We start from the raw sequence: 265,670 nt of genomic DNA, 5'->3' as shown, positions 1-265,670 counted from the left end.
GCAGGTTGGGAGCCGCAGGTTGCCAACCCCATATCTAGTGTCAGTACTAATGTCAAGTACTTTTGCTAAACTTACACAAATGTTGTCATTGCTCAAGACTAAAAAAAAAATACCGTATTTCCTCGATTGTAAGATGCCTTCGATTGTAAGACGCACCATCGATTTGGCCCCTACAATTGAGGAAAATTACTTCACGATGAAGCGGGCGGCAGCGGCAGGAGAGGTCCCACGTCTGCAGATGGTTGAAGATGGACGGTGGGTGTGCGGCAGCAGGACAGGTCCAATGTCTGCAGGTAAATGATGATAAGACAGCGGGCGTGTGGTGGGGTGCGGCGACAGGAGATCGTAATAGCAGGAGAGCTGAACAGGAGCAGAGTGGCATAGGGGAACGGCTTGGGAGGTGCACACTGTAACCGGAAGTCAGACACTGGTCAACTTCCGGTGTTACAGTGTGCACCTCCCAAGCCGTTCCCCTACGCCGCTCTGCTCATGCTATTATGATCTATTAGCCGCCTCCGCCACCGCACGCCCGCTGTCTTCTTATCTTCATTCACCTGCATACTTGGGACATGTCCTGCCGCCGCCACCGCACTCCCACCCGCTGTCCATTTTCAACGATCTGCAGACGTAGGACCTCTCCTGCCGCCTCCGCACACTTCGTCCTCCGCTGACATGGGACCTCTCCTGAAACATGTTAATTTTTTATAATACATCGATTCTAAGACGCACCCCGATTTCCGACATGTGAAAATCGAAAAAAAGGTGCGTCTTAGAATTGAGGAAATAGGGTATTTTCGCCAGATAACTGAGAAATTTTGCAACTTTTGCTGGAAATTTGAAAAAACGTCCCCAGTTGTGCATATGTCTTAGAATGGGGATTGTGAACTTTTCTAGAAAAATATTTGCAAATGTTACCTGGTTTGCAAAAAAATTGGGCACATCTCTGGTCTGGAATACAAATGTCCATCAATGTAGACTTCATTACACTTGTACATACAAATATAAAGAAAAAGCAAATACAGTAGCATGCCAAAGAGTGCCATTTAGTTATTGTTTCATGTCCATCTTCTATCTTGTGGGTATAGAAACAAAGGTGCAATCCATGAAGCAATGTATTCTCCTTCCAATCAGGAAAAAAAGGCAGCACTCCAGAGGACTAATATTGGATTTATTATCTGATTTCACTTTAATAAATCCAATATTAGTCCTTTGGAATGCTGCCTTTTTCCCCCTGATTGAAAGGAGAATACATTGCACATAGCACTGTGGATAATACTAGACACATGATACATAAAGCTTGGCCCCCGCAGACGCACTTACCAGAATTCCCTCCTACTGTCTCTGTACGTTCTTCCTACCTACCAATTAGATTGTAAGCTCCTCGGAGCAGGGACTCTTCTTCCTAACTGTTACTTTTATGTCTGAAGCACTTATTCCCATGACCTGTTATTTATATTATTTTATTTATAGGATTGTCACGTGTATTACTACTGTGAAGCGCTATTGTCATTAATGGCGGTTTATAAAATATAGATATACATACATCCTCTTTCTTGTAACATTATTCACAAGTACAAAGGTCTTGGTAGAAAATTGTCCTCCTGTGGTGCTGGTTTCCAATGAATGGTGGGCAGTGCAATATAGAAAAAAAAACAGTGTATAGTATCACAGACCAAAACAATGTAAGAAATTCTTCCCTCTCCGCCGGTCCGTGTACAGTGCTGATTGTGATAATAATTCTACTTCTATTTAGGAACAGTGTTGAATACCGGAATCACTCCATTGACCACAATACACAAAATGAGGTACTGTACACCATAAATGATTAGATTATCACATGTGATGGCATTTCTAATGATATAACACCCTTGGTGCATATATAATAGACTGTATCCCCTTTATAACAAGTAAGGCCACTAGATATTATATATAACACACTGTGATACTTGGAAATACACAATACTTAGTGTGTCGGGTGATATAATTAAACCAAACAATCTTTTCTAATCTTATCTTGATATATTACATATGATTCAAAATGTTGGAGCAACACATATATTGGCAGACATATAAAAACAGACACCTGTTAGTTAATACACATACTATCATGATATTTTCTTATTTGAAACACATCACAGTAATTTGAATGTATATTAATGTCCACTGCTCCTCTCCGGAAGATCTATATTAGTAGTACAGTATATATAATAAATCTTCAAAAGACAGTACTGAATCAGGGAGCTAGAATTCATACTAGATAACTATAGATAATATAGTGTGCAGCATTCTTCCTTTTTTTTACATATATCATCATTGATGCAACTGCCCATACAATCCTATGGTTGTTTCTCTCGAGAGTTCTGAATCAGACCTGACACACTAAGCATTGTGAGTGTGTATTTCCAAGAACCACAGTGTGTTATATATAATATCTAGTAGCACTACGTGTTATAAAGGGGATCAGGTCTATTATATATGCACCAAGGGTGTTATCATTAGAAATGCCATCACATGTGGTAATCTAATCATTTATGGTGTAGCTCATTTTGTGTATTGTGGTCATTGGAGTGATTCCGGTACTCAACACTGTTCCTAGATAGAAGTAGAATTATTATCACACTCAGCACTGTGCACGGACCGGTGGAGAGGGAAGAATTTCTTACATTGTTTTGGTCTGTGATGCTATACACTGTTTTTTTTCTTCTTCATTTCTATATTGCACTGTGCACCATTCATTGGAGACCAGCACCACAGCCGCACAATTTTCTACCAAGAATACCAAAAGGATCTGGACAATCCATGTGACGTGAAGGCTGCAGGACTTGAAGGTGTTAAAACACCATTTATCACATTTTCACATGAATTTTGTGTTTGTTGAATCTTAGATTATCTGGTTTAAGGTTATATTATTGTATTTTTTTTTTACACTGTGGGTATAGCACTGTAGTTTTATTTCCACAAGTACAAAGGTGATGGCCTTGTGCCAAGTAAAACAAAGAAATAGTATTCATATTTCTCTGAATCAGGAAACGGAATAAATATAAACATCCACATGACAAAATGCCCAGTCAGGACCTGCTGCCACAAAAGGTTTGAAAAACTGTGACAGATAAAAATAAACTATAGATTATGACGTCCATGTAAAAAGTGTTGAAAATGTTTTTAATTCACTTTCACAGAATCCAATACCACTTTCTCATAGAATTGAATAACAATACAGTAGATATATCTTATGAAGCACTATGGTATACCTATGTATCCTAATTCTATAGTTCTGCATTCTTGACATACTATATAAAAAAAACTAAACAAATACTAATGATCATTTTATTTCCCTTTATATTCTCTTCAATTCTTTGTCCTTTTTTCAGACACTGACAACTGTACTTATTTCATTTGACATTTGCTAAGTTGACCACGACTGGCACAAATTCTTTGAACTCGGGCTCTTTTGATCAACTATTCTTTCTCTTTCATGGTTTTGGCATCAGATTATTTGACCAGATTGTTTTCTCTCAATTCTCATTTTCTCCAGAGCTCTATCCAATTAAGGACCCTATTCAATTCAATGTAGTCCACAGAAGCGGCTGCAATTGTTTTTTTCTCAAAAAAAAGGGCAAAAAAGTCGTCTTCTAACTCAATAAGGGGTGAATAGATATACCAGACTATATTGTTTAGGACCCTAAGCTTCGGGTGCACTTCCTTCATTGGCAGTGCCACACATTTGGTAAATGGAAAGATCCATATTACCTCCCTCTTTTATTATTTTTTATTTTGTTGGTTTCAGTCACTCTCGCAACATCCTGGAGGAAGTTCAGCTTATTTATACTGTAGGCAGCTTACCAGTAGCCAAGATGGCCACTGCCTCCTCAGTGCGGAAGTGTAAGGTCTCTAGCACTGGAATTGGCACATGTGCATGCACTTGGACGCAGACCGCGCAGAAGCCTCACAGTGCTCTAGGTAATAATGCGGCTAATAACAATCATCCTGTTGATTTTTTGGCAATTTATTTTTTCTCCCTATTGCCCATATGCAATATTGTGCTGTCCTGTGCTATGGAAGATTTTGGTCCCATTGATAAGATAGGAAGTTTTCCTTCAGTGAGATGACACTATTCTTTACTTGCTATTTTCAGAACTGATAAAGGTCATCACTGGCAAATTTATCTGCAATTACTACAACCAAAGTGGAGTCATAATAAGGGAAAGTAGCTCCCCAGTTAGAGCTTTTTCTGCTACATACTTTGTGTTTATTAAGCAGGAGTGATTTACATTGCAATTATGTTTAAACTCTACAGTATATAACTATGTGCCGTTAGCTAAGGATACACGGCAAACAATGACTGTGTCAATGAAATGCACTGTTACGGCTTTTCAGTGCAACTGTACTGTATGTCTCTTGCTGTATTTTCTGAATCTTAGCATACCTGTATGTCTTTCATGATTTGAGTGTAATGTGGTTGTATACGCCTTACGTATAAATGTAACAATGCATGTTCCCAGATACAGTAAGTAATGCTAGCCACATTTTTCGCAATCGTTCAAATTTGCCACACATTTATTTTCACATTTTAGTCTGTTCCCAAAAGTACCGGAGCTAATCAAAGAAGCTTAAAAAAATAGAAATATTAAAAATATATATATATATATATATATATTTGCTAATAAACTATAAATAAGGGTACTTAGGTAGTGCCTTTGCCACTAAAATAGGCTTACTAAATTTCTCAAATGGATTCTCTGGAGGAATTGGCAAATTTCACTAGAAATTGTCTGTTTAAAAGGTGAATGAGTATTCAAACTTTAAAACAAAGTTTAAAAAAATAAACAAACATGAACCCGAATTGTTAGTTTCTCACCCAAGTGGGATTTTCAACAAAGCTGTTAATATACAAAGTAAACTAGCTCATAGCACATTACTAGCCCATTACAAATGGATAAGCCAAAGAAATAGTTTATTTTAGTTGCTACCAATGAAAAGCATGTCATTTGGTGGGTCAAAATGGAAGTAAATGTAAATCTAACATTGGTGAAGTCTTTAATACATACCATTTTTTAAAATTGCACAAGCAGTAATAATGTAGCAAATAAAAAATATTACTTGTGAGCAGACAGGTCTGCAACCCTGCCTTTCGCCATTATCTCTTAGCCTACAATGCTTCCACTGCCGCCAAGGATTCTGGGTAATGACATGCAAAAGAGCAGTGATAACCAAAAAGTGTAAAAAAAAAATTAATAAACAAAGTGCTTAGCAAGTGGACAACTATAAGAAATAACTTAAGTCACATAAAATAGTGCAAATGATAAGTGATAAATAATTTAAAAAAAAGTGTGCACACGTGCATAAGTGAATATAACTTCTTAAAGCAACTAAAAAAACCTGTACAAGTAACAGTTCTGATGGTTTTTCAGTAAATGCAAATGAGCGCACAGTTAAAAGCAGTTATGTAATTTATCTCCTTGAATATCCTTGCGGACAACAGTATATAGGTACAACAATAAGGCTACTAAGAATTGGAATTCTAGAACACCTAGGTAACAGCCGTAAAAGGTTTCAAACACATAGGGCCAGATGCATTAATCAGGGCAAATGACATGACGTTACCTAACTAGCACACAGACATTATTTTCTCAGAGTTTAATAGTTATCCACTAAGATGATTTGCAAAAACAATGTCCACCACATAACGATAAATGCAGTACTGGGTACATTAATAGCGCAGAGACACGATAACCAATACAATGCACATGTTTAAATACATATGTAGCCCCGGTGCCCTCCGGCTCCCAGAGACCCCCTTCCTTTGGGTCAGCGCGGTCGCGGGTGCCGCCGGAGGCAGCGACGGACCGCCCGGCTGTTCCCAAAGGTGGGGGCTGGAGCAGGGAGTGATCCGAGCCGCAGGAGGCTCGGCGGTGCACCCGGCTAGCGGGGGCCGCCATTGTTGTTGCGTGCGCATGCGCCGGGGTTGCGCATGCGTGGATCAGGTTAGGAAAGAGACAAGGGAGTTGCGGCGGCCATTGGGGGGTTGTGCATGTGCAGTGATAAGCGCGCAAACGCTAGCCTACCAGGGAAGGCTCTTGGAAGGGACTACAAGTCCCATGAGCCTCAGCAGCGCCCCACATGACGCCAGGGAGCCAATAGGGCTGAAGGATTGCTCTGGAGACCTAAGTAGATACATTTCGCGTGTTGAGCCCATGCTAGTCAGTGAGTGCCAGGAGCAGCCAGGGGAAGGAGGTAGGGTGCAGGAGTCAGTGACTCCCTGCACGAGGCCAGCAGCCCCCTAGGGCCCAGATAGCTCTGAGTCACCAGTAGTTGAGTGTTGTAGGGACAGGCCCCAGGTTAGGGACCCTGCCCCTTACTATTAGTGTTAGTTAGGGACTCAGCAGACGCTGCGCGTCCGTCCAGAGGGTTGGGCGCAGATCTTCATTGTTGCTGCAGAGGCCATCCAGGTGGGATCGCCCCGGACGGTAGTTCCTGTGTTCATCCGTCATCGGATCCTTTGCGAAGCTCCGTTGCAGGACCGAGCACTGCAGTGCTCGGCAGGTAACCCTCATCAAGTGCACTAACAATACTATTAGATTCACACGGGACCAGTGACTGCGCAGTCATACATATCCTCTCACTAGGAAAGGGTGGTTACTGGACACGGGGTGGGATCACCTGGTGAAGGGGGTAGCGTCCTGCGAGACGCATTAGTTAGTGTCTCCTCTAGAGAGGGACACCTGTTGATCTGTTGATTGTTATGCATGAGTATGGTTACACTAGTAAAGGTATTGGTTGTTATACATACTGTGTGCTGAGTGATATATATTGTCCTGCGAGGAACCACTCCCCCTCTGGTGGGAGCCATCGCAGGTGAAGGCGCTGCACTGAGTACAGGATTACTCATAATCAGGTTCCCCTGCCAGGTTCCCCGTGGCGGAAGCTCATTCCTGTGAGCCTAACAGGTAAAGCACCACACCAGGTAACAGTAGGTTCTCCGCACTCACACTATATCTGCGATTGGGTGGGGGAATACCCGTTACACATATATATATACAATGCACATACTGATGCAGCCACGAGTATCCGAACACTTGCCTGGGAAAATCTGGGGCAATCTCCCAGTAATGCTGCAACATTTCTGTGACATTTCTGGAGAGAGACTAATGGCCCATCGGATTAACACAGCAGAGGTCCCTGGCAGTCCCATTCAACTTGAATGAGACTGCCAGGGACGCAGCTGTGTTAATCCGATGGGCCATTAGTCTGTTTGCAGAAATGTCACAGAAATGTTGCAGCATTACTGGGAGATTGTCCCAGATTTTCAAAGGCAAGTGTTCGGATACTCGTGGCTGCATCTGTAGGGAAGTTTGTTAGCCATTGTAACCAAACGCAAACAGGTGCTATTATGGTCATCGAGGCTTCCACCTCTGCTGCTGCTAAAGATGCTTGATTAAGGAGCATTACATTCACTGATAGAGAGTTGGACCTCCTAATTAATGGGGTAGGGATAAGCACACAAAATTATTAGGAGAACTGTGCCAAAAAACAAGCACAGCTGAAAATGTTGGCACCAAATTCTCACTGACATCTATGCCTAAGGGAATACACTGTTTGCAGTGGATATGCCAAAAAAAAAAAAAAGGAGGCTTCCTGACCGTGCAGCTGTGACCAGGCACACAGTAGGGGAACCAGTGCCAGAGCTGAAATTAGCCCAATATGAGGAGAATGATGGAGGTGATCCCCGCTTCTCAGGTTGTGGGCCTTCTGTCACTGGTGGACACAGGGGATCTTCCTGAGGAGCATCCTGGTAAGTTCGAGCACACAACTTATACAATACAGTGTACATGTGTCTAATGTTTAAATGTAATATTATTGCAAACCATGTATTACATACATAGGATTACAGTATTCATTACATGTTAATAACACGTACATGTGGTGTTTTTTCTCAACATAAACTATATGTAAGATGCTTATATTGAAGGCCTCACTGTGATGGAAAGAGGCCTAGAGACCAATATAATAAAGGTCCCTGGACCCGGTCCTTCCTTGTGGCTCATCTGGCCACTAGACCCTGGGGCTACTTGTTTTGAATGTACTATGCAGCCTCTGCATTCCCTGTACCATGATTCTTTTATGCCCGTTGTGTGTGTAATAAAGTATAAAAATGTGATTTGTGCAACAATAAAACAGAACCAGCGCCTATGGACATGCAGGGCTGAGAAACTGCATGTCCAGAGAAAATGGCTGCTTTTGGCTCTGGAGGGGGAGGAGACAAAGGTAATGGTGTCCAAGGGTCGAGATCGAGCTGGTGGAGCATCCGCCCAAAGACCGGAGCCATTTGCTGCAGCGCCTGCCAAGTGGGATATATCTTGTTGGCGGGGGGAAACCATACTGAGGCCCCCTAGTAGGCGCTCATTAACCTTACCTCCTCAAAGCCCTTCAACTCTGAAAACCCACCAACCAGCCCTGATTGGTCCATGGAGGCGAGCCTTGGCTTCTTGATTGGTCCGTGAGCTAAATCAGCGTTCCCATTGGTCGCCAGCCCCTCTATCATGCTTTCCTATGGCAGAGGAGAAGATTGAAAAGGAAGACCTGATCAGCGCTCCAGAGGTTGATTCTGAGCCCGTCGTGTAGACTGGCTAAGCGGTGTGCTCCGAGGCTGTGCCGGACACACCCAAAGATGAATTGGAGAGCTCAGCAAAGCAGGAAATTTGAACATGCTTTGCGATACAGGACGATAGCTGAGTCAGAGAAGCGGAGAGCAGGTCTTTCAGCAGGAGATTTGAAAGTGCTCTGCTACAAATAGTATCAGCGAGATCTGGACAGTCTCTATCCCCACAGGAGTGGAAGTGGAACCCGGATGAACCTTGAAAGGGGTGCCTGGCCCCTAGATAGCCAGGATTTTCCCAGTATTGGTGAGTGCAAGCTCGGTTTGTGATTTTGTGCTGTGCTCTGCTTGCTGTTTATGGCTAGAAAAAATACTGCTTTGTCCTCTCTGGTGCCTTGATCCCTGTGATAAGTTCTGGTCTTCCGTGACACTCAAAATCTTCAAGTGTACTACAGGCCATGACTTTAAATTTCAAACTTGTAACACTCGTTTGCAAGGAATCCATCTTAAAATGAATCTCCATATTACTTTTAATTAACAAATACCAATTATAACATAAACAATCTCTTATTTCATAATTACATAAAAAATATATACACCCAAAAAATACATTTATCCACACAAACAATAACATTTTCAATAAATAGTTGTGCAGCAAAAATATTTTACAGCATAATCTGATCGTTTTTTAAAGGACCAACACAAACACCCATCAAGTGAATTACATAGCTTCATGGATGTGTCTTGTGAGGATGAGCACCAAGAGGAGGGAGCAGTTGCCCTAGTGCTCACGGAAGTGCAGTCAGAAGTATGAAGTTCCTGCACCAGAACCCGGGGCATCAGCACCTTCTGCTCCAGCTGTGCCTCAATCAGCTCAGTATGATAAGGCCACTCTCAATTATGAGCAGCAGCTGATACAAATGCAACATATTATAGTCATATTAATTCCTATTTGAGAAGATATCATGTCCTAATAGTTGTCATTATTAATTGATAACGCAAGTCATGTTGCAACATAGCACCAACAGTCTAGCCTTACTTAAATGTGCTGTAAATGGTCGAACCTGGGCAGAAAAGCAAGCAACAGAGAGCTTGTGCGCCCAATCAATGTTGTCCACTCAACCTGCATCCAGCGAATCATAGCAAACTTCTGGGTTTAGCTTACAACTTCCACTCCTCCTCCATCTACTTTGCTTAATCTATCAAGTGAACCAGTGTCCCCAGTTCCTGTAATACGTGGGATATTCCGTCAGATGGGTCCTAATCAGTTGGCCTCTTCCTCTGCAAAAAAAAAAAAAAAAGGAGGAAGAGATATTTTTTGTCTAATTTTGTTTCCTGCACCTCAATGTGACTTGTTTTTTGATAGATTGGTTCCTTTTCTCCAACACTGTTTGTGATTTAAAAAATAAATAAATCACAATTTCTGTCTCTTTGCAGTTACTATAATAAATGCTTCTAATGTACATTGTACCCACATACTTTATTAAGTTGACAATATAATCGACCTATCATGGCAACTCTTGCCTACATAACCTACATTCAATCTACAACATTTTAATAAACTGAGGTCTAATCTAGTAGTAATAATATGGGATGATGTTTTTGCAGGGAAAAATGTAGAACATAAATGGGCAGTCTTTAAAACATTGTTAGAAAAGCACACTTATCAGTGTATACCCTTGGGTAATAAGTATAAAAGAAATAAGTCAAAACCAATGTGGCTAAATAAACAGGTAGGGGAGAAAATGGACAAGAAGAGGAAGGCGTTTAGATTCTTTAAGTCAGAAGGGACAGAGACATCGTATCAGAATTATAAGGAATCTAATAAAAATTGCAAAAGGGCAATCAAATTAGCAAAAATGGATAATGAAAAAAGGATTGCAATAGAAAGTAAGGTCAGCCCTAAAAAGTTCTTTAAGTACCTTAATAACAAAAAAATGAGAAAAGAAAATATAGGACCCTTTCAGTGTGAGATGGGTAGGCAGATTATTGGAGATAAGGAAAAAGCTGAGGTATTAAACAAATTCTTTGCCTCTGTGTTTACCAGGGAAGAATCAAGTTCAATAGTAGTGCCGCAGGAGGAAGCCACAACCTCCATATTAATGAACAATTGGTTAACTGAGGAAGAAGTTCATAAGCGACTTGAAAAAATGAAAGTAAATAAGGCACCTGGCCCTGAGGGCATACATCCAAGAGTTCTCAAGGAGTTAAGCTCAGTAATAGCCAAACCAATTATATTTAATATTCAAGGACTCCATTTCCACAGGCTCAGTACCACAAGATTAGCGTAAAGCAGATGTGGTGCCTATATTTAAAAAGGGAGCTAGATCACAACCGGGAAATTACAGACCTGTAAGCCTGACTTCAATAGTAGGGAAACTCCTTGAAGGTTTAATACGGGATAATATTCAGGAATACCTAATGGAAAACAAAATTATTAGTAATAGTCAGCATGGATTTATGAAGGATAGATCTTGCCAAACTAACCTTATTTATTTGAGGAGGTAAGTAGGAATTTAGACCAGGGTAATGCAGTTGATGTGGTCTACTTAGATTTTGCAAAGGCTTTTGATACGGTTTCATACAAGAGGTTGGTGTACAAAATAAAGAAAATTGGACTCAGTAATAATATATGCACCTGGATTGAAAACTAGTTAAAGGACAGACAACAAAGGGTTGTCATAAATGCAACTTTTTCAGGTTGGGCTAAAGTCGTGAGTGGAGTACCTCAGGGATTGGTACTGGGACTCCTGCTTTTTAACTTGTTTATTAATGACCTTGAGTTTGGGATCGAGAGCGAAGTCTCCATCTTTGCTGATGATACTAAATTGTGTAAGGTAATAGAATCAGAGCAGGATGTAATTTCTCTTCAGAAGGACTTGGAGAGACTTTAAACGTGGGCATGTAAATGGCAGATGAGGTTTAATACAGATAAATGTAAGGTTATGCATTTGGGATGCAAGAATAAGAAGTCGACTTACAAATTAAATGGAGATATATTGGGGGAATCCTTGATGGAGAAGGATTTAGGAGTGCTTGTAGACAGCAGGCTTAGCAATAGTGCCCAATGTCATGCAGTAGCTGCAAAGCCAAACAAGATCTTATCTTGCATCAAACGGGCAAAGGATGGAAGGGAAGTAAACATAATTATACCCCTTTACAAAGCATTAGTAAGACCACACCTTGAATATGGAGACATTATGGAACTAGAGAGAGTGCAGAGAAGAGCCACCAAATTAATAAAGGAGATGGACAATCTAACTTATGAGGAGAGGCTAGCTAAATTAGATTTATTTACATTAGAAAAGAGGCGTCTAAGAGGGGATATGATAACTATATACAAATATATTCGGGGACAATACAAGGCACTTTCAAAAGAACTATTCATCCCACGGGCAGTACAAAGGACTCTGGGCCATCCCATAAGGTTGGAGGAAAGGAGATTTCACCAGCAACAAAGGAAAGGGTTCTTTACAGTAAGGGCAGTTAAAATGTGGAATTCATTACCCATGGAGACTTTGATGGCAGATACAATAGATTTGTTCAAAAAAAAAGTTGGACATCTTTTTAGATGGGAAAGGTATACAGGGATATACCAAATAAGTATACATGGGAAGGATGTTGATCCAGGGATTAATCCGATTGTCAATTCTTGGAGTCAGGAAGGAATTAATTTTTCCCCTTAATGGGGTTTTGTGTTTGCCTTCCTCTGGATCAATAACTAAGTACAGGCATACCCCGCATTAACGTACGCAATGGGACCAGAGCATGTATGTAAAACGAAAATGTACTTAAAGTGAAGCACTACCATTTTCCCACTTATCGATGCATGTACTGTACTGCAATCGTCATATACGTGCATAACTGATGTAAATAACGCATTTGTAACAGGCTCTATAGTCTCCCCGCTTGCGCACAGCTTTGGTACAGGTAGGGAGCCGGTATTGCTGTTCAGGACGTGCTGAAAGGCGCATGCGTGAGCTGCCGTTTGCCTCTTGGGCGATATGTCTTTACTCGTGAGTGTACTTAAAGTGAGTGTCCTTTAACCGGGGTATGCCTGTATAGATATAGGATAAAGTATCTGTTGTCTAAATTTAGCATAGGTTGAACTTGATGGACCTATGTCTTTTTTCAACCTCATCTACTATGTAACTATATGTAACTACTATGTAACTATGTAACATTATGCAGTTTAAAACATTATCTATTTTACATAGAAATCAAATGCATTTCTTGATGTATTTAGTAACGTCATACTGACAACTACTTTAATAGAAAGTGCCACCACTTTTCACCCATGTATTTCTACATACACCATGTATTTCTCTTTCTTGGTAATTTTTGGAAATAATGTTAGGATAATCATGGTCCGGCTGGGAATAACTGCACGTTTTGGTATGACCTATTTGTCGTAACGTTATTTCCCGCGATGTTAGGTTAATGACTCATTAACATCTGATTTGCATATGAATAAGCCTAACATCAGTAGAAATGTATCAATACGTTATTTCAGTGGTTAACACGCAGTTGTCGTAAGGTTATTCTCTTTAGTGCATATAGGCATTAGGATTAACGCAACGTTAATTTTAACGTAATGTTAAATAGGCAAACAATGCTTTGTGCATCTGGGCCATAGTCTTTCTGCACACGTTCGGGAAGCCCACAATTCAGACTGTGCGGGAATAGGTTTTTATAGCCACTGGCCACATGAAACAGAATTGAAGAGTAGGAGATGGGGGGGGGGATTATTAAAAAAGAAACATTCTGGATTTAGAAGCTAAAACTTTGAAACCAGGGGGTCTCAATATTGTTATCAATCTAACTTCATTTATCACAATCCCCTGGGGTGGATTTCTTTCTTCGTTTTTCATGTTTTAAAACTCATGTCTGTGGTGTTTGGAGGGGACAGTAAAGCCATCTTTTCTAACTATACCAAATATAGGAATCCAGAATGGGATGATAATATATGTTTTATATGCATGTGTGCTCTTATATTTTGTCCCTTAGGATATATTTGGACATATATGTAACATATACATACGTTTTGAATAGACTGTTGACATTTTTACATATTTTTTATTTTAAATAAATATATATATATATATTTGCTCTCTATCTATACAATATGTTATGTGTATATGACAGGCACATTAACATTTGATATGATACACTTTTGTGTTTTCAGAACTTGCTATACAAAATAATAATTACTAGAGAACAAAGACACCCTCTGGGCAGCACTCGTTGTATGTGATAATGTAATGGTGATAAACTTAAAATTAAAATACTTTAATTATGCTTGTTAAAATAAGTGTCAAAATTGTTGAAATAAATGGACAACTGACAGTGGTAACACAACACATAAAACAGACAAAAATACACAATACTAAAACTGAAATCTAGGGGGGTTACTCAACACACTATATATATCCTGCGTGTAGCTCTCCACGTCACCACCTTTGAAAAAGCGCCCCAGCGAAACGTGCGTCAGGTGGGAGGAACCAGTCTATTTATACAGTACTAGCTGATATACCCGGCCTTGCCCGGGATTTCATTTTGCCACTCCTCTCTCTCTCTCTGCTCCCCCTGTTTTTCTCCCCATTCACCTCTCTCTTTCTCCCCTGTTCACCCTTGCATCTCACATCACTCCCCCCTGCATCTCACATCACTTTTCCCCTGCACCTCATATCACTCTCCCCCTCACATCAATTTCCCCCCCTGTACTTCACATCACTCTCCCCCCATTCATCTCACATCACTCTACCCCCTCTGCATCTCACATCACTCTCTCCCCCTGCACCTCACATCAGTGTCCCACCCCCTGCACCTCACATAACTCTCCCCCCCTGCACCTCACATCACTCTCATGGAGGGTGTGAGTCAGCGGGCCGGGTGGAGTGTGTGAGGCTGTGTTATGTGGCGGGTGGAGGTTGCGTGAGGTGGTGTTTAGCGGGTGGAGGGTGTGTGGCTATGCGGCAGGTGGAGGGTGTGAGGCGGCGGGGCGGGTGGAGGGTGTGAGGGGGCGGGTCTCTTGCTAGGGTGGGAGGGTGTGAGGGGGCGGGTCTCTCTCTAGGGTGGGAGGGTGGAGGGCGCGTGAGGCGGCGGGGCGGGTGGAGCGAATGAGCCGCGGCAGGTGGAGGGTGTGAGGCGGCGGCTCTCCTGCAAGGGTGGGAGGGTGGAGGGCACGTGAGGCAGCGGTTGTCCCGCCGGTGTGTTATGCAGCGGGTGGAAGGCATGGAGGGAGTGAGGCGCGACAACTGGAGTGTGTGAGTGAGGCGGGATGGTACCTGGCGGTCTGCGGTGTGAGGAGGCTGTGAAGGTGAGGGCGTGCGTAGCCCTGTTTGTGACTTCACCTTACCCCGCAGGCCAATCAGAGCGTGAGCCGCCGCCAACCATTCAGCAACCGCACAAACCCACAGACAAACAATTTTTCAGTTTTATATATATACAGTATATATAGATTGATGTACTATGGTGGGGCTTCTCTCTGTGTGCTTCCAAACTGTCACTCACTAGTTCTGTCTCTGACTGACAGTTGGTCTCCAGATTCTATCCATTTCCTGCTAATCAAATCCTATATCTCCTATTAGAAGAACTAATCACCAGAAACTGCTCTTCAAGCAATGGAGGTTACAATAATTGCTGTGTGTCTTGCCTTATGGTTTCTCCTTTTGCGTTACATAGTCATCAGTGCCCCCAAAAAAGTAGCAGGACTGTGCCTGGTTTACAAAAGATCTTCAATTATTAAACAAAGCTCATTGGGCTGTATTTCAGAAATATGCAAGTAATATTTATGCTGTAAGAATATGAACATGCTTTCATTAAACGACATCTCCTTTTCTGTAAAAGGAAAATGGAATTGCAGTGTAGTGGTACTTGTACCATTACACTCGACTACTTACTGTTCAATATGCAGTTCCTTTCAGAACTTCTCAAGTACTGTATGATCTGCCCTTAAAATGTCACAAAACAGAGTTGTATGAAACTTTAAAAACCAACCAACCAGGAGGAAAATAGCCCTCTCTTCAGCTTAATTGGAAGAGAGAAAAATGTGAAAAAGTGCAAATCACAGTGATTTGAGTGCAACACTAGAGGGTTTTCTTGTCCGGCAAATTATGTAAAACTTTCCAACAGTGTTCTCAAGAAATAATTACTGTTACAAAACCCCTCCAGTGTTGGAGAGAGACAGCACTGAAAAGCAAAAACATCAATCCCAATTGTTATGTCACCCTACAAAAATCTATATCCATTTATTAGACCACAGATGGATATCAGTGTATTATATTAGTTTGTGACATCAGTCTTTTATATGGTTGCTTCAAGTGATTTAGACAGAACAGTATGGTCATTTATGTGTGAAAAGATGGTTGGAAATCATTTAGCTCATGTCATATAGTAACTATCTGTCCATTAGGAACCAAGCATTTTATTTTAAGCTATTCAGAGCAGAAATTCAATCTGCATGTATATATATATATATATATATAAATATATATATATATATATATATATATATATATATATATATATATATATATATAAATATATATTCTGTATCTACGACCAGTACTATTTTATGATGCATAATATCATGCACGTTCTCATGAAGAATATGGAACCGGTCGTGATGATATATTTCTCTATATTTAAAATAATCTGACGGTAGTTTGTTTCCTACAACCAGATTTCCTTTTTCTAGGACACTCTGTTCTGACCTCGTCTTATCAATTGTTTGTCAATTCAGTTTTCATGTTTTTGAATGATGAGTAATATCAACTTAATTGTTCTCCTCTCCAAGTCATTTCCCATAAACAGTATGCAGAGGATATACCTCTGCATCCAATGAGATTAGGTTCTAGTTTATACAAGAAAGTGCCATGCGTTTAATAATTCCATGTTATATAGAGGTTTCATATTCCAATAGCACAGTTGTTAAAATAATTGTTTTAGTTAGTTACTTTAGAAAAACCACAACCAGGACTTCCTCTTTTGGTATTTGAAGTCTTTTTATTTTGCATACTGTCATATTGTAACTTTGTATAAATGGACACAAAAATCCAAGTGGGGTAGAGACCCTCAATTGGACAAGAAACCCAAAATTGCACTCTATGAGAATAAAACACTTAGTGGGAGTGAACAATATATCCCAGGCTAATAGCCAAAGTGCTATACGGCGCAAAACAAAAAATAATTTATTAAGTACATGAGGGAACAATATCAGGGAGTGTGGGGTGTGTTTAAAAATACGGTAGATGGTGACCAGAATAGAGAGTGTTCTCTCTCACTCATCAGGTATAGTTCACATATAGGGGAGGCCACTGCTAAAGCTTATAAGGCAAACCCCTGCAGCGAATACCTGGTAGCGGGCAATGAGGTATAGTGAGCCAAAGTCCTGACAAGGTATATGGTAGAAAATTCTACCAGCAAGAGAGGATACTAAACACAAAATAACACTTAAAGTGTAAAGGAATGTATCCCTGGTTCATCTGAATCGCTTGAAAACATGTAGCATATGCAAAATGATGTAACATGTATCAATGGGTAAGTGTATCTGAACACTAAAGTAAAACAGAGGATTGGTATTTCAACATATATATACATGTATACCCATAATCCCCTGAATAAAGTTGTCTCCCATGCATCAGACTGCATACAAAAGTTATTTCAAACTGTGTATATACACATCATGTCAGGCTATGGCATAAGGCAAGAAAAAAGGGTAAGTAGAGATCAATTTCGGATACTACCCGATCAGCCAAGTTGGTGCTGATTTACACGATACACCAGAGCTCCTGGCATTGCTGGTCACTGCTACCGACGTCAGAAGAGTGACGTCATTAAAACCGACGGGCTTTTTCGCGTAGGAAGATACGCTTCGTCAGGGCTCGAGTGGTAGAAAGACCACTTCACTGAATCCTTATATACCCATTTTCTTAATGAGAAGCAGGCAAGTCCCTGATAATTAACTCCTTGTGAGCTCCCTATTAAGGGAGTCTCTAATCAACACAATCCTCACTAGGAGGTAACAGTTCAATTTAGTGTTTTGCTGCACTAATTAGAGAATTGCAGATAGCTGACAATTCAAGCAAAATAGATATGTGGAAAAAATATTTAACAGCACACCCCAAGAGAACACAATCATTAGTATATCTAGTATAAATGCTAGATGACCTCAGTATAGGGATATGGTGTCACACTTTAGAGTTATCAGTAGTATTGCAAACCATACTAAGATGAAGGCTAAACATGCCTAAGTGTGTTAATCCTATGTCATGGTGTATGTTTGTTTGGCGGAATCAGAAATAAAAGAACACAAATAATTACCATACTAAAAAGTTTGAAATATATGGAGTACCAGGGTATCGAAAAGGAGGTAGGGGAGTGATAAGACAACGATGGTAATCATGTGACTCATTGATGAAAGCCACCCCTCGTAGATGATAAATACTCTTGATGATAGACCTTTGATTTAGATCCCATGTAAATCATAGGGTCCAGCCACCGAACAATGTAACCATAGTATGTAATGTAGGAATGTGCACCCTTACATGGAGCCACCTCTAAGAGTCAAAATGGTACCGCTAGAGTATAAGACTCCATTATAAAATATATCCCTGGATCCCATGTAAAGGGCAGTGTATAATCAGGTAAAAACGGGCATACACAGATGGAAATTCATAAATGAATGCTGCACAACCTGAGTGTGTGAGTAATACATCAATAGTGCTTATGTCACTGTCATACTGTCACTGGTATTTCCAACCATACCACAATAAAGGCTAAAAAACCTAAGTGTGGTGTTTCTGTGTCGTGGTGTATGTATGTGTAGCACTTGCACAAATGAAAAAAACACAAAATAACACCATACTAAAAGGCTTAGGGACCAGAGATATATAGAGTAATGGGGGATCGAACAAGGGGAAGGCATGGACAACGGGGATCATGATGTGACTAGCTGATGAAGGCAGCTCCTAATAGGTGCTATACGCTCCTAAAGGTGGATAGATACTTGGATCCCATATAAATTTACAGGCCTGGCTACCAAACAGGGTCATCGTTTGTATGTGATGTAGGAATGTATACCCTTACATGGAACCACCTCTAATAGTCAAAATGGTACCACTAGAGTATATGACTCCATTAAAAAATATATACATCCCTGGATCCCATATGAGAGGTAGTTCGTACTCAGATGAAAATGAGAGCATAAGTTATTAGGACTGTTGGTATCTAAGTCTTATGATGTACAGAGGTGGGGGTTCATAAGAATGGAGTATATATGAACCCCTCATTGAGGCCATCTGGATACAATGTCTGCAAGGTGTATATCCACCTACATTCCACCTGCATTAAACGTCGGTCCCAGTCCCCCTTCCTTTGACCCCATCTCACGTGTTCAATACCACAAAAAATTACAGACGTCAAATCGCCATCGTGTGCCTCATTGACATGTTTGGCCACTGGTAGATCTTTAAGATTTCTGATAGACCATATGTGTTCAAGGACCCGTGTCTTAAGTTGTCTGTGGGTTTTACCCACATATTTTTTCCCACATTTTCATGTAATCAGGTAAATCACCCCTGTTGTCAGACAATTGATGTAATCTCTAATGTGGTAAGTTTTTGAATTGGGTCCCAAAAAGGACTTGGTTTTGGGCATATAGGTGCAGGCCTTGCACCTACCACATGGATAGGAACCGATGGGTTTAGCATCACCTAACCATGTTCTTGGTTGGTCCCCTCTATAGTGACTGTGTACAAGGGTGTCCTGGAGATTGTGTGCTTTCCTACATGTCATGGTGGGATTCTCTTTGAGTACCTGTTTAAGATCCCTATCCTCCGTTAGTACGTGCCAATGCTTGGAGAAAATATTCCTGATATTGTTCCATTGGTTATTATATGTGCCAATGTATCTGATGATATGTTTATCAGTGTCTCGATTCGGTCTTTGTCCTGTCACTAGCAATTGTTCTCTCGGGATTTTTTTAGCCTTATGGTAGGCTTTTTTGATACATCCCTTGCTATACCCCCTTTCTAAAAAACGGGCAGTCATGTCTTGGGCTTGATAGTTAAATTCCTCAATATTTGAACAGTTCCGCCTTAATCGTTTGAACTGTCCAATAGGGATGCTATTCACCATGTACCTGGGGTGGTGGCTGTCTGCTACCAACAGACTGTTAGTTGATGTTGCCTTTCGGAAAATTGTAGTTTCTAATGTCCCATCATCCTTCTTGGTTATAGTAAAATCAAGAAAATGAATCCTATGTCTGTCTACTTCGTAGGTGAGTTTCAGGTTGTGATGGTTGTAATTCAAAACCCATATAAATTCACGCAGGAGTGTCTCTGTTCCACTCCATAACAGAATAATATCATCAATATAGCAGGCCCATAGAACTATGTGGCCCGTATATTGATCCAGGGCCTCGCCGAAAGCCACAGTTTCCTCCCACCAGCCTAGATATAGATTGGCGTAGGTGGGAGCACATGTGGTTCCCATAGCGGTGCCCTGGATCTGATGATATATTTTTTGGTCGAACAAGAAGAAGTTGTTGGTCAACACAAAGTAAAGTAACCATAGAGTGAATTCGTTGTGTTGTTCAAAATTTCCTCCCCTTGATTTAAAAAAATGTGCTACATACTGTATGCCGCATCGATGCGGAATACTGGTATACAGTCCCTCAACGTCAAGACCCACTAACAGGGTTTCTTGCTCGTTTCTAATGCCCTCTAATCTTAATAGCACATCTTTGGTGTCCCTAAGGAAGGAGGGAAGTGAATTAACAAAGGGGCGTAGTATCACATCAAGGTACTGGCTAGCGTGGGATGTAAGATTATTGATTCCCGAAACAATGGGTCTCCCTGGATGTGGAATTCTGCCTTTATGTAATTTTGGAAGGTGGTAGAATGTTGCTAATTGAGGATTGGAGATAAATATGAAATCAAACTCTTGTTTAGAGATTACATTGTTAAGTAGTCCTTCTGATAGGATCTTTTTGAGTTCTACAGAGAAGGCCATAGTAGGGTCATGAGGTAAGATCGTGTAGCATGTGGAGTCCCTCAGGAGGCGAATGCACTCAAGATGGTAAGCTTCCCTATCCATGATTACAACATCCCCCCCTTTATCTGAGGGTTTGGTGACGATAGATGTATCTGTCTGTAAATCCTTAAGGGCAATGCGTTCTAAACTGGTTACGGGGATAATTTCTTTATATCTGCAGTGACCAGTTTAGAAAAAACATCCACATTTGTGCTTGTCTCCACCGGTGGAGTAAACTTCGACTGATTTCTTAGAGAACCAGGTAGGGGGCCATTTACTGAACTTTCACTTGGATTTTTGTGTCCATGCTAACTTACCCTATGCACCATGAGAGAAGAATATTTTAATTAGAATAATTAGGAGAGCGATAAGCATTGTGTGTTTCATAGAACTTTGTATAAATATAAGGATGTGGCCTGCATTACGAGAAGTGTTCCTGATAATGTGAAACGTTTTGTCTTAAATTAATTTTAGGCATGTCATGGCTCTGAACTAAGGCCTGGGTTCATGCACTGTAAGATCAATATATTACAGGAAACATCCAAAAACAAGAAGGAACCAGCACTCCAGAGGTCTTCATACAAAAAAAGATTGTAATCCACACAGATCGACTTTTCTGGGCAAATACATTGACCTTTGTCAAGATGGCAATCTTGACAAAAGGTCAGGGTATATGACCAAGACGTTGATCTGTGTGGATTACAATCTTTTTTGTATCAAGACTTCTGGAGTGCTGATTGCTTCTTATTTTAGGAAGGTGCATTATAGGTCTCCCCTATGAGGGATGATCTCTCTACACCCGAGGCAGTTATACAGATCCAGTGAGTGCACCTAACCTCTTTCTTCAGATCAATATATTATACATTAAATAGCATAGTACAACATGAGACATTCATCACAACTTTATTTTAGATCAATGACTTTCTACAGATGTAGCAAGACTTGCTGTTTTTGGCACCGCATCTGCCCTGGTGGCAGAGGATTATCGCTGCCAGGGGTCCGATCTGAAAGCATGGAACCCCCCGCAGCAAAACTGCTCTATCTGCGGAGCCACGGCTTTAGGCTTTTTTCAGCCGTGGCTCCGGAGACAGTAAGTCTTGCTACATCTGTAAGTACTTCAAGAGGTAGTCCTATTATGTCTTCTCCTTGTGTCTGCACTAGAGCTAGAGGAATCTTTTGTTGACATTAGAATTTGCTACGAGTCCAAAGTGCTAATAGATACAGTATAGATATCCCCTCAAACAACACATGGAAAGATACCTGTGCCCCAAGAAAAGCACACCTGAGATATCAGACTGGGAATCAATTTGTAGATCAAAAACCCAACACAATTTGACACATTCGCTCATCTCTAATCTGCAAGTGTAAAGTATTTACATTTTCTGTTACATCAATGCAAGCCAAATACATTAAGAGAATGAATGCTAAAATGCATCTATAGAATTGTGAAATAACACTGTATTTGACACGTTTGTATAACTGATATAGTACGGTATGATGTAATTGTAGCCCTCGCCTTGTTTTGGATGCTGCCTCCAATTTCTGCTACCTTCATCATGCTGAATATAAGGAGACTTTTGCCATTTAGAACTACAGTTTTTCAGACCAGATTTGTTCTCATGTTATGTTCTAACATAGGGGTGGCCAACTCCTGTCCTTGAGCGCTGCAAATAGGTCAGGTTTTCAGGATATCCCTGCTTCAGCACAGATGGAGCAGCCTGTGCTGAAGCAGGGATATCCTGAAAATCTGACCTCTTGGTAGCTGTAATTGGCTACCCCCATTCTAGCGTTTACATTTTTTTTTAGGGGGAAAGAAATTGAGAGCACACTGGTATTTGTCTGGATGGGTCTTGCTACAGGGGATCCTACATTTCTGAAAATGAAATGATCTGTGTGACACATCTTTAAAGGGAAATGTACTGATGCATTGTAACTTCCCGTTTAAAAGAACATACTGCAGCATTGATGTTTTGTACTATTTGCTTATTACATTCAACACCTTGTCATCACATTATTACCCTTCACGCATTGGTCAAAATTAACCAGGGTTTATGAAGCTTTGCAGAATGTGTATGTTTTGACAAGGTAATCATTTCTAAATGTATTCTTTCCCCCTCCACTCCAAACAATATATTTTATTTGTTCTCAACAACCCTGCAGTTCACTTCAAGTTCCAAAACGGTGGAAGGCAACATAGATAAAACCCTCCTCAAAATACAGGCGAAGTGGATCTCTGCATTGCCCAGCTAATCCCCCACAAGGACTAAATGGCAGCTTCCTGTACACAGCTTGTTTGTAAGGTCTCAGGCTATCAACTTGCACTGGTCTGAGTTTATCATAAACAGTATCCTCAGGCATATTATGCCACAATCCATTATAGCTCTGAAAGTTACTAGATGCCTCTAGACACATCATCTGGCATTGTCATTATCAATGTCAGAAGACAGAGGTACACCGCATGCCACCCACCGATAGCAATATAACTGTAAATTCCTCATCATTAGATAGAAATCTAAAATTGCGGTTATAGTGTCGGCGACACGACGTCGCGTCAAAACAAATGCATTGAATCCGTCGCATGCGCTTATAGTAGGCGCGACGGAGGGACCTAAATCTTTGTAGTCGGTAGAATTTGATTTTTACAGCGACGGTCTCACCATGTGATAGGCTGTAAACCAATCAGATAGCTTCTGATGCAGGGAGAGGGGGAATGTGTGTGTGAGTGCAGGGAGAGGGTGTGTGTATGTGATTGATTGTTTGTGTGAGTGTCAAGTGAAACACACTATATTAACAACTTTAAAATAGTCATTTCTCCCGTAATTTAAAGTTAAAGTAAATTCAGCATACACAGAAATTACAACTCCTCTCCGTTACAGCCTGCCCCCTTGCTCGTCTCCACCCCTCTTGCCTGACGTCACTCCCCTTGTAGCAAGACACGTCTCCAAAACTAAAATGACAACTTTCACAAGGGCTACGGAGACAGGTGACGCCATCCGTAGTTGGCATTATAAGCGCAACCTAAGACAGAAGCACAAACCATTGGTTGTTTTTTTTTGTTTTTTTAATGGGTACCTCCTAGATACAGAGCAGCTATATCAGGCAGACTGTCACAATTTGCAACATGACAAATATTACAGTTCCAAAGACCTATCACAGCATGACATCAGATTGAAACATCTGAAGTTCAATCAAGAGAACATCTAACATATCGATTTACTGATCACATACTGATCAGTGAACATACCGATTTACACATTTTAGATCCAGGACTGGCCTGAATCCACGTGGTTTGTGGAACCACAGACATTATAGGGTATGTTCCATTTCTTTCTTGTTGTTGTGGTACCATACAGACCACTCCATGTACCATGACTTTTTGCACTGCCTCTCTTTGTGTTGCCCTTCTGATTGGACATTCTGGTGAAAACGTGATCAGGACATGGAGTGCGGGGGGGGGGGGGGGGGAAACCAGTGGCTGTGGGAGGCCTGTCTGGCCTGTACTGAAAGTTGCCAGGCCCAACTTTTGCGTCCAGTTGCTGGACCTCTGGTTTCTGCGACCACTGCCGGCCCCGGCTCTCCCAGCTGCTGTCTCATCATCCCATGTTGTTTTTTTCTCTCCCACCAGTGCATGTCAGAAGCTAGGCCTAACTTCTGGGCACACCCAGCTTCCAGCGCACACTGGTGGGAGAGAGAAGACAACGTGGGAACAGGAGGCTGCAGCTGGGGAGAGCCAGAGCAACCAGGGGTAAGTGGTAATTTATTTATGGGGGTTGGGTGGTGGTGGTAATTGTATCTAGGTGGGGGTGTTTTTGTATCCAGGCAGGGAGTGGAATGTTTGTATCTGGGGTGTGTGTAGTGTGTCTGGGGGGGGGGGGTGTAGTGGTGTCTGTATTTGGGGGAGTATTATATTGGGAGGGGGTATTGTGTGTGTATTGGGGGGGCAGTGTGGGAGGGGAAATGGTATGGATATTGGGGGGAAGTGTGTATGGCCAGGGAAGGAGGGGGAAAGGAGTGTGAGGAGCTGGGGATTGAGGGAGCGGGATTGAAGGAGAGGGGTTAATAGAGTGATAGTGAAGGGGAGAGAGAAAGATGACTGAGGGGTGTAAGGGAGAGGGGTAGAGAAATACAGGTGAAAGGGGAGAGCTCGCAGGGCTGCCGACACGGGGGGAGGGGCAAAGCTCTAATCCTGGGTCCCAGGAAATCTGTTGACAGCCCTGGGCATGATGATGAATCTTCTAGCAGGCTTTCCTTTGAATTCTATTGTATATTCTCTATCAGCTGATGGACCCAGCAATCTGTTATCTGCTGCCATTGTGTAGCCAAATGTTGGAGTCTTCCTCCTATTTGCTGACCGCCGCTTGGAAACATGACGTTCGAAAGATGTTGCTACCCATTGACTTTCCTCTAAAGTTCTCGTATGACCTCTATTCTTTCTGAGAAGACCTTGGGCCATGAAAAATGACCTGTGGGGTTTTAAAGCTCTTCTGACTTGGGGAAAGGATGTCGCCTTGTTGCCTGCCAACTTGTCCACCAGGTTTCACATTCTGCTCCGAATCAGCAGCCTTTGAATGTCATGGAGCCATGTTTGATCTTAGAAGAAGCTTCTACTATCCAAGCTTTGAAGTATTATGCTGTGTGGTGCTGTTGAAATAGCAATGCATTTAGCTGTTACGTGGCTGGACTCCATAGATTCATCACATAAATAGCCTATGCCCAGACGATGAACAGAAATAGTTTTAAAATGTGATCTCTGGAGAGGAGAGGGGGGATCTATAGCTTTGGCAGGCTATCACAAGCCTTGAAGTCCTCTAGATCAAATAGGTACATTTGGCTAAATCTTTGAGAAGGATGGTTTCTTATCTGGATGTTGCCATTCTTCACTAAACCCTTTCTTGATTTCTGTATGCACTGGGAAGACTTGACCTATGTGAGCCCAGGAACATATGGGCCTGCTTCCTTATGGGCACTTTTAATTTCCATTACCGTCTTTACTGCTTTCACCAGGTTGTCAATTTCCTCTGCTGCAACACTTGAATATTCTTCTCACTTCATCCTCTTTGTCAAGACTAATTTTGAAATTCTGTTCCTACCAAGGCTGGTGTGGTGTGCGACAGCCGGAGGTGACATCACCCACCATCTCTCTTCTGATGGCGCCTCCAGCCTACACCACTTGGCCCCTGCCTGTTGCTGATATCAGACTGCTGCAGGGGGAACTTCGACCAACTCCGCCAGGCTGAGCCTGAACGGGACGCAATGTTTCATCCCCACTAGCCATATCCCTTAAACTCTGCAAATTTAGATTTCTTTTTATTTTAATAAAAGCCTCACAGTCTTAAACATGACTGGCGCATCCCCTGAACCCCTATACCAGGGTTAGGGTGGTCTGGGCATGAACTGGGAAACCCCCACTTGTACTAGGGACCCCCTGTATGTTGCAGGGATACATTAACCCCTTATTCCCCATTTACCTTGCAGGACTGTACTGCAGTAGGAATCCTAGTGGTGAGTCACAAGAACGTTTTCAGGGTAGGGGTTTGACCAGAGCAGTGTGCTTCAATGTATCCGAGAATCGCACCTGATTCCCGGGTACATCTGTGGGGTATCCTGTAACTCAGAAACCCCGCTACATAGCCACAATCTGCAAAGACTTTCTCAGTCAAAGCCACTCTGAAACTCATACCCTAGCAATCTCCTGGCCCAAAACCCCTGGAAAGGTTAAAAAAAAAAAAAAAACACAGAAAATCTTTGTCGCATAATTTTACACACACAGTCACAGTAATGCATATACGACAGTCAGGTCCAAGAGCTGACACTCTAGGACCCCAAAACACAGATAAAGGGCAACCAAGTGGGCATAACCTTTATTAGTGAGCCTGGTTACCCCTTCACCATCACATAAATAAAATACCTTTATACTTGCTATGAGAAATACAATTAATGTCCTGGTCATTCGTTTTGTAAGCAATGTTCTCCCCCCACACCCCTCCCTTAAAGTCTCTAAGGCTTCCAGTCTCATTAATGGGACAAGGGGGCATTAATGCACGGAGACTGCTTTGAATCCACCGTAATGGGAGTATCAATTTATCAATTTCTTGTATGCAGCAAACGCATTCAAAATAAAATAATGTTTATTTCTGTATATAGGGTCTGCATCAACTAAATACAAAAGAAAACACAACATCTCTAGATATTCATATTTATTTTATACTGTAATTTTAAAAAAAATATTTTCAATAGCAGTTTGCAACACAATACATACATGGTAATTAAATTCATTTTTTTTTCCAATTGTGGGTAACTTATTACAGAATTGAAGAAATGTTTGATAAACGTTAGATAAATGTCTAGTTGAAATGTTCTTTTGTTGTACTGCGTCTCTGAAAATTAACTCTGACTTATAGTATGCAAATTTGATCTATAGATTGAAAACCTCTCCTAGACTCCAAATCATTACAGTGAGAAGCAGGGTAAAGCATAAATCAGTGATTCATTAAAGCAGCAGTTCAAGCAATATCCTACATGTGTGGTTTTTTTTTTAATAAATCCGTTCTGTACTATGAGAAAATACTTGTAGCATTAAAAAAAAACTATTTTTAGTAACTGCCCAGTCACATGTTATTGCTGGACTACATTGCCCAGAATGCTGTGCAAGAACTTAATTTGATAACCCTGAGCAAACAATCGATTACAGGAGAACGGATCGATCTGCAACTAAACTAATCAGTTGTCAGTGTGAAGATTGTATTGATGCACATATTGAATGGGTTAAAAAAAAAAAAAAAACCCGGCTGCTTGAACTGCAGCTTTAAAGGTCAGGTTTTCAGGCTATCCCAGCTTCAGCACAGGTGGCTCAGTCAAAAACAGCCTCTGATTGAGCCATCTGTGCTGAAGCAGGGACTGATTGAGCTGGCTGTGCTGAAGCAGGGATATCCTGAAAACCTGACCTGTTGTGGGGATCTTGAGGACTGGAGTTGAGCACCCGTGCCTTAATGTACATATGTATAAACTCAGGGGGTCTGCAGCACCCCTTCTACCCCTGTCAATTCTCAGTCACGTGTTTATTTCTCTCTCTGTACAGTGTCTCATGAAGCTATCCTTTATCAGATAAACACGAGTAAGTGACCTGCTTGAAATCAGAGTTCCAGGAGCAACGCAACACATTTATTTTTTACAAGATACAAATCTTTTAAAATACAAGTTACTGTAAAGGGTGAAAATATCATGCTAAGGAAGCCAACTACACTGATACGTTGTTTAAAATGTTTATTTTGACCCACTGGGTTGTACTGCCCCTTTAACGTCCTATCAGGTGAGTGGAAAATAATGTACTGCTGTGGGTGCATTAACCCATTTCTCACTATAATAAATAAGGCTTCTAGTAATTTCAAACAATGAAATGCACAAACCGAACTGACGGGGGTAAAAAAATAAAGACTGTATCCAGCCTAAGTTACCCCAACTAAAGAAATAACTTATTTACTAAAGTAAACATTGCTATACAACAGGCTATTGTATGTATGTACAAATGTGGACATAATATAAAAACAAAGGTTTACAAAGAATATCCCCAATGAACAATTCTAGTTATAAAATGACCTCCTGGAAATTAAACATGTTCATTTGTCCCTTTGTGTGTCTAATTTGGAAGGACTACCAAATAAACATATACCATATTGTAGTGTACTGAATGTGTCCTCTAGTTAATTAAATCTGAATGTCATCCTCATCCAAACTATCTTTGGTGCAACACCCACCAGGTGGTCACATAAAAGGCTAAAAGCAACCTCTCTCTCACACAGAAAATAGAATACGCAGGACAATAATTAGCGGCTACATGATCTGTTAAATAAAATGCAAATTGCTTGTTCTGTAGTTTTCATTTGTAAAATGGGTTTTGCGCTTGCCATGATTATGTATGTCTAATTGTAAGTCGTTTTCATTTGTGACATCACTGGGATGTAAATAAAACTTGTCTTCATGCACGAGGACATAATATATGCTGTACAGTTGTACACCTGAAACGTCTGCAGTAGGAGGAAGGGAAACTAATTAAAAAAAAGCTCATTTAAACATACTAAGTGTTCGATCATAGCTCTTCATATTTTTTATAGAAGAAAAAGCTAAATTTAGGTTTTTAAAACGATGCCAAATCGGGTAGATCAGTCATGATTTAAAAATGTAAATTTTAATTTAAAATAATTGTATCAATAAACATATTTTTGAGGTCACTATAATGATATATATATATATATATGCAACAAAAATGTAGCTTTTTTCTTTATTAGTAGTGAAAAGTTCTAAGTGTTTTAATTGGTCCCAGAGAAAAGCAGATTACGATGTACAGTAGATTGTGATACCTTTGAGTGAACCAACATTAGCGTTCTTCGTAGATTAAATTATAGAGCAGTAAATAAAAAAGTCCAAATGCACATCTGATGACAATTTAGTTAATTTCTATATGTTTTTTCTTTTCATAAGTATTGGCCATTTAGTTCAATCCTTCGGCCAAAACATGTTAAGCCTGTAACCACGTCACAGTAGACCTTATCAGAAGGTCCTACACTACCAATTTTATACTGTGTTTTGTATTTCTTCCAATGCATAGAGAAAAGAGGAAACAAGACAATAATAACGCCAACAGCATGACGTGTGCAGTGCCTGATGGGTTACAATTTAGGAGCGCTATATGCGCTAAGTTATAGTGCAGTTAAAACTGGTTAAGCAACAGAAATGCTTAATATAGTAAAAAAAGATCTATAGATATTTTAACTGCACTATAGCTCCCTCTTGGCACATACAGTTCTTTTAAATTGTAACCCATCAGGCACTGCACATGTCACGCTCCCCATGTTTTGACTTTATTATTGTTTTGTTTCCTCTTTTCTCTATGCAGTGGCAGAAATTCAAGAGACCAGTATAAAATTGGTAGTGTAGGACCTGCTGATAAGTTATATCATGGTGAGGTTACAGGCTTGAAGCTGCAGTTCAAGCTGCCGTTTAAAAAAAAACCCCGATATATCTATAGATATATAGATATATAGATATCTATATATCTACACACACACACACACACACACACACACACACACACACACACACACACACACACACACACACACACACACACACACACACACACACACACACACACACTTCCCCATTCAATATGTGCATCAATACAATCTGCACACTGACAAGTGATTTGCTAAGCTGTAGACCGATACGTTCTCCTGTAATCGTTCGCTTGCTCCGGGGTTAATACATTCAGTTCTTGCACAGCATTGTGGGTAATGTAGTCCTGAAATATGATTGACTGGGCAGTTACAAGATACAATTGGTGCACTGCTAAAGAGAGGGAGGGGCTCAAGAGACAGAGCCTATCTGAAGGTGAAGGGGCTGTCACTTTGGAAATACTTCCTACATTAGAAACATTAAAAATGTCTTTAAAACATTTTTTTTAATGCTACAAGTATTTTCTCATAGTACAGAACTGATTAAAAAAAAAAAAAAACACATAGGATATTGCTTTAACTGCTGCTTTAAAGATGCAGTTCAAGCAATATCCTCTGGTGTGTTTTTTTTATTTTAAATTGTTCTGTACTAGGAGAGAATACTTGTAGCACTTAAAAAAAGAATACATTTTAAAGACATTTTAATGTATTACAATGTAACAAGCATTTGTTTCTATAGCAACCATTTACAAAGCCCATCCCCTTCCTCTTCTGAGACAGGCTCTGGCTCTTGAGCCCTGCCCTCTCTCTAGCAGTGCACCAATTGTATCTAGTAACTGCCTGGTCACATGATCTTCCACACAGAACTTTGCATCTTGGGTAATCTTCTGCAGCCCTAACAGCGATATAAAGAACCCCGAGCCAAATCTGCAGCGATCGATTACAGGAGAATCGATCGATCGGCAACTTAGCTAATCACTTGTCAGTGTGCAGATTGTATTAATGCACATATTGAATGGAAAAAATAAATATTTAAAACGGCAGCTTGAACACATTTTAGACAAAGGATTGAACTTAATGACGCATTCAGACGAGACAACGAGTATTCTAAAGCTTGCCTTAAACTAGCCCGGTTACATGCTGGGTACATGATGGGTGTAACCTGGCTAGATTAAGGCATTTCTGCATTGACTAATGACCCATCGGATTAACACAGCAGGGGTCCATGGCAGTCCCATTTGTTTGAATGGGACTGCCAGGGACCCCCACTGTTAATCTGATGGGCCATTAGTCAATGCAGAAATGCCTTAAACTAGACCCAGCATGTACCCAGCATGTACCTGGGTCTTTTTGGCGATTGCCACTGGTTTGTGTTAGAATAACCGTCGGCACTACAGTACTTTCAAGAAGACAAAACACAGAAAAAAACAAAGAAATTAACTACGTGCATTATATTGGATGTGCATTGGAGTTTCCTTGTCTACTGCTGTGTATTTGAGGTCACTTTCCCAGTAGCACTCCAATTGACACAAATAAATATATAATACTGTGGGTCTGGGTTTTGCACTTGCCAAGATTTTGTATGTCTAATTGTAGATTCAATTATAGTGTACAGAGCTTTTAAAACCCTACAGGTTTCTTTTTTTAAATGTACTGAGGAAGAAACCCTGAGGTTTCAAAAGCTTTGTACACTATAACCAGCATTTCACCTATAAAGAACTATAATGTTGGTCGGTGAGAAAGTATCTTTCTTTTTCAGCCAAATTCAAATGAATTGTATTTTCTTTTATGTTTCAACTCCAAACAGTGTATGATTTAAAAAAAAAAAATTTTTTTAAAAATCAGCGCAACTCAAGACTTTTGCTCGATGATCTAAAATTATTTCTGATGAAGATACACGAAAAGTCAAGATTAAATAAAGGGTCTTATCACATTGTGGACTTTATTTAGATGTTAATAAGTTCAGAATCTAGGGACCTATACAAGAGCTTTCTAGGAATAACTGTTGTTGATCTTGACTGGCCGAAGACTGAGAAAAGGCTAAAGAAGTTAATGCATCGTTTGAGACATATTGGTACCAGTCTGGTATGCAGCAATACCAATTGCAGAGGTGGTGGTTGCAGGGTTTAGACTGTATCCTGCACCCGGGTTGACATATGTGCTTCCTATAACAGAACTGGCCACTGTGGTACTGAAAAAGAAAGCAAATAAGAAAAAAAATTACTATAACAACTCCCTCAATACTTGTAGGAGAATTACAGGTACACAGTAAAGACTAATTTGTTCACATCGGAAAACATTAAAAGAGGGAATTAAGTTGGACAAATGTGTGCAAATTCACCCTTGCACGTAACATACAGATATAATGCAAACAATGAAGGGTAAAATGTCGGTAGTGTATTTTACAAATATCACGTAATTCCAATTTGTATACTCTACGCATTCTCAAGAAAATGTGGTGGAAGTGTGGAAAACAGCACTTTTTTTTGTTAAATATTGTTCCCCAACAAATGTAGAATATTTTACAGTGGGAAACATTTGAATCCTTAGAACAGAAACAAAGAAAACTAGAATGTATTTTCTTGGTGGACATGTTTCAGTGGACCATACCATCTAACTACGTGTTATTCAAGTACATATTGGAAACACAATTGAGAATATAACTTTCGCTGTAACAATGGCAGTTTAGGTTAAGAGTATTTGTTTGAAACCTTTATTTTCCTACTAAAAAGAGTAAAGGATGAGTGCTATACAGTTACTTCCTAGCTGAACAGCAATTGGAGAATTTATTTTTTTTACAAATCACTCACCAGGGTATATATTCAGAAACATGAGATCACCATTAACACTGATTAGCGATCATTTAAGAGAAAGAGCAATACTAGTAACCACGTTTAAATGTACCATAACATATCTAACTTCATCATTACTTTTGTCTGTACAGAAATAGATCGAATACTATTGTCTTTAAAAAAAAAAATGTAGTAGCGTTTATACATTTTGAACAAAATAATGTTATAGAATAAATTATATATCTCTAAGCAATAAAACATCCCACACTCTGGGAAAGAAGATTTTTCTTACAAGGAATTGTCCTCACTTAGAAAAATAAAGCATTTTTCTACCACTACATATGTTGTATGTTATATCAGTTTTTCAACTAAAATAAAAATGTTATTAAATCTTGTGACCGATAAGACAAAAATAAAATGGTGCTATATCACTTAAAGCAGAATAAAGTGATTCATATTACTTATAGGAAGCTTGAGCGGACAGGCTTGGCAGTTCTGTGTTGGCAGGATGTGGAACGGATCCTTGACTTAGAGAAGGAAGTTGTTCTGAAGGAATTGGATAGGACTGAATATGGCCCATCTGTGCATTCCCTGTAACTAGATAGGTGGCATTCGGATGCGGTCCTTGATATGTCTAAAGTCGAGAGAAAAAAAAGATAAAGGAAAAAAAAAAGAAAACAATGCTTGTCAAGATGTTGACAACTGACTTCCTGCCTCATAATGGGAAACTAGCCAAATCCCACAAACCATTTGCATCCCACTATTCTGACTTATTCAAATATAACTGGTTAGCACTCATGACAACTCCTAAGAGTTGTTTCTTTTCTGCTTGAGCTATTAAAACATTTAGGAGTATGTTGTTAAGGATGATGCAAATAATTATGTGATTTTTTGCATTGGAGCAAAATGTGCAAAACCTATCGACCATTAGTAAAGACAAAGGATTAAAAATAGTGACTCACATACAAAACATGTCTTTCTGATAATAATAATGATGGTGCCAAATATGAACACAAATGACCAACGGCTGGCAAGATAAGAATATTTCTAATTAGGTTTTGGCTCTACTTGTCTGTGGATATACGGTCTAGATAAAGTGGGACTAACCAAGTGTAAGTAGTAGAGAATGAGGGGAAGGTAGTAGAGAATGAGGGGAAGGTAGTAGACAATGAGGGGAATGTAGTAGAGAATGAGGGGAAGGTAGACAGTTAAAATGCATACATTGAGGTATATGAATGGGAAATTGTTGTTGGCCATGAAGAGGAATTAGACTGTTATTGCCTCCATACTCATAGGCTAATAAAACACAAGTCAGTTGTAAGATGTACCTGTTGAGTAGGGACTCCAGCTGATTGTATGTAAAATTGTTGGTTTTGCATCTTTGCATACATAGAATACATGGGGTCCTCATTTATTAGCTTTGTATACAATGAAAGTGCCTCCATTACTTGAATATTTAATTCAGAAAGTTCTGAGTGCTTCCTGAAAAATACAAAGCAGTTAACAATTTTTAACAGATTGTATTAAAGTAAATATTGAATGGTTATTTACAATGATCACAACTTAGAGATGTGATGTGTTAATAAATAAATAAGAATTTGGCAATTTACAAAAACCCTAACAAGAAATGTCACCGAAATTTACCAGAAAAATCAACCAGCACTCAGAGCAAAAGCTCCCCGATTTTATCAAGAAAAGTATGCTAAATTAACTGGCAAACATTCACATAGCAGTAACACTGAACTGCATATAATTTTAAGTCTCGATAATTTATCTAGACTACATGAACTAAGCAATGAACAGCATTGCCATCTATTGGTTACACTCAAATCAAATAAACACAGTGTGTGCTTTTTACTTTAAATTAGTTAATATATAATGTGAGGAAATATCTTACTTTGTATTTTTTAAATTCTGTAATTCTGTTATCAAATAGATGAATAACTGACACAAGGTCAGTGAAACATCAAAAGAAAGTACATTTAATGGTGCACTCCTAGGCCAATTTTTCTTTTTTTTACATTTGGTGTCCACATGAAGTGAAGATAAGTGAATAAGTGAATAAAAATACAAATATTAAAATAACACATGGTGCTGCGGTCTCTATAATAGTCTTCTGGAAGAGATAAGTATCTCTATTGAAGTGAAAGGATGGTATATTCCCTACAGCCTTGAATTGGGTATGGTCATGTATATACTGTATAGCCATCTAATCTATATACAATGAATTGACAACTGCCATATAAATGTACAACTCGTGACCATCTATGTTGTTCAATGCTGCTTGTCACTGGAGTCTAATATAAGCTCCTTTAGTAAGACAGTAAACAAGAATCACATTTATATGCTCCAGAATAGATGAGCCGCATGATATTGGCTCTGTTTCCTATATATAGGCTGACCACTAATAAAACATACCCAGTGGAGGGCTGTATAATCACAGCTGCAGAAATCTGCCTGCGAGTTAACCCACAACTTGAGGCTTTGATATAGATCGTTTGCCCAAATAGTATTAGTAATGGTACAAATGTTTAGCAATTGACACTGGTGTGTGGAGTGGGATAACTGAAGATTGTCTAAACTGCCATATAAATGCTGTTTACTAAACAGCGCAGCTCTAACATCACTGCATAATTTTACCATACTCTCACAGAATGTTAGAGTTATCCCACAATCTGCAACATTAATATCCGCATGTTTATAATATCAACGATAAACTTAGCTGCAATGTCACAGTGTAGTGTATCCTTAACTTAGCCACTATATCCTTAACACCTGACCTGTTGGGGTTCCCCGAGGACAGGAGTTAGGAAACATTGTCTTTCAAACATAGTGGAGACCATAATTACAGCTGATAAGATAAATGACATTATACGTCTTGCAGTTTATAAAATGTCTTATCACATATGATCTTGTTTTATCTGCATTGTGGAACGTTTTGGTGGTCTGCATGAATTGACATGCCTTACAGCTCTTGCATTGAAAAGAGCCTTTGAGATTTGATGTGAGCCAGGTTTTGATGGCCCTCATTTGGTAGTGGCTGTGTACAAGATCATCTCTTAGGTTCTTAGACCTCCTACTGGTGATACTGGGAGTAATCTTAAGTACCTTCGCCAGATCGCTGTCTGACCTCAGTATGTGCCTGTGTTTGGCAAATATTGACTTGATCTGTTTCCATCTGTGATTCTGTTAACCTTATTTTTAATATGGTATAGCATAAAAAAATTAATTCAAACAAATATATTGACCACTTCCATATTTGCCATATAAACAGGACCACAGACAATAATGGCACATTTAACAACTGTTGTCACTTAAACGAAAGACAATGCTAAAGCATGTTTTAAACTGGACAAAAAATGTTTTCTTTTACAGTATGTTATCAATCAATCAGCAGCATTTCTGTGTGTTAGAGCTGACAAAAGTAAAAAAAAAGAAAAGGAGGTTTGTTGATTTTGGCTGGAATTCATACAGCATGAATATATATATATGCATGAATATATATATATATATATATATATATATATATATATATATATAACAGTTGTTACATGTGCCATTATGGTCTGTGGTCTAGTTTATATGGCAAATATGGAAGTGGTCAATATATTTGTATATATATATATATATATATATATATATATATATATATATATATATATATATATATACAATATATATATCTCTCTGTATTTCTGCTGCAAATAAATATATACACTTTCAATGCTCTGAGCTAGGGCATTCTGAAACAATAACTTACAGACCTGTCAATGTCTTCAAGTTTTTCATCAATAAGTGGTCCCATCTGATGACACGCAGCTGGAAAGAAAGAGAAAAAAAGTAACCAGAAAGCAAAATACATTTTAAAGTGCTACTATGCCTAATAACAATATATTTTTGTGATGTAAACATTAGAACAGGAAGATATGCTTGCATTATTACTAATGCAGAGTAATAAAACACAAACAAAACTATCACAGAAAAATTGGGGCCCATTAATTAAAAGACTGTTTACTATGTATATATCTGTATGTACAGTACAGTAGTGAGAAAAGGTTTATGAACCCCTTAGGATTTTCACATATTTCAAACCAAACATTTTATTAGATCTTAATCAAAGTCCTAATAATAGATGAAGATAACCTGATCAAATAAAATTACACAAAAACATAATACTTTTTCAACATTTATTTATCCACAAATGATTCAACATCCTTGTGTGACAAAGTATGTGAACCTTTAGACTCAGTACCTGGTGGCACCACCTTGAGCAGCAATTACTTCAACTAAGCATTTCCTATAACTGCTGGTCATTCTCTCAAATCTGTTTTGAGTAATTTTGGCACATATTTCCTTACAGAAATGCTTCAACTCAGGGACATTTGAGGGCTTCCTTGCATGGACAGCTCGCTTCAGATGCTGCCACAACATTTCAGTGTTCTATTTTTGTAGATTTGCTTGTATGTTTAGGATCATTGTCTTGCTGTATGACTCGGTTTCGCTTCAGTTCATGGACGGCTGGCCATTGATTCTCCTCTAGAATCTTCTGATACAATGCAACATTCATGTTTTTGTCAATGATAGCAAGCCTTCCAGGGCCTTAGGGATCAAGGCAGCCCCAAACCATCACACTCGCACCACCATGATTGACGGTTGGGATGAGGTTCTTCTGTTTGAACGCAACGTTTGGTTTCCACCAAACAATGTTTCTCATTGAGGTAAAAAAGTTCTACCTATGTCAAATCTGTCATATTGTTACAGATGTTTTGTGGATCATCTATGGGCTCTTTGGCAATCTTCAAATGGGCAGCAATGTTTTTTTTTAGAGAGCAGTGGTTTCCTCCTGACTATCCTTCCATGATACAAAGTCTTGTTCATTTTTTTCTGATATTTGAGTCATCAACACCCACATTAGCCAAGGTGAGATTGTTAGATTGCAAAGGAGAAAGTTGAGAGGCACAAAGCTCTGTTAGTCTATAGTTCTATACAGTAGTGAGAAAATGTTTGTGAACCCCAATGATAATGGGCCAAATGAGTGGCCTGCAGATCCTTGGATGTTAATCTGGGGTTCTTTGTGACTTCCTAGATGATTGGCCAGTTTGTTCTTGGAGAGATTTTGTTAGGATGGCTGCTCCTAGGTAGAGTGACTAGGCTTCAACTCTCCATTTGTAGACTGTGTGACAGAGGATTGGTAGAGACCAACATCTTTAGAAAGGGTTACAAAACCATGTCTAGAGTGATTAGCATCAATAACTGCTTTTCTGAGGTCCTCAGAGATTTCTTCTGACGTGGCATAATGTGTTTACACACACACCTGTATGGTGAAGACGAAACTCCAAGTTTCTGATCGTTATGTAGGGTGGGGCCTCCCAAACTCTCCCCTGAAGATCTCCTTTAATGTATCTGATAAAACCAGGGTTTCACTTACTTTTGCACATACCCTGACTCTGAATTGCTCATTGTTTGTCAAATTCATACATAATTTTGTTTCAAAAGACATGGAATTGGTTAATCTAAACCCTATTGGGTATTTAAGAAAAGACTATGGTATTTCTGTAATTATCATTGGGGTTCACAAACTTTTGTTTGCCACTATGTTTTTGTTTATGCATCTCCAAAAACATATGCTGTGCGTTACAAAATAAACTATATCATTCAGAAAATGAAAATACAATAAGTGCAACAGACAAAAGCAAGACCACGAAAGTGTGCTTTTAGATGTACCTTGAGTGTGGGAGAGAAGGTGCTTGGTATATATGGAGTGTGAGGGTGTTCAACAGGTAGGGGGCAGTGATGGAGAAAAAAAAAAAAAAAACAGGTGTGCCCCGAGGACGCACATTTTAAGTGAAACACCATTGTTTTTTGTGTCAGTTAAATTGTGTATATTATTGTATAGTCTGTGTTGTGGGAACAAGCTGAATCTCCTGAGTAAGGCTCTGGAGCGCGTCTCTCTCTCTCTCTCCTTCCCTGGCCGCCGTCTCTGCGTGTGCGCACGGCAATGGCCACTTCTGCACATGCGCGGGGAGGAACATGTCACTTCCGTTACACACTTCTGTCACCATGAAGGAGATTTTGTCCAAGGGAAATTTAGAAGGTGCCACTAAAGAAGTTTAACGCAAAAAGGTTTTAGGTGAGAGAGCAGAGTGCAGGAGATGAGCAAAGTTATAGTGGGAAACAAAAGCTGGGATGTAGGGAGGAGCAGAATAGTGTAGATCCTTAAAGACGGAGATAACTTTGTTAGCATGAATCTTTCCATGTGTATCACCTACAAAGACAGAGAGTTAGGAAATGCAATTTCTGTGAACCATCTGTGTACAGGACATGGACAATCCCAAGAATGTCTAGGATTATCAGGCATAAAAACCTGTAAAGGGTGAATTAAATGCATAACCCTAAAAAGGAGTTGGAAGAGATACTAAAAAGTGTATTGTAGAAAAGAAATGGAGAAGAGGCACTAAAACACTAAAAACTAAATTACTAGTCCAACAGTTTGGGGAAAATTCAATTACAAGATCTCACCGTCAACAATTTAGTTCACTGAATGTAGCAAATGTTATCATTTCAAAATGCAGGATGCCATAATCAAATGTGCAATGACTACATACCAAAACCATAATTCCTTAATGGACTTCCATATAAACTTCTCTTCTATATTTCCATTTCTATTGAAAGCATACAAAATAAAATGATTTGTATGAATAGCTGGTATTAGGGAGATAAGCATGAAGATGATGCAATGTGTTCCAACACACCTAGCAAAGCTTTCCATGTGTCAATTTTACCAGCAGAATATGTTTTAAATATGATAGAAAAAGAAAAAATGTGCACAAGCGCTAAAGACTAAAACACCAGTGTGACAATTGCAAAATATATATATATATAAAGGCTGCCTAGTAATACTGTCAGTACTGACAGAGAAAGTGAAAGTGCAGCAGCCGGAAGACTCTTTGTTGCATTGCCTGTATTTGCCTTGCTGCTTGTAAGTAGGGCTCTGATTTTTCACACCTGGATGACCAGCGGTGTTCTCATTTGTACAAACCATTTTATGGCATAGTTCTTTTTATTTAATAAATAGTTTTTATAGTCACTAGGAGTCTCTATGTTATATGTGCAGTGTGTGTATTAGTGTAGACCTGTTTTAACCCTACAGTGTTGCACTATGATCTGTGTCTGTTTGTGTTTTTTCCCCTATATGGCCTGTCAAGCAAGTGTGCTGATCCCCTGAGGAGTACAGGATTATCCAATGAACTTTTGGCGCCAGGTTTTTCTTTGTTTTCACTTAAATATGATAGAGCTTTGAAGACAAAGAGAACTTTGTAGGCGATACACAATTTAATGGACAGTCAGGAGAGGGATTTAATGAGGGAATAAGGGAGAAAGTGACATGATTCTAGCTTCATCATTTGTTAGATTGCAAAAGAGAAAGTTGAGAGGCACAGAGCTCTGTTAGTTTATAGTTCTAAACAGTGGCGAAAAATGTTTGTGAACCCCAATGATAATTACGGAAATTCCATAGTTCTTCCATGATAACCTTCTTGAATCAAAACCAGCCTTTTCTTAAATATCTGATAGGGTTTATATTAACCAATTCCATGTCTTCTAAAACAAAATTATGTATAGATAAAACAATCAATGAGTAATTAAGAGTCAGGGTACAAGCGAAACCCTGGTTTTATCAGTTAAATTAAAGTGAATAATTACAATCAGGTGTTTAAATAATTAGGTAGATCTTCGTGTGCGAGTTTGGATGTTCCATCCTATATAAAGATCAGAAACAGTAAGCGTTTGTTCTTCACCATACAAGTATGTGGAAACACTTAATAGGAAAAAAGATGATTGGGGTGGCGCCACTGATAAAGGAGATGGTCATCAACCAAGTCTTGTGGTAACTTTGCCGGGAGGCGTATACATTGTGGACTGACCTGTGATGCCGGCTTCATCTACCATCAGCGGGCAGGACACCAATTGCGGCGGACGCCCGTGCAGACGTTCTGTTACGCTGCACGTCATGGGACAGCGACTCCAGCAGCAGCAAGACACCGGAGTAGATGCCAGCATCATTCAAGCACCCTCTTTATTACGTGCCCATTACCTACCTACTTTTTGTAAGTAGGATTCCAATTTTTATGTTGTATGACCACCTGCATACCATTTGTTTTTATATGCATTGTTTTGAATACAATTGAACTTTTTTCACTCATTTGACCTTCGCACTATAGTAGACTTCCCTAGGCATTTTCTTTTTCACATTTCCTATAGTCTTCACTACAGTATAGCAGTGGTCAATTGGTCATATATATTTGTATTAGACTATATGTCTTTTTTAATCTCTCTACCATCCCTGAATATCATTTGAGCACCCCCTCTGTGGAGTCCTCTGGATCCAGGACATTGGTTCTACACAGATCGCCCCACGGTTTGAATTGGTCTTCTAATTGGCACACTATTTATTCAATGTTTTTTGACCATCTCCTTTATTAGTGGCACTGACTAAATCATCTTTTTCTTATGTGCTTTATCTGATTACAGTTGATCAGAGGACTACCTTGGCAGCCACTGCTGCATATAGCATAATTATTGAATTTGAAAAATCACTGATGTGATAATTATTGTTTTTTTCTAATCGCATTCTCCTCAGACACACCTCATTATTAGTAACACTGTACACTTCTCTTCTCATTGGAAACACGTCATGCCACGATCAAAAGAAATCTCTGAGGACCACAGAAAATCAGTTATCTTCAGTCTAGAAAAGGGTTACAAAACCATTTCTAAGGATTTAGGGCTCCACCAATCCACTGTCAGTCTACAAATAGAGAAAGTTCCAGACCACTGTCACCCAAGAGCGGTCGTACTACCAAAATCTTTCCAAGAATAAACTGGCAAATCATTCAGGAAGTCACAAGGAACCCAAGAAGTCCAAGAATCTGCAGGCCACTCTCACCTTGGCTAATGTGAGTGTTTATGACTCAACTATCAGAAAAAGACTGAACAAGAATGGTGTTCATAAAAGGATAGCCAGGAGGAAACCACTGCTCTACAAAGAACATTGCTGCCCGTTTGAAATTCGCCAAAGAGCACATAGATGATCCACAAGACTATTGTAACAAGGTTCTCTGGATAGATGAGTCAAAGGTAGAACTATTTGGCCTCAATGAGAAACGTTATGTTTGGCGAAAACCAAACACTGCGTTCAAACAGAAGAACCTCATCTCAACCATCAAGCATGGGGGTGGGAGTGTGATTGTTTGGGGCTGCTTTGCTGCAATCAGTATAAGAAACGCTTCATTGAAGTCATCTGTGCTCAAGGGGGTGCCACCAGGTACTGAATATCTAAAGGTTCAGATACTTTTTCACACATCGATATTGAATGTTGAATCATTTGTGGGTCAATAAATGTTGAAAAAGTGTCATGTTTGTGTCTCATTTATTTGATCAGGTTATCTTTATATATTGATAGGACTTCGATTAAGATCCAACAACATTTTAGGTTTGAAATATGTAAAAATCTTAAGGGGTTCACACAAACTTTTTCTTTGCCACTGTATACCATCTTGACTACTGTAACCTACAACTGAGAGCATGCATTACAGTTTTACTAGTATAGTGACAGAGGAAAGAGAGGAACTTAGCAATCTTATGAGGGGAAAAGCCAAAAGTTTTACTCGGGACAATAGAGGACAAGAAGAATCAACTGACACACTTGGGCAAAATGCTGTGGAGGTTGGATAGATAGAAGGTAGGTGGTTACATTTACAGTGATGGAAAAAGGGAATATTGCACAAGGTTTTAAGAGGAGCTCAGTTTTAGCCATATTAAGGATATACAGTGGTGAAGAGGCAGAGACGGGAGAGTGAACAGTAGGTGTGGGGTTAGGGGTGGCTAGATAGAGATCCAACAGGATTATAACCGACCATGCAGGATTATAACCCACCATTCGAGGCAGCAGGTCTAGCACTGAATTAAATGATTGCAGCTTTTGCAGTAATAAGCACATTTATAAAAAGAGAGAGAATATAAATATATATGATGTAGAGATATCTGTACTGTGTTAGCCGAGCTTAATAATCAAAATGGAATAGACGATACCGTTCTGTGGCTAACGAAATGCTTTTATTTGTGCGAGCTTTCGAGATACACTGATCTCTTCTTGAGGCAGTGTTACAATGACTAAAGCAAGCAAGGTTCAACTTAAAAACAGTGCATCTTGAAATGTTATCTGTGACTGAAACCTATCCCTCCCCCCTGTGCTGTATGCGATTTATGACTTGAGGTGTTAAATAGTTCCTGCATGTTAGTGATGTTAGTGTGTGTGTATGTATGTAAAAATAAATGTATACTCGCCCACAGTGTATACAGTGCTTTACAAAAGGTGTGTGTGGAGTGGGAGTGTATACCAATAGTGTGGGTAGGTGTGGAAATGTGATAGGGTGTAGCATTACTAAAAGTGTGTGTAGATACTATGTGGTCCCTATTAGTGTAGAGGGATGGAATTACATAGAGTAGTTGTATGGGTAAGAGACAGCTGTGTGTGTGCAATCATATAGCACAGTATGTATAGACATGGCATTAAGCATATGTTTAAATATGGTACATAATATTCCCTAACAGGTAAAGAAGTGTTTTTAGGCAGATGATTCAAGATTAGTATGGGATATCCCCACTGTAAAACAAAAACAAATAATTAAAAAATATATATATATATTACAGTTGTTTAGATTTCCATTTAAACTAATGAAAAGATAAACTAAACATGTATAACACCCCGACACCATTTCAGTGAGAGACACTGAACAGCTTTTATTTTAAACTCAAACCAATAATGAGAAAACAACATCGACATGGTTTGCGCTGGTCAGATTAAATAACCATGATGAATACTTTCGACTTGAACACAAAGACAGTGGGGTCTATTCTATACTGTAGCGCCAAATTGTGACAAGTCGCTTCTAAACTACACTTTAGAAGGGAATTTGCATGTTTTGCTATTCTGTAAGCCCTTCTTACATGTCCAAACCATACGAAAAGGGATTTTTTAGAATTGTTTTCAGTCTGGAAGTGCAAATCCAGGAAGAATTACCAAAATCGCACTTTTTTGCAAACTCGCAGTACTTTAGTAGCTCTGAAAAGTGCAAAGGGCTAAATTCCTTCTAAACAACTCACATTGTTTTCTCGCTATCTCAAAGCAGGCGTAATAGGAATTGCGATATTCCTTCAAAGTCTGAAATGTGGAAGAGAAGGATGTGGAGGAGGAAGGAGGAGGACTTCCTAACCGAATAGTATCTCCAGTTGTATACTGCTGCGGCACAGTTTATTCGAGCATTTGCCCGTTCTGTGCCGCAGCAGTAGCCTGGCGCGCGCCCGAGTGTGACGGGCGCGCGCCGAAGCAGCGGAAGAGCGCCCTCCGATCGGGGCGCTCTCCCTACCGCTGCCGGGTCCGCCGGTTCCCCCGGAACCCCCTGCCGCTGTCCCGCGATCGCGGGACACCAGGGCTCCCTCGGGGAGCCCTTGGACACGCGTGCAGGGGGCGCAGGCTCCCGATGACGCGTGACCGCGCGTCTATGACGCGCGGCACGCCGAGGGGCGGCCACTAGCAAGCCGGGAAATCTCCCGGCTTGCGGATCTGGCCGCACTGCGATAAAGTGTGTCGCCAGTGTATATGTCCCCTCAAACCACCCTTCAAATAAATTGGGGAAAGGTGCTGGTGCTTAAAAATGAACATACCCGAGGTACCCTGGGAGAGACGCTAATGTCTATACAAAGTATACTTAAATGAGTCACACATCCTAAAATATATCCTTAAGACAAATCAGTCTAAGGGTCCTTGTGATGAAGGGGGTAAGAGTGTCAGACCCAACAGGATTAGAACCCACAATGCTGCCATTCATGCAGCAGCTCTAGCATTGAACTAACCCATATTCTGCCTAGCTTCCTTTAAAACAGCAAAAAACGTGAAATCTTATGTGTTTTTTTGTTTTGATTTTTAAACATAAATCAGTACTGTAGTATTAGATAAGTGACTTTTTTGTTCAACTCAATGCCATTTTTAAATCAGTTTTAAAGTATCTTTTGATTTGTATAGCAGGTTTTAGCCCACTTCCCAAGCAGTGCAAGATCTTTGCAACACTTTCCTGTTTGGGATTATTTGTTACCAATGTCCCCAGCAGTTTGAGCTGTAAACTATGACAATGGTTACCTTAGCAATAGAAGGATATATTGTAGCTGCTGAGTTACACTAACTGAAGGATTGATTTAAACTGAAAGGCGGCATTATATTAGGCACACAATCAGGCGTTTTACAGCTTAAGAACAGGAGCACCAAATTATTGTCAGTTTAGGTAAGAATGTAGAAATATATGTTTTACACACACACATATATATATAAATATATATATTATTTTTTTTAAAAAGGGTGTTGGGGTGTTGGGGAGAGAAGTATTATTGTTGCTTTAATAGCAGACCATTTCCACTTTCTGGTTGCCAGTTCAATGTTCCTTATCCAAAAAAATTAACACACCTGACACGTGATACTGGAATATCCAACATCTGGGTTAGTTCAATGCTAGAGCTGCTGCCCTGAGTGGCAGCATTGTAGGTTCTAATCCTGTTGGGTCTTAGACTGGTACCCCTTCATCACAAGGACCTCTAAACTGATTTGGTCTTAAAGATATATTTTAGGAAACGTGACTCATGCTAATAACTATACCAGTGGTTTTCAACCTTTATTTGGTTAGGGAACCCCAGAATTCGATGAAAAAAAAATCTGGGGAACCCCAACCCTCACACCCCGTCTCTCCACCGCCCCCCTCCCGTCACCCCCGTCTCTCTCCCCCTCCTCGCGCTCGTGCACACTCTCCCACACACTACACTCCCCCTCCCACACACACACACACTATACTCTCCCCCCCCACACACACACATACACTACACTCTCCCCCCCCCACACATACTACACCCCCCACACATACTACACCCCCCCCCACACACACACACACACACACACACACACACACTACACTCTCTTCCACACACACACACTACACTCTCCCCCCCCCCACACACACACTACACTCTCCCCCCCCCCACACACACACTACACTCTCCCCCCCCCACACACACACACACTACACTCTCCCCCCCCCCACACATACACACTACACTCTCCCCCCACACACACACACACTACACTCTCCCCACACACACACTACACTCTCCCCCCCCACACACACACACTACACTCTCTCCCCCCCCCCCACACACACACACTACACTCCCCCCCCACACACACACTACACTCTCCCCCCCCCCCACACACACACTACACTCTCCCCCCCCCCACACACACACTACACTCTCCCCCCCCCCACACACACACTACACTCTCCCCCCCCCACACACACACACTACACTCTCCCCCCCCCACACACACACACTACACTCTCCCCCCCCCCACACACACACTACACTCTCTCCCCCCCCCCCACACACACACACACACTACACTCTCCCCCCCCACACACACACACACACTACACTCTCCCCCCACACTACACTCTCCCCCCACACTACACTCTCCCCCCACACTACACTCTCCCCCCACACACTACACTCTCCCCCCACACACACACACTACACTCACACACTACACTCACCCTCTAACACACATACCCGCATTACCCACATACCCCGCATTACTCTCCCACATTCCCCCACGCACTGTCCGGACCCGTTAAGGAGTGAAGCACTTGGAATATGTTCCCCCTCCACTCCCGCCCTCCCTGCGGGAGCGCACACTGACCGGAGCAGGCAGAGAGAAGAATAGCAGTGAGCTGCCAGCTGCTGCTGCTTAGCTCGGGAGCTGCTGGGTCACTGCTGCTTGGGGTGCCACCGCGCCACCAGTCCTGGGACAGCTGTCCCCGCTGGCGGCCGCAGTACCCCTGAGTGGTGCTTGCGGAACCCCGGTTGAAAACCACTGATCTATACAATGAATATTTAAATATCTCCCAGGGTACACCTCAGGTATTTTCATTTTTCAGCACTAGCATCTCTCCCTAATTTGGAGGGAGGTTTGAGGGAACATATATATAAATGGAGAAACTAAGTTAGGAACTCCTCCGACACCGACAAATTTGGCGCTACTACAATAAGCCCCAATGATTGCAAATATATCATTACAAAATGTAACAGAATCTCACCTTCAACTTGAAGCAAATCTGCTCGGTCTGGTAAACCATCGGCTGGATCTGCACTTTGTAGCATCTGCAGCAAGTGGTCCATTTTATCCTGTTGCAATACGGATACAGCAAGTGCATCAAATTATTTTACAGCGCTCTAGCTAATTTTCTGGCAACGTAGAGTACAAAACAGAAGGCATTTCAACACCAATGCATTTCTAGTGGCAATGTGTGAGGTGGGACTGATAAGATAATACTACCCATTCCAAAAAATTCCAGTCCCACTAAAAGTATATATTTTTTAAACACATTGTTCAAGTCAACACAAACTACGTCATTCAGTCAAGGTGATTTTGGGAACGACTGAAGGGTCTTTTAATTGATTACATGAAAAAAAAATAAAAAACAGAAGGATTAAGCATTGCACTATGCAGGACAAGGTTTACATTCATTAAAATGCCACATCTCCCCCCTTCAATTGGCTTGGTTATCCTGCGCATCAAACTTCTAACTACTGGAATGGTTTAATAAGCTAGGCTGCTTATTGGAGGAAATTGCATAAAATGGTCAGGTTAGGGATAATGGGTCACAATGTACTCATGTAAGCCATTCAAAGATGGAGTCAAGTTACAGATCATTTCACAATGGGTTAGATTTCTAAAAACTGATTTAAGATTTGGGCATTTACAAAGGATATTGAAGAAAAAGAAAAAGTTAGGTTGAAATTGGAAAAGATTCATGCTAACAAAGGACGAGAGTTAGGAAATTGTCATTTCTGTGAACCATCTGTGTACTGAACACCGAGAGTCCTAAGAATGTCTATGGATTATAAAGCATAACAAGTTATTGAGGGTGGATTGGATGTAAAACCCTAAAGAGAGTTAGACAGGAAACTAAAGTGCATTGTACAAAAGAAATGGAGAAGAGATTCCAAAACACTAAAAACAAAAATAACTATTCCAACATTTTTGGGGGGAAATTCAACAAAAAGATCTTACCCCCAACTCTTTAGTTCACTGAATGTAGTAAATGTGTTTGTTTCATACACAGGATGTCATAATCAAATGTGAAATGACTATACACCAAAACCATAATTCATTAATGTACTCCCATTTCTATTGAAAGCATACAAAATAAAATGATTTGTATCAATAGCCGGTATGAGGGGGATATGTATCAAGATGGTGCAATGTGATCCAACAAACCGAGCAAAGCTTTTCATGTGTCAATTACCAGCAGAATATGCATGAAATATATTCATTCTAAACACTGCTAAGTAAATATGTCCCCAAATCTCCCTGGGAGCAGCTGGTCAATTGAAGGGAGGTTTTCTGCACACATGGCCTTTTAAAAATTCCAATTGGAGTCAATTTTTGGGTCAACCTAACTATTTAGAGTAACCCAGCCATTATTCATGCAGGCCGACGCAAATCCAATGCATTTCTTTCCCTTCTGCCTGCACTGCCCTCTTCAGTCCTCAATTATATGTGCAAGCACAAGTCGTCCTATGACTTCGATTCCTATGTGTTTATATTATAGGAGTAGAAATAAAACGACAAAAACTTACCTCATCAATATAAACTGGTTCAGGCTCCGGTTCAATAGTCTCTACTTGCACTTCATCACTAAACTGTACTGTTTTCTTCTCCGTTTTCACTGTAATAGAAAAAAATGTTCTCATATAAAAAGAAAAAAATATAATTCTTCCAGCCAGGGCATTATTGGCCAGTAATGCCCTGTTCTTCAGGAATTATTACTTAAATAAACATTGGTATTGTAGTACAAAAATAGTAGTACAAAAATACATCATAAAATACAGTATAGTATTTGTAGTGTGAACAAAAATAAGTCTGGAATTAAATGTTAACAAATTAAAATGGTTTTATTTTCTTTATTTACTCGTTTGTTATCCCAGATTATGAATATATGCTCATAACTCAATACCGACAAAGTGGGTAAAATGTATATTTAATGTAAAAATCGAAATAAATATATTTTTCTAAGTTACAAATGCGTTGATTTGTTTTTAGTCGCGAGATTTCAAATAAATTGGGGCAGCGTTGAAGGGGGAATGAGATTTTTATGTTTATCAAAATGGGCATTGGGTTAAAAAAAAAGGTTAAGAAACACTGATCTAAAGTTTCACCCACTGGGACATATCTACATATGTATTAAAAATCATGATGTCTTGTGTAATATATATATTTAAAAAAAAAACAAAAAAACACAACACACATTTTCAGCCAGCCCCTCCCCACTTCCCAGGTTAGTAGGTCCTTTCATTCTACTGGATATAGATCCAATGTGGTCTTTCTCCCTCCTAATAGAGGTAAATGAGAATTTTACTCCTAATAGAGGTATATTAGTATTTTATCTGGTAGTGTTAGGACTTGCGAACAGGGTCTGCCTTGTTGTGGCTCGCAAGCTTACAATGCTTTGGCCAAAGGGTTAAACTAAATGACCCTTTTTCAAGAGACTATATAAGAATTTTACTGTGTATTTTTGTCATGTTGGATGTAGCATTTGGCTTCTCTGTCGTCTGTTGTATACATATGCCCTGCTCAATAGCTCTCCTTTTTGACACACACATACATATATATTTATTTTGTGGGGGCTCAGGAGTTCCCAAAAAGAGCTTGCTGGGGTTTTGAGATCAAATAGTGACAATTTTTTCTTTAAATAGGATTAGAATTGTAGAAAACAAAGAAAATACAGCACCCAAAGACGGATGCTGTGGAAACTCAAAAAAAGGGCACTCTGAGTTTCCACCGCATCCGTCTTTGAGTGCTGTATTTTCTTTCTACATTGATTTATCCTCAAGGTGCACCACCCAATTATATTTATATATTCGGTTTAAACGTTAACTTTATTATTTGGTAGTAGAGCTCTTCTCAGTTTTTTTGTTAATCAGGATTAGAATTGTGTAAGAAAGCAAAAACACACTGTAACTTGTTTATAAAATGTATTCTTTTTTTAGTGACTGCTTCTTGAAACTTTCATATGTAGAAAAAAAAAAAATATGCAAGAATGCTTTGTGTGTTTTTTTCTGAGACATGCAGAACAATTTGTTTTTCCATTACTGAAATATTAGTTTGTGTTGAGTAGAATCCAGAACATAATCAAGCTGTGCCAAGAAGTACTTGGATTTTGAATTATCAAGAAAACTACTTACTCATCTCTGGTTCTTCAGAAAGGTCGGCTGTGACAAAATTAGAAGGAAACAATCCAATGCCTTCATTTGTTTCGCCTTTCCACCAGTTTGGGTCACTGAAGTTCACAAATAATATTCATTAATTATAAAATGCATCAATGTTGTCCGCATAGCTACATCTAAAACGGCCATTTACAAACCAATATTTCATTAAACCGCCAGGTTAGTGGAGCAGTCAAAACAGGAGCTTCACTTTCACTACAGTAATTGGTTTAAAAGAGGTAATTCAAGGAGCTTAGAATTTTTTTTGTAAAAAAATACATTTTTGCTGTTTTAAAATATGCAGCCTTTGATTGCCTTTGTTGAAAACTAATTACCTAAGTTGTCCATCAATTGGTTTTCCCGTGATCGATCAGCAAAATCCTGTTTCCCAGTATTGTACTGTATGTTGTGTCATTTTGTATGTTGTGCTGGCCTTTCAGTTTAAGCCTGTTTCCAGGGTTCACTAAAAGGCTGCAGTTTTAAATTAATCCTTCAGTCAGTAAAACTCATCAGCTACAATGTATTCTTATAGTACTGCGGTAATATTATCTATTGTTACAGTTTACAGCTGAAACTGCAAGGAATATTGGCAACAAATTATCACAAAGAAACGGTTACACAGATTTTGCTCTGCAGGGGAGGTGTGCTAAAGCCTGCTATAGAAATAAATCAAAAGATGCTCAGTATGTTCAAACTCATAAAAATTGCCATTAAGAGTTGAATTTTAAAATACTACTTTTTTATCTTAATACTACAGAACTGATTTATTGAATTTTTTTTAAAAAAAAATACAAAACCCCATGTAGGATATTGCTTGGATTGCTCCTTTAAATTACACTTTTAAAGCTTTTCGCTGAATTAGAGTATGAAGATCTCAGAATATGATTTAGATACAAAAATGCACTTTTTTTGTATGCTTTTCTGGTATTTCCAATAAATAATTTGTATGCGCCATCCCAAACAGAAATGAGGTTGCAGTGTAATCTTATAATGGTGAAGCCACATGTTATACAGTATATGTACTGTATTGTACTGGATGGATAGTGGCCTACACAGATCATTCACATTAATCTCCGACCTATCCTGGATCACAGGTCCATCATTATAAATATTATTAGAAATTATTATATTAAGTACAGTACTAGACAAGTATGTACTGCCAAACTGAAAGCAGACATTTTTCAGCTATTAGGTGACACTAAAATACATTCTTTTATGGAGAGAGAAAGCATCTTCAAGTAGCGGTTCACTTTCAACAGGATTTTTTTTGTTTTTTATAGTTTCCTTTCAAAAGAAAGCACTTATACCGTGTACTGCTTTATGCTACAGAATATTTATTATGCTACAAACATGAAGTGCTGCTATAAGAATCAAAATGTTTATAATAGAATCATTTAGGAGAAAAGAAAAATTGGTCACTGCCCTTTCAATTATTTAAGAAAACTAGAACCTAATTACACAATTCACATTTTCTAAATAGATATTCTTTAACTTACCTGTCATCAAGTACAGTAACTATTTCACCAGCCTTAAACGTTAGTTCATTGTCTTCAGCAGCTTCAAAGTCATAAATGGCCTGTACCTTTCGGCCCTCAGATTTGTGATTGGTCAGTAAGCTAGTAGTGCTTGGGTAGAGTGCAGAAAGTGTGGTTGGTTGCCTTTGCTCTTTCAGTGACAATTCGATAGCTACAATAGAAAGAGAGATGTGGGATTATGTATGTAAATGCAACAAAAAAAAGTGTACAGAGTGCAGCAAAATCACACCGGTGATGGCAAACAGCTGCATAATCAGGAGTGCCTGCATAATCAGGAGTGCCTGCATAATCAGGAGTGCCTGCATAATCAGGAGTGCCTGCACAAACAGCAGCAACATGTTTACAGAGCTACTGGGCAACTTCCTGAAATAACCTCAATGAAAGCAGACATTGGGAGTACCGATCCCTGCTTCATTTTTGGTTGTCAAAGACTACTTAATAAAAACGGTCTGAATTTTTTTTTAACAATTTGTGGTGTGTAGGCGGTCACTGCAGCAGGAATTCAACCGCAAACGTGAATGGTTAAAAACAGCTTTATTAACCTAGAATGCTGCGCATCACAGAGATCACTCTGACGCGTTTCGTTCCTGTGTGGAACTTTATCAAAGAGTGATGATCTCTTACACTGGTGTCAGATATATACATGGATTCTCATCCTGATTGCCATTACCTGTGTACAATTAAGTATTGACCAATCAGTTGGTATTTGATTTGGGGAGGAACCATGGACAGATTGCAGTGTATGTAATTGTTCAACAACATAAATAAAGGTAACAAATAAAAAATACAAAATAACAATGGGTTAAAATCACAAATAGTAAATTGCAGCATCTATGATATCAATGTATCACGTAAACAGTAAAAATGAATAAAGATTTGAAGAATCATTGGAGAATAACAATACAATTTGGAAATCTAATGTATGAAAGGTATGAAAGGTACAGAGAGTACCAACTATGAAAACATGCAGGATCTTTATGCCTGTGTAGCAGCCTTTCTTGTTCTACACGTGTCTGACATTGTCTACATACACCCAGATTCACTTATGGATTTTTAGAAGCACCGGATCACAGGGGTTCATTCCCCCACAATCACCATTGAATTTTTCTTTACCAACACATTCTATATAGCATCTTTTTAGCCCGAACTCTTGTTAAATCACAGATGTAGATCAATACAAATATCTAACTGGACCGACATACTGTAAGTAATTTGTTCCTCTCCAAAGTACAGGGTACAATGTACTTACTCCTTTCCTACTCCACCACTGTAATCATGATCTCGAAAATGTTACCACTATTTGTACATTATTTCATGTGCAGATTTGTTCAACTTGATAAAAAATAAAAAGTAAACAAACTTGCCTTTGGCAAGATCATCTTCCTCCTTTTTAGTAGCTGCTGTGCCAGGGTCTTTGATTGCTAGTGCAGGGCTGGCTTTAGCTTGTTCTGCGGCCTATAAAAAAAAATTGGTTGTTTATGTGATTATATGTTTAAAAGTTAAAAAAAATGCCACCACATAAAATATAACTTCATATATTATATTTGTATAACTTGTATCCTCCACTCCTGAAGGGTGTGCATGAATCTATATAGAGCTAAAGACTTACATCATTCAGAAAGCTGGCTCTCTGATTACTCCAAATGAACACGTGCTGCAGCAGGAAAGCATGGAAAACACCCGACATCCCCAGAAACAACAAAAGCCCTCCACCCCGCCTCTACTGGGAAAATCGGCTGCTACAAAACCCACAAGACATGGATAGACGGCAACAGCTTCCCCTTGTTTTGTTTTTTAACCTGTATCTCAAAACCATTTATAAATGTGCCCATAAGTGGCTGTCAGCAGCTCTGGCTCTGCCTAAAGCATCTCTGAATTTGTTGTCCTTTTGTTTGTAGTAGCAACTTCAAACATGTTTTTAGGGCCCATGTTTGGTTTTGGTTGCAGTTCTAAAAAAAATGTTTTCTTGTATTGGATTTGGTTTTGACAAAACTCATCATCAAAAGGTTTTCGCTTATGGAAATGTAACCCCCTTTGAGATTACCCTGGTCTTTGAGGGGTTAATGGTGCAGACCTATATAGGTAGTGATACTTTTCCTATTACACAGGATTGGGGGTTAATCAGCAGAAGCTAAGCTTGCCCCGTGTTACCTGGAGACAAGGAAGGCAGATGGGTATATTGGATGGAGAGGGTTCTAGAGGTTAGGTTCCTCAAGAAGTGAGAATGTATATAGATAAGTATGTTCCTGGGTATACAGGACAGATAAGTCCCCATTTATTAATGTTCTAGTTAGGGATAGTGCCCCATCAGATAGGGTCCTGAGAAACGCCCAAGGTGAACCCAGTGGTTCACAGAAGAGGCATGCATGCCACAAAAGTCCCCATAAGGAGGGAGTCCAGGATCAGCTCTACGGGTGGATCCACACACGTCTCAGTGACAGTCTATCTAGAAGTAGCAGTTGAGAGAGAAGTGGGGCCCGAGAAAGGGTCCCTATTGACAGAGCGTAGCGAACGTTCTGCAGAATGGGTACTGGTCAAGAAAAGGAATCCAAGCAAGTGACTGCACCTCCCCAAGGTGTTAAGTGAGGGCACCTGGAGATCCAACCGTCAAGAGTACAGACAAGCCATATGAAAGTAACACCAATACCTATGTGTACACTGTGAATGGATGAAAGGAGCCCTAGTAAATGGGGGCATAAATAAAGTGTTTGTACTACAAAAGTTCCTGGCGCTCATCATTTCTATCTTTGCTACCTCATTGCCCAGTTGCACGAAGCCTGCACCCTGAATAAGGTAATGCCTTCTGAGTAGCTACTGATGTAACCTCCCTAAGAGCCGGGCATGGAGGGTTACAAAAAAAAAAAAATTGATGCAAATTAAATCATGATGTCAGTAATCTGGAGCTTTCTTTGCTTCCTACTGCAATGCAAGTATATACTGTATGCTATTTGCAAACTATTCAGCAAAAATAATAATATGTTATACATACATTTTGTATACTGGTAATGAGAATACAGGCAGGTCATATAGTGGACCATGGTATCATGGCCTACCTTTTGAAAATGGTAAATGTCCCAACAGATAAGGGTGTTAACTTGAACACAACTAGAGCTAATCAATTAACTGGAATAGTAAAGAATTATATATTCTAAGAAAGTAAAACTGGCCAGAATGCAGTAAATCTCTCATCAACAAGTACTTAACAGGTCAACCGAGGAAGGATGTATCTGTACTTGTTATTGCCCCAACTACAACTGGTTAGACTGGTAATTAATGAATAATAATATAGTTAGTGTACGTACACACACACTATTATTATTATTAATTTATTACCAGTCAACCAGTTGTTGTAGTAGTAATAGTAGATTAATAATATACATACATAAATACATACAAGATGAACCACATTCATTTCAGCGTTGAGACCCCCGATTCCTGGGATATTTACTGGGTCCTACCCTCCTGGGGAAACAGTCCATTAACAGCTTCCAGAAAAGAAAGGGGGGGGGGGGGAAATTGGGCGCTCTAATGAAGAGTGCAATACGAGAATATAAAATTCAAATCAAGTGAATGGTGTTCTAAGTCAATAATGGCTATGCCAGAAAAAACACAATTAGTGAAAATAATGCAACACAATAAACACAGCGATTCGTGCTCAGTGAGTAATGTGATTATATGCAGCTCTTAAACTCAGAGGATGGTTCACACTTATCCTTTGTTGGTAGTTGTACACAGAAGAATTGGGGAGGGCAGTGGTCATCACATATGGAAAATAAAATTAAACAGACATGGTGCAATAACGTTTTGCGAAGAATTGTAACTTGATGATATGAGATGGGAACTCACACTTTTTCGAATAAAATCAGTCTTGGACTCCTGACGAAGCCAATTACTAGGCGAAACGCATTGAGTCCCTTGCGGGACATCTGCTGAAACCTACCCACTGATCCTGAGCATTTCCAGTCCTCTGATCCATCCTGCGAAACCGGAAGTGACTATCGCTGGGAGTAACGACACCCGGAAGTATCGCAGGAGAGTAGACGCAGTTACCCTGGGCATCTTTAGTTCTATATGTCTAAGCTTTTATGGCACTATTTAAGTGTTCTTTTGTATTACTTATAAACCTTAAAGCTGCAGTTCAGTCTTTTATTTATTTTAATTTATTTTTTTGCTTCAATAGTTTTATGTGTGCAATCTCTAATTACCTAAATAACTGTATATCTGCAGGTTAATTCGTTCACCATGTATTGATAGGCGAAATGTGGTGACATAATTAGTGAAGGGATCTGTTTATATTCTGTTTCAGTCCGTCAGTGGAAGCTCATGAATATTCATGAGCAATCCTGCACTGACATGTGCTAGAGGGAGGGCAGGGCTGACAAAGGGGTGTGCCAGGACATGAAGGGGCAGTGCCTTACAAATGGCTGTTAAAATAGAATACAAGAAAATTGGTCTTTCAAAGTTGTTTTTTTTTAAAAACAGAAAATGCTAAAAGTATTTTTTCTTACTACAGAACTGATGTATTAAAAAAAACACACATGCAGGATATTGACTGAACTGCAGCTTTAATCTGGTACAGTTCATGCTATGGTATGTTTCCTTCTATTGTCTGAGATTACCACAACACTGAACAGATAGAACTTCACTGCACAAGAGAGTCTCCAGGTTACACACCTCTTCAAAAACCAAAACAGAGATTTGGAAAAGCCTGATTTTATTAAAAAAAAGTGTGAGTTCCCGTCTCGTAGAAATCAAGTTACAACACTTCATAAAACATTATTGCACCATGTCTGTTTAATGTTATTTTCCATGTGATGACCACTGCGCTCCCCAATTCTTCTGTATAGATTAACAGCTTCGCTGGTATGCATCTTATGCTGCGCTTATAGTGCCGGCAACGCGATGTCGCTTCAAAACAAATGTATTGATGCCGTTGCGTGCGCTTATAGTGGACGTAACTGTGACACCAAAATCCTTGTAAAATTTGATTTTTCAGAGACGTCTCCCCATGTGACTGCCTATAAGGCAATAACATAGCCCCTCTGCCTTCCCCCTTGCTGACGTCACTCCCCTTGTAGCCAGCGACGTCTCCAAACCTGATTACATCTTTCGCAATGGTGACGTCATCGGTCATGTCGCCGGCACTATACGGGCGGCCTAAAGAAGCAGTGTGTCCCAGAGCTGAAATGAATGCGGTTTCAGCTCGTACACTCCCTTTCTCCCACCCATGTTGAAATATGTGCAACACCCTGTGTATGGCAAGCACCACATGCATACTGCCCCCTAGCAGGTTTCTCTCCAAGGGACATGTGACTATGATGAGCCAGTAGAAAGGCTGGCGAAGAAGAGGGGACTAAAAGAGAATGAGATTTAAAAGGGGGCAGACATGGCAGTTGGGGTTAAATCTGAATAGGTCTGGAGGAGTGAGGCTTGATCAAGAGTTTGATGGGAACTGCACATGTCCAGCGTGGGCGAGACTGCAGATTGGCCTAGAGGACAGAGCAGCCTAAAGATCCGGATAGCCCAACAGCGAAGATTCTGAAGTGGTACAGAGGAAGACTGCCGGCAGAGGGGTCCCCCCGATAGTCATATTACATAGTGGTAACGAAAGAAACCTGCTAAACCCAAGTACAAACACAAGCTCTAACGGTGTACCAGTACCTCAAATATAGGCCCACATACCCAGGATTGGGAGGCCTTTAAGGCTGACAAAACCCACACGCAGAGCTTATGTGAACTGTAATGAGAATTTTACTGTTATTTGTGTGTGGTGATCCCGTGTCCAAGAATCACGAGGTTCCCGTTAACTGTTAAATACATACATCTACATACAACTGGTTTATATATCCAGGTGTTGTTTCCCCCTTGTTTGCTCCACGCACGTGGGGTATTTGTCATAGGCATAAGGACTCAGGCCCCCACCTCAGCACCAGGCATATAGTCTGAGGTATAGTAAAACAGAGGGGTTACATATGTTTAGAGGGCTGAAGGCTTCAAGAGGTTTATCCCATTACACCATAATACCTTTGAGTCAATTAAGGAAAATACAGCATTACCAGACAGTACATTTGCATATAGACACCTAGTCCACTTTGTGTCCCAAAGCCTTTACATCTACTTCACCCCCACCCATTAGCATCTTATTTTCAGACTGTATATACAGTAGCTCTAATCACACTTTTGAGTTAAATTTCCTCTCTTTATCAAATAACCCTCAACTCCAACATAGAAACTAGGAGCAATGTTATGCTCTTATGGGAGAAGAATCTGGGGTCTTCCCTGGAATGAGAAAATTGCCAGATATGTGAAGCTATATCCGCAGTCCTACTTGTGTCACTATAAAAGAAAATGCTTACAAATGGCTTTAAAGATGGTACATAACCCTCACACATCTAAAAACACCAGTTATCCCAACACTTGCCCAAAAATCATTCAGAAGCAGTGATCAAAATGGCTTCATGCCCCACATTTGGTGCAACTGCCCAGTGATTGCCCCTCTCTGTTCTACTTTATCAATAATATGAATCGATATATCAATGACCCCAGACTACTTGGCTGTATTCTTTAACAGAATGAATCACTCACATCCCGAATGCCGAACGCTGTGGCATAGCAGTACATGGCACATTGTTTATGGAGAGGTTTACAAGTCATAAAAAATTACAGCTATCCCAAATTCCTAAAAGTCTGGGAGCCTTGATTAAGAATAATTGGCTTTACATGCTCCTATAGGTCTCCTTTAAAGCCCTGTACTACAAATCTGTGCTTGCACCTGAAGATTTCTGGGTAACATTCATTCCTCTTCTACCCTTCCCCTCCCTTATCTCTTCCTTTTTCTAACCTGATTATGTTGAATGTCTATATAATTGTATTGTACGGTCATTGCCACCTTCCCTTCTAACCTTCTGTACCCACTGATGTTTTCATTTCTTTTAATTGCAATATAGCCAAGCAGGAAAAAAAATGATCTCCATTTTACATGTCAAAAACACAAATTCAATCAAATAAGTATAGCATCCTCATCTGTATAGTTAGACTGGCACGAGTCCTTATTTATTTTATTGCTCACGATGTTACAGAGTCTATTTATCAAAGTCTCCTAGATGCAATGCTGGACAAATGTCCTGTCAGAGGGAATCATTGTGTGTGATAAATACTGTATGTGCCCCAGATTAGCAGTGAGGCTTTGATAAATAATCTGCCATGATGGGGAATAATTCAAACAATATCAGTTTCTATGCATGAAAATATTCACAGTAGAAGATCCCAATCATTCTTTTTGTTCACATTAAACACATATGTACAATATATGTTACTTTGTCTAGTTTACAAAGAGCTTGATTTTTCGTCCATACCTGTGAACCAATCGCTGGGAAAGTAACGCCTTGCTCCTTGAGATTTTTTATCATAGCGGAGATCAAACTAAGCTGTGGGTCATTCTTGAATTCATCGGCCCATTCCACCATTAATGCTTTTAACTTTTCACAGACTTTTGGATGACCCTGTGGACAATGGCAAAAATACACATTAGTAGTAGCAACTTTGTGAAAATGAATGACTATGTCCTGAAATGTGCAGTTACTTATACGTTCATGTTAATACTGTATGTTTTCCAGTTGTTTGGAGTTTTTTGGGTTAACGTTTAATGTACAGCACAAAGATACATCCAGTTATTTTTTTTGACCTACAAATATAAATACCAAAAAGTAGTCTGTAAGAAAAAGAAGGGCCACTGGGCACGTAATAAAGTAAAAGCACGCGGTACTTCCTTTTGTTTTAGATTCATTCCTCAACACTGAAAGAGTGAGTGATTGAACTGTATCTTCAATGTTTTTTTGCCCACACATTCTTTTGGACGCTTTGGAGGAAGGAATATAAAACAGGGAAGCACTGCGTATTTTTCCCTTATTCCGCGGGAATGGCCAGGAGAAAATGTCCTTACCTGAAATGTTGCCGCCTTATAGTTTTATACTTTGTTGGCATCTTTTTAGCCCCCTTTGTATTTTGATCATCTTTTGATACCAGTTTGGCCTTTTTTGCTGGCTTTCTTTTGATACCTACCTCCTCCCTTTTCTTGTTTGGCGTTTCCCCCTTCTGTTCATACCATGGATTTTGTTTATTTTGTTTAGTTTTCTCTATACTCCCAGACCTTATATTGCTGGGCTTGAACTTATTCTCTTGAGCAGTACAGACACACATACTGTTGTTTGGGATATTTAACTAGAGGTCTCTAGTATATCTGCACAGCAGCTAATCTGAACAGACTACGTATATCCCGTTTGTCTATTTTTTTTTAGGAGGACACACCTACCTGATGATTTTGTGATTTGTTTGTTCAATCTACACAGTTTGAGTATGTGCATAACATCTTAACTATATATTTCTCTAGGAAAAAATATTTTTGATATTTCATTGTTGCTTTATTGTTATGAACATGAGTGCAGAAAACCCAATAGATATACAGTATATTTTGTAGGGATCTTAGGGTTTCCTTTATTGTTCCCCTCAAACCAATATATATTTTTAAGCTATTCCTTACTTTGGTGGTGCTGTCTTCTACAGTCTTCATTTTATATTTTTACAAAATCTAGAATAAAAACAGAAATGGTTGATGTGTAATTGAACTAGAGGATACAGAGCACCACTCATTTATTTACAGGTAGGGTGTACCGGTATTTCTTAATTTACAGATCTCTCTTTTTTTTTTTAAACGCAAATTTATTGATTTTGACATCAGGGTACATAAAAGAAAAAGGGAGAGGAGGGGGGTACTACAATAAATCGCGGAGGGGGAGTCCGTTTATATGAATCACAACATAGTCATACAGTCACATCGCCATACATAGTAGATAACAAATGCCCAAATTCTCATTTGGATAGCGTTGGATAGCGAAACGTCTTAAAGCGAAACACGTTTTCCCATAGGAACACTGTTTAAATGACAGGTTCCGTTCCTAAAGGCATTTTTAATGCTAAAATTCACAAAATATTTTATGCAGGCAATAAGATACGCAGCACTCACATAAATTATATAGTGTACATACTGTATTATATATATAATATAACATAAAATATAATATATTATATAGTATGATATAATATTATATTATATATATATATATTTATTATATACACATAAACAACTTTGCAAAGCGTTGTAAGAGCGTTGGATAAGCCGTTTTGGCGTTGTAAAAATGAACATAGGTATGCATTGCATAGCGTTGGATAAGCCATTTGTTGTAAAGCGAAGCGTTGTAAAGCGAGGACTGCCTGTATATGAATGAGGCCTGGCCCCTGCAACCCTTTGGGCATTCGGGTACAAATCTAGACAGTCTAAGAGGGATCAGGTACCATCTGAACATCACTTTGAAGGCATTTTCCTGGATGGTCGTGGAAATTGAACACTTACCTACTGCCCTGAGAATGACGTCCCAGTCCTCTACATCCAGTTCTTCTCCCAGGTCCTGCTCCCACTGAGACATATATTAATTTTTTATGTGCTGCCAGTGGAGAGCTGGCCACTAACCTATATAGGCGTGAGACCAGGCCTTATGTCCCTGAGGCCTTGAGGCATAGGGGTTCGAAGCTTGTTAGGAGGTTATGAAGGCCTGACTTTAGATAAAATGACTTAAAATTATAGGTCCTAAATATTTCCCCTTCAGGGATTTTCTTCTCTTCCTGGAATTCTACAAACAGCTTGGGTTTCAAGTCAGGGCCAAGATCCCCAAGCCAGAAGATGCATGTGTCGCTCCATAGAGGGAAGCGCCTCTTCGCCAGGACTAAAATTTGGATTCCCATATATGGGGGACATTAAGGAGTCTGGGGATGTGAGGGAGTTTCTATATTTCATGGAGAGCAAAACAATGATCACCTAGGTGAACGATGGTGCGCTTGTATTGGCTTGTTTTTTTAAGCTATGTGTAACAATGTACCAATCTTAGTAGATGGTTATTTAAAAAAAAAAAAAAGGCTTATTATAATTGGTATAAGTGTATCTGTAACAAAAACTATATTTTTATGTATCTTAAAAATCATAAAACTTCATAAAAACCACTGACAGATGTACCCTCTGGCTAAAGAAAAAATGCAGCAGCATACACTTAGCTTAAAGCTGCAGTTCAGTCTTTTTTTTTTTTTTTTTAATTTATTTTTTTACTTCAATAGTTTTATGTGTGCAATCTCTAATTACCTAAAGAACTGTATAGCTGCAGGTCAATTCGTTCTCCATGTATTGATAGGTCGAAATTTGGTCACATAATTAGTGAAGGGATCTGTTTATATTCTGCTTGTCTGTCAGTGGAAGCTCATGAATATTCATGAGCACTCCTGCACTGACAAGTGCTAGAGGGAGGGCAGGGCTGACAAAGGGGTGTGCCAGGGCTTGTGACAGGACATGAAGGGGTAGTGCCTTAGCAAATGGCTGTTAAAATAGAATACAAGAAAATTGGTCTTTAAAAGTTGTTTTTTTTAAAACAGAAAATGCTAAAAGAATTTTTTCTTACTACAGACCTGATTTATTAAAAAAAAACACACATGCAGGATATTGACTGAACTGCAGCTTTAAAATCAGTTGTATTACTTCAAACAATCCATGTATAGAAATGATGCTATGAGTCGGTTGGGTTTTGTTTCCAAACTGCAATGTCCACCTTTCACACTTTGTTTGTAGAACTATGAGTGCTGCCCCAATTCCAGGATCACCAATCCGTGTAGAATAACCTCCAAATGTAAATAATCAACATATGGGGCGCAGACATAGAAGATACAAATTAAATCACAATTTATTGAAACAAAATAAATAAAAGGTCACTCAGATAAATGTTGTTAGTAAGTTTTTGGATGCCTGCAGCTGGAGTCCTTACTGCCTGGTTGCCAGAGAGTTGCTGCTTATACTCCGCTTAATGACACCTTGCGATGTGGCTCTTGACTTCTTTTGTTGAGCTCTGGTGTAGCCCGCGATCTCCAAGACCAGATGGGGCCTCCTCGCGGGGCTCATCTCTCCATCCTCGGCCTCCAGGGCAATACCTAGGCCTTCCAGGATAGTGGGACCCACCGCCAGATCTTTCAGCGTGTGGGCCTTACCTCCTAACACCAGGAGGCGAAAGGGGAAGGCCCACCTGTAGCAGATCCTGCAGCCTCTCAAGATGGACATCACTGGCTGCAGGGTTTGTCTTCTCGCTAGCGTGGATGGAGAGAGGTCCTGAAAGACCTGGAGTGAGATTTTTTCGAATGCCTGGTCCCTCGATCCTCTGGCAGCTGCTAGGAAGGCCTCATTCACTTTAAAATAATGAAATCAAATGATGACGTCTCAGAGGTTCCGTCAGGCCTGGTCGGGGCCTGAGCGTGCATTGGTATCTATCCAATAGGAAGGCGGACACCTCCCTCTCCGACCGCATGGCTGTCAACCATCTTGAGAAGGACTCCGGTTCCAGCTCCGTTTCAGGTAGGCCACTTACATTGTTGCGGCGCTCCCGGATCTCCATATCCTCGTGTTGTAGAACAGGTCAGTCACTTGGGCTTGCATGTTCTCTGTGAACCTCTGAACAAAGGAACATAGGGCACAACGGGTTTATCAAATCAAACTCATTTATTGAACCTCGCCATTTCCTCCTGGCTCCTGATAGTGTTGTCTAGCCTCCGTTCCAAAATGTCCATCCGAAATTTTAAAAGAACATGGCATAGATCCCATGTACGTAAATCCAAGACAATAAGATGACTAAAAGCCAAACATGACACATGAGCGCATTGTAGAAAGCCAGGGATTGATGACAAGTATCCCTAGCATCAGTACATAACCCCAAAGAAACTGTACTGAAATACCAATAGACACAGTTCCCTAAGGGGAAGAAACATACAATGCTCCTCTATGACAGGCTCGTGAGTTGTGGAAATAAATCACCTACACATATCCAAAATCTGGGGGACCTGGAACCTAGTTTGTTCCCTGCAAGGATAAGGAGTCTCTCCAGGAGTGTGGGACTGGTGAGATAAGTGTAACAGTAAACACTGAGATCAACTTCAAAAGCAGTATATGAAGCTCATAGTCCCTATGCAAGAGACAAACACTTTGAAAGCTGGGTCCAAGTTCCAATGAGTACAATGCTAAGCATGTATCAACACTAAACACCGTCCTGAAAGCATGTATACAAAAGCAAATATACCAGCAGCGTCAACAGGGAATAGTTACGTGTCCCAAGAGGGGGAGAAACCAGGGGATCCTGCCCACTGCACCCACTCTTACGCGTTTCGGCACGGAGCCTTCAACCGAGACAAATCCTTAAGCCAATGCATACTGCTTAAGGATTTGGTTGTGTAATACGAGCTTGAGACAAAAGGTGGCACTGTGTACTCATTTGCATGTCATTTCCCAGAATCCCTTGCTGCAGTGGAAGTGCTGTATGCTGGGCGATAATGGTGAAAGACAGGGTTGCAGACCTGTCTAAGACAATGCAAATGAACATACAGTAATATTTACAGTATATATATATATATATATATATATATATATATATATATATGTCAAAGAGGAGTGCTACTGAGCATGGCAATATATATTTAAAACCAGAGACAGAACATGGAACACAGATAGAGCTCAGTGCTACATTCATTGTCACAAATACACGGTACAGTGCGCGTGTGTGTATGTGTGTGTATATGTATATATATATATATACATACATACATACATACGTGTGTGTGTGTGTGTGTGTGTGTGTGTGTGTGTGTGTGTGTGTGTGTGTGTGTGTGTGTGTGTGTGTGTGTGTGTGTGTGTGTATATATATATATATCTCTTTTGAATAAAATGGTCTTATAGGGGTCCTTTATGTTTTGTAAATCTTGTTCAGCTGGTCCTAGCTGATTTGGAGGGTGGTCCCTCCTTCCCTAGTTTGAAGCTCACCCCCTCCCACGTTTAAATGGTTAAAGCTCACTCCACTCCACCTTCCACACCCATGGGAACTTGCGTGCAGTTTGATTGCGACAAATCTAATACAGAGTGCTTTTCCTGGTATTTTACAGGTTAATAAGAGCTTCAATCAGACTTAGAATTATGCAACTAATTTTGACAGATTTATTATAAATCATTCTTCCTGGTAATGTACAGGTTATTAAGAATTTATTTTAGTGTTAGGACCCTTGAGACGTGGTCTGCCTTGGAGGGGCTCAAGGGCTTACAACACTTTGGCCAAAGAGTTAAACTAAAAGACAATTTTATTCAAAAGATAAATAGATATATCTATATCTATATCTTTAGGCACTGTACTGTGTATTTGTGTCATTTGGATATAGCACTGGGCTCTGTCTGTGTTTCATGTTCTGTCTCTGGTTTAAAAAAAAATATATATATATATATCAAAATATATATCAAAAGGAGTGCTACTGGGTGTGGCTAAATGTATACAACAACAAAAACAAAAATGCCCAAAGCTACTTCCAATGTGACAAAAATACAGTGCAATACCTACTGTATATATTCTCTTGAAAAAGGGTCATTGAGTTTAACCCTTTGGCCAAAGCATTGTAAGCCTGCGAGCCACATCAAGGCAGACCCTGTTCGCAGGTCCTAACACTCACAGCTGGTGAGTTCCCAATACTTTTTTGTCTACTGAATCAGCAGTCATCTCGATCTTCCTCTTTGCTAAGAATCTCAGGGGCCTTAACGCTTGTTCTCTTTCCTGCAGTAATAGGTACAGATCATTGAAACTTTTATTTTTTTTATTTTATAAAAGCTGGTTCCCGAGATATTACTTGTATCTTGACCAGGCAAAAATAGTTGCCTCGTGCACTCAACACAGCCTAGCCGGCTTCCAATAGCAAGCTATGTTGTCCTCGATAGATGACGCTGTGACATTAGTGACCCCTTCAGCTATATTTGCAGTTTTTGTGCATCACAAATAACTGCACATCAAACTATAAATATCTTGGAACTCCGGTTTCTTTGGATCAGCTCAGGGAAAACTCAACGGTTCAGGTACATTTAAAAAAAAAAAAAAAAAAAAAATAAAAAAAAGGAAATACAGTACTAAAATAGTGGGGAATGTGACTTTACCTTTCTTTAATCCTATGCTGAGGTTATTTTTATCCCCGAGTGCAATGTTCAAACCACAATAATGATAATATTAATAGCATTTTGTTAGACCTACTACATCGTAACACTTGTTATATGAACTTGTATACAATCTGCATTGTGTCACGTTTAAATACTGAGGTTAATTATTAAACTGTGATTGGCACAATCAGTGCAGAACCGGGCCTCTAAACCTTCAATAATTCTGTTTCCAGCCCTTGTCTGGGACACGCTCTGAACGGTTGTTGTATTTGGTCTATCCAGGATACCATGGTGTAGGCACTGGCCTCTTGAAAGGTTCGAGAAGGTGGTCTGGAAAAAGTAGAGGCGTTAGTTCTACCCTCCAAGGGTAACATTTGAGCCCCGACACCTAAAATCTTTGGAATTAAAGCCAGGGCTTCCGAATGGAAAAAAAAAAAAAAAAAAAACAGAGCTTAAATATGGTAGTGAAACCAGTCTACTTTTGGAGAAAGCATAAACTGCCCAGGGCCTTATCCCCAGTGCTCTTTTTGCAGATATTTATTGTTTTCAAAAATGAACCCTTCATGCATCTATATATATGATCTCTCAAGGATGAGCCATCCTCTAACGGTATTGTTATTCTCCTGGCAATGTAAGCGTTGGTCGCATGAACACAGGACACATTTTAGAGACTTGCAGGTTCATCCTGGAAAAACGGATACATCAAACTTTCTGGTGAACTGTGATCTTCTGTCTGGAGCTGCCTAGTCTGAAGAAATAATTTATTTCATGGATTGGTGAATAGGAAAATTACCTCCTGTTTTTCGGGATCCTATGAAAGTTTGATCTAGGTTCCTCAACAGTTAAGGTTGTTCACATATTAATTATTCATTTTTAAATCTTAGCAAAATTAAATGAGCATATTTCCTCTGCAATGTCCTTCATCGGATGAAGCTGCCATGGTTCGAACAAATGCAAATTGTCACTCGATTTTGCTTGGGGGGGGCGTAAACTCATCCAGAGACATCTGGAATTTAGACCTTCTCTGCATTGTGCATTGGTTCATCGGAGAAGAATTTTCTCTGCTGCAGCTTTTTTTAACCATTCAGAACAAAGTATCCTAGTGTCTGTAGCTAGAAGCTTTACATTACATGCCTCAATTTAGAGGTGGCTTTCCTAGGCTCTCTGTTGAGCCTCCTCGGCAGGAAAATCCACTTTGTGCCCAGGGGAATAACTCTGTAAATTAGGCATGGTGTCCAACCTCAGAAAAGACTGCTCCCAGAGGGAAATGAGAACAGAAAAGATAGCTCCAAGAACCACCTGTGGTCCTGCAATAACGGGGTCAAGCATGCAAACAAAATTGCGAGAAAAATATCCATATTCCAGCATTGGCGGGTTGCTGCCTTAATGATGTCATAGGGGTTGCATCAGGAACAAAAAAAACTATGCCAATACAATCCAGCCACAAAAACAATCTGAAGGTCTATACCAGAACATGCCACTGGGGTAAAGAGGTATCTTAAGTATGCACCGTACACCGGGAGCTTCAGTTTCTTCCCCCTACGATAAGCAAACCTGAAATATTGATGTGTGCTCCAAGGAACTTCCAAGGGTGTCACCAAACACGGACATGGATAGGCGGCATGAATGCAACCCATAGACAGCGTTATTGGGGGAGGTAACCTCCTTTCTTTTCCCTCCTGCCAAGTTGTATGGCTCAAGGTTGACATTAGAAACCTTGCATGGTGTTGGAAGGGCTGCACTGGGGTGGCCCATACTCAAAAATAACAAAATAAAAATAATAATTATATAGAATACCCTATCTATAGGGAGCTCTACCTCCCAGCTAAGGTAGGTTATGAAAAAAAAAAAGACCTGAGGGAGAGACACGCCTACTCTATAAGCAGGTATCCAAGTTCCTGTCCTACCCCCAGCTGGGAGTAGGAGTTACTCCATGTGTAATTGCTGTCATGGAGGGACGCAGAAAAAAAATATATCGGCATATTCCAAGAACCACGACTATATAAACAGATCTGTGAGCTTAACATGTGTACAATTTTAAAATACACACCAAGGGACTGAAACACCATGCACATTTGTTTTGGTTTAATAAGCTGTCACTTTTTTCATTATTGGTGTGGTTGTATTTTTACAATACCTATTAAAAAAAAAAAAAAAGAAGGACTCCCTTTTGGGTTGTGTGTATTTTGAAACCTTACTTTCTCCCTCGTCTTGAAACTGCACCCATGTCTAAAGGACTTTTGCTAATTCACATACTGTAGGTGTCCTGATCGTTTAGATTCAACATAAAAGACATGGAAGTCAACAGAGTATAGAAAACAACACAGACTACAGTAAAAGTCACAGAACTTACAGTCTTTTCTGGGTCATGTTTCTTACCTTATTTAATACACTGCTCACTTCACTTGCAAAATCTCTAGAACACACTTCTAAATGAAATATTTTGCCGCAGTTTGCCACACACGCACCTAGTAACTGAAATACAAAAAATGAACAAGAATCTATAATAATTGGAAACAAAATGTCAAGAGTATAAACTCCAGCAATATTATTATACATCCATGATGTAACTGTGAGCGGAGCGCAGTTACATCCCTAAATACAGATAACATGAGATCACTGCAACTCTTCCATAAAAGAAAAAGCAAGCTATAATAGGAGACAATGCCACACAATGGCCAAAGGGACTTATTCTATATCTGGAGAAGCAGCCGATCGTTCTGTTTTTGTCTGAAATTCCCAATTGCCTTTCAATGGGGAATTTTGGCCGAAATGACTCAATTGGCCGCTTCAGTGGATATAGAATAAGCCCCAAAGAGTTGGTGGAAGATGTGAGAGGTTTCTTAAAAAAGCATTTATAAAGAAAAGGTGTGCGAGACCTCACTTAACATACTGCAGTAAAACTCCTGTACCTTACTCTGTTCAATCAAGCATTATATAAACATGCTGTACCAGGTCTAACTATTGCATCTAACATAGCTATAGAACATTAAAGGGCACATACATGGAATTCTGTTTATTAAAAAGAAACACTTACTGTAAGTGCTTGCATTGCCACGTGAGGGTCTTTATGGTTCACTCGCCTCATAACTGTGCGAAGACAATCTTTTGGTCTAAAAAAAACAAACAAAAAAAAAGTTTATTTAACATGAAGCACCCTGATGAAGTCATACTTGTGTTGACAAAACACGTAGGTCTAGTGACTTCTTCATGTGACCCGTTGCTGCATACACAGACTCAAACAAGCACAGAGCTTGAATCTTGTACCTGTATTTCCGTCACAGCACGAAGAGGGCGGTCAGCTGGATGGTGTGACTTTGTATTCTTTCCCTCTGCTCAAACGCTGGATTTTGTGGTTGCAACATTTGAACTCTTCACAAGTTCTACACCGCTCTACCAGCAGCTGCTTGATGAGCAGAGACGACTCTATTCCTGCACCACACTGCTGCCTGTGACTAACATCTGAGCCTATTCCGGTAACCTCAATTGATTCATCCCAATGAGAGTTTTTATCATCCGAGTGGGCATTTGTCTCATGTTTTTTTTTTTAATTCAATTTCACTTTTTAAACTTTATCACACTATGGAGCATGCACTTCTCATTTTTGTTTTATATTAACATGTTTATTTAAGACTGAATGGCTGATACAGTGGAGGCAAAAAGTATTTCCCACCGGTTGATATGCTTTTTATTCAACGAACAAGTTGTTGCTTCACTTGTGTTTCTTTAAATTGACTTTATTATAAAAACAGAGGAATAACCATTCATGTTGACATTATAACCTTTATGGTCTTATTTATAAAATGTGTGCATATCTAAATATAAAGCTCTATGACTACTACTGTGTTTAACCTGGACAAAAAACATGAATGCTTATTAGTGAGGTGTTAGCTTCCATTAACTTGAGTGGAGATTAATATATTGTTAACCACAGAAGGATTATTCACTTGGCTGAAATACCTCTTCCTGCACTAATCAGTGAAACATGGTATTTAGTGAGTGGAAATGGTATGAACAGCTATCCCTGTATCTGTGTTTAAATATGTGCACACACAATTTTCCTTGCCATTCCTTCACACATACACGTTTGTGAATCAAGAAAAAGTACATATAGAATAGGATTTTTAGTATTAGTAGAAAGAGTGTGCCACTCTCCTTCCAACCATAGAGGTGGGTTATGGCAGTAGAGGGGGTGTGACCCTCAATAGTGCAGGGCGGTCAAAGTCTCTATTTTTCTAAACAGGTACAAACTGCACCATATTTCCGGGGGGGGGGGGGTTCTTTTATTTGCACCAATGTATATCCCCTTTCATAGTTAATTCATTAATTACACAGAACATCTTACCGAACAAAATTTTAATGGTTCAACTCATAACATACTTTACACTAAAAATCAATAAGTAACGTATATCTGAATTCCAACTGAAGCTTAAATTTTGTTACACCAAGCAGTATTAGAAAATATCAAAATAGCATCTCACATTAATGAGTTCGGTCTTTTGTCAGTCAACTTTGTCATCCATATTTTCTTTTAAGATTATTTTAAACTCTGCCTATAATAATATAATAATAGCATGTTTTTGTATAGCGTTCCTAGTTATACGTAGCGCTTTACAGAGACATTTTGCAGGCACAGGTCCCTGCCCCATGGAGCTCACAATCTATGTTTTTGGTGCCTGAGGCACAGGGAGATAAAGTGACTTACCCAAGGTCACAAGAAGCCGACACCGGGAATTGAACCAGACTCCCCTGCTTCAAACTCTCAGTGCCAGTCAGTGTCTTTTACTCACTGAGCCACTCCCTCTGCCTATTTAATTTACAATAGATTCAATAGTTATAAGAGACAGCACAGATTTCATTTACATTTTTTTCTTATACATGTATTGTGCCGAGCATGAAAAAAATAATTTGAACTTGTAAACAATCCTGCATTCAAACACCTCCATGACATGTCCTGAATTGTGGAAAAACAATTATTTTGACTTACCCTGTTCGCGACTGCCCAACTTTATCACAAAGATCCAAGATTAGCGCCCAATCCTCAGCAGTGTTCATTTCACTAGTTGCTTTTTCTAAAAAGAATAAAAAAGTTAGTGCATGTATTTTTAATACTATCATTCCAAAGCATATATAGTAGCCGTAACAAATTGGTAGTACTAGATCTGCAGAATCATACAGGCATACCCCGCATTAACGTACGCAATGCGTCCAGAGCATGTATGTAAAGCGAAAATTTTCTTAAAGTGAAGCACTACCTTTTTTCCCACTTATCGATGCATGTACTGTACTGCAATCGTCATATACGTGCATAACTGATGTAAATAACGCATTTGTAACAGGCTCTATAGTCTCGCCGCTTGCGCACAGCTTCGGTACAGGTAGGGAGCCGGTATTGCTGTTCAAGACGTGCTGACAGGCGCATGTGCGAGCTGCCGTTTGCCTATTGGGCGATATGTCCTTACTCGCGAGTGTACTTAAAGTGAGTGTACTTAAACCGGGGTATGCCTGTACTGCACTTTAGCACCTCTCAAGCAGTATAAACCTATGGTTCATGGCAGTCAGAACATATTAAAAGTGTACTGAACATGTACATATCTGTTTAATATTTCTAGGTATTCTTCTATTATGAATGTACCTCCGAGGTTTGTCTATATAAACTATTTGTGAATAGAAAATTAATCTACATTAGAACAACACTTATTCAAATATTTTATCCCATCAACCCTTTATCCTGACTAAACCCCAAAATGGATTATCACTCTGCAATTCCTAAGGTTATTTAATGCAGGATCACAGTGCGATAACCCATGTTGGAGGTTAGTGAATCCCGGCGGATAAATGTTTAAGACAGTAGATAAAGTAATTGAAATGGAAACATACTTCAACAGTGCAATACAAATTGCTAAACTAAATACCTCCATTGGACAGTAGGGACTTTAAATGTCCATCCACGTGTCTCTCAGGATCTCAGACTTTTAGAAGAAACAATGTAGAAAAAAAAAATCTTACAAAATTGTATTTTGTCACTTTGAGAAAAATTCCCAAAATAGTTAACATTGCTTTAATCAAGGTATGAACATTGTACTTGCTTCAGGTGACGCAGCACAAAAAACAGTGATTGGTAGCCAAGAGACATTACGCCATTTTTACATATGTTCTTGGGCTGTAAAATAGTATCTTAATAAATACACCTTGAACAACAAAATTGGATTATGGTTTCCTTCGTTTCTGGAGTTGGTTTCTCTCTACAGATAATTAAGAATTAATTGCATCCAAAGCTTCTCTTAGCTAATAATGCATTTCAAAGGAAATGGAACAAAGTATGTGCTATTATGAGATATGCATTGCTCAGCTTCTCCATCAAAGCTATAAAAGCAGTAGATTAAAGAACCACTGCTCTTAATCACTGCCCAATACAACAACAACAAAAATGATGAGTCACAGACAAAGGCTTCATGGGGGTCATGAGACCCAGATGATAGATCTAACATGTTGAGCTGTGTTCAACTGGAAAAAAACAATTAAGACAGCATGCTTTTAAAGTAGTAGTCTGCACTGATCGCCATTTATTTTTGGCATTTTTATTTAAAGCTGCAGTTCAAGCAATATCCTGCATGTGTGTTTTTTTATAATAAATCAGTTCTGTAGTAAGAAAAAATACTTTTACCATTTTCTGTTTTAAAAAAAACAACTTTGAAAGACCAATTTTCTTGTATTCTATTTTAACAAGCATGCTTGTTCCTATAGCAACGATTTACATTCCCCATATTTAAAGATGTCGCCAAACTTTGCTGATCAATAGACGGAGAACGAATTGACCGGCAGCTATGCAGTTTTTTTAGGTAAGTAGAGATTGCCCACATGAAACTATTGAAGTTAAAAAAAAAAAAAAAAAAAACACGGGAGCCTGAACTGCAGCTTTAATTTGTACTTTAATTGATCTCTTGTTGCCCTTTCCAGGTTGTTATTTATTTATTTCTAAAATACATGCACTGCAACATAAAAATGTATTACTATTCTAATAAAAACAACAGCAGTGTACCCCACAGCTCAGCGACAGGCTGTAGGGCAGCACTTCAGCTAAGAACAGTTACCAAGCTGGCATAGAGCAGAGTTGTAATGCTACAGTAGTAGCCATGGCTGAGCTGGCAAAGGATGATTCTGTGACATCAGGAGGTGAACCATTCCCCAGTCGTGCCAGAGATAGGGGACATCTGCCCACCTTCCAAATATAAATATACTAAACAGCCTCTATGGGAAATGCAAATCTACTCTTCCACTAGTGGCAACAGCATATCATGTGTTCTGAAAGCTTCATAAAGCAGCCACATTTATATACAGAGACACATATACACATGTAACGGGTTCCAAATGCATGCGATACATCATGTATTTGAATTTACCACATTGTTACTCTGTTTTCTTTGGGGGGGGGGGGTGCGGCTATAGAGCACACTGGTATGCTACATTAAACAAAGGATCTTGAGTGTTGTATCGTGGCAATTTAAAAAAAAAAAAAAAAAGGAAAGTATATTTCTGTAAAATTGGGTCACTAGCTCTAGTTAAAGCATATTGGACTTGGACTGGAATTCATAAGGAATGTGGCACTCCTGAATTATTTTCAGGATTGCTTAGCAGGGAGTGATAACTCATAATGGACCAACATAAGCTTTTTTGTTCATTAGTGTGGTTTTTACATTTGCCTAAGAACCTAACCCACATTTTTACAAGCTCAAAGTTGGGTTATAATCCTTCTCAACAATGTACTGTCCAAAAACAGAAACACTTTCCAAAAAAAGACAACACTAGAGTTAGATATTTTCCTTCTGGTAAACAGTTAAACGGCCGATACAAAAATAAATGTTTTCCTCAATAATTCTGTTGTTCTCAATAATTCTGTCAATAGTTCTGCTGGATGTGCGCTTTCAGGAACACATACTTTTTCTTCATAAATCATCTGTTCTATGGTTGTTTTTACTAAATCAAAAGCTCAATTGTGTTCACATCACGAGTTTTCTCAGAAAAACAAAAAGGTATGCAGCGGTTATGTACAGCACTGATAGTCTTCTGGGAGCGCAGCTACTCAGAAACCCTCATACACACTTACAAATGTATTACTGAGATAATTGGTGGAAACAGAACAAGCACAGGGATTCTTCTATAAACACAAGTCATCTTTCTCGAAAGAATTGTTATGTACATAAAAATATTATCAGTGAAGCACAGTCATGGTATAGCCTCCAGAAACATAGAAATTGGCAGAATATAAGTAACATGTGCCGCATGTAGTTTGTCTATGCTCCCTACCTGCTGTACACATATGTCTGCTTATTTCACCTAATTAACATACGGGGCTATATATAAAGTGTTGCTATACGGGGATTGTAGTAAAACAGATGCACAGATGAAGAACAAGTTAATGCCTCTCTATGCGCCAATGTATAAAAGTAAAATTTGTATGCTGTGTGGTGTGGCAGGGGCAGATTGGAAGTGAAATGTGGCCCAGACATTTAACTTACCTGCTTCCCCTCCTCACTCGATATCACCATGACATCGTTGCGTCATGTGAATGCACGCTGCCATGGCAACGACTTGGCATGACGAGGGTCACATGACCCTGGAGGGTGGCTGCTCACTTACAAAGGCCCCGCTCTATCCCTCAGCAATCAGTTTCATTGCTGTGGGGAAGAGCACGGGGCCTCTGTAACCTCGATGAATAGCACAGCACCGACCCACAGCATGTCTGCTGTGGCACCGGCCCATGGACCCACCGTGCATTTGTCCAGTGTCCCGATGGCCCAATCCGCCCCGGGTATGTTCACCTTTTCTCAAAGAAAAAGGACGCAAGGAGTTAGAGATGGACTTTGGATGCTGTCTGTTATGCACATATGGAAATTACAGGTAATATTAAACTTCAAAAATGTCCGCCACGTTTTTTTCGTACCAGACAAATGTAAGTAGATGCAAACAATTCTTAATGCATTCATATAATTTAACATGACACATCATACAAAAAATGAGGAAACATTCACCAGATGTAAGAATATGAATAATCACATACCACATATTGATTATTTTTACACAATGCACTCTTTCAATTAATTTTCTAAAAACGATTCTTTTAAACATGGCTTCCATAGTCGTCTCTATACCAATACCCTAGTTTTCCTTCCGTCTCTGCTAAAGTGGCAACTTCTTAGGCTGCGTGCATGAAAGAGCTTGGGATGTCGCTCACGCGGAACCTGGTCCGAGGTGACGGGGGGGGGCGTGGCCTTGACGTCACATGATCGGTTCACCCTCATTGGCTGAACCGTGCACGTGACCCGGCTGTCACGCGGCAAAGAAAATGTTTTATCTTCCCGAGAATCGTGCGCGCAGTCGCACTTCTTCGGACACGCCCTCTGAGACAGTGTGTTGTTCGCGCCGCGCGTCGTCGCTGCTACTATAAACATGGCCTTATATACTGTGTGCGAGATCAGAATCTGTTTTTAGTCCCTACATATTTATTTTATTCTGTGATTGACTAGTCCATACCTGATCAAATTCTTTTAAATAGAAGTAAATATTTGCTACTAAAATTAACCCTTTATGGACAACGTGTGTGGTGTTGATCAATAAGATATTCAAGAAAACAATATTAGTCATCTACCTTACATTTGCAATGTTTACTCGTCTACTATAATGGAAATAAATGCCCTTTAAACTTTCAACGGTAATTACTACCATTATGTGCCATAGGCTTTTCATTTAAAAGCAGTAGTGTATATCCATGGAGATCCTTCCCCCCAATGCATAGTTTCAGGTTCCCTTGTTTTAATTAAGAATATTGTGTGGTAGAGCTGATAGTATGTAGTAAGGTTCAGTATCACTATGTACAGTAGTACAGTATATGCCGTCTCCTAGCACTGACTGGCCCTTTAGTCTCCCATTCATTATGTCATTGGCTTCTGTGTTGTTTTTCATGATCAACCCCTTGGTGTATCCCACAAGAATCCCGCATTGTGGTGAATTATAGTAAATTACCATCTTGTGCCAACAGCAGCTCTGCTCCCAATTACAGCGCTGACAGCTTTATGGGCTCTCTTCTTTTGTGTCTGCGAGACTTTGTCTCCAAGGCTGAGATTTACAGGAGAACAAAGCGCCCCAGGACACACACAGTTACTAATTGTCCCTGCTTACAGCTCTTCAATCATCTGCATAATAAACTGCACAGGATACTGCTCTGCCACAACTACTGTGCGACACAAAACAACAACACAACGACTCTTGCCCACCTAAAACTCTGTGAGGTTGGGAACAAGTCTGATGCATGATAGTATGAAGCAGGGATATGGGGAGGGGAAGCAGGGATATGGGGAGGGGGAGCAGGGATATGTGGAGGGGGAGCTGCGGGGGAGTGTTTATCCCACAAGTTGCAGACAAAGGCAGGAGGTGAGAGGTGCCTTACCTACATCAGGATCAAAAGGGTTAGATGTAAAGAGCGGCATCTCGGTGCAGTTGTGCGGTTCGCAGTAGAGGATCCGTGGTGTCTGGGGAACACCTTCACTGTGTCTCCCCGGGGCAGGATTCTACAACTGGGGATTCCTTCCTCACTATCCCCTCCTATCCCCTCCTTACTTTCTATCGCCCTCTCCCCTCCTCACACCCTGTCTCTGTCCCCTTCGCACTCTCTCCTCCTGCCACAGTAGCAGCATCACATCTCCATGGGGTCCACAGATCCTGTAGCCACTAAAGCATGCCGGGAAATACAGCTGTCTTTGCTATTGCCTGACTGGAAAACCCCCCCAAACAATAGAAAAGGAACCGGGGAAAGGGTAATGCCGGTAATCACACGATTATCGTGCACTTTGCGCGAAATGTTGTTAGACTAATTACATTATTGTCACTGTGAAAGAGCGTTGTATGTTGACTTAAAAGGGAAACTTGTTACTAGATCCCTCACCCAAGCGGAGAGAAGTGAATTTGTTGACACTCCCTAAGCGACTGTGGGTATTGCACATGCGCAGTGGGGAAGAGGGAAGCCTTTGGGGGGGAACGGGTGTATGGGCACTGCATATGCGCAATACAGTCTCCTCATCCCAGTTGTGTGTATGTGAAGTAAGACAGTGTATGTATAATTGTATTTATATAGCGCCAACAATGTACCAGCGCTTTACAAAATTACAATGCAAGGTACATTACAAACAATGGGGATAAATGCAACAAACAAATGACAATAGGTGGCAAATGGAGACCTTGTCCTGATAAACTTACAATCTAAGTGCACCTGCATTTCTGTTTTGGTCATTGTCTCTATCATAGGTAAATACATTTTATAAATATGAATTTCAAGTCATAATATAGGATGATTTAATTATTGTCCATAAGGAGGTAAGAGATATTACACTCACATTGCAATAACTTTCTGATATACCTGTGTCTGAAGACGGCACATTTGTCCAGAAATTGCAAAATAGCAGGCTGGTAACAACCAACTTGGTGAATTTCAATCTGTATATCTCCAATCGCTTTTCAAGCTGAAATAAATGCAGTGATGACATGTGTAATGATCACGCCAGAAAAAAAATTCAGTATTTTAATAATCTGGTACACCAGAGATTAATGTGAGTTGCAAATTGTATCTTAAAAATACAAATAATTATTGTTATGGCAAGTCAAGCCAGTGACATGCCCTAGTTTTCTGTGTTTATCTAGGAGTGAGGCTATGAGGCCAGAATCTGGTTTAGGAAATTGAGGGAGTCACAACTTGTTTCTGACAGTGGACATAAACAAGAAACCTTTTTAATATAACTTTTAAAGGAATTCCTGTAAAGGTACTGGAGAATGCCAGAGTGTGGCCAGGAAGACAGACAATGTTTGTGTGAATTGACTAAATATGAAATATCATGGGTCTGACAACGATTCACGAGAATCATAAACATATCATTGTAGCATTTGCGATTAGACAAATTAAATAATGTGAAACAGTACATAATTGTGACGGGGAAAAGGTCCGATATCCATTTTGTCTCATACGTAGGATGAATCACCCCCCAAAAATAGTATCTTCACACGTGGCAAATTCACCCAAACGTGATAAATGGCATTACAATGTTCTAGGACTTACGGAGATGAATATATGAGGTATTTCATATATTCGGGAACCTTTTAATTAAAAAGACAAATTTTTTTTTTGTCCATAAGCCATAAAGGTGTTACTGGAGATTGATGAGGAGGGTTTAAGAACACACCCAGAAGGTGAGTTTATGCCGTGGTCAGCGCAATAAGATTTTTAGGATAAAAACCCTGCAGTTAGAATATGAATTTGAAATTCAACATAGAGGGTGTTTGTCCATTCCAAGCGTGAATCTCTATATTTCCAACTTCAAACCTCTCTGAAGGAATCTGATGATGCTTCTGTAATGTGGTAACGTAATTAGATAATCGGTTTTACTCCTTATTTTATGAAACTGTCTGCATATATTAAACTATGTCTAATCAGTAACCCAACATTTTACAGCAGTGACACACAACTATTCGCAGCTCAGATATCGGGTAATTGATCATGTAGAGCCACTATTAAGAGGTGGAGATAGATGTAGCCAGGTCCCCCCTCGCGCACTCACCCCCTCCTTCCCCGTTGCGAGCGCGCGTTGCGGCCGGTTGCTATGACGCGATCGGGCCGGTTGCTATGGCACGGTCGGGCGGTTGCCGGGGACGCGATCGGGCCGGTTGCCGAGGCCGCGATCGCGTTGCTGGGGTCCCCGGCGGCCGGTGAGAAGGGCGCCGCCATACATAGGGCTGTTGCGCATGCGCAATGGCAGTGCACAGCGCGGGAGGCCCCAGATAGCTCGCGCATGCGCGAGAATAGACTTCCAGCCCCCAGGGTGCATAGGGGCAGAGACACATGACCCCAGGGAGCCAATAGGGCTGAAGTATGGCCCTGCAGGAAGATAGATACATTTCGCGGGGTTTTGCAGCCACGCAGTCAGTCAGGATCCGGACCAGCTAGAGGTAAGAGGTGGATGCAGGGGTCAGTGACCCTCTGCATTAGGCCAGCAGCCCCCAAGGTCCCAGTTAGGTCCTGAGCCACCTAGTAGCTTGTGGAGCTTAGGGACAGGCCCTAGATAGGGACACTGCCCCATTAATTGGTTGCTTAGTCAGGGACACAGTGCTGAATCCGTGCGGTCCTGCGAGGTGGGTTCTGGGCTCAGAACACCACCAAAGACCCTGGGACTAAGGTGATATTATCCGCGCTGGAATTCACCCAACGCGGTGTGGAGGACAACGTCGGATCGGGCGGATCTCCAGTGATATCGCGGTACCCGTGGCTGGAGCCCAGGCAGGTAACCTGCAACTCACGTGCACCAACCAGGCCTATCACCAGACATAGTGGCTGCGCAGTCACACATACACATGCACAGTGGTATTTGACTTTGGGGGTGCGAGACATTTGGGTGGGGGTTACTGGACACGGGGTGGGATCACTCTGTGGGAGGTTAGCGTCCGACGTGACGCCCAGAGTGGTTAGCGTCCGCCGTGGCGCAGTGTGGTTAGCGTCCGCCGTGGCGCAGTGTGGTTAGCGTCCGCCGTGGCGCATGGAGGTTGTGTTGATATGTGATGATATACGTTATAATATGCAGTAAAGACAGTCCTGTTTTATATTGCTCGCTTTGCGTGATTGTTTCCTGTGAGGGCCTTCTTCCACTCCGTTGGGATCCCTCCCAGGTGGAGGCGTTGCACCACGAGATGTATAGCATGCATGTACCCCAGGTTCCCCAAGCGGAGGCTTAGGCTCCTGAGAGCCACACAGGTTGCACAGCAGGTAGTAGCGGTCATATTCATAGGGAATACCCGTTACATAGGGATAAATTATTACAGCAGAAAGTAGCTAAGTGGACCTTCAGATTAGACACGGTGGACCCAAAGGGACTTACTAAAAGCTTAGAACTAAACTAATTCTTGTGATAGGTCAGCTTAACATGAGGTTTTTACTCCAAGTTTTGCGTGTGGATTTTAACTGGGATACTGTGTAAATATAACATCTAGTTCTTATCCATGACTGCTAGGGTTTACCCTATTATCTTTATTATCCTCCAAATTATTGATTCTTTGAGATGTATTATTTTGTTTGTGGACTGCCTTTGGATACATTTGAGTTACATGGATTATTTAAAAACCTTTTTTCTATCTTTTATTTACTATTATACTAGTTTTTTGCTCTCTCTGTTTTCTGTTCTCTTTTATATTCAATTTCTGTGAAAATCTAACAATATTTACTGACTCCTAGTTCTGAAGATTTTGTAAGAAATATTTATCTATCTTATCTGATTTTGAATTTTCTGCATCTACAACACCAAACATTGTTTGAATAACATTTTTTTTTAAATCAGCAACTCCTCAATGAATATCTGAAATCCCCTGTTACCCAAAGATTGGGATTATCTCATAAAATAATATAATAAAATAATCTCTATTCAGAGAATGGCTGTATTTCAAATTACTAATGAAAAAGATTTGATAAAAGCTGCACTGAAAAAACTATATGCACTATTTATATCACTTTCTTTTAAACAATGTCTAAAAATGATCTTCAAAAAATGATTGTTGTTGACTTTAAAGATGTAAATAAGAATAATGTCTAATATTGTGCTCTTAAGGATAACTGCACCATTTCTAACATTGTTTCTTATATGGTTTCAGTGCCCAAAATAGAGCTATTAATTAAGATGCACAGTTGCTATATATACCACTATGATAGAATGTAGTATAATTCTAGTCTGCTGCCAGATGATTTGTATACCCTGTTGTTTAGTTACGTGACGGTATTGCTTCACGTGCGCTTTGATGCTGTGTGTCGCGATGATGTCAGACACCGACGGGACATGCAGTGAAAGAAACCCGCTACCGATTGAGACTGCTGGTGGTGGGAAATGGGTGAGTAATTGTATTTTTTAGTATTTAAATGCTTACATTTTGTGTTGTCACAATAACGTAATGAATGTAAGGCCTGAGGAAAGGGCTTAGTGCCCTGAAACGTTACCATGGAATTAGATTGTAAGCTCCTCGGAGCAGGGACGACTCTTCCTAAGTGTTACGTTTGTCTGAAGCACTTATTCCCATGACCTGTTATTTATGTTATTTATATGATTACCACGTGTATTACTACTGTGAAGCGCTATGTACATTAATGGCGCTATACAAATCAAGACATACAATACTTACCTGCTCTGATTATTAACATAATCACAGAGTAAGCTTTTTACCTGGTCCGGCTTGGAATTGCAGATCTCTTGTAATATTCTTTATCTGTAACCTAAGCACTGTACTGCTTTTGTATACTAAATCTAATGTATTGTCTTTGGGCTCTGATTGAACTCGACACGTTTTGAAGAGCGTGATTACATTTTCGGACATATTTTGCTACAATAGATTTGTGTGCCAGTTACAATTTCTTCTTAATAAACAAGGACGAAGCACCCTAGCGATTACACCTTTTTTGTATCCTTGGTGGTGGCAGCATTTTAAGGTATATTTGTGATGGATTGATGGGAGATATTACTCATTTGAGGGACCCTGCAGAGGAGAAACGTGGGTCAGCTAGGTAGCTGTGTGTACAGCAAGGGAGCGCAAACTTTTGAACCTGCGCCCCCCTGCTTGGCCTCACCCAGTCTCGCGCCCCCTCTCCTATCTGCCAGCTGTGTCAAATTACACTCCGGGGTCGCGTCACTTGACCCACGGCGTAATTTGACGCCGGTGACGTCACATGACTCCATGGCGTCATTTGACGCCATGAAGACACGTCTGAATCCCGATAAGTGTTACTGTTGAAGAGGCCTCACGAGATCCCCGGCATTTAATTTAAATGTCTTGGGGAGGAGCGCGGGACCTCTGCAACCGCCCAACCCCCCCCCCCAGACATATCTCATGCACCCCTGGTGTACTGTATAAACCCTTTTCACATATACAAGTCACATGCTCATGACATAATGTGAACTGTCTGTGGCTGTCTGACTAGAAAGTGGAGGCGGGTGGAGTTTGGGATGTCAGCATGGGAGAATACAGCTGGTCATGGGGAGTGACTGTGGCTTTGAGCCAGGAGAGAGAGAATGATAGTGTATTGTGCCTTCACAGACAGTCAGAGTCAGGGTGAGCTGAGTCAGAGGAGAAAGATCATGCTTTCCCTGCCCTTTGCTGTGCTGATGACTCTATCCTTGTTTCAGTAAACTAAGCCTAATAACATTACATAACCAAAGCCAAGAGAGCTAGTTAACATTTTCCCCTCTTACCTTATCTTTATTGGCTCTCTAGTAAGGGCAGGGTAGGTAAAGGGTAAAGGGAACACTTGATTGACAAACACTCTCAGATTTAGAGGCCCCTTAGAAATGCAATTTGTAATTATTTTCCAGAGACACAAAAGAAGCAAACTATTTGCATTTAGCAGGGTTAGATTTGTTGCAGGAAGCTATTTAGATAGTTTACAAAAAGTTGTAAACAGCAAGGGCGTAAAATAACAGGATCAATTTTGCAGGTTTCTGTTCCCCCTTCTCCAGGCTGGAGGAAATGTCAAGTTCCATCACATGAATGTAGTATACATAATAATAATAATAATATATTTAGACACACATATATTTATATATAAAGATAAATTAATTCTCTCTGAAGGAGCCGAGGACGCAAACCGTGTTAAGGCGTTTCAATGGCTGTTTCAAGAGAATGATTCAACCAAAGAATGTTCAGATCGTGAATAATCAAAATAACACACACAGAATGCTTCTTTATTTCCTTAGTTTTTCTGTGACTCCTGTCTTTATATATTCTGCTCTTTGTGATCTACTATTTTAGTGGCAAACAATTTGCAATGTTCTACTGCTAAACAAGTCATCCTCATATAAAAAATATAATATAAATATGCATATTATTGTAGCCCTCTTTCCTGCTGATATAGAGAGACTACTAGTGCTGTATGTACCTGCTTGCTCAGCGAGATCTGGGCCTCCGCTAACTGGGAGCCTGGGGTAATAATAGGTTCTTGGCAGCGCCTTCACTTACCCAGGATCCCCAATAAGTGAGATTCCCCTAGGTAAGAATAATAACACACCTCAACTTTGTAACCTTTTACTAATACGTAATTGCATAACCTTAGCTTACACCTATTAGGGATAACACACATATAGTACTGTATATGAATGGCTGATATTCAGTAATATACACCTGTGGCCTGGCCACTCTCCTCTTAGAGTAATGTCACTTCCCACCACCGCGTGCACCCCACACCGTGTCCAATGTATATATACTCAGTCCCTTGGTCACTCAACCCAGTGTCCCCAAAGAACCCTCCCCAAGGCGGGATCAGCGCCTGATGGTACCAGTGTTGGTGCACTTATTAAATACCTTCCGGCTACTCCTGCAGCCGGCAACAGACTTCAAAAAGGATCCGCCGATCCAGCGCAGTCTCTCACGAGTTGGTGATGTCCAGCAGCTTGAGCCCAAACCACTGTTCACACACCGCAGCTCCGGAAAACACTGTGTCCCTATCTGCTACTACAGTAAGGGAATAGAATGTCTCTCTCTCTAGGGCTTTCCCTGCAGCACCACAAGCTAATGGTGACTCAGGGTCTGCACTGGGGCCTGAGGGGAAATCTGGCCTACGCAGGTGGGTCACTGACCCCCTGCACACACACAACCTATCCCCTTGCTCCTCCGGTGCCCTCTGGCTAGCGTGGTCTCTCCCCCACACTTCCCTTTCCTGCCTGCCAGCAATCCCTGCACTCCTATTCGTTCCCTGGTTCAGGTGGCTCTGCTGAGGCTCCTGGGAATTGTAGTTTAACTTCAGAGCCTCCTGGTGATTGGCCATCCGTTCGCGCGCTTACACTGCGCATGAGCAAACTCTCCCCGTGCCTCCTGGTTGCGCCTGAGTATTGCGCAATGCCCAACAACATGGCGGCGCCCTGTGCAATCGGGCCGCTGCGGAACCTCCGAACGCTACCTCACAGCACCTCCCGTGATTGCGCCCTGCAGCGGAGGTACAGAGGGGAAACCAGAACACCCCTACATTATATTTTACATATGTGTACAGAAACATTATTATTATTTTGTAACTATTGTTTAAAGGAGATGTCGTCCTTCTCAAGAGGCATGTCCTTTATACTTTCATACTATTGTCCAATCACATGAAGACTGTTCTGGCCCCTGTATGGTTTCTCCCTGTTCTGTGGCTGCTGTCACTCCTCATTGTTTATGTTGTTACTTTATAACTCCTTTCCCTGGCTTCTGGACCTGTTGCCCTGGCAACTCTCCTTCACTTCTTTGTGAGTTGGGCTGCCCCTCATCCCCCTGCAATTTGGCTCAGTCTCCGACCTTGTTCCTGCTTGCACAGGTAAGCGTGCTTCCTTTCCAAGCCAACAGCCACTGTGAGTAGCCATCTCTCTCACTGGCTTCCCCAGAACAAAGCATTGATTTTTCACCTTTCTCTCATATATGCTACCTCAAGTTATCTTATGCTTTCTGCTTACCCCCTCCAATAAAGTTACAGAAAATAAGAAGGACTCTGTGTGAGGTCACCAGGTGATATAAAGGTAGACGTATAGGGGGTTGGGCCTTAGACCACAGGAAGAACCCAGGAGTGCCCATCAACACCAGGAAGACTCCAGATGAAAGAGGAGGGGGTCTCAACCTATCTGCATGTAGTCCTAGTCTAGTAAGTGTGGAACTATGAGTAATGATGTAAGACCACTTTTGTTGTTTTATAGTCAGGGAAGTGTCCCTACATAGATAGGGCCACTCACTAGCTAATGGCAAGGCCATAAGGATATACTGAAGGAGTGTGTGTGTGGCAGCTTTCCTTTGCGTGAGATTCCCAAACACATGGAGTCTCCAGGGCTGTCACATACTGTATCAAGGTTGCTCCAACATCAGCCTTGGAATAAGTAAGCACACCAGGCCACTAAGAGGACAGCTGGGGTTTTGGATTAATGAGGGGTAGATTGGAACCCTGGTGGCATTACATCCCCAGGCAGAAGTTCATGCCTGCAAGAGGACTCCAGCATATTAGAGGTTATAGATGTAACAGTGTTTCACCCCCCCCGTCCCCCTCCCCCCCATCCCCCTCCCCCCCATCCCCCTCCACCCCCAATCACAGATAGGGGCCATTACAGGGTGTATGTGGTGCATACCTGCTGGCAACAAGAGGGATGAGTCGTCCGCGATGACTTTGGGACACAGGAACAGGCTTCTGGGGTCCATACCCCACATAATACTTAGCCGTAGGCTCCAGGAATGTGGAGGCGATCTCCCACGGTAGAACTTGAACCTCTCCCCCCCAGTTAGATCACACACCAGGCCAGAGGTATATTGCAAACAGGAACGGTTTATTACTACAGTCTTTGCAGTAACACACAGCTACTCAGCAGTCTTCTGCCGGATACAGTCTCTTTACTCTCAGCTATCACTGGAGATGGTCCCTGGACCATCACTACAGGCCAAGGGCACCCGCAGCCGTCCTAACTCTTCCCCACCTCCCTAGCAGAGGCAGAGGTATAATCACACTCACTCCTCCCCGCAGGGAAGAGCACATGGGTAGGCCCCAATCTCAGGCTCCCAGACGTGTGACCTTCCTTCCTCAGGGGGAAAGAACAACCTCCAAATTTAGGGCGGTACTGCCTTTAAGTACAGCCAGAAGGCGGGCACCCTGTTGTCCCAGCTACAACAGGATGTGCCACCCTCTGCTGTCACTCAAGTGCAGTACCAAAGGTGAAGGGGAAAACTCCATACCAACTACTGGCAAGCCTGTGAATACCAGGGTTTACTGCCAGTCCATTGGGTAGAATAGTAGCCAGGGGATACCCCACTACATAGAAATGGATATTCTCCTTTGACTACGTACAAGACAAGAGTAATGTAAGCCACGAGAGCGAGAGGGGACAGTGGTGCAGACAGAGGGCAATGGTTGGAGGATGCATAGCGACAGAGAAAGGGGCAGTGGGCAGAGGGAGTGGGATGAGGGGCAGTGGTACGACTGAGAGGCAGATGGGGTTGAGGGGGCAATGGGCAGCTAGAAAGGGACGCGGGCTGCAGGAGATCGGGTAAGTGGGTGCAGGAGAGGGGTCAGAGAGAGGGCAGTGGGTGCAGGAGAGAGACTGGTGCAGGAGAGGGGAGGAGTGGGTGCAGGAGAGATGGGGTGCAGGAGAGGAGTTAAGTGGGTGCAGGAGACAGGGCTGTAGGCAGAGAGAGAGAGGGCAGTGGGAAGAGAGAACGTACTTCCACGTGGGAACGATTACAGAAGGAGGTCAAATGACAGGCAGCCTCTGCACTGAAAGCTCTGCACTGCACTGCCATGTGACCTTCTATGGGCCCTATACTCAAGGGATTCTGGGACTTGTGGTCCTGCTGCCTTTCTAAATTGTAGCATTAGATTAGGGGATTAACTACAACTGTGTAGAGGTGGGAGGGCGGTCTAGAACATTTGGCCGAGACCAAAACTCTGCCGGCATTGCATGGCTGGGACATTTCGCTGCTGGACACTTCGCCGTTGTAAGGAGTCGGGGAACACCTCTCCCAAACAGGGTTCCCTCCTTACCTTCTGCCGCCTGGCGCTCTCTGGCCCCTGCTCCACGGGCACACCGCCGTGAGCGGGACCCTCCTCCTACCTTCCTGGTCCCCGCGCCTGTCACTGGGCACGCGCACACGTAGGGAGCCTTCTGTCCCCTCGCGGAATGAGGTCCCGCTCCCCGCTCAGGCCGCGTGTTCCTCTCCCGTGTGCACCGCTCACAAGCCACGCGTCAAGTATAATCATCTGTTCCTCATTCTCTGCCCCTTCCCTGGGGCCGCCCCTCCGTCCTTTCCCCAGTTCCTATTGGACTCTGTCCCCATTTATACTTTGCTCAGCCATTCCTTCTTTGGCTGAGTATAGCTTTGTGTAACCTGTGTTACCCACGTTCGTGCCTGCCTTGTTCCTAGTGCTTTCATCTCTCTCTCGTATTCCCCTCCTGTGTACCGAACCGGCTTGACTGTGGACCCGCTCTGGATTTCGACCCCGGCTTGCCCCTGACCATCCGATCTCTCCAATCCTCCATCTCGGCTTACGGATACCTACCCACCACCCGGCTTCAAACCCACGGCTCTCGGTACCAACCACTCTCCTGGCTCCTCCCATCCATCCGGAAAGTATCTGGACTAACGCTATCTCTTCCGATCAGATCCGGCCGCACTGACTATCCACTTTCCAGGCGTGTCTCCGCAGCTGTGGGTGCGAGTTCTATCCTTTCCACCTCAGTTCCGGAGTACCTTTTTGTCCGTGTTGAGCGCAGCGTTGCAGCCGTGATATCCACTCCTGCGCCTAACCCGACAAGCCAGGTCTGCCGCGCCAGACTGCCCGCCCGATCCAACGGCTGGAAGTTTAAATGTCCCTCGCGGAATCTAGACAGGCCGCTTTGATGCCCCATCTTTAAATCTCCTGCGGGACATTTAAATATTGCGCGTCGAAGCGGCCTGTGTGGGACATTTAAACATGCAGTTATTGGACAAAATAATTAAAGATAGACAGCACACAAAACCAGCATACAGTATAATGGGATACAAAAGTGGTGCAATGTGGAACTGAGAGGACGCTGTTGCTGTATGTTGCATTTAAATATCAGTGCTACCATTTGAGCAGAAACTTCCTCTCTCTGCATTTGCTTTTCTCCATAAGGGTAACCCTGATATTTAGTTGCTGGTAGTTGCTGGATTGGCCTCTGACTCTACCCCCAGTGAGGATTTCTGTTGTCATATTGTTCATCATTTCAGTGCTTTTTTTCTGTAGGGAGAATTGTACAGGGATAGGGAAGTACTTTTTGGACATCTTGGTGTCCTTTGGGAACGGGCCTGAAGAAGGAGTTGCGTACCCCGAAACGTTGCCGCCCCCATTACCTGTGCTACTTTTTATTTTTCCCATTTTCCCACCCCTCACTCCCCTTTCCTGATTTCTCCCGCCTATCCTTTATGTGGTGTGCTTGAATTCTTTACTTACTTTTATGTTGATTTGTGCCTTGTTGTTATTTAAAATTTGTTTGGCATATTCTCGCCTTTTTGGCCTCCCCTTTTTTTGCGTGCTGGGAACATTTGTCTTTCTTTGAATGCAGTTATTGGACTTGCAGACCTGGCTTGGCTTGTTGGGTTGAGTCGGGTGCGCGACGGACCGGACATCGTGGCGAAGTGTCCTGGCGGCAGAACGGTGTGGCGAAACATCCCATTCCAAGGGATTCTGGGACTTGTGATCATGCTGCCTTTCTAAATTGTAGCATTAGATTAGGAGCTGAACTACAACACCCTGTAAAGGTGGGAGGGTACCTCCCACGCACCGTCTTCCTCCTCTGCCGCCCTGCTTCAATACATAAAATTCTTGGGGGGTTAAAATGCACTCTTGCATGCCCCTGGTTGTGCTACTGCAACACTATCAATCAGAAAGACAACTTACTTACAAATATTACAATAGACAATAATATCCAAGCACTCATATTCACAAACTACAAATAGCACAGGACAACTCACTCAGAAATCTAAATACTGTAATCACAAAAAAAACTAACAACCAACTCCTTACTGTATGCTGTAAGTGTGTTCTCTCTTCCTCCCAACAGCACTGCCAGCTTGTTTACTTTCAACACAGCCTTATATAGCTTTCCATGCAGGCTAATATTATGTGAATTACCAAGTTTCGCGACATTACTGCCATTTTTGCGGAAGTTTTAGATATACCGCAACAATTCTCATTTTCAATGGAATGTCTTATTGTTCACGTGAATTTTAGAACATTGGAAATGTTCAGGACTTCTGTCTTATTTCTGCCTTCATTTTTTATCAACAAACTGCTATTAACTCAAATGTTATGGAGTTTTATGACTGCATGGCTAGGCCAATGTGACATATTTTGAGAGGATGTGTACGAGCGGTACTTGAAAATGCTTACATGAAGAGTCTACAAAATTGGCAGCACCTTGATACGTTTATTATATCTGAACTACAATATTTAAGTTGTCCCATTCCCATCTCTATGTACATAATATTGATTTACTGTTCAATGCTGTGACTGAGATGAACAAGACAAAGCTATAAAAAGACTCCTCCCAAATGCTCTGTTATTGGAGGGCCTCTGTGCCACTAAATATTAGATTTGTCAGCTCCAGCTGTCAGCTCTGCTTCAAGCTACAGCCTGACCTGCAGCCTGTGCCTGTGAAGCCATGGCATTAAACGAAGAGGAAGGGTCCGTGGAAGAGAAGGAAAACACCAAGAAAAAGCCAATCAGTCCCCTAGCAACAGCATGGCTCACCTTTTACAACATTGCCATGACCGCAGGGTATGTACCTCTTTTGAACATTGGCCAGCTTGATGGAATGCTCATGCTAATCTCATGTCTCCTAAAGAGTACTGTAAAATGAATTCACTGTAAGTTTACAAAGAGCATTGACATCTGCCTTCATTAATGCGTGAAATGACGCATAGCTAGCTAGCATGACTAATATGTTTGAGTTGGAAGATTTTTTTAACAACTATTGTAAAGTTTGAGAATGTCCAAGGCGTCCACCGAACCAGTTAAGTGAGATTTGAGGATTGTTGAGCAAAAATTAGATTTTTGTTTTCAAGTACTGACTCTACTAATTGATGCTCTTTTTAGTTAAATGTTCATATGGTTACTACTGTAGGATGTTTGTTATGATAATTTGCTAAGTTTGGAAATATGCAACCAAATGCATGGAGCATTTGTACTAGCATTCACATCTGTAAAAGGTAAACTTTCCTCTACATTATCATGGAATCATAATACGTATCCACAGAAGAAGCAATGAGGGCTGTTTTGAGCAGACTGTTTGTATTCTAAAGTAGAACAATTCTACTTTCTATGAGATTGCATTAAGGGAAAGAGGATGCAAGGTGAATGGAGAGCAGTGGGGTTTGCTTCTCGTATGCCTTGCATTTCCTAATACGGTGCATTACAGCAGCAGCTGCGTCATCCTACTGCCGGTCTCTGAGGTTAAGTATAGAATGATCCTAGAATGCCAGTGGGCGGAGAAACTGCTTCCCTAGGCACATTTTACAGTAACTGAAGCATGTATCCCTCAACATAGTCCCCCTTTTAAACTGTATGTTGATAGTGTAATCATGCACAAATAAGTGAGTAGGTGATGTCTTATTTTTATTTAGTCTAACGGAATATATTTTTTGGACATTACCCTCTTGACCTCCACTCAGATCCAAAACCAGAGTTTATTAATGTTAATAGCTAAATATTTTGAGAGATCAATATATGTGTATGGTTGCAGTCAGATCCTTGATTAGTACTGTCATTGAGTTTGAAGGTTTGGTGGCCAGAATGAAGATATAATCATTTTTCAGATGTGATACCTCTCCACTTGCCTTGTTTCTCTAGACTAGGCTGGGGCCATGGTGCCTTCTCCCACGCGGAGGCTGTGAGGTAAGCGGGTGCTTTCCCTTGCCATGGTGGACAGGCTGTGGGGCGTGCCTAGGGGTGTCACAGAGCTGGTTTGCCCTCATTAGGCGAACTGCTCACGTGACCGGCCTGTCGCGCCAAGAAATCACTTTGAACTGATTTGTTGCGCACGCGCCCGCACGCCACATGGACGCAAACACCGCCTTAAGTCAATCTGTTCGCTCAGCGTGCGGACGCCTCTGCACGGTATGCGGTACCATGGCCCCAGCCTAGATTCACAAAGGCTGCAACTTTTCTAGCCCATGAAATTGCTTCATTCACTATGAGAAATGTAAGCCCACAAATGAGAGTTTGCCTGTGCTAATATTAGCATGTTTGTCTGCCAAACTCATTCAGTATACAAAACTATGCAAAATAGAACAACATTTAGATTTCTGAGAATGTATGTATATATAGTGCTTTACAGCAGTAATACACGTGACATAATAATATAACACATAATGGGAATAAGCGCTTGAGACATGACAGTAACATTAGGAAAAGTAACAGAAACAGTAGGAGGGTGTTATGACAAGTGTGTCTGCAAGAGGTTAAGGTCAATGCATATGAGATGTATAGTATCAGTCAGAGGGGCTACACATATGCTTCATAAAAGAGGTGTGTTTTAAGATGGGCCTTAAAGGTGGATAGAGAGGGTGCTAGTCAGACATTGAGGGGAAGGGCATTCCAGAGGTGTGAGAAAGATTTTTGGTGGGAAAGGGCTTTAGATACAAAAGGGGTAGACCGAAGTCATCCTTGACCAGACTGCAAGAGTTTGGCAGGTGTATAGCGAGAAATTAGGGCTCAGATGTAAGGAGGGGCAGAAGACTGTATACAGTAGCATTAAAAGAGAGGAGGAACATGTTGTAAGTGATATGGAGCTTAATAGGAAGCTAGGAGAGGGATTTCAGCAGGGGAGACGCTGAGACAGATTTAGGAGACAGTAAAGTGATTCTTGCAGCAGAGTTTAGTAGAGTTTGTAAGGGAGTTAGGTGAGAGGCAAGAAGGCCTGACAGTAGAAAGTTTTAGCAGTAGAGTGATAGAGGAAAGTGCATATTTTTGCAATGTTAGGACTTGTCCAGGGTGGCGCTGAGCGGGCGGGCGCGCTCACGCTGGCCGCGATGAAACACATTGCGGTAATATGTGTGGCCAGCGTGAGCAAGCGCCTGCGCATGCTCGGTGCTTAGCTGCTTGCCAAGCAAGCAAATTTGAATCTGCCGCTTGCTCGCGCGTCACGTGTGTGGTTCGCTCAATGAGGGCGAACCAGCTCCATGACGTGTTGGCCGCGCACCCCGACTTGCCCCCCCCCCCAAGCGCGCTTACCTAGCCAGCCACGAATCGCCCGGCCGAGCAGTGGGCAGCACACGGGCACCAGGGCGCCCGCTCCCTGCCAGGCCGCAGCCTTTCGCCCTTTGCTCTGTTGCTCTACTGCTAAATCTCTAACATAGAACAATCATCAAGCATTGTTATTCAAAGAACTTGCCAACAGCATGGCCTCAAATAAGCACTATGTAATGTTTATGCGCTTAATAGTGAATATGTTTATGACTCATGAAATTAACAAACCATCAATGGTACTGCAAATAAATAAACTTGTTAATTATAATTTATAGAAATTAATATAAATTAAATATTGTTAGTGTGGTGTATTTCGGCACTTATACAATTTATGTACGGGGTCTGTATGTGTGCAGCATAAATTGACTTAATATGATGTTCTATACATTTTATACCATAATAAAACAAAAACAGTCATATTCAAATGTGAACATAGTGTTATGGGTCTCCCTCAAACCTACGAAATGTTTGTAAATGCAGAATCAGGAATCGCATCACTAATTAAAATTAAACACCCTCATCACTGAGTTTCAGAAGAACATCAACATGATGTGTTATTTCATTTTGTTTACAAAGGGACAAGGTGACGTGTTAAAGGTACATTTTTTCGTGGTTAAGAAAAGTCTGCAACACAACCTTACAAAGTTTTATTACGGTGAATAAAAACATTTTTGTTTTTACTTGAAGCAGCAGTTTGATTTCCTTTTTTAATAGGTGTGAAGCAGGGGGTCTCTGGGGATGAACTGCATTAAATTAAGTTCCCGAGACCCCCTGCTTCCCAAGATACTTACCTCCATGGGAGGTGCTAGTAATAGCCCCGACTGGGCTGTGTGTGGCTAACATAATGGCGGCTTAAATGCCCCATGTCACGTGGGTCAATGTGAAGCTGTGATATCATTCCTTGAGGCTCCCTATTGGCCTGCGGGACCAGGACCTTTAAATGTACGGAGTTGCTGCCGGCACCCCCTACGGAGGTAAGTATCTGGGGGGCGAGGGGGTCTCCGGAGCTGAAAGTTATGCGGTTCAGCTCCGGAGACCCCCTGCTTCAATCCTATATTAAAAAAAACAACAAAAAAAACCACATTCGCTGCTTTAAGGGGCAGGGAGAAATGATTCACCTAGAGTGGTACTATCACTGATCTTAACTCCAAGGTAATGTCAATACCTAAACCAAATGAAATCAAAGTAGCCTACAGTATGTACTTACAGTAGTGTCACAAAGTCAGTGTTTGGCATAAAATTTACGCACAGTAATCACAAATGATATTGCACTTGTCTACACCTATGTACTAACCATTTTTTTCCTATTGTGCACCTAAAGGGCCAAATGTGGTTTTAGTGAGGTATATTAGAGCAAACAAATGGAATCTGCATGACGCACAAAAGTAAATTGTACAGGTACTAAAAAAATTCTATGTACCCAAAAAAAGAGTTTAGCTTACTGTATATCACAATCATCTGCCACACTGAGCATGGCATCAATTCTAAAAGTCTATATATTGTTAGCGCAGAATTATGTTGCTATATACTGTATCAACCAAAAATATATTTGATGCAGCACAAATGTTTTGTTTCATAGGTTAAGAAAATGTATTATTTTGACAGTATGGCTATTATAAATAACATCACACTAATACTTTACATACTGTATACTTACTGTATACCAGTTATAAATTTTTTTAAAAATACACGTAGTTCTGTTTGATTTGAATTGTATCAATCAGGGATTCAAAATTACTTAATGCGCAACCTTCATTTCAAACATCTAACAATGTGTCATATCTATGAAGTGCCATAATGACCTTCACACAGTACATATGATGCAAAGTTTACAAAGGTTTGTATTACTTTTTCAAGCAAACTTTTGACGCAGAAAAAAAAAGTTTAATGATCTTAGTACATAGACCCCAAAGTGTCAACGCATTGTCACCCTGGTCATGTTTCTGGTATTAACCCCTTCAGCAACCTAATAACGTACCCCAGGGGCCCTTATGATGTGGATCCAACGTCATTGCCCATTGCTCAGATTTTAAGGCCTGTACATTGGAGCACCGGTCGCTTACTACATTGATAAGTCTAGCTGTGAGAGGTTTCAGAACATCTACATTTTACTGTAAGATGTATATGTAATATTTAAAGCCATCACTCTATAAAATATTGTGTCAGTGATTAAATGAGTGGTTTCATGGCATGTATACTAAAGTTTGTATTGTGGTTGAAATTCTGGGCAGAGTAAACAGGGCACTGCTCAGATGAATTGGCCAAGGATTATTTTGAGTTTGAGGTCTTTGAAGGTGAAGGAGAGGCATCTGAGGCCAGTGGAGGAATGTAGCTGGTGGGCAGCACAAGACAGTATGGTTATAAAAATAAGCCTTGAATAAAATCTAGAGAGGAAAGGCATAAGAAGGTTAGTCTCATGAAGAAATCTTTATTATTCCAAAACATCTATCTGTAAATTCTATATTAAAAAGCTTTTTTTTTATTATTTGTAATAAGTGAAATATAAACAATATAATAAATGATCACTGCATAATGATTTTAACACTGGCTTTTTACCGTTTTTAAGAATAAGGAAATAAAATATGTTTTTAATGCATTTACGTACAGAAATGATTAATTGTCAAAACCGATTTCAAAGATGAGATCTTTTTTCTTTTATACAGTAGGAGTTAATATTTACCAAAGGGTGATGCCCTCACAAAAGTACGTTCCCCATTCAGTAAGTGTAGATCATGATTGCAATATTTCAATTTTGGGATAACATATTACACCACCTTCTTAAAATTAATTTATTGTGCTATTTGATTATGCGGAGTATTTCTAGAATGTATCAATTGTCTTTTCTGCTGAGAGAACAATATATGTTTTGTGATGTACAGTATATTTATGTTGTGTTGAACCTGGATCTGCATTGTACTAAAGCATCGGGTCGTCCATTGTGTGACCAGGCCAGTGATTAAGCTAAAAATTAAATTAAAAGTATGTAGATTTGGAGAGTATAATGGAATGTGTAAAAAGTTTACGGCTGAAAATAATGCAGTTTTCTTTACTCATTGTGTTAATACTGGCCTTGAGGTGATCTTAATTTCTGTGTTCTAAAGATCAGTCTGAAATGTAAAAAAATTGAGAAAAAAACACGTTTCATATATACTTACTGCTACAGTAGTGCAAGTAAGAGCACACACATGGCTCTTTCTTATGAAGCCAATTACATCATCTAGAAACATACCATATTTTAATAATTATGTAATAATCCCCGAAGAACAGGGCATTACTGGCCAATAATGCCCTGGCTGGAAGAATTGAAGGTCCGACGTGAAGCCGAGGGACTTTAACCCAGCTAGGGTATTATTGGCCAGTAATGCCCTGTTCTGAAGGGATTATTACTATTATAGGTGTAACCCTGTTCCTCCCCCGCCCCCCCAATCTCATATAGGGTCTATCATGGGGAAAACTGTGCTGGTTACTCATGGTAGTGTGGTGCATACCTGCTGATAAACAGTGTCCCTGAGTCTCCCGCATGGTGTTATAGGGGATGTCAGGACAGACATGTCCACTTGTTTCCGAAAGTTGTCCGTGCGGATGCGGCCTTCTGTCGAGGTTTCTCTGGGTAGATCTTCAGGAGATTGTTGAGGACCTTGGCTTTGCTGGAGTAGCCTTCCACGAAGTGGCGGTAGTATACGCAGAATCCCAGGAATGACCGCAGTTCCATCATGTTGTCTGGTCTGGGCTTCGAGCTTAGCTGGGTCGATAGCCACTGCGTCTGAGGATATTATATGACCCGCGTGACTGAGGTGCAGCAGAACCGGTATTTGTCCAGGGACAACTTCAGGCCTTCCTTACCCAGTCAATCTAGTACCTTCAGAAGACATTTTGTCACGGTTGTGCTCGCCACAAACCTGGGTCGGACCGCGAGGCTGAGGTGGGGTTGTAAAAGCACCGACCTTAGACCGCGCAGGCTGATCCGGATTGCGAAGTTCGTAGTCATACGTAGCAGGATCAGGATTGGAGAAGACAGCATCGTCGTTGTACAAGCCAGGGTCAGGACAGGAGACGTCAGAATAAACATTGTCCAAGTAGGAGTTCGGCAACAGGGAGTCAGGAAAGCCCCGCTTCAGCTTAGGAGCGCGGGGGTGGCCTCTGCGCGTGCGGCGACCATGGCCCATGGTACTGGTCTCAGGAGGTGGAAGACAGACCAGATTTACACACCGCCTAGCTGCACGGTTAAACCAGTGCTACAGCGCAAGAGTCCTGAGCGGGCTAGGGAATCCTCTGTAGCAGCGCAGGAACCAGGACACGGCCTCTCTAGATTAGGGAAAGAGTAGGCCCCAGGGACCAGGAACCAGGAAGCTGTAGATACACAGGGAAACCTCCGCTTCAGTGCAGGAATCCAGGAGACTGAAGGACGCAGGGGCGAAACCTCCGCTTCAGTGCAGGAATCCAGGAGGCTGAAGGACGCAGGGACGAAACCTCTGCTTCAGCACAGGAGAACAGGAAGCTGAAGGACGCAGGACGGAACCTCTGCTTCAGCACAGAAGAACAAGCGGGAGCTTGAAGGAAGCTGAAGGACGCAGGGCGGAACCTCCGCTTCAGCACAGGAGAACAAGCAGGAGCTTGTGGCAGAACAGGTGGTGACATCCGGTAAGGACTATGCTCGGCCGGGAGCATTGTGGGAAGACAGTACTTAAACGCCAGCGGGCCAATCCCCGGAGGGGGGTGTGAAGGTACTGCTCCAATGAGTGAATGCAAGTCTAGGTTGCAGTGATAGGCTGCACAGCTGCAATAGATACCAGAGGGAGTGTATTTTGCTTTGGTGAGTGAATCCATGCTGCAGCAAACATCAGGAGAGGTACTCCAGGACTGCACAGATCTGCAAGGTAAGGCAAACAGTAAACTGCGGAGCGGATTCCTTACAGTACCCCCCCCTTCACGCGAGACCTCCGGTCGAACATGAGCACACATAGAGTTGGGGGACCGGGAATTGTTGCTGAACCGTCTAGGATTGGGGGTAGAGTCGTGGTCCAGAGACTCGTGGTTACTCCTTAGTGTACCCCCACCCCACGGTGAAAACTGCGGCCAGACAGGACCATCCATGGGTCTCGGAGACATCGAGTTGTTCCTAAAGTTCTTTAGGTGGAAAGGGGATCCGCAAACGAGCAGTTCCTTGGTGAGTACAGTTCTAGGAAATGAGAGTGGTAGAAGAAACATCCTTGGTACATGGCTCGCCCCGCAAAATGACTTGGTAATCCAGGGCTGTGAAGAACCAGAGGGTTCCAGAACAGAAACGGCAGAAGAACCCCTACAGGAAGCCCAGTCTTTAATAAATGTACCGGAATCTAGGATCAGCGGCCCTGATAGTTGATCGAATACACCAGGAGGAACTTTGTAACAGAAAAAGTCTTGGCTGACCACTGCATGTTGAAATTTGCGAGGAATTTTTCCTCTAGAAGGCTCCCAGGTAATGGTTAGTAAGGGTATAGGCTGGTTGGAAGCATCTCCCGGTATTGGTATGGAAGGTGACAAGGCAAGCAGTAAACCAGGCATAGGGACCGAAATCTTGGGATACGTACAGAGTATTTCCAACTGAGAGGAAATAACAGGGGCAACCGAAAATTCCGAGGGACAAAACCATGGTTTGGCAGGAGCAGAGAAGCAAACAACAGTAGAGCTCTCCAATACTGGGAAATCTTCATTGGAAAATAGTATTGTCAGTGAATCAGGAATAGACCTTGGGATTTTCATATCAGTATCTTGAGAAAAAGGCAGAGCCAGGGTAGTGGCGGGAGGGAAGCTAACATCAGAAGCTGAAGTCTGTACCTCAGTGACAGGGACCTGAGAATCAACAAGCAGCAAGTATGAACTATGAAAACTCTTAATGACAGGCACCTTAGGAGTACAAGGAGTCTTTTCCGAAACTGCAATGGCCCTAACCACAGGGGTACCTAACCTGACAAAAACATGAATAGGTGTGTTTTCTAGTGCAAAATCTCTGATCACAGGACTCCTAACCGATAGTGAGGGTGTCTGGGTTTGATTAGAGAAAAAATCAGATGTATTGATAAGTGACTTAGAAACAATTACTGAGGTTCTAGATTTGCTGGACATGTGAGAAAAAATACCCTTTAAGACAGGAGCTTTAATTTCTTCCCAGAGTAACCCCATGTTTGCTGGGGCATATTTAGACACAGTACTGAGGAACTGGGTTTCAGCAAAGGCAGGACAGCTAAATAGCTTAGATTTAAACCCCAGGACTTGGAATATAGGCATGGTGACCTCAGACAGTACTAAGGGAGTGACCACAGATATGCTGATCTCTGGGGAATTAGCCTGGACAGAGAAATCAGGGGGACCCCCAGTCAGGATAATCATTGTAGGAAGAGCTTCAGAATCAGAAGGAGACTCATTACCTCTCAGAGTCTCAAAACTAGTAAGACACAATTCAGCGAAAAGGGAAACAGTGTGCAGGCTTTTTACGAATCTATATGAAAAAGCGTCACTTTTGGGAGAAAACCGTGCGTCAGCAAACATTCCTGGGAACACAATATGAACCCCAGGAGGGACATACAGACTACTGTATGCTTTTAACCCTAAGCTTAAAGAGGAGAAGAACTCAGACAGTACACGGGGGTTAATCATAAGTGTACTGGTCTCTGAAGTAGGTATTTGGTAAGGAATGTCTGGGAAACCAGAAATTACTGCAGACTCCATAATGTGGGAACTATGCGCTGAAGCAGGGATCACCACTATCTGGGCGACAGCCTGGTTCAGTGAAATACCCGGGAGAAGGAACTCTGCGACCAAGCTTAGGGAAAAACCTGACTCCTGACTACATTTATCAGGAACCAGAACTTTAGCCGAAGTCTCCGGAGGCGAAACTGCGGAAACTTGAGCTGAAGCAGGGGATTTATAGCAAAAAATATCTAAGGACTCCGTACGGTTATGGGAATCCCTCAATGCAACCACTGCTGTCTGACTTGTGGATTCATTCTCTGAGGCTAAAACGAAGGCATTAACTTGGAGGCAGCAAGAATTTACAGGGGTTAATACAGAAATGACCCTGGGAACAGAACTTAGGGATTCTCTCTCTGATGGGGAAAGCGCACAGGACTGCCTAGCAGAGGTTAAAGCTGGAAAACCCTCAAGACCTAAAGAGAGGGATTCAGAGCTAGAAATAGGGGAACTAAGGGACTTATTCTCTGATACTAGAACCTTAGTGTTAGTTAGTGAAACATATGTACTCTCCAGGGGAACCTCACAGGACTGATCGGCAGGGGTTAACGTAGACATATCATTAGTGTCAGGGAACCCGGGCACACAATCAGAGCTAGGGACTGTGGCAGTTACTACGTTAGGAGATATTGCTAATGGGTTCGTTTGGTCATCTCCCGGAGAGGGAGATACGTCCCCCGGTTTAGCGACAGGACTGGCAGCAGAGGAAAACCGCCAGAGGACGGCGTTAGCGGCCAGGGGGCGATCCTGTTTTAACAAGCAATCATCCAATACCACGGAAAGTACATGCAGCGTGTCGTGAGCGAGAGCCACCATGACGGAAGGGTCCGGGAGTACTAAAGGAATGTCAAATGATAAAGTCAGGGCATTGAGTGTACTACAGGCGTTGACCAGTTCCACAGGACTCACCTTATCCCCAGTTAAAGGGGAATCAGGGGAGAAAACACTGTTTTCACTGGCCAGAACACTGGCCAGATACTGTTTTAAGTCTCTGAGGCAGTAAGCCTTACAAACCAGATCATTACGGCATTTCTTTTGCAAGGGAGTTAAGCCCTCCGACATAAACGGATCTTCCATCAGGGGTATTATATCGCACAAATAATCATTCTCAAACTGGGACTGGTCTACAGACCGGGACAGGTTTTTAGGAAAAAACTTACCAACCCGCACCTCAGCGGGGTCCGAGTTTGTGAGGCCGAGCATACTGTCACGGTTGTGCTCGCCACAAACCTGGGTCGGACCGCGAGGCTGAGGTGGGGTTGTAAAAGCACCGACCTTAGACCGCGCAGGCTGATCCGGATTGCGAAGTTCGTAGTCATACGTAGTAGGATCAGGATTGGAGAAGACAGCATCGTCGTTGTACAAGCCAGGGTCAGGACAGGAGACGTCAGAATAAACATTGTCCAAGTAGGAGTTCGGCAACAGGGAGTCAGGAAAGCCCCGCTTCAGCTTAGGAGCGTGGGGGTGGCCTCTGCGTGTGCGGCGACCATGGCCCATGGTACTGGTCTCAGGAGGTGGAAGACAGACCAGATTTACACACCGCCTAGCTGCACGGTTAAACCAGTGCTACAGCGCAAGAGTCCTGAGCGGGCTAGGGAATCCTCTGTAGCAGCGCAGGAACCAGGACACGGCCTCTCTAGATTAGGGAAAGAGTAGGCCCCAGGAACCAGGAAGCTGTAGATACACAGGGAAACCTCCGCTTCAGTGCAGGAATCCAGGAGACTGAAGGACGCAGGGGCGAAACCTCCGCTTCAGTGCAGGAATCCAGGAGGCTGAAGGACGCAGGGACGAAACCTCTGCTTCAGCACAGGAGAACAGGAAGCTGAAGGACGCAGGACAGAACCTCCGCTTCAGCACAGAAGAACAAGCGGGAGCTTGAAGGAAGCTGAAGGACGCAAGGCGGAACCTCCGCTTCAGCACAGGAGAACAAGCGGGAGCTTGAAGGAAGCTGAAGGACGCAGGACGGAACCTCCGCTTCAGCACAGGAGAACAAGCAGGAGCTTGTGGCAGAACAGGTGGTGACATCCGGTAAGGACTATGCTCGGCCGGGAGCATTGTGGGAAGACAGTACTTAAAGGCCAGCGGGCCAATCCCCGGAGGGGGGTGTGAAGGTACTGCTCCAATGAGTGAATGCAAGTCTAGGTTGCAGTGATAGGCTGCACAGCTGCAATAGATACCAGAGGGAGTGTATTTTGCTTTGGTGAGTGAATCCAGGCTGCAGCAAACATCAGGAGAGGTACTCCAGGACTGCACAGATCTGCAAGGTAAGGCATCCAGTAAACTGCGGAGCGGATTCCTTACACATTCCTCATGCTCTTCTAGAGACTTACTGAACACAATGATATCGTCCAGGTAGACTAGGCACTCCCGGGGATTCATATCCCCTATGGTCTTCTCCATCCACTTTTGGAATGTCGCCGGGGCACTGCAGATGCCTTGGGGCATGCCGATGTACTGGTAGAACCCGAGGGGACAGACAAATGCCGTCTTCTCCTGGTCTTCCGGGCTCATAGGTACCTGAAAACAAAATACAAACCGGCGCCAAAAAAATGTCTATTGAAAGTCCATTGGAGTAAGATGAAAAGGATAGCTTCAATACTTGCACTTCCAGAAAAGTAGATTTTCCACAGCCAGATGGTACATCATACTGTATGTGAAATATAAACAGAAAACATATCATAGTGCAAACTGCTACAAAATGACTATATAACACAAACACTAAAACAAACAACAAATAACAATAAACAAATACAAGCAAGGCTGACTAAAAAAGAGCTATTTTAATACAACAATGAATATAAAATTACAAATAAGAACACTAACAAGCAAATGGTCCGGTTGGTGTAAAACCAAAATCCTACTCACAAAAACTTGGGAGTAAAATCGCAGTGTGCTGCAGTCTTTGGGGATATCAGCTTGTCCTCCGGTGGCGTCGGGCAAATCCAAACACCACCCTGACGCTGTCGCACTTCCTGGATCGATCACTCGTCACTGGTGCACGTCTTGGAGGAGCAACCTCTTCCTACTGCTAAGGGACACTGTAATTTTATATTCATTGTTGTATTAAATTAGCTCTTTTTTAGTCAGCCTTGCTTGTATTTGTTTATTGTTATTTGTTGTTTGTTTGTGTTTGTGTTATATAGTCATTTTGTAGCAGTTTGCACTATGATATGTTTTCTGTTTATATTTCACATATGATGTACCATCTGGCTGTGGAAAATCTACTTTTCTGGAAGTGCAAGTATTGAAGCTATCCTTTTCATCTTACTCCAATTGGACTGTCAATAGACTGTCTTTGGACATTTTTTTGGCGCCGGTTTGTATTTTGTTTTCTGTCACACACTGACTTTGTTTTGGGTCAGTAATCCCTGGCAGCCTTGCCTTAGCATTGTAAGGTATTGTTTGAGTGTTTCACAATAGTTTCACATCACTTTTATTATATAATCAGTATAATTTAGCTTTTAGCGCTAATCACACCATCCTTTTTTCCCTTGCTCATAGGTACCTGTAGTACCCAGACCTCAGATCCAGCACACTGAACCACCGGCTTCCTGACTGCCACAGATAGAAGAGATCCTCAGTGCGCTGAGTGTACTGGTCTGGGACTGTATGACTGTTCAGGGTCCGGTAGTCTACGCACAGGCGGACTGACCCATTCTTCTTACGTACCACCACAATCGGCGGATGTGTATGGGCTACAGGATTTGGTCATGATGCCCGCCATCTCCATTTCCTTCAGGACGTCCCTCACGACCTCAACATCTCTGGGAGCGATGCGTCTGGAACACTCCAGAATGGCGTGGTATCATTTATTCTTGCTGCAGCCCACATCCATCTCGCTGGTGGAGAACACCTCCCGGCGCTCCTCCAATTTAGCACTGAGCCATTCCTTCCAGTCTGGTGACAGGGTCGATTCCCCAAAGTCAAACTGCAACCCGACAGGCTCGTCTTTCACGCTAGCGGTGTTCACATTAGCCAGAGTTTCCACGGGTGAAACTGGGTATATCTGACCCAGTCTTTGACCAACATCAATGGCATAGTGTGAGGGGAGATGTTCTGGATGATCACCTTGATCTTCCCAGGAATCGAGGATTTCTACTCTCTTATCCCTGGCACTATCTTGTACCCTCTAAGGGCATCTTCCTCAGGCGTGCTCTCTAGGGAGAAGTACCAGTCTGCCTCGTTATGGCCCGGATAGCTGCACACCGCGTTCATGTACTTCACTCCCCCTGGTGGAATATCGGTCAACCCCGCTTCGTGATTGAATAGTTTACCATATCCCTCTTGGGCCGAGATCCTACAGCACTCTTCTTTTAGTAAAGGATGGATCCATAGAGAGGATAGGGGTAGCTCGCCCACCTCTTGTAGATAAGCCTGAATCACTGCCCGCAACACATCAGCGTTGGTCCCCACTATGATTTGGAAATTTGGATGGTCCCGGGGCTCAGGGCATTTCAGAGCCTTCACTTCCATGGGATGGGTCTTGTTGGTGTTCAGTTGTGGTTTATTCAACTATACTTGTACCACACTGTCAATAGGGTAATCTTCATTGCTAAGGCCCCACAGCTTCATCTTCTCCACCGACTGCAGGGGCAGGTGTTTCAGATGCCAGTCGTAGAATGGACGGTAGATAATGGTCACTTGTGACCATTCCACGAGGACTCCTATGATTGCTGCCGGTCCCACTCGACTGTAGGCGTCCGATTGGGGTGCTTCATCGGGGCTGGGCACTGGGGCGTTCTCCGAGGACGTAGAGGGTGTTTCTGTCGGCTGCACTGTTTGGGTCATGACCCTAGGACTGTATGTCCTGGGTTTAGGGCAGTCCTTAGAGTAGTGGTCCTCCTGTCCACAGTTGTAGCAGCAGTTATTTTGGTTCGCACCGGCCCTGGAGGTAGGAGTTACTCTCCAGGGCATCCTGGATGCATAGACAGGCGCCTTCCCAGGGGAATTGTCCTTGGCACTTTCTGCCTCCTTGGGTTTCGGGTCCGACGCCCCCTTGGACTCTTCCTTGTGGGACTCCTTTGAGGATGTCGCAGGTCCCTCTCCTTTGGACGAGTCACGAGACAGCCCAGGGGTCTGAAACGGCAAGATCACCTTTTGATCTTGTATTTGGTCCATGATGTCCTCTTAGTTAGGAGGATTCTCTGTAGAGAGGGTACAGCAGATCCTAGCCACTAAGGGGTGGGTGAGTGAAGCTCCCTGCAGAAACTGTTTGGTATGATAATCATCCAGTTCGGCCACACAGATGACCTTCTTGTTGATCAGGGTCCACAGTGCCAGCTGCAACGGTTGAAGAAACTCAGACAATTCCTCATTCTCCTTTTGCTTGAGGGCGTGAAACTGGGCCAGCAACGCGATGTGGTCGTCCTTTTTAGCTTAGGTCTTGGTTAAGGTCCAAATCAGATCTTGAGCCTCTGCCTCTGCGTGACACTCACGATACAGTCGCACTATGTTGACGGCCGGGGGTCGCAGACACTCTAGGATAAGCTGCCTTTTTACAGCATCTGTGCATGTCCACTCGGGCAGTACTTGCACCGCATGGTCTCTCCATTCTTCAAACGCTTCTTCTCCCAGTGGTGTGGGCCACACCCCAGAGAACGCTTTTAGTTTGCGGTAGTGGTGGCCTTGTGCAGACTGCGTTATTGCCTCTACCAATTGGGGTAGAGTTACTCCCAAGTCTGAATTTCTTGTGGACAGGCGACTGTGACGTTCTGGCCTTTGGCTAGGGGCCTGCTCAGGTCTAGTCTCATACTGGCTGGGGGTATATGAGGGGAGCAAAGTTTCAGCTCGGAAGGGTGCCTCTAGCGTAGTCCCGGGACTGAAGGTTACCCTGGGTTTGGGTAAGTCTGCCTTGGTTGATGGACTCGAGGCCCGGGCTTTAGTCCTCCATTTCCAGGGGAGGTAGGAGGAGGGTGAAGCTTCAGCCTGATAGGGTGCCTCTGTGGAAGTCACCAAGGGAGCTGGTAACTCAAGGTATATTAGTGGGCAACCTTTGGGCAGGGCCGCTGGTAGCTTCAGGGCCCAGGGAGCATCCCCTTCACTTATGTCGCGTCCCACAGCTAGTATTAGGGCACTCCAATGGTATATGGGGTCATATTTTCGATCTATGACCTGGGTGTCGGCTAGGCAGGGGAGTTGTCTGATGTGGTCACCGATGTCACTCCTCCCACTGCTACCACATGGGGGGGGGGGGTGGAGTTCGTGGAGCTCCAAGGCCCAGTCGCGGATCACTTGCTTGGACAGCATGAACATGGTTTGGCTAATTTAACTACTGGTTTGGGCACCCCAGGTCTGAATCTCAGCTGCGCCTCCAAATATAGCCCCCATTCCCCTGTGCCTAGGGAACTACCTGTGCTGCCTTTACCTTAGTGGCTAACTGGAGGCCTGATCCTCCGCTGAAGGGAGCCTGAGGTGACCTTGTTTCACTTACACAGCGCCTCCACCTGAGAAGGATCCTCACACAGTGGGATAGCCCCTCCCAGACAATACAGCAGTAAATACACACGCTTGGTAGTATAAAGGATATTTACTGAACATATGATCAACACTATACAACTACGTAACACAATATCCACCCCGCGGAGTATCCCCACAATACTTGGGGTGCGGGTGCAGTAGTGTCCCAGTGTCCATCCCACAATGTCAATCCCCACCCAAAGTGTAGGGAGTAGGGCTACCCCTGAGGACTGTTGGTGCACTTAGATGTTATACCTTCCAGGGCACTCCAGTAGCCGGGTACCGCCGAATAGCAAAGAGGATCTGTCTGATCCACGGTCGTAATAAAGTCCTGTCCGTTCGTGAAGGCGTCCTTCTCTGCGTTGGGTAAACTCCTGCATGATCTCACAATAAGTCTCTAAGGTCAGGGGTGGTCTGGTCCCAGACCACAGGCCGCAAGTCACCACGCGGCGTTTGATCACTGGTGCCTAACACTCATAAGGCTATGGTGGAAATGTCCCTATCTGGGGGCCTTTCCCTGTAGCAGCCACAAACTACCAGTGGTCGGGGCCTGCGGGGCAACTCTAAGGCTAATCCAGGGAAGCACTGCTCCCTTGACACTACCTGCTCAGTCGCCGCCCTGCTCCTGACTGGCGTGGTCCCTACAGCGTGCCAAATGTATCCCTTGCTTTGCGCCGAGATCCTGGGAACCCTATTGGCTGCTGCGCGTCACGCGATCTGCAGCCCCTGGGGCTGCTGGGGCTTGTAATCCCATGAGGAACATAGTAATGGCCGTCGGAACACTCTCAACTGTCTGTGCATGCGCAAGGCTCTCGTGCGCATGCACGAGCATTCAATATGTCATCCCCCGCTGTTGGGCGCGACGCGGACCTCCGGTGACTCAGTCTCCCACCAGCAGGCTCTATCTGGCGGCTCCTATACCTCCCGACATCCCGCATCGAAGGTAAGGGGCAAGGGGTGGGGACGGGACCTGGCTACATCAGCAAAATAAGTCTTCCTTTTGTATGTACCAATATCAATGTCATATAACATATGTGGGTGTCTTTTCCATTGTTGTATTGTTATGTTGTTTTTCTACAATGAAATGTAGGTGTAGCCCTGTTTCCTAGTGAACACAGACTGCTACCATATGCTGTATAACCTGTAGGCTCACAGGGCCTAAGCCTCCGCCACGGAGAGCCTGGGGCACACGTAATAATAGATAATACCTCGTACTTGGTGCAGCGCCTCCACCTGCGATGGCTCCCACCAGAGGGGGAGTGGTTCCTCGCAGGACAATTATATATCACTCCACACACACACAGCATATAAAACAACCGAATGACTTTACTTGTTTGTATAGACAGTATATATCAACAGGCGCCCCTCTATAGAGGATACACTACTACCGCGTCTCGCAGGACGCTTTCCCCCCCCTACACCGGGTGATCCCACCCCATGTCCAATAACCCCACACAATATGTTCCCCACCCTCAAGTGAGATAAATGTGTGTGACTGCGCAGCCACTAGTCCCTTGTGAATAGAATATGATATCGTTGGGGCACTTGGTGATGGTTACCTGCCGGGCACTCCAGTACCCGGGCCTGCCAAGGGTCTTCACAAAGGATCAGATGCGATATGGCTCCAGCAATAGCCATCCGGGGCGATCCCACCCAGACGAACTGCAGCAACAGTAGCAGGGTCTGAGCCCAGACCTCCTGCTGGATAGGTACTGTCTCTTTACTTGATCACTGAACTGCACAATAAGGGAACCGGAACCTGTCTAGGGCCAATCCCTATCTCTGCTCCACTCTACGGGGACTCAGGGCCTAACTGGGCCGGGATATAAGGCCTAGGTAGGGGCTGAGTGCCTCCCTACACCTGGAGCTCGGTCTCCTTCCTCCTCCCGCTAGCTCTGAGCAACGTGCGCCCCCGTGCAGCCCTATCTCCCTTCCTCCCGATATTCCAGCCACCCCATTGGTTCCCTGGTGTCACATGGTCTCGCGGTGACTGCTGGGACTCGTAGTCCCCTTCGTTCCACCCTATAGGAACCATTCCTCCTTCGCGGGCTTTGCAGCTATGCCCGCGCATGCGCGACCTCTGCTACCTAGCCAACCCCACCACCTGCTGCGCCTGCGCCAATAATCAATTTGGCAGTGCCCTGAAGTCGCGGAACCTCTGATACACACCCACAAGTGAGAGAGAGGGGAGCCCGGCTACATCGGCTTCACATACATTTTTCACCCAGCCATTTAAAAGTATTTTATACAGTACACGTGTAGCCATTTGGTGACAGGTGTGGTCAGAGTAGCTTGCAAGATCACTAGGTTACTAACTGTAGATTCAGACCTGGGCAGGATGCAGATGAGCTAATAGCTGACTTCAACTTAACCAACTGAAAATGTATTTAAAAATTGGTTAACAGCAACAGGCACAGTACTATAACACCTGATATTTTCAGTCCAGGGTCATGGTTTCCAGGGCCACAGTTTTGGAGGTGTTTGAGGTACCACAGAGTGGAGGCTTATCCCAAGGCCACACAAAAGTTACCTTCCCATAGGGCGAGACAGGGGCCTACCACTCAGGGACCCATTTCTCCTGGTTGATGCTGTGTGTCCCAGGCTTCTCACCTTCAGTGCTGCTCTATATGCTAGAGGCCTCAGCAGGCTTCAGGGTGCTTGGCCTGTGGGCTCCAGCTGTTTGGTTTCCCTCTAGTTGTTCCTAATTAACTTAACACAGACACTGCTATTTATAGGCTAGCCTAGAGCCACTGCCCTAGCTAAGAATGGCCAGTACCCTACTGAAGAGATGCTATCCCGTTGTATTGAGGAATTAATTCATTTGAGCCGTAAAGGCTGGCCACACAAGTTAAATATTTAAACGTGAAATACTCAATTTTCTAACTTTTAAGCACATTTTTGTTAATATCAAACAATTTTGAGTTTACACAATCTCTATCTTTCCATTTTTACAATTACGTTTTTAGATTTTCCGGAATAGTAAACCACAGCTACAATTTAGTCCCCAGTACAATCTTTTTTTCATGTGAGAGTAGAACACTTTAAATTCTGGTGAGAAAAGTGCATCACTCATCAAATTTGCTGTGGAATTCTTTATGCAAATACGATAAAAAAGGCACAGCCATGCAGAAATACAACATGAGACTATTAGAGAGTTCACAATTAAACTTCTTTATACACAAGTGATGATGATGATGATGAGTCTGACTGACAGTGTCAGGTGTGGATTGTACTTATGGCTGGCTTTTTAACAGTGACAGGGAGAATAAGGATCCTGCTTGCTGAAAGGAGTCCCTTTTCCAGAGTATAACCACTGCATGTAAGTGAAATACATACTGTATAGTGGTATTGGGAGGATGTTATATGCTTATATTCAGGTTAAGTTTAGTAATAATGGAAGAAAAAAGGAAAAAGCAGCGCACAGCCAAGGGAGAAGTGTCCAAAAATAAATTCTTTATTGAAGCATGGTTAATAAAAGGAGGTCCAAGGCTCTCCTACGGATTCCGTACAGTTGTGTACTTTATCAAGGAAAAAGTACACATCTGTATGAAACGTGTAGGAGAGACTTGGACCTCCTTTTATTAACCATGCTTCAATAAAGAATTTATTTTTGGACACTTCTCCCTTGGCTGTGCGCTGCTTTTTTTTCCCACTGGATTAAACTACAGCGGCTGGCACGCCTCAGAGAGTCTCCTGAAGTGGGTAAAGTACATTGCATAGAAGATGTGAGTCATTTTTCCCGAATGAAGATATATTGGAAGGCACCCCCAATTAGGTTATAGATGATCGTGGAGTACCTCACCTTTCTTTGACTGCACACAAATATTACCAAGACCTTCAGGATTGAATATATGTGTATATATATTTTTTCACTCATCATTTATCCCACTGTGGAGCTCTCTATTTATATTATACACGCTTGACTCTTTTTGCATGATCTAGTTGTTTAAGCAACTAGTTACTCTTTCTACTAAGTTTAGTAACAAAATGATGAAACATGGTAAAATATATGAGGGTAAAAACCTTTTAAGAAACTTTTCCAATTATTTGTGAAACCCTCCCTGTCCGTCTTCTAGGGAGATTACATCAGGGTACTGCGTATGGCTCCTCAGTATGGGTAACCTTGACTCAGGGTGCTGGATTAAGGCGGCTGGGCGATGATGTTGCAATTGGAAAATAATGGGAGACATTTAAACAAAGGGAGGCTATTTAAAACCTTAAATTAGACTCACTGCACCCGGCGCCTCTCTGTTGCTTCGGGATCATTATTTATAAAATGTTTTACCAAGAAGTAATACATTGAGAGTTACATCTCATTTTCAAGTATGTCCTGGGCATGGAGTTAAGATGACAAACAAATACATGGTTACAAATACACAGTTACATAAGTGAACAGGGTATACATTATATAGAAGACATTGCATGCACAGTTACAGATACTATATATTATAGGTGTATGTAACAGTTACAGACCAAATTAAAATGTGAGACAGCTTTAGTTTTGAAAGAACTTTGGATGGTGGTGGCTGTGAGTCTCCGGTACACTGTTCCAGTTTTGGGGTGTATGGTAAGAGAAGAAGGAGCGGCCGGATACTTTACTGAACCTTGGGACCATGAACAGTCTTTTGGAGTCAGATCTCAGATGATAAGTGCTGCATGTGGTAGGGGTGAGGCGCTTGTTCAGGTAGACGGGTAGCTTGACCAGATAGTATTTGAAGGCAAAACAGGAGAGGTGAATTTTGCACCTAGACCTAGTGATGACCAATCTAGTTCTTTGAGCATTTCGCAGTGATGTGTGTTATAATTGCATTGGACGACAAAACGGCATATTGAATTGTAGAGGGTATCAAGTTTGCTAAGTGAGTTTGGGGTGTCAGACCATATACTATGTCCCCATAGTCTGTAATATGCATTAGCATCTGCTGTGCGATGCACTTGCAGACTTGGGGAGAATTGTTCCTATAAAGTACACCTAGTTTGGCATAGGTTTTGGATGTCAGGGTATCAATGTGCAACCCAAATGTTAAATGGGAGTCACACCATATGCCCAAATATTTAAAACTAGTAACGGGCTAGGATGGTATTAGAGTTGGTTATGATCTGGAGCTCAGTCATTGGAAGCTTTAAAACTGTAGCCTTGGTCCCAAATACCATTGTTACAGTCGGTGTTTAAAAATAGTTTGTTTTCAAGTCGCAACAAGTCAGATTGAAGTATGTGTCCAAGGTCGGAGAGGCTATGGCTGTGTGCATATAAGATTGTATCATCCACATACGTGTGTATTGAAGCTCCCTTACAAGCTGTGGGAAGATCATTGATGAACACTTAGAGTAGGGGCCCCAGAACGGAGCCTTGCGTGATACCGCAGGTGATATCCAAGGGGTTGGAGTTAGAGCCTGAGATAGACACATGTTAGGATCTACCTGATGGGTAGGAATGAAACCAGTCTAAAGCATGCTTCCCTATTCCTTAGCACTGAAGTTTGTTTGCAAGATAACATGATCAACAGTATCAAAAGCCTTTGCAAAATCTAGGAGTTACACCAGTAAGTTGTCCCAGTTACATTCCCCACTGGATCTCATTGCAAACTTTTAGAATGGTAATTACTGTGGAGTGTTTGGGGCGAAAGCCAGATTGAATTGGCTAGGGAAATTTGTCGTATTATATTCGCTTAATTGGGAGTGAAGACATTTTTCCATGACTTTGGATATTATTGCGAGAAGAGAAATTGGTCTGTAGTTTGAGACAGTGTTTTTGTCCCCACTTTTGAAGATTGGGACAACTCTGACAGTTTTCCAGGTCTTAGGGATATGGCCTGCAGACAGAATAGAGTTAATTAGGGAAGCAAGTGGTTTGGCTATAGCTGGGGCACCAAGTCGTAGGAACTTAGATTGCAGTAAATCAGGTCCACATTGGCTTCTTAGTTTTAATTCGAGGAGCACTTGTGTAATCTCCTCTTCAGATACTGGGACAAATTGAAAATTGTGGGCAGTGTTTGGAGAGGGTGGGGCTATAGAGGTACAGACAGAATGAGGTTCATGTTTGTAGTTCATGTTGTGTTTCGCTAATAAGTTAATAGCACACCACACAAAGTATTAATTCAATGCATTCACAATGTCAGTGGGATTTGTCAGAGTAATATCCTCCATAATGATATTACATGGTTGTTGATGGCTAGAAGGCTGGAATGTACTGTTGACAACCTTCCAGAAGTTAGCTGGATTTGATGTATTCTGGCAAAGATTGTCAGAGTAATATTGTGCTTTTGCGTCTCTTGTTTGCCATGTGCACATATTCCGCAGGCATCTCTAGTGATTAAGATCCTTGGTAGTGCCAGTTACGTTGTAGCTTTTCCACAAGGCATCCCTAAGATGGTAGAGCGACATAAGGTCGGTTGTAACCCACGGATAGTGGGCTCCATATACTCTTATTCTGCGTAGTGGAGCATGGGTATCACAGATTTAAGAACTCGGATTTTAAATAGTCGAGTGCAGATCGGGGTCGGGAATTATGTCAATTCTGTACCAAGGCAGCTGGTATGATCAGCCACAAACTGTTGTGGGTTCAAGTTTCTAAATGTTCTAGTGAGGAGAACTTTAGGGCTTTATTGGGGTAGTCCGATTACTCAGTACAATGTTGCATGGTCACTGAAAATGCCAGGAACTCTAGGATGCCAGAGGATTGGATTCTGCTGGGACTAGAGGTGACAATCCAGTCCAGCAAGGAATGGTTATGAGATTTCAGGTTTGTCCGTGTGGGTTGGGAAATGAGTTGCGATAAGTTAAGTGACTTGAGTTGTACCTGGATTTTCTTGTTTTTAGGGTCAAGCCATTTGTATTTGAAATCCCCAAGAACTAACAGCTCACTCTTCTCATTCAGAGTGGAAATTGAGCGAAGAAACTGTGTGATATCAGTCACAGACTGTAGTGGGGATTTAGGGGGGCGTTGGATGCCAGCAATCAAGGCCGGCTTAGAAAAGGGGAGGCAGATTTTGCCAAGTAGGATTTCAAAAGAGGGTGGGCATGGGGGGTAATTTAACAGTGTAAATTGTAAGGTGTCTGCAATATAAAATAACACCCCTCCTCTCGTGATCGCACCAGAGACCCGCTGGGGATGCTGTCTGACTCTGGGCAAACGGGGCTGGTGCAGCTACCCAAACAGCTGATGCTGAAGCCAGTGAGCCCCGCGTTTCTTCACCTCCTCCACCAAGGCAGCCATGCAGTCCTCCTCCATGGTCCGCTCCGGCAGGAAAGCCTCATGGGAGCACTCGGGTAGACTGGAAAGTGCAGGGGAAGGGGACAAGGAGGACATCAGGAACACCATCTGTAGAAACAGGAGCAGAGCCTGCACTAGATTGCCTAGGCCCCAGCAGCCTCTGCTGGCCGTGGGAGTGAGAAACTCCTCTGCGCTGTATATATAGAGATAGATTATCACTAAATTGTAGTAAACCCATACAGACCAACACTTATGATTGCTCTAATTATGAAATTATATCTATGTATCTATCAACCAGATGGTTAAAAAAAAATATAGGCAAGAAGCCTGAGAGTTATTCAATACGCTCTAAAATTTAGCATACAATATGTCTGTTTCATACATTTATTGCAAAGATTGCAAGCCTCTATTTTACATCAAGGAATCAGTTTTCCCTTGCTTGGGAAGATGTAAGATCCATTAGTTTTATAGCCAGACAACTAGGCAAAGTTATTGCTAGCTCAGCTTCAGTGTATATGAGGCTAGGAAACAGAAAAAAATTATCATATATGTTACAATAGATGGCACCGTACCCACTAGCAGTAGCTGTGAGTTGTGTATCTATTGTCTGCATAGGATACTTTGGTCCGCATCCACAAAACTCTGTTAAGTAATTCAACCTGGCGTTAAGCTAACTTAACGTCATGCTAAGCATTAATGTGTATCTTCAAAGGATAATAAAAAGACATTTGCACATATCCATTAATGTCAGTTTAAAGTAAAACCAGGACTTTAAATTGATGTTAATATTGGCATACTTAAACTTGGCGTTACTCCAATCCAGATCCGAAAAAGGGCTTTTTCTGAAGAGGACAGGTGTGTTCATAGGTATGTCTCCACGTGTGCAGTAGTGGAGTGTTTTAGGAGGTATACAAGTCAGTGGGTACAAAATTGGTCTCTCCTACCTCTAGCCCCCTTTCCCTCTCTCACGTCTAAAGACATCATTAGCGTCCCATTATTGCCAACTAACGCAATGTTATGCTACAATAACGGGATGTTAAGACTATGTTAAAAGTATGTATACTGGATGTTGTTTTTGCATATAATTAGATTTGTGGATGTGTTAACCGAAGGGAAAATAATATCCGCTACTGTTATAGGTAAAGTCAAGTTATGAGCCCTGACTTAACAGAGCTTTGTGGATTTAGTCCTTTACAGGGATGACAGCAGCTAGGAAATGTTAAGCCAGCGTGTCTTTATACAATCTATTGTTAACTACTGAATAAGCGTTAGATGATGCAAAGTGTATATGCACACCAGACATGCTGTTAGAAGTGGGATTAGAACATATGTGATTTCTCCTTAAAGTTGCTGGTCATTAGGCTAAGAAGCCATCTTTCTCTTTTCTTTAGCAAACTTAAACTCCAATCATGTGAATGGAGTTAAATCTTCCCGAACAAGATTGCTTCTCAGAATAATGAATAAGGGCCAATGTCTCTTTAATTTCTGCTGCTGTGAGATTTCAACTCTAATTTTCTGTGAATCTCACTGATTAGACTTGGACTCAAGTATTTTATCATCAACATCTCATAGACTGCAGTGAACTCTTCCATTGAAATGCAATATTTTCGTCTGGAATCCCAAAGTATTGCCTATTTTGGAACTTGGAGGAGGCTGTGTATAACAACATCTCTAATAACACATTTGATGCACAGTTCTTTGATATATTTACACAAAGTGGAGCATGCTCCATGCATTTATTTACATTTTTGGAAACAGAAGCCATCTGTAATACACCGTACATATCCCAGAAAGCCATATTCGTGTCTTTTGCTTATACATTTTTTTTCTTGATACATAATCAAAATTAAAAGTATGAGTTTGTAAATATTGGCACTGCAGGATGCAAGTTTGCTATATGTAGCACGTACGGGCAGGTCCATCAACAGCCTTTACAGGGCCCAGTACAGAGTCCTGACCTGAGCCCCTCTGATGGTGGAGCGTGGTTGATCTGAAGGGGGAGGGTTGACTATCCCCCCATGTTGAATAAAAACAAGAAAATGAGCACAAAGAAATATTGTGAATATAAATAGGATACTTATAGTCCCAATTTAAAGATGTAGGCAGAAACTGGTGGGTGCAGCAGAGGGTGATAAGTGGGTTCTTCGACCACTAGGGATGGCGTAGAATAAGAGTATCCAATGCGCACTCAAATCCAGATTATATAAAAATAAGAGAGAAAACACAATAGTGTAATTCTGTATATATTCAATATAGATAGAGATGGTAATGCACTCACATTTAGTAAGGAAAAACAGGCATCTCGGTTAATCAGTTTAACCAAACTAGTAGGGAAACGTCAGGAGTCAGGATACTTCTTATATGGTCTCTGGCGGCAGGATATTTCCAATTTCTCCCAGGCTCACAGGCAGCAGGATATTATGCGGTTATAGAGAAATAAACACACAGTGTAATACTGTATATATAGAAATAATTTCTATAACCATTGTGTGTATAAGTAATATGCCTTTAGGTTGTTAAAGTAACCAACTTTTGATGTCGTCTGGAATCACAGGGAAAATCCCAGGCAAAAAGAGGAAAAGGATGCAGGAAAAGGTAGAACAAACTTTATATAAATAAAAAGCACTTACAGAGCTGAAAACATAAAATTAACCCAACGTAGTCCAAAACATGTAACCCCACTCTCAGTAAAACCTAGTGCTGGCCATGCACCCGGGAAAACCACACTGAGGGGGTACAGAGCTTCAGACAGCTCCTCAAAGTCTGTAGATAGTCAGCAGCTGAGAGCCCCCTGAAGAAGTCCATTCGGACGAAACGCGTTGAGGCAATCTTCTAGAGCCAGTTGCTGACTTTGAGGAGCTGTCTGAAGCTCTGTACCCCCTCAGTGTGGTTTTCCCGGGTGCATGGCCAGCACTAGGTTTTACTGAGAGTGGGGTTACATGTTTTGGACTACCTTGGGTTAATTTTATGTTTTCAGCTCTGTAAGTGCTTTTTATTTATATAAAGTTTGTTCTACCTTTTCCTGCATCCTTTTCCTCTTTTTGCCTGGGATTTTCCCTGTGATTCCAGACGACATCAAAAGTTGGTTACTTTAACAACCTAAAGGCATATTACTTATACACACAATGGTTATAGAAATTATTTCTATATATACAGTATTACACTGTGTGTTTATTTCTCTATAACCGCATAATATCCTGCTGCCTGTGAGCCTGGGAGAAATTGGAAATATCCTGCCGCCAGAGACCATATAAGAAGGATCCTGACTCCTGACGTTTCCCTACTAGTTTGGTTAAACTGATTAACCGAGATGTCTGTTTTTCCTTACTAAATGTGAGTGCATTACAATCTATATTGAATATATACAGAATTACACTATTGTGTTTTCTCTCTTATTTTTATATCATCTGGATTTGAGTGCGCATTGGATCCTCCTATTCTACACTATCCCCCCCATGTTGGCAGCCTGGAATGGTTAACACTTTATCTTACAGTAGCTTTTTCTGATGTTTTATGGCATCACAATGTATCTTATTTATTTTTCATTTCTGATTAACGTGCTTCTTGTTACCAATTTGTAATCCATGTTTAATCTGAGTGAAAGTTGGCAGCACAACAATATGTGTGACCCTAAGTTTTACAAAAGAGTTGAGCCAGTGCAATTTTTTTTTTTAAACTAAAAGTCCATGTTAAGAATACCAGCTTTGTGTCACATCATCCAATGTTTAAAAATGCCTTTATAAAATGAGTATGCACAGTATTTCCATATAACAAGATAAGTATTCCCAAGAACAGAACATTTAAGATAGGCCGCCCATCCTGAAGGTACCGTAGTGATTTAAGTCTCACCAAATATTTAGGGATTTCACATTCAGAAAACTTTACGTACATGTGAACTCTCGCTCTCTTTCGCGCTCACTCGCACTCTAAATGGCAATCGTACATTGCATTGAAAGGTTATATTTGCAAGCGTTACCACATATTAATCGATTTTTCTTAAATAGAGCTGACGGTGTATGCAGTGCTGTACATAGTGTATGCAGTCCCTGCCCCATACAGCTTACAATCTATATTTTGGTGTTTAAAAACATACTTTCTCCCATAAGTACTTGTGGTGATAATGAAAAAAAAATTAACGTACTATCAATAAAAAGCCATCTATAATAACGAGAGTGAGAAAAATATTAGAGGTGTGATGTGTGGGGAAAAGGGTGGTGGGTGATAGGGGAAGGGGTCCTTACAGCCTTTTTTCACTGTGAGTGTCAAAATGTTACTTTAGGCACTTTCATTAACACTGCAAGTGCTGTACTTGTCAGTACTTGTGGTGCTAATGAAAGCACAACTCCAATGCACTGTCAATAAAAAGCCACTTATAATATAAATAGTGAGAACACACCCCATCAACGCACAACTTCAAAAAGTAGTATACATTGTCAGAAAAATAATCATTAAATAGACATTTAACTTTTGAAGTACTTGACTTTTATAGTTGAACCAGTGGAAGTACTCATACTGTAAGTAATAATCCCTTAAAATCACCTAACAATTATTGCCAAAGCTGCTTTTAAATCCCCAGCTGGGCATGCAGGTTTCCCCTGTTCTTAGTGGATTATTACCTACTAAAGTTAAACACTTTTTAATTTCTTTAGTTTCCTCGTGTGATTTATTTTCTCCAGGGAGATTAATGTCCCAATTGGAAAACATTCAGAAAGCTCCTAGTGTTCTAAAGTTTTAGCCTTTTTACGTAAACACCCTAGGTCTGATACACAGTAGGGTTGCCAGGTGTCCAGTATTGAACCGGGCTGTCCTGTATTTGGACACTCTGTCCAGTAAAATATTTAGAGGTAATACTGGACATGTATGCGTCCGGTATTACCTCTCTGGACATAATGACCTGGTCGGCTTGGGGGGCCGCAGGATTTCCCCAAGCAGGGCTGTTGCTAGGGGCTGGGCAACTTCCTCCATCCTGATTGGCTGCTGCTGGGTATAGCAGCCAATCAGGAGGAGGTGTCAGGAGCCTGGGGGTGGGGCCATAGGAGAGGATGATATAGCATGGAGCAGTGAGGGGGGAATGTGTCTCGAGAACGTCGACCTTGCACCACTATGTCCAGTATTTTTGGAGAAGCCACCTGGCAACACTAATAGGGGCCTATGTACTAAGATTATATATTAAAAAAAAAGGTTGTTTGTCAAAATCTCTACTACATACCTTCATAATGTGTCTTGTATGTATAAAGACTTCATACATATGACACATAATTTGTGGCCTTAAATTATTTTTTTACTCATTGCGTCATGTTTAATACTGTACCTGATCAGTGCAATTTAAATTAAAACAGAATTATGTGCATTTATTATATAGAATGTGCTAGTACAGGGGTGGGCAACCTATATTTCAATGTAGCCACAGGTGTGGCGAATTAGAAGTGAAAATAGCCACACCATGTAAAAATTGAGGTATTATGTTGCGCATGTGAAAATTTTAAACAACACACACTGTTTGAACAAGTTTATAAATTCTCCCACCGCAACCCCCCTCATCCTCTCACCCCCTCTTCATCCTCCTCTCACGCCACCACCTCTACCCTCCTCCTCATCATCACTTCACCCCCTCATCACCATCTCATTTAACCCCCATCATCATCACCATCATCATCTCCCCCCAACACCCTAGATCTCCCCCAGTCCCTTTCAGTAGTCCCCCTCATCATCAAGCACCCCCCCCCCCGAGGGTGCATAACACGCGGGGTGTAGGGCAGGGAAACTGTGGCGGCGGGAGGGGGTAACTCCGCAGCAGCAGTGGGGGCATTGTGGGTGCCATTGTGGGCAGGCTTGGTGCAGCTGTGGGGGAGTGGGGTGGTTTGGGCAGCATGGGAGGGGATGATGAGGGCTGCGTGAGAGGGGATGATGAGGGAAGCGCAAGAGGGGAGGGTCAGGGCAGCGCGAGAGGGGAGGGTCAGGGCAGCGCGAGAGGGGAGGGTCAGGGCAGCGTGAGAGGGGAGGGTCAGGGCAGCATGAGAGGGGAGGGTCAGGGCAGCACGAGAGGGGAGGGTCAGAGCAGCACGAGAGGGGAGGGTCAGGGCAGCGCAAGAGGGGGAGGGTCAGGGCAGCGCGAGAGGGGAGGGTCAGGGCAGCACGAGAGGGGAGGGTCAGGGCAGCGCGAGAGGGGAGGGTCAGGGCAGCGTGAGAGGGGAGGGTCAGGGCAGTCTGGGGGGGAGATCTTGGCAGCGTGAGAGGCAGTGGTCTGGGAGAATGAAGACAGCATGAGTGGGGATCTGGGCAGCAGGAGAGGACATCAGGGTGGGGGGGGGTGTCCTAAGCCTGGTGGTGAGTGCTTATGCAGGCTGTGGGGGTTTAAAGAGGCTGTGCTGGGGGCTGCTGCTCGAGTCTATGGCTTATGGTGGAGCTGATCAGTGCAGCCAAAGTCACTCTCAACCCCCTGACAGTGGCAGGAGCCGGCTGGCTTCTCCCTCCCAGCACAGCTGAGGAGCAGGCACCGGAGTGAGGCTGGGGAGCTTCCTCTCTGTGCTGCTGCAGTTTCTTCTGTCCATGTGAATACAAAAAGGGGGATGGGGGAGCACAATAGTTGGAAACAGGCAACGGTATGGATCTAATGAATGCTCTTAAGGTGAAGCAGTTGTTACCATGAGCAAATTAGGTAGCTCAGGTGGCTAATGTCTAATTGGAAGGGAAAACACACATAGGTTTGTATGTATTAATGAGTTGGTAAGATAAAAGTATATATAACTTACACGGCCTTGTGTAAGCTCAGTCACATCAAGGTTTCTTTGGGAATCCCGTGTTCTGCCGTTGATGCTTTTCTCCTTGCGGTGTAGGTGCTTCTTCTTGTTGTCTATGCCGCTATCTTCATTAGTTCAGGGTGCCGCTCCAGGGGGATTTCCTCTTGTGTAAACAGAGAAGGGGGATAGGATTAAAACATATGCATATATACGTCAATGGGGGGGAAGGGTGACGTGGCTATAAACCACTGGACAATGTGATAATCTAGCACTCACACGGGCTAATGTGAGTGTGTTCTTATCTTGGTATCTTGCTCATGTAGGGGTATTACCCGATCAGAGGCAAGTGATGAAAGGATGGGGTACAAGGGTATAAATAGTGAAAATATAACTCAATACTCACACGGGCCAGTGTGAGTACACACTCCTAGCGGTATCTTTCCTCTTCTGTTACTGATACAGCTAGTAGTGAAGATGGGATTAACACATACAAAGGACACTAGGGTCTTAAGGGTAAAACTAATTTTAATGAATATAAAACAACACAAAAAGATAAAAAACAGAAACCAAGCGTTTCTGTGGGACAGTAAAAGCAAGGGGGGGGACAGTGGGGTGTATGGTGGTAGGGAGTCTCCCCTTCCGCGTCCGGATGGGGAGCTACAACTACACCTCTGTCTCCTCTGTATTATGCTGCAAAGTGTTCCAGATGAAAGAGCATCGAAACGGGACGGAGACCACACCAAGGCCAGGATTGGCCAAACCTGGCATAAAAGAGGCTGGGAACAGCAAGACCACATCTACAGAGCCTGAGGAAGTCCAGTACTTGGACGAAACGCGTTGCTCTTTCATCTGGAACACTTTGCAGCATAATACAGAGGAGACAGAGGTGTAGTTGTAGCTCCCCATTCGGATGTGGAAGGGGAGACTCCCTACCACCATACACCCCACTGTCCCCCCCCTTGCTTTTACTGTCCCACAGAAACGCTTGGTTTTTGTTTTTTATCTTTTTGTGTTGTTTTATATTCATTAAAATTAGTTTTACCCTTAAGACCCTAGTGTCCTTTGTATGTGTTAATCCCATCTTCACTACTAGCTGTATCAGGAACAGAAGAGGAAAGATACCGCTAGGAGTGTGTACTCACACTGGCCCGTGTGAGTATTGAGTTATATTTTCACTATTTATACCCTTGTACCCCATCCTTTCATCACTTGCCTCTGATCGGGTAATACCCCTACATGAGCAAGATACCAAGATAAGAACACACTCACATTAGCCCGTGTGAGTGCTAGATTATCACATTGTCCAGTGGTTTATAGCCACGTCACCCTTCCCCCCCATTGACGTATATATGCATATGTTTTAATCCTATCCCCCTTCTCTGTTTACACGAGAGGAAATCCCCCTGGAGCGGCACCCTGAACTAATGAAGATAGCGGCATAGACAACAAGAAGAAGTACCTACACCGCAAGGAGAAAAGCATCAACGGCAGAACACGGGATTCCCAAAGAAACCTTGATGTGACTGAGCTTACACAAGGCCGTGTAAGTTATATATACTTTTATCTCACCAACTCATTAATACATACAAACCTATGTGTGTTTTCCCTTCCAATTAGACATTAGCCACCTGAGCTACCTAATTTGCTCATGGTAACAACTGCTTCACCTTAAGAGCATTCATTAGATCCATACCGTTGCCTGTTTCCAACTATTGTGCTCCCCCATCCCCCTTTTTGTATTCATTGCCTACAAGGGTCCTGGATAGATCCTGCTGGGGTTCCGAGTCACAAGAGGACATCACCTGAAAATCACTTACAGGCAGTATAACACCATTCTCCTCACACTTCCACACATCAAATAAGACACACAAAGATAGCGCCCGGGTACCTCCCCAAACATCTTCTGTCCCTGTGGCTGCCGGTGCAGTAAGAAGCAGGGGATAAAGGGGGTGGGGGGGAGGAGAGAGAAGGAGAGAGAGAGAGAGAGCTTCGTCTCCGTGCTGCTTCTCTTGTCCCTGTGGCTGCCAGTGCAGTAAGAAGCAGGGGATAAAGGGGGGGGGGGGGGGGGGGGGGAAGGAGAGAGGAGGAGAGAGAGAGCTTCCTCTCCGTGCTGCTTCTCTTGTCCCTGTGCTGCAGGTGCAGTAAGAGGCAGGGGGGAATGGGGGGGGGGAGGGGAGGAGATAGAGAGCTTCCTCTCCATGATGCTGCTGCTGCTTCTCCTGTCCCTGTGGCTGCCGGTGCAGTAAGAAGCAGGGGGAGGAGAGAGGAGGAGAGAGAGCATCCTCTCTGTGCTGCTACTGCTTCTCCTGTCCCTGTGGCTTCCAGTGCAGTAAGACGCAGGAAAGGGGTGGGGGGGGGAGGAGGCTCTATTCGTTACAGTTTCACTGCCAATTCGCCACAAGTGGCGAATGGCGACAGGGTTGCCCACCCTGGTGCTAGTAAATATAAATTATTATATACATTACATAAATTAAATATAAATGAATTATGAATAATTTTTAACAGAAACATTATTTATTAGTACAAAACATATACTGTAGAATTCAAACAGCACTCCTAATACAACAATCACGATAATACAAAAAGGGCGGTACAGCGGGAGCAATAAAGGGAACCCTATTTTTCCCTAAATAGAACAAAAACAGGGGATGTTCCCAGCACTCAAAAGAAAAAGGTATGACAAGAATCCCTCAAAATGAATTTTTACAGAGATAAGCAGGAACACGAAACAATAAAGTATATTAAATTAAATAAACAATAATGATCTAACAACAAAAGCTGCTAATAATGTTCCTATTTTATAAACTATGCAACAGAAGGAGGGATACTTATCCAATCCTAAAGGTGGTAGGCACCTGGTAGGTCCAAAAAGAGGAAAGTGTCCAAGCGGCAGTGACTGAACAATTTTGGGGAGAAAAGGGGGGAGACAAGGGAAAAAGAGAGAACAGATGCAGCAAACGAGGGGGGCAACGTTTTGGGGGAGAATGGCCCCTTTTTTCAGTCCCATTTCCATGTCTGGTAACACATGTGGTACATACCTTTAAATTCTCTCTAGAGTGGAGATAAAAGTCCCCTATAGCAAATGAGCAATACATCAGCAAAACTTCCTCTGATGCGTCGGGCAGGGATTCCTCTTCCTTAATGTTATGTTTATGTCTAAAGCAGTTATTCCCATGATCTGTTATTTATATTATCTGTTATTTATTTGATTACCACATGTATTACCACTGTGAAGCGCTATGTACATTAATGGCTCTATATAAATAAAGACATACAATACAATACAGCAAAAATAGCCTGTCTAATAGACGTCCGTCCTCCTTCTTAGGCCAGTGCGGGTGTCTGAAGTCATCTGCGCACATGATCGGCTGCCAGCCAATCATACTGAGATGAGCACCAGCCAGTCAGAGCTCACCAAACCCGATTGCAGCCAATCCTGGTAGTAGGTGTGACGAGTGGCGTCACGTTGTCATAGGAACCGGGCGTCAAGGAACTATGCAGCCTCCCTTGTCATGTGCAGCAGTGCATGCAAGACACACAAAAAATAGGTAATTCGGGGGGTTTATCCCTTTTTAATCCATTTTTGCCAATGGCTCAATAAACTTTTTTCATACTTCAGCACAGTCCAGCCTCCAATTTTTGCTTCGTGGTGCCCGCTGACTTTCTCTCTTCAGTGAGAGGTTTTTTCGTGAATAACCCTTTGAAATCATTACTGTCTGACGCAATATTGGTTGGCTACAGAAGGCAACATTTACCACAAATCCCCAAATGGTTTATGTCAGAGGAGGGTCGAATATCTAAATAAATTGGTACTATTTCAAACTACACTGTCCCTCCCCTATGCAACCATAACAATAACCCTGAATTAATAAGCTCCAAAATATATTGTCTTAAGTCCTCCAATTTGGAGTCTGGAGTTCCATTCCATTATGCAGAATTCTTCTTGCATAGTTCGTTAACCTTTTCAGTCCCAGGGATCTGGAGGCACCAGACCCCCAGCACTTGTGTCATGGGATCACATGTGATATTTTTCACAAGGCGATTTAGAAATACACTTTTATTCATCTTACAGATCATTTTAAGATTTATTTTGTTCAAAGTTATTTTTTTTTTGTGATGAAATTTGTAAAAATTAAATACTCACATGTAATTCATTAAACTCTAATCCCACAGATTTTTGTATCACCTGCTCTGGGCAATGTGATATGGGTAGCTTGGCTGAGTATATTATGGTATGCTAGACATAGCTAAGGTGGACATGAGGCCATCTGGAGTAAGTGATATCAAAGATTACAAACATCCAATAATATAAAAAGAAACAAATTAACCAAAGTGGCTATTAAACGATATGGACAGCGGCGGATTTCTAAATGCACCACACTATGGCACTTACATATGCCACCCGCCTCCTTTCTGCCGCCCTCTTTTTCCTTCCGATGATGCAGCGGACGTCACCAAAGTGACGTCACATGGTGTCTCGTCGCAATGATAACGTGACGTAATGACATCATTTTACGCCGCTACGTCACGTTGCCATGGCAACGAGACGTCATGCCATGTTGATGACGTCCACGGCTTCATTTGACGCTGTAAATCAAAAGAAAGAGGGCGGCAGAAAGGAGACAGCAAGGAGGTGCCCAGCATATGCAAGTGACACTGCAAATCTACATACAGTATGCCAAATACAGTATACTGTCTACACCACGTGTAATGAAGCTTGTCTGACACCTGATACTTGACACCTGTTGTACAGCAAAATCAGCACTAGATAGGCTTAACACATGATAATATTTGTGACAGCCACAATCCTTCCAGGCTGTATTCAAGGGAAATTCCTGTTTTTATGCATATCATTTATATCATGTGTATGGTAAAAATATATATATATTTTCTTTTTAGGAGTTCTGCCAACCACAATTCCTAAAGGCAGGAGAGAGAGAGAACACATAGGTAACAAGGAGTTAGAGATGAAGGTGGCAAGAGTATAAAAGGCACAGATAGGAATTCTTTAATTTTACAATTATTTGATTCTTTAATTGTTGTACAGATTGCTTTATGTGCATGTGTCTGGTGCAATGTATTTAAAATGTGCTTTTAATCTTGCTTAAATATAATAAAAAAATTGCTTTTGTAAGGCTATTCACTGATGTAACCCTCTGTATGATGTAGGCAACACACTCACACTGACCCTTGTCCGGTTCCTCTAAAGTGTACCATGGACATGTGACAGATGATGGACATAGGGTAAGCCAATAGCAAAGGCTGTGGAAGAGGTGGGAGTAAGGAGAGAGGAGCCTTTAAGAGGGGTTGTCAGAGCACCTGTGGTGAAATCTGCATGAGCCTGAGAGATCTCAGGGCCAGTCTATGTTCCGATGGAGAGAGCGGGAACTAACTGGAGGGCGAACAGCAAATCGTGCAGGGAGGCCCAATGGATCACCAGAGTGAGAGCAGAACGGAGCAATGAGCACCTTTAATGGCATTCAGCTAAAGTGGTACTGAGGCGTTTTCATTAATGAGCTCCAACGGTGCGACAGCACCATCATACAGACCTTGATACCCAGGATTGGGTGGCCACAGCACCAGACACTGACATACACAAGAGCAGCATTTAGGGGGCATGTTATGTTGATGGGTTATGCATTGAATGTGGTTAAGGATCACAAGGATTGTTCATCAATACTTACTATGTAAATACGGTTATGACCCCTAGCAACCCCTTGGGTCATTCGGGGGGGGGTTATCCCTTTTTAATCCATTTTTGCCAATGGCTCAATAAACTTTTTTCATACTTCAGCACAGTGCAGCCTCCAATTTTTGCTTCGTGGTGCCCGCTGACTTTCTCTCTTCAGTGAGAGGTTTTTTCCTGATAGTCTACACAGCCAGGAACACGCCAACCTGGACGGAGCTGCAAGACTCAGTAAGTGAATCTTAAGTTTCCTCGCTGACGGAGTTTCCCCAGGTGAATTAGCTGCATTTGGGGGACTTTAATAGACAGGGTGCCGGTGCCGGTCGTGAGACCTCCCCCGGTCATCCCTCTCTTACTTATTGATATTACACTGCTGGGCTATTCCCTACAATAGGGGTTCAAGTTGCTAGACTTGATTCCGTTACTCACATCACAGCTCTGATTTCAAACTGGGATGTATTAGCAAAATTGATGTACCACATACTTCGGGATCAAAAACACTCTGCAGCATTCGTCATTTGGGGGGATCGTTTACCCCAGTCTCTTCTCAAAGGGTTATTCAGCTGAAATGGCTCAAACCCCCTAGACTCTCTACCGTCTTATTTACAAAATGTACGACTGGCAATAAGCGGTGGCTATGATGAAGGCTGTTTCTCAAAACAACTCACAGGCCCTATGTATAGTATACCCACCCACTCATCGGCTCCTCATAACAAGTAGAGTTTTGTAATGGTATGTGGGAGGTATTCATTTGCCAATTAAACGGAGCAAAATACTATCTAGTTTCAAAATGTATTAAGGCAGAGGTTGCCTTTTTACAGGAAACCCACCTGTCCTTGGAAGAGCGCTCCAAATTACACTAGGGTAAGTTGCACTGGCAAAATGTTACACAGCCACTTTCCTTACAAGAAAGGGAGGTGTTGCAATTCTCATGAGGAAAGGTTCTTCTATTTAAGTTTGAAATGTTAAAACAGATGACCAGGACCGATTCATCATAATGCAAACTTCAATGAATTGATAAAAAAATTTTTTTTCCCTATTATACAGTACTGTATATGCTTCCCAACATTTATGTCAATGCATTTTTTCTTAATATTCTACCAAATAAGTGATCATTCTGAACATCAAATTATTATGGGGGGATTTTAATTTAATTGGTAACTTTCAGTTCTGCCTCCAGTAATGCCAATTACTTTGTAAGCTTTGATGCAGAAAAGGCTTTGGATATGGTATCTATTAACTCACGAAGTTTGGCAAAGTTGGAAAGATAGCCTCTGTAATCAAGGTCATGTATTCAGAGCCCAAAGCTCACATAATCGCTAATGGTTTTCTGTCACAAAGGTTCCCATTAGTAGGCGCCAGGGGCGTAGCTATAGCCTACGCTCTTGGGGGAGTCCATTCTCCCCACCTGTCGTTGGCCCATCTGTATCTCTTCAGATAGAGACATACAGGGGGAAATGGTAGGCGGCAGCGGCAGGCCCCCAGAGTTAAACAGAAGCCGGTAGAGGAATCAGAACTTGTTAAACAGGCAAAGCAGGACGGCAGAGGAGGAGTGCACTCTAGCGGTCTGACCCGGAAGTCTTTCTTACTTTTGGAGTTTGCTGCTAGAGCACGCTCCTCACCTCGTGCCATTCTGCTCTGCCTGTGTAACAAGTGCTGATTCCTCTGCCGGCTTCTGTTAACGCCGGGTGCCCGCCGCCACCGCATACCATCTCCCCGCACCTGTCTCTATTACAGGTAAGCATGGAGGAAGAGGAGGGGGAGAGCTGATGGTGAGAGTCAGAGAGCTGATGGTGATGAGGGGGAGAGCTGATGAGAAGTTGGAGAAAGATGGGGAGGGGGACAATGAGGAGGAGGTGGAGAGATGATGAGAGAGAGGATCAGGGAGAGGAATAAAAAAATTGCTGTCTATTAATATTAATGGGGCCTTGAATTTTTTTTTGCCTGGGGAATTGTGCATGTCTAGCTATGCAGTGGTAGGAAAACCAAGCATGTCTTCCCTCAATATCCACTCATCTTTGTGCTGGCAATAGGATCCTTGGACAATTACCTCAGAAATCTAAATATTTGAAAGGTATACCTCCAACCTGCAGACTATGGGCGCCGTGACTGGGAGTGCAGAACATGGCAACAGAACGTGTCTGGAGGGCAGCAAAAGTAGGGTTGGGGCCCCGCCGCATCTGTCCTTGCCTGGAGGTGAGGTGATGGAAGGTGCGGGGTGTGTGGCGTGAAGGAGCAGCAGTATGGCCCCACCCCATCTGTCCTTGTCGTGAGGGGTTGGGTGGCATGAGCGAGAGGCGGCATGGTTGCCAGAACTGGAAAATAATTGTGTATGAGATCTAGGTGGCCAAGCTGTGTGGTTACAGAACCAAATTAACATGTGTAGCCCTGGTAAGAAATGGGGCTATAGTTCTATCCTCCTCCTGTGTGTAAACTCTGCTAAGGGCAGATTGCCAGGAGTTGACATGGGTTTCCCCCGCTTATGACACTGGGTTGTGTAAGTGAAGGTAGGTCACGTGACCTTGTGTCCAATCAAGAGACGCAGGGGCGGTGCCTACTGGAGGTTACATAAAGCAGTGTCACTTCCTATTTAGTGCACAAAGTTGGAGTGTGAAGTGTTAGTGAGTTAGGAAGCAGAGGAGTGATCAGCTCATGAGTAGAGCTGATCTAACTATAGTTAGTAAGGTGGATCAAGTACCTCTCACCCTGCTTAGGGTATGAGGGAAGAGCTAGCTCCACTCTGCATGCCCGTAGGATCCAGAGTGGAGGCAGGACCATCATAAAGGAGAACAGTTAGTGGACTGTGCATGAACTGTACCTGTCGGCTGCTGCTGCTGCCCTGCTGGGAATAAAGAGACTGCTGCTTTTAAAGACAACCCTCTGTGAGACTGGAATCTCATCCCTGGAGGGGAAACTCTGTGGTAAGGATTCCACCCCGCATTCCTGGGGCTTACTATAGATGGAGGCGCTCCACCATTGAACCATTACGAAGGCATCCACCCCAGTAACCTGTTCTTGTTATCCCCCATGTCATCGCGGGAGACTCAAGCCCTCCTGTTGCCAGCAGGTATGCACCACACAGAGACACCTAGCCAGACCCCAGAACACCTTAGGGGACCCGATCTGCGATTGGGAGGTGGAAGAGGGGCTAGACATGTATAAACGGAGCAAAAAATTGGATATGAACGGAGTATCCTGCGCAGCTATGGGACATATATGGGGAAGAAATTAGCTATAAGCAGAAATCCCAAGTCCCCGGTAAACCCGTGTGTGGAGTAACTTTTACTCACTATTAAACACCCTCCTGTGACTCCTTCCAAAGACGCTGCCAAACAGTGTGCGTCCTCCAGTTTGCCTCCGATGTCGTTTCTGCAATCGGCAAATGAACAGAACATGAAAAAGGATCAAAGTAACAGCTGCACCAAAAAGAAAAAATAGGGAAACTCACCAACAAAAAAAAATTAAAAACAATTTATTGAAACTACATAAAAAACATAAACAAACAATAGAAAAAAACTCTCCTCCCACGCGTTTCACGCCCCTTTTGGCGCTTTTTCAAGGAGATAGTGGTGCCGGTTCTGCTAATGGGGTTATGTAATAATTTGTGGGCAAATACTTGCTTTCTGTGAAATTAAATAGTTAAAAAAAAAAAGAAAGCGAGTAAGATGGAGGAGAGGGAGAGTGTAAGAGAGTGAGGGGGGAAGCAACAAAGTGAGGGGGGAGTAAGAAAGTCTCTTTCCCTTTGAGTTAGCACTGTTGCTGACAAACTGCTTAAATCATTTACAGAACTCATAGCATAGTATAGATTGTTAGTGACTGTCTATTACAACCAACATTGTGTTGTAACTTCATTAGTTAAATGCGGCAGGCATAGAGGGAGTAAGTGTATTTAGGGAGCTTGTAGATCCCAATTGTGGATGTAGAGGGAGAGGGGGATTGGCCCGGTATTAAAAGGGGTTGCACCCCATATGGCCACCCCCTGACCTCACCAGGGAGGCAAGGGGTTAACTGGACTGTGGTCAAGGAATGTGGTTTACACCTTGCTATGTCATGAAAATGTATGTTCCCATGTTTCATTATAATGTCAGTGTCTGCACCACGCTGGGATCCATCCGGGAGGGCAAGGGTTAATAGTTGAATAGTGATTATAGCCCTTTGTTTAATTTTCCCGCCTTTTCAGCACCATTTTGCAGGGTCCCATAGGCCGCCATTGGAGCTCCATTCATTTCAATGGCGGATCTAGCTGTTTTGGACCTGGTTCCCTCGAAAACCAGCAGGTGGCGTCCGAGAGGAGGAGCGGCGGTTTCCCATTGTAAGTCAATGGGCTCATTGACTTCAATGGAGATTCCTCGACGGCGCTTTCCAGGAACGAGTTGGCAGCCGTCCAAACCGCAAAACCGCAAAGCGGATACATTTTCTGAAAAGGAGCTTTCATCACTGTTGGGTCAAGTTCAACGTCAAGTGGCGTGGGAATCTTAGGTTCTAGGGTACCCAGAAATAAAATTCTTTTTGCCCCTAGTTCCTAGGCCTCCCCTCACTCGACCACCACCGGGTCCAAGAATCCAGGACCCCCGGAAAGGGTCGTGCTGGCAGAGCGGGTCACGCCATAGGTTACAATGGCGGTGGCAGAAGCAGCACGAGAAAACGGCTAAATCCGAAACCTACAAATTATAAGCCCATATCTCTGGTTCTGGAGGGTCCAGAGGGCCATGGTTTGGGGTGCCTGTAGTCACTGCTCCGGCATGGCTGCAAAACCATTCCTGACCCTCTCTGACCAACCCGACGGAGTATGGACCACCATAAAGGTTCGTGAGTTTTTCCCATAGACTCCAATGGCGCCCGTTTCCCATTGACCGGCTATAGCGGAGAAACCCCATAGGCTTCAACGGCGGCGATGCCCCGTTAAAAGTCTATGGCGGCAGACTCCCATAGCTGCCAATGGTGACGGGTTACCATTGAAAGTCTGTGGCGGCAGAGCCCGTTGTTTTCAATGGGGATTTAGTGAAAAACGGTGATTTATTTTACAGCGGAGAATTTTGTGTTAAAGTATGAAATGGTTTAAGTGGTATTTGTGTATCTCCGGTTCTGAAGGTCATAGCGAGCTGAAACTTGGACCCTATAGTGTCCCAGTTCCGGCATTAAGGTCTGGGAAGTTTGGACCCGCTGGACCTAACGGAACCGGATATTTTAATATGTTTGTGTTTTAACTTTGATATTGTATTCCAAAGCGGGGACAAAAACCCACGAAGATTCCTTCACACAAAGGAATGCAAATGGTCAGGGGGGTGACCCAAAGTCTAGGAACCAAGTACTGATCAAAGGAATCCGCCACTCTAACTGTTTACATGAGGACGGAGAAGCATGAAGCTAGAGTGGTTTGTAAGTGTTATAACTTACACCTACAAACAAGGAAGATCCTGCCAGATACTCCAACTGGTAGACTGGCCGGTGCCCCTGATTTAGATGTGGGGCTACAGAAATGAGACCCTCAGAGTCCCAGTACGCATGGGCTAACTAGCTGGGGGGCATGGGTTAAACTGTGTTCCCACGTTAGAGATTGGATACAGATAATTGTTCTATAATAGTCTGTATTCAATGTTAAGAATAGGGTTACAAAGGTATATAAACTGTGGTCAACCCTACAGTCTTTGTCTTCTAATTACATCTTGAATGTCACCGGATTGCTGGAGAATTGCTATCTGATACTTCTTCATCCCCCAACCCTAAGTAAGTGTTACCTTCTTGCCTGTTAATTGTACTATATTGTTATGTTCACCTATTTAAGGAATAAATATACTTTATTATATCTAAGCCTCATTCAGTTCAACCCAGTTATTTGGTGTATATTATATCTTGTCATAATTTACCGTAACAGTGGAGTAATAGAGACCAAAAGTATAATATCTTTACTTTTTTATATGGTGAGATAAGTTAGTATTATCTGTCTTAGACTTTGTATTCATTGTTCTTTTGTCAGCAACCGTGCTAACTCAAAGGGAAAGAGACAGATTTACCAAACTTAGAAGATTATATTCTTAAATTCCACCAATATTCACCTCTAGAGTATAAAGAATAGGCAAATGGACAAACTAGCATCACACAGACCGTAATTAGTCTCTGTGAGTCTAGAATGAATACAAAGTCTAAGACAGATAATACTAACTTATCTCACCATGTGTGGAACTGTAAAAATGTATATACGAGAGAAAAAGAATCCCTGATGATGCACTCATCCTCTACTAAATGAAAACAAATAAATTTTATTAGATTCAAAATAAAGAAAGAGAACTAACTAAATGAAAACCTCAAATTCCGCATAGGTGCTCAGTCTGTCCAAAAAATCACAGAAAGGCAAGTAAGGAAAATACATGACCCCTAGGGGTGTACCATATAGGGTTATTGCCACTAAGAAGAAGAATCAGTATTGCGTTCCTCACTTAGAAACAAAACAGGTCATATAGATGTGCCAGTCCTGTACGTAACTTTATAAAATTATTGTTCAGAGATGTATAGCTAAGAAGCACCAGTCTCGCAAATCCTTATATGTCTCAGTCTGGTGATTCAAGATGATAGATGGTCACCTATGTACTCTAGACTCACAGAGACTAATTACATTCTGTGTGATGCTAGTTTGTCCATATGCCTATTCTTTATACTCTAGAGAGGTGACTATTGGTGGAATTTAAGAATATAATCTTCCAAGTTTGGTAAACCTGTCTCTTTCCCTTTCAGTTAGCACGGTTGCTGACAAACTGCCTAATTCATTTACAGAACTCATAGCATAGTATAGATTGTTAGTGACTGTCTATTACAACCAACATTGTGTTGTAACTTCATTAGTTAAATGCGGCAGACATAAAGGGAGTAAGTGTATTTAGGGAGCTTGTAGATCCCAATTGTGGAGTAATAGAGACCAAAAGTATAATATCTGTACCTTTTTATATGGTTAAGTCCATTTCATTCTATGACCTATGCAATGGTTGTAGAACACTTACTTCAGCTGCGGTTTTAATAGAAGCTGCAATCATACTACTGAGATAGCGAGTCCTGATTAGTGCTAGTGGGTTTCTGATTCGGCCCACATCTTAGTTTAACTGATCTTTAGAGTCTTTTAAACAGATAAATATTGGCGTACTAAGCACTGTGTGACTAGACCTGTGTCTTAGTCGCGCTACTGACATCATCACCCTGTAAAAATGTATTAATAAAGTTGTTTAAAGAAGGTTTAGTACCGATTAAAAGGCACTGCTTTCGTATTGAATTAGTGGCTAGGAAATGTATCTTGATAAACTGTCTTAATTCTGCCCCACCCTCAGTTACAATTGTTATCAAACAGCTAGACAATTTAATGCAAATAGACAGATGGGAAATGTTCCAACACCAATTTGATTTAATGGGTTGGAAGTTTATATCAATGCTCTCAAACCTAACCCTATGCAGGATATTACACAGAAAAGCTGAAGCACGTTATATCAGATACAAATGAGAACGGGGAAATGCCAGGGAGACCAAAAGGGTGGGTCAACAGAGTAGGTGAAATTCGTGTTTGTACTTTCTGATATACGAACACCAGGTATGAGGAATCTTAGGTTATCTCTGAAAGCTGGGAGGACATGGAGGCTTTTCAAGAACTTGCCATTACCTATACACAGGAATCCATTACTAACATTTTCGTAACACTCAGTTGTTATGTGTATCTTACTTGTGGGTGCGTTTGCCTTCTGTTCATCGTGATTTGTATACAGCTTTACCTTGTTAAAAAAAAAAAGTTTCAAAAAGCTGCTTGGAGACCATTTTACCCTTGTCTGACAACCCAGGTAAGACACTTGGAAAAAAATAAATCTATTTTATCTCCTATTAAACTGATGTCGATGGCTAGAAATATTCAGCTAATTCTATTTCAAAATCCGAGTTCTTTTTGTGGTTACTGCTCAACACACGGTCATCATAAAAACTTGTTGAGTAGCAGGAAAGAATACGTCTGCCCTCTTTAAATTACCCAGTTGATATCCCAGTGTCAGCTCTCCCTGTAACCTTGGGCAAGTCACTTCATCTCCGTAAGAGACAGACACCAACATGAGATTGTAAACTCTACAGAGCAGGAACTCATTGGGGGTTATTAATGAAGCTGTGATTGTGAGGATCGGGGGAATATCGCACGGAAACTACTATTGAAGGCAATGAGGATTTCCATGCGGTAGTCCCCTGATTTGACTGCAAAGGTCTATACATATACATACACTTTCAGCTTCATATAACAATACAACTATTATTAAGGTTTTTTGTTTTATTTTGGTCCTTCGAAGGACTGCGCCTTTAATATCAACTAAAATGTGAATATCTAACTGCAGAATAATGTCCCTCTGTGTTATTCCCTTTCAATTTCTTCATTATTCTCTACTGTTCATAGTGCACTTAAACACATGGCCAATGGATTTTTTTCCCCATTGGAAATATGATTTTTATTATTATTTCATTGTTATTGATCTGTTTTACCAATTCTTTCCTTGGCTTTTCATCATGTAATGGAAATTACTACAGGTAGTATACCTCAGCAAAAATTTAGACACGATAAGAACCTTTTCGAAATGTACAGTACTGGTGCCCGGTTACCACTTGTTTTAAAAAGTAAAACACAAGGGGGGGGGGGGGGGGGAGATCGATTTAAAGGTTTGTACTACTTTAGCCAAGTAACTTGTTCAGGGCACCATGATTTGCTACATTTGCAGTTCCACTTAGCAAGATATATGGTAATAAAGGGAAAATCATGCAACACCTTCTACTAGTTTTAATGTATTTAATATCTTTGCAAATTCAAGTAAAAACCTTAATTTTGGAAAAGCACAACACCAAAAAAAATCAAGGAGTACCAGATATACAGTATGCTGCTTTTGTAAAGGGGACTTTAGGGGCATATGTCACAAAGCAGGAATTCCAAAATTGAAAAGATAAGAGCAGAATAATATATACAAATATAATATATACAAAATATATTTTTTAGTAAAATAGTAATATTAGTAAAACAACATAGAAAATGAGGTGAAAAATGTAAAAAGGATTTAACAATGTGAGCATGAAACAAAAAGGTAATGAGATTTGTATTTCTTTTATGAGGGGGGGTATAATGAATACATAGCATGTTTAACAGACATTATAGGCTAAAGCAGTAAAATTCCGGGCATTACTGAAATCCCTGCACCCTGATTGGTTAGAATTCCGGGCATTATTCATTCAGTAATGCCTGGAATTTTGGCAACTTGTAAACTCACCTTTCAGAGATGCAGGGGGAGCGCGGCATCTCTGTTCCTCTCCTCTCACAGCCCGGCAACACATGCAGGTTCTCTCTCACAACAAATGCAGGCTCTCTCACACAGCACATGCAGGCTCTCGCTCTCATTTGCTACTTTACTTATTTTTCCTAAACAGGTGCATCAGCGTAGTTCTAAGTTATACTGTATATCTTTACAAAAGTCTCTATTATTTTATGAAAAAAGCCTACATTTAGCCTATAATAGTAAGAATCCCCTCAGAACAGGGCATTACTGGCCAGTAATGCCCTTGCTGGGTAAAAGTCCCTCTGCTTCGCCTCGGGCCTTCAGCTCTTCCAGCCAGGGCATTATTGGCCAGTAATGCCCTGTTCTTCTGGAATTATTACTTAAACTGTTTTTATGCAAAGCAGAAATTAATTATTTCATGAGTGTTCTGCTTTCCAGAATGATACCCAGAGCCTTTCAACATCCAGGTGCTGGAATCACACCCTTGTTCAGTTGTAAAGAAACAAAAAATCAGATTCCTTTTTCTTTGGCAGCATGTAATTTCATGTGTATAGGGTGAACACATCATTAGGATCACAGAGATAACGTCTGCTTTAATAAAGTTATCTCGAGTTATGATAGAACACACAATACAGTACATACTTTTCAGCTTTCAGCTGGGACCAGGAAAACTACTGTACCTGATCTTGAATGCTGACAGTTAGTTGATTCTGACTAGCAACATTAGCTTTTGTAGGGATAATGCTGGGATGGTTGGTGCCAGCGAAACTAACTCTTGAAAATGAAAGTCCACACACTTGAAGGGATATCTTCTGTGTCTCTATGCTGGGCAATTAGTTGGCCAATGTTTTCTAAGCTTTTTAGGTAAAGAGAGACTCCTCTTATATGCGGGACTCCTCTTACACATGAGTGGAACTCGTAAAAAAAACTTAGAAGATAGTTGATCTGGAACTTCTTTTTGCAGCATTAACTGTTTTGCAGGAAAAGGGGCTCCCTGTACAGTGACACTGACTGGCATTAAGTTAAAATATATATCATTGGAGCTGCCATGCTTAGCTCCAATTTCTTCTAGAAGGCGATGCAGGTAATAAAAGAAAAGAAAAAGAACTTGCATCTTGTGTATCTGGTACATCCATTTTGGTGCAGGCTAAACCTCCTTTAAGTCTTTCAGAGAAAGACAACAATAAACAGCAAGAAGTTGAGCAAAATCAGGAAATTAAGTGAATGCCAATCATGTATTTCAAGTCTTTAGCTAATGGTGATGGTATAACATTTCCTGGATTAGCAGGGCAGAGTGACATCCCCATCCTGTCTGTCACAATGAGAAATTATATGACATATATAGTAGTTTGTCAACTTTAATATGAATATATAGGGCATGTTAAGTTGAAATTCAGGGTGGTATCAGTACATATATGGCATAACATATACAATATATGTTGGTGCTGCTAGTAGTGCATACAGTACATGTGCCAAATAATGGTTTCTGGCTGCTGCTGCTGCTGCTGCTGCTGCTGCTGCTGCTGCTGCTGCTCTAGTTCTTTGCTTCCTATTCCAGTGCCCTTGGCCTCAACATCTGCTTTTTCTGCTGCATTGTTGAACAGCTGGTTGTTTATGGATTTATTGTGGTGATGTAATGCACTGCTGATAAGTCACTACGAGCACAAGGGGAAATCCGTGGGACCAGTTTCAAATGAGGGCTGGATTCAGGTGTAACAGAACAAAATGGAATAACCATCACTGATCACTGATCATGTAACATCACTTCAATAACATCACTTCCATCATGTAAACTTCAATATGTAAAATGACATTGCTAAGGACACTGCTAGTAAACGTTCTGACACTTGAGTATGTGAAAGTAGGGCCTACCTGTTCTATTCTAATACTCCGAGCTCTTCTAAAAACACATTGGAAACGTTGATGAATTGATTTGAATATTGAGAAGTAGTATGCATTTGTTTTTTTATGGAATAATAGCAAGTTGTGCAGAAGAGGAATGTTGAGCATTAACTGTTCCCACCTTTTTTAATTAAATATGAAGAAAAAAAAAAAGTGTCAACTGTATCTAATCAGAAAATGAAGCATGCAATTACAATTACTGCCATATTCCTTATGAACTGTAAACAATTCGTTATTTAATTTAATATTTTTCATTAATAGATATAAAAAGTATATGTTCCATGGCTTTTTGTATTTCGTTATTTCCAGGTGGCTCGTTCTGGCTATTGCAATGTTCCGGTTCTACATTCAGAAAGGAACACACAAGGGTGTGTACAAAAGTATTCAGAAGACACTTAAATTTTTCCAGACTTTTGCTTTACTTGAGGTAAATTGTGTTGGATTTTTTTCTGAATACACTTGTTCCTCCCCCTTCTACCATCCATATCCCTCTCCTCAAACCCCTAATTTTAGGGTATATTGTTCTGGCAAAATTCAGCAATTCTATTAGAAATGTTGCATTTTGCTGCAACTTTTCAATTTCGCCCCCAACTTTTTGTGCTAACTTTTGGCACATTTTAGAACTTTTTAGAAAGTGAAACACAGAGTCAGTTCGTACATCTCTATCCAGTTAAAGGCCACAACGTCATCCAATGTGGTTTCCTATTGGCCCTCACTCTGGTGGCCATTTTGTTTCCCCAGGTTAGAGGCGACCCTGGCACCGGAAACTTTAAGTAGCGGTAGCCGGAGCCCCCTTGTTCAAGCGCTGTAAATAATTAATCAATACATCTAACAAAAGAAAGAAGAGCAGCCGGGAGTACTGCTTTATAGGGGATAGTTTGTTATTCACCTTGAAAGAACAAACTATTTTGCTCTTTGATAAAATCAAGTATGACATATACTGTAAATGAGAGATGTACAAATAGGCAGTATATTTTCTTTTCTGATTCTAGAAAAGTTTTTACTTTCTTTTACGTTCCCAGTGGTCAAAGTGGCTTTAAAAAGTAATGGCCCTGAGTCTACTATAATTAAAAGAAAGGGCATGTTAAATATTGAGGAAAAGCTTTTTAACTACATTTTAAAAAGGCTTCTACAATGTTCATGCTATCAGATCACAAAAGGGAAGAATCTTTCTCAAATAAACCTATTCTCCTATAGTAAAAAAGGGAACTATAAAATGCTTTTTCAATAAGCTCCATTGCCACCAACTGATTGGCCGAAATCTCCCTTCACTTGAATAGAAGTTTTTCTAAGTTTATTGAATAGTCTGAAAATAAAAAATATTAGTACCCTGAGTTTGTAAATACAAAAAGATGGAGATACTCAATATCCCTTAGTACCATCGCACTTCAACCACTGCATTCTCCTAGAGAAATAATGTTTACTCAGATTTCCTCTTAATCTATTTTTCTAGACCTAAATTGGGAGCCCCTAAGTCATCTTTGTGTAAGGAGGGTAACCATACAAAGAGGAATTCTGAAGCTAGTCATGCAGGCCTTACTCATATTACAGTACTTACATAAATGGAGAATGACAGGTGACATCTCTCACTGTACTGTATATCACACATTTGGAAAAAGTGTGTTATTGCTTGTGTGCCACAGTGAAAGTATTTCAGACATGATACAGTTGCAACTGAAATAGCAATATATAGTTGTGTTAAGTATAAGTTAGTTTCTGATTCCTTATTATATATATATATATATATATATATATATATATATATATATATATATATATATATATATATATATATATATATATATATATATATATATATATATATATATCATCAGCTTTGTCAATCCACTGCTGGAGGAAGGCCTCCCCAATTATCTTCCAGGTACTCCAGTTGCAAGCTTCTTTTCTCCATGTTGCTTCAACAAATTCAATTACCAGAAGCCTGTCCTGCGCTTCCGTGTATCAGCAAATGAAAGTCACTGGAGCTAAGCTAAGCTCCAAGACGAAGACCTATACTAGAGGGTGAAACGCGTAGAGGAGGAGATCGCGGTGTAGCCCTTGTGTGTGGTGTCAATAAAGTTGGTTGAATATCATACGGGAGCTTCATTGACTCAGTCACGCGCAGTAGCGCCAAAGTTTCTTTTCTTTCTTTGCTTCAACAAATTGTCTGATTTCATCCTCCCACCTTTCTTTCATGGTCATCTTCGTCTTTTAATCTCTCTTTGAATCTAGTTGAGTGCCATCTTTGTCCAACAATGGTCATTTCTTCTTGCGATATGTCCAGCCCACTGCTATTTTAATTTATTCACCCTTGTGATGATACAACTGACTTTTGTTTGGTTTGGAACCCATTAATTATTTTTCCTGTCTCTTCGGGTAATACCCAGCATACATCTCTTCATACTTCTGTGCGTTGTCTGAAGCTTCTGAATTACAGTATGTTTCCATTTAGGATCAAAATTTCACATCCATGTGTGTGCACAGGCAGGATACAGTGGTCGCACAGCTTGAGGCACAGTGTATGGTTTCCTTCAAATATTGTCTTGTTTCTTCAAATGTACTCTATCCCATCTTCATTCTCCTAATAATTTCATTCAAAAGGTTCCCATCCATTGTTACTTGATGGTCAGCGAAGACACTGTCTTTGAATTCTAGTTCTTTTTCATTTATTTTGATCTTTTCAGACTTGACAAATTTGTTGAACATCACTTTGGTCTTGCTGGGATTCATATAGATGCCCACTTTCTTACTTGCGTTGGCGATTTTCTCCAATTTGTTGCTGAAGGTCTTCTGGATTTGTGGCAAAAATAACAATGTCTTCTGCAAATCGTAGGTGACTCAAATATTGACCGTTGATTTTGAGTCCTTTTTCTTCCCAATCCAGTGTATTGAACAATTCTTCAAGTGTTGCAGTGAACAGCTTTGGTGACATGGTGTCTCCCTGTCGCACTCCATTGCTGATCCTTATCTTGCTTGTATCTTCATGTAATCTAATGGCTGATGTGGCTTTCTTGTAAATTTTCTTTATAATATCAATATATGCTTCTTCAACACATTGTCTTCTTAATGCATCTAGGACCACTGAAGTGTAGATGGAATCAAATGCTTTTTTGTAATCCTAAACTGAGTGGTAGATCGTATTCATTACTTTAGGAAATCACTTCTTGTATGATTTGGATGTGGTCCATTTTATCCACTGCGAAATTCTGCTTGTTCTCTAGGCTGAGGATCAGGATCTGTTGCAGCCCATTAGTAAGTATTTTCAGAAAATATCTTGTAAGTGATTGGAAGTAAATTGATAGTTCTTGAGGCTTTCTTTGTCTACTTTGTCTACTTTCTTGTGGATGAGGTGAATCATTGCAATGTTCTATTGTTTTGTAATTTTCCTATTCTTCAAGCAGTATGTAAAGAGTTGGGCAAGGATTTTCTCTACTTCTTCTACACTACAGCTTCTTTCAAGATTTCAGTTGTAATTTCATCTTCCGCATGAATATTCCCATTCTTCATTGATTTTATTGTGTTTGCCACATCTTCTGGAAGGACGAATGGTACATCATTGGGGGTTTCTTCTTGCTTTCCCTCTGCTGGATTATGCCCTTTTTATCTGTGTTCTCGTACAATTTCATGTAGAAGTCCTTAACGCTCTTTATAAGTGTCTTCTTTTGTTGATCCATCATCTTGTTTGAGTGCAATGTTTTGCTTCTTCCCACTCATAAGTTGCTGCAGTGTCTTCTTTAAGTTTTTGTTATCTTTCATGGGTGAATGGGACATCATCACATGCCTGAAGACATTAAAAATAACAGTGGGAGGGACATGTTGCAGGAAGAAATTACCATTGTTGGACAAAGATGGTACTTTACTGGATTCCAAGGGAAACTAAAGGACCAAGACGACAACCAAAAGTAAGATTCGATGATGATTTCAGAAAAATTGTTGAAGGAATGTGGAGAAGAGAGGTTTTTAACCGCAGTACCTGCAAAATTTTTGGGGAGGCCTTCATCCAGCAGTGGATCAATAAGGGCTGAAGATGATGATACATAATATAAGAAGAGGGCACTAACAAGGTTTATGATCAGCTTCCTGGGTGCTCAGAACATTAAGTTGGAACTAGACACAGTGCAAAACGATAAGCACTCACAGGACTTTTAAAAAAGTTAAGTGGTTTATTGCACATGTATACGTATACAATAAACAACTTACTTTTTCCCCCCGAAGTCCTGTGTGTGCCTCGTCTTTCCACTACATAAATATAAAATGCATTACCAATACATGCTCTTGGAGGTATCCAATGTTTATTCTATTCTATTCATGGCAGTTACTTCATGTATCAACACTCATAATGGAATCTTCTTTTTCTAAAGAATACCTAAAAAACATAATCCTGATGCACATTATTATATTAATTAGGTGGATTTGAAATCTTAATCAAATATTTAAAAAGAGGACAAAAATAATTATATGCGCGTAAATAATAGAGCAGACATTACAAATGTTGAACTAAGTTAGAAAGCAATGTAAACTTTTGATGACAATGATATCAGAATACAAAATAATTTGTTTAATTCCATTTTTTTTAATTTTTTTTTACAGTTGGTCCACTGTGCACTTGGTAAGTTTCGGTTTGATTTTCTTTCCATTTTATCTCATGTTATTACATACACATTGTACCAATGTGCTGTAAATTGTTAACGTGTATTTTTTCTTTAAAGGAATAGTGCGTACATCGGTGCTAGTAACTGGGGTCCAAGTCAGTTCGCGAATCTTCATGGTTTGGTTTATCACTAATAGTATAAAACAGGTAGGTTTGTGATGATTTACAGTTTCCAATAAGTAGTATAACAAAAAGTCAAGTTCTGATCTGTCTTTGGCATATTCATAGTTGCCTTGGACAGCTGAAAAGTGAATTCTAGATACTATGGGCCTCATGCAGAGAGCAGCGCTATTTGCAATCTCGCCATTTTTAGGAGAAAATCGCGCTAAAAACAGCTGAAAATGGCGAGTTAGGGAAAACGCGCCATTTTTTTTTTTCTATTTCAAAATTTCGCCGCGCGGCTGGCGAGAAACTACATCTCGCCAGTCTGAAAAATAGCCGAATTCAGAAAGGCGCGCTCGCCATCTAGCGGCTGTTTTTGGCGCGATTTTCGTCAATTTTCTCTGCCAACTAAAGTTGGCAAGAAACAGGAGGTCGCCGGCTATAGGGGGGAAAAAAAAATGCGCGATTTTTTTTTTTCCCCTTTCAGCTGCGCGCATCTCCTCCTTTACAATTCTCCACATGCAGTAATGCTAAAAATAGCGGATTTCGCCCATTTCTGCATATGGAGAATAAAACTCTCCATTAAAGCTACTTTTTCTTAAACTCTCCATTTTATTCTAACGCTGCTCTCTGCATAGGCCCCTATGTATACAACTTCTACAGTACATAAACACACCCATATTCAGTGTTTGAGTTTGGTTCATTATTGCAGCCTGAAATTGGTTAACATTACAGTTTTTATTTGAAGCTTGTGGTTTTTGGAGCAGCTCCTTGCAGGACAAGAATTATCTGCAACAGGTCTGTTTCAGAAGAAGAAAGCTCATACTCAAAGGTCCTGGGCTACATTCCATGTACAGTATCTCTGTGGTACTGCAAATCTTCTAGCATGTTAGAAGATAGTGTACTGTAACAGATATACTTTGTGCTTACCATTCACTTATAAGAAGCTGATCTTGGGTTTAAATGCCATTGATAGCAAAGACATTGACATATAAGCCATATTGGCTCAATGCCCAGTTTATTCTAACCAGGAGTAGACTTCAGTCCAGCAACATGTGAACTGTTGATCACTTCATTTTCACAAGAAGAATTCAGAATGCTGAAAGCACTTGGCATATTTCCATCTTAACGAAGCATATGAGTAGCTCCATGGCTGACACTATACACCTCATACATAGGGGCCTCGACCGTGACCCCTTGCAGACGCACTTACCAGAACTAGCCACCCCCTGTGTTTATAGCAGCAGACGCCTCTACAAATACACGGTTATGTGATATAATTTCTTCATATATACACCCTCACTGTGGTTATTGTGATTTATTTCTTGGTCACTTATTTATGTGGTTTAGTCACTGCACTATATTTATATTCTAAATTCTGGGTTAGATAGTAGCGCACAGTATTTTCTCTGCACTTACCAGAACACCTTCCTACTGTCTCTGTATGTTCTTCCTACTTACCAATTAGATTGTAAGCTCTTCAGGGCAGGGACTCCTTTTCCTAAATGTTACTTTTGTGTCTGAAGCATTTCTTCCCATTATGCGTTATTTGTATTACAGCTCAACCCCGTTATAGCACGATCCATTACAACTCAAATCCGCTTTTAATGCGATGTGAGTGTTGCTCCCAATAATATGCAACAGATCTCCTACCATGCCCCTACCATGCTATTTTCTATCCTCTCCTGTTGACCAAGGCTTGTCATGTGCCGGGTGGCAGGGAGTTTGCTGCCTGCGTCCCCCGTTCCCCATAGGCTCCGGTGTCAAATGACCTTGTGGGGTCATGTGACATCACTTCGCCATGGCAACGCGATGTCACGTGACCTCACGGCATCATTGAATGCTGGTTATAAGGGAGAGGAGAGAGCTAAAAAAAAAGGGATTGTGAGGCGCTACTAATAGAGGTTCAGTGATAAAATAAAACCTTAAAAAGTGCTTAATACATTTTGTGAATATAGTGAATTAATTTAAATGAATAAACCAGTGAACTTCGCAGCTCAACCCTTAAGGAGAAGATCCAATTCCTCCTTTTGTTGAATGCAGAAAGAAACTTGTGGGGAGCGCAGATATCACCGTATGTGGAGGAAAAAAATGAGAATATATAGTGTAGTATGTTCTACAGGAAAAACAACTTCAAAAATCACAAGTGGGGACTCACAATTTCTCAATAAAATACCAGCAGTGTGTATGTGGTATGGAAGACTTGCTTGATATGAAGTGCCAGGCTTCAGCAGGACAGACCCTCAATGAAAGAGATGACACTCCAGCGGCCGTAGAACCCCTGAGGGATGCAATGTTCGCCGTTTTTTAACGCGTAACACCATCCGTATATAACGCAATCACATTCTTTGGACCCCAAGCACCGCTCTATAACGGGGTTCAGCTGTATTTGTTATTTATATTATTATGTCACGTGTATTACTGCTGAGAAGCGTTGTGTTTAATGACGCTATATAAATAAAGATATACATACAGTATATACATCTTTAGATTGCCTTCAGAGCCTATTCATGACGTGTGCAGTATGTATGCGGAAATGATTGCTGTAGATTGTGATCTTAGCATATTTATGGTGCATTTAATGCAGGGATGGGGAACGTCCGGCCCGCGGGCCGTGTAAGGCCCGAGAAGTCATTTGGTCCGGCCCGCGGGCAGCAAGCCTGCAAGAATGGTTTTAAAAAATTTTTTTTTTTTAAAACTCCCCCTTTCCTGATTGTCTGCTTGTGCTGTCACTCTGTCAGCACTGCCCCCTCCCTTCTCTCCTCCAGTAATGCCGGGCTCCTTAGGCTCCGCCCCTCTGTCCCTCCCTTTAGGCTCTGCGAGCCTGTCAGTCTCTCAGCTGCACTGGCTACCTATGCTTCTCCAGCAGCCCATCCACGGGCCCCAGGTAACCCACATGCCCCCTTATACTCCCTCCCAGGCACCTTACCCACCCCAAGGGGGGAGAGGCATTATTTTTGTGTGTGTTTGCAGAGGTGGGCTTATTGTGTGTGTGTGTGTGTGTGTGTGTGTGTGTGTGTGTCACTGTGTGTGTCACTGTGTGTGTCACTGTGTGTGTGTCTGTCTCTGTCACTGTGTGTGTGTGTGTGCGTGTGTGTCTGGCACTGTCACTGTGTGTGTCTGGCACTGTCACTGTGTGTGTCTGGCACTGTCACTGTGTGTGTCTGGCACTGTCACTGTGTGTGTCTGGCACTGTCACTGTGTGTGTCTGGCACTGTCACTGTGTGTCTCTGTCTGTCTGTGTGTGTGTCACTGTCACTGTGTGTGTCTCACTGTCTCTGTGTGTTTCACTGTCTCTGTGTGTCTCACTGTCTCTGTGTGTCTCACTGTCTCTGTTTGTCTCACTGTCTCTGTTTGTCTCACTGTCTCTGTTTGTCTCACTGTCTCTGTGTGTCTCACTGTCTGTGAGTCTCACTGTCTCTCTCTCTGTGTGTGTGTGTGTCTCACTGTCACTGTGTGTGTGTGTGTCACTGTCTCTCTCTGTGTGTGTGTGTGTGTGTGTGTGTGTGTGTGTGTGTGTGTGTGTGTGTGTGTGTGTGTGTGTCACTGTCTCTCTGTGTGTGTGTGTGTCTCACTGTCTCTCTGTGTGTGTGTGTGTGTGTCTCACTGTATCTCTGTGTGTGTGTGTGTGTGTGTGTGTGTGTGTGTGTGTGTGTGTGTGTGTGTGTGTGTGTGTGTGTGTGTGTGTGTGTGTCTCACTGTCACTGTCTGTGTGTGTCTCTGTGTGTGTGTGTGTGTCACTGTCTGTGTCACGGTCACTGTGTTTGTGTGTCACTGTCTGTGTGTGGCAGCAGCCGCCTGAGGTGATTAAGGACCTAAGTATCACCAGGGCGGTGCGGGTAAGCAGTTCTCCGGGGGGAGAGAGTATAAGAGGGGGAGGGGGTATAAGAGGCTTGGGGGATAGAAGAACGAGTCTGTGGTGGGAGAGACACCTCACTACCGCCTCTCCTCCTCCCCACACCGGGCAGCAGTTGTGGAGGGTACCTGCTCCGATCCCCCCCTGCTCTGCCCCCCCCCCAGTGCACTTACACGGCCCTACTCCCCAAACCAGGTAGCAGTTGCGGAGGGGGGCACCTGCTCCGATCCCCCCTGCTCAGATTCCCCCCCCCCTTGCGCACTTACACGGTCCTCCTTCTCCCCACACCGAGCAGCAGTTGCAGAGGGCACCTGCTCCGATCCCCCCCGATCAGATTTCCCTCCCCCTGTGTGTGTCTGAGAGAGAGTGTGTGTGTGTGTGTCTGAGAGAGAGTGTGTGTGTGTGTGTGTCTGAGAGTGTGTGTGTGTGTGTGTGTGTCTGAGAGTGTGTGTCTGAGAGTGTGTGTGTGTGTGTGTCTGAGAGTGTGTGTGTGTGTGTGTGTATCTGAGTGTGTGTGTCTGAGAGTGTGTGTGTGTGTGTGTGTCTGAGAGTGTGTGTGTCTGAGAGTGTGTGTGTCTGAGAGTGTGTGTGTCTGAGAGAGTGTGTGTGTCTGAGAGAGTGTGTGTGTCTGAGAGAGTGTGTGTGTCTGAGAGTGTGTGTGTGTCTGAGAGAGTGTGTGTCTGTGAGAGTGAGTGAGAGTGTCTGAGAGAGAGAGTGTCTGAGAGAGAGAGAGTGTCTGAGAGAGTGAGAGTGTCTGAGAGAGTGAGAGTGTCTGAGAGAGTGAGAGTGTCTGAGAGAGTGAGAGTGTCTGAGAGAGTGAGAGTGTCTGAGAGAGTGAGAGTGTCTGAGAGAGTGAGAGTGTCTGAGAGAGTGAGAGTGTCTGAGAGAGTGAGAGTGTCTGAGAGAGTGAGTGTCTGAGAGAGTGAGTGTCTGAGAGAGTGAGTGTCTGAGAGAGTGAGTGTCTGAGAGAGTGAGTGTCTGAGAGAGTGAGTGTCTGAGAGAGTGAGTGTCTGAGAGAGTGAGAAAGTGTGAGTGTGAGAGAGTGAGAGTGTGAGAGTGAGATTGTGTGTCTGAGAGAGTGAGAGTGTGTGTCTGAGAGAGTGAGAGTGTGTGTCTGTGAGAGTGAGAGTGTGTGTCTGTGAGAGTGTGTGTCTGAGAGAGTGAGAGTGTGTGTCTGAGAGAGTGAGAGTGTGTGTCTGAGAGAGTGAGAGTGTGTGTCTGAGAGAGTGAGAGTGTGTGTCTGAGAGAGTGAGAGTGTGTGTCTGAGAGAGAGTGTGTGTCTGAGAGAGAGAGAGTGTGTGTCTGAGAGAGAGTGTGTGATTGAGAGAGAGAGTCTGTGTCTGAGAGAGAGAGAGAGTCTGAGAGTCTTGAGAGTGGGTCTGTCAGTCTGAGAGTGGGTCTGAGAGTGAGAGAGAGTGGGTCTGAGAGTGAGAGAGAGTGGGTCTGAGAGTGAGAGAGAGTGGGTCTGAGAGTCTGTGAGTGGGTCTGAGTCTATGAGTGGGTCTGAGTCTGTGAGTGGGTCTGAGAGTCTGAGTGGGTCTGAGAGTCTGAGTGAGAGTGGGTCTGAGAGAGAATGGGTCTGAGAGTCTGAGCGAGAGTGGGTCTGAGAGTCTGATTTCCCTACCCCCTGCCCGATTTATGTGCGTGTGCGCGTGTGCATGTGCGCACAGACACCAACCCACAGTCAGTCATAGTCACCCACCACCCAAGAGTCAGTCAGTCACCCAAAGAGAAGCAGTTCCAGCCATCACATTAGTGGTGAGTTCATTAAATGTTTGACCAAATATAGCAGGCTAATTTTTAAGTTGATAATATTGGATGGCCCTCGAATGATTTTATAAATATCAAAATGGCCCTTGGCAGAAAAAAGGTTCCCCACCCCTGCTTTAATGTAATCAACTGGGCCACCTACATTGTTACTTTAACACTCTTAGATAATTTTGGAAGGTTAAGAAAGATTATAAAGCATGACAAAACATATCTAATTTTTACTGGTTTGTTCATTTCAAGTTTTTCTGTAAATTTTATTTCAGCGAAAAAGAGTTGAAGATTTGCACTTTTATTTATTCTTTTTTTTTACAATAATTTTACTCCCCGAAAAATGTTTTTCTTGCCACTGGTGTAAACATAATAGAAAATATGATATTAAAAATCACTAAACTCAAAGGCCTATAGTCATCAAACTGCGTTAATATTGCACCCGGTAAAAAACGGTATCGGTGGTTTTACCACAATTTTATGGCTTAAGTCATCAACAATGCCATACATTTTTACCAGGTGCCATATGTTAAAGTGACTCCCGATACAATGGGGGAGGATAATCTCTACTATAGGGTTATGCAATATAAATTATTCCAAACCCTATGGTTATCTAGCCTATATGTATAATGGCCATTATATACAAAGACAAGATAGGCCTAACGCCTAGTTAGGTGTTAACAATTTGCATTCATTTTTTTGCGTTAGCCAGGTACCAGGAATTATCGGACCTGATAAATGATACAGTATGCGGTATTTACTCATTCTGGTCCCAATATTTTTACAGGTCGTGGTAAATAATGTGTTATTTTTAGTTCATGGCTTGCACTTTATAATGAACACACTTTTATGGTAATAATAGCACAAATTTGCTAGATTGCATTTTGCTGACTGGCTATAGTTCTATGTGACCGAATAACAAAGCAGGAGTTATGGAAAGCAAAGGCGATAGCTGCTAAACTTTCTTGTTTTTAACTACAATGTCTATGAGCCTCCTGTATGCCTCGCACCCATGGAAAAGCGTGCATGTGATCACTTTAAATGATGTTTACACAAGCAATCAGGCTTGTGAAAGTGAATAAAACTTCCAATATGTTGAAGGGTTTTTCTTTTTAAAACAACATCTATTTGGTAATTTATTATTTTATTGTTAGAAGATACAGCATACATTAGTTTTTTTGGCTTGTTTTTGAAATGGTCATATCTTTCAAAAACATTTAAAGGAGCAATCCAAGCAATATAATAGCTGTGTGGGTTTAAAAAAAAAAACAAAAAAACAGTTCTGTAGTATTGGGTAAATATTACTGCATTGAAAAAAAATGTATTACTCAACTCAATGCTATTTTTAATGTGTTTTAATATACTGAGCCGCATTTGAATTCTAGAGCAGGCTTTAACCCACCTACCAAGCAGTGCAAGATCTTTGCAATACTTTCCTGTTTGTGATAGTTTGTTGCTAGTGTTCCCAGCAGTTTGAACTGAAAACCTGTAACAATAGACAATGTTACTTTAGTGATATCAGGGTACTTGTAGCTGCTGAGTTACATTGACTGAAGGATTGATTGACACGGAAAGGCAGCCATTACGTAAACCCAGGGAAGCAGTATCTTTGCCAATTGATCACGGGAGAACACATTTTTAAATAAAGGTAATCAAAGGCTGCATATAGTATAACAAAAAACATATAAAAAAACACACGCGTGCTTGTGTGTGTGTTTTATAAGTTTTTTGTTACAATATATATATATATATATATATATATATATATATATATATTTATATATATATAGCAACTGTAAATATTACTGTATATTCATTTGCATGTCTTAGACAGGTTTGCAACCCTGTCTTTCCCCATTATCGCCCAGCATACAGCACTTCCACTGCAGCAAGGGATTCTGGGAAATGACATGCAAATGAGCACTCAGTGCCAGTGCCACCTTTCCATTTGCATGTCATTTCCCAGAATCCCTTGCTGCAGTGGAAGTGCTGTATGCTGGGCGATAATGGGGAAAGACAGGGTTGCAGACCTGTCTAAGACATGCAAATAAACATACAGTAATATTTACAGTTGCTTTTTGCTTTACTGTGGAGGGATTTTGTCACTTTTTTTACCCACCATAATCTTAATAATTGTGATATATATATATATATATATATATATATATAATTTTTCTTTTTTTTAGTGCCACTTGGATTGCCTCTTTAAAAATAGTGTGCATTATGCTGAACATCGTTACTTGTTTGACTGTAATGTAACACATTTTGACTCAAGTCATTTTTGCAATTCAGAATAATTTTTTTCAAATGAGCTCTTTTTATTGGCACAGTATAAGTGATAAAAATATTGTGTCAGACAGGATTGTCATTTTAAACAGCAGGTATATGTATATTTGTCGGTTCTCAAAACACTAAACAGCATTTGAACGACATAATTAATTGGACAAAATTATATATTTGTTTTCCAGAATTTGCTAGAGCTCCACATGATTTACTGTATTTCTAGAGACACATTTTCTGGCTATCTACCTAATCTGCATTCTCTTCTACTTTACAATTGGGACAACCTTTCCAAAGTTCGGTTTAAAATCATAATATTTGCAAATTAAAGTCAAAGGGCTTCACAAATACACAATTTATTTGGTACTTCTGGGGCTTATAGGGGTCCACGTTAAAATGGATAAGTGAAAAGTGACACTGTGTGCTCATTTGCATGTCATTACCCAGAATCCCTGGCTGCAGTGGAAGCTAGTATGCTAAGAGATAATGCTTAAAGCAAGATTGCAGACCTGTCTGAGACATGAATGTGACGTGATATATATATTATTTTTTTTACTTCTGCAGATCCAGAAAGAAGAGAGCGTTATTCTTTTTCTGGTCGTGTGGACTATAACAGAGATCACTCGATATTCCTTCTACACATTCAATCTACTCCACCACTTGCCATACTTCATTAAATGGGCCAGGTGGAGAGATGTTGCAGTTTTATTTCTCAGTGGTTTGTGCATGATTGGATTCCGCATGTTTAACTAACGCTCAGGAAGACAGATTGTGCAGCTTGGCTAAATGTTAGTCGAGTTTTCTTATTCATTTTACAGATACTTTAAATCAAGGATTTTAACAAATTAGATTGCAAGTTTTACTGTAGCTAACAGAATGTCCACCTAATTCTCCGCAGAGTAGATACATTAAAATATACTTCATACCTCACAAAATCACAATCTGTTTTAACCTTCATTTTATTGGCTAGCTTACTCTGAAAAAAAGGTGAGGCTGACACAGAGGTGTGTTCACAGAATAGAAATAGTTTATTATGAGCACAGCAGTACGAGTAAAAGAGCTAGTTCCGTCCTGTGTGTGCAGACAGAAAACAATCAAGACTACTCTTGCCAAAGGAAATCGTGATTCAGCCTGCAATACTTAGGCTACGGCCCCAGTGTCAGCTGCTGCACGTGCGCCTGGCGGCGTGTGCATGGGTAAAAGCGTGATTTGCGGTCTATGCTTTAACTGCAGGGCAAAAGACAAGATCGCGATGGGGGGGCGTAGCCATGACGTCACGCGGCTGGTTCGCCCTTATTGGCTGAACCCCGCCATGACGTGGCCAGCGCTCTGTTGCCACTAGCAAAGACAAAATTCTTGTCTTTGCAAAAATGTGGTCACGCATCGCGCATTGTGCCAAGGCGCGCCGGCAGCTACTGGAGCTGGCCCCATAGAGGGCCGTAAAAGGAAACTTATCAAAATGTGGCGCTCTAAAGTATCAGATTATACACAGTGATATTGGTGCAATAAATGTGCAAAAAATACAAAAATATACAGTGATACTTATACAAATGTTAGGGAGATGCAGCTGTAACCCGGTGGAGATTGCTCGTTCAATCCTCGTGAAGTGAAGTATGATGAAGTGTCCGGGAAGCGCAATATGTGAAAAGAAATACAAATCGTAATAGTGCAATATTGTTATGGTTATGATCTGAATAAGATGTCTTGGCTCAATATTAGATACTCACAAACGTGAGAAAATTAAAGGCACATAAAGGTATCTTTTGGGATGCAATTAGTTGTCACTTCAGTGGACAGGAGATGCAGAACTCAATGTTCACCCAAATATGTGGACTCCAAACGACCTTAATAAAAGATACAACTGGACATAGTGCAGACCGTCTGTATAGTTTATATTGGTAGGTAAAAAAAGGGGGATTACACTCACATGGTATCAGTTAAAAACAAGCATTTAGATCTCTCTGGATCTCGCTGGCCGAATGGATGATGTCTCCTCTCCCCCCTCTCTCGTGGCGTGCGTTCCAGCGGTGCGTTCCACTCAACCGGAAATGATGTCATCCGCTGCGCCCATAGAGGGCCGTACCTTCTGTGCTCCACGCACGCCGTCTCTGTTGCAGCCGCGAACTCTGGGTACTCAGCCATATATAAAACAGTATTTGCAGACAGATCAGTTACACTACATCACTCATTCCACATTCTCACCCTCTAGCAAGCTCCACTGACTCCTTTTCCTCATCTTCTGTAACTTTTGTAACGGTTCTCTTTGTTTAACAAACATAATGTTTTTGGGCCAAATACAGTATGAATGTGTGTGTGGGATGTATGGGATGAGTATCTTTTCTGCATTAGGAGTTTGTCAGTCTCTAGCAAGGTGGTGTAAGGATTCTGCCCGATCTGTGTCGGGTTTTGCAGCCAGTTTATGTTTTCCAGGCTGCCTGCCCTTTCTGTTCAATTTGGCCATTTTGGTTACTGGCAACTATGAGGCTGCACTTCCTGGTGGGAGTCTCTGAGCAAAGTTCTGTGTTTTTGCAGCTCCTGTCGGTCTTTGCTGTCGCCTGTTCCTGTTAACTGTTAGGATTCCCTGTTGCTGACCCCGGACCGTGACCCCGACCACGCTGCTTTCTGCCTGCCCTAACCTTTTGCCTGTTGCCTGGACTTTGCACCATTGCCACCTGCCGCGACCTTTTGCCTGTACCCTGGACTCCGCACCACTGCCGCCAGCCATGACCCCTGCTTCCATACCGACTACGGATACTCTTACAGGACTCTGTCCCTGGGCTGTGGTCGGTTTATTTGCATCCCTACCTCAGCCCTGCGGGTCCGCTTCCTGATTTGAGACAAGCACCATCACAGGTGGTTAGCAAAGATAATGAACACACACAGGGGATCCAAACAGGTGAAAAAAAGCGGAGCACCGCAGGCAAAAATGGGGGCTACGATACAAAGGCTCGATTTAAAAACAACTTTAATTAAGTGGGTGACAGCATGGAAAAAGCAGGGTGAGTCACTAACGCGTTTCGTGCATTCGGTGCTTTGTCAAAAAGTGTGTTTCTCTATAGGAGCAGGTAATCAATATAACTTTTCTCCGCCACCGGAAGTGACGCAACGCACGTGGCGCGGTGTCTGTGGTTAGACCGGAAATGGATTCGCCGGTCGACAATCCATCCGCTGACCACAGTGACTCCCTGTGGATGGAGGATCAAGTTAACATGTTAATCACAGCATGTAAAAAAAGATAACGGTGTTATCTAACAATACAAAGTCATTACCAAAAAAGTCTAAAAACAACAAGTGAACCTGCAATGGAATCATCATACTTTAAGCATAAACAGATCTATATAAGAAGACTCTTGATAGTGAATAATTAAACCCCAAGAACTATAACTAAAAAGTTATAGTTATCAAAGTTATCAAAGATAATGAACAGTTGAATTTGTTCTTTCATCCCATCTCTTGTACCCTTGGAACGTAAACCCACCCCTTGCTGGTTCACACTGGCCAAGTCTCAAGCACTCAAACAAACCCCGTCTTTCTTCTTACCCAGAATCCTTTTAGGGAAAAGTCCAGTGGTTTCAGACCCTACACTACTCTATTTTACCTGAAATAATTTAACTGAAACACCCATGTTCCCTTGCTGCTTTGTAGCTTCTGCCTCTAGACTGTAATTAAAAGGAAATCCATGTATTTTCTAAAGACAAAAAATTGTGGCCCATATTTACTACGTGGTGCTATGCCTTAAATCACTTTACGCCCTATTTCCTTGAATGAGTGACTTCTTGAGCAGATTTAAAGTTCAGATTCTTGTGCTTTCTTGGGTAGCTATAGGGAAAAATGTAAAGGGTGCAAAAGCAAAAAAAAAAAAAAAGTGTTTTTATTAACTGCACATTTTTTGCTTACAGTTGCACCAAATGTAAGAAACTTAAACAGTAAAAAATAAATAAAATAACAAGACCCGGGTAGGCAATTAGGCAGTTAACAAAACAGTAGGAGTTTGAAAACTACATTTTTAGTTTTGTGATTTTCTCATTAAACCAGAATTTTGCATAACTGTTTGCAGATCTGCCAATGGAAAAAAAAAGTGTATTTGTTCATGGTATCAAACATATTGCCCTATGTCCTTAGTATTTAGTCAGATGTAGAATGCAACATACTGTAGACCAGGCCTGCCCAACTCGTAAAGCGAGAAGGGCCGAACTGCTCCAAGGAAAAACATTTTGGGCTGCACGGGTTAAATCATCATCATCATCTCTCCTCCAGCACCTCTCATCCTCATCATCATCATCATCCTCATATCTCCCCCAGAACCCCTCACTATCAATCTTTACGATACTCCCCATCTATCTCTCATACCCCCATCTCTCCCCCTCACCCACACAATACACCCCTCCACATCAAACACACAATACCCCCCTCCACATCAAACACACAATAACCCCCTACACATCAAACATACAATACCCCCCTCCACATCCCCCCAGCCCATTCCATGTCAGCATCCCCCCCACAAGTCAGCATCCCCCCAATGTCTCTCTTCCCTCAATATGACACTCTCTCCCCCTCCCCTTAATGACACTCTCTTCCCCTCCCCTCAATATGACACTCTCCCCCTCCCCTCAATATGACACTCTCCCCCTCCCCTCAATGTGATACTCTCTCCCTCCCCTCAATGTGACACTCTTTCCCCCTCCCCTCAATATGTCACTCTCTCCCCCCCTGCAACTCACATCACACCCTCCCCCTGCAACTCACATCACTCTCACCCTCCCCCTGCACCTCACATCAGTATCTCCCCCCCCTGCACCTCACATCACTCTCTTCCCCCTGCACCTCAGATCACTCTCTCCCCCCTGCACCTCATCACTCTCTCCCCCCTGCACCTCACATCACTCTCTCCCCCCTGCACCTCACATCACTCTCTCCCCCCTGCACATCACATCACTCCCCCCCACTGCCCCTCACATGTCAGCAGCCCAGCCCCCCCTCACATGTCAGCAGCCCCCCCCTCACATGTCAGCAGCCCACCCTCCCTCACATGTCAGCAGCCCACCCCCCCTCACATGTCAGCAGCCCAGCCCCCCCTCACATGTCAGCAGCCCCCCCTCACATGTCAGCAGCCCACCCTCCCTCACATGTCAGCAGCCCACCCCCCCTCACATGTCAGCAGCCCACCCCCCCCTCACATGTCAGCAGCCCACCCCCCTCACATGTCAGCAGCCCACCCCCCATCACATGTCAGCAGCCCACCCCCCCACCAGCCCGTTTTTCACACCCAACCCCCCCACCAGCCCGTTTTTCACACCCACCTACCCCCCACCAGCCAGTTTTTCACACCCACCCACCCCCCACCAGCCCGTTTTTACACACACACACCACCTCTCTCTTAGATCAGCTCAGCACATCCTCTGCCCGGTACTAAGCCCCGCCCCCTGCATGCTCTGACCTCCCCGGCAGCCTGCTATTGAAAAAAAAAAAAAACACCCGACTGCTGCTGCCCCCGCGCACCGCAAAACCTGGGGGCTTGGAGGGGGCTGAGAGGGACGGGGCTGGGAGGGAGAGGGAGTGGGCTGGGAGGGAGAGGGAGGGAGAAGGGATGAATTGCCACCATTTTTTTTAAACTTTTTTTTTTTTTAAATTTATTTAATTAACTGGCGCCCGGCCAGAGTCATCGCGGGCCGCACAGAGAGGCCAGACGGGTTGCATGTTGTGCAGCCCTGCTGTAGACCATACAAGCCTTAAACCTTTGAGTGCCAGACAGTTTATAGCACCCTGTGCTGCGGACCTTCTGGCTTATGGGTCATGTGATAACCTTGTATGTAAGAAAATCTTACTCTGTATTTATAACATTAGAGCAGGCATAAACGTGACGTTTCAGGACCAGTTGTTCTTTCTTCAGAATACACAGGTGTACACTGAAGAAAGGACAACTGGTCCTGAAACGTCACGCTTATGCCTGCTCTAATGTTATAAATACAGAGTAAGTTTTTCTTACATACAAGGCTCCTGTGTGGTTCCTCCATTGCAAAGATCTTCACATTATTCTGAATCCAGCTTTGAGACGCCGGGGTCGAAGGAGGGGTGAGCACCAGTGAGGGAAACATTTATTTAGTTGATATAAACACCCGTGTGCCACTATCCCTATACTTCAAGTTAAAATCATTCCAAACATTTTGTAAAGCATCTAGCCAAGTTATCATTTCCAATGGCATGATTGTTCATGATATTTATATAAAAGATACAGAAATAGCGAGATAGGGGATTTGATTTGTTCCCCATGCAGAATAAAAAATCTTCTCTGGCTCATCAAAAAGTCTAGACCACCTGAGAGTTTCAAGAACCCGGTGATATCCTTTGCCTGTAATATCTGGGACTCCCTCAATTCCAAGTTTCAACTAACCGGTACCCCTTCCCTCATGCAACCCCTATTCTCGGACCCTTCCCTTCCTTTTTACACAGAAAACTCGCTCTCCCATACCTGGGTTCTAAAAGGACTCACGAGAGTCAAAGATATTCTCGTTCAAGGGAAAGTCCCCGCATTCTCTTCTCTACAAACGAATCATGATATCCCCTCTTCCGATTTTTTCACATTTCTCCACGTTAGGCATTATATCCAATCAGTCTACAAATCAAGTCAACCCCATGCTTTAACTCTGTTTGAGGACTGGTGTCTACACCAGCCCCACACAAAGGGCATTATCTCCAGAATATATCACAGTTTATCCTCTATCAAGAGCAATCAAACTCCTGATAACTATATGGTATCCTGGGAAAAAGATCTTAACGTCTCTATAGATCTCGATACCTGGAAAGACATCTGGGAAGCTGCCTCCAAAAATTCATTGTGCGTTGTAATAAAAGAATATTTACAAGTTAATATTCAGATGGTACTGTATACCCTGTATGACTCCTGCCAGACAGCACTCTTTCCTCCCAGGGGTCTCCCCTCTGTGCTGGCGTGGTTGTGGTGAAGTGGGGAATATTCTGCATATATTCTGGTCATGTCCCAAAATCCAACAAATATGGACGGAAGTGTTCACCTTAATACACAAGATCCTAGAAATCACTGTCCCACATGACCCAGTATATATATTGCTAGGCAAGACAATAGCCAATATTCCCTGAAAAAAAGCTAGAGTACTAGCCCAAATGTTAAATGCTACACGGTGTAAAATTGCCAAAAATTGGAAACAACCTTCCCCTCCCATCCTTAAACAAAATAAATAACAAAATTTGGCATATAGTTTATATGGGAAAACTCTCAGTCTGTCTGAACGGCTCTACCTCGAAATTTTCTGAGATTTGGGCCCCCTGGTTTCGCCATGCAGGTATATCCCCATATATAGATTAGAATATTTGGAACAGAGTGATACATGTGGTAATTAAATTGTTGTGTGCAATGCTATATTTTTACAAATGCTATCCCTTACCCCCTTCCCGACCCCCCCTTTATCTGTTATATGTTTTGTTAATTTTTATTTCGTATGTAAAAAAAATGCTCAATAAAAATTTAAATAATAAAAAAAAAAAGATACAGAAATATTTCTTTTAAAATGTTAATGCTTTTGTAGAATGTTGTTAGTGGGAGCTAGAAAGCTCAGATTAAAAGGAATAATATTTTTGGTAGAATTTCTATTTTTGGTAGGTACTGTGGTATACGTTGCCACGGGTGCACGTTCTATGAAATCCAGGGAGGAGCAGTACAGTGTCTAGCATAAATCACTAAAGTGTAGACACTCACAGGATCTTGTAATGTATCAAAATATCAATTTATTACAAAAAAGGATCATTTTTGGTAATGTATACAGTATTGTTATACATTATAGGGGCTGTGAGTGTCTACATATTTGTGATTTATTCCAGATAAAAAGGAAGGCAAATGATTGCGAGGTGCTTTGATTTCTATACTCATTATTATTATTATTATTATTATTATTAGAGATGGATTTTGGATTTTGCTAGTCTACTCCCTGATTTTCTACTATTACGGCTACGGAGGACTACTAAGGGAAGGTCCAGTGAGGGTTGAGCTGCACACTACCTGTGTTTGTATTGATAGTTTCATTTTTCTTTATCCTTTATTTTATTTTTCTCCTTGTGTATCATCACGTCATTTCATTTATTATACACTGATATGTGGCTGTAATTATTAACTATTTTCACATCCTGTCAGGAGTGCCGAGTGAATATTTGTTTTTAGCCCAGATTACAGCATGATTTTTTTTTAATCAAATTCACATTTTACCCATAATCCAAAATCAGAACCAAAACCAAGGGACTTCAGGCAAAACCCGAACCAAAACACAGTGTCACGTTTGCATTTCTAATCATAACGACTCTGCTTGTACCTTGGTAATGAAAGTAAAGCAAAAACACATTGACCTATGTGATGTCGGTGTACTCTCCAGACTTTTGCAGGTAGCAGAGAGGCTGGAGAGGCCTGGAGGTAAACTCAATGCAAACTTAATTTTTCAGGATAGCAGTCCTAGACATGGGGCTTATTCACTAAACTTCGATAAGTGGCTTATAGCACTATAAATGCATTTATAGTGCATTGAAACAGCTTTTTATAGTACTATAACACTCTGGCAAAAAAAAAGCAGTACGTTAAGCCAAAATATGCCTGAAATCGGATTTTTTGCCAGAAACTGGTATACACGAAACTGTGATAAGCATATCGTACTGTAAAAACTTGCAATATTTTGGCACCAGCTAAAGTCTGGCACTAAAGATATTGCAAGCTGGATAAAAGCAGTTTCTTTTAGTTTTACTGCACAGGATTAATACTGAAGGCCGGTGGAGACCCGCAGGAACCCCCAGAGATCTGGTGGTTCCAGCATCTCAAGGGTGCCCCGCCGGCCTCTGGTATTACCTTAGTGGCTAACCGCTAAAGTAATGAAAGGGTTAAATAGCATGCACTACATAGTTGTAGGTACAGGGGGTGGGTGAAGCTTGTAGTTGCCCCAATGTGGGTGTATAGGCTTTGCACGATGCTGGCAGTAGAAGTTAACCTCTTCTTTACCCTGAAGGGGTTAAACCCTCACGCTAACCTCCAGCATGGCCTAAACATACACCCTGGGGAAACTATCACTTTCACCCACCCCCTTTACCAACAACAGGAATGGGTAAAATGCTATTAACCAAAGATAACTAAAAGTGCTTTTCCCCATTCCAATACTTAAATTCCACAACCCCAATGCATACAGTACAGTAATGGGCAAAATAACTATTCTCCAGATATGGAGAATTGTGTGTTTGCCAATTAAAAATAAAAACAGCCAGCATAAAGTAAATAATAGTTCTACTTACCCCTGCCAGGATGAAGGACATCCTCATCTTCCTCCCCATCCTTTTCCTCCATTGGCAGGATCATTACAATATAACACAAACTAATGGCCACAAACCCCTTAATCACCTTAGTGGTTAGTAACCGCTATAGTAATTAAAGGGTTACCCTCCCTCCCCCGCCTAACCACCCTTTCCGTGAAAACTACTCCCGCCTCCATTGATTGGCACAGTGTTAAACCATGGCTATAATATAGCTATGGTTTGCCACTATGGCAATAAATGGGCAAGCTAAAAAAAAAGTAACAAAATAAAACTCATTGCGTTAAAAAAAAATAGAAATGCCAATAAGCCAATTGATTGGCACTGTGGTATACCATGACCGTGGTTTGCCACTATGGCAGTCTATGGGCAACCTAAAAAAAAAAAAAAACACCAAAAATACAATAGATTGTGTTGAACAATGTAAATAAGACAAGCATTTGCAAAAAAATACATTGCTTGTGCATATCTATACCCTTAAAGGGGCATATATAAAACATTGGCAGTTATTGGGCAACCTAAAAAAAAATACAATAAAAATACCAAAAATTGATTTTGGAAAAATCTGGTTGGTTGTAGTACCATGTCACAGCTTCCATTTTTTTTTCAAAGGATGTGACATTTTAAAGAGAGGGATTGGGGGTGTACTATTTGCCACTCAAATGTGACATCAGAGGCCTTATATAAGGCCTGTCCCATCTCATTTGAGCTTTAAGAAGTAACGGAACAACATCCGCCCCATTGGATTACAATTAAAGAAGGGAAGACAGAAGAAAATAACTTACCAGATGTTGAGGAGCATTGCGTCGTGGATCAAGATGTTCCTACTGGAGTCGGACACCAAAGGTAAGAAAAACATTTATTGTATGTTATTTTTGAATTCACTGTATTTTTGTTGTATTGGGGTTTTTTTTAGGTTGCCCATTAGTACTGACATTGTGTTTATTTATGCCTTTTTTGGGGCTACAGATAAGCTCGGTGACAAGCAATGCATTTTTTAGCAAATGTTTACTTTTATTTAATTGTTATGTTTTGTATTTTGGGTTCTTGTTTTAATTTAATTGATTTGAATTTTTGTTGATTTTTTTTAGGTTGCCCATTGACTGACTGCCATAGTGGCAAACCATTCCCATATTATACGGGTATGGTGTACCACTGTGCCAATCAACTGGTTTATTGGCATTTTATTGCAATGTTATTTATTTTATTCAGTGCTGGGTTTTTTTCTTTGTAGTTTGCCCATTCATTGACATAGTGGCAAACCATGCCCATATTATATGGGAATGATGTGCCACTGTGCCAATCAAGAGTTTTATTGGAAAATTCTTGTTTTATTTAAATGTAATGTGTTTTATTTTGTGCCTGTTTTTTTTTATATTGCCCATTCATTGTCAGTGTGGCGATTCATGCCCATATTGGGGGCAAGGTTTACTACTGTGCCAATCAATGAGTAGTGGCGGGCTGGGGGGGTATTCTCTCCGCCTTTGTGGGAGGGGTTAACCCTTCAATACCATAGCAGTTACCACCGCTGTGGTATTGAAGGGGTTAACTCCTCCCGCAACCTTCCCTGTAGGCCTAACAACCAACCCTGGGCCAAGAACCCCCTTCACTCACCCCCTCTGCCCCAAAGAAACCAGCTACTGTGCCTTAACCCCTTCATTGCCTTAGCGACTAACCTCTAAGTTAATGAAGCTGCTTTAGTGTGATTTTTACTAATAGTGTACGGGAGCAGGGGGTCTCCCGAGCTGAACCACATTAATTTCAGCCTTGGGGACCCCCTGCTTCCTGAGTTATAGGCCCCGGTATGGGGTCCTGGTAACTCCTGCAGTATTTAAATCCCCCGGTCACATGGGCCGTGACATGGAGGATTTAAAAATGGTGGGCATACTGGCACTACATAACGGGATCTGTATCTCAGGAAGCAGGGGGTCCCCGAGGCTGAAATCAATGCGGTTCAGGTTAGGAGACTCCCTGGTCCCGTACACTAGTATTAAAATTAATATTTAAACTGCACGGTCGCCTGCAAGAGCCATACATGGAGACGCAGCGTCTCCGTGCAGCTCTTTCAGGCTGCAGTTTAAACAAACAGTTTCAGTGCGATAACACTTACAAAGGGGGAAAAAAACAAGTAGTACGATCTTGCATTTTTTGACCACACTAAAAAAAATAGTGTTTTTTTCTTAGTGAATACCATTTTGACACATTTAGTTGGTAGTAAAACAATGCAAAGTCGCTCGCCAATGCACTGATTTTATCGTGGTTCAGTGAATAGGCCCCATAGTGTCCATTGCTTTCTGCATGTCCCACTCTGTGCCTTGTTTTCCTCCAGACTTCCCCAATTCCCCCTTAACCCTTAACCAGGAGGCCCAGCAAAGAACTAAACCCAGTCGGTTGCTGGACAGAACCACAGCAGCTAGACAGAACCTTTAATACAACAGTGTGTGAGCAACAATGAAACCTATATTCTGAATTTGCTTTAGCATTGTGAAGCCAAAAATTGTAAACTGGAAGCTTGATACATAGCCTGACCTAGTTAGAAATAATCATGTATATTTGATTAGTTAAACAGACTTCCTCTGTTTTTTGGTTGTGTTTCATATATTTTTAATTGACCTAAGCAAAGCATTCAGATGTGAAAGCAGCCATCAGCTCTCTCCTCGCCTGTCTCATAATGTGTCCTTAATGACCTCTGCCTCTAAGAATCATTTGGTCCCTGTGAAGGTTTCATGTTCAGTCGCTGCCATTTTCCTATCTATCTGACTTGGGCATGGAATGCTGATTGTACACATCTTTTTGATCCTGGGTGACAGTGCTAAGCTCATCTTCTCATCCAAACGAATGATGGCACCTGCAGGATAAAAAATACCTTTTAGAAAATACTGTACATGCTACTGTACATGGCTGTAGTATATTGAGTCCAAATTTATACAATGGGGCTTATTCAAAGAAGTGCAATAGCGTCCTCGCTGCAAGAAAAACTCCAAGTCAAATTCAAGTCAATAGGAGCTTCCGTGTGGTCGTGCTGAAATGGCACTATCACACTTTATTACGCTCCAATGATACTAAAAATGTGGATTGCAATACCTGTTGATATGCATGTGCATCCCTTATATGTATAGTGTCTTAATAACTTTGTAACATGAAGTATGTGATTTTCATTTTTCATTTGCTGCATGCTAAAATGTGGGATCATTTTTCATTTTAATTAACATAGAAACTGTCAAATGTGTATATATACTGTACAGTATGTGTGTCCAGCACATGGATTTGCATTTGAGATGAGTTGTGAAGATTTAAATATTTCCCTACGCAATATAAGGCAAAACCTTTTGACTGCCAAACTAGTATTAAAAGTATCAGAGTAGATGCCTAATAGTTTAATTGTCTTTTATTCCAGGTATAATTTATTTATTGTCTTGTATCCTGTTGGTGTTGCTGGTGAACTCCTGACTATTTATGCTGCTTTACCGTATGTGCGGAGGACTGGAATGTATTCTCTGAGACTTCCCAACAAGTACAATGTTTCTTTCGACTACTACTATTTCCTGATCATTGCAATGTGTTTTTATATACCATGTAAGTAATATTAAAATGTTATCTAGTTTTGTATTGGCGTATGGATGTTTCACCCATATCAATTTGAAATGTATTTCTGAAATGGTCATACTGTAGTTACATTTTGTAGGACTATGTAGGCTTTTTATCAATGATAATCCTTTAGTGGCATGCAGTGCCTTTCTAATGACAAACTCAGTGTCACTGTGTCCAATGTAACACGTGTTACAAATGTATCAATCCAACTCTTAATGCAAACAAATCTGTTAACTAAATAGGTTTCCCCCAGGCCAGATCCGCCATTTCTCCTGCGGTATAAATGGAAAAACAATTATGACATGTATCACAGAAACCGATACTTCCTAATATAATATTTGCTATGTGTGCAATAGCTTATCCTGTTAATACTGTACATCAGATTTTAAAATGTTATAAGTATTGTGCTTAGTGAGGCCTATCCTCAAACAAGACCTCGGTATTTTAATGTTTTTTAAATTAACTTTTGAGTTAAGGTCTTTTATGATAAACGACTAGAAATCAAACCAAGAGGGATAAATCATACGTAATACAGAGATAAATCAAATAATACAATGTATTTAGAATTTAGAAATGTATATAAAAAACAAATGGTTGACAAGGACACTTCACCTCAAACAGAATGATTATGCTGATATGATAGGGATAGTAAATTGAGATACAAGTGGCCCAAACTTTTGATTTCTTTAGACTTGACAACTGAAAAACTCAGACGGGTCCTGACAAAAATAGGTCGCAGTTACTGGGGACATTAGATCTTCTAGTATATATATATTTTAAGATTGTGATATTTATTTTCTTTTTCATTCAAGTGTTTCCCCAGCTGTATTTCCACATGTTACGTCAGAGAAGAAAGGTACTGTATGGAGAAGTAACAGTGGAAAAGGAAGAGTAATCTCAACACATCATCCATCCTGCGGCAGGAGTCTACTGACTTCTAATCCTGGATAACCTTGTATGATATGCAATGGACTCTCACCTTTTTTTTTTTTTTTAAAACAAACCTGAGATTCATTTTGTCGCCTTTCCAATCCCCTGCTCTGTCCCTTTCCCCCTCTTTTTTTTAAGGTAGAGCTGCACATACAATGACTCATGTTTTCATTGGGTTATTAGGTGCATTTTTTTGCAAGTGATCTTTTATAGGGGAAATAAAGACAAAATATTATAAATGAAGTATCAACAATATAAAATGTCTCTCTTGTTTCTTCATTGTACTGCATGAAAACATCTTTGTACTGTGCATATGTGCGAGAGTGGTTGATCATGATCCTTTGGCTTGATCAAAATTGCTACTAATATTCGTGACACAAAACCACAGAAAAAGAAGTTGATCAACTTAAAAGTTACTACCACCAGACCCAGGGTATAGCAATGGGCACCTCCTGTGGACCAACATATGCAAACTTGTACCTGGGCTGGTGGGAGGACATATATGTCTTCAACACAGATGCATCTATGTACACTGACCACACAGAAATGTGGATCAGGTACATAGATGACATTCTAATTCTATGGAATGGATCAGAACATCTCTTCCGTGAATTTGTTGCAACACTGAACAACAATGGTCAAGCAGGGAGAAGAGTTTGCACACCCCTGTACTACAGTATGTATGTTAAAGCAGTGTTTGTTTACATGTAGTTTTTCAGGGCTTGACAAATTAGCCAAAAAGCTATTTGTCCAACCATAAAAGCTACTCGCCACCTAGCCTCGCCCCCACTTTAAAAAAAAATGGAATACATTCCTAATAAGAACTAATAACAACATTTATTTTGGACATAACAGTTTATTTATTGTATTACATTTATACTTTACTACAATTACTCCTTGTTACATAGTAGATGAGGTTGGAAAAAAGACATACGTTCATCAGTTTAACCTATGACAAATTTAGACGACAGATACATTGTCGTATATCCCTACTTACAGTATATTAATCAAGAGGAAGGCAAACAAGAAACCCCAGTGACACATTATCCAATGATATCTCATAAAGGGAAAATAAATTCCTTCCTGACTCCAAGAATTGGCAATCAGATAACCCCCAGGATCAATATCCTTCCCATGTTGTAAATTCACAAAGATCATTAGATGGTGACAGATGTGCTGAATGATAAAGAGGAGAGATCCCCTTGCTGTTATTTTCAGTGCTGGATGAAAAGTAGTCCAATAATCAACAAACAATGTGCCCCTTTAGGGCATGCAGAAATCTGTGTTTCATTCATAGCATCAGTAAAACCATTTAGGCTAATGACTGCAATGCTAGCAGACTACCATAAATGTTATGCCTCAATGCATTTCGCACACCAAAACGTAGCCTGCTCCTCACTAACAAAGTTTATCTGGACATACCTAAATCAGTCAGACACATAAGAACATTGTTAGTCATTGTAGAATATTTAGCCAGAAGTGGGGATATCAGTCAAATGAAGGTGACCGGTATGTCAAGCCTATTAGCTATTGGAGCGGCAGTCATTCCTCCCAGGCAGCTCTGCCAGCAGCAGCTCTTCCTCTCTCCCACCTCTTCACTTGGTAGACTTTGTTTTGTTCTGGAATAAACCTGCCTCCCGTCTACCCACCCAGGCAGAGAGGTCATTTAATATCAGCAGCTCATGTATCCATCCCTGCACATATCCTGTCTGTTCCTGTGCCCTGTGTCCTTTTCCTGATTCCTGTAAACTAATCATTTTTCCGGTTCCTGTGTACTAAGTCTTGTTCCTGTTTGTATGCATTCCAGCCGTGTTACCTGTCCTGTTGCCTGTGGATTCCCTGTTACCAACCCCCGAAACAGACCGGAGCATTCTTGCCTGTTGCCTGCCTCGGCTTCTGCCTGCATCCCAACTACGATTTCTCCAACAGGACTCTGTACCCTGGCTCTGGTCGGTGATCATATACTCCAACCTTAGCTCTGTGGGGCCTCTTCGTATCAGAGATGAGCATTGTTATACACTTACAGCAAAAGGGTTGATATAATAATTTAAAAGTATTGGTGATGTAAGATTCAAGTATCATTATAATTGAAAATAGTTATGAAGCAGGGAGAGTCCAGAGCTGATCTGCATTCATTTCTGCTCCATGGACCCTCTGCTTGCTGGTGAACCATGATTTTTACATCTTGCACGGTACGCAGACCAATAAGAAACCACAGAGTGCCATTGGACATTTAAACCTCCTTATTGTTTACCCTGCTGGGGATGCTACCCGGGGCACCTTTGGAAGTAAGTATATCAAGAAGCAAGGGATCCCCTTAACTTAACTTAACATGATCAGCTCTGGACACTCCCTGCTTCATTCCTAGAAAAAAACCACTCCCTAGACAGAGCGACATGTTAAATTCCTGCCTACAGGTTCACAGTTGTTTTTGTTGTTCCAATTCATGCAAATTCATAATATGATTGAAATTATTTTAGAATTGTTATTGTTAGAATTTTATCATAATTAACGAAAGTACTAAAATAGTATTTTATATATTCTGTAAAGTCAGCTATCCACTTCGTATATCTGTTTTCTTACTGAGTGTGCGCATTCACAATTTCTATATGTTACCTGCCCTTTGAGCTCTGCATTGAGATGCATAGGGGGCTATTTATTAAACTGTTATAGTACCCTGATTGGCATCATTGAAAGGAAATGCTCATTGAAGTCAATGTATGTTTCCATGCTCCAATCGACATTTGCACATTTTAATGAATAACCCCAATAGTGCAACAGTTGCACTATACTAAGAGGCTTATTGCTAAGCTTCTCTAATGATTTTTTTTCTTAAAATGTACAGGAAATACACAGAAATGTCTAGGCAAGAGATCAGTTTAAAAATCAAAGCTACTTAAAGTTGAAGGTTATTCATTCTATTTTAATGTTGTTTACTTCCAGTACACAGTAGGAATGTGCTCAATAGATGTAATGAGTGCATTTCCATTGGAAGGAACCATACAATGGTGCATTTAAAACACTTAAATTGAAGGTCTACATATTTACTTAGACGTGTCTCTTACAACAGGTGTAGTGTTTCAAGGTTATCTCTGGGTATTCAAAACATCAATATGTTGAGATCTATCAATGCAAATAAAATATGTTTTAACCTAACATAAAATATGTTTTGATGCATTACATCACATGCTGTGCCTAATGTAAAAACTTTGTTTAAACATTTTCTTCCAAATGTTGCAGATATTTAGCCAGGGAAGTTTACGCCACCTATCTTATCTCCTATGTTGTTCAAAGTGTACATGCTGCCACCGGGTGACATAATCAGATGGTACTGCCTGGGTTTCATTCATTGTTGGTCATCAATAAATGTTTATCTGAACTCCTAGACTGGATGAGTGCCAGGTGGTTGAATCCTGATAAGACAGAAGTGCTTGTGGTGGATGCTCACCATCAGAAGACATGACTGTAGCTAGTTCAACCAATTGTGTAAGAGTCCAGAAGGAGATCTGGGGCTCAAGAGTGCTCTGACAGTAGGAGAAAAATAAAAACATATTTCTTTATAAATTCTTGTTTTTTCTTCTTGAAATAATATCCCTCAAAATGTCCATACACAGTATAACAATACCAAGATGTGGGGCTAGTGGTATGACGAAGATAGCACCCACCTGGCCATTTTCTAGTGTGAAAATGTCCACAAACCAGAAAAAATAAATGGTGCAAAAGTTTTCTTCTTAAACCATCTAGGTATACAAACTTAGCCCCTCTCCATAAATAAAGCACTACGCACATACAGCAGTGTAGGAGATCCTTTGGTTCAATATTAGGCTTTAGACAGTAGAGGGAATCCTCCAGTGTGCGGGCCCACTATTTAATGGAGCAAGATAGATAAAGATGTGACACGCCACTGTACCAAAAAAGTATGTTTACATGACTCAATAAATCATCCAAGTTGAAAAATACTCTATCCATGTTCGGTATCTTGGTCTTTTCCTTGTCTCAGGTGTCAGCCATGATAAAAGCTTCATTCTACTACATAAAGAATACACTGTGGCCAAGATTAAGCACTTGATTATCCCCGCCCTCCCCCACACCCCTGAGGATCCTCTTACGTTTGTCCATGCCTTTGTTTCCTCACACCTGGACTGCTGCAATGCACTCTACCTACAGTAGGACTTCTGGAAATAGAGCTGCAGCATGTGCAGAATGCTGCTGCCAGGTTGTTAACTAACCAGGCCCGTTCTTGCCACATGATAACTGTTCTCCGTCCTCTGCATTGGTTGCCTGTAAAATGGTGACTTTATTTCAAGATTGGCGTGTTGATATTCAATGCACTACATGACCAGGGTCCCAGCTATCTGAAAGCGCTTCTAGTTCCCGACACTCCCATTAGCTCACTTCGATCTGCAGATGAAGGACTCCTAACAGTTCCCAGAATCTCCTTGACTTCCTTTTGGGGACTGAGGTTTTAGCCATGCTGCTCCCACTCTTTGGAACAGTCTGCCTTGTACAGGTTGAGAAGCTCCCCTGTCTGGCATTTACAGTAATAACTACAGTACCATCCCATCCTGTATTGTATCTTTCCTTATGTTTGGTCTCTTTTATAACTGTAACACATGTATCCCCCCTCCCCCCTGGGAGATACACTGCTGGTTACTGTCTCTGTGTGGTGCTGAGGCATACCTGTTGGATCAGGAGAGCTGAATGGATTTGCAATGTAGTGGAGATCAGGACAGGCTTGTGATGTCATCTGGTTCGGTGTCAGCGCCTCCAGCTTCAGGGAACTCTGGTAGTACCAGAGGCAGTCTCCATCTGAAGCACTCTCTCTCATACACCTCCTTACTGACTCAGTGCAGGCAGGTATATGATAGAACAAGGACTTTATTGCATCACTGCATAGATGTTACATCAACGGTTACAGGGTCTCAGAAGATTCCAGGCTTCTGGATGATGCATGCTCTCTTTGAGTCTGGAGCCTTAGATCTTACTGACCAGCCAGCCTTGCGGCCTGACTGGCCTCTCACACTCCCAGGAGGGGAAATGAGGGAACTCACGTCCACTCCTTACAAAGGGTGAACACAGACTAACTCACTAACTTTTGGTCCCTCCCTTCAGAGAGGAACCAGAAGGGACGGGCTCAAGGTTTGTACCTATATCAGATAGGCTGTTACCAGGCCATGGGTCACCACCACCCTCTGTCACTCAAAAGGGAGCAGGAGGGGGGTCAAAAGCCCACAGATTTAACCTGCAGCTAGCAGGGACTTATGTAATGTAAGGAATCGGGGAACACATCCCCTGTGGCATGTTCCCTCCTTACCTCCTGCTGCACAGCATCCCACTGCAAGCGGTCAGAGAGCACGTTCCTCGTGGCGTGCTTCCTCCTTGCCTCCTGCTGTACAGCCCCTAGTGCACCTTACAGAGCGCGTGCGCCCACGGAGGGCTTTCAAGGTTCCCACGGAGCTTGGCTGTGCCCCTCCGCTTGTGATGCGCGTCCGGCCCGCGCAGCCTTTACACGTGATGCGCGTGCACCGCTCCCCATCTGCGTGTCAACACTAATATCTCCCTCACCTGTCTCCTGCTTCTCACAGCCTATCCCTGCCTCCGCAGAGGCTGCTCCTCTGCTCCAACCCCTTCTCTCATTGGACTCCTGTTGCTTTATATGCTCAGCTCTGTAACTTCCTCTTTGGCTGAGCATAGTTATTGGTAGCCGTGTGTTCCCACGTCTCTGTCTCTGCCTTGTTCTGTCTGCACTATTAACCTTGTTGCTGCTTTCCTCCCTGTGTACCGACCCGGCTAGACTTTGGACCCTGCTCTGGATTATCGACCCCGACTTGCATCTGACCTCCCGATCTTCTCCATCCCTGACCACGCCAAACAGACAATCTACTTCTCTACTGGCTCCAACCCTTGACCACGGCACCTCGGACTCTGACTACTCTCCTGGCACCTACATACGACCTCGGCAAGTATCAAGACTAACCCACTCTCTCCAACCCAGACACGGCAATCTTGACTATCCACCCTCCAGGTGTGCCTTCGCTGCTGTGGGTGCGCAGTTCTATACTTTCCCACCTCAGTACCGGTGTCCCGCCTTGTTCGTGGTGAGCGCAAGCGGTACACGTAATAGGGGGAAAGAAAGGTAGAAAGAGACATACCCTGTTATATAACATAAATGTTTCCTTCTTTTTTTCCTTTTTTGTAACTGAAGTGCTTTGAGACCCATTGGGGGAAAAGCACTATACAAATAAAGTTGTTGTTATAATTATTATTATTATTATTATTATTATTATTATTATTATTATTGCAACAGTGGCTTCCTTAAAGATGACATTCTGGAGGAACAGGCTAGACCGGACAGACCATAACCAGTAGTTCCTTGCTTTCCACTCTGGAGAGAAGCAAGTTCAACAGAGACACTGCGTTTCATCCTGCCTGGATGCTTCGGCTTGAGGTTATTACTACAGACTCTGTGTGCCAGATATCGCTTCCCAGGTGGCCTGCTGCACGAGCGTGCTGTGTGCAAAAAGTGTAATCTCCATTTCCTAGATAAAGACCTTTAAGGTCCACTGCCGTCTGTCTCCTTTACATCTGGATGCCCTATAGAGCACCGTGGGAATGGCAGGTTTTTGGCTTTCCCTCTTTCAAACAGTGCAAACCCTTGAAAGGATGGGGTTAGGGAATGTCATACTCCCCTGTAGTACTAGCTGGGTTTCTCCTCTTATTCTGCCTCCCAGCTACTCGGGTTGAAGTACACAGTTCCACAAGAATGTCACTAGCCAGAGCCTGCACAAGACCAGGGACACTGCCATCCATGTGTACCATCATTGGTAAGGCCTCGCTCCCTTAGCGCTGTTATATAGTGTGTGCGGCCATGCGCGCGCGTGCCTGTGCGAAGGTGCGTGCATGTGCTGCACACGTTTTGTGTATATACTGTGCACGACTGTGTGTGTGTGTGTATGCATGTGTATGTATATGTGTGTGTATATATATATATGTGTGTGTGTGTATGTGTGTGTGTGGGGTTTAAAATAAATAAATAAAACCTGAAATAATTTTTTTAATACGTTGTACATACAGTACATACACAAACACACACACATACACACACACACACTATTATACTTACATTTTCAGCGGCGGTAGCGGCGCGATTTCTTGATTTCTTTTTTTCTTCTTTCCTCCTGTCGGCCGGTTCTACTCTCCTTGCCGTGCGCGCGCGGCGCCATAATAGAAAGGCTGACTGACGTCAGCCAAGTAAAATTCCGTTCCCGCGCACGGTGTAGCGCGCGCCCGGCACTATAGAACGGGCCTTATAAATCCACATGAGAGGTGAGGATGCCCTGTCCCGGCCTAAACTGATGTGTTTGCCTCTGCTGATGTTTGAGAGCCAGATGAGCCCGACACTTATTGCACCGGAGAGACTCTTGAGACCTTGCATGATTGACTAGCTCGAGGAGCACTTAAAAGATGGGATTAATTAACAATACTGTATACAGTATTGTAGTCAAAGTTGACATTTTTACAATTGATGTGTTATTATGCCATCTATTGGTAATTGTTAGGTACTACTGTAGCTTAGAGTATCTGTTTTTCTGTTGTCAACATGTTTAAATCTCTTCTAGTTTTCTGCTCCCTAGGTCTCCAACTAGCAGTCTTTTGGTTTGGAGCTGGAGCTGCAGCAGCAGGGTGGCGTGCTCATATCTGATCCCTATCTGCACTTGTTGGTGGTCAAAATTCATTGTCTCTTGACCCCTATGTGCATACTATGATTCCAAATACTGATCTTCAATGCTAAAATGTTTTGTGATTCGGAAGATCACTCAATCTTTATGCATGAAGCTGGAGAGAAGGTTATCTATTTGTCTCACAGTGCTAGTTGTGAGGAAGGCAGAACAGTGTGATGGTTCTACCCTCTCTAACCTTAAAGCAGCAAAACATGTAGCACTGCACAATTGAGATTTTTTTAATTACAATTTTGAAGCAATGGGTTGAAGCATTACAGGATTAAACTGTGTTCATTTCAGCTCTGGGGACCCCCTGCTTTCAGAGATGCGTAACTCCGTAAGGGGTGCCGGAATCTCTGTGGAGTTTAAATGTCCATGTCACGTAGGCCAATAGGAAGCCACAACGGTTGACGTTACAGCTTTCTATTGGCCCATCTGTGGGGCCAAGTTCCCTGGCTGCTGTCATACCGATACCCCCAAGGTAAGTATCTCTCGAAGCAGTGGGTCCCCGGACTGAAATTACCACAGATCAGCTCCGGAGACAGGCTGCTTCAATCCTGTAATCATTTCTTTTTCTTTTTTAATTGTGCAGTGCTACTTATTTTGCTACTTTGTGTCTGAATTTCATTTTCTGCAAGTGTGTGAGGCACATACATTTATAGCATCTCGTATCCTGCTGCTTCATGTATCCACTACAACATCACATCCTGACAAATATAGGAAAATTAAAGCAAATCACATACTCTAACTATTTAGGTGTCAATTTCATGCCAAAGCAGTCAGTATGGGAGCTGGGTACACAGGGCGATAACGAAGGTGTGATATGGGAATAAGGGAAAAAGAAGATAACATTTAAGGTTATAAAAGAGACACAAACACAAACAAAGATACAATACAGGATGGGACGGTACTGTAGTTATAACTGTAAATGCTGGACAGGGGAGCTCTCGAACTGTACAAGGCAGCGGGTCGCAGACAGCTTGCCCAGGGCCCAGGACTAAAGTTTCCACCGGGGCCCCACACCCCTCCTCGTTCTTTCACCCCCTCCTACAATCCCCCCTCACCCTTTCCTTCCCCCCTCCCTCTCTTATACCCCCACCCCTATGTATTTCTCCCCCTCCCCACAATCAATACCCCCCCCAATATATACACAAACAAATAAGCCCCCTCCCCAAATACAATCACAAACACAATAAGTCCCCCTCCCCAATACACACACAACCCCAATAGGCCCCCTCCCAAATATACACACACAATAGGCCCCCCTCCCCAAATACACCCCCTCCCAAATACACAAACCCAATACGCCCCTCCCAAATACACAAACCCAATAGGCCCCCTCCCAAATACACACATAATAGGCCCCCTCCCAAATAGCACACACGCACACACGCACACACGCACACAATAAGCACCTCTCCCCAAATACATACACATACACACAATAAGCCCCCCTACCCAAACACACACACACACAAAGCCCCCCTCCCAAAAACACAAACACAATTGGCCCCCTCCCCAAACACCCAGACACCCAGACACACACACACACACACACACACACACACCCCCTCTCCAAACACACACACACAAATACAAACATAATAAGCCCCCAAAATACACACTCCAACATACAATAAGATCCCTTGCCCAAATACAAACACACAATAAGCCCCCTTCACCAAATACACACACACACACACACACACACACACACACACACACACACACACACACACACACACACAATAAGCACACTCTCCAAATACACACACACACACACTAAGCTCTCCTCCCCAAATATGCACAATAAGTCCCCCTCCCAAAACACACACACAATAAGCTCCACTCCCAAAATACACACAATAAGCCCCTTACTCAAATACACACACACACACACGCACACACGCACACACACACACACACACACACACACACACACACACACACACACACTAAGCCCCAGCCCCAAATACACACACACACAAATGCAAACATAAGAAGCCCCCCTCCCCACACATTCAATAAGTCCCCCACCACAAACACACACATAAGCCCCCATCCCCAAACACACACACAAATACAATAAGCCCTTCTCCCCAAACACACACACAAACACAAACACAATAAGACCCCCCCCAAACACATAATAAGACCGCCTACCCAAATACACACAATAAGCCCTCCTCTCAAAATACACCCAATAAGCACCCCTACCTAAACACACACACAAATACAAACATAATAAAACCCCCTCCTTAAACACACAATTAGACCGCCTACCCAAATGTGGAGTGTGACTGTGGCGCTCCCTCTGGATGATATCTGAATATATCAACCGATAAATAGTATCATATCAATTAATAAAATAATTTGTATATATAAAAGCAGATAACAGTATTGTACTGGCCCCCTGAAAGAACTGCAACTCAACCTGGAAAGGATCCTCCCTTGATCCTCATAAAGCAGTAGAGGTATAGTTGTGGTGAGCGCAGAATAAAAGATATATATATATATATATTGAAAGAAAAAAGCGCCCAATCCTAGTGCATTACTGTGCAAAAAGTATTTAATTTCCCAATAAAAATGTTCAAATTGAACTCACAAACAAAGAGAATAAAAAAGCATGTTATGAGTTAATACTCATGCTCCATGGTTCTGTAGGCGTTGCTGTTCCTCTGCTCCGCTCCGTGACTCCACCGCATCAAAGTACAGCCCTCGTGTGCCTCTGCCTGCAGAGACTGACGATGTTGGGCTCACCACAGCTTCCTTCCCCCGGGAACACACCAGCCGATGATCCAGGTTCCTACCGGGGGCACAGTGTGCGGCGGAACGATCAGATGACACCACCCGAAGTCCACTGGTATCGAGCAGGAGGATTACAGCCAGAATTCAGAAGAGACGCTTAACAGGACCCACAGCACACTTGTCCCTACGCGTTTCAACAGCATAAGCTGTTTTCATCAGGGGATGGATTCTGGGTGTGTAACTCACGTTTATATACACCCTCGAACCCTATTTGTCTAATCAAAGAATGATTGAGAGAATCATTAATAGATCAGGTGCAGATAATTAGTCTAATACCTCCTGCATACAGAAAAATAGGCAGCTCTATATAAAAAACAATGAACATCCCTAAATTTGGGCTCATCAACCCATAGCTGATGATATAAAAAGCTGACACTTATTACTATGTTTCTAATACAAACAGTTTGATTATATATAGAATAAATACCTGAAATCAACTGAGTGAAACAATAAGAAAAAAACCATTGATGATGTTGAAAAATAATAGATAAATAAAAGCTTGAGGAGAATGGACTTGATATATTGGATATTGGAAAAATCTATGCTAATAAAAATATTGAGTGTTAAAATACAATCAAATATGAAGAAAGAAAGAAACTAGAAAAAACAAACAAACGAATTACTAGTTGACATACAAAAAATTAAATGGCGTACCAGTTACAGATGTATGTATGTATGTATGTCTTTATTTGTATAGCGCCATAAAATGTACATAGCGCTTCACAGTAGTAATACATGTCATATAAATAACAAATATAAATAACACATCATGGGAATAAGTGCTTCAGACATACTGTAAAAGTAACATTAAGGAAGGAGTCCCTGCTCCGAGGAGCTTACAATCTAATTGGTAGGTAGGGAGAACGTACAGAGACAGTAGGAGGGAATACTAGTAAGTGCGTCTGCAGGAGGCCAAGCTTTGTGTCATGTGTCCATGATTATCCAGTGCTACTCATATGCTTCTTTAAGCAGATGTGTCTTAAGGTGGGTCTTAAAGGTGGATAGCGAGGGGGCTAGTCGGGTATTGAGGGGAAGAGCATTCCAGAGGTGTGGGGCAGAAAGTGAGAAAGGTTTGAGGCGGGAGAGAGCTTTAGATACAAAGGGGGTAGAAAGAAGACATCCTTGAGAAGAACGCAAGAGTCGTGATGGTGCATAGCGAGAAATTAGGGCTGAGATGTAATGAGGGGCAGAAGAATGTAAAGCTTTAAAAGTGAGCAGTAGAATTGAGTGTGAGATACGCGATTTAATCGGAAGCCAGGAGAGGGATTTCAGCAGGGGAGACGCTGAGACAGATTTAGGAAAGAGTAGAGTGATTCTGGCAGCAGTGTTTAGGATAGATTGTAGGGGAGACAGGTGAGAGGTAGGAAGGCCGGACAGCAGGAGGTTGCAGTAATCGAGACGTGAGAGAATGAGGGCCTGAGTCAGAGTTTTAGCAGTTGAGTAACAGAGGAAAGGGCGTATCTTTGTGATATTGCGGAGGAAAAAGCGACAAGTTTTAGAAACGTTTTGAATATGAGAGGAGAATGAGAGAGAGGAATCAAGTGTGACCCCTAGGCAGCGTGCTTGGGCTACTGGGTGAATGATCGTATTTCCAATAGCAATGTGGAAGGATGTAGTAGGGCCAGGTTTGGGAGGTAGTATAAGGAGCTCTGTTTTTGCCATGTTAAGTTTCAGTCGGCGGATGGCCATCCAGGATGATATTCCAGAGAGGCATTCAGAAACTTTGGTCTGTATAGCAGGTGTAAGGTCAGGGGTTGAAAGGTAAATTTGTGTGTCGTCAGCATAGAGGTGATATTTAAACCCAAAAGATGTGATTAGGTCACCTAGAGAGAGTGTGTAGAGAGAAAAGAGTAGGGGTCCCAGGACAGATGGGTAACTATGGATGTTACAGCTCTATACAACAGGGGTGTGCAAAGTTTTTAACCTATGCCCCCTGCCTGCCTACCTCCTGGCTCACGCCCCCCCCTCCTCCTCCTGCTCTGGCATCAAATGACGTCACGTGACCCCACAGCGTCATTTGATGCTGGTTACCACGGCGATGCATCGCCGAAGATCAGGTAGGAGAAGCTGCAGAGGCCTCGTGCGGTCCCCCTGGCATTTCATTTAAATGCCTTGGGGAAGAGTGCGGGACCTCTGTAACTACCATGTCCCCCCCAGGAATTTCTCCCGCTCCCCCTGGGGGCATGTCCCCCACTTTGCGTACCCCTGCTATGCAACATAATTAAGCATGAGCAGGGTATTGCTGCTATACAACATTTTCTTAAACTATCTAACTTGGCACCGGCACTATGCACCTTTCTATTAGATTCAGTTACATTCTTACTTACACATAATTATATTAGTTTTGATTCACAATTCTATTTACAACTCAGAGGCACTGCTATGGGCACATCTTTCACACCTTCATATGCTAATCTTTTTATGGGATTGTGGGAGTCTATTTTTATTTACAGTGATCACAACCCCTTTGGGCACCATATTATATTCTATAGGCGATATATAGATGATCTTCTATTTATCTGGGATGGTGACTTTCCTACACTTCAATCATTCATTCACAAATTCAATATTAATGATTATAATCTTATATTCACATTTCAACACAATATTAATCGTATTTATTATTTAAATTTAATGTTGCATATAGATCTAAAAGGAGATATTCAAACAGACATATACAGAATGCCCAACGCAAGAAAAACCTATCTCATGGCTTACAGCAATGATTTTAGATCATTTAAAAAAGGCATCCCAAAGGGGCAATTTTTAAGATTTAAAAGACTTTGCCCTACGGAGGATGCCTTTGAGGTACAATTTAAAAACATAGCCTCTAGATTTGCAGTTAGAGGATATACAGTAGAGAATCACATATCAATGAAGCACTCAATGCAGCAAAATCTATGGACCGAGCAAATCTCCTACCTACACATCGAAGGAGACATAAACAGACGTCTTTAAATAGAGAGGTTTATACACCCCTATTCATAACTTAACAGAGCAGACAGTCAGATTGTATATGGTCCATTGTTAATAAACACTGGGACACTTTAAAGTTGTTTTTTCTCAACCCAGGGGGAGCATGTAGGGAAAAAACAACAAAGAAAAAACACACTAAGTGCAGACAATAATGTTCAAGGGTGAAATAATGTGATGCTTGGCTCCTATGTGCTGCCTACTCACAGAATGTTAGTAGGATAAATACAGTGGTGGGATATGTGGAGTCTGGTGGGTCTCTCTGGACATAAACAGGAAGCAGCTAGGACTGGGATATCAGGTGCAGATGTACATGGAAAGATAAAGACAGACCTCCATGGTGCAGATCAATGGTACAAGGATAATCTTTATGTAATAATAAAAATGTGCACTCACAATGTTAAAAATCAATACAAGCGTTTTTTCACTATATAAGTGATAAGGAGTGTAAGGGTGGTTGCCGCAGCTCACCGCACCGCCGACGACCCGGATGGGCTTTTCCACAGGCTCTCCGTGGCTCCCTCTGCACCATACAGTGTGGGGATCTCCTCCAGCGGTGTCTCCGGCGCGACACGTCACTTCCGGTGGGCACGATCAGCTCCGTCGCGTCACTTCCGGTTCGGCATCAGATTAACAGCTCGCAGCACCAATCCTCTCACTTCCTGGGCGGGTCCACTCTACGTGTTTCGCCAATGAAATGGCTGGCTTCGTCAGGAGTATGGAACCCCCCCTTCATGTTAAACCTTATATACCCTTCTTAATTACCGGTGTTCTTAACCCCTGCAATGCTGGTGTGGGGTCTGTGGACATGGTTGGATGTATTCACATGGTCATTGTAAAAAGGGGAATAAACACCCAGGATGGAAGTTGGGGAAATAATCTAATAGTATGCAAATCCAACAATATAAATTGCAGTTTATTATTTATATAAGAAATAGGCTTTTTGAGGTAGGGAGTGGATAAGAGGTACACAAAATATGCAAAAAATATTAAAAATATATATTAAAAATATATATACTAAAAAATTATCAAAAATACATTTTAGAACTAATTTAAAAAACTTTATTGGTATGTGATGTTTAAAAGTAATAAAAATATTTAATAAAGTTCAGTGGTATTGATGGATCTGAATCCATCTACATAATAATGAGGATGTGAATACACCCCAGAGAAATACTACAGCATATTGTATGATCAGTATGATTATATAGCTCTTGTTAAAGGGATAATGCAGTAGCAGCATAGGGGTTCATTATAATCCCTAAATTATTAGGATATGATAGACATACTTTATACACGTTTTATACAATGGTTCAAAAAACCTATGATCAATATTTGAACAGGACCTAATACACTTTATCACAATACATGTACTAAATCTAAAGATATAAACGACGCATATGGTAACGGAGTCTTCTTGTTCACCTATGGAGGGAAGGGATGAATAGAAAGGAAAGAAAGGCACATTAGAGTACAGATATACATTGCAAAAATTTCTTAAATTTATTTCAAAAAGGGAGCCACGTCTATTTCCATATTAAGGCCTCTGGGATGGAGGGATCTTAGTTTGTGGATCCAAAAAGATTCTCTTTTGATAAGTTCTAAGTTCCTATCTCCTCCTCGCCAGTGTTGTTTGACTAGTTCTATGGCCATATATGTTAGTCCTTTAGGATCTCCCTGGTGTTTTTCTAAGAAATGATTCGGAACACTATGAGTGACTAATTGCCTCTTAATACTGCTAAGATGTTCCAGTATCCTGGTTCTTACTGGTCTTTCTGTTTTACCTACGTACTGCAACTTGCATGGGCACTCAAGGACATAAATCACATGATCGGTCCTGCATGTCAAGCATGATTCTATCTGGAAGACTTCATTTGTCACATTTGAACAGAACTCTGTTTTTTTGTCCGTCTTGAATTCGCATGCCCTACATTTGTTGCAGCCGAAAAAGCCTTTACCCGTTTGGAGCCAGCTATCAGAATTGGTGTCACTCCTTCTTAGTACACTCGGTGCCAATCTGTTTTTAAGATTATTTGCCCTTCTAAAGATGATATTAGGCTTCTCAGGAATGGCATTACCCAAAATTGGGTCATTTCTGAGGATGTCCCAGTGTTTGTGAATGATGTTCCTTATAACCCTAGCTTCTCCACTGTAATTAGTGAGGAAAGCGAAATCAAATTTCTCATTTCTCTCTTTCTTTTTGACCTTGGATTTTAGCAAATCGTCACGATTGATAACCTCCACTTTCCTCATTGCACTGTCCAACTTTTCTTCCCCATATTCCTTCTCTAAAAATCTTTTTTTGAGATATTCTGCCTGTTCGAGATACATGGTATTATCACTACAGTTCCTTTTAAGCCTTGTAACTGTACACTAAAAAACCCTTCTGCTTTTCACATTCAACTTCAATTAAGCCTTTTGAAGTCCAGATTTTCTGAAAAGACACAATACAGTGGTATTTTCTTAAACTGTAGCTTATTAACCCCTTAAGCCCCAGTGTGTGTGTTGCAGACACTGATTAAACCAGATATTACAATGGTACAGGGGGACAGGGGAAAACACATTTCATGTCATAACAGGGGTTAAATCACATTTCTGGACCTCAGCCCAGTTAACCCCTTGTCTCCCTGCTGATGTTAGAGGGTGGCCAATTGGGGAGTAACCCCTTTAATCCCGGGCCAAAACCTCACGATCGTCACACCTCCCCTGCTCAAGGGGTGCCGGGTACCCCAGCGGCCTCCCCCTGGCCCTGGGATACCACTGGCACCCTTGAAGCACTCAATAAGTCCTGAGGGATTGGCCTGGCAAAATTGTCCTCTGGCAGTGACCTGTACTTTGTCCTGGCCACAGTGGATTGTAAAGTCCAGATCCTGCAAAGCCGGACTCCACCGTGGTCGCCGGGCATTCTCCTTTGCCTCCCTCTGCCCCCCACCCAGTGGCTTGTGAACCAAGTCCATGGTGAAGGGGCCCCTGTGCAGACCATGCTGCACACTGCCCAGAGACTGGCATGTCTCTGCACCTGCAGGAGACCAGCTATCCCGGACAGACCGTCGCTTTCCTGTCAACCAAGTCTGGGAAAGAGCTATGTCACTATTCTGTAGGGACCCTACCTGCCCTGGCTCTGTGTCAGCCTGTAGCTGCTCTGCTATACTCCTGACTCTCCTCCCTGGCTGCCTATCTACCCACAGCCCTTCCTTTGGGAACCCTGGGGAATCTGTCAGGGGGGTCACTCCTGGCCAGTCAGAACAAGGGACCTTCTGCCTACCTAGCCCATCCCTAGCTTCTGCCTGCTTCCCAGTGTCCCCCTGCCTAGCCTCCCCTAGGCCCAGCACCTCAGCTCCTGCTGATGACTCCTGCTGCTTACCTCCCTGCAGCCCACCTGCACTCCTCTCCTCCCTCGGCAATCCTAACCCAGACCCTGGAACTACCTGAGTGCACCTACCTCCCTGACCTTGTCTCCCCCTTACCAGGGATGAGCTCAGGGGCATCTCTCCAGATGCAACCGCCTTAGCTCTTGGCTGGGAGGTATCTCTGGGGTGGCACAAACTGGCCACGGCCCATGATACCCCCAGCCCATAGCTAGGCTGCAACAGGGGGTTGCTGATCTGAGAAACCCCCTGAGGCTCTGCCAGGGTAATGGGGGACTCTAGCTGCCATACCTGCTGCTGTACCTCCCCAACTACCACTATCCCTCCTTCTCCCACTGAGATCTGATGCTGGCTACCTACCTGCAGCCTCCCCTCACTCCGCTTCTCCCTAGCTAATCCTAGCCTGGACCCTAGGGACACCAGAGTGAGGCCATCTCCCTGACACTGTCTCCCCATTACCTGGGATGAGCTCAGGGTTGCTGGTGCAGATGCACCCACCTTAGCTCCTGGCTGGCAGGTAATCTGGGGGTGGTCTAACTTTGCCACAACCCCTGATACCTCCAGCCCATAGCAAGGCTGCAACAGTGGGGCTCTTAACTGAGAGTCCCCTTGCTGCTCCGCCAGGGTAATGGGGAAGTCTGACTGCCCAATAAGCTGCACTTCCTTCCCCTCCCCTGGTGCCCCTATCTCCTGCCACCCCCCAGTCACCCCTATAGTGAAACAACAGGGTACAGTCATAGGGAAAAATAAGTCAGGGTCAGTCTGCGACTTGGTCTGGCTTACCTCGCTGGTCCCCGCAGAGACCGCCGCCTTCGTTGGTCCCAATTGCAGGGGGACTGGAGTGGCCGCCGCCATGGGCGAGCCCCGGGTAGCTGCCGCAGCAGTACCCGGCTTTGATGCAGGGTCGCCGGCGTGGATTGTGGGGCTCCGGTCATCGCTGGGAATCGCCGAATCCGCCAAACAATGTGAAACACCCACCTCCCGCACACCCCAACCCTCCCCCCAAATAAAATTGCCGCTGGCAGGATGCCGGAGTGGTGGCTTCTTCTCCGCCGGTTCTCCGCCGGGATCCGGTGGATAGCCGCTGCTCTCCGCCGCTGTTGCTGATGCAGCCCGTCCAGTTTCTCCAGGAGACGTCCCGAGGAGGGTTGTCGCCCCAGCTGGGTGGGAGCCATCAGAGGATGCCGCTAACTGGGTCATCTTTTCCGCAGCTCGTGAGCGCTTGTCCTGAGGGGCATCTTCGTCTGACCGCGCACGGTCAGGGCACTGGGCATTATTGTGGCCCATTTGTTGGCAGTGCCGCAGCGGCTGCTTGTGCTTCTCCGCCACCGGTGGACTAACCCCAGCAAGGGGCAACGGAGTCCAGAGCGGAGTTGCTTGAGCGCCGGGCGCTGGGAGGGGGTAAGTGGGTCGGGACAACGCCAGCCTCAGGAGCTCGTTCCGCTCCGCCTGGAACCACATCCCTCCCCACGCAGACAACAGTGAAAGCTCTTCCAGGGAAAATGGGCTGGCCACCGCAGCAGCCGTTACCTCTCCTGGTGCAAGACTTCCGTGGTCTCCGAGACCACCCGCTCCCTCCACAAGTCTCTGCCATCCCGAAGCTGGGTCACTTCCCTGCTCTCCGGGCGGTTTGATGGTTACAGCAGCTGCAGCTGTGGATCTTTGCTCAGCCTGCTGGGTTTCATGCTCACCGATCGCTGTCTCTCTCTCAGCCTTGCTTGCTGCTGGTCCCCGCGCTGACTTGATGCACTCCTCCGGTCTTGGTGCCCGGCTCCAGTCAGACGGATGGCCGGCACTTTGGTTCTGGAGGCAATGCTTCTCACAAGTAGGGGAACAGTGAGGAGGTGCCATATCTTGTGTTATATGTTGTACACTGTGTGTTCAATATCTTTGGTCCCAGGAACTCGCAATTACCATCGAGTCCCCACTAGATCACAGTACCCCGCAGAATACTGTAATCTAGGTCTAGTTCAATCCCGCCAGCTGCCACCAGTTAATTACAAGCTTGTCACGGTAGCTTATGACAGGCTGTAATTTACACAAAATATATATGAATATATATATACCTGGGTTTGAACTGGGACGAGACTTACACTGGCGACACACTTTATCGCAGTGCGGCCAGATCCGCAAGCCGGGAGATTTCCCGGCTTGCTAGTGGCCGCCCCTCGGCGTGCCGCGCGTCATAGACGCGCGGTCACGCGTCTTCGGGAGCCTGCGCCCCCTGCACGCGCGTCCAGGGCTCCCCGAGGGAGCCCTGGTGTCCCGCGATCGCGGGACAGCGGCAGGGGGTTCCGGGGGACCCGGCGGACCCGGCAGCGGTAGGGAGAGCGCCCCGATCGGAGGGCGCTCTTCCGCTGCTTCGGCGCGCGCCCGTCACACTCGGGCGCGCGCCAGGCTACTGCTGCGGCACAGAACGGGCAAATGCTCGAATAAACTGTGCCGCAGCAGTAGATAGGATAAAATGTAATTTATTCCTTGATAAAGGTGAACACACAAAATGTACAAATAACAGCAAAATATAGGCACTTACTTAAAGATGGCAATGATGAAAACAGTCCCATCTGGACTGGCAGTCATACACCAAAACCTGCATCATCCCAAGACCTTGCATAAAGACACAGGCCTGATGACATGCAGACATGAAGACAATACATGAAGACAATGAAGACAATGGGTAAAAGGTGGCTCTGACTTATATATCATTTTAACCCTTCTTTCCCAGTCACGGCGCCGAGCCGTCTAGCAAAAGTACCTTTGAAGCTTTTCAAGCTGATTTTGGACTTCCATTGTTTCGTGTGAAATGTCACACTTAAACTGGTCAGTTCCTTTGGTCAGTTGGGCCAAGCATAAGTAATTAAGCAATTTAGCCTTTGATCCCCAGGTTTTTGTAAATTCCAGCAGGATGTGTTTCTTGCTTATTACCATAGCAGAATGGAACCAAAATTCCATATCTGCTGTAAATACCTACCTAACTTCATAACTTCAGTTCAGTAGTACTTACAGGCAGGTGAGTTTTATTAATACATTCCGTCACACCTTACGCTCCCAGAGAGACCAAATATTACAGTGTAATATTAAAATTAAGAGAGATATTAATATCTGGCCCTTAGTAGCTGTTAGGGATAAAGTGATTAGACTTCCAAGGTGGGGTTTGGTGTCACGAATACACATATGTAACTCTTAGCATGTTCAGCCAAGGACATCTCATAATATTCTTATATTTAATAAGGTCACTCATTCTGATTTCCTCCTGGGGGTAGCCCCACCCCTGCCCCCATCAATAACCCCTTTGAAGCAGGGACCCCTGGGAGGGGGGGGACATTTGTCCCCTGTGTTTTAGATTACACACTCAATGCCCCAGACCTCTTGAAGCAGAGGTGTGAGTTATAATCCTCACAACCCACCCTAGCTTCCTGCAAACAGGTATTACCATACTGTACACTAAAAAACCATTCTGCTTTTCACATTCAACTTCAATTAAGCCTTTTGAAGTCCAGATTTTCTGAAAAGACACAATACAGTGGTATTTTCTTAAACTGTAGCTTATTAACCCCTTAAGCCCCAGTGTGTGTGTTGCAGACACTGATTAAACCAGATATTACAATGGAACAGGGGGACAGGGGAAAACACATTTCATGTCATAACAGGGGTTAAATCACATTTCTGGACCTCAGCCCAGTTAACCCCTTGACTCCCTGGTGATGTTAGAGGGTGGCCAATTGGGGGGTAACCCCTTTAATCCCGGGCCAAACCCTCACGATCGTCACACACACACATACACACACACACACACACACCCATATATACACATACATAACCTCACTCGCGCACAGTATACACACAAAAAGTGTGCGGCACATGCACTCGCCTTCACACAGGAACGCGCATGGCCGCACACAGTATATAACTAGCCCAAGGCTGAGTCCCTGCTGCCGCTGAGCTCGCTCATGCTTGGAGAGCGGTGATGTCACCAGCTCTCCAAGCATGAGCGATCAGCTGTCCTTCAACATTTTAAGAGCAGGGGCGGAGGGGGCGTGGCTATGATGGGAGGGGGCGTGTCATTGGCTGGATATGGGCTGTCTGTGTCTGTATGTGTTTCTGTCTCTGTGTGTCTGTGTGTGTCTGTCTGTCTGTGTCTGTCTGTGTGTGTCTCTGTGTTTGTGTCTCTCTGTGTGTGTCCCCATTTTCTCTCTCACCCCTTCCCTCCCCTCTCTCCCCCCCTTCCCTCCTCTCTCCCCCCCCCTTCCCTCCTCTCTCCCCCCCCCATCCCTCCTCTCTCCCACCCCCATCCCTCCTCTCTCCCACCCTTCCATCCTCTCTCCCCCCCTTCCCTCTTCTCTCCCCCCCTTCCCTCCTCTCTCCCTCCCATTGCACTCTCTCCCCCCATTGCTCTCTCTCTCCCCCCCCCCCCATTCCTCCATTGAGCCAATCAGGAGCCAAGGGCTCCCTCAGGATGGACCAATCAGGGCCGTTGCTGGTTCCAGTGCATAAGGATCCCCCCCTGGGATCGGGCTTGGGAGTATGGGAAATTGGAACTGACCAATGAGAACCGGAATGATGGGGCTAGGACCCAAGCGCTGGTTCCCTATTTCAGTTCCATACCTCCGACAGGGGTAGATGTCTAGCTATTGGGGAGAGAACAATGCTCTGCTTTTGAAGTGTGGACTCTCCCAACAGATGGGCGCCTCCTGTCCCACCTCACTATTGTGCATAGACACTGCACCTTGCCCCACACAAAAGCTAGCCCTCTAATGCATCATACTAGCCACGTCAGCATTGTTACTGGCCCAAGCATACAATGAGTCACATAGAAATGTATAGAAACCACACAATTACATATTCAATTGAGTTTTCACACTTAGCTGATATAGCTTAACCTAGGATCAGGGCTGGCAGCCTTTTTGCAGCACCGAGATGGCTAGTAACCCTATACACTGGGTCACCATCTTGACCGGTAGTGGGCTTAACCTTTAAAATACCATGCTACGCTGCCCCTTCCGTCACAAGCATCTATCCACAAATATCTGTGAAGGTTAGCACAGGGACGTGACGTTACTTAAGTCATATCTACAGCTGGTATTACTCCCATCCAGACACTGAAGTAGGAGTTTTGCTGGAGAGGAGAGAGAGGTAGGATGAGAGAGAGAAATATGCTCATTTTGATATGCAAAGTATATTAAAATTGGCATATTTCCCAGGTATTTCAGGTGTGTACAGGTTTGTTCACAGGTACAGTATCTCTCCCCATATTTTATCATTAGCTTTGTGGATGTATGTTAACCTCAGGGAAAATAACGTTAGTTAGTAACATTGGTTACTGTTTTAGGTAACATGACGTTATATGCTCTGACTTAACTGAGCTTTGTGGATCTGACCCAAAGATGGAAAACTGCTGATCTGTGGAGCTTTACAGATGATTAACCGCAGTAAATCAAGAGAAGAACATTTTAGAAAGATACCTCCACTTGACCATCGCTGTTCGGAGCTTGTTGAATAACATGTGACTGAAATACTTAATTTGATTAAAAAAATGCTCATTTAATAATAATATGTTCTTGTACAGCGCTGCTAATTGTACGCAGCGCTTTACAGAGACATTTTCGCAGGCACAGGTCCCTGTTCCGTGGAGTTTACAGTCTATGTTTTTTTTTTGGTGCCTGAGGCACAGGGAGATAAAGTGACTTGCCCATGGTCACAAAGAGCTTACGCTAGGAATTGAACCAGGCTCCCCTGCTTCAAACTCTGTGCAAGTCAGTGTAGTTACTCACTGAGCTACTCCCTCTCTTATATATAAACTAGCATTTTCGAGAACACTCCTATGCAGCCAGTTAGTCCTGTCTTCACTTCTTGTGTCTTCAACATATTAAAAATATACCTGTAAATAGAGATTTCATTGCTACTGTTCATAAAAAAAGTCAGCTCTTATTGAATTTTAAAGCAGTCGACGCTGTATAATATGTGATGAATAGCTTCTAAAAATGAAAATAAAGGAACACAATAAGCACCAGAAACCTTTAGAACTCATATATTGCTCATCCCAGCTGTCAAAGATAATTCTGCAATATCCTCTTAGGTTGTATCTTTCATAGTATAGTTTCAATATTTTTGAGAAATTATTACTTTGAGATTACAACATTTTTACCCATTAGAAATTGACTAAGGATCAAATAAATATCGTTTCATCAAAAATGTTGAATACAGGGTTATTATTGCATGTGCCTATACATAATTGCATCTTATGATGAAACAGACAAAAGCTCTTCAATCCATTTTAAAGCTGCAGTTCAAGCAATATCCTACATGTTTTGTTTAATAAATCAGTTCTGTACTATGAGAAAATACTTGAAGCATTTAAAAAAAAAACAATTGTTAAAGACATGTTTAATATATTCTAATGTAACAAGCACTTTTGTTTCTATAGCAACCATTTACAAAGTCACATCCCCTTCCTCTTCTGAGACAGGCTCTGGCACTCTCTCTAGCAGTGCACCAAGTGTACCTAGTGCCTGCCTGGTCACATGATCTTCCACACAGAACTTTGCATCTTGGGTAATCTTCTGCAGCACTGACAGTGATTTAGTGAATCCCTGAGACGAATCTTCGCCGATCGATCACAGGAGAACGAATCGATCAGCAACTTTGGCAGCCATTTACCTGCCCAAGTGCTCAGTCCAGTCTATCCAAGTCCTTCTGGAGAGAAATTACATCCTGCTCTGATTCTACTACCGTATGCATATATGAAACGTTTCATATCATTACCGTATTTCACTTGATATTTAAACATTTATTATAGAAAACCTGAGGAAAAAACAGAGGAATTTATACTGTAGTACTTGTACCAAATATTCATTTAAGTGTCAGGGTGCCCATTTGAAAAATCCCAAAAGTCTGCTGTCTACACAGAGTTTTGAATCTGTCCCACTTAAAATATGTGGGGAAAATATAAAAATATCTAAAACATATTTTTGTTTCCAGCCAATAAAAACCTGATTCACATTCTGATCGTTTACATCATTATTCTAAAACTCAGGGGAATTTTAAATGGGGTCATACTAGATGTACCACTTGTCAATTTATTTGTGATATAAAGAAGTAATTCACTTCCTGTGCTAATGGGAATGTTGAAATAATAATGTTGGAATGGACATATTATTGAAATGGACTGGAGGGGTTCTCTGAAGAGTGGAATTCATTTTGTTTTACAGGCATTCATCTTGTCTTTTGTATGTCCTTTTCTCTGTTATATGTCAGTATGCGTGTTGTTGCAAGAATTAACTTTGCTCCAAGGGGGTGGGGGGAGGATTTGGACTGTGCCTTGTTGGTCAAGCACTCAAGTGTTGTGGTCAGCTAAAGAACAAGTTTAGGTTAGATGAATTGATCTTTGGAGCCAGTCTTGGATAGATAAGATGACCTGTAACTTGATTGGTTTAAAAGAGGATTATCCCCGCATGCACAGGGAATGCTTCTGTGATGTCATTATATTCTGCCTAGTAACCTATTTTAAACAAAGGAATCTAAAATGCATATAAAGCCTGCTTGGGCCCTCCCCTGGCAGAGAGTCACATTGACTTTTGTGTGTATGATCATACTTTATGCTGTACAGGCAATAAACTACTCATTATCTAAGAACCCGAATTTGCTCTTACAGGTAGTCCTCGCTATCCAACGGTTCACTTTACAACGAATGGAGTATCCAACAAAACCCTATGGGCTGTTTTTCGACACCGGAATGCGTTATCCGTCGCCTGAATGCGTTATCCAAAACTCATCACCACTGATTAACATGGAACTCAATTTACAAACGGTTTCACTATCCAACGCTACTTCCAGAACGGATTACGTTGGATAACCGAGGACTGCCTGTATATATTTGGATGTGCAAATAATGACAAGAACCATTAAAAGTAAAAGGTTTTATAAATTGTTAGACTACTCACATTGTATATATATATATTGACATGTGGGTGCGGTGTTCAGCATATTGGATGCACAACACGTCAATTCAATTTGAGATTTTAATGGTCATCAAAATCATGGGGTACCTAGACATTTTTTTGCATGTCAAAACAAAGATCCAGGTGGTAGGACCATTATCGGTCTTGAGCATGTTCATCGACATCATTTAGGGGGGGGGGGACATATTCAAGACTCTGTGTAGACAAGAAATTGTTGGGATTTTCCAAAAGGGTACCCTGACACTTGAGGGATTAAATTAACATTTGGATACAAGTTCTATAGTATAAATTCCTAATTTTGTTCCACATGTTTTCTGAAACCCCTGTATCTGCCAAGCAATAATAGGACACTGTCCCTAGCCAGTTCACCTCCAAGGACATGTGACTATTATAAGCCAATGAGAGAACTGGTGAAGGAGGGGGGGGTGAGCCTTCAGTGCTTAGGGAAGCCATGACAGTTCAGATTTACAGGGAGCTGATACAGTGAGGTTGTGTGCAGATTTATCCTGCCCAGAGGGACCTGCATGAGCCCCATTTAGTGAGAGGAGAGGAGGGAAGATAAGCAGAGCCCGGCAGTCCAAACTGTGACAGCAAACAGACAGGGGCCAGAGAGAGACTCTGCAGAGGATAGCCCCAGTTTCAGTGATAGAGAGCAGCAGGCTGACAAGGCCACAGACAGGCTCCCAGAGCAGGGTACCAGTGGATCATCAGCCCACCAGGCTAAGGGATTTGTGAGTAGCTGGAGAGGGGATCTTCACAACAGAAAATGGTGCCAAAGTCTTTGTGAAGAGACAGGCCTGCCACGGCACCACACTGAACATAAGAGCTCCAACATTATGTGCTAGCACTTACACATGGACCCCTTATAACACAAGGTGGTAAGGACTCTGAAAGACACCAATACACACATTACTGAGCAGTACTGGTTTATGCTGGTATGGTAACAATTGTATTGGGTATTGTATGTAGTGATCCTAGTTAGAAGGGATCACATGGTGACTGAAAGTTTGTGTATGCTACCAATTATTTTTGTTCATAAACCTGTATATATATTCTACTGTGGTGACCCTTATTGAAGCCACCCTATACTGTGTATATATATATAAATCCGGATTGGCCTGTTCATTTTGTACTGATGCCTAATACAGACTTTTTTTGCCTTTACTGATCTGAGTGCAGTCTTCCTTTACCGGACGTGAGTATGGTAATGTTGTTCTATTATTATTATTAGAGACTGGCACCTGTTGATGTTTTTGAGTACATTGAGTGCAAGCTGAAATTTGTTTCTTTATATATATATATATATATATATATATATATATATATATATATAAACTAATAGATAGTCTTATCTCCATTGAGAACGGTGCTCCATGAAGCCCCTTTGGCGCTGATCACCGCAGAGATTGGAGATTTTGATTTTTAATGCGATTTAAAGATCGCACATATGTGAGCGCAATACTTTTGTATTCTTCATATATTATAGCATTAAAACGATATTTTACTATGGAGCATGTGCTTTCTTTTTTATTTGAGATTTTTCAATGTGGAACTGGTCAGTGTCACACCAAATCAGCGGCACTAAGACTCATTGGGAACCTGTGTTGCACTATACAGTATTTCATCTGCACCTGTGAACTGAGATATTACTTTTGTATCTTAAAGGTCTGGAATTAGTCAAAACCTTAGGGTTAAGTATCTGTTTATAATGTGTGTGTGTGTCTTCTGGATGGTTTAGCACATATATCCATTCACAATATATTCATTTTTTTACACGTACATATTTGTTATTTAATATTTACTTTATGTAGGCACCTTCAAGATATCAGAGAAACTCTCCTCCCGTGGGAGGCAGGAACGGCGCACAGCGGTAGAACATACCGCAGGTAGGCAGTGGTGGAGTGAAAAAACGTTTATTGCGACATCTAGGTAAAAGTCTGGCGGATCCTCTGACACGTTTCAGCCCGGGGGCCTTTGTCACTGGTTGTTCTACGGAGAACAGCCATCATTTTTTCATATGTTTATAATTGGGATGCAACTGTCTTGTGACTCTTGAGGCGCCTGATAGTTAACTGTTGGTTAGCTGGTTTTCACCTTCAAGATATCACATATCATTTCATACACTTTTTCATTCCTTCCAAATTTGATTAATCACCCTATATTATTGATTAAGGTTTTATTTATTCTCTTGGCATATATTTTTTTTAACGAAAATAATCCTTCACAGAAGAGTGGAAGGAAATCTTCTAAAGTATGGCACACAAGCAGAAGTCAATTAATCATAGATAAATGTTTTGCAAAATACATGATTAACAACACTAAATAGACACATCTCACTAAAAACAAATAAAAACAAGTGGATGACTCCTTTAAGCAATTACTATATGTTATATGATAAATAGTAAGCAGCAAATCACCATATAGCCCCATGGCTCCAGGTTGTATCGTAAGGAGGGGTCCAAGGAGAGGGGACAGCCGGCAGGGGGACGCAGGGGAAAAAGATTGCGCTCCCCTGACTTAGGCTGTGTTTATAGTAAGGGCTACGGTGACGCGGCCATGTGACATCAGCTGTCGCCATGTATTATTTGTCATCATAACTCTGTGCCCAGGACATACTTGAAAACGAGAGGTAACTCTCAATTTGTTACTTCCTGGTAAAACATTTTATAAATTAATAAATAATATAGCGTTTGCTGCACTCTGGTGGAGACAGGAGAGGGTGACCGGGGGGAATGGTGGAGGCGTGGCAGTGAGCGGTTGCTTTCATTGGCTGAATCACTCACGTGCCGCTTAAGTCACATGCCGATCGCTGAAGAAGTAAAAATCCTTTGACTTCCAGCGATCGCGACCGCATGACGTCAGCCATCGCTGTCGCCTTCGCGCCCACTATGGGCACCCGCGACGGGCGGCATGTACTTGATTCGGTGCTGTGCAACGTCACAGTTGCCGTAGCCAGTACTATAAACACAGCCTTAGGATACTGATGTGTTTGTGGGAGCGATCTCCCAGCTGCTTTCTGACTCACAGCTTTGAACCACAGCTTGCATGGGTTTCCTCTCTCTTCTTGCCATCCTTCTGGTCTTTCAGGCTCTGCAACCTCGCTTTCTTCTGCACCGGGCTACTCAGGATAAGTCCTTTCGCTTCTCTCTCACGGGGGTCTCCCTATATGCTCACTCCTCCCTGCCTGTGTATCTGCACACTCCCAATGCCATTACGTCTCAACTCCTCAGGATCCAATGGGCTCACTCCTTTTTTCGGCTCTCAGCCACTGACAGAGTATGTAAATCAATACACAACACTGTGGTATGCAGAGCAGGTAAACAAATTACATCCACCGTGGGGGGGGGGGAGGGAGGGTAGCGCATATACATGTAACATGTTTCCTCCCACCCTCTGGGAGATTTCACTATTACACTGTATTTTGTTCTGCTCACCTGCTGGATCACAGAATACTGAGCGTCCGCCGATGGTAGTGGGGACGAACAGGACAGGCTTTAGGGTTCTTTCTCACTATTTCACTAGGTGCAGTGCCTCCATTCCCCGCAGGCCCCAGTAGGACTGGGTGCAGTCCCTGCAGGAAAGCTCTCTGGTACTGCCCCTGATTAACTGCACTCTCAGGCAGGAGTATATAAAACAGGAACAGTCTTTATTCTTTCAACACAGAACACAGCATTCAACCGGTACACTCTTTTCCCTGGGCTCATCCCCCAGGCTTGAGGCCACAGAGGTCTATCCTTAGCTCTTCCCCTATTCCCTGGTGGAAAAAGGGGTAGTTGTCCCACTCCCCTGAGGGAGGGGAAGGAAGGTGAGCAAAGCCCTGACGCCACACTTCCTAGAACTCAGCATCAACCCCCTAAATTTAGCTCTACAGCCCCTTATATACCCAGGGGGAGGGTCCTAGGTCTGAGCCCCTGATAGGGCAGCACACAGGCCTTAGCCCCCCCCCCCCCCCCACACACACACCTGTCACTCAAGGGAACTGCTTACTGCAGGGGAAAACCCAGATTAATTCTAACACTGCCTGTGCTGGTACCAGGATTTATGTGTTAGGCAGGGCAGATTAGCAGCCAAAAAAGATACATGGCTACATACGTAAATGTATACTTCGGGATGTTGCACATATATTATTCTGTGTTTTTTTCTTTCAGTGCCCCATATTGTTTTTTTTTCAAATTATGTTAACTAGCTTTTCTGAGCATGACAATGCCCCGAAAAAAACAGATATGGTCAAATGCCACCAACCTTTTCTAGACCTGTGATATGATTCCAACCCTCTCCATAGGATGAAATGTTCCAAACTAACCTTGGAAGCAGAAAATACTGGGATATAATGCACTTTAATTGCCTTCCTCTTATTATCTGACAATTTCACATCTCTAAGGACTCTATTTGCAGTCACTTCAAGCAATATTTTTCTCTCCTGTGTTAGGTGCAACCTCTGCCCTTTCCACAACGCAATGCAGCCACAAAAGAGAAAAAGAGCAGGGATCTCCAATCACTAGTGTGCAGATGTATTAATTTGCCTAACTGTTAAAAACAGCGCTGATCAATAAATCATGATGCCTGTATATCAATACCTATGTTATTTTACAATCTGACTTGTTAAAGTGTTTAACATTTCCCTAGACCAGGTGGATGGTAAGGTTGGTTCCTGCAGCTGTTTTCTGCTCTTGCACTCTCAGGAGGAGAATGAAGCTCATTCTAAATTCTATAAAATTAGCAAATAATCAAGACCAGCTTAAGAAAAGAAGGAAAAATATAGTCACCCAGGTAGTAAAAGTTATTAGTTTAGTGTCTATAAAGTACATTTCCTTTCACAATGTGTGCTTCATATTATTGCAGCAATATAGCGTTAGTTTCTGCAGCCCATTTCTCAAATGTCATTGAAAGTCTCTAAGGATTCGTTCTGAAAGTATCCCAGAAGCCGAGCTGTTACCAAAACAGAATTGGATATGTCAAATAAAAACATACTATTAAAAGCAATAATACAGGACTGTATTTTTTCAGTGATAAATGTAGTACTTTTTTTCACCAGTTTTCATTGGTATTGCAGCCTGGATACATTGATAATGACCCCCATAAAAGTGCAAAAGTACATTTGCTAACAGCACAAAGCAATTGCATAATTGTTAAAAGCCCAATGCCAAGACAAATTCTCAGCAAAAATAAATGTGAGCAATATTCATATGTCCAATGCAAAAATATTTATATTCAAATCTCATTATGTTATACAATTCATATAGAAATAAATAACAGAAGAAAACAGGTCTCTGTATGCTGCACTCATATACAATTAATTGTAGTAATAAATTAGTTCATAATTAACCTTTATTGGGTATTGTAACAGGGACTTATCCCTGTTTAAATAGAGCAGCCTCAGAACTCTGAGAATCCAGCAGAGAGATAGTTGATTGCAGCCACTCAATTAACTAGTCTCCACATGGACTAATGAGAGCGCTGTGTGCTGTGCGCTGTCTCTCTACCTTTTTTTCCTGACGTTTTCTACACTACCCAAGTTGTGGACGGAGTGACGGCTCCCATTGGTTGCGTCAACGCGGTGACGTATCCTGATGGAGGAACCCGGAAGAGTGATCGTACTGCAAAGAAGTTAAGACAGAGGAAAGCCGAGTGCCTGCAGCTGTTTCTCCTTTGATTTGGGAGCAGAGTGCCGACGCCATAGACCCAGAGTGGCACAACGCCTGTTTTTTACTTGGACATGTGAGTATGTACTTTTGGGCTCACTGCTCACTATATGTTTTTATTAAACTGTGCTGTACTATATGCTTCTTTTGTCTTTACATGCACCTGGGCAGTTCCTGCTATTTTGTAACAGATCAAAAATTTGATCACCAACCTCCTACCATATAGAGTGAGTCTATTTTGCAGTTTTTCACGTTGCACGTTTACTCACAATTTTAACGCTAGACGGCTAGAGAGTTTGCATTTAAAGGTTTTTTTTATTGTATCTTCTATGGGTGTTGGGAAACACCCTTCCATCAGCTGCACCTCACTATATTCACTAATTAATACTATCTTTGTTTATCAACTATATTACACTTGAATTAATTTTGTATGTGTGCTTTTTCTTTGTTGCTGACTCCAGTAATGGCTATCTGATTTCTCCATGGATCAACATCCCTCCCATGTTTACTTTTTGATATACCCCTGTATATCTTTCCCTTCTAAAAAGATATCTAACCTTTTTTTAAAGATATCTATTGTATCTGCCATCAGTTTGCATGGGTAATACCTTTCACCATTTAACTACCATTACTGTAAAGAACTCTTTCCATTGTTGCATGGTGAAATCTCCTTTCCTCCAATCTCAAGGGATGACTCAGAATTCTGCATGGTCCGTCTCTGATTTTGCACTCCAGTCCTGTTTCTTTCTGGAGCTAGCCCTCACTTGTCCTTTTCTGCCATTTTGGATCCTGGCAACTTCCAATTTAAGGCTGCACTTCCTTCTGGAAGTTGCCAACCAAGGTTCCTGTTTCTTGGCAGTCCCAGTCGTATTACTCTATGTCTCCTGTCCTCTTGCCTCTTGCCGAGATGAGCATCGTTATATTTTGCGCGGTCTAAAAAATAGACCTTGCTGAGTTAGGGAGAGACGGTTCTTGCCAATTACATTTAATGGGGTAACACGAGAAACATCTCAACCAGCAAAATCAATAATTGACTTTCATAGTTAGCTCTCTTCAGGCTATTGTGACCTGGATTGACACCCTCCACGTGGGTTCTACTCCCATACCGCCCATACTGGCAACATCACCCCCTACACCCAGAGAAATACAGATCCCAGCACCTCTTTGTTACGAAGTAGATCCCATTGCATGCAGAGGATTCCTGAATCAATCTTCTATGTAGTTTGAACTCCAGCCCTCAATCTTTTGCGTCACTGGACTTGGGAGCATACGTAATCTTTTATTTATGAACAAAGTCTTGGCATGGCTACTATTCTGTGAGAAAGGGAGTCTTCTTACAGGTGTAGCCCATGTACCTCTACCCGATCTCATATCGGGTACCCTAGGGTGTTTCTTGGTCTGGCTATGTGTTTGAATGTGATGCGTACCTGCTGGCAATAGGAGGGCCTGAGTCTCCCATGATGACATGGGGGACAACAGGACAGGTTTCTGGGGTGAATGCCTTCGTTCTCTTTCAATGGTACAGCGCCTCCATCTGTAGTAAGCCCCAGGGATACGGGGTGGAATCCCTACCACAGAATCCCCTCCCAGGGATGAGAGATTCCAGTCTCCACACAAGTCTCTTTCAATTAGCAGAAGCTCTTTATGTGTCTCTGTATCCACAGCATACAGACAGATATCACATAGGAACCAGCAGGCAGCTGTACTCCTGTAGGATGTCCCTGCCTCCACTTTGGGCCTCAGGGGCACCCAGAGTGGGGCTAGCTCTTCCCTTATCCCTAGGCAGGGTAAGAGGTATTTGGTCCACCTAACTATCAGCTCTACTCATCAGGCTCTAACCTACTTCTTCACTCTGCTCACTTTAATAACACACACTCACTAGACTAGACTAAAACTAAATAGGAAGTGCACTGCTCTTTATGATTTCAGCAGGCACCGCCCCTGTGTCTCTTGATTGGACACAGGGTCAGGTGACCTACCTTCACCATTTCAGGGGAAGTGCTTGAGGTGGGGGAAACCCATGATAACTCCTGGCAAACCTGCCCTTAACAGGGATTACTGCACAGGAGGAGGATAGAAATATAGCCCATAATCTTACCAGGGCTACACAGGCATTCAAAATAATATGACGTTCCAGGTTGAGGGTCTTTGGCTTCTTCATTGCTTCTTCACATTCGTCAGGGAACACGTACGGTGGGGAAAACACCAACCTTAGACCACAAAGCCGGGTCCGGGTTGCGTAGTCCGTAGTCGTGGGTAGCCGGGTCAGGGTTGGAGAAGGCAGGGTCAACGATATCCAGACTGGGGTCAGGGCTGGCGGCACAGGTGCATAGATTGAGGTCACAGGCTGAGGTCGGCATCGGGAAGGCATCAGTGAAAAGTTTCAGCATAGGCGCTTCAGCGCAAGGGAAGGTCTCTGGGATCGGGGGCATATGGGGCAGATTGGGGGCATGTGGGGGAGTGCGGGAGCATGTGGAGGAGTGCGGAGGCATGTGGGGGAGTGCGGGAGCATGTGGAGGAGTGCAGGAGGCATGGGGAGGATGAGGGACTGCGGCACCGTGGGCGGGAGTGCGGGAGGCATGGGGAGGCAGAGGCTGTAGAAATCTGCCATGCGCTCCAGGTATAGATGAATGAAACAGGATATGTGTGATCAGTATGAATCAGATGGGGAGAGTAAATAGGGAGCATAATCAAATAGGCGACATCCAAGGGGAGGAGATGAGGTAAAGAAAGGGGGCAGTGTAAGTCCTCTATATCTTCAGTTGAAACCCTCTAGTATCCTCTGCCCTCACAAAGAAACAGTGCAATGATGCACAGCATGAAAGTACTCACAGGTTCAGGCAGTGGGGAAATCACCTCTCACTGCTAGATGTATATCAAACACAGAACTCCCAAGGTGGGTCAGGCAAAGGGAAAAACCAACCTCACAATGCTCTGCATATACTCCCTTCAGAGCTCCCACGGTGGGTTTGGCAATGGGGAAAACACCTCTGAAAGCTTCCTGTGTGCTCCACTCTGTGCTCCTACTTCAAACTCCTGCAAACAGTAGCACTGCATGTCCGCAGTGTAAGCACCTCCCTCTCCCCCCAGACGGGTGCCTCTAGAGACCAAATGCAGGCACAGAAATAGACAGGCTCCAGGGCACACACAAACTGATCCTGATCGCTTGCTTGATCAAACAAAAATTAAAATAAAAAATCGTGGTCCCAACAGTTTAAAACCTCCCATGCGTTTCAACCAATGACTGGTCTTTCTCCTTGCGAAAGACCAGTCATTGGTTGAAACGCGTGGGAAGTTTTATACTGTTCACTTTTGTATGCTGCAATAAAGATTTTTCACTTTTTTCTACATTGGGACCACAATTTTTTTTTTGTTTGATCAAGCAAGCGATCAGGATCAGTTTGTGTGTGCCCTGGAGCCTGTCTCTTTCTATGGGGAGGCAGAGGGACTGCCGGAGGCATGGGGAGCGCAGGAGGCATGGGGACCGCTGGAGGCAGAGGGAGTACTTACTTTTTCAAACACGATCTCCATGGGAAAAGAATGGCCGCTCATGATGTGCGGGCTCATATAGAGCGCGCCAATTCAACTCACCAATCAGGTAGGGGGACTGTGTTTTTTGTTTCCAGCGCAAGCAGGGAAAATTTCAAAGAACCGCGTGCACTGCTTGGGCGGCAATAGGGAGGCCGCCACTAGGTCAAATCCAGTCGCCCGGGTGACCGGATTTTTCGAACACTGTATATATGTATGGCTGTATATATATATATATATATATATATATATATATATATATATATATATATATATATATATATATATATATATATATATATATATATACATATATATATATATATATATATACATGTAGAGGTATCAGTACCGTGTTAGCCGAGCTTCAATAATCAAAAAATAAATAGATGATACCGTTCTGTGGCTAACGAAATGCTTTTATTTGTGCGAGCTTTCGAGATACACTGATCTCTTCTTCCGGCGATGTTACAATGAATGAAGCAAGCAAAAGGTATACTTAAAAACAGTGTCTCTTGGAATGTTATCTGTGCTAGTCCTTCCCCCCGTGTGGTTGTGTTTTATGGCTAGAGGTGTCAAAAGGTTCCTGAAAGCAAGTGATGTAAGAGTGTGTGTGTGTATCTGTGTGAATATAAATGAATGGAGAGCCCACAGTATATACAGTGCTTTACAAAAGGTGTGTGTGGAGTGCGAGTGGATATAAATGGTGTGGGTAGGTGTGGAAATGTGAGAGATTGTAGCACAACTAAAAGTGTGTGTGGATACTATGTGGTCCCTATTGGTGTATAGGGATGGAAAAACAAGGAGTATTAGTATGTGTAAGAGACAGCTGTGTGTGCATACATATAGCACAGTATGTACAGACATGGCCTTTAGCGCTCATGGGAAGAGAGTCCACTTGTGTCAGTAATGACTCCTAAAATTTCGATCTCTGTTTAGGCCACCAATAAGTGTCCCGAACAGTTGCATACATTTGTATTCATGCAACCGTCTCTCTTTTGGTGTTTTAAGATTACCTATGAGTATGGCAACCCTCAGATCGTTCATCTTATGGCCAGAGTCAGAGAAATGTTCGCCGACAGGACTGTCTCTTGTTCCGCGTGTGATGCTGTGGTGATGCAGGTTCATTCTCTTCGGAAAGAAACCTCCTATGGAGCTGAGGAAAGAATGGAAGTTGAATCTTGTACAAAAGTTCTTGTCTTGTGCTGTAAACCTCAGAAAAGGAAGACAAAGAAAGGCAAAAAACACTACAATAGTGTATTACCCAGGGACATAATATGGTATATATAATAAGAGCATTTATTCTATAAAACGATTGGTATAAAACAATTAATATAAAACAATTAATCAAACAGATGTATAGGCATAAAAAACTTCCAAGCGCTTGTGCTTAAGGAAGATGAGCTGCTCCGCCGTGGTAATATTGAAATACTACTCACCGGACATGAGTAGGACATGCGCAATGGTTTAGGGTCTTTATCTTCAGAAGACACCGCTCGCCGTGGGGTGCAACCGCCTGTTGATGCGGGAGGATCGCCTGCAATACTCGTGGACTCCTTGCCGACAGAGTTCGATCGATCGCCTCCTCCGCTGACGTCACCACCTGGATAGCACTGCTACGGTGTCCCTGAGTGGCCAAAAACCTTTCCAACGCGTTTTGAAACTCCTATTGATGGGTTTCTTCGTCAGGGATGGTTGCTGCATGGGACTGTGCTTCTTTATATACCCCAGATAGTTCAATTAGGATAATTGTTTTGATTGTCTTTTGGGAACACCCTAATGAAAGTCCTCTATTTAAGTATAAATGTGGAAAATGATGACATAGAGTTACATTGAACAATAACAGATGACATGGAACAATGAATCGCATTGAACAATGACAGATGAAACGCAATACTTAGCACAAATATTATTGAATACTATTTAAAAAATATATATATATATATACATATTATTACAACAATCATATGTTAATAAAAAACTTTTTACATATTACTTCCATCTATATATAGACATAGGGACACATGTCTGAGATGGGACTCGATTCCAAAAAGGAAATTTAAGGAAAAATGAATGAAAAGGAAAAATAAAAAGTTATTAAAAAAATTTAATAAAAATAAAATTAAAAAATTTAATTAAAAATCCTTCCTTATGATACATAAAACATATGTCCCTAATGTCAATATGGATAGAACTATGATTTACAACATATGCAAAATGACACACAAATTTGCATATAACAGAAAATATTAGATACAGTAGAGGCAACGTTTATTCTAACATTTGCCGTAAACTAGCCGGGTTACATTCTGGGTATGTGCTGGGTATGTTCTGGGCTAGTTTGAGGCACGTTTAAGGCATTTCTGCATTGACTAACGACCCATAGGATTAACACAGCAGGGATCCCTGGCAGTCCAATTCAGTTTGAATGGGACTGCCAGGGACCCCCGCTGTTAATCTGATAGGCCATTAATCAATGCAGAAATGCTGGGGCTAGTTTAAGGAAAGTTTAAGGCATGTATTCAGAATGTACCTGGGTGTTTCCTGGGTTTTTTGGGGAATTGCCACTGGTTTTTGTTCGAATAAGAGTTGCCTCTACTGTACATAAACCCAATTATGTGATTAGACTAACACCAGAAACTTGATGGTCAACAAGCACTTTATAGATGTGGAGAACTGTTTTTAGAGAGACACATTTCAAGGAGTGGAAAACTCAATGAGCAATTCCAACTTTATTCAAATGAATATACTACCAACTGTCAATGGATATTATTGTGAATCCTAAATAAAAGTGTTTATTTAATATTAATGTATTTTAGTGATAAACTAGATTATTAATAAGGTACAGTGACTAATTAAAGTATTTTACAGTGATGAACATAATGTTTTTAAAATATAAATTTTTATGTAAAAGTGTTATCATAATGGACTAAATGTATAATATAATGTAAGTGTGATGAATTGAAATATTATATTGAGACTGATATAGTATTACTATTACTGGGCAGGCTGCTACATGATGGCTGATGTTGTCAGCAGACAAAGACAGGGACATCTAGCTAATCATGTGGTGCGATTAGACCTCTATTTGAGGAAAGCTGACAAGTCAAATTCAACATTTAAACCTTGGGGGCTAAGCGTCTTTAGTTCAAAAATCCAATAGGATTCCCTTCTGGAAATAATATTTATTTTGTCTCCCCCCCTCTTACAGAATGTAGGACATTCTATGGCATGACACTTCAGTCCGACGGGACTTTGTGCGTGTTTTCATTTGAAATGGAGAGAAACGTTATGAGCCTCAAAGCCTCTCTTGATGTTGTATATGTGCCCCCCAAGTCTTCTTTGCAGTGTTCTACCCGTGCGGCCCACATATTGTAGGCCACACGGGCATTCCAATAGATAAATAACAAATTGGCTGTGACAGTTGATTAATGTTCTGATAGGATATTCTTTATGTGTGATGTTGAAAGAGAACTTTTGAGTTTTGATACTATGTTGACATGCTGTGCACTTTGCACATGGGAAGTATCCCTTGATTATGTCTCTTGTTTTCTGTGTGTTTCTACTGAAAGGACAACTGGGTGACAGTTTTGTTTTTAAATTATTTGCTTTCCTAAAATATATTTCTGGTTTTTCTTTCAGATATCCTTTCAAGATATCGTCTTGTCTTAGAAGACCCCAGTATTTGTCAAATGTTTTTATTATCTATGATGCCAGTGAACTGTATTTTGTAATAAATGCAACAGTGTCTGTCTTGTTGTTAGTTATTTCTTTTGGTTTATATTCCAATAAATCAGACCTTGTCATTGCTTTTTCTGTCTCAATGGCATTATCTAACTGATATTTGTTGTAACTGCGGTTAACAAACTTCTGTTCTAATTCCTGTGCCTGTGCATCAAAAACTAAAGGGTCCGAACAATTATGTTTAATTCTAACCAGCTGTCCTTTGGGAATATTTCTAATCCAATTTGGGTTATGATGACTGCTGGCTAGTAGGTAATTGTTGGCTTGCACAGGTTTGTAGTATGTTTTTGTTTTCAAAATGTTGTTTTCCGTGTACAGCTGTAGATCCAAAAATTCTATACAATTTTGACTCTCCTTAAATGTGAATGTCAAATTTCTATCATTAGCATTTAGATGTATTTTGAATTTCTCTAATTTACAAGCAGTGCCTCTCCATATAAATATGACGTCGTCTATGTAGCGCCGCCATAAAACCAAATTCACCCCCAGTTCTAAATCGGACCAGATGACATCATCCTCCCACTTGCCCATATATAGGTTTGCGTAACTGGGAGCGAATTTGGTACCCATGGCGGTGCCACATGTCTGAAAATAGAATTGTTCCTTGAATAGGAAATAATTGTGCCTTAGAATGAAATTGATGGATTCCATCAGAAATGTGACCAGCTCAACTGACAGAGATTTATCATTCTCCAATACAGATGCTATCGCTTCACACCCTTTTTTGTGTGATATTACAGTGTAAAGCGATGTTACATCAGCTGTTACTATAATGTAGTCTTGTTGCCATTGAATGTCCCTCAAAATTTGCAAGATATGCGTGGTGTCTCTTAAATAAGAGCGCAGTTTAATTACATGTTTTTGCAAGTGATGATCAATATATTGGGATAATGATGAAGTAATTGATCCTATGCCCGATATTATTGGGCGACCGGGAGGTCTCATAAGATCTTTATGTATTTTTGGTATCATATAAAAGATAGGGATTCTTGGATGTAAATTGTACAGAAATTCGTACTCCCTATCATTTATGACACCTCCTTTTACAGCTCCCTCCAGTATGAGTTTCAATATGTCCTGATAATTTAATGTGGGATTGTTGTTTAATGGGAGATATGTATCTTTGTCCTCAAGTATGCGCCTAGACTCCTCAATATAGTAAGCCGCATCCATGACCACAATGCCCCTCCCCTTGTCTGCCGACTTTATCACAATCTGATTGTTGTTCTCCAATTGTGCTATTGCCTGCTTTTCATTTACACTTAAATTTTCCTGGTTCCCTCCTTCAAAATGTGTCTCTCTAAATCTTCTGTGACCATCTCAGCGAATGATTCTACTAAGTTGCCCCTAGCAAATTTGGGGTAAAAAGTTGAACTTGGTTTAAACTTAGTGAAATGTTGATTTACACCTTCTATGCTTTCATCAATAGATGTTTTAGTTTTAGCAAAAAAACTTTTTAAGGCTAGTTTTCGGATGAATTTTTGCACATCTATGTAAATTTCAAAGTTATTAGGGTCGTTTGTTGGAGCAAACGTTAAACCTTTGCTCAATACTTGCTTTTCATATTGTGTCAACTTATATTGACTAATATTAAATATGTTTAATTGTTGTTTAAATTTCTTATATTCTTTTATTCGCTTATTGTTCTGGCTGTTTTTTTCTTTCCCACCTCTTCTACCTCTCTCCCTATTTTTCTTTTTCTTGAATTGGGTGATTCCCATTTTTTGTCTGATTTTTTTCTCTGATATTCCTCGTCCCTTTCTCTCTTCCAATCTAAAAAAGAAAAAGTTGGTTTCTTTTCTACATTGGAAATTTGCGTGCCTCCCTGTTTTTTATTACCATTAATTGGTTTGGGGGCTTTTGTGGGACTCTCGGCATTTTTATTTTTGTGTTTATTTTTATTCGTGGGGGATTTGGTGGGACTTGACTTTTTCTGCTGTGTGTCATTTTCTTGTAAACCTCTTAGTTGATGAAAAGGAGAATTCATATTGTATTTAGGTTTGATGTTAAGGTCTTTCTTATTAATTTCCTTTTCCCTTCTAAGATTGATGTGATCCATTTCATCTTTTTTCTCTCCACTATCTCTGTGTCTAGATGGAGTCCTATCCTGGGACCCATCATACTTGGACTTATCTGGTGCCCATTTTCTATCATATCTTTTATTTCCTTTATGAAAGTTCTGGGTTTTTTCTAGATTAGAAGATTTTTTCCAATTTCTATATTTACCTTGGGCATAATCTAACTTGTCCCTATGGTGTTTTATCCTTTTATTTTATTTCTTTTTCTATTTGTTTTGTCTTTTTCTCAACCTTGTCTTCATAAATCATTTTTTCTGAACTCGTAATAGTTTCCAAATATTCTTGGATTTCAACAATTTCATTATCTAGTTTCTGAAGTAATTTTCTCCTATTCATAATAAGAAATCTCATTAATTTGAATGAACAATTGTCCAATAATCTGTTCCATTCAATAATAAATTGGTCATTATCAAAATCAGTTGTTGGTGATTTAAAAATTCGAAGACCCCGTGGGATAATTTTTTGTTCCAAATATTTTTCTAGAGCTACCCCATCCCATAATTGGCGGGATTCGTGTATTAATAATTTTTCTAATCTATCATATGCAGCTTCTAGATCTTCTACCTTTTCATCATCCTGTATCATAGGTGTATCATTAGTTTGTTCAGTGGAAAATATTGAATCTATATCTAACCCTCTACTACTACGATTGTGAAATAAAGTGCTCATATTTATATGTGATGTTTATGTGACACAGCTGCTGACACTTAAGATAAACACAAAGTGGTGAAATAATAAGTGCAAATAGCGCTCGTGCAAACAAAATACAGTGATATACAATATATATAACCTGTGATACAGAGTACGATGAAGGTAGTCCTTTAGCTGCCTGAAAGGTTGATCTGGTATCTCCCAACCAGATGAGAAGTCTGCGGAAAGAAACCTCCTATGGCGCTGAGGAAAGAATGGAAGTTGAATCTTGTACAAAAGTTCTTGTCTTGTGCTGTAAACCTCAGAAAAGGAAGACAAAGAAAGGCAAAAAACACTACAATAGTGTATTACCCAGGGACATAATATGGTACATAATATGGTATTATATTGGTGTATAGGGATGGAAAAACAAGGAGTATTAGTATGTGTAAGAGACAGCTGTGTGTGCATACATATAGCACAGTATGTACAGACATGGCCTTTAGCGCTCATGGGAAGAGAGTCCACTTGTGTCAGTAATGACTCCTAAAATTTCGATCTCTGTTTAGGCCACCGCTAAGTGTCCCGAACAGTTGCATACATTTGTATTCATGCAACCGTCTCTCTTTCGGTGTTTTAAGATTACCTTTGAGTATGGCAACCCTCAGATCGTTCATCTTATGGCCAGAATCAGAGAAATGTTCGCCGACAGGACTGTCCTTTGTTCCGCGTGTGATGCTGTGGTGATGCAGGTTCATTCTCTTGTTTAGCCCCTGCCCTGTCTCACCTATGTAGTAGCAGCCCCCTGGGCATTTCATGCACATGATGAGGTACACGACATTGCTGGAGGAACAGGTGAACTTTCCTCTGATTTTGTATTCCCGATTCCTGTGTGGTATTTGTATTGTGTCCGCTGTGTAGAGCATTGCGCAGGTTTTGTATCTTGGGTCCTGGCATGGTTTCATCCCGCATTCAGTTGTACTGCTGAATACTTTACTCCTCACCATAATATTCTGACTCTAAGATGAACGATCTGAGGGTTGCCATACTCAAAGGTAATCTTAAAACACCGAAAGAGAGACGGTTGCATGAATTCAAATGTATGCAACTGTTCGGGACACTTAGCGGTGGCCTAAACAGAGATCGAAATTTTAGGAGTCATTACTGACACAAGTGGACTCTCTTCCCATGAGCGCTAAAGGCCATGTCTGTACATACTGTGCTATATGTATGCACACACAGCTGTCTCTTACACATACTAATACTCCTTGTTTTTCCATCCCTATACACCAATAGGGACCACATAGTATCCACACACACTTTTAGTTGTGCTACAATCTCTCACATTTCCACACCTACCCACACCATTTATATCCACTCGCACTCCACACACACCTTTTGTAAAGCACTGTATATACTGTGGGCTCTCCATTCATTTATATTCACACAGAAAAACACACACACTCTTACATCACTTGCTTTAACACACATCCACACCGGGGGAAGGACTAGCACAGATAACATTCCAAGAGACTCTGTTTTTAAGTATACCTTTTGCTTGCTTCATTCATTGTAACATCGCCGGAAGAAGAGATCAGTGTATCTCGAAAGCTCGCACAAATAAAAGCATTTCGTTAGCCACAGAACGGTATCATCTATTTATTTTTATATATATATTTATATATATATACACACACATACATATATATATACACACACACACACACACACACACACACACACACACACACACACACACATATACACACATATACACACACACATATACACACACAGTATATTGTGATACCATCACTGTATTCTAGTGTCCTCCAATGTCCCAGCATCCGAAGCAGGATCAGTTCGAGTAGTAGATGCTGAAGTCTTCTCAGCCATCTCAACAGTAGAGCTGTATTAGCGGAAATGGCTGAGTTATTCAGTCTGTAATTTGTATTTTTTTTTAATTTGAATTTGAATTTTTTTTGAATTTGACATCTGCTCATGGGCGTGCTGCTAGGTTACCCTAATGCGTAACACGTCAAAATTTGCCAATGCGTAAATAAAACTTTTCTTTTACTAATGCGCATGTCCAGTGTATTGTTTAACATCTCAGCACTACGATAATCCCTGTTCGTATCGTTGACGCTACAAAGGTCATTTTGCCAACAGACGTCATTTTTGCATCTCATTAGCTTTGAGAATACCCATTAAACTGAAGAAAAATAATGTCGGTTGCCAAATTTGGCAACGGTCATTATTAGTGCAAAAGTGATGGTCTTCTGTAGATCTACCCCAAAGTTGGGAGAATTAAAGAAATAGTAGGAAATAAGTAATTACAGTGGATGATAGTGCCAGACCAAGGTTGGTTAGTGCAACTGTGGGTATGGGAAGACTTGGTCATGAGTCCAGCCTACTGAAATGCTTCATTAAGAATGTATATTTTTAGATTTTATTTGGATGTGATGAGAATAGATGCTAGGCATGATGTTTTGTTTTCATGGAGTTTAGGATGTATGAAGGCCTAGAAATAAAGACATTGAACTTGTTCTTGTATGCAAATTACAGCAGTTAGACACAGGAGCCAGGGCCACTGACATGGGGGGGGGGGGGGGCATAGGGGGGACAAGGACAACTACTTGGGGGCTCCAAAGCCAATAGTTAGGCTGCTGCCAGAACTCAGGCCCAACTTCTGTTGTCGGCCAACTTGGTGGGTCTTTATCTCGCCATGCTGTAGGGCCCTTACTCGTCCCATGCACAACAATTAGGACCCCGGAATCCCCCGTCAACAGTAAGAACCCTCAAACCCAACATAACTCCACTAAACAACTTGTCGTCATCCCCACCGATCAACAACCCGGAGCTGGGGAGGAAACAGTAGTACTGGTCACCCGGAAAGCTAATAGAGGCCCTGGCAGGAACCTATGTACTGTATAGTTGTACTGTGGGAAGATAGATTGTTTGTAATTCACCTTAATATAAATTAATTAATACATTTTATAAATCTATTCAGGGATAATTAAATGCTCCTATAAAATAATTCTTCTGTGGTTTTTGTGAGCCTGGTGTTTTACAAGCTGGTATAGCATTTTGCAAGAACGTCATATGATTTTGTTTCCTTAGATCATTGTGAGTAGGTTTGAGTAGCTTATTAAAAAAATACAAGTTTGCTGAGCATGTATTTTATAATGACTGTGATGGGTCATTAGCGGCCTATAGCACAATGAGATGTATTTTAGTGTGTTTTTTATTCCACTCGTAAAACAAAATCCTGAGTTAGTAGTGTGTATGAGTTAGCAACTGACAAAGTGTTAGTGCTTTTTTTAATGAAGTTATGGGGAGCAGCTCCTGTGGAGAGAGTTCAAACCTGTTTACATATCTCTTTGCATAGAATAGATGATGCGTAATATATGCCTGTCACATAAAACTACAGATTTATTTGAGCAGCCATGGTCACTACGTCAATAAGTAAAAATGTGTCTGCCTTACTGTATGTGTCCCTAGAGAAACATTTTGCCTTTCTAAGCAGCAGTTGTGTTCTTATACAGTATGTCATATTAACATTATTATGTACTTTATATACACAAAATGTCCATAAACTAACCACTCATACAAACTACGATTTTTCTTAGAGGGACAATCTCCTCAACAAATTGATTTATTGTATATAGCGCCAACAGTGTACGCAGCACTCTACAAAATTACAATACAAGATCACCACATTACAAACAATGGGGATAAGAGTGACAGGTAAATGACAATCTAAGGCAAAGTGAGACCCTGCACCGAAGAGCTGACAATGTAAGTGGTATGTTGGGTTTATTTCTTACCTTTCTCCCATTCCCAGTGGATAAGTATTGTCACAAATTAGAGAATTGCTCCAAAAATAAGCTAAAATGCATAATTTTTACTATTTCCACTGTATGAAGCGCTATTGTTGCTTAATCAGGAGTCTATCCTGATGAAGCCGCAACAGCTCTGTGAAACGCTTTGGGCCCCATTCTATAAACTTTGATAAACTCATCGAGGATTTTGAGCAGTTCCCAAACGATTTGTCAAGGTTGCTATTCAGAAAGCTCCGATGACATGCCAAACTCATTTGGGAAGTGTATCTCCCCGAGTGCTAGTGCTCCTACTCGAACACACTGAGCGGGAGCTGAAAAACAGCTCTAACTCGCATTTTTTATAAAATCACCCTATTCTAGTAGCTTAATAATCTCATCGGAGCTCTGAACTAGCGAGCTTATCACAGATCTCATCTCGCCACTCCAAGGGTGGCGGGATGGGATTTGCAAGGACTTAGAAATTATTTTTATTTTTACTGCATTGAATTGAAGCCGGGAGCCTCCAGAGCTGATACTCATTAATACCTGCTCCGGAGACCCCCGGCTTCAATCCTATGCAATAAAAATACATTTACAGGCAGCTTCATTACTTTAATGTATAACCGCTAAGGTAAGGAAGGGGTTAAACACCAGTGCCCGGTTTATAGGGGGTAGTGGGGGTGAGTGAAGGTGGTATTTGGCCCGTGTTTATGCCTTGCAGGAGGAGTTAACCCCTTCATTACTTTAGCAGTTACTATCACTAAGGTAATGAAGGGGTTTACCCCTCCCGCTACCCACGTGATAGGCATAAACACCCATCACGGGCCAAATACCACCTTCACCCACCCTGGCTACCCCAATAAATATTAAAACCCAATATTAGCCAATACACCCATTCATTGCCTGTGTGGTTACTTTTGCCCTCAATAGGAGCAAAGATAACCCCAATGGCAATGAATGAGCACCCCCTCTACCCCCAACAACCACCCCCCCCCCCAACACATACAGTACAGTAATGGACAAAATTACAATTATCCAGATCTGGATAATAGCTCATTTGCCATTAAAAAGAAAACATTATTGTAAGGATTCTGCCCGATCCATGCTAGGGTTTGCTGCAGTTCAGGTGTTTCAGTTTGCCTTCCCTTTCTCCTCAGTTTGACCATTTTGGTTACTGGCAGCCTGCTACTAAAGGCTGCAGTTCCCAGTGGGAGTCGCCGAGCAAAGTTCTACGTTTTGCAGCTCATGTCAGTCTTCGCTGTCACGCCTTTCCCTGTTGCCTGTTTGGATTCCTTTGTTGCTGACCCCGGACAATGACCCTGACCGCTGCTTTCTGCCTGCCCTGACCTTTTGCCTGTCGCCTGGACTTTGCGCCACTGCTACCTGCCCTGACCTAATGCCTGTCCCCTGGACTTTGCACCACTGCTGCCTGCCCTGACCTTTTGCCTGTCCCCTGGACTTTGCACCACTGCCGCCTGCCCTGATCTCTTGCCTGCTTATCAACTACGGACACTCGAACAGGATACTGCCCCTGGGCTCTGGTCGGTTATTCAGCATCCCTACCTCAGCCTTCAGGTCAGCTTCTTGATTGGAGACAGGCACCGTCACAATTATCCAGCAAGCATAAAGTAAATTAAAAGTTGCACTTAACACTGCCAGGATGATGGCCATCCTCATCACTGTCCTCCGCATCCATGTCCTCTGTGGCAGCAACAGTACAATCAAAAAACAAACTAATGACCACTAACCCCTTATAACCTTAGCGGTTATTAATTAAGAGGTTAACCCCACTCCCCCGCTACCAACCCAGGATGCCTAACCACCTTCCCCGGGGCATCTACCCCACCCTGTACCCAATGATTGGCATAGTGGTACACCATGCATATAATATGGGCATAATTTGCCACTATGGCTGTCAATGGGCAACCTTACAAAAAAAAAAAAAACACCAAAAATACACAACAATAAATAAAACAAGCACCAAAAATATACAACAATAAAAAAACAAGCACCAACAAAGCACAACATTAAAAAAACAAGCACCAACAAAGCACAACAATAAAAAAACAAGTACAAAAAGTACACAACAAAAAAGCAAGCACCAAAAATACACAACCAAAAAGATAAGAGCCAAAAATACACAACAATTAAATACAAACAAGAACAAAAAATATAAAACATAACAATTAAATAAAAACAAGCATTTGCCAAAACATTAATTGCTTATTAGCCTGAAAGGGACATAGATAAACACACTGGCAGTCAATGGGCAACCTAAAAAAACAATTAAATAAAATACAATCAATGTTTTTCTTACCATTGATGATTGATGTCTTCACCCCCGTCTTACACCATCTCTTGACACTCTAAGCAATGATCCTCAACAGCCGATGCGAAGAACTCCGTGATCAAATCTTGATTGAAGAGATGTCTCCCCGGTGAGTTCTTCATTCTTTTCTTTTTTCTTCATTCTTTTCTTCTTTCTATTCTTCAGCCTTCTCTTCTGTCCTTGTAGTCCAAAGGGGCGGATGCTGTCCCATCGGCTTCTTAAGCTCAAATGAGATGGGACAGGTCTTATATAAGGCCTGTGACATCACATTTGAGTGTCAAATGGTACACCCCCAATCCGATTGGCTGGTGTACCATGTGACAAGGTTTATTTTTTATTTTTAAAGGATGTTACATAATCTTAAAGGAACGCAAGTCACATCCTTAAAACATGGCTGCCATCACATGGTACTACAACCAATCGTATTGTGAGATATAACATGTGAGGCATCACATGGTACACCCCCAATCTGATTGGTTGACAAACCATGTGAAAGCTTCCATTTTTTAATGGATGTGACATCATCTTAAAGGGATGATGTCACATCCTTTAAAAAAAATGGCTACCATCACATGGTAATTCAACCAATCGGATTGGGGGTGTACTACATTGTAAATCCGAATTTACGGCAACCCAAGAGAACGCAGTTTTCAGGACTTGGGCCAGTAGAGGACTTGATCATGTCTCAAACTGTTTTAACACAGGACACCACATTTTCCAAAACTTCAAACAACTCAGAGAAATATCAATTACTAAATAAATACTTTTTTCCTACTTACAGTTGAGACATTATGTGACGTCCTTGATGAGGGAACATCCATCCCTATAAGACAACAATGCCTTGGAGTCCAGTCTTAAGATCTCCATTCAAACGGGTTTTACCACTAAATGTATCTATTCTGCCCTTGTGGATGTAACGCTTGCACTGCTCACGAGCAAGACAGGACCCCGGTACTGAGGTGGGGGAAGTAGTGAACCACGCACCCACAACAACTGAAGTGTGCCTGACAGGTGGATTGTCAACGTAGCCAGGTCTTGGTTGGAGAGAGTAGCTTAGTTTGATATTTGCCAAGGTCTTGGAATGAAGAGGTCAGAATAGTCAAAGTCTGTTAGCCGTGGTCTGGGGTTGGAGAGGTCAGAATCGTGGAAGTCCGTATAGCCGTGGTCTGGGGTTGGAGAAGTCTGAATCGTGGAGGTTCGTATAGCCATGGTCTGGGTTGGAGAGATCTGCAGAGTCGAGGGTAAGCCGGGGTCACTATCCAGAGGGGTTCCAAAGTCAAGCCGGGTCAGTACACGTACAATCAAACTGCAAGGATAAACACAGGACAAGGAGCAAGGCACAACAGACGCAGGAGCTCAAGGTTACAACCAGCTATGCTCATCAAAGCAGGAAGGGAAGTGCAGGGTATTAATAGTACACAGGAACCAATAGCAAGGGAGACGGAGCGGAGGCACAGCATCTGCGGAGGCAAGAATTGGCTGCAGGAGACAAGTGGACTTGATGAGAACTTGCCACACAGCTGGGGAGTGGTGCACGGCATCTAGTGTGCACGCCGCGTATGAGAGAAGTGCGATGCATTCGAGGGGGCAGAGCTAAGCTCTGTGGCACACTAGAAGAGCTGCACGTGTGCGCGTGCTCTGTAAGCAGAGCGGGACTGCGTGAACGCGCTGGTGCCAGAGTAGGAGTCTGAGTGATGACAGGTAAGGAGGGAACACGCCGCAAAGGACGTGTTCCCTGATTCCTTACAGTGGAGACCCGTACAGTGGGTCTCTGGAGTCTCATAGGTTAAGTGGCAAGCAGACTTCCCTGATCTGATAGATCAATATGTTTTGGTCGGAGGCTACAGGATTGTCCATTACATTACTCTGGATACCAATTTGAGGGAACTGCAGAATAAGATATTGAACCGGGCACTCCTCACCCCAACACAAATAAACAAATTCCAACACATTTCTCTAATTGTCTGTAAAAAGTGCGGCCGTACCAGCACCAATATCTCATATTGCCTGTGGTACTGCAGAAAAATAAAGAAATTATGGAATAAAACCTTAAGGTTTCTAAACAAACTGCTAAAACCAAAACTTCCCCATAACTTTAAACCAATGTTATTTGGGTACATGGAAGGCTTGAATACCCTTTTTTTTTTTTTTTTTTTTTAGCAATATTCCATGTGTAGATATTCATAAACACACAATCCCATTAAGCTCAATAACCCCCAAACCCACTACATCATATATACATCATATATATGTGTGTCCAAAAGGTTTGTTGCTGAGCGGGGCCAAATGCATACAACAAAAGACAGAAATGCCTAGTTCTACATCTAAAGTGACATAATTCATAGTACAATATTTCAGTGCTAATCTTCTCAGTTATTTCGTTAAACCCTTTGGTCAAAGCGTTATACAGTAAGCCTGCAGCCAAAGTCACGGCATGACCAATTTGCAGGTCCTAACACTACATGGTAAAAACCTCATTAACCTCTGCTGGAGGGAGAATGACCACAGTGGTCTGTCATACACAGAACATGAAGAAAAAAACTGCTAATTGAAAAGTGGGGCGGGGCGAGCGTAAACCCTGGGAGGAGGGGCCACAACCTCTAAACAACTGATACCAGTTGAAATTCCAAATTAATAAACACACCATCCCAGCATGCTCAAGAACCCTAAATTGAATAGATTGATATAAATCTATTCATTGCAAGAAATATATCTATAGCCTTGCCATTGTTTAAAGTGATATGATATAAAATATGGTTAATATTCTATAGCATTAACAATGTGTTTATATTGGCAATCCATGCAATATTGGTTTTGTCTGCTATGTTTCCACACGAGATTTGCATTGGCTCAGCTTAAAGAATTTGGATACGTTTGTTTTACCTCTGACAGTTCCTTAAACATCATTGCAAGAGCGTTTATGATTTCCCTCTCTCTCTTCTATCTCCTCTCTCTCTCTCTCTCTCTCCTCTCTCTTCTCTCTCTCTCCTCTCTCTTCTCTCCCTCTCTCTCTCTTCTATCTCCTCTCTCTTCTCTCCCTCTCTCTCTCTTCTCTCTCCTCTCTCCTCTCTCCTCTCTCCTCTCTCCTCTCTCCTCTCTCCTCTCTCCTCTCTCCTCTCTCTCTCTCTCTCTCTCTCTCTCTCTCTCTCTCTCTCTCTCTCTCTCTCTCTCTCTCTCTCTCTCTCTCTCTCTCTCTCTCTCTCTCTCTCTCTCTCTCTCTCTCTCTCTCTCTCTCTCTCTCTCTCTCTCTCTCTCTCTCTCTCTCTCTTCAATGCCCAATTAATGAATATAACATAATATATCATCAGAATCACACACTGATCTAGGGGATCTTTTATTCTTATCACCATATTGATTTATTTACACTGGATTCATTTTATTATAGTCCACTGACCGATACATTCTGGGCATAGATTAATATTAGTTTTTATACTCAGTATATGACATATATTTATTCCATTCCTGATTTCTATCCACTGAGTTTAAATGTATGTCCAATGCAGTGGTTAACCTGCAAGTATTATTTCATTTCGGACGGCACTCACCTGCAGTTTGGCTGTCTTAATCTGTATTAAAATGTGTTTGTACTCCCTAAAAAGTGCTATTTAGGTGTGAAACACGTAGGAGTTGTTTAATGGAGATTGCAGTCACCTGTCTGTCCTAATAAAGCCCTTCTACTTCAATTTACCTTGGCACTGTCCGTTTTTTGTACATGCCGTTGAGTTGCTGCTCTAGACATCTTTCTTCTTTTTGCTCTGAGTTTTAAAGGTTAGTCAGTATTAAATCAGATAGGTTAACACCATTAGCAGGGGAAGATGTGTCAGGGAGGCGTGGGTGAGAGCAGATGTGTATATGGCTGGGTCCAGGATTAGGAGAGATATCCCAGGCAGTAGGAATGAAGAGATAGCGAGATAGTGTGAATAGAGGATTTGTGGGGGTGCTTTGTATTGAGGGGTAAATAAGTTGTTGGGAAAGAGTTAAATAAATAATGGTGCCGTGTATGGGCACAGGAATAGGTGGAGGGGAGGAGAGATGAACAGTGGATAGGAGGGGCATGGGGAAGTTGTAGAGCACAGAAACATTTACAAAGGAGTGAGGAAACATTAAACTGAAGAAGCCACAGGGAGGTCATAGAGAGATGCTGGAGGAGGATCTTCCCAGGTATTGAGGATAGGAAGAGAACAAATTATGAGAGCATTTAAAAAGTCAAGTTCTCACAGTTGCTGAGTTGTTGTTGTTGTTGTTGTTGTTGTTGTAGTGCAAAGTCCAGATCTTCCTGTAGTTTTTATCTCCAATTCAACTCCAGTATTAACTCCACAGACACTTTATATGTGACACTTAAGATGTTTCTACAGTCATTATAGAATCACATCATAGTTTTAAGTTGTTAATACATGTTTATACCTGGAGAGTTTGCACTCCGTAATCCACAACTGTATACTTTTGGACGAAGGAAGATACCGTTGGTTTGAGAGCTGCATCTTGCACAGGTGTTAATGTTTAATCACTTGAATTTGTCCCATGTAAATATCTATATTACACGCTATCTATAAGTAATATTTTATTTGCACTTTTTTTATGTTGTTCTAGTCACATAGGACAATGTTTGAAAAAGCATGAACAGCATAAAAACCTACTGCATCTGGAAGCTACCATTTATAGAAGCAGTGCACAAAACGGGGGCACGTCCCCCCTGCAGGGGGCGCGGGGGTTACAGAAGCCCTGCGTGCTTCCAGAGGCATTTAAATTAAATGCCAGTAAAGCGGCAAAGGCCTCTGTAACTTGCTCTTACCTATGTTCAGACGTCTTCTGGTAATGCGTTGCCATGGCAACATGACGTCATGACGCCAGAACGTTCGAGCCAAGCCGGCAGGGGGGCACAGGGGAAAAAGATTGTGCTCCCCTGATTTATAGCATGGTATGATGGTAGTTGAGTAAATTACTAACGTCACTGCGTGTGTACATTACGTTGCACATCAGAACGTCACGATACACCTGGTAGAAATCTCTATTGATGAAGGGCATCCATTCACATGATATTTAAGAAAGGATGCAGAAATAAAATAACTAGCATGGGACATTATTATCAGCTTTATATACATTACGTGAGTATGATGACTTTCTACATTTGGTCAAGACGATCAGCAAATAGTAAACCACATGTTCACTTAGTTTAATCTCCTTACAATAACAAAAATGGTGAATAAATACACCCCCAAATGTCTACCAAAATTCACAATGATTTCAATTCGTAAAGGGCTTTCATAAATCATTACACACTTCTATTCCCTTAGAAGAGAATACTATACTAATAAAGTGTGAGCATCCTTAAACATGATGGGCACAAAATAGGTATTTTTGGACTGACTAACTAAGGAGGACGGAACCTTTATGCAAAATCTCTAAAAAGATGCAACAAAGTTAGCAGGTAAAACTGGATCTCTGTTAATTGAATCTCCAGCCAAGCATTTTAATCAGCAGGTAACATCACTAGAAGAAGGAAATTGTAGCTATGGAATGAATCTCGGTGAAAGAACAATAGCAGTGAGCAAGACATCTTCTTATACTGTAAATGCCTGGAGTCTAGATTCAAACTGGGATAGTGGTTGAAGAGTGATGGTAGTAACATATGATACTTTCCTGCTTTGAAGCATAGTAACACTAATTTACATAGTACTTCAACTATGGGTGATTGCATGTGTTTGTTTATAAGGATTATAAAACTCCTGACTTCATGCACAGTAGAACTGACCTTAATGTTAGATTTAGAAACACAGCGGCAGACTACTGTATTTATTTCTGACCTGAATGATCACGGCAGTCTATACACTCCACAACAACAGGGGGCTTTAAAAACAGTGACATACTCTATACAGTTGGCTACACGAACAGTAAGCAACAACATTAATGTCTTGGTTAGGTAGTTAAAAATATACAGTATATACTGATTAATTCTTTATTTTAAAATACTTAGTACTAGGACTGAGTAACAAAGGAACATACCTATCAATAGTTACAACTCTTCAACTCTTTATATGTATTTTTCGTTTTGTGTTAATGAAAACCAGATGTTTCTTGTAAGTAAGAAAATGACAAGAAAGGACAGTGACATGCAGTTATATTTACCATGCATCTTTTATAAGGCAGCATCACCTACAGTGTGTGTGAAAAGAAAATGTGGCAGAGTTTGCACATGATTTAGAAATATACAACTCAGACAAAGCTTAAAGCCTAGTTTATTTAGAAAATCCTACTGATTTGAACCTTAATGAGCATGGAATTACATAAAAATGGGACCGTTCGGACATTGGTTTGTGCATTGTGCCTCTTATCTACTGAATTAATACATGTGGATATGTTTTGGACTATGGTGTGTCTATTATATCGGTATCCTAAAGTGGCATTTCCTCTTGCTCAATTTTTTCATTTGTTTTAATAAATGCAGCAGTTTTTTTGCCTTTACAGCAATTCAATTATCTAAGCTGTTGATCAATCCGTTCTCCAGTGAAGATCCTGCTTCCCAGGGCAGGCAATATGGCTTCCTATTTCAAAAGGGGTGTAGCTTCCTAAAAAAGTTGCTAGAGCAACCCAAGCAAGCCTAAAACATTAAAAATCCTTAAAAAGGGCGTAAAGAGTGAAATCCTTTTTTTCACAAAAAATGCAGTAACTATTATCTAATACTACACAATTTATTTAGTAAAACAAATCATATTGAATTTTGAATGAAATGCTGCTTTCATTACTTCTTATTTCTAGTAACAAGAATACATTATTTATGTCTGTGTTATAGGCAAAATATAACAGATTATTTATTGGCCTTTGACACAGTTAAATTGGAGTTTCCTTACAGCCTGCAACTGGGAGTTTGATCCTTTTGTGTTTTACAGGCAGGTGTGCAAATTTTGAATCCTTTCATTGCTTTGCATGGCACCCAGGTTCTGACTTTAGCAGTGTACTGTCACATGCAGCTGCTATGTCTTTAAGGTTGAAATGATTTGTTAGCACTACTGGGATATGCTAACACCCCTGTTGAAAAGGTTTAGGGGCTTATTCTACCAGCTTCGATAACTAACTCATCAAGCTTTTTGAGCAGTTCTCGAACAATTTGGCAAGGTTGCTATTCAGAAAGCTCCAATGACCTGCCAAACTCATTCGGGAAGTGCATCTCCCCGAGCGGTCTGGCTCCTGTTCAAACACACTCAGTGGGAGCTAAAAAATAGCTCCAGATCCCTTTTTTTTAATAACATCACGCTATTCTAATAGCTCCAATGAGATCATCGAGGCTTTAAACTAACGAGCTTATCACAGATCTCATCTCACCAACCCAAGGGTGCATCAGATTGAAGCCGGGAGTCTCTGGAGCTGATGCACATTAATACCAGCTCCTGAGATCCCCGGCTTCAATTCAATGCAATAAAAAACTAAGGTAATGAAAGGGTTAAATACATGTGCCCGGTTTATTGTGGGTAGTGGGGCTGGGTGAAGGTGGTATTTGGCCCATGGTGGGTGTTTAGGCCTTTTTGGGAGGGTTGCGGGGGGAGTTAAACCCTTCAATACGTTGGAGGTTACTACAGCTAAGGTAATAAAGGGGTTAAATCCTCCTGCTACCCACTCGGCAGGCATAAACACCCACCGCGGGCCAAGTACAACCTTAACTCACCCCCACTACCCACAATAAACATTAAAACAAATACTAGCCAATACACTAATTGATTGCAAGTGTGGTTACCTATGCCCTCAATAGGAGCAAAGATAATCTCAATGGCAATGAATGGGCACTCACCCGCTCTACCCCCAACAAAGTCTCCCCTCCCAACATATAGAGTACAGTAATGGGCAAAAGAACTATTATCCAGATCTGGATAATAGCTCATTTGTCCATTAAAAATAAAACATTATGCAGCTAGCATAAAGTTAATTAAAGTTGTACTTATCCCTGCCAGTATAAAGGCCATCCTCACCACCATCTTCTACGTCATCCTCCATGGGCAGCAACAGTACAATCAAAAAACAAACTAATGGCCACTAACCCCTTAATCACCTTAGCGATTAGTAACTGGTATAGTAATTAAGGGGTTAACCCTCCTCCCCTGCTACCCACCAGGGAGGCCTAAACACCCTCCACGGGCAACTACCCCCACCCCTGCTACCCATTGATTGGCACAGTGGTACACCATGCCCATATAAAATGGGCATGGTTTGCCAGTATGGCAATTAATGAGAAAGCTAAAAAATAAAAAAATAAACACAGACACAAAATAAAGACATTTAAAGAAAACAGGCATTTCACAATAAAGCCACTGATTGTGACTGTGGTAAACCATGCCCACAATATATGGGCATGGATTGCCACACTGACAATGAATGGGCAACCTAAAAAAAAACAAATATCACAAAATACAATATGTAACAATTAAATAAAAACAAGCCCCAAAAATACAAAACAATTAAATAAAAACAAACCCGAAAAATACAAGAAAATTAAATAAAAACAAGCACCAAAAATACAAAACATAACAATGAAATAAAAATAAAACATTTGCTTATCTAAAGCCTTAAAAGGGCATAGATAAACACATTGGCAGTCAATGGGCATCCTAAAAAAATTACAAAAAAATACAATAAAAATACGAAAAATAAAATAATTATATACAATCAATGTTTTTCTTACCTTAGATGTCTTCTCCCCATCTGACGCGAGCACCAACTCTTGACCCTCGACGCAATGCTCCTTCTCAACAACTGATGCAAAGAAGTCTGTGATTGTATCTTGATTGAAGAGAAGTCTCCCCAGAGAAATATTCATTCTTTTCTTCTGTCTTCCTTCTTTTCTTCTATCTTTTCTTCTTTCTTTTCTTCAGTCTTCTCTGCTTTACTTGTAATCCAATGGGGCGCATGTCCCCTCAATGTCTTAAGCTCAAATGAGATGGGGTAGGCCTTACATAAGGCCTGTGATGTCACATTTGAGTGTCAAATGGTACAGCCCCAATCCAATTGGCTGATGTACCCTATGACAGGTTTAAAAAAAAAAAAAAGGATGTGACGCCATCAAAAGGGAGGGAAGCCAATCAGGAAGGATATGCTTCTCTCCCTTTAACATGACAAAAAAATGGTTGCCATCACATGTTACTCCAACCAATTGGATTGGAAGATATAACATCACATGGTAAACCCCCAATTTGAGTGATTGTTGGTCCATGTGACAGCTTCCAGTTTTTTTCAAAAGATGGTACATCATCTTAAAGTGAGGAACGTCATATCCTTTGAAAAGAAAGTGTCTGGTAATTATCTCACCGTATTCATGTGTGTGGTGAGCGAGATTAAGGGGGTATAGAGAGGGGAAAGAAAGGGGGGAGGTAGAGGAGTGAGCAAAGGGGGAGAGAGAGAAGAGTACGGAGGGATAGAGAGGGGAGAGTAAGGGGGAGAGAGATGAGAGAGTAAAGGGGGAGAGAGAGAAGAGTAAGGAGGGAAAGGGGAGAGAGGGAGGAGATAAACAGGGAAGAGAGGGAGGAGATTAACTGGGGAGAGAGAGAAGATTAAGGGGGAGAGAGAGAGAAGAGTAACCGGTTGGGAGGGGAGAGTAAGGGGAGAGAGAGAGGAGCTTAAGGGGGAGAGAGAAGTAAAGGGGAGAGAGAGTAATTAAAGGGGGAGAGAGAAGAGTAAAGGTAGAGAGAGAAGAGTAAGTGGGGAGAGAGAGAACAGTAAGTGGCGAGAGAGAGGAGAAATGGTGGGGAGAGATGAGGAGAGAGGAGAGTAAGGGGGGAGAGAGGAGAGAAAGGGGAAGGGAGAAAGGAGAGTAAAGGGGCGGGAGAGAGGAGAGAAATCGGGAGGACAGAGGAGAGTAAAAAGAAGAGAGAGGAGGGAAGGGGAGACAGAGAGGGGAGAAATGATGGGGAGAGAGAGGAGAGTAAGGGAGGGAGAGGAGAGTAAGAGGGAAAGAGGAGAGTAATGGTGAGAGAGAGGGGAGAGTAAGGGGCGGGTGTCAGGGTCTCCTAGACATCCTGCCTAGCCATAGTTCTTTCCTTGTCCACCGGGTGTGCTGCTGCTTTCTGTCTGCTCTGGGGTTCCTCTGTCAGTCTGTCTTCTTGTGGCTCCTCTCTCTGTCTTATAGTTCTGCTTCCTGTTAGTACCATTGCCTTTGTTTTGAGTCAGACTCCATGCCTATGCCCGTGCCGCAGCTTCTGTTCCTGTACCTGTTCTGTTCCGTGTTGGAGTTCTGTTACATTAAAGGCCCTTGCTGGTAATCTGGCTTGTCCCTGTTTGTTCCCTGCTCCCTGGTCTCAGTCCCTGCTCCCCTGCTCCTGTCTTCCTGTTGCCGAACCTCTGCGTGTGCCACGACTATACTGCTTGCTCCCTGCCACCGACCCTTGCTTGCCCACAACGATCCTGCTTGCCGCCTGCCATGACCCCTGCTTGCCCACGACGATTCTGCTTGCTGCCTGCCTCCGACCCCTGCTTGCCCATGGCGATCCGACGTGCTGCTTACCACCGACCTCAGCCCGTTACCCCAACAATCTTTGCCTGCTCCCACTGTTTTGGCTACCGAGGTCCTACCCATCACAGGAGTCTCACGTGACACGGGGAGAGAGAGACGGGAGAGTACCCCGAGACACCCCAGTCCCCACCACCAATGTTTTAAATGCCTGGCTGAGCAGTTTATGACATTTGGTTTTGTCCGGTTTGCCACAACCAAATAACCGCTGGTGCTTTGCTGTGACACCCCGCCGCCGAGATCTGTCGCAACCAGGCAAATTCACCACTATCCTAAGTGCCTAAACGCCCTACCCTAAGCCCTACCCTAAAAAACCCTACCCTAAGCCCTTATCTGTAAGAATAAAAATCTACTTTTACCACTGCAAATAAAAAGATGTTAACCAGGTTTTACCCCAGTAAAAAGCATAGCGTTACTCCGAACGGGCGTTATTGTAAATTACTTTAAATGAGCTCACTACAGACTAAATCATATTCATCCCCTATAGACTAAGCTCCATTAAGATTAACACCAGGAAAATAAAGCTACAGTACGTTACTTAAATCATACCTTAATCTGGCACTACAAGGGAGGGAGAGAGAGACTAATTATTTTATTATATATATACTAATCTTAATTATTTGAATGTATTTTACATATGTAGCACGTGTTCCATAGGCGATTTAGTCATGGTTACCTGTTTGGCACAGGAGAGCTGAGGTACCCGCGAAGGAGTGGGGGAAGACAGGCAGACTGGCAGGGATCCCTCTGGTTCTTTTTCTTGGTGACAGCGCCTCAGACATAGGGGGCTTCAGCAAGGCTGAAGGCTGTCCTCGCTATCACAGTCCTTACTCATAATACTCCCTCCACACTGACTGCCGCAGAGTCAGAAGTATAAATGAGGATGATCTTTATTATAACAGCCACTGCAATGTGCTACAGCGAATGCTTTAGTTGCTAAAGTAGATCCCTGGCTTCTGGATGGTACTGGCCTGCTGATAATAGTGAGGCCTCGCTGGATTAGGTTAGTGCAAAAGCCCATGAGGAACTGAGCACATCTCTCTCTCTCCCAGCTGGAAGGAGAGCGCAGAGCTCCTACTCCATGAGAAGATAGTTGGAACCCCAATCACAGACTGAAGGACTCACCCCTAAGGGGCTGAACTTCATAGTATAATTTAGGCACTTCCTTGCTGTGGGAGGGCCCAGCACAAGCACCTCCACTCATGTCACTCAGGAAGTCAGCATGGGGAGGGGGAAACCCCCATAGGACAGCGTGTCACTGTCTGTATCTTACAAGAACTTACATGACAGGGTAGGTGGAGAGCTAGCTGGACCCGCCACCGCTATACTTATTTACATTTAAATGTGCATATTACCCAGGTACTGGTATTCCCCTACATGGAGTATATATAGAATATAGAGTAGATCAATCTATTTGGAGTTACCGTACAGTGCTGTATATAAGTCAACGAGACATCTCCTAAATTGGTCTCTCTCACTCTCTCTTGTTGTCACTATAATTTTTTTCTCCCTTTCTCTCTCTCTTTTCCTCTCCAATCAAAGCCCTATTTCTGCGCCTGGATGTTTTTTCTAGGTAGATAGGGCATGTTCCTCTAATTAACAAATAATGAACAAATAATGAACCAAAGTGTCTGTGTTGTGTGCCCTTTACTGTTTGGGTTAAACTTGGAGGCTATAAAATCTACAGAATAGGTCTATAACTTTGAAATAGTAGAGAAAGTGCTTTAAAACATAGCAATTATTTTCAAAGGCAAAAATAAATAAATGCAAAATTGAAGGAAAGCTGGAGACACAATTTCCAATAAAAAGTTGACGAGCGGTAATCTAGGAAAAAACAAACGTGTAAAATGTACAGCTTCCTTTGGTAATAAAATGCTATGAGATTTTATTACATCTGAAAACGTCCTTAATGGTCACAAAAAGAGTACTGACTTCATGATTTCTGATTGAACTGCATTTGATTTGCAGATGTGGGCTTGGTGTACTTGTGCTTGCAGTGGCTAGGAGCAGAACTTTCACACAAATAGGCTTATGTACTAAGATTTCAATTAACTTTTTTTTTGGTGCCTCAAAATTTCAGTACTAAAAAGTAATACAAACCTTTCAAAAATGTGCCTCATACGTATGAATGATTTTTCATTAATGTTGATTACCTGAATGATACAATTTAAATGATAATAGAACTGTATATGTGTATTTATAAATTGTATTAGTGACTGTCGATTATTAATGGTATATTATTTTTAATAGTCATAATGTGAAGATAATACACCTATATAATGAAATATTTGTGCGGCATCAAATACATTTGAGTTGATACATAGCAACTTAATTTGGCGCTAGTATGACTAAAAGTTTTTTTCGGGTTGGCGCCAAATTGAACTTGGAGGACAATTTGTAAACAGAATTATTTTTTTTTTACTACATACCATTTTTATCTGTAGGCCAAGTGCAGTCCACTTCTGTGCTTCAAAACAAACGCAAAAAATAATGCTTCGTGCAGCAGGCTCAGAAATGTGAGCATAGTACATAAGTACACCCAGGCGCAATTGAATTTTGCACTAAAATAGTCATTTGCGACACAGTACATACACACTGTAGGCCCCATACCATTTGATACTCGGGTTTTTTTTGAGCTAGAAGCTTTGTGTCTCAGATATACTTTATCTGTGATTAAACTGGTTTCCCGTGGAGCCCATGAAGAGGAAACTACTGTATCAGGGTACACTTTATCTTAGAGGCATAAACATTGTCATACTGTTTAACTGTGACAAAGCACAGAAGTAGTTTATGTTTGATGCATAAGTGCCTTAAAAAAACCACAACAAAAAACACAAGAAAAAACATACAAAAGACAAGAATTTGAATCCCATTTTTGGATTATAATAATATATGAACCTGGGTGTTATTTACAACAAATGTATTATTTATGCATCTTTTTATTAATGTTTTCAGCAAATATGCTTTTGATGTTTTATTGTTTGGACAACTTAAAACTATAACATTTGGTTGGTATCCTTATAAAACATTAAGTCAGCAAAGACTGTTTAAAAGGTTTATATATTTTATTCTGAATAATGAAACTCCTGATTTATATGGTGTTCATCTAATAATTGTTTAATTAATAATACTGACAGCCATACAAAATTTTTTTATTGATTTTTTAACCAGTTTTAACCGCAATGTAGCTCACACATAGCACATATACTGACTTTAACCTGTAACCCCTTAAGCCAGCAGTTATTTTTGCCGAGGTCCCACGCTCTTCCCAGAGGCATTTAAATTAAATGCCGGGGGATCGCGTGAGGCCTCTACAATTCACTTACCATGATTCTGGAGATTTGCTGTGACCGTCGCCATGGCAACGCGGTGTCATTTGATGCCGCGGTGTCATGCGCAGTGATGTCACATCCGTCTCCATGGCAACGGGGTCACGTGACACCACGTGACCCTGTAGCGTTATTTGACGCCGCCAAACAAGTGGAGGGGGGCTCGAGACTGAGGAGGAGCAGGCAGGAGGGCGCAGCTACAAAAGTTTGCGCTTCCCATGCCTTAGACACTGAACGTATCCCATGCTACTGACTATATACTGTAATTGTTTTGTTTCCTCATATCTCAATGAGGTGGAGGAAATAAAAAGGACACAGTAACAAATAAGTAGGGCAGAAACCTGCAAATACACATTACCATGACCTGGTTTCAGGCTTAACATGTTTTGGCCAAAAGATTCATCTAAATTATCTATACTTGTGAGAAGGTAAAACGCGTGTAAATTATCTAAACAAAAACAGAAATGGAGGTGTAGGGAGTGGAGGGGTGGGGACTGATGATCGGGAGGCCTAGAATGGTCGAAGTAAGGGTAGAGGTAGGGGAGTCCAGTAGGGGCACCCAGGATTAGGGGCAGAAAGATAGAATGGGACATTTGGTCACGTCTGTTTTGTCATGTCCAAATAGCCACCTCCACTTCGCCGCAGACGTCCGCCGCTAGAATTTCTGCCGCCGGCCAGGTAAGTTTTATTACTAGTTAAGGTAAGGGGTTAATTTAAGAGTTTTAGCAGTTAGGGTAGGGGGTTAGTTTAAGGGTTTTTAACGGTTAGGGTAAGGGTTTTTAGGGTAAGTGGTTAGGGTCGGGTTTTTTAGGGTAGGGGTTTAGGGTAGGGATTTTTATGGTAAGGGTTTAGGGTAGGGAGTTTAAGGGTAAGGGCTTAGGATGGGGGGTTTTAGCGTAAGGGTTTTAGAGTAAGGCATTTACTTTAGCGACCGGCGGTGGGTGAGTCTTGGTGAATTGTCAGCGACCAAATGTCCTAGACCACATGAGGGCTCTGGGAGAAGTGCTGATGAAGAGAGGGAAGGACAGCATACCTCTGAGACCTCAGTTTTGAAGATTCGGACCCTGATGCACCTCCTCCAACACGCAGGTGGTGTCTAGAAGGGGTGTGGAATGTCAATTTTTCTGCCAGAGAAAATGACGACCTGGTGGAGCAGGTGGCGAGGTGGTATGATCGGCTGATAGGTCACTTAGCAGGTAAAAACACCAATAACAGAAGTGCAGTGTTCCAATTAAGAATGACGTACTGTACAAAGAAATCTAAACATTAACATGTAACATACATTTCCCTTCCCCTCAATATCCGACTAGCACCCTCTCTATCCACCTTTAAGACCCATCTTAAAACATACCTCTTTAACTAAGCATATGGGTAGCTCCATCGCTGATACTATACACATAGATCGACATTGCCACCTTGAAGACGCACTTAACAGAACACCCTCCTATGGTCTCTGTACGTTCTTCCTACTTTCTGTTACGGGAGACCAGAACTTAACCCAACGATCAAGGCACCAAACAGGACAACGCAGTTCAATAAAGAATTTTAATCCAGCTGGAGCCAGCAAGCAGGGCTGCGGACAGATTTCCCGGGGCCCAGGACTAGTGTCGACCGGTCCCCCAATGTTGGTGGCCTTGCAAGCCCCACTTCACCCTTTCCCACCTATACACCTCCTTGCGAGCCCCCTGCCCTATCCCCCACCTCACCTCTTAACGACCCCCCTCCTCTATCCCCCCTCTCCCCATGTATTTCTCTTCCCCCTTCTGTTTCTGACTCTTCCCCCTCTCTTCTTCACACTCTCCCCCTCCCTCTTCCATCCCCTCTCTTCTCTCATACTCTTCCCCATACAGATTTCACTTAATTACCTTCCTTCAAACTCATTACCCCCTCCCCACACACATATACAGAATCCCCCTGATACCTGTACAATCCCCCTACAATAACCCACCACAAAAAATAGCACACCATCCCTCCACCCAAAATACAATACCCCCCACCCAAAATACACCTTTAGGGTAGTCAGAGGTTTCTGGTGTCCCAGATCTCCCCAGCTGCCGGCCTTTCTCCCACGCCGGCTTCCCTCTCTGCGAGGTTGGGCATCTCTCCAGTCAGTGCTCGCCAGAAGCTGGGCCACACGGAAGTCGTGCTCAGCTTCTGGTGTGCACCGGCAGGAGAGAGCCCTGGCTTGGCAGAGAGGGGCCCGCAGCAGCTGGGGAGAGCCAGGGCTTGCAGCCTCCAGAGGCCCGGCAGCCAGATGCAGAAGTTTAGGCTGGCATAACTTTAATCGCCGGCCGGTCCCCCCACAGCCAGTCAGACCCGGGACACTTTTCCTGTCTCTCCACACCTGTCGGTGGCCCTGGCATCAAGCACAGCACAAAAAACACTATCAGAGTTATACTCACATAAAATAGGGCTTACTGCGGTAATCCTAGATGATGAGGTGCTGAGCTTACCCAGGGCTTGTTTCCACTTTTCGATGTGGTACAATTCACAGAATAAGCACTTTAACAATACAGCTGAAAGTCTTGCTCTCCAGTTCCCGGCACAGCTACAGTCCTGTAGCATAAAGCACTTTATAATTTACCGCTGGTAAGGCTCTCAGCATTATTTTCAGGTATTTCTGCCAAAACCTCAGAGCACACCGCTTAGATCACCTACATATTAGGATCCGAATGAGCTGTGGAGCGCTGATCAGGTTCCCCATATCTAGCATCCCCGTTGTCATAAGAAAGCATGACAGAGGGCTGGCGACTAATCACATCGCAGATGCTGCTCATGGACCAATCAGAAGCCAATGGCCTGCATTGGCCATTCAGGGCTTGGGGCGTGTTTACAATGTTAAAGGGCGAGCCGGAAGCTTATACAGTGTAATGGGAGCAACACCTATAAGAGAGAATTTGCAACGGCTTCCCCCGGCCGACAGTATATATCCCGCTGAGCTGGTGCCGCTCTGGCTGGGGAAGCAACCACATGCTCCACTTTCGGGCAGATGACCGCCGACCAGATCTCCACCCCTGGCCAGCATCTCCTTTCTCCTTGCACCTCCCCTCCCCCTCCAGTCCCAACAGCAGCCATATTCTCTGGACATGAGGGCTACACAAAGGGTTTCTCAGCCCTGCAAGTCCAGAGATTTTGGGGCCTATTCACTAACCAGTAATAAAATCAGTATTTGTTTTGGAAGTGTACTAAAAATAGTCCTCCAGTCCGGTGCTCCAGAAACTTTTGTGGTGTAACTGGAACAGGAGTGCTGTATTTCCTGATAGTGTGAATATGTTAATGATGCCTACTTACATTCTTGTAGTTTAAGATTTAAAGTAACTGCGAAGCCTCTATAGCCACATGGGAAGTGAAGGGTTATTAGGTAAAGGCAGGAGCAGTAACGTGATGTCCCGCTTTGCCTAACCGACACTGGACAGGAATGATTTGTGCAGCAATAAACAACTGGCTTAACAAAAAGCACAATACTGTTGTAAATTAACTCACGGTCATGAAGATAGGCATCATCCGCTTCAGTGTAACGTGCTCACAGGCGAAACAATACAGCTTGACTTGGAAACATTTGGTGATTATAGCCAATCGCTACCACGAACACAAACACAGCAGCTCCAGTGCGGTGTGCAGAAGAATCAGTAGAAGTGGAATCCGGTAGGAAAAAACACAGGTGCACAGCCGAAGAGAGCAACGCTGGACTAAGTGACCATTTTAAAACTTTATTGATTAAAAAACATAGAGGTAGAGTCCTAGCAGATCCTCTACCGCGTTTCACGCACAGGGGGCTTTGTCAAAGAGTGATCTGTCAGGATAGGTCGTGCCTTGATATAGGGTGCCACTGATCAAATAACCGGTAACCTAAATCATTTTAATTCTAACTTGATACACATGATCAAAACTTCACCACACCATAGTACTCTGATATGGCTCTCATTTATCCAGATTCAACCTGAAAAACAATTGTGAGCACAAACATCATGTGTACATGTATTATAAAGATAATAAATAATAATAGGAGAATGTGTAAAATGTAACTTACACAAAAGAAATAAAAAAATAACAATAATAATAATAATAAATAAATGATGAAAATATATATATATATATATATAACGTACACAAAAGAAATTAATGAAAAAATATAATAAATATGATGTGTTAGAAATAATGAGAATGTTAAAAATGCTGGTCCATAACATACTAGTATAACCAACACATACAAAAACCAAGTGAAAAAAAGTGATCTGCGCTCAAAAATTTGTGAATAATTGCTTGTAAGCTAGTGCAAATGTGACCCTTAAAGAAAAATAAACAACCTGATTTAGGATGAGGTAGATGCTGCTGTTATCATGGGATGGCTCAGCATACCAAGGCTAGTACAGAAACAAGAAGAAAAACAGTGCAAAAAGACCTCATAGTGTAGTAAAATTAAAAATATATATTTATGGTAAAGGTGAGTATTGCACGTACATCAAGAATAAAAATAAACAGCAGGACATGTTAGGGACATGTTACCACTTGACGAGCTGCAACACTGGAACACGCCGTGGTAGCTTGGGTTTCTCTCCTCCAGTAGCAGGGGCCAGACGGGTGCTCTCTCCACTCCGGTCTGGAGTCTCTCACTTCAGGGTGAGGACACAGCTGCCGCTGTTGTAGAGAGGAGGATTCCTCTTGCCGGTTCCGGGTTACTCCACGTGTGTCGGTGACGTCATCAGTAGGCGTCGTCCCGAAGTCCGCGTCGCGTTGCGTCTTAGGCAAAACAGCCATGTGAATGTCCCGAACAGAGTCAATGCTGGTTTGAGAATCAAAGCCTCAATAGGTATTGAAATTGGAACACGCCCTCTTCCTACGCGTTTCGTATAGATATATACTTCGTCAGGGAATGTTGGAGGTAACTGTAGGGGCGCTTCATATACCTGTAGCTCTCCTATGATTGGCCATAACTAAATGGGACAGCCCCTCATCCGGAGAAGCATGTAACTCTCCTGTAATTGGCCATGACTGAATAGGACGGCCCCTCATCCGGAGATACACAGGGTTAACACTACGCATGCTAAATAATAATACATATCCACATTTTATTTCAAAAACACACATCATAGAACGACGAAAAAATGCTCTAAAAATAAAGAGACAAGAATTAATAACATATTAAATGACATAGGGTGATAATTACTAATATTATTTAGTGATATGGTAAAGTCGAATAGGAAAATACCACAAACCCATAGACACAGTAGAGAGAAATAGAATGGAACTTGGGGTGGATTGAACTAGAATTACTAGACATATTAAAAATATATAAAAAACAAAAACTTGTAAACTGGTGTTAGCAATGGTGAATAATAAAACTTGTAAACTGGTGTTAGCAGTTTGAGGGTAGTTGCCCCAGGGGAGGGTGGTTAGGCCTCCACGGTGGGTAGTGGGGGAGGTGGTTAACCCTTAATTACTATAGCGGTTACTGTTTGCAAAGGTGATTATAGGGTTAGTCGCCATTAGATTGTATTTTTAATTGTTATGTTGCTGTCAACAGAGGACAAGGATGGTGATGAGGAAGAGGAAGGCCTTCATCGTAGTAGGGGTAAGTGCAAGTTTTATTTACTTTATGTTGGCTGATTTTATTTTAAATGGACAAATGCACTATTTTCCATATCTGGATGTTGCAGACACAATGCAACGACACGTGGGTGTTCGGAGTATAGGCTTTTTATTTCAGCCAGCAAAAGAAACATGCCAAAATAGATGAATTGTAGGCGGTCACTGCGTGGATAGCCAAAAAGAGAGTTAAAATCAGTTTTACTAAACAATGGTGCTGAACATCACAGAACTCTAGAGGTCAGAGGTCTCTCTGTGATGTTCAGCACCATTGTTTAATAAAGCTGATTTTAACTCTCTTTTTGGCTGAGTTCCTATCCACGCAGTGACCGCCTACAATTCATCTATTTTGGCTACATTTCTTTGGCTGGAGCACGCAGACAATCCTATCTGCATTAGGAGCTGGGTCTCCCCTTCCACATGAAGGTATGGTGCCGCCCCCCTGAGGTTGTAAAGAGCGCCAGCACGCAAGGCACATTGGAGTCCGTCCCGGAGTAAGCTGTTCAGTTACTGCAGTGACGTCATACCCAAGCGCAGCGTCTGCAGAGCTGGGACCGGCAAGCCTACGAAGGAGCAGTGAAGATACCAGGTCGGGTAAGGGCAGCAGGCTTTAGTTGTTCCATGAGTACAGGCGAGGGGCTTGCACGGCTTCTTATCCTGTCTCTATACTATTCCCTGCACACTGGCCCCCCACCCAGGTTATTAGTCTGTCTCCCCGTTCCTTCCTTATAACATGAACTGTTACTCATCATATTAGCTGCAGTAGGATTGTCCATTTCCTATCTATATACCATCAGAGGTTGCATTTAACCCACACACAGTCACATACACTGTGTTTAAGAGCACCGGACACTATGGGGTTCATTCCCCTTATTCTATAGCAAAAGAAACATGGAACAAAAATAGAAAAGCTTTTCTTCAGCATAAAAGGGTTAACAAAAACATAAGTCTTTGATAAGGGCTTCACCCTTTTCCGAGCAAAGGTTTCTCAAGTCCATGTAACAGTAGAACAAAATTTCCAACATACCCAGAACTTATTTCAGGTTTTGTCCCTTCAGAGTTTCAGCATGTCTTTCTCTGCCGCAATGTGGAAGAAGAACAATAATGAAGTCTAGAGTCTGTGTTTTTCAAGCCCCTTTGCGTAGGGTGACCAGATTTACAAAAGTAAAAACCGGGACACCTTAAAAAAAATTTTATAAAACAAATGACATCACCAACTGCACCCCTTCTCCTTTATGTCTCTCCGCCCCTCTCTGCCCCCCTTCTCTCACACACACACACCCCATTCTCTCTCTCCACCATCCCTCCATTCTCTCTCCCTCTATTCTCGTTCTCCCCCCATCCCTACATTCTCGTTCCACCCTTCCCATTCTGTCTCTCTCCCCATTCTCTGTGTCTCTCTCCACATTCCGCCACCGGGAAAGTCGCATGCTATTTTGCAAAAGTTGCATCCAGTTGCAAGCTTTTGCTGGATTACAGTTTGCAAGAAACAGTGCGAACTGCTGAAACCCCTCTTCCATCCTTGCTCCTGATTGGACAATACTATTCACCAGGAGGAGGAGCTGGGTGTGCCCTAATGGAGCAAACAGGATGTGAGGAGCCAGATATGCTTACACTTCAGCCACACCAGTTGTGCATACTAAGCTGCCTCAATTGTTCCAGCATGGAGAACCATGGCCAAATCTACAGTGACCAGAGGAGTCCTGGTAAATAAAGACTCACAGGAGACCCTCCTACTATGGGTTTGTCTGCTGTGCGATTACCCAGGCGGAAAGCTACAGATGATGGGCAGTTGCCCGGTTTGCCGAGTACCTTATCTCAGGAATAGGCCTGAAGCGACCCCAGGGTATGATCTGGCTATGAGCACTATGGAGCTGCGCACGTTGTATCATCTGGTACGCAAGCTGTCGCTATTATCCCATGGTTCTGCGGACAATGCTGCTAGCAACTATATTGCTATGGTCTATGAGTTATTCTATCCCGACCTGCAAGTAGTGTCCACTTACCCTGCATCCGAGATGAGCATGGAGCTCCCATCCGTGAGGCATGGCGCCGGAAAGAAGGCTCTGTACTGGGTCCTACCGCCTGGGTGACTGCCTTCCAGAATGTACCTGATGTCACTCCACCCCCGGAGCCGTCTCTCAACATATCCGGCGTGACCTCTACGCTGAGTAGCCTGTCGTCTGAGCCCCGCGGAACCGCCCTACCACCATACTGTGAGGTACTGTCTGCTGCTGCTGCTCCGGTAAGCTGCTCCAAGAGGGAGGGACCTGCGAAAGGGACCGCTGTCGATGAGTCGGAGGTTGATGACATCCCCGAGGTTGACATCGACTGATACCTCCTACGATTCTGAGTCTGCTGCGGAGCTGCCGGTTCCAGAGGTCATGGCAGGTGAGCCTCGGGAGTTCCTCCATGTTGTCCCGCACTGGGACTCAGTATAGAGGGTGGCTGACCTGAAGGCCCTACGTCTCCAAGAGATGCGTGAGGCCTGCGCACGAGCTGTCATGTATGTGAAGGCGGCGGAAAAACACTATGATGCGCTGGGGCTGCTGGAAGAATTCCCTCAGGGAGTGCCGGACAACAGTACTCCAGATGCCAGTACTGTCACACCATTTGCTGCTCAACCACCGCCAAGCCGCCGGGTGTGGGCTTGCCTGACACCACTGCCATTCAAGTGAGTGACCCGCTCACTGTAAACCCTTTCATCCTTCGTGGTCGGGAGAGAAAGGAAGTGAGAGACTCTCTTCAGGCCACAGCTTTGGCTGAAGCCCGTTACATCAAAGCTAAAGGTTGGGGCCTCCTGAACTTAGCTGGGACTGTGGACTGTGCCATTGCTCCTCCCAGGGAGACTCCCCTGGATTTCCCCTCCAGAGACTTTGGTGTGGCCCTTTGTCATCTGCGACCCATGTCCCTGTTCTACCAACCCCTTCTGTTCTGCTATCCCCTTCTGTTACCAGTCCCAGGGTAAAACCTCTGACCCCCAGGCCCTTATCACCCGTGAGTTCTGCGGCCCTGAGTAACCTGGTAAAATGTGATGATGTGCATATTATATCTGCAAAGTCTGTACCATGGGGGATTGGTTGGAGGAGGAAAATTCATCCTCAGGACAAGGTTCCGGTTAGGGCGGAAACAGTAAAAGTATCATTATGGGAGGGTCCTATATTCTGGGTATTGCCGGGCACTGCTACTAATAAGAGTCTGATGAAATTCAGTAGGGCAGAAAGGGTGCTGGTACAACGGTACCGTAAGATGGGCTAAGAATATCCTTATCTCCCAGAAAATCTTATGATTGCGGAGGAGCATAGGATGGAGTGGTAGAGGAGGCTATCCTGGCACATATAGCACTTTTCTAGAGACCCAATGTATCACGATCTTGACAGAGCACACCATTTGCTCAAAGTATGGGTGGTGAGTCGCAATATACATTTAGACCGGGGAGAGTACATATCAGAGTCTGGGAAGAGGAAATGTTATTCGGTAAATGTATATGATGGTCAGGGTAACATGGTGAAGAAGCCTGATCCAGCCCACTACTATTGAGGTAGCCCTACCAAATTATTGCACTGTTACTGTTGTGTTGCCATGAATGTGCAAATGTTTATTGCATTCATGTTAAGTGATTATTGGTTGTTGCACAGTAAGGTAGTTTTATACCTACTGTAGTCCAAGCGGGGATGTTGGAATTTTAACCAGGGGGAGAATATAGCATAGCCTCCCGGCCGCTATGTCTTTTCCTGGGCCCTACCAATGTAAGCCCTATTAGGTGTAGGCAGTGGATGGGATAATTCATTCCTAAGACCTTGTGTGCTTTTGCAGACTTGGATAAGTATCCAAGGGTGGGCCTTAGCAAAAGCCAGAGAGTGCCAACCTGAGGGGTGGGTACTGATTGGACCACACACTAAATTCTGGGTCCCTTGTGTCTTTCTCTCCTCCCTCTTTGGAGTGAGCCACATCTACCCTCCATCTCATAAAGAGATGTGAGGAGTGGTCCAACAGGCCTGACCTGGGCCTAAAGCTTGAGTAAGGCACAGCTTGAAGGGAAGAATGTAACTACTCTCTTATGTGATCTGCATGAAATAAAGAACCAAGAAAATATAAAGGAGTGTGATTCACTGTCTGCTAAAGAAGAAGAGGTGTCAGTATGGGTCATCCCCTGCCATCACAGAGGATCCATGATGACTGGAGGCGCTGCACCAAGCAAGAACAAAGGTAACATGTGAACCTGTCCTGTTTCTCCCCACAGCATTGCGGAGCACTCAGCCCTCCTGTTTACCAACAGGTACAGCCCAACCCTTAGTGAAGTAGCTTAAGAAGCTTAATCTCACTTAGGGGGGAGGGAACAAGGGCTACAGTAAATTGCATTTATGAGTGTAATGCTCAATGCTCAGTCTCCATCTCGGCTGCGTGGACTCCATGGTCTTCCTCGTATCGGATCTGCAGTATGGTGCTGCTCTGGAGAGCTGGAAACCGGAAGTAGCGCGAGTACACTCAAAACATAGTCCTCTGGCAATGTATGTCCCTGCTTGGGAATTCACCCCTCTCCTCCAATTGAGTTTTTAGTGGGGATCCGGACCGTCTTTGGTGGAACTTTGATCCTTGGTGATGTGCCGCTTCAGCCTTAGTTGGAGCTGTGTATCATCTAATGCGTTTCGTTGCATCTATGCAACTTCATCAAAGGCTAAGGCTGTCTTGGATCTGCCCATATTTATTTCTAAGAAAGGTCCAGCTGATGCATATCTATAAGAAATTTGCTTCATGACCACTTGTACTGATCTTAGTAATTAGGCTACAGTATCAGATTAAATAAGGTAATATCCATGACAGCCTTAATGATGGTGCACAACATGGATATATAATAAAACATTATTGTTAATAATATTAATGAACAAAGAGTCTTAATGAATGTTTGTAATATCACTAAATATGATTAAATAAGATAATAATTGAGGATCCATATTATAAAAGATGACTCAGAAAATGATATACAACCAGTTTAAATTAACAAACTCCTAGAATGATACTCCGGAAAAGAGTGTCTTCTTACTGAATAACTGTAGATAAGGAATTTAGATGAATAGAGACTCTGCATAATATAATTAAAATTCAAATTCATTAAAATAAAATGAGATAATATAGAATATAAATACAATTGTAGGCTACTTCTATTGTACATTGATGTATACTAAATAAATTGCTGAATGATAAATTAAGGAATTAAAAAAAATCGAATTTGATGAATGAATGTAACACAAAGGCAAGAGCAATAAGTGCTCAACACATACTGTACCTCCCCAGATGAGGCACTCATAACCAGAGACAGAGGGACCCGACAAAGGTCTAGACGATGGTAATTGCCTCGATACACTTCTTGAACCCTTTCGGGGACAAGGTGCCCAATGTATAGATCCAAAATGTTTCTTTAGAACACAACCTTTTAAATCTATCTCCCCCTAATAGTGAAGGCGGAACGGCTTCCAAGCCCATAATAGTAAGAGACTGAGGGTCTTTATGATTTATTTCTGAAAAATGTCTAGATAGAATATGCATTTGGACGCCCCTTATTAAGCGATGTTTGACGAATCGTGTTGCCAAAGTACACATCGTCCTCCCAATATACTGTGGTCCACAGCTGCATGAAATTACATATACCCATATGTGGACAAACAATTGATGTGGCCTATCACAGAATGTTCCGAATTATCACTATTTGAAACAATTTTATGTGATATTTTGAGGTGCTTGGACGTAATGCAACGCCCTCTACCACACCGATAGTTGCCAATCACAGATGTCCTATTCGCTAGAATGTTGGACTTCACTGATTTCAATTTACTGGGCACCAAGATGGTCTTCATATTCCTAGCTCTTTTGTAAACCATTGGAATCTGTTTAGGTCATTTTGAACCAATAAAAGGATCACTCGTTAGAATTCTCCAATGTTTGTTTAATACTTTTTTGATCATGTATGCACATGGATTATATTTAGGGATGAATTTTGGGAATTCATAGGTTCAACTGGATTCCTACTATTGTTTAAATCACATCTTTTACCCCGTTTATTCCGGGATTGTATTAGAAGACAAACCCTGTCTCTTTGTTTCACGGACTCTAATGTTTTTAGTACCTGTCCTCCACCACATCCCTTAGCCAGAAATCTCTTGACTAAGAATTGACTTTGTGTATCAAAATCAGACACTGAAGAACAATTCCTTCTGATCCTCAGAAATTTACTTCTTGGTCTGTTATCTAACCATTTCTTATAATGATTACTAGATGAATGTATGTAACCATTGGTGGCAACTGGTTTGAAATGCGTTATTGTGCACATTTTACCGTAACCACCCGCAGAGAGTTTCAAATCCAAAAACACGATTTTAGAAGGATTCCCGAATGTTTTATAAGGATTCCCGAGTTGATAATTTCTCTTTGCCCCCATCCCAAACAATGGTCAGATCATCTATGTACCGACCATAGAACAGCAGACCCACCCCCAGCCGAGCATCCCCTCACACATGGAGACTCTCCCAAAGCCCCATATAGAGGTTCGCATACCTGGGAGCAAATCTGGTGCCCATGGCCATTCCACACGTCTGTAAATAATATTTATCGTCAAATAAAAAATAATTATGTTCCAGTATAAATGATATAGTGGACAAGAGAAACTCTCTCTAGGTGGCACATAGTAAAAAAAATTGTTTCCAAGAAGTGTCTGACTGCACCTATACCCTTGTGATGATTAATACATGTATAAAGTGATGCCACGTCACATGTTGCCCAAAGGTAGGTGCTTTTCCAAAGAATGTCGGAGGTGGAGTCGATGACATGCAAAGTGTCCCTCAGATAAGATCTTAATTTGATAACATAAGGTTGAAGATAATGGTTAACATATTGGGACATATTCGATGTCATCGACTCAACCCCAAGACTATTGGTCAACCAATAGGATTGTCCAGAGTCTTGTGGATTTTTGGGATATGGTAGAAGACAGGTGTTCTCGGATGTTGTATGAATAGATATTTGAATTCCAAGGGACTAATAATTCCCTAATCCTGTGCACACATGACAAATTCTCGAAATAGCAATTGGTAGCGTTCCACTGGGTTTGTTTAAAGGGTGTATAGGAGGCACTGTCATGCAATAATTGATAGGCCTCTGTCAAATAATCTGACATATTGCAGGACAATCCCCCCCTCCTTATCTGCCTGCCTGACAATAATATTATCCAAATTCTTAAAATCTCTCAGGACTATGTTTTGAGTATACTCGTGCTACTTCCAGTTTCCGGCTCTCGGGAGCAGCACCATACTGCAGATCCGATACAAGGGAGACCAGAGTCCTCGCAGCCGAGATGGAGACTGAGTATTGCGTATTGCACTCATAAATGCAATTTACTATCTGTTGTTTGTGAGTTTAACCATTGTTGATTTTATCTTTTTATTAAAACTGTTGTAGCAATATTTCACTAGGAGAGTGTGCCTCTTTCTTTTTTCCCTTATATATATATTTTATTTTTATTTTTTTTAATTTTATGTGCAATATATGTTCTAGCCATGTGCCATGGATGGCAAATATGTTTGATACAGCTAGTTTGCAGGGTTCCTTTTGCATAGTCACCAAATAAAACATTGTATTTATTTATTTGGAAGACAAAAATACATTGAGTGTCACCTTTCATTTTCAAGTACGTCCCGGATATAAGAATTAAATTACTGAAGCTAAACATGTCCTGGAGAAGAGACCCTTTGAGCTTGCAATGAATTGCAGATTCTTAAGACAACACACATTGTTTCTTTGTGTGTTGTCTTTATTTTAGCAATAAACTCAAGAGAAGATTCATTCTTTGTGAACATCATATAATTGTAGCCCCCAGCAGAAAGCTGTTATCTGTAGCACCAAGAATCTCACTACCAGCCACCGAAGCTGCTCTGTGATGTGCTCTGTGTGCTGCAGCCAGCCACTAGTTCACATACCAGACTGAGAATGAAGAAGCAGGTTGCTGAAGGCATCCATGGAAGTAAACTAAACAGCTTGATTTTTCTAAAGTATAGTATGTACTGTATTTAAAAAAAAAGCAAGTTGAGCAGCAAGACTGTGTTTTAATATTCAAGGAAATTAGATTGTGAGCTCTTCGGGACATAGAATCCTTTTCCTAAGTGTCACTTATATGTCTTAAGCACTTCTTCCCATTATGTGTTATTTGTATTATTTGTTATTTATATGATTGTAACGTGTATTACTGCTGTGAAGCTGTGAAGTCCCCTGCGTGCTTCCTCTATCACCAATACCTTCTGAAAACCTGACCATTTGGAGATTCTTGAGGACTAAAGTTGAGCACCACTGCCTTAGGCCACGTCCCCAGTGATCGTGACCGCGCTCAACAAGAGATGGCCCCCTATGGGCCGGCCCCAGTCAGTGTGTGTGCACGCACGTACAAAGCGCGATGGCGCGACCACATTGCCAAAAGAGAAGAAATTTGTCTTTTGGCACTGCGGCTCGAGCGATGGCTACGTCACTGTTCAGCCAATGAGGGTGAACTAGATGCGTGATTTCATGGCCACGGCCCCACCACCCCTCCCCATCGAGAATTATCTGAAGTCCTCAGATCGCTCGGGGGAAGGCCACGAGCGCCGCCAGGCGCTCTGCTGCTCGTGCTGACTGGGGCCGTAGCCTTAGGCCTTGCCCCCGCTGCCTACTACACGGACGCTGCACGGACGAGAGCCCTCCCCTCAATGGCGCCGGGCCCGCTGTGAGGGGGGGCCGCAGCGCTCGGGCGAATTGAGAGCAGGACTCGCGTCGAGCGATTAGGCACGCCCCCCGGCGGTTCAGCCAATGAGGGCGAACCTGCTGGGTGACGTCATGGCCGCGCCCCTGTCACTCCCCTGCCACGCCCCCCCCCGGTCTCTCCTCCTGCAGTGAGCTGCAGACCGGGGAATCGGCTGAACGCACCGCCAATATCGCGGGCGCGCGTTACAGCGGCGTGACCGGGGCCTTAGCCTTAGTGTACCCTATGTTACTATGTACTGTTTAATAGGAGAAACAGCTTATTTATATACTTTGAGTAAACTTATTGAGAGAAACAGCTATCTTTAGCTGTGATTTTTTTATATAATGAAAAGGAATTAGTATATTAAAAGGAGCTAAAGGAGCCCATTGATTTACTTTCCTGAAATAATGTAATCTGTATTTTTCAATGCAGCCCTAATTCCAGCTGTAGATGAGGACACAGAAGCACAGCCTAGGTACTCTCTCTCACCCTCATGCTCTTCAGACCCTCTGGCAAGCTGTAACTCGGACCATTATTGGACCTGCTTATTAATGAAAGGCTGATGACTCGCCAAAGGGAGGCGTGTTGGTGCTTTTTCCTTTGATCATTGAACGTTTGTGTTTGGATGAGACAGAGACAGCTCCCCTGGCGGGATAAATTCTTCTCAGCCTTTTTAGTACACACACATTTATTACCAGAACAGTTGAGGAGGCGGCATAATGAGACTGCCACATCAACGCGAGCTCCCTCTCCTTCCTCACCCTATGTGATTGTTACAGTCATGTCTGTTCCAACATCTGATTGCTGGAAATAAATCATACCATGCTGCATATATATTCCGTGTGCGACCCCCTGGTCGTTGTGTTATTTTTTCTCGCCCTATCCTCTTTCAGAATTACTGTAGGGAAATACATACATACACTGCATAGTGCAGCCCCAAGCAGGCATGAGACATGGAAATAACCTGAACACCCAGGCACCGAGGGGGTTACACTATGCAAAAGGAGGGTGATATAGAGACGTCGTTGTGGTGAATGGATGAAAGGCTAAGGTAACATAACCTTGGCATAGAAAAAATAGATAAAAGTCGTCACACATACTCGGGGCACCAGGGCGCTCAGTATTTTAGGTACAAGAGACAATGCTGGGGGGGGGGGGGGGTGAAGGGTGTGACTAAGGTGATGAGGAAAGTGTGCTGTATACTGTACCAGCAGCTGAGCTCAGAGGAGGAGGAGGAAGACTGGGTGGGCTGGAAACAAGAGGGCGGAGGATGTACTGTGGACCATAGATAGGGTCTGTCTGTATGATTTCACGAATGGGAGACAGGTGGGGGCCCCTGAGAACCTGGTAAAAGGGATAAGAAGACTGGCTGAATGAAAGGAGCACAGGGTGGCGAGCATGTAGTGGGCTGGTGCCTGAGCCTCTGTCCTCTCATCGGCTTCTCAGTGCCCTGGAGACGCTGCTCTTGTGCAGTGAGTGGTCCACGCTGCTGCCTCAAGCTCACTGCACTCACAGAGAGAGAGAGAGAGAGACACTTCTCAGCGGCATGTGGATGCACAACATGAAGAAGAAGGTCCTCATTCTGCTAGGGACCAGTCTGCTGTTATTGTTCTTCACTGTCTGGCTCTCAATAGCTGAATCCCCACGTTACAGGTACTGTGAGCTTGCAACAACTGCGATAACTGTGAGCGTGTTGTGGAAACAGAGCAGATTAAGTTGTGGGTGGAACCTGTATATGATATCTGTATGTATATTATCTATACATGTGTGAATATCTATCTTTATAAGTCTACATAAATTTATGTATCTATTTAAACACATGCCCACATAGAATTGTGTCTTTTTAGAATAAATGAGACCGATCACGGTATTGTTTTCTGCATACAGCTAAATAAATCTATAATATACTCTACCTGTATATTTCTATGTATTTTGGTCAATTATATTGATGATATGAACTTTATTAATTAACTAATGCAGTTTAATTAACAAAACTGCACAGTCAATAAATGCAGTAGTTAGGGTAGCTTGTAATCAAGGTGCAAACAAAATAATATGTCATCATTTGTGTTTGACTGTGATTTGGAACAGTTTGCTTTGGTAGGATCAATATTTTCATGTGGACTAGATCAGTTCATCCCTCTTCATGTAGAGAGTGGGGTAATTGAGACTTTTCTGCTTGTCTATAAATACTGGTATCATAGTACTTTAGTTCATTTTTCTACTTCTATTCAGTTACTAGAAATGGCAGTGATGAAAACTATAATACAATTAATATGATATTGAATTTAAATATAAAGTGTTTGTGTGTATATATAAATGTATTTGAATCAAAGGCAATGTAACATCTTTTTCATTCTGTACATTAGTACATATTTATATAATACAGTATGCACATCAAAAGACAAAAATACCCAACGCTACATCCAATTTGACAAAATACATACTGCAATACTTCAGTGCTGATATTCTCATAAGTAAGGGTCATTTAGTTAAACCCTTTGGCCAAAGCGTTATAAACCTGCAGCCACGTCACGGAATACCCAATTGCAGGTCCTAACACTACCTGATCAAATCCTCATGTACCCCTCTCTGTGAGGGAAGATAACCGCATTTGGCCACGCTCAGAAGCTCTCCTGTTTGACATAATATATATGCTTTATAAATGATGTGGTGGGGTTTGGGGTTCTTGAGCTTGCTGGGACATTGTGTGTTTATTGATATTGATTTGCAACTGGCAACAGTTGTTTGGAGGTCAGTGGCCCCTCCCCCACCCCCAGGGTTTAAGCTCGCCCCGGCCCCACTTTCCAAGTTGCAGATTTTTTTTTCATGTTCTTGTTATGACAGACCCAATGCGGTTATCTTCCCTCACAGAGAGGGTTACATGAGGATTTGATCAGGTAGTGTTAGGACCTGCAATTGAGTATTCCGTTACGTGGCTGCAGGTTTATAACGCTTTGGCCACAGGGTTTAACTAAATGACCCTTACTTATGAGAATATCAGCACTGAAGTATTACAGAGTGTATTTTGTCAAATTGGATGTAGCGTTGGGCATTTTTGTCTTTTGTTGTTTGCATTTGGCCACGCTCAGTAGCTCTCCTGTTTGACATAATATATATGCTTTCTAAATGATCTGGTGGGTTTGGGGGTTCTTGAGCTTGCTGGGATATTGTGTGTTTATTAATACACTATATACAATACATGAATTTGTATATAGATATAGCAGGAATCAGTGTACCAGACACTGGACTACAAAATGGGGGAAAATGGAAAAATAAACAAAACAGGAACTTTTCCAACTGTGACTATCTCTAAGTTAAATCTGCTGTGAGACGCAACTGCATTTAGCTGTAACAGTCACCGTACACCTGTACATATTTTGTGTACATTCATATATAGACTGAGAGATAATAGCCAGCTGAAACTGCATACGTCACAGAAACCTTATAGCGCAAAGTCCTACAAGTATAAATGTAATATAGAATGGTTGCTAATTATATCAACAGTAACTTTAACATAGCTACACATCTTATGCATTGGAATAACTTTTTACAGCCCATTTTACTATGTTTAATTATGTCCAATGAGACAGTGAGTTAATCACTTGTCAATAATGTATGTCTTTTTCCAATCAACCATGTTGAAATCTTTTCTCTTGTTTCTTTTCAGTTCAATGGTTTTAATCACTTTGCTGAAAACTTGATTGTGTTATTACTTCTGGTTTGTGCTTTAAGCACCTGGAGATTTGCATGGTTTGTCAAAGGCAGTGTTAGATTTGCCATTATGCCCGTTAGGCTCAGGCCTAAGGCTACGATCGTACCGGCTCCGGCTGGGCGTGTGCGAGATCAGGTGATGTCACCGCTGCAATCCAGTAAAGCGGCAGGTGAACTGAAGTTCACGAAACGCGTTGAGGTAATCTAAGTGTCGGCGGTGACGTGTGAGGTCAGACGCAGGATTCAGCGGTGATTCCCACCTTCCCCCTTCCCTTACGCAGCAGTGAGCGTGCAGCTTGAGCTCTGCTGCTAGCCCAGGTGAATCTGTTACTGACGGGCATCAGTCTTCAACCAGGATCGGTTTAGTGCAAATAGTTTCAACTGCTGAGGTAATTTGTTTCATCTTAAGGAAGGGGTTATGTGGGATAGGTGCCATTTTTGCAAATTGCCTTATTATATCATGTGCTGTTAACACGTCCTTTTTTAATATTGAATACATAAAGTGACTTATCATTATATTGATTCTGGTTTTTTCTTGCGCCCCTTTCTTTTATATGTTATGTGGTGTACTGGTCCCGTTGGATCTCGGGAGTGAGTGGGAGCAGGAGAAGTAACCTACGCTTGGAGACTAGGCAAATTACCACCAGCGCAGCCTCACCTTTATGTTCAAAAGTGTGTTGTGACAGGATAGATTCCAGCATCTGGTTTAGTTCAATGCTAGAAATATCTGTCTCTTTCGCTTCCCTTGAAGTGGCGAGAAAATATTGTGCATTATTTGAAGCGGATTAGCCTTGTAGATTTAACGGAGCTACTCAAATACCAACAGTTGGTAAAAAGTGCGAGTTTGAGCCTTTATGGTCATATTGGTCGGATTTACTAAGCCAGAATGAAACCGCTACTGAAAAAGCCTTTCCCGCACGTTCTGGACATGCAAGAAAGAGCTTACCAATCAATCAATTATCAATACACCCACAGTGTATGGCTGAATGGCCCATTCGATAAGTGGTGGGGCATTACTAACGCTATGCAAGAGACTGTCAATTTGGCCTTTACTACGGGTTACAAGAAAATGTACCTCCCAGACGAGAGAGATACTAGGGGATTAAGTCAGAATACTATTATTTGCCACAGGTTTTGTCAAGAAGTACCATATGTCAAATAAAGCACCCTTTTGTTTCATAAAAGTTCCTGGCGCCCATCCTTTTCCTATCTGCTTATTCATAGCCCAGCCTGCACATACCCAGCACACTGCAAGGGCCTGAGAGACTGAGCACTGCCAGTGTGAATAGTTAATCTGATCATGTAACCTCCTTTAGAGCCGGGTAAGGAGGGTTACACAGATATTGATTAATCTGGGTCCAGCAGGGGTTGTCTGACAGCTCCAAAACATGTAATCAAGCACATCGGTGGCATTCTATTTTTCACTGCTTCAGGAAAGGTAGTGTTGTCTATCCCTGCTTCTGCCTGACGAATAGTAGCCAGGTGCATTTTATTTGATTATAGAGTTTTGGCTTTCCCATGTGTAAAATACGCACTTCCATGTTTCCATTTATTTTAAATTAATTTACTTAAGCAGTGTAGTAATACAAAGTACTGTTATTAGCACGGGTGAACTCTTTGGAGGTTATGTATTGAGCTCCACTAATAGGCACAGGTTTCTGAAAAATGTAGTGCAACATATTACATTAAAGTATCATACAGTACATACAATCAGTATGGTTTTAGCTTAATGCATATATAACAATGTTAGCGTAGTTGGCACTGCAGGGTCTATAGTACCTTTAACATGATCTACTGTACGTCACAAACTTCAGTCAAGATAAAATAAAATTGATGTGATGGAAGAATATTAAATTTTGACAATTTGGTGTTGGTTTAATTCAAATGTATCTGATTAACACATACAGTAATAGTGGATCAACAAGCAAGGGATCACCAATTGACAGTATTGCTGGACTTTTAAAAAGCCTTTAAGTAAGTCCCCCACAAAGGCAATTACAAAACAAATAGACCTTTCATGAATTTATTAAGTATAAAAAATGAAATACACAAAGTATTAAGTAAAGCAATGTAAAATGTGATAGCCATTAATGTTTGTTAAGACCTTTAAGTGAATGGCCATTAATTAATATTCTTTGAAAAATGGCATCACATGGCGATAAATATCCAGACTTAAGGAGTGGAAGTTCCAAAGTATACCCGGCAGCCTTTAACCATGCCAGGGCCTTAATGGCCAGATAATGTCCTGTTCCAAGGGGATTGATAGTATTATAGGATACATATGTTTTAGTTTGTTTTAATTGTGATGTCACCATTTATTTCAGTGTTAGCAGCTTTTGCTGGATAACATTTCTGCGTCTCTCTAGCATCCTCTAAAATACAGACATTTAGAGCAATCAGGAAGCTTTACTATTATTGAATGTTCTAAAGCTTTAGTTTATAATAAATGAAAAAGACTGTCAATCTCTAATGTAGATACACCAAAAGAGGAGTGCTAAATTATCAGTTTTCCCATTCATAGAGATCAAACATCAGCATCCTCAATTAATTTTTACTGGGACCAGTGCTTTTCCGCTTAATCAGAAATTATCTGGGTTCAAATTGACAGATACTGTAAAACAAAACATTTGCAAAAATGATAAGTTGAAAGCTAGATGCAGAAAGTAACTTCTCTAACATTTGAGACTATAACTTTAATTGACAGAAGAATTTCAACACTAAAAATACATACATATACATCGATAAATGTTGCACTTAGAGTCATTGTGGATAGCTAACTGAAAACATCAGCTTAATTAGCTGTGGTTGTCAAGTTGGCAAATAGAAGAATAATTAGAAATCGTTATCTAATGCTTTGAGAATAAAACAGAAATATATGATACAGACATTCAATAAACCAATACAGTGCCGACTAATTGAATGAAGAGTAGAGTTATGTTCATCCCAACTCAGAATGGATAAGGTGCTGGAGAAAATGTAGAAAAGGCAAAAATAATGATTCAATGTAGAACAAATATCTATGAAGCAAAACTAAAATGAAAAAGCGCCTAGTACTCCTGGAATAGAAAAAGCTGAGATAGATAGGAGATGGAGGTGTATATGATAATGAATAGCCAAGTGAATAGGGATTAATTTTCACAGTACAAAGACAGGAGTGCATCTATTGAAATCCAGAGAGAGAAAAAAATAATTACAGCTGGATGTCGTGATGATAATAGTATTAAGGCAGGGCTGGACAACATTTTTAAAAACAGGAGCCAGCTAGTATTTTTAGGAGTCAAAATTTTGTTGGGTGAAGGAGAGTAGGGGCATTTCTGGCAACCCTCTCTCCCACCCCCGTCCTGAAGGTGGCTCCGTATGTCTGAATGTGTGTGTCAGTGCATATCTGTGACACACTCACCGACTGACACACAGCACACTGACACACATTCACACTGAGAGCACACTGACATATACAGCACACTGAAAGACATGAACACAGCACACAGCACTTTGATACTCAGCGACATGACAGACATTGACACAGCAAACTGACACACAGCACACTGACACAAAGCAGCACACTGACACAAAGCAGCACACTGAAACTCCTCCCGCCTCCTCCAGTCACTGACCTGTCTGAGAGCAGGAGCCGGCAGATTCCCGGAGCTCTACGCCTCGCTTCCTCCCTTGGCTCTCACTCGCCTCTACCTCCTGCTCTTTGATGCTTCCAACCCCCCCCCCCCGCCACCCCCCCACACACACATACACCTCACAGCGTCACAGCGTGCCTGATCTGACTTTTTATGGTTACGTCCCCGCTGCCTGCTGCAGTGCCCACTACGGTGTGCGCTGCAGAGACAAGAGTCGCCCCTCAATGGGGCCGCGCCCACTACCTGCATTGCCCGCCGCGTTGTGTGAACAGATTTCTCTGAAGACAGGAAATCTGTGCTCACAACTTGCGACAGAGCGCTAGCCACGCCCCCCAGTGGTTCAGCAAATGAGGGCAAACCTGCCGGGTGACATCATGGTCATGCTCCCGCCACGCCCCTGTCACACCTCCCCCCCACCCCTGTCTTTCCCCCTACAGCTCACGCAGACCAGGATCTCTGGTGCACGCGCCGTAAGCCCGGCAGGTGCGCGTGCAGCGCCGACACCGGGCCCTCAGTCTTTGATATTGCACTAGTAAAGCAGGATCGCTGTTGCCGGTCACTACAGTGACTGACAGGTTAGTCAGAGCTGCAACTCAGGCCCCAGAGGGAAAATTTTGGCGCTTGGGATTTTTCCATCCCTGAGGGTAAAAATGAATATATATAATTATGGACAGTACTGTAGGTCTGATAATTCTTTATTAGCAATATTGACACCTTCCATTCTACATATACCTTGTACTGGTGAAAACAGGGGGTGGGTGTTTAACTTTTCATACTCTGTACTCTTTTTAAGGCCCCTATGTAATATGCTGTGAAGCAGCTTCGTAGGGCCGGGGAAGGGAACAGCTCCATTCACATGAATGGGACCAAAATCCTTTCCAACTTAATAAAGTGGCTTCATAGCATATGAATAGGGGCCTTACACAAAGTGCAGAGCAGGGGAAAGCTTTATTAGCACCAGCAGTGAAGTCCTGGTGTAGAAAATGGATGCTGGCCATGGAATCTAATTAATGGAGAGAATGCTATGCATAGTGATTTGCTGGGTAACTTGCCTGTCCTCAGTGATGTTAACTTCCTCCTGTTCCTTCAACAGAAATTATTGTACACTATGGGTCATATATATTTACTAAGCAGTGCTACACCATAAGATAACCTCTGGTTCTGAGAATGGCCTCTATGTTGTCTTCTCGTGACTAGAGTATAGTAAACCTGGCTTTATACTTTTCATTCTATTTACTGTCTTCTTCACATGTATCCAATTATCCAGATTATATTGTATGTATGCATGTATGCATATCTTTATTTATATATTGTCATTAATGTACATAACGCAGTAATACACGTGACAATTATACTGTATAAATAACAAATAATACAAATAACACATAATGGGAAGAAGTGCTTCAGACATAAAAGTGACATTTATGAAAAGAAGTCTCTGCCTCGAAGAGCATCCAATCTAATTGTCAGAACCTTTTCAACTAATGAAAGCCTAAACATGTAAAAATATATAAATATATTTATGCACAACTCGATCTGTTCCTCCCGTTAGTGTTGAAGAGTTATGGTTTTATTACGTGTTTTAGCATTGGTGTGAAATGTAACAAACATGTCAATAAAATATAAACAGGGCTAAATGTTTTTAAGTATCTACATTTGCTGATTAGTTAGAAAACTTTTTGTCGGATTCCACAATCTTAATATATAAAATCGAAAGGTTAGTGCTATCTGCGGTGAATCTGATTGGTCCTCAGCCTCTGGCCAATCAGATTGGTGGGTCTGACGTCACCCAACTGCCACTCTCTTCCCCCTCAGCCACACACACACACACACACACACACGCGCGCGCGCGCGCACACACACACACACACTCTCTTCTCCCCCACCCATCACACTCACCTCCCTCCCTCCCCGGCGCTCAGTCACCTCCCTCCCCTGCGCTCAGTCACCTCCCTCCCTGGCCTCTCTCTCTTCTCCCTCCCTCCCATCACACTCACCTCCCTCCTGGGCGCTCAGTCACCTCCCTCCCCGGCGCTCACTCACCTCCCTCCCCGGCGGGGGGACAGGCAGTGGGCAAGCAGCTGCGGCGCCGAGTGCCTAAGATGGCGGCACCCGGAAGGACCCCCCTCCTCCCTCGCGGCGCCGAGTGCCTAAGATGGTGGCGCCTGGAAGGACCCCCTTCCTCCTGCAGCTGCCTCGCGGTGGCGCCGCTGCGAGGTGGGAGGTGTGAGGTGGGATGGAGGGGGGAAACGGAGAGGTGACATATCTGTGTGTGTGTGTCTGACACTGTGTGTGTGTGTGACACTGTGTGTGTGTGTGACACTGTGTGTGTGTGGGACACTGTGTGTGTGTCAGACACTGTAGGGTGGGGACCGGAGCTGCGCATGGGGGGGGGGGAGGAGCGGAGAGAGAGGGGGAGCGGAGAAACATACAGGGGGAGTGGAGAGGAGGGACCCGGAAATTTTAAGCAACCCCCCTCCTGTCCACTGTCCCCCCCCCCTCCTGTCCACTGCCCCCCCCCCTCCTGTCCACTGTCCCCCCCCTCCTGTCCACTGTCCCCCCCTCCTGTCCACTGTTCCCGCACCCCCTCCTGTCCCCCCCTCCTGTCCACTGTCCCCCCCACCCCTCCTGTCCACTGTCCCCCCCCTCCTGTCCACTGTCCCCCCCCCCTCCTGTCCACTGTCCCCCTCCTGTCCACTGCCCCCCCCTCCTGTCCACTGTCCCCTCCCCCCCCCTCCTAGCGGGAAATTTAACTCACGGGCAACGCCGGGTTTCTCAGCTAGTTACAAATATAATTAAACTTTTACGCAGTGGGGTTTTTATCACATGCTACAAGTGATCAATGGAACCATTTCCATTGTTTGTGAGAATAATATTCCATATTTTTATCAAATTTGTCATGTAATTAAGTTCAAGTTAATTGTAATCTACTTCTGTTTAGTGTTGATATGGAAATACACCCATATTAGACAGCCCAAATTTACAGTGAATAAACATGTAATTAAAGCACAACAACAATCATAGGATGTCAACTGACGCATTAAAAGCGTGGTTTGTCCCATGTCTCAAAGTGGTGTTCTCTTGGGTTCATATGCGCTGGGGGATTATGTGAACTACAGCTCTTAATACCACAGCTGATTCCACAGAGTTATTTTGACATTTCTAAACCATGGAAAAGAAAATTGTTAGAATTCATTTTTTCTAACCACAATACATTTGTTCTCATGTAATCTCCTTACTGTACATCAATTTATGCTGGCACAAATGTGTGCTTGTTTTAACCACAGTGTTTTATTACATGGGAAGAATTCCTTTGGCAACAATGTAGAAAGGCTTGTAATCATTTCCATGGACATTATTTTATTTATTTATTTATTTATAAAATATTTTACCAGGAAGTAATACATTGAGAGTTACCTCTCGTTTTCAAGTATGTCCTGGGCACAGAGTAAAACAAAATAATACATGGTTACAAATACAGTTACATAAATGAACAAGGTATACATTATATACAAGACATTGCATGCACAGTTAAAGAAAATATATATTATGAGCGTATGAAACAGTTACAGACCAGATTAAAGTGTGAGACAGCCTTAGATTTGAAAGAACTGAAACTGGTGGTGGATATGAGAGTCTCTGGTAGGTTGTTCCAGTTTTGGGGTGCACGGAAGGAGAAGGAGGAACGTCTGGATACTTTGTTGAGTCTTGGGACCATGAATAGTCTTTTGGAGTCTGATCTCAGGTGATAGGTACTGCATGTGGTAGGGGTGAGGAGCTTGTTCAGGTAGCTGGGTAGCTTGCCCAGAAAGTATTTGAGGGTGAGACAGGAAAGGTGAACTTTGCGCCTAGACTCTAGTGATGACCAATTTAGTTCTTTGAGCATTTCGCAGTGATGTGTGTTGTAGTTGCATTGGAGAACAAAACGACAAATTGAATTGTAGAGGGTGTCAAGTTTGCTAAGGTGGGTTTGAGGAGCCGAGCCATATACTATGTCTCCATAGTCAATAATTGGCATTAGCATCTGCTGTGCAATACGCTTTCTGACCAGAAGACTTAGGGAGGATTTGTTCCTGTAAAGTACCCCTAGTTTGGCATAGGTCTTGGTTGTCAGGGTATCAATGTACATCTCGAATGTTAAGTGGGAGTCAAACCATAAGCCCAGGTATTTAAAACTAGTGACAGGTGTTAGGGTGGTGTTAGCGTTGGTTCTAATCAGGAGCTCAGTCACTGGAAGCTTTACAAATTTAGTCTTGGTCCCAAATACCATCGTTACAGTCTTGTCAGTGTTTAAAAACAGTTTGTTTTGGGAAATCCAGTTTTCGAATCTCAAAAAGTCAGACTGAAGTATGTGTTGAAGGTCAGAGAGGCTATGGCTGTGTGCATACAGGATTGTGTCATCTGCATACATGTGTATTGAGGCTTCCTTATAAGCTGTGGGAAGATCATTAATGAACACTGAGAAGAGTAGGGGCCCCAGAACAGAGCCTTGCGGTACACCACAGGTGATATCCAGGGGGTTGGAGTTAGAGCCTGAGATGGACACATGTTGGGATCTTCCTGATAGGTAGGACTGAAACCAGTTTAAAGCATGTTTCCCTATTCCAGAGCTCTGGAGTTTGTTAAGCAGGATAACATGATCAACTGTGTCAAAAGCCTTTGCAAAATCTAGGAATACTGCACCAGTGAGTTGTCCCCGTTCCATTCCACACTGGATTTCATTGCAAACTTTTAGCAGGGTAGTTACGGTGGAGTGTTTGGGACGAAACCCAGACTGGAATTGGCTAGGGAAATTTGTCTTGGTGTAGAAATCGCTTAATTGGGAGTGGACACATTTTTCCATAACTTTGGATAGAATTGGGAGAAGTGAGATTGGCCTGTAGTTTGAGACAGTGTTTTTGTCCCCTCTTTTGAAGATTGGGACAACTCTGGCAGTTTTCCAGGTCTTAGGGATATGGCCTGCAGACAGGATAGAGTTGACTATGGACGCAATTGGTTTGGCAATGGCTGGGGCACCAAGTCGTAGGAACCTAGATTGTAGTAAGTCGGGTCCACATTGGCTGCTTAGTTTTAGTTTGAGGAGCGCTTGTGTAATCTCCTCTTCAGATACTGGGCTAAATTGAAAATTGTGGGCAGTGTTGGGAGGGGGTGGGACTATAGGGGTACTCCCAGGATGAGATTCAGGTTTGTGGTTTGTGCTGCGTTTCGCTAATAAGTTAGTGGCACACCCCACAAAGTAATCATTGAATGCATTTGCAATGTCAGTGGGGTTTGTCAGAGTAATATCCCCCTTAGTGATATTACTTGGTTGTTGATGGTTAGGAGGCTGGAATATATTGTTGATAACCTTCCAGAAGTTAGCTGGGTTTGATGTATTTTGGTGGAGATTGTCAGAGTAATATTGTGCTTTTGCATACCTTGTTTGCCTTGTGCACACGTTCCGCAGGCATCTGTAGTGATTGAGATCCTTGGTAGTGCCAGTTACTTTGTAGCTTTTCCACAAGGCATCCCTGAACTGGTAGAGTGCTATAAGGTCAGGTGTAACCCATGGAAGGTGGGCCCCCCGTACCCTTATTTTGCGTAGTGGAGCATGGGTATCGCATATTAGGCTTGGGGTATTTTATCAATGTTTCCACCCTTTTATGTGTATTCTTTGATGAAATTGCATGTTCTTGCCTGCTTCATCCAAACGTTAACTATTTTGTTGTGATATTCTCAAAAGCATTGTGGAAGAAAAAAACATTTACAAATACGATATTTAATTCAAAAATAATTACTGTAAAAGAATAACTCCCTTTCTGTTTCTCTGTCTTCACCTCCCTTTCTCAGTGTACCAAAATAAACCAGCATGCTTTTCTTTTTCCGTCCTGACTCTGTGCCTTGTAAGACATTTTCAGCAGCCAATAGAAAGCTGCAATGTCATTGGGTGATGATGTCACGACTTTCTATTGGTGACCTTGAGGTCATATTTGTAGTTTTTATGTGTGTTAATCAGCGACACAAATAATTACACATATCACATCTACCATGTGATGCCTTCCTTTTTTGGTGTGCTGTGACGTCATCAAAAAAGGGAGGGAGGCACGCTACCTGATTGGCTATCTTCCCTCCCTTCCGTCAAAAGGAAAGGCATCACGGGGACTTCCGGTGATGTCACCTGGTATGGCTGCGTGAGGAGAGAGCTCCACGGACCCTCTCATATAAAACATATAATTAGCGCTCTTCCCCCAGGCTGCTTTCCCCCCCAAAGCCTACTTAAGGCAGCCAAACGACCAGCAATAGCCAACAGAGCAAAAAGACAGCAACAAACCCAAGGGGTCACGAAATATTTCACTCCGTCCCAGAGAAATATGGAGACAGCTGAAGAAAGCCAAGATGGCGTCAGCCCACGCGGTCTTGAAGCTCCAGGAACCAAAAGTGGCCTATCAAAGGAGAGCCCGATGCCAGAAAGAGGAATCACCCGTGAATATATGGAAGAGCTTTTCGCCTCCATGCATGACAAGCTCCATACAAACGGACCTCAGAAATGCGGTTACAGAGCTGAAGCAGGAGATTACAGGCCTCACAAAGAGAACCTCCAAACTAGAAACTAGGCTGGGAGAGGCCTTACACCGCCAATTGGAGGCAGAGGAAGAAATCATCCGGCTGGGAGAAGAAGTCTCCTACCTGAAAGACGGGCTGGAGGATCAGGAAAACAGGGACCGACGACAGAACCTGAGAATCCGAAACATCCCTGAGTCGGTCCCCACTGACCTCCTACGTCCATACCTCAAGAAACTCTTTAATTCAATCTGTGGAGACCTAGATGAAAGGGACACAGAGATCAATCGGGTTCACCATGCCCTAGGACCTAAGTCTGATGACCCCCATCGCAGGCGGGATGTAATAATCCGCCTACACAGTTACTCCATGAAGGAGAAAATCCTAGGAGCCTGACGAGAGAAGGACTACATACAGTTTGAGAACGAACCCCTACAGATATTCAATGATCTGTCCAAGATCACAATTGCCCGCCGCCGTGAGCTCCGACCCCTGACTTCCCTGACTGAGGAGGGAGTCAAGTACCGCTGGGGATTTCCTTTCAAATTAATAGCCAATAAAAATGGTAAATTTCTCACCTTAAGACGTCCTGTGGAAATGTATGATTTCGCCCGGGCACTGTCCCCTCCGCCCTCCTGGAACGAAGAACGCACAGACCCCAGGTGCCGTACCGTTGAAGAAGCCCCTAACCAAGCCACGGCAAGCCGCAAGTGATTACCACACCCAGGAATTAAGTAAATCCCCAAAGCGTTCTACCCTGTTCCCCAACATATCATAAAGTTATCACAGATACAAACAAGTGTCAATCACTTTTTGAATTAATCATGATTATATCTCGAAGAGTAGAGAAGGTGTTTGGATAATATTAACTTTTAATATGAAAAGGTGACTGCATGGTGAATTCTCTTCTTGGATAGGATTCAGTATTGACCAGAATCCTTTATGACATAATCCATTACTTCATTCTGTATTAACTGCATAATGTTGTTAGAAGATTACTTGCTTCAAAAAGAGACAGATAGTCATAGCATCTCTTGTTGGATAGAACCTTGTTTGGATCTGTGATAACTTTATGATATAATTGTTTCTATATTCTATGTCAAATTGTATAGTGTTGTTAGAAGATGATTCGCTTTAAAATGGGACAGTTAATAATCAGCATCTTGTGGCATCCCCTATGAATAAATAACATTAAATAACATTATATCAAATAAGAATTATTAATATTTTCCTTAGGTACTCCACAGGATGGATTGAACATCATTATGATTTAACTATTTCATGACCTCATTGTCATCACTAGGATGCTCATTTGTTTTTACACGAGTATATTATATACTTTATTTTTAAATGTTTTGTTGTGTATTTTAAGCAATAAATGTTTATATATTGATATTGTCATGTTGTCACTGGCTGCCCAGTTGAGCTTACTATTTTTGCTATACGTCTTATATGTATAAAAGATTATTTCAGACAACTCAGCAACGATTTGTGCTGATTTTTTGAACACAGAGTCCAGGATAGGTTGCCTTCTTGGGTCTCTGTGAGGGTGTATGGCACCATTAGAAACCTATATATTAGGGCTCATAATAGCCCGTTTTTGCATTTCATATTGTATTCCCGCGCGTGCGCGTGCCGGCAGAATGGGGGATCTGTATAGCCGATACCAGGGTCTATCACTCTCCTTGGGGCACTCCCCAATGGGCGCGTCCCTTATAGAATGATGTGAAGACTGATACACGGATAGTCACTCCCCTATGCCTGACCATGGGGCGCATGCGCTGTGGTAATATGTTTTTATTGGCAGGAGTCAAGTGAGATCGCGAAATATCACGAGATTTGGTATGTATTGGTATTTAATTGTACTGCTATACCCCTGCGCATGCGCGTGCAGGCAGGACAGGGGTTTATACAGCCAATGCCAGTGTCCATCCCTCTTCTTAGGGTGCTCCATTATGGCGTGGCCCAATAGTTGATGCGAGGACTGACATATGGCTAGTCACTCCCCTATACCTAGCCATGGGGCGCATGCGCTGTGGAAGAATTTTTTCATTGGCCGGTGTTGAGTTGTGACGTCACAGGTATCGCGAGATTTGGCAGCCATTGGTATTTAACTGTTCTGTATATCGTGTGAAAGCACTTCTTGATAAAGTGCTAGACACGAAACGCGTAGAAGGGCTGCATCCCTTGTTTTTATGACTTTCTAATAAAGATAGATTTTTGCCAGACCTGCTTCTTCTTTGGATCGTGGTGCGCTGCACTTTTTCTATTTCGCTATAAAATTAATATTGACAAATCAGAAGCCCTCAACCTAAATTTGTCAGAGCCAGAGATGCAGACATTGAAACAAAACTTTAATTATAAATGGAGCCCTTCATACATCAAATACCTGGGAGTACATGTATCAAAGAACTATGGCTCTCTCTACCAAAATAACTACCCAAATCTCTTTAAGAAAGTTAAAAAAGACCTGGATAATTGGGAAAACTACCAGATCTCATGGATCGGGAGGATGATCTCAGTAAAAATGAATATACTCCCGAGATTATTATACTTTTTCCAGACACTCCCGATCAATATTCCTGGCTCTGAACTAAAAACTATCCAGAACAAAATTTTTCAATTTATCTGGCAAGGGAAGAGACCCAGGGTATCTAGGTCGGTTCTTATGGCGCCCAGGACAAAAGGAGGATTGGGGGTTCCAGACATAGCTAAATATTATCAGGCAGCCCAATTAAGACAGGCGGTCATGTGGACCCAGACCAATTCTGTTGGCTAGCAATTGAATCTCAATACTCCAGTACTCCTTCTCTGTCAGCTTATCTCTGGTGCAGTAACAGGGGAACTGATATGGCGCCTAAATTCGAACTGGGAACGATGAGACACACATGGGATATATGGGCGAAAACTAAAATGAAATACCAGCTCTCCTCCCTCAGTTCACAGCTAACCCCACTATTCAACAATCCAAAATTCCCCCCAGGATGCGAGACTAAACAATTCAACATATTTAAATCATTGGTGGTCAGGGTGATCGCGGATCTGCTGAGCGACGGACAGTTCCTGAGTCTCCAAGAATTATGCACCAAATTGAAGGTACCTCACCTAGGTACGTTCACATTTCTCCAAATTCGGCACTTCCTACAAAAAATGTCCCCAACGTTGAAATTTCCCCCTCCCACAAAATTTGAGAAACTGTGTCAGGATGGAGCACATCAAAAATGTATTTATTTATTTATTTATTTCTAAAATATTTTACCAGGAACTAATACATTGAGAGTTACCTCTCGTTTTCAAGTATGTCCTGGGCACAGAGTAAAACAAATAATACATGGTTACAAGTACAGTTACATAAATGAACAAGGTATACATTATATATAAGACATTGCGTGCACAGTTAAAGAAAATATATATTACAGTATGAGCGTATGAAACAGTTACAGACCAGATTAAAATGTGAGACAGCCTTAGATTTGAAAGAACTTAAGCTGGTGGTGGATATGAGAGTCTCTGGTAGGTTGTTCCAGTTTTGGGGTGCACGGAAGGAGAAGGAGGAACGTCCGGATACTTTGTTGAGCCTTGGGACCATGAACAGTCTTTTGGAGTCTGATCTCAGGTGATAGGTGCTGCATGTGGTAGGGGTGAGGAGCTTGTTCAGGTAGCTGGGTAGCTTGCCCAGAAAAAGGTCTAATAACGCAAATAAATGCTGGTATGGAGAATCCGGCAAACCCAACCGCACACGACTATATGCTCAAATGGGCAGCAGAATTGAACATAGTTATAGCCTGGGAGGACTGGGAAGACATATGGGACGCAGCCTCCGGAACATCCATATGTACCACGGTGAAGGAGAATGTTTACAAAATAATGTATCACTGGTATCTTACCGCTGTGAGACTAAAACAAATCTACCCTCTGGCATCGGACCTATGCTGGAGAGGCTGTGGACATAGAGGGGATATGGCCCACATATGGTGGCTATGTCCAGAGATTCCAAAATACTGACTTATAATACAAGATTTAATAAAAGAGATCACAGGTCTCACAATCCCTATGGACCCACTGACCTTCATTCTGGGCAGACCGATAGAGGAGATCGATCGCCCAATATGGAAATGAATCTCCTTTATTCTGACAGCAGCTAGATGCTCAGTAGCATACTCCTGGAAGAAGGCAGCGCCCCCCACAAAACAACAGGTGAAAAATATACTCAACGAAGTAATGTGGATGGAAAAACTTACGGCTTTTCTAAAACGATCTACCGAAGGGTTCTATAAAATCTGAAATATGAACCCTCCCGTACCCCCCTTCCCCCTCCCCGACTCCTCACCCCCCCCTGTCTAACCACACTTTTTCTCTCTTTCTCTACACCTCATGGACCATAAAGTGGCCCTGGGTGTGCTTTTCCCCACCCCCCCTTACCGAACAAGGAAAACCTATTTGTATTAGGCCAGAAATGTAACGTAACCCAATGTATGTAAAAATGAATATGCCTAATAAAAACCGTTTGAAAAAAAAAAAAAAAGGAAAGGCATCACATGGTATATCTACCAATCCGATTGCTGGGTATACCATTTGATTTTTTTGCTGAAGTGACGTCATCTTAATGGAGGGAAGCATATACTACCTGATTGGATGGCTTCCCTCCCTCTTTGATGATGTTACTTCCTTAAAATAATGGAAGCTGTCACATTGTACACAAACCAATCGGATGGGGGGTTCAACACTCAAATGTGATGTCACAGGCCTTATAAAAGGCCTGTCCCGTCACATTTGAGCCCAAGAAGACGTTGGATCAACATCTCTGGGCCCCCTTAGATTAGAAAGAAGTGAACAAAGAAGAAAAGAAAGAAGGAACTTACCGGAGACGTCTCTTTAATCAACAGAGTACCATGGACTTCTGTGCATCAGACTGTTGAGCAGTCTGTCGAGGAACAAGAGTAGGATTTAGAGGGTGAATCTTGGCAAAGGTAAGAAACATATTGATTGTATTTTATTTAATTGCGTATACCTGTATTTTTTTTAGGTTACCCATTTACTGCCAATGTGCCAATCTATGCCCCTTTCTGGTATAGATAAGCACAGTTACAATCAATGCATTTTTTGGTAAATTATTGTTTTTATTTTATTGTAATTTATTGTATTTTTTGTGTTTTTTTTTTGTTTGCTCATTAAATGTCATTGTGGCAATCCATGCCGATAGTCTGGGCATAGTTTACCAGTGTAACAATATATGGGTTTATTGGCAAGGGTAATGTATTGTACTTTTATGCCAATGTTATTTTATTGTGTATTTCTTTTGTTTTACAAACAAATGGGCAAACATGCTATTAGCCATTTTTGGCTACTAGTGTCTTTGTCCATTTGTATGTGTGGAGATAGGAGTAGAGGGTGTGAGGGGTGGGGGCAGTTGCCCCGGGGAGGGCGGTAAGGCATCCCAGGTGGATATTGGGTTAACCCCTTAATTACTATAGCAATTTCTTACCGCTAAGGTAATTAAGGGTTTAATGACCCTTAGTTCTTTTTTTATTGTAATGTTGTTGCCAACGGAGGAAGAGGAGGAAGAGGAGGACGGTGACAAAGATGAGGATGACCTTCATCCTGGCAGGGGTAAGTAGAACTTTAATTTACTTTATGCTGGCTGGATAATTGTAGCCAGGTCCCCCAGGTTTACCCTCACCTCCGCTGTAGTAGGAGAGTCAGGGAAGGTTGTAAAGCGTGTAGTGAGCGCTCCAGTGCACGGGAGGCTCCGTGGCAGCCCAAGCACTCAGGGCACTGCCATTTTGGTACTTGCGCATGCGCAGTGAATCCCGTAGGCGATGGCGCTGGAAGAGAGTTCGCACATGCGCAGGGAGTGGCTGCGGTAGCGCGCGAAGCACAGACCAACCAGAGGAGGCCTAGAGCAGGGGACTACAAGTTCGATGAGCCTCAACCAGACCAGGTGACGCCAAGGAGCCAATAGGGCGACAGGAACTCGGCAGGAGGAGGATAGGAGGTTGCGCAGGGGAGCACGTTGCTCAGACCAGACCAGGAAGAGGAAGGAGCTCGATGTGTAGAGAGGAAAGTATCCTCTAGGCCAGGAACTTCCCCCATAGGCCCCAGTCAGGCCCCTGAGCCCCAGTCAGCTTGTGGTACTATAGGGAGAGGCCCTAGACTAGGAACCTGCCCCAGTAGTGTGTTATTGAAGAGACAAAGCGGTCGCTACAGAGTTGCATCGGAGGTTTGGGATCGGACTTCTTCAGAGAAATTATTATCCACCCGGGTGGGATTGCCCCGGAGGAGCATCGCGGAAGGCCCCGTGTCTGCGGATCCTTTGCAAAAACCGTTTGCAGGTCCGAGTGCAGGAGCACTTGGCAGGTACCATCTATTTAGTGCACCAACTGTAACATTCTCACTCTAGTGGCCGCGCAGTCACCACATACACATTTGGGGTTGCTGTGTGGGACATTGTACACAGTGTGGGGAACACGGTGAAGGGTTGCGTCCTGCGAGACGCATTGGCTAGTTGTGTCTCCTCAGGGAAGAATATTGACATGTTATGCGTATAAGGTTATGGTTACCGTTAGTAAAGAAGCTTGTTCTTTTACACACTGTGTGATTATTATTGTGTTGGTGTCCTGCGAGGAACAACTCCCGCTCTGCTGGGAGCCATCGAAGGTGGAGGCCCTGAATCTGATAAGATACAATACACTGATATATATTGCCCCAGGCTCTCCGTGGCAGAGGCTCAGGCCCTGCGAGCCAACAGGCTATACAGCATTGGTAGTCATCCTGTATTCTAGGGGAAACAGGCCTACATAATGTTTTAGTTTTAATGGGCAAATGAGCTATTATCCATATCTGGATAAAAGGTATTTTGCCCATTACTGTATTGTTTGTGTTAGGGGGGGGGCTTGTTGGGGGTGGGTAGTAGGGTGCCCATTCATTGCCATCGGGGTTATCTTTGCTCCCATTGAGGACATACTGTATGTAACCACACTGGCAATCAATGGGTGGATTTGCTAGTATTGGTGTTTTGTATTGCATTTTGATGTTTATTGGTGGTAGAGGGGGTGGGTGGAAGGTATTTGGCCTGTGGTGTGTGTTTATGCCCACCTGGTGGGTAGGGGGAGGGGATAACCCCTTGATTACCTTAGTGGTAGTAACCCTCCCGGTAGTCATAAACACCCACCACGGGCCAAATACCACCTTCACCCACCTCCTCTACCCACAATAAACCAGGCACTGGTATTTAACCCCGTCATTACGTTAGCAGTTAGCCGCTAAGGTAATGAAGCTGCGTGTAAATGTTTTTTTATTACAAAAGATTGAAGCAGGAGCTCTCCGGAGCTGGTATTAATGCGTGTCGCTCCGGAGACTCCCAGCTTCAATCCAATGCAGTAATAATATATTTTTTTCTTCTAAGTCACATTGGGTATCCCGTCTCACCACCCTTGAGGTGGTGAGAAGAGAACCTGCGAGTTGCTTGCGAGTTGCAGCCGTGATGTGATTATAGAAGCTACCTGAATAGCGTGATATCTCAAAAAGGCGAGTTTGAGCTCCTACTCCATTTGTCTGAGCGGAAGAGCTACCGATCGGGGAGAAGTGCTTCCCAAGCGAGTTTGTCATGCTATCGAAGCTTTCTGAATAGCTACATATGCCAACTCGTTCGAGAAGTGCTCAAAATGCTCGATGAGTTAGTTATCAAACCTACTAGAATAGGCCCCATTGTGTTCTAATTCTAGCTCAGAAATGTAGTCCTATTAAAAAACAATGGGTTCATGTTCTACTCCAGCATGTCCTCAAACCCTTCCCATATGACTTAATTATTTTGTAAAAATGTATTTTTGAATTTGGTAATCCATTTGTAAATAGTGCCTTTTAAAACGTTGAAGGGATTAAAGCCCATATTTTCTAGGTGGTTCTATTCCCTAAAACCCCTTCTGGAGTTGGAAGATAGCCCCTGTCACTCTAGTTGAGTATTGCAGGTACTGCCATACTACAGGAATAACCCCTTACATTAGAGACTGCAGTGCTCAGAGACTTTGTGTGAGACTTTGTGGAGCTCACACCGCGTGAAGGCTGGGATCCTTAGGCGAGAGGGGATTGCTGTCGGCGGCCCTGCTGCGTGGGACCTGCCTCAGCCAAGTCTGCAAGCTGCCCCTGGTGTACTGGAATACCCAGGCAGGTATCACACGGTGGTAGCGCTACCTCACACTTGGGTGTGATTGTTCTGCGGACATCAGGGTTTCAGGTGCCCAGGGCTCCCTCAGTACTTTGGGGGAACCAGCATTATTATTATGTATTGCATTGTATTGTTATGTTGGTGTCATTATATTATGTCTGAGTAAAGCGTGTTCATGCGCATTGGTTGTATTATTATTAGTGAGTATTGTTTCCTATGAGGAGCCAATCCCGCCTACACAGGGATCCTCATAGGTGGAGGAGCTGCACCGCGAGAGATAGCATCCCAGGCTCCCCAGGAGCGGAGGCTTTGACTTCCTGTAAGCCTCACAGCTATAGCAGTGATAACATTTATATCTGTCATCAGTTTTAAATTGCCTTAGAGGAAAAATAGCTTAATGAAAATAAAATCATAGCCCACCTCATATCCTCTAGTCTAGCAGCTCTGTTGAAATTAATTCTTCCAATAAAGGAGAAACTTCAGTGGATGAGAGAAGGACTGGAGAATACTGTATGCCTCTGATGATTTGAAGACCTCTGTATGCCTAGAGTCTATTCTGTTATTTAGCTGTAAAAGAACGCAAATAGTGTAAGTGTAATTATAATATGACTTTAGTTTAATTTTGGCCTAAAAGTAATACATTAGATTTTTTCTATTACTAAACCTAACAAATTGTAGTTAAAACAACTAAACTAATTCAGGATCTAAAGTAAGAGAAAAGAACACCCTTTTGAAAGCACTCATTGTAGTATATGATGTGATGAATAAATTAATAAGTTATCCTCACAGTAGCAGGCTGCTGAATCAAGTGTGTATGTTGTACTTACGGCTCCACCCTATCCTCTATTTACGATTTGATTGTTCCTCACTAACTACCCACTGTTGCCTAAAGTGCATTTTTTAGTTCTAATTTAGGAGGCGATAACTTGATACGGACTAGATCCGTGCCTCAGAGCCATCTCAACACACTTTGTGGGCTCCTATGCACTTTATGTATTAGGATCCATCATATTAATGTTCATTTAGCAATTAGGCAACCATTCAGTTATTTGCTGTGATCCTGGATCAAGCCTTCGAGGTGCCTTTATACCAGCTGTGCACCTTGGCAATATTAATTGCGTTATTTTACGCTATCTGTGGTTTCTGTAGGAACATTCATATGTTATTTATTTACGATTACCTTAATGGTCAGTCTCATGTTACCTGTTTATAATGTACAGGTTTTTAATCATTTTCTAGTGCTGGACTTAGGGGTTCTCCTATATCAATTGTGAGCCATTTTATTACTATTAAGTAATTGCTTAATATGGATGTACCCTCTGTTTCAGTTTATGTATAGAGCATTTTGGTTTGTTTTATGTTAGGCCACCTATGTAAGTCATTTATTATTAGTTTAGCTTAATATCCATTTATTTTAATTCATTGTTAATAAAGTATCACTTATTAATTTATTCATCACATCATATACTACAGTGAGTGCTTTCAAAAGGGTGTTCTTTTCTCTTACTTTATAACCACTCCTTATCCCCTATTGCACCTTTGTTATTGTTCTCAATATCGTACATTAAGCTGATGCGAGAGTCACTTTCCCTTCTCCCCCAAATCCCCCATTTAGTGATTCAGGATCTGAAAGACAAAGACATTTCACAAATTAATCAGTTCAAGGGAGTATTTAGGAGATTTCTCTTTTTCAATAGCTCTGAATATCTCCCACTTAAGTCCAATCAACAGGTAGTTGGTAAATGAACAGACAAAATGGCTGTTAATATGCATAATCTGCATTAAAAACTCAAAAGTCACGTTTAAACCCCTGCAGAGTTGAATAGAATTAGAATAGAAGACTACGAATGTGGTTTTTTTTAAGTCTGCAAAGACGTCCCCAATGATTTTCCACGGGTGCATGATAATCTATACAATGTACAGCCTCTGTGAAGGCCAGAATGCATATTTCCCATTTTTGCTACATAATCTAAGTGCCCAACATATACCAACAAGGCATGCAAAAATAACAAGAATCTAGAACATATGTAACCACTCGTATATAATGACTGGGTAGCAGAGCTGTAGTAGGCACTGTGGACTTGGAGAATGCTACTCTTTTAGCCAGGCAATAATATCTGGACATGAGCAAGGCTAAATTGTTGAAATTCGTACCTTCCGAACTTTTAAATTGGCTCTGATACATTGAGTCTCCAAGCCATTTTCTATATTTACGGTTTTCTCCAAGACGTCTTTTGGTACGATCAACATATTGGAGTTTGCATGGACACTCTAGAAAGTATGCCATATACAGCTGCGCCAGCCTTTATTCTAAAGCCCGAAGCTGAGCCGCTCTGATAACCGCAGCCAGACGCGCTCTGTTTCCTTTTTTTCCCGAGCGGTTTTCGATATCTTAGCGTTTGTTTTTTTAGCGTTGTCTGCAATACCGTCTAGAACATGACTGTAACATGACTTGTAATGTATGAAATGTTTAATATTGAACACCTCATTGGTAACAATTACTTGGCATTTACATTTTTCATTATTCACAAATGAGCATGCTTTTATAGTGTGAGCATTTGTGAAAAACGAAAAGGTATAGAAGATACCCACATATGATCTTTTATGTGCTCATCACACGTGGCACTGTAAGACTATAAGGATAACTAAACTCTGCTTCAATTTCTCAAATATAGTAAGGTGTTCTTGAAATTCAATAATCAATGTAGGATGAAAAGACAATACTTTCCTAAACCAAACATGAACAGATAGGATGAGATGTAAAACAAACTCACATCTAGTAATGGGGGATACACAGGTAACCCCTGGCTCTGAGCTCATAACTTCATAATATTGCTGAGCTCTAGACCTAAGCAGCAGTAACTAGATTACAAAGATTTGTGCGAGGAGAAGGTATAATAATAGGTTCTACACTCTTGCTGAAATCATCACATAGATGTCATAATGACACAAACAATTAACTGGAATACAGGACAAGATCAATAATTTTTGGACGACTAGGACATTCAAGAATTATAGAGCCTAAAATTGGATCATTGACAATGCTCGAATGTTTGTGCATATATTTTCTTAAACTACACAATTCATTACTATATTTTATAAATGCAACCTCATTCTCCATTTTGAATTTTTATCCTGCATTTGCATACGAGTCTTTGGGGCCTATCCAGGTAGCTTTGCTAAGTGACGTACCGCTTGTTAAGTGCACTTACCAAGCGATTCTGCATGTGTAGCTATTCAGAAAGCTTCAATAACATATCAAAATTGCTGGAAAAATGCATTATAACGATCGTTATCACTCTTGTTCTGACAAGCTGTGTGGTAGGTCAAAAAAATGCAGAAACGTGTCATTGATGGAGCCACTGATTGAGCCACCTGTGCTGAAGCAAAGATATCCTTAAAACTTGACCTGTTGCTGGCCCTTAAGGACTGAAGTTGGCCACTTATGACATACTGTTGGTGTCACATGCATAGTGGTCAATTCTCTAGGCCCACTGGACGTTATCAAAGGGATATATTTTACATGTTTGTATCCGAAGAAAACGATCTGAATATGCATATTCACATAATGTTACATAATCCCAAACCAGACAAAGTGACGTCAGGCAAAACACATTTACAGTTCTTTTTAGCACAAAAACCAAACCATGAGTACAATTTCACATTTCTATTAATGTACCATTTAGACAAAGGTTTAATTAAAGCAGCATACTTTCTGCACATTAAATATGTGAAATAATAAATAGTGGAATCTGTGAGACACCAACCCTATTGTTCTAAGCTTTCTTACCTACATATAAATGAAAGCAACCATAGACCCAGGAATTATGAATTATTATTGGGGTTTTTTTGCTCCTTACCTGAATCACAAGGAGTGGGGGATCTGTAGGAATGTGCTAGTTTTACTATTGGTATTGGGAGACCCAGTTCAGGAGATTGTCCTGACAATGAGGGAAGCCATGATGGAAACATATATAAACTACCAGCGCAAAAAATCACGTGATTAAGAAGTAGTATATAAAATGTATGATCAAATAGAATAAAAAAGGCACATGAAGTGCCACACAAAGTTACAATAACACAATATGAAGAATATTGAAAACATAAAGTTGATACAAATTACCGGATGCCCCTCAGGTGTAAGAATACTGGCCAATGAATTAGGCAACTTGCAACAGTCCACACTTTGAAGAATAAGGCAACGCCGAAAGGGAATGCTCCCGCTATCGGCTTAACGGTGAAAAACAGCTCACGTTCGTGGAGTACGGTAAGATCAACTCCCGGTATAGCTCTATCTCCGTCTCGTCACTGCTGGTAGGTATCCGCTCTCCGTCTCGCTTGAGTCAGTGTCAGTTAGGGAATGCACCCGCTCCCTGTTGGCAGCCTCAGCAATCACGTGACACCATCAAGGAAAAACGACAGAAGGTATAAGCACCTGGTATGAGGCTGTTGCAGATAATTGAACACCGCTTAGCCTCGTCTTCTAAGTGTTAAAGCCGTAGATATCAAAAAAGCCACGTGGCACTAAAGCGCTAAGTATAGAGAATAAACGAATATAAAAAAAAGCACACTATCAGTTCCTACGCATTTCGTATCACAGGATACTTCATCAGGGAAGATTATGTTTAGGGTATGCATGCTATTTAAACCCCAAAAAGTTGGGAACTGTGCAGATGGTATAGAATTAATTAATACAGCTTACATCCTATTGGTAGGTCAATAAAGAAATGAGGAATTAGCTGTGATTAACACAGAGTGGATCCAGCATGATCACACCTCAAAAAATAAGAAAAAACTAAATACATAGTTACAGTATACAAGCTCTTAAAATCCTAACTATACATCACTGAACTAAACACATATAATAGTATTAGAAATTAAATCCTGAAAAGGCAAAAACAACATTAGAACCACAAAGAGAGGAACAATAATAATTCCTATGGTGTAATCACATAAATTCAGAAATACAGCTATCCTGTTTAACCCTTTCACTTCCCATAGGGGAGGGGACACAACTGTTGGTTCCAAAGCCCACAGATAGCAAAAAGACACTAAAGGAACACACCACCATCAGACGAGGTCATATTAATGATATAATATCAAGATCTTCATTTAACCCCTTTGGGATCATAGTGTCCAGTTGGAAAATCCAATAACTCTCTTGTTTTGAGAGTGTTTTGACCCTATCACCACTTCTTCTATCAATTGGTATACACTGAATACCCTTATATCTAAGAAGTGATGGATTCTGTAGATGATGGGTTTTGAAATGTCTGGTGACCCTGTGTACCGCCAGACAAATTCTAATATTGTGGACATGTTTTAGTATACGTCTCCTTAAATGCCTCTTTGTTCTTCCAATATAAAGAAGACCGCAGGGGCATTCAAGGCTGTACACTACATGTGTTGTTGTACATGTAATGCAATCCTTAATATCATACTGTTTGATTGAATTTGAACCTTGAAATGTTTTCCTATTTTTATGAATATATTTGCACACCAAGCACTTCCCACATACAAAATTACCCAAAAATTTGGGCGGGATCCATTAGGGATATTATCATTATTGTTTTTCTTATTAATGTCACTTGGTGCAAGTGAATTTTTTAAGTTCATTGATTTCCTAAATATTACACGAGGTTTAGATGGCAGCCTACATCCCAGAACATGGTCATTGCTCAACATTTTCCATGGATAATATGCTTGATAAATGTACTTTTGCAGTTATAAGTAGTTTCAAAAGGAACAGTTATAGTATCTACACGCAAGTTTTTTTTTAGCTTAGGTAGAGATCTAATCTTTGGTTCCAACAGTTGGTCTCTGTTCATTGTACCTGCATGATGCCAAGCTTTTTTTAATTGGTTTTAAATCATGACCTGTATCCTGGAACTTTTTACACAATTCACTGGCTTGTTTATCATAGTCTACATCTCTGCTACAATTGCGTATCAATCTAATAAACTGATCCATTGTTTATTAGGATTACTTGTTGCCAGCAAGAAGCTGTTAGTGTCCACCTCCTTAAAGTTTGTACTGAAACAACATACCCATCACTTAAAGCCTCCAAATGTATGTCTAAAAAGTCATTTTCAACAAGATTATTAATAGAAGTAAAGACTAGATTTATATAGTTAGAATTGATGTATTGAAGAAAAGATTAGAGGGATTCCTCATCACCCGTCCACACCAAGAGCACATCATCGATAAAACACTTCCAAATATAATATTGTCTGAAAAGGGACTCTTATGCCAGATACAGAGATGTTCCCATGCCCCCTTGTATAAGTTGGCATAACTGGGGTCAAAGCGTGTGTCCATCGCTGTACCGCAAACTTGTAAATAAAACGAATTCTTAACTAAAAAAGAATTATGTGATAGAATAAACTGAATACAGTCAATAATACATTTTATATTAAGGGAATGAATGGGGCCATCTTGAATAAGGAAGGAACTGTTCCACTGATTCAGTCCCCTTGGTATGGGGGATACTAGTATAAAGCGACTGAACGTCGCAGGTGACTCATCTAAATCCTGGTTCCCATCTGAAATCCTTAAAAATATTAAGAATTGATGCAGAATCCCTTATAAATAAAGGCAATTTGTTAACATGTTTCTGCAGAATTTTTTTAATATATATTGCAAAGTATTTGATGTTAGGGAACCAATCCCAGATATAATTGGGCATCCCGGAGGATTCTCAAGTGACTCATGAATCTTAGGTAAATGATACATAATAGGTATTCGTGGGTTAGGTTCAAATAAAAAAACATATTCCATTTTTGTCAATACACCCATTTCAACAGCCTGATCCAATAGGATTTAAAAAATGGCAACATACTGTTCTGTTGGATCTTTAAAGGGAGCACGATACAAGACAGTCAGATAGCAAGCGCAACGCTTCCTTCTCATAGTCAATTCTGTTTTGTATCACCACACCACCACCCTTGTCGGCTTCTCTAATTATTATTTCCTTATTAGTTTGTAAATATTTTAGGGCCTCATTTTCAAGATTTGATAGATTAAATGTATTGGTTGGTTATTATTTTTCACTAAATCTGGAAAATCCTTATTTACCATATGAAAAAAGGTTTCAATAAAGTTTCCTTTCGAGTTGGCCGGATAAAATTTCGAGGGTGGTCTAAAGGAAGTATGTTGTAAGTTATTCAAATCTATAACCTGGGATTCAACCTGTGACAGTAATTCATTTGTAACATTCCGTACTTCCAGAAGATGAGATAAATTCAAATCTACC

At 42.2% G+C, this 265,670-nt stretch overlaps 3 protein-coding genes and 1 long non-coding RNA gene across 14 annotated transcripts in view; 3 read left to right on the top strand and 1 right to left on the bottom strand.

Annotated features, from left to right (window-relative positions):
- Positions 1–26,814: 26,814 nt before the first annotated feature.
- STAM (signal transducing adaptor molecule) lies at positions 26,815–76,048 on the bottom strand. Of its 3 annotated transcripts, none has more exons than XM_075587503.1 (14): positions 75,772–76,048; positions 70,312–70,396; positions 68,362–68,437; positions 67,704–67,799; positions 58,633–58,779; positions 52,642–52,732; positions 51,239–51,428; positions 49,722–49,816; positions 48,117–48,205; positions 46,571–46,658; positions 36,140–36,194; positions 33,704–33,857; positions 32,837–33,009; positions 26,815–31,774 (listed from the first exon to the last, which is right to left on the bottom strand). In XM_075587503.1, the coding sequence occupies exons 1-14, from the start codon at positions 75,809–75,811 to the stop codon at positions 31,633–31,635; spliced, it is 1,521 nt and encodes a 506-aa protein (XP_075443618.1). In that variant the 5' UTR covers positions 75,812–76,048; the 3' UTR covers positions 26,815–31,632. The 3 variants fall into 3 exon arrangements, with proteins under 3 accessions (XP_075443618.1, XP_075443619.1, XP_075443621.1); XM_075587504.1 differs by having other exon boundaries at positions 75,776–76,047; XM_075587506.1 differs by lacking the exons at positions 68,362–68,437; positions 70,312–70,396; positions 75,772–76,048 and adding an exon at positions 59,817–59,864.
- On the top strand, positions 74,012–165,526 carry HACD1 (3-hydroxyacyl-CoA dehydratase 1). 7 transcript variants are annotated; one of them, XR_012799295.1, is made up of 8 exons: positions 74,012–74,225; positions 135,418–135,535; positions 139,699–139,717; positions 139,818–139,906; positions 148,320–148,441; positions 160,474–160,652; positions 161,480–161,622; positions 163,405–165,525. XR_012799295.1 is itself a non-coding variant. In XM_075587508.1 (8 exons), exons 1-7 carry the CDS (start codon positions 74,086–74,088, stop codon positions 161,560–161,562), a joined length of 750 nt encoding a protein of 249 aa, XP_075443623.1. In that variant the 5' UTR covers positions 74,012–74,085; the 3' UTR covers positions 161,563–161,586; positions 163,405–165,526. The 7 variants fall into 7 exon arrangements, 6 of the variants coding, with proteins under 6 accessions (XP_075443623.1, XP_075443622.1, XP_075443625.1 ...); XM_075587508.1 differs by having other exon boundaries at positions 161,480–161,586; positions 163,405–165,526; XM_075587510.1 differs by lacking the exons at positions 74,012–74,225; positions 163,405–165,525 and adding exons at positions 80,101–80,240; positions 121,574–121,793 and having other exon boundaries at positions 161,480–163,398.
- Positions 165,527–186,857: 21,331 nt separating this feature from the next.
- On the top strand, positions 186,858–201,719 carry LOC142487728 (uncharacterized). Of its 2 annotated transcripts, none has more exons than XR_012799293.1 (3): positions 186,858–187,303; positions 188,237–188,311; positions 199,238–201,719. It is a non-coding gene; the product is annotated as an uncharacterized LOC142487728 (long non-coding RNA). The 2 variants fall into 2 exon arrangements; XR_012799294.1 differs by lacking the exon at positions 199,238–201,719 and adding an exon at positions 190,855–192,336.
- A 35,903-nt stretch (positions 201,720–237,622) lies between these two features.
- ST8SIA6 (ST8 alpha-N-acetyl-neuraminide alpha-2,8-sialyltransferase 6) overlaps positions 237,623–265,670 on the top strand; it is a 121,454-nt gene continuing 93,406 nt past the window's right edge. For both annotated transcript variants that reach the window (XM_075587502.1, XM_075587501.1), the window contains exon 1: positions 237,623–238,021. In XM_075587502.1, coding sequence (XP_075443617.1) covers positions 237,915–238,021 — 107 coding nt within the window. In that variant the 5' untranslated portion in view covers positions 237,623–237,914. The remainder of the gene's footprint in view (positions 238,022–265,670) is intronic.

The sequence above is a fragment of the Ascaphus truei genome, chromosome 2 (assembly GCF_040206685.1).
Source record: "Ascaphus truei isolate aAscTru1 chromosome 2, aAscTru1.hap1, whole genome shotgun sequence".
Taxonomy (NCBI): domain Eukaryota; kingdom Metazoa; phylum Chordata; class Amphibia; order Anura; family Ascaphidae; genus Ascaphus; species Ascaphus truei.
The sequence above is the reverse complement of the archived record's forward strand: the minus strand, read 5'-3'. Positions and strand labels throughout refer to the sequence as shown.

What these genes read in the sequence shown, in the direction of transcription:
- HACD1 (XM_075587508.1), top strand. Translation starts at nt 74,086, where the DNA reads ATGGACCCACCGTGCATTTGTCCAGTGTCCCGATGGCCCAATCCGCCC. An exon ending in TGCACATATGGAAATTACAG is followed by an intron (nt 74,226 to 135,417) that starts GTAATATTAAAC and finishes CGTTATTTCCAG; the next exon opens with GTGGCTCGTTCTGGCTATTG. An exon ending in TCACTAATAGTATAAAACAG is followed by an intron (nt 139,907 to 148,319) that starts GTAGGTTTGTGA and finishes TTACTTCTGCAG; the next exon opens with ATCCAGAAAGAAGAGAGCGT.
- STAM (XM_075587503.1), bottom strand. Translation starts at nt 75,811, where the DNA reads ATGCCGCTCTTTACATCTAACCCTTTTGATCCTGATGTAG. An exon ending in CCCTTTTGATCCTGATGTAG is followed by an intron (nt 70,397 to 75,771) that starts GTAAGGCACCTC and finishes TATTCTTTTTAG; the next exon opens with AAAAAGCAACTAGTGAAATG. An exon ending in AGATTTGCTTCAAGTTGAAG is followed by an intron (nt 36,195 to 46,570) that starts GTGAGATTCTGT and finishes CTTTCTTTCCAG; the next exon opens with CTGCGTGTCATCAGATGGGA.